At 28.3% G+C, this 232,117-nt stretch overlaps 60 protein-coding genes across 61 annotated transcripts; 23 read left to right on the top strand and 37 right to left on the bottom strand.

Annotated features, from left to right (window-relative positions):
- Nucleotides 1-6,067: 6,067 nt before the first annotated feature.
- On the top strand, nt 6,068-6,558 carry OCT59_006766 (uncharacterized protein; the record flags this gene model as incomplete). The annotated part of the gene is made up of 2 exons (XM_066138464.1): nt 6,068-6,081; nt 6,228-6,558. 2 exons carry the CDS (start codon nt 6,068-6,070, stop codon nt 6,556-6,558), a joined length of 345 nt encoding a protein of 114 aa, XP_065998278.1.
- An 8,722-nt stretch (nt 6,559-15,280) lies between these two features.
- OCT59_006767 (uncharacterized protein) lies at nt 15,281-16,819 on the top strand (the record flags this gene model as incomplete). 2 transcript variants are annotated; one of them, XM_066145110.1, is made up of 9 exons in its annotated part: nt 15,281-15,317; nt 15,416-15,617; nt 15,679-15,695; nt 15,767-15,820; nt 15,887-15,943; nt 16,026-16,064; nt 16,143-16,178; nt 16,253-16,375; nt 16,653-16,819. In XM_066145110.1, 9 exons carry the CDS (start codon nt 15,281-15,283, stop codon nt 16,817-16,819), a joined length of 732 nt encoding a protein of 243 aa, XP_065998279.1. The 2 variants fall into 2 exon arrangements, with proteins under 2 accessions (XP_065998279.1, XP_065998280.1); XM_066145111.1 differs by having other exon boundaries at nt 15,301-15,317; nt 15,474-15,617.
- Nucleotides 16,820-17,190: 371 nt separating this feature from the next.
- Nucleotides 17,191-17,885, bottom strand: OCT59_006768 (uncharacterized protein; the record flags this gene model as incomplete). The annotated part of the gene is made up of 4 exons (XM_066146749.1): nt 17,191-17,219; nt 17,287-17,538; nt 17,610-17,724; nt 17,790-17,885. The coding sequence occupies 4 exons, from the start codon at nt 17,883-17,885 to the stop codon at nt 17,191-17,193; spliced, it is 492 nt and encodes a 163-aa protein (XP_065998281.1).
- A 271-nt stretch (nt 17,886-18,156) lies between these two features.
- On the top strand, nt 18,157-19,217 carry OCT59_006769 (uncharacterized protein; the record flags this gene model as incomplete). The annotated part of the gene is made up of 7 exons (XM_066147372.1): nt 18,157-18,195; nt 18,403-18,429; nt 18,491-18,524; nt 18,638-18,671; nt 18,864-18,926; nt 18,988-19,145; nt 19,210-19,217. 7 exons carry the CDS (start codon nt 18,157-18,159, stop codon nt 19,215-19,217), a joined length of 363 nt encoding a protein of 120 aa, XP_065998282.1.
- Nucleotides 19,218-19,538: 321 nt separating this feature from the next.
- OCT59_006770 (uncharacterized protein) lies at nt 19,539-21,591 on the bottom strand (the record flags this gene model as incomplete). The annotated part of the gene is made up of 6 exons (XM_066148060.1): nt 19,539-20,684; nt 20,754-20,783; nt 20,863-20,901; nt 20,999-21,084; nt 21,199-21,382; nt 21,483-21,591. The coding sequence occupies 6 exons, from the start codon at nt 21,589-21,591 to the stop codon at nt 19,579-19,581; spliced, it is 1,554 nt and encodes a 517-aa protein (XP_065998283.1). The 3' UTR covers nt 19,539-19,578.
- A 1,013-nt stretch (nt 21,592-22,604) lies between these two features.
- OCT59_006771 (uncharacterized protein) lies at nt 22,605-23,240 on the bottom strand (the record flags this gene model as incomplete). Its single annotated transcript, XM_066148705.1, has 3 exons — nt 22,605-22,716; nt 22,786-22,915; nt 23,153-23,240. 3 exons carry the CDS (start codon nt 23,238-23,240, stop codon nt 22,605-22,607), a joined length of 330 nt encoding a protein of 109 aa, XP_065998284.1.
- A 630-nt stretch (nt 23,241-23,870) lies between these two features.
- OCT59_006772 (uncharacterized protein) lies at nt 23,871-24,370 on the bottom strand (the record flags this gene model as incomplete). Its single annotated transcript, XM_066149325.1, has 3 exons — nt 23,871-23,992; nt 24,050-24,089; nt 24,284-24,370. 3 exons carry the CDS (start codon nt 24,368-24,370, stop codon nt 23,871-23,873), a joined length of 249 nt encoding a protein of 82 aa, XP_065998285.1.
- Nucleotides 24,371-24,758: 388 nt separating this feature from the next.
- OCT59_006773 (uncharacterized protein) lies at nt 24,759-25,670 on the bottom strand (the record flags this gene model as incomplete). The annotated part of the gene is made up of 5 exons (XM_066150019.1): nt 24,759-25,090; nt 25,166-25,250; nt 25,322-25,417; nt 25,483-25,572; nt 25,647-25,670. The coding sequence occupies 5 exons, from the start codon at nt 25,668-25,670 to the stop codon at nt 24,759-24,761; spliced, it is 627 nt and encodes a 208-aa protein (XP_065998286.1).
- A 3,907-nt stretch (nt 25,671-29,577) lies between these two features.
- Nucleotides 29,578-30,362, top strand: OCT59_006774 (uncharacterized protein; the record flags this gene model as incomplete). Its single annotated transcript, XM_066132568.1, has 4 exons — nt 29,578-29,580; nt 29,651-29,767; nt 29,866-30,078; nt 30,342-30,362. 4 exons carry the CDS (start codon nt 29,578-29,580, stop codon nt 30,360-30,362), a joined length of 354 nt encoding a protein of 117 aa, XP_065998287.1.
- Nucleotides 30,363-34,818: 4,456 nt separating this feature from the next.
- OCT59_006775 (uncharacterized protein) lies at nt 34,819-35,322 on the top strand (the record flags this gene model as incomplete). Its single annotated transcript, XM_066133176.1, has 1 exon — nt 34,819-35,322. One exon carries the CDS (start codon nt 34,819-34,821, stop codon nt 35,320-35,322), a length of 504 nt encoding a protein of 167 aa, XP_065998288.1.
- Nucleotides 35,323-36,615: 1,293 nt separating this feature from the next.
- On the top strand, nt 36,616-37,262 carry OCT59_006776 (uncharacterized protein; the record flags this gene model as incomplete). The annotated part of the gene is made up of 2 exons (XM_066133887.1): nt 36,616-36,742; nt 36,862-37,262. The coding sequence occupies 2 exons, from the start codon at nt 36,616-36,618 to the stop codon at nt 37,260-37,262; spliced, it is 528 nt and encodes a 175-aa protein (XP_065998289.1).
- A 7,533-nt stretch (nt 37,263-44,795) lies between these two features.
- Nucleotides 44,796-47,762, bottom strand: OCT59_006777 (uncharacterized protein; the record flags this gene model as incomplete). The annotated part of the gene is made up of 6 exons (XM_066134580.1): nt 44,796-46,036; nt 46,107-46,781; nt 46,859-47,062; nt 47,137-47,151; nt 47,259-47,664; nt 47,751-47,762. 6 exons carry the CDS (start codon nt 47,760-47,762, stop codon nt 44,796-44,798), a joined length of 2,553 nt encoding a protein of 850 aa, XP_065998290.1.
- A 4,475-nt stretch (nt 47,763-52,237) lies between these two features.
- Nucleotides 52,238-53,916, top strand: OCT59_006778 (uncharacterized protein). Its single transcript, XM_025322270.2, has one exon. It carries the CDS (start codon nt 52,395-52,397, stop codon nt 53,814-53,816), a length of 1,422 nt encoding a protein of 473 aa, XP_025166646.1. The 5' UTR covers nt 52,238-52,394; the 3' UTR covers nt 53,817-53,916.
- Nucleotides 53,917-55,909: 1,993 nt separating this feature from the next.
- OCT59_006779 (uncharacterized protein) lies at nt 55,910-57,893 on the bottom strand (the record flags this gene model as incomplete). The annotated part of the gene is made up of 2 exons (XM_025322271.2): nt 57,133-57,893; nt 55,910-57,026 (listed from the first exon to the last, which is right to left on the bottom strand). Exons 1-2 carry the CDS (start codon nt 57,567-57,569, stop codon nt 55,910-55,912), a joined length of 1,554 nt encoding a protein of 517 aa, XP_025166647.1. The 5' UTR covers nt 57,570-57,893.
- Nucleotides 57,894-72,283: 14,390 nt separating this feature from the next.
- On the top strand, nt 72,284-74,848 carry OCT59_006780 (uncharacterized protein). The gene has a single exon (XM_066136471.1). The coding sequence runs from the start codon at nt 73,240-73,242 to the stop codon at nt 73,606-73,608; it is 369 nt and encodes a 122-aa protein (XP_065998291.1). The 5' UTR covers nt 72,284-73,239; the 3' UTR covers nt 73,609-74,848.
- A 5,119-nt stretch (nt 74,849-79,967) lies between these two features.
- On the bottom strand, nt 79,968-80,691 carry OCT59_006781 (uncharacterized protein; the record flags this gene model as incomplete). Its single annotated transcript, XM_066137190.1, has 4 exons — nt 79,968-79,978; nt 80,064-80,306; nt 80,396-80,554; nt 80,646-80,691. The coding sequence occupies 4 exons, from the start codon at nt 80,689-80,691 to the stop codon at nt 79,968-79,970; spliced, it is 459 nt and encodes a 152-aa protein (XP_065998292.1).
- A 758-nt stretch (nt 80,692-81,449) lies between these two features.
- OCT59_006782 (uncharacterized protein) lies at nt 81,450-81,896 on the bottom strand (the record flags this gene model as incomplete). Its single annotated transcript, XM_066137844.1, has 3 exons — nt 81,450-81,539; nt 81,654-81,796; nt 81,881-81,896. 3 exons carry the CDS (start codon nt 81,894-81,896, stop codon nt 81,450-81,452), a joined length of 249 nt encoding a protein of 82 aa, XP_065998293.1.
- An 883-nt stretch (nt 81,897-82,779) lies between these two features.
- OCT59_006783 (uncharacterized protein) lies at nt 82,780-84,790 on the bottom strand. Its single transcript, XM_066138465.1, has one exon. The coding sequence runs from the start codon at nt 83,858-83,860 to the stop codon at nt 82,964-82,966; it is 897 nt and encodes a 298-aa protein (XP_065998294.1). The 5' UTR covers nt 83,861-84,790; the 3' UTR covers nt 82,780-82,963.
- Nucleotides 84,791-84,916: 126 nt separating this feature from the next.
- Nucleotides 84,917-86,082, bottom strand: OCT59_006784 (uncharacterized protein). Its single transcript, XM_025322272.2, has 3 exons — nt 85,771-86,082; nt 85,519-85,701; nt 84,917-85,428 (listed from the first exon to the last, which is right to left on the bottom strand). The coding sequence occupies exons 1-3, from the start codon at nt 85,908-85,910 to the stop codon at nt 85,266-85,268; spliced, it is 486 nt and encodes a 161-aa protein (XP_025166651.1). The 5' UTR covers nt 85,911-86,082; the 3' UTR covers nt 84,917-85,265.
- A 1,315-nt stretch (nt 86,083-87,397) lies between these two features.
- On the bottom strand, nt 87,398-89,029 carry OCT59_006785 (uncharacterized protein; the record flags this gene model as incomplete). Its single annotated transcript, XM_025322273.2, has 1 exon — nt 87,398-89,029. The coding sequence occupies one exon, from the start codon at nt 89,027-89,029 to the stop codon at nt 87,818-87,820; it is 1,212 nt and encodes a 403-aa protein (XP_025166652.2). The 3' UTR covers nt 87,398-87,817.
- Nucleotides 89,030-90,703: 1,674 nt separating this feature from the next.
- On the bottom strand, nt 90,704-93,112 carry OCT59_006786 (uncharacterized protein; the record flags this gene model as incomplete). The annotated part of the gene is made up of 4 exons (XM_066140567.1): nt 93,035-93,112; nt 92,573-92,851; nt 91,554-92,402; nt 90,704-91,429 (listed from the first exon to the last, which is right to left on the bottom strand). Exons 2-4 carry the CDS (start codon nt 92,813-92,815, stop codon nt 90,704-90,706), a joined length of 1,818 nt encoding a protein of 605 aa, XP_065998295.1. The 5' UTR covers nt 92,816-92,851; nt 93,035-93,112.
- Nucleotides 93,113-94,401: 1,289 nt separating this feature from the next.
- Nucleotides 94,402-95,730, bottom strand: OCT59_006787 (uncharacterized protein; the record flags this gene model as incomplete). The annotated part of the gene is made up of 6 exons (XM_025328438.2): nt 94,402-94,997; nt 95,078-95,155; nt 95,229-95,300; nt 95,384-95,458; nt 95,530-95,614; nt 95,710-95,730. The coding sequence occupies 6 exons, from the start codon at nt 95,728-95,730 to the stop codon at nt 94,717-94,719; spliced, it is 612 nt and encodes a 203-aa protein (XP_025166657.1). The 3' UTR covers nt 94,402-94,716.
- Nucleotides 95,731-95,827: 97 nt separating this feature from the next.
- OCT59_006788 (uncharacterized protein) lies at nt 95,828-97,222 on the top strand. Its single transcript, XM_025322278.2, has one exon. The coding sequence runs from the start codon at nt 95,894-95,896 to the stop codon at nt 96,437-96,439; it is 546 nt and encodes a 181-aa protein (XP_025166658.1). The 5' UTR covers nt 95,828-95,893; the 3' UTR covers nt 96,440-97,222.
- Nucleotides 97,223-101,371: 4,149 nt separating this feature from the next.
- OCT59_006789 (uncharacterized protein) lies at nt 101,372-102,338 on the bottom strand (the record flags this gene model as incomplete). The annotated part of the gene is made up of 4 exons (XM_066142497.1): nt 101,372-101,557; nt 101,695-101,721; nt 101,793-101,990; nt 102,099-102,338. The coding sequence occupies 4 exons, from the start codon at nt 102,336-102,338 to the stop codon at nt 101,372-101,374; spliced, it is 651 nt and encodes a 216-aa protein (XP_065998296.1).
- A 2,937-nt stretch (nt 102,339-105,275) lies between these two features.
- OCT59_006790 (uncharacterized protein) lies at nt 105,276-105,846 on the bottom strand (the record flags this gene model as incomplete). The annotated part of the gene is made up of 3 exons (XM_066143880.1): nt 105,276-105,409; nt 105,488-105,622; nt 105,681-105,846. 3 exons carry the CDS (start codon nt 105,844-105,846, stop codon nt 105,276-105,278), a joined length of 435 nt encoding a protein of 144 aa, XP_065998297.1.
- Nucleotides 105,847-108,493: 2,647 nt separating this feature from the next.
- Nucleotides 108,494-109,420, top strand: OCT59_006791 (uncharacterized protein). Its single transcript, XM_025322279.2, has 3 exons — nt 108,494-108,584; nt 108,650-108,723; nt 108,798-109,420. The coding sequence occupies exons 1-3, from the start codon at nt 108,550-108,552 to the stop codon at nt 109,244-109,246; spliced, it is 558 nt and encodes a 185-aa protein (XP_025166661.2). The 5' UTR covers nt 108,494-108,549; the 3' UTR covers nt 109,247-109,420.
- A 908-nt stretch (nt 109,421-110,328) lies between these two features.
- OCT59_006792 (uncharacterized protein) lies at nt 110,329-110,553 on the top strand (the record flags this gene model as incomplete). The annotated part of the gene is made up of 1 exon (XM_066145112.1): nt 110,329-110,553. One exon carries the CDS (start codon nt 110,329-110,331, stop codon nt 110,551-110,553), a length of 225 nt encoding a protein of 74 aa, XP_065998298.1.
- Nucleotides 110,554-111,414: 861 nt separating this feature from the next.
- Nucleotides 111,415-111,811, bottom strand: OCT59_006793 (uncharacterized protein; the record flags this gene model as incomplete). The annotated part of the gene is made up of 2 exons (XM_066145760.1): nt 111,415-111,561; nt 111,662-111,811. 2 exons carry the CDS (start codon nt 111,809-111,811, stop codon nt 111,415-111,417), a joined length of 297 nt encoding a protein of 98 aa, XP_065998299.1.
- A 914-nt stretch (nt 111,812-112,725) lies between these two features.
- On the bottom strand, nt 112,726-113,766 carry OCT59_006794 (uncharacterized protein; the record flags this gene model as incomplete). Its single annotated transcript, XM_066146218.1, has 2 exons — nt 112,726-113,266; nt 113,351-113,766. 2 exons carry the CDS (start codon nt 113,764-113,766, stop codon nt 112,726-112,728), a joined length of 957 nt encoding a protein of 318 aa, XP_065998300.1.
- An 8,778-nt stretch (nt 113,767-122,544) lies between these two features.
- OCT59_006795 (uncharacterized protein) lies at nt 122,545-124,212 on the bottom strand (the record flags this gene model as incomplete). The annotated part of the gene is made up of 4 exons (XM_066146288.1): nt 122,545-123,300; nt 123,371-123,473; nt 123,549-123,792; nt 123,867-124,212. The coding sequence occupies 4 exons, from the start codon at nt 124,210-124,212 to the stop codon at nt 122,752-122,754; spliced, it is 1,242 nt and encodes a 413-aa protein (XP_065998301.1). The 3' UTR covers nt 122,545-122,751.
- A 9,425-nt stretch (nt 124,213-133,637) lies between these two features.
- On the bottom strand, nt 133,638-135,812 carry OCT59_006796 (uncharacterized protein; the record flags this gene model as incomplete). Its single annotated transcript, XM_066146364.1, has 3 exons — nt 133,638-134,046; nt 134,127-135,117; nt 135,206-135,812. The coding sequence occupies 3 exons, from the start codon at nt 135,810-135,812 to the stop codon at nt 133,638-133,640; spliced, it is 2,007 nt and encodes a 668-aa protein (XP_065998302.1).
- A 57-nt stretch (nt 135,813-135,869) lies between these two features.
- OCT59_006797 (uncharacterized protein) lies at nt 135,870-136,184 on the bottom strand (the record flags this gene model as incomplete). Its single annotated transcript, XM_066146431.1, has 1 exon — nt 135,870-136,184. The coding sequence occupies one exon, from the start codon at nt 136,182-136,184 to the stop codon at nt 135,870-135,872; it is 315 nt and encodes a 104-aa protein (XP_065998303.1).
- A 4,510-nt stretch (nt 136,185-140,694) lies between these two features.
- On the top strand, nt 140,695-141,036 carry OCT59_006798 (uncharacterized protein; the record flags this gene model as incomplete). The annotated part of the gene is made up of 2 exons (XM_066146501.1): nt 140,695-140,725; nt 140,801-141,036. 2 exons carry the CDS (start codon nt 140,695-140,697, stop codon nt 141,034-141,036), a joined length of 267 nt encoding a protein of 88 aa, XP_065998304.1.
- Nucleotides 141,037-141,083: 47 nt separating this feature from the next.
- Nucleotides 141,084-142,261, top strand: OCT59_006799 (uncharacterized protein; the record flags this gene model as incomplete). The annotated part of the gene is made up of 4 exons (XM_066146578.1): nt 141,084-141,294; nt 141,360-141,538; nt 141,650-141,879; nt 141,955-142,261. The coding sequence occupies 4 exons, from the start codon at nt 141,084-141,086 to the stop codon at nt 142,259-142,261; spliced, it is 927 nt and encodes a 308-aa protein (XP_065998305.1).
- A 794-nt stretch (nt 142,262-143,055) lies between these two features.
- OCT59_006800 (uncharacterized protein) lies at nt 143,056-143,531 on the bottom strand (the record flags this gene model as incomplete). Its single annotated transcript, XM_066146642.1, has 2 exons — nt 143,056-143,058; nt 143,136-143,531. The coding sequence occupies 2 exons, from the start codon at nt 143,529-143,531 to the stop codon at nt 143,056-143,058; spliced, it is 399 nt and encodes a 132-aa protein (XP_065998306.1).
- Nucleotides 143,532-146,711: 3,180 nt separating this feature from the next.
- Nucleotides 146,712-148,440, top strand: OCT59_006801 (uncharacterized protein; the record flags this gene model as incomplete). The annotated part of the gene is made up of 5 exons (XM_066146696.1): nt 146,712-146,727; nt 146,788-147,054; nt 147,139-147,376; nt 147,448-147,558; nt 147,630-148,440. The coding sequence occupies 5 exons, from the start codon at nt 146,712-146,714 to the stop codon at nt 148,438-148,440; spliced, it is 1,443 nt and encodes a 480-aa protein (XP_065998307.1).
- Nucleotides 148,441-149,092: 652 nt separating this feature from the next.
- Nucleotides 149,093-149,579, bottom strand: OCT59_006802 (uncharacterized protein; the record flags this gene model as incomplete). The annotated part of the gene is made up of 2 exons (XM_066146750.1): nt 149,093-149,286; nt 149,570-149,579. The coding sequence occupies 2 exons, from the start codon at nt 149,577-149,579 to the stop codon at nt 149,093-149,095; spliced, it is 204 nt and encodes a 67-aa protein (XP_065998308.1).
- Nucleotides 149,580-150,445: 866 nt separating this feature from the next.
- Nucleotides 150,446-151,315, top strand: OCT59_006803 (uncharacterized protein; the record flags this gene model as incomplete). The annotated part of the gene is made up of 2 exons (XM_066146821.1): nt 150,446-150,448; nt 150,968-151,315. The coding sequence occupies 2 exons, from the start codon at nt 150,446-150,448 to the stop codon at nt 151,313-151,315; spliced, it is 351 nt and encodes a 116-aa protein (XP_065998309.1).
- A 241-nt stretch (nt 151,316-151,556) lies between these two features.
- On the top strand, nt 151,557-152,937 carry OCT59_006804 (uncharacterized protein; the record flags this gene model as incomplete). Its single annotated transcript, XM_025332734.2, has 3 exons — nt 151,557-151,798; nt 151,870-152,711; nt 152,822-152,937. The coding sequence occupies 3 exons, from the start codon at nt 151,557-151,559 to the stop codon at nt 152,935-152,937; spliced, it is 1,200 nt and encodes a 399-aa protein (XP_025167960.2).
- A 2,801-nt stretch (nt 152,938-155,738) lies between these two features.
- On the bottom strand, nt 155,739-156,029 carry OCT59_006805 (uncharacterized protein; the record flags this gene model as incomplete). The annotated part of the gene is made up of 1 exon (XM_066146942.1): nt 155,739-156,029. One exon carries the CDS (start codon nt 156,027-156,029, stop codon nt 155,739-155,741), a length of 291 nt encoding a protein of 96 aa, XP_065998310.1.
- Nucleotides 156,030-157,877: 1,848 nt separating this feature from the next.
- On the bottom strand, nt 157,878-158,972 carry OCT59_006806 (uncharacterized protein; the record flags this gene model as incomplete). The annotated part of the gene is made up of 1 exon (XM_025321768.2): nt 157,878-158,972. The coding sequence occupies one exon, from the start codon at nt 158,970-158,972 to the stop codon at nt 157,878-157,880; it is 1,095 nt and encodes a 364-aa protein (XP_025167961.2).
- Nucleotides 158,973-160,211: 1,239 nt separating this feature from the next.
- Nucleotides 160,212-160,631, bottom strand: OCT59_006807 (uncharacterized protein; the record flags this gene model as incomplete). Its single annotated transcript, XM_025332735.2, has 3 exons — nt 160,212-160,268; nt 160,338-160,435; nt 160,565-160,631. 3 exons carry the CDS (start codon nt 160,629-160,631, stop codon nt 160,212-160,214), a joined length of 222 nt encoding a protein of 73 aa, XP_025167962.1.
- Nucleotides 160,632-161,642: 1,011 nt separating this feature from the next.
- OCT59_006808 (uncharacterized protein) lies at nt 161,643-163,046 on the bottom strand (the record flags this gene model as incomplete). The annotated part of the gene is made up of 4 exons (XM_025328138.2): nt 161,643-162,383; nt 162,469-162,604; nt 162,681-162,837; nt 162,920-163,046. 4 exons carry the CDS (start codon nt 163,044-163,046, stop codon nt 161,904-161,906), a joined length of 900 nt encoding a protein of 299 aa, XP_025167963.2. The 3' UTR covers nt 161,643-161,903.
- Nucleotides 163,047-165,886: 2,840 nt separating this feature from the next.
- On the top strand, nt 165,887-173,026 carry OCT59_006809 (uncharacterized protein; the record flags this gene model as incomplete). Its single annotated transcript, XM_066147176.1, has 10 exons — nt 165,887-166,097; nt 166,477-166,569; nt 166,666-166,731; nt 166,832-167,047; nt 167,460-167,565; nt 167,641-167,852; nt 168,118-168,273; nt 168,380-168,481; nt 168,788-168,925; nt 169,031-173,026. 10 exons carry the CDS (start codon nt 165,887-165,889, stop codon nt 172,705-172,707), a joined length of 4,977 nt encoding a protein of 1,658 aa, XP_065998311.1. The 3' UTR covers nt 172,708-173,026.
- Nucleotides 173,027-173,110: 84 nt separating this feature from the next.
- OCT59_006810 (uncharacterized protein) lies at nt 173,111-176,336 on the bottom strand (the record flags this gene model as incomplete). The annotated part of the gene is made up of 7 exons (XM_066147230.1): nt 174,740-176,336; nt 174,597-174,663; nt 174,430-174,507; nt 173,761-173,824; nt 173,475-173,562; nt 173,321-173,404; nt 173,111-173,200 (listed from the first exon to the last, which is right to left on the bottom strand). Exons 1-7 carry the CDS (start codon nt 174,989-174,991, stop codon nt 173,111-173,113), a joined length of 723 nt encoding a protein of 240 aa, XP_065998312.1. The 5' UTR covers nt 174,992-176,336.
- A 591-nt stretch (nt 176,337-176,927) lies between these two features.
- Nucleotides 176,928-178,087, bottom strand: OCT59_006811 (uncharacterized protein; the record flags this gene model as incomplete). The annotated part of the gene is made up of 5 exons (XM_066147302.1): nt 176,928-177,107; nt 177,175-177,263; nt 177,511-177,547; nt 177,697-177,717; nt 177,938-178,087. The coding sequence occupies 5 exons, from the start codon at nt 178,085-178,087 to the stop codon at nt 176,928-176,930; spliced, it is 477 nt and encodes a 158-aa protein (XP_065998313.1).
- Nucleotides 178,088-179,048: 961 nt separating this feature from the next.
- Nucleotides 179,049-180,489, bottom strand: OCT59_006812 (uncharacterized protein; the record flags this gene model as incomplete). The annotated part of the gene is made up of 4 exons (XM_025333950.2): nt 179,049-179,416; nt 179,497-179,619; nt 179,703-179,798; nt 179,868-180,489. 4 exons carry the CDS (start codon nt 180,487-180,489, stop codon nt 179,049-179,051), a joined length of 1,209 nt encoding a protein of 402 aa, XP_025167965.1.
- A 525-nt stretch (nt 180,490-181,014) lies between these two features.
- OCT59_006813 (uncharacterized protein) lies at nt 181,015-181,930 on the bottom strand (the record flags this gene model as incomplete). Its single annotated transcript, XM_025328139.1, has 5 exons — nt 181,015-181,142; nt 181,223-181,231; nt 181,323-181,391; nt 181,453-181,638; nt 181,714-181,930. 5 exons carry the CDS (start codon nt 181,928-181,930, stop codon nt 181,015-181,017), a joined length of 609 nt encoding a protein of 202 aa, XP_025167966.1.
- A 644-nt stretch (nt 181,931-182,574) lies between these two features.
- Nucleotides 182,575-183,671, top strand: OCT59_006814 (uncharacterized protein). The gene has a single exon (XM_025321770.2). The coding sequence runs from the start codon at nt 182,825-182,827 to the stop codon at nt 183,506-183,508; it is 684 nt and encodes a 227-aa protein (XP_025167967.1). The 5' UTR covers nt 182,575-182,824; the 3' UTR covers nt 183,509-183,671.
- A 360-nt stretch (nt 183,672-184,031) lies between these two features.
- Nucleotides 184,032-186,015, bottom strand: OCT59_006815 (uncharacterized protein; the record flags this gene model as incomplete). The annotated part of the gene is made up of 5 exons (XM_066147603.1): nt 184,032-184,126; nt 184,208-184,447; nt 184,526-185,279; nt 185,341-185,384; nt 185,463-186,015. 5 exons carry the CDS (start codon nt 186,013-186,015, stop codon nt 184,032-184,034), a joined length of 1,686 nt encoding a protein of 561 aa, XP_065998314.1.
- Nucleotides 186,016-188,320: 2,305 nt separating this feature from the next.
- On the top strand, nt 188,321-189,328 carry OCT59_006816 (uncharacterized protein; the record flags this gene model as incomplete). Its single annotated transcript, XM_066147669.1, has 3 exons — nt 188,321-188,441; nt 188,688-189,131; nt 189,207-189,328. The coding sequence occupies 3 exons, from the start codon at nt 188,321-188,323 to the stop codon at nt 189,326-189,328; spliced, it is 687 nt and encodes a 228-aa protein (XP_065998315.1).
- A 1,616-nt stretch (nt 189,329-190,944) lies between these two features.
- Nucleotides 190,945-191,593, bottom strand: OCT59_006817 (uncharacterized protein; the record flags this gene model as incomplete). The annotated part of the gene is made up of 3 exons (XM_066147746.1): nt 190,945-191,199; nt 191,317-191,346; nt 191,555-191,593. The coding sequence occupies 3 exons, from the start codon at nt 191,591-191,593 to the stop codon at nt 190,945-190,947; spliced, it is 324 nt and encodes a 107-aa protein (XP_065998316.1).
- An 8,035-nt stretch (nt 191,594-199,628) lies between these two features.
- Nucleotides 199,629-200,993, bottom strand: OCT59_006818 (uncharacterized protein; the record flags this gene model as incomplete). The annotated part of the gene is made up of 7 exons (XM_066147818.1): nt 199,629-199,657; nt 199,749-199,793; nt 199,867-200,156; nt 200,241-200,309; nt 200,580-200,667; nt 200,765-200,805; nt 200,962-200,993. 7 exons carry the CDS (start codon nt 200,991-200,993, stop codon nt 199,629-199,631), a joined length of 594 nt encoding a protein of 197 aa, XP_065998317.1.
- A 2,526-nt stretch (nt 200,994-203,519) lies between these two features.
- On the bottom strand, nt 203,520-205,640 carry OCT59_006819 (uncharacterized protein; the record flags this gene model as incomplete). Its single annotated transcript, XM_066147880.1, has 3 exons — nt 203,520-203,534; nt 203,610-203,789; nt 204,033-205,640. 3 exons carry the CDS (start codon nt 205,638-205,640, stop codon nt 203,520-203,522), a joined length of 1,803 nt encoding a protein of 600 aa, XP_065998318.1.
- A 283-nt stretch (nt 205,641-205,923) lies between these two features.
- Nucleotides 205,924-212,654, top strand: OCT59_006820 (uncharacterized protein; the record flags this gene model as incomplete). The annotated part of the gene is made up of 4 exons (XM_025332737.2): nt 205,924-206,127; nt 206,207-206,276; nt 206,388-206,909; nt 206,984-212,654. The coding sequence occupies 4 exons, from the start codon at nt 205,924-205,926 to the stop codon at nt 212,257-212,259; spliced, it is 6,072 nt and encodes a 2,023-aa protein (XP_025167971.2). The 3' UTR covers nt 212,260-212,654.
- A 2,621-nt stretch (nt 212,655-215,275) lies between these two features.
- On the bottom strand, nt 215,276-217,187 carry OCT59_006821 (uncharacterized protein; the record flags this gene model as incomplete). The annotated part of the gene is made up of 2 exons (XM_066147991.1): nt 215,276-215,340; nt 215,432-217,187. The coding sequence occupies 2 exons, from the start codon at nt 217,185-217,187 to the stop codon at nt 215,276-215,278; spliced, it is 1,821 nt and encodes a 606-aa protein (XP_065998319.1).
- Nucleotides 217,188-218,468: 1,281 nt separating this feature from the next.
- OCT59_006822 (uncharacterized protein) lies at nt 218,469-219,306 on the top strand (the record flags this gene model as incomplete). The annotated part of the gene is made up of 5 exons (XM_066148061.1): nt 218,469-218,607; nt 218,686-218,747; nt 218,903-218,930; nt 218,997-219,114; nt 219,273-219,306. The coding sequence occupies 5 exons, from the start codon at nt 218,469-218,471 to the stop codon at nt 219,304-219,306; spliced, it is 381 nt and encodes a 126-aa protein (XP_065998320.1).
- An 84-nt stretch (nt 219,307-219,390) lies between these two features.
- OCT59_006823 (uncharacterized protein) lies at nt 219,391-219,600 on the top strand (the record flags this gene model as incomplete). The annotated part of the gene is made up of 1 exon (XM_066148123.1): nt 219,391-219,600. The coding sequence occupies one exon, from the start codon at nt 219,391-219,393 to the stop codon at nt 219,598-219,600; it is 210 nt and encodes a 69-aa protein (XP_065998321.1).
- Nucleotides 219,601-223,404: 3,804 nt separating this feature from the next.
- On the top strand, nt 223,405-223,869 carry OCT59_006824 (uncharacterized protein; the record flags this gene model as incomplete). Its single annotated transcript, XM_025311826.2, has 1 exon — nt 223,405-223,869. The coding sequence occupies one exon, from the start codon at nt 223,405-223,407 to the stop codon at nt 223,867-223,869; it is 465 nt and encodes a 154-aa protein (XP_025167974.2).
- A 5,369-nt stretch (nt 223,870-229,238) lies between these two features.
- Nucleotides 229,239-229,502, bottom strand: OCT59_006825 (uncharacterized protein; the record flags this gene model as incomplete). Its single annotated transcript, XM_066148238.1, has 1 exon — nt 229,239-229,502. One exon carries the CDS (start codon nt 229,500-229,502, stop codon nt 229,239-229,241), a length of 264 nt encoding a protein of 87 aa, XP_065998322.1.
- Between the last annotated feature and the right edge of the window lie 2,615 nt (nt 229,503-232,117).

The following is a 232,117-nucleotide window of genomic DNA, read 5'->3' on the forward strand; positions in this document are numbered from 1 at the left end:
TAACCCTAACCCTAACCCTAACCCTAACCCTAACCCTAACTCCTAACCCTAACCCTAACCCTAACCCTAACCCTAACCCTAACCCTAACCCTAACCCTAACCCCTAACCCTAACCCTAACCCTAACCCTAACCCTAACCCTAACCCTAACCCCAACCCTAACCCTAACCCTAACCCTAACCCTAACCCTAACCCTAACCCTAACCCTAACCCTAACCCTAACCCTAACCCTAACCCCAACTCCTAACCCTAACCCTAACCCTAACCCTAACCCTAACCCTAACCCTAACCCTAACCTAACCCTAACCCCAACCCTAACCCTAACCCTAACCCTAACCCTAACCCTAACCCTAACCCTAACCCTAACCCTAACCCTAACCCTAACCCTAACCCTAACCCTAACCCTAACCCTAACCCTAACCCTAACCCTAACCCTAACCCTAACCCTAACCCTAACCCTAACCCTAACCCTAACCCTAACCCTAACCCTAACCCTAACCCTAACCCTAACCCTAACCCTAACCCTAACCCTAACCCTAACCCTAACCCTACCCTAACCCTAACCCTAACCCTAACCCTAACCCTAACCCTAACCCTAACCCTAACCCTAACCCTAACCCTAATCCCTAACCCTAACCCTAACCCCAACCCTAACCCTAACTCCTAACCCTAACCCTAACCCTAACCCTAACCCTAACCCTAACCCTAACCCTAACCCTAACCCTAACCCTAACCCTAACCCTAACCCTAACCCTAATTCCGAAATCACGTGATATTGTAATTCTGGCCGACATTATGAATTTTGCTCAAAAATTATAAAAATTCTAGAAAAAAACTACAAATCAAATTTTTTACTATTAAATAATATAAAAAAGTAAATTACTACTATTAATACATCTTATTAAACGAATTTAACAGTAGTAATTTTATTTTTTTATAATCATTAAATAAAAAAAAATAAAATTTTAATTTTTTTTTTTAAATTTAAAAGAATACTTTAAAATTAATTTTAATAAAAACATCCTTTTTTTTTGTCGCTTCTCTATATACATATTATAGAACTTTTAAAAAAGATATATATTATATATATTTTTGCTTATTTTACAACTTTACTTAATAGCCAATTAAAATAGCGTTTTTGACTTTTATATATAAAATATTATGTTAATGTGATATTGCAATATACTTCAGATATAAGATTTAAACCCTTAATAAAATATAAATTATATTTATATTTTATAAATTATTAAACAAATTAATTGATTTTTTATTTTTATATAATTATAAAAATTCTCCGATAAATAATTTCTTTTTATTGCGTATATATTTATATAAGTTTTATACATAAATTGATTTTTTTAAAAAATAATTTAAAAAATTAATTCTGATAATTATAGAGTTCATCGAAACCTAATTTCCACCAACTTTTAAGCACATTAATTCTCTAATAGTTTCACCTTTTAAACTACATCTTTTTTGCGTAACTAAATCGGTACCACTTCGAAAAAATACGTTCTACAAGTACGGCGCTGTCGCTAAAAACAATAAAAATATATTATTAAATAATTAAAAATATTATTATAATAATGTTATTTTTAAATATTAACCCAATAGCTAAATAATCTAAAGCCATTTTAGAAAGATTTGGATAATTAACTTCTTGTACCTATTAAAAAAATTAATAAAAATAAGTTTATATTTAATAATATATATATTATAATTAAATTTTACAATAAAATTTACCTTCCACCATGCAAGACATCTGTCGATTTAGATATAATTGGTCTCTAAAATAAGATTTTAATTCATCATCCCGTTCAGTTTTTCATTTTTTGAAAATATGTGAAAGAAGATCGTCTTCTAAATTATCTGAAGACGCTAATATCTATATTATTTTTATAAAAATTATTCCATATATCTGTAACAATTTTTTTAGCTTCTAAAATATATTCAGCCTCCCAATCATCGTCATCATAATATTGTAATTTTAATCATTGATCCATTGCTATTTAATAATTGCGAATAATAAATAATAGACTATTTCTATTTGTACACAACGTGTGCGAAACACGGATCACGTGATTATTATCATATTCGGTGATCTGCATAAAAATTTCCTTTTTGGGAAATTTGTGTAACGAATTTTCATTTTTACGGAGTAACAAAAATTGCCTTTTTTGGGTTGTGTAACGTTGCTCAGATTTCCAAAAATGGAAATTACGGTAAATTTTGGCTGGAATTATAAAATTTGGCCGAAATTATTGGGCGTGACATATAATATGTGATAAATAAGGTTTTTCTTACTGAAGAAAATTCTAAGCCCCTAGAATAAATAGTAAAAATGGAAAACTAAAGGGTGTGTGACATGGGTGACAAATTAAAGTCACGTGATAAGTATTTCGCACACTAGTGTATTTTAAGAAATTTTCTAAATAATAAATATAAATTTATAAAAATTATAAAATACACTTTTTGTAATTCAACTAACCTGCGGCAATTATATATATATGTCCACCAGTAGTAGGATAATATTCTTCAATTTTATTTTTTGCGGCAGTTGTCGCATTCTTAATTTCAATTCTTATATTATTATTATCAATAATATCTTCTATTTTGTCTAATAGATAATTATATCGCAGGGGATGGTAAAGGCAAGAGTAGGATATAATTGACCAGTAATATAATCTGAACATATTTTAAAATACTATATAAAATAAAATTCATAAAATATTAATAAATAATTATTTTTTTAAAAAACAATAATTATAATTTACAAACCTGCATTAGTGAATGAATTTCTTCAATAAGCTTCCATTCATTATCTGAAAATAAGTAATGTTTTAAATCTCTATCAGCCGAAGTGAAATTATGAAGTGCTTGTTAAAGTTTTAAAGCTCGTTCAATCATAATTTCTGTAGAATTCCAACGTGTCTTGATATCTGGGAGTAATTCAAGCTCTGGAAGTTCAATAGCAACACATTGCTGTTAAAAACGTTCTCTTCGTGGGATGCACGTATCCTTACTACTAATTTTCGAAGCCTAATACAGTCGACTCCGGTTATAACGAACCTGTTTGTACCGAAACCTCGTTATACCGAATCATAATTTCCAGAACCGATTTTTTATAAATAATTTCACTGGATATAACGAACTTTATAATAAAACACTATATAACGCATCCGAACTAAACTTAACCAGCCCCTATATATCAGCTATATAATAACTTTATACTTTCTATAACGAACGGTCATGTGACTATATAGTACCCGGCGCCAATTTTATATCGCAGAATTACTAGTAATTTTTTCGAAAATTTATGTTAAAAGAAATTATAATTTTGGCCAGCATTACAAATTTGGCCTAAATTAGCCTATAAAGAAAACTAGTTCGGTATATTATATAACGAATTCACTATATACCGAACTAAACCTTCCGAACGGAGTTCGTTATATCCAGAAATTGACTGTATTAAATATTAATATAATAAAAAGAATAAATTTTAGTATTAAAACTTAAATTATATAGTATATTTATAATTAATAAATTACTTTATAAATAACACTCATTAATTCATTAGTAATTTCTCCAATATCTAAATTATCATCATCATTCAAATCAGATATATAAAGATTTTCAACAGCTTTTTTTGCCGCTAAGTTAATGATGCGTGCGAAACATCTTACACGTTGATTGTTTGGATTAAACGAAATATTTTTACTACGTAAAGAACTAGATATTTTATTTAGCATAACATCCATATTTGACGCATTGTCGCACCCTATAGCTAAAAGCTAAAAATCAAAAAAAAATATTAAAAAAAATTAAAATTTCTAAACCAATATAATTACATACTTTTGTTTCTATATTAAAATCTTCCAAAACCTTCAAAAATTGTTGAGCAAGGTTTTCTCCAGAATGCTGTCCCGATAAAAGGCAAAAATCTAAAGTTAAACTTTGTAATTCACACTTTTTATTAATCCAATGAACAGATATACCAAGAAATGGTAGTTGGTTTTTACTTGTCCAAGCATCTACTGTAAAAAAAAGCAAACCAGGAGTTTCCTATTTTTAAATTATATTATTATTAATATTTAAAAATAATTAGTATAATTATTATTTATGCGATTACTAAATACTAACTTGTAATTCCAGGCGAACTTTATCTTTTACTTGCCTCAAAATTTTGCACTTAAATCTCTTCTTAATGTATTTGCCGATGGTACATTAACACTAGGCCACAAATATTTTACCATATTTTTAAATTCCTGACATTCGATTGCGATAAATGGTTGGTCATCTCGCACTACCCATTGGAGTAATTTTTTTTTTTGAAACCATGCTGTGTAGGCTTAAAAAAATAAACAAGTAAATGTTCTAATTAATACTGCTTATTGCATAATATTTGTATTGAAAATTAAAATATTAAACTAACTTTTTCATTATTATTACTATTTGTTTTTTCAGATTCACCAAGAATTTCGCTATGGATTCTTTTAATATGTCTCCAAAGATTTGAGGTATTATCTCCAAAATCCTTCCTATTATTCAAACAATACAATTAATTTTAGATTGTAAATTTATAATATTAAAGCATGAAAATATATACTTACGCACAATAGTCACAATACCAGCGACTTAGTTCATCATTGAATGTAAAATATTGATATACAGGGGATACTCTTTTTTTAACAGAACTTTCGTCATCTTTACCAATGTTAATGATACTATCATTGTTTGTATTATTAGAAGAATCTGATGATGACATTTTATAATTTTATAAAAAACAAAAAAACCAAATTATTAATACAATAAAGTGAATAAACCCAACAAAATAATTTTTTTTTTTTATAAATGATTTTGAAACGTTTTTAAAAAAAAGAATAATATTAATGCATAAATCTGTATAACGATTCGTAATCGTAACCAAAATACTGAAAATAGCAATCTTCTTATCAAACATTTATTTAAATTTTTAATATGCATGCATAAAGTATAGTACGTATAAATCATATGACTATACATTATTATTAGACCAATAGGACGAAAAATATAAAAGTAAATAGAGTAATTGTTGGATATCAAACTTTGTTAAATCCCAATTCCTGTATCTTAGATTATTCCATAATTGATAAATCCATCCACAATGATTTGGCATTTGTATCTCTTTTTCTATCCAGCTAATTTAACTAGTAATGAAAAAGTTGGGTAATATTTATGCACTCTTTTTATATGCAAAAATTCAGCATTCCACACCTTACTATTATTCAAGTATATATTGAATTAGAAGAGCTCAAAATAACTCCACTCATGGATGGTGTGAATCTTGGTACTTTAACACAATTTGGCAATTCTTAATGTAATATATTTACAAATCAATTAGACAAATTCATTGGCAAATTGATTGATTTCAGAAAATGAGTTTCAACCATTTTTCATCTATTCTCAAAGCTTGCCAATCTCTACAACGTGCAGGAATAAGAAGGAGAGATGCTATTGTGAGTGCCAACTTCCCCATAAAACATATTTATATAGACCTTGAGGGTGATGTATCTAACTTCCAGGATTGTTCCTATTAAAAAAAAACCAAATAAAGGAACGTCAGTAACGTTTACTAACGTTCCCATAATAGAAAAAATGCCGACCACTACCATTCCATTAGTGGTTCGTATCTACAAGCGCCTCCAAAATGTAAAGATATTGTTATAACTACAAATACCTTATTTTCCGAAGTTTTAACCCGTCTCAAGTCTCAACTTCTTATTTCAGAGTTCCAGACCAAAATTCAAGTCCAGGAACCATTCTCTAAAGTAAAAAACGAAAAGGGACGTTAGTAACGTTCCGAAAGTATTATGGGTTATAGAAAAACAACAAATACTTTATTTTCCAACGGGTTTGTTTGCAGCTCCTCAAATTTTATCAACACCAAACTGATAAATGTGTTAACGTTCCCCGTCTTATATAATAAACTGTCTACTTTTTGAAGAAATACCAACATTAATAGTTTAAAAATCCTCTTCCGAAAATGGACCAACATTGCTACTTTGAACGTCCTCTTTCGAACTTCGAAGATGGAGGAACGTCGGTAAGTTCAACACCCTCACCCTCCATAGAAATTATTTTGTTGATATGCTTCTTCACAAAAAAATACTCCAATTATTTAAACATCAATCACAGAATCTTCAGATCCTCCAGAAATACCGTTTCAAATTTTTCTCTCAATTCTTTCAGTTCTAGACATATGACATCAAACACGAACGATCCACAAAATCAACCAACAATAGATCCCTACGCTGCTCCAGGTATGGCAACAAATAATAGTGTCGGAAATAATACATTTGAACCATTAAAAGAGAAAGGGAATACAAAAGGGCAAAGGGGAATACGAAAGAAATGGAAGGTAATACGAAAGGAAAGGGTAAATACGAAATGGGAAAGAAAATACGAAAGGAAAAGAGGAATACGAAAGGGAAAGGGGAATACGAAAGGGAAAGGGGAATACGAAAGGTTCCGGGGTTTGGGGTATTCCTCACAATGCAAATCTAGTCGTTCTCTTTTATGAGACTCGGCGTTATTCTTTTTCTTCAAAATCGGAGAAGGAATTGTCTCTTACGTTTTAACAATACCCCATTCTCCCCTCGACTTGCCATTCCAGAGTTCCAGACGTCCAAGAACCGTTCCTAAAGTAAAAAATGAAAAGGAACGTTAGTAATCGTTCCAAAAATAAAAAAATAACCACGAACTCTCATATTTACAGCACTCCGGTGTTTAGTTTATGTAGAGTTCCAGGCTAAATTAACTTTTTTAGCTATTCCCGGTAAAAAAAGTCGATCCGTTTTTTATATTCCATCCTTTTTCCGTAGAAGGCTCATATTTCCAGAATTAATAACCTTATATCAGGAAAAATTTTGACATTTTTTCTAAGTCTTTTGTATAATAAATCTTCTTTCCATCCTTGGTATTACAAAAAATTCATAATTTTGGATATTCGAAACTTTTTCGTTAGAAAAGTCAGCACAAGTGACAGCTCCTCGTTTATTCAATGGAGCAGTTTGAGTTCACGGAATTTATCGAATTGTTTTCATTTTCCGTGAATGAATCCGTGAAAGGGTTATTTTTTACGGAGTTTTTACATAAAATTTTTTATAGGAATTCAGTTGTTTTAAATAAAAAATAGATTATCAACCGATCGGTAAATTGATTCGGCAAGTCATATGACTGATACCGATCTTTATGAATACTACGTAATTTGGTTATTGAAAATTTTTATTTTATAAATTTTTTTAATAAATAATTTAATATATAAATTACATAAATTATAAAAAAAAAAAAGCTTGCAAGCCGGCTTGAATAAGCCACGGCTTGGCTTAGCTTGAAATAAGCCGGCTTGATGGCTTATAAGTGAGATTCAAGCCGGCTTGATGCAAGCTGGCTTATAAGCCTTCAAGCCAGCTTGGCTTATGGGGAGCTTTAAGGTAATCGCGGGCTGTAGCAGGCTTTGAGCTGAGATTAGCACTAAAATAGCTGGATGGAAGGACTACGATACATATGTTACCTGTTGAAAGTCCTCCATGAAAGTAGGTGCTCTCTAAAGGTCGTAAAATAAATTGAGTACCAGTATCATGCAATGGATTAAGGATGAGTAGGCGGCGTGTACCTAGCTTCAGATCAGCCTAAAATGGCCCAATGGGGGATGTCTTCTAAATGGTGCTGTTACCTGAAGAATTAAGTACTCGGTATAATGGTTGCCCATGGAGATGATAGAACACAGACCCAAGATTAGTCTCATAAGAGGCAATGGGTGGTCTGGCCGTAAACACTAGCAAAGTAAAAAGACGATTTATCACCATAAGGGGGCGATCCTCCGGACAAATGCCTGCTACTTCGTCTGAGCCGGTCACTACAAAGTATACCACTTGGGGTAAATAACTGTACTATCGGTGCTAGGTAATCGCGAGCTGTAGTGGCCTTTGAGTGAGACTTAGTACCTAAAATGGTGGTATGGAAGGGTAGAGATCCGCACGGGTACAGGTCAGGTCGGGTAATTTGTACGACCCGAACCAAAAAATTTTTATCGTGCCGGTCTGGTCGGGTAACCTGCTCCGACCCGACCTGACCCGTGCTGACCTGAAAGTATTCAGGTCATTTTTCTATAAAATAATATGAAAAAACGCCGTTTTGGCGATTTTTTTCATAAAAGAAGTGGAAAAAAATGCCGTTTCGGCATTTTTCCATTAAATAATATGAAAAAATGCCGTTTTGGCGATTTTTTTCATAAAAGAAGTGGAAAAAAATGCCGTTTCGGTATTTTTCCATTAAATAATATGAAAAAACGCCGCTTTGGCGATTTTTTTCATAAAAGAAGTGAAAAAAAATGCCGTTTTGGCATTTTTACATAAAATAATATGAAAAAACGTTGTTTTCGCGATTTTTTTCATAAAAAAGTGAAAAATGCCAAAACGGCATTTTTCCATAAGATAAATGAAAAAATGCCGCTTTGGCGATATTTTCATAAAAGAAGTAAAAAAATGCCATTTCAGCATTTTTCTATTAAATAATATGGAAAAATGCCGCTTTGGCGATTTTTTTCATAAAAAAAGTGGAAAAAATGCCGTTTCAGCATTTTTCCATTAAATAATATGAAAAAACGCCATTTTGGCAATTTTTTTCATAAAAGAAGTGGGAAAAAATGCCGAAACGGCATTTTTCCATAAAATAATCTGAAAAAAAGCCGCTTTGGCGATTTTTTTCATAAAAGAAGTTGAAAAAAATGCCAAAACGGCATTTTTCCATAAAATAATATGAAAAAACGCCATTTTGGCGATTTTTTTTCATAAAAGAAGTGAAAAAAATGCCGAAATGGCATTTTTCTATAAAATAATATGAAAAAACGCCATTTTGGCAATTTTTTTCATAAAAGAAGTGAAAAAAATGCCGAAACGGCATTTTTCCATAAAATAAAATGAAAACCGCCATTTTGGCGTATTTGTTTATAAAAAACAATGCCGAAACGGCATTTTTTTCATAAGGTAACATGAAAAAACGCCGTTTCAGAGTATAAACATTTTTTTTGAGCTAAAGTATTCAGGTTGACAGGTCAATCGGGTCGGGTCAAACCTGTAACCCGACCTGATACCGGGTCACGAATTTGACAACCTGACCTGAATATTTCGGGTCAACCCGACGGGTCACCCGAATTGACCCTTACCCGTGCGGAGCTCTATGGAAGGGTACTAGATGGTTGATGTTACCTGTCGAAAGTCCTCCATGAAAGTAGGTGCTCTCTAAAGGTCGTAAAATAAATTGAGTACCAGTATCATGCAATGGGTATAGGATGAGTAGGTGGCATGTACCTAGCTTCAGATCAGCCTAAAATAGCCTGATGAGGGATGTCTTCTATAGTAGTGCTGTTACCTGAGGAATTAAATACTCGATATAATGGTTGCCCATTGAAGATGATAAGACACAGACCTGAGATTAGTCTCATAAGAGGCAATGGGTGGTTTGACCGTAAACACTAGCAAAGTAAAAAAATGATTTATGATCAATAATAGCTAAATGGTCATCCTAAATGGTAAAGTTGAGGGTGCAATGTCTTAGTGGTAGTTAGACCTTTTGTTAGGTCTTAGGCCAATCAAGGTGTTCGTGCACAGAACAGGTAGCATGGTTATAGGGTTCGATTCCCTACTCTTTGGGTTCTGGTTAGTGATCCCTAATGGTTGATACTCACCATAAGAAGTAATCCTGGACAGATGCCTGCTACTTCCTGTCCGAGTGGTTACTACAAAATATACCACTTGGGGTAAACAACTGTACTATCGGTGCTAGGTAATCGCGGGCTGTAGTGGCCTTTGAATGAGACTTAGTACCTAAAATGGTGGTATGAAAAAGTACTAGATGGTTGATGTTACCTGTCGAAAGTCCTTCATGAAAGTAGGTGCTCTCTAAAGGTCGTAAAATAAATTGAGTACCAGTATCGTACAATGGGTATAAGATGAGTAGGTGTGTGTCTGCAACTTCAGATCGTCTAAAATAGCCCGATAGAGAATATCTTCTATAGTGTTGCTGTTACATGAGAAATTAAGTACTCGGTATATGGTTGCCAATTGAAGATGATAGGATACAGACCCGAGATTAGTCTCATAAGAGGCAATGGGTAGTCTGGCCGTAAACACTAGCAAAGTAAAAAGACGATTTATCCTATGGAGATGATAGGACACAGACCCGAGATTAGTCTCATAAGAGGCAATGGGTGGTCTGGATGTTAACACTAGCAAAGTAAAAAGACGATTTATAGCTCGTTGGAATCACCTCATCAAGACAAATCGAATGGTAGTAAGCTCATCTCTCTATGATTAATATTGACAGAGTTATTACTTAAAAACCATTTAATATTTTTTAATTTTGGAAATTGATCTAGTGATTGGATTTCGATGTATCTTATACCATTAGATTCGTCTTATCAAGACGAATCGAATGGTAGTAAGATCGTCTTTCTAGGATCAATATTGGCAGAGCTATTACACAAAAACCATTAATATTTTTTTAATTTCGGAAATTAATCTAGTGATTGGATTTCGACATATTTTATACCATTAGAACCGTCTCATCAAGACGAATCGAATGGCGGTAAGATCATCTCTCTACGATTAATATTGGCGAAGTTATGATACAATAAAGTTTTAAGTATAATTTTGGCTAAAATTATGTTAATTTTTGGCCAGAATTATGATATACAAATATAAGAAATTTTTTATATAGTCACATCTTTTTATAATCACCAAATATGGACTGTCCCAAATGTGTGACTATAAAGAGAGTTGACTATATTGCTAATTATTAAACTTGCATTATAATTAAAAATAAAGGACCGATTAAGGAGTATATTACTATAAATATATTTGTATAATGAATAATAAACAAAGTTAATAAATGTTAAATACAGTGCAGTACCTCTATAACCGACCAATTTTATAGTCATAATGTGACATTTTCAAAAAGATGTCACATTAGCAAAAAATAATATTTTAAAATTCTAACTGATAATTTTAATAAAGCACATCAAGAGCTTTTAAACTTATCGGGTTAGATTAAAAAATAATAAATTTTGCTAGTGTTACATAAGTTTGAAGTTCAGATAATTTATTATGATAGGAAAAATTTGAGAATAAGTGATTTTTGTGTAACATAAAAAAAAATAATAATTTGATAGTGCTTATTCAAATAAATCATTTTAGCTTATAAACTTACCTATGCTTTGTTAAAAAAATTTTGAAAAAAAAATTTAAAAAAATTTTTGGTAGTTTTTATTTATTACAAATTATATTATATCTATTTCTCAAAAAGAAATCACAGGAAAACTTGTTAAAAAAAATATAAATCCCACAGAAAAGTTTCTGATAATATACTTAATCAAATTACTTTAAATAATTATAATAAATAATAAATTATATATAAAAAATTATGCATAATTCTAATTAACATTAGGTATTGCATTAGCCAATCAAATTTATTTTAAGTCATGTGATTTTGTATTATGTCAGCAAAAAAATTGAGAAAATTTTTTTATTTGCTTAATGTATTTATTTTTTTAAAAGCTATTTAATTTTAAAATTTTATAAAATTCTGACCATTAGATCACAAGATATAAGGGGTACCTATTATAGAGGTACCGCACTGTAAATCTGTAATACTCCATTTAATAAATAAAGTTATATCCAGAATATTATATTATAAATAAGTATTTATACTCTGGGTATTTTACAAATTTTAAGATTTTAAATTGAAAATTTCTATGTAAAGTATCTGGGTACTTTAAAATTCTGATAATTTTTTTTAAAGGAGTACTGTGTATAGAAGAGGGTACTGTAGCCCGCGATATACAGTAGTTCTAGCGTTTTTTTTGATTTTACATGTAAAAACTTAAAGAAACGTTTTCGCAACTTCTTTAATAAATAATAAAAAAAAAAGTTGTAAAACGTTTCGTTTATGCATGCATTATTATATAAAAATGTTTTGCAACATTTTTTGTATAATAGCTTATTTGGCTCATGAGCCAGCTCGAGCTTTTTGAGCTAAGTCTGTTACAACCAGGGCCGATGATTTTTTGCGGCGCTAAAAGGTAAATTTTGTGTGTGATAAAAAATTTTTTTGTGATTTGCGGTGATACTAAATTTTTATAAATTATGTGTAATTTTGTGGCGCATTTTAATAAAATATGTGAATTTATGTGTAAAAAAAATTTATTTCATTTATTTCTTTATCTATTTGTAATTGATCAATTAAAATACAACATATTAAGTTGTTTTAATGACTCTTCAGATAAACTTTGACGATTAGAATCTAAAAGTGTATTATATAAAGAAAAACTACGTTCCACTGCACAGCTTGAAATTGGTAACCAAATATAGTCTAATGCAATGCTAGAAAGAATTAGCAAATGAACTGATAAACTTTTCCAATAATCACCTAAATTAGTTTCATCCAAATTTTCATTAAATTCCAACCCACAATATACTGCCCATTCACATAATAGACCGTTAGAAGGATTATCAAGTTCCATAATTGCTGAATAATGACGAATATCCTTTCTTTGAATATTTCCTAAATGAATATATTGTGGGTTAAAAACCTGACATGCATTAAAAAGTGAGCATGCAGGATGATTAGGAATGTGAGCTGAAAATTTGTCATGTGCTACTTGAAAAGCTTGACGAAATATTGGGTAAAAATCATCAGGGTTAAATAAATGTTGTTGAATTATGTTTTCAATTTCAGAACCAAAATAAGGTGCAGTAATATTTGATTCAATAAATGCTGTAAGTTGCTGTAATCGGCCTTCAACAAAAGGAAAAACTGGTTTGTTTTGTTGTTGAAAAAAAATCCAAATCCTGTACAAACTCTTTGGCAAAAATTGAAATAAAGTAAATATAAATTGTAATGATGCCAGTATCTCGTAAATTTTGTAATGTTGTGTAAATAGTTTTTACTGTTTCATTTTGTGATTCTTCTTCATATTCGCGTCTAAAAAAATCAGCCCAATACTGGATGTGATTTTTTGCATAAAAAACTATTCAAAACCAACTATTCCACTGCGTTTGATTTGGAAGTGGAATTTTGCGAGGAGAATTAATGCCATTCATTTTAAGATGAGTTATATAACGATTCCTTCGTGCAGGTGATTTGACAAATGATTCCTTGATTTTAGCTAAAAAAGTCTTTAATGGTAAAAATTGTAAGAAATCTCTCCAGGTTTCTCTAATTACATTAAAAATATTCATTATAAAGTTCGCTAATATGTAACTCACTTTTAATTAAAAAAATTATGCAATTCCTTACCCAATGAGATTTAAATATGTGCTGGGTATGGCACATGAATTAATTGAGGCATAACTGGCTTTAAAACTTCACGATAACATTTTTTCATATACGCGGCTGAATCAGATAAAAATAAACGTGGAATATTAAGAGATATATTGTAAGAATGTAAAATGGGTAGAAGTGTTTGTCCAATAGTTGTGTTGTTAACCTGTTGTAAAAAATTAACAGAAACCAGTTTTGTATCTTGTCGATAAGCAAAAAGTGTATTAACAACACTACGTGCACAATCATCACTAAGCTCATCCATTATAATACAAACAGGTTTTGAATTAAAAATTGAAAGGAGAGTTTTTGTATGATTTTCAAAAACAGAAGGCAAATACAATTGACGTAATGTTGGAGCTTGAGGAATTGCTCCTCCTTCTTTAAGATATTTTTTAAAAAAAGGGAGGAGATAATTAATTTTTTCTAATGGAATATTTGCATTTGCAAATGCTTGAATTAAACTTTCTACAACTTCTCTTTTGGATTCAGCTGCAAGTAAAGTTGTTTCTAAACTTTGCTGATTTTTTTTGTTTTTATTAGCTTCATAGATTTTTTTTTGCGCTAGGTGCTTTTTTCCTAAACAATGAGAATCTACTGTTGATTTATGTCTCCATTCCACAGAAAGGTCGCAATAATTACAAAATAAAAGATTATTTTCAACACGAAAAACATCTGGATGTTCTTTAATTCTTGTATAAATTGTTACAGCATTAGCTTTATTAGTTTTAGCGCGTTTTCTAAATAACATTTTTAAAGTGAAAAAGAGATTTTGATTATCGAAAAATATTTTTTTGTGATTTTATATATAACCCTGAGAATTTTGTGATATTATGCGGTGATCAGGAGTAATAAATGTGTTTATCACATAATTTTGTGAGTTATGTGAATTTCTGTGAAATGCTGAATATCATCGGCCCTGGTTACAACCTTAAGCTTTTTGAACTGAATCTAATAACTGGCTTGAGCTCTTCCAAGCTGACTCGTAAGCCACTAAGCCAATTTAATCATAGCTTGGCTTAAAAAGCTTGAGCTAACTCATGAGCCAGCTTAGCTCGTGTAGAGCACTACTCTTTATGTCAAAAAACATTTGAACGAAAATGGAATGAACTTATTAAAGAATTTCCAGCCTGTGATGAACAATACCTTACAAGAGTTGTAAAAATAGTTGAGCTTGTTATCAATCGTAATTTTAGTACTGGAATATAAAGTACGTAACGGGTAGAGGCTACTAATAAAATAATTAAGGATAAATTAAATAGATCCTTGTGTCTAACTAATATTGTTAGAGAAATTCAAAAAATATTTGATCAACAATCAAAAAAAGTGATATTAAATGAATATAAAAATGAAATTCTTACTAGAGAAATACTTTTAGTAATGGCCCTATAAAAAGTCTACATCCTTAAACTGTACTAGTTTTATGGTTAAAATATCCTTATATAGTAATAATATTCTTAAAATATACTGAAATTTGTACGAACAGTATATTTAAAATAGTGTTCTATAATAATAAATAAGTTTAAATTATACGAAAAATATACTTAATTTTTAAATGTAATATTAACTGGTATTTTAAAATATTCTGATTAGATATGGAAAATATCCTTAAAAGTAATTTATCAGTAATTTAGGTATGTTAATATAATATTCTTAAAATATACTGAAATTGTACAAATGGATATTTAAAATAGTGTTTCGAATTGTAATATTTTAAAATATTCCGGGAAGGACTATATACTATTCGTATCGGTTTCACAAATGACCTGGTATGTGATGATGTGTCCTTAAAATATTCTGATCGAGTACATGAATATTTCGATCGGCAAAAAATTAAATAAAATAACGTAATTAGATTATTTAATTTTATAAACTAAATTTCTTTCTTTCTTTAAAAGACACGAATTATTTTTTGAAAAAAGATGTCAAAAACTAAAGACAAATGCAAGAATTGTGCAGGTAAAAAATGAGAACAAAAAAAAACAAAAAATAAAATGTGTGGCAATATAAATCGAATTTTATATCAATTTTTTTGAATCAATATTTCATAATTATAGATTTCGATGCCAAGTTAGAGTTCATTATTTTCATTATTTTTATTTTGTTTTTTATTAGTGCATTATTACTAAAAGTTTCAGAAACAATGCCACCGGGAGAACCAGGAAGACCATCACTACCAGTAATACTAGGAGGAATTATTAGGACAAATGGTTCTGGATTATCTTTAAAAATATCGATCTTTCTAATCTTAATAGCACGGTTGGTAAAGTCTTTCTGAAGGTTAGTTTTAAATTACTATGATTTTATATTTAATATATAGGCGAACACGGTATAGCAGTAATATTGAGATTTTGTTATGTATAATTATTATAAAGTTATTAATCCAATTTTCATATTTATATTATAAGCATCGCGAGATATCGAAGGAAATTCAAACAAAAAACATGTTAGGGAAAGTGATGGTAGTTCTTTTTCATCGTTTCTTTTGTTGTTTACAAAAAGTAAAATTCTTCTTTACTTATTTATAGATGATCAAGTAGAAATATTAGAAATATCGGATACCAATAATACTAACGAAGATTTTTGTACGTTTCAAATTATGTCTTATAATCTTAATAATTAGAACAAACAATAATACTAAATTTATGTTTATTGTTTCTATATAAGGCTCAACCCTAAAAAATGATAAAAAAAGAGTGAAAATCGGTAAAATTTCGTATTTTTTTTCTACTTTGTTGATTAACAAAAGTAATATTTACTTTTTGGTATTTTAAATTATATTAGGCAATACTTCGATATGTAAAAAAGTGACTAAACCGGGTATTGTATAATTAACAGAAAGCAAAACTTGTGAACTTGAATCTGAAGTAATATATATATATTTTTTTCTTTAGACAAAGAAAGTTTATTGGCTATTAGTAATATTGGAGATCCTATTATAGATTCATTATTCTATTCTTTGGGCAAATTGAAAAAAACTGGAGTTAAAAGTGTAGCAATGAATTTGGTTAATAATAGTATCCGATTTATCACATTAGACTGAATTTATAATTTTATATTATAAAATGTAAAAAAAAAATAAATAAAAAATTATGAATGATTTTTACGTAGAATAATTAATGTAAGTAAATTATTCGTTCAATTAACTTTTCAGCTAAAATTTAAAGTCATGGGATGTTTATTAAGTTGCCAGCTGGCACAATATATACAAAATATTTTAATTTTACGATAAAATCGCAACTGTACTACGGCACTATCTTATTATTATTATAAAACTCATGATTTCATCATCAGTCACTCCTCCTTTCCATCATAGTCTCCTTCCTCTTCCTCTACGTCCAACCCCTCCTCCTCCTTTCCCTCCTTTTCATCATAGTCTCCTTCCTCTTCCTCTACGTCCAGCCCCTCCTCCTCCTTTCCCTCCTTTCCATCAGCGACCTTTCCCTTTCATGTCATTATGAATTTCCTCTACCTCATTATCGTCCAGTTCCTTTTCCTTTCCCTCCTTTTCCTTTCCCTCCTTTTCTTCTCCCTCATCATCTTCGTTAATTAAATCATCAAATCCATTTATCAAGGTTCCATTTTTTTTGTAGAACCAAATTTAGCTTTGACATACATTTTTTTTTAATCGAATAATTCCCATTGATTTCCACCACTTTTAACATTAGACTTTTTTTAATTATACTTGCCAAAGTATAGAACCCATTCTCATCAATACTACAATATTGAAACCCCAGATATTCAATATTTTTATTGGTACCCTTTAATAATGCCTCTAAAATATATATAACACCTTTTTTACATATCAAACAATCATTAATTATTAGTTGTTTTAAATCCGGCCAGTTAGCCAAAGATCGACTAAGCATTTTCGATGTTTTTTTAGTGAAAAAATTATCTTCGAGATTAATAATTTGTAACTTCTTACACAAACTTAAAGACTCTATTATTCGACAAAGATCTGAGTTATAAAAGCTGTTTCGAGACAAAATTACTTTTGTTAGTGTAATTTTATGTTTATGTAGAACCATAGAAAGCAGTTTGGAACACTGTTTTCCTAAAACATTTTCTTTTATTGAAAATGTTTCTAAATAAGAAGTTTTCCTTCTCGAATTCAATAACGATTCTAATATAACTGTACCTCCTTCGCCTAACCCCCCGCGTCGTCGATTATCAAGTGCTTTAAATTAACATTATTAGTTAAAAAAACTTTTAACGCCTTTGCACCGCTTTTTCCTAGTGCATTTTTACTAATTATCAGTTCTTCCAAATTTGTGCTTTCTTTAATTACTTCGCATATTTTTCTCAAAATTTCAAAGGTTTCTTGTTTGTTATTTTTAGTGAAGACACTCTCGAGGTTCAATTTCTAATTCAAATAAAAACTTTAGATTTATATTTAAAATATATCTTAATTTGTATAATAAGGTTAACCTTGAACTTGGTAGTTTTAAGCGTTTCGATTAGTTTGTCAATTGTATTATTCGTAATTCTGTTCTCACTTAAGTCGATTTCTGGCAAGATATCCATGTTTACGATATAAAATTGGATGTTGAAAAAAAAGGAAAAAAGAGAGTTAAAAGCATTTGCAGTTCATTAAGAAATTTCACACGATTCTCCATATTGCGGTTGAATACATAAAAAAGGAAAAAAAAATCCTCGTTAATATAACCTAAAAAGAAATTTTACATGATTTACTATGTCATCAATCTTTTCATCATTACACCAGTATTATGCCCATAGTTAAATTTTAATTTATTAATTGTTAAGTTATTTTCAGTTTCTTCTCTTAAGGAGAATCATGCGGCTTAAAACTAAGCGCATACATAGGATTGGTATCGTCCAAGACTCAGGTTTCTTCTTCTAGAAAATAAAATTTTCTTGAAGAGGATCCTGCGGCTTAAGACTGGGCGCATATCGATACTTGTTCTATCTTATTTATACACATTGTTTTTGCTGATTTTTATTTCTGAAGACTCATACTTCACGTATATTAATCAATCTATTACTCTATTTTATGTCTTCCTTCTATATAGATACTTGAAAGAAAAAACCATTTGGAACGGCCTTTCAGGTAATTAGGTGTAAATGTATTTATATTAAAAATATTATAACTAACGTTTTTTCGTTTTTAGAATCAGAACATCTGGACTTTGGAATGGACTTTAGGTAAATATGAAAGAAAAACATATTTTTGGAATGATGAACTTTCGGTAAGTTTCATCAATGTTTTTAAAATTTTTGTTTTACTGTTGTCTTACCATTATTTCTCCTATTGTCAGGGACCTCTCGCTACACTAAATTGAGATTGTCAAAGTGAAAACCTTCCCTTATTTGTTAAAATTGCCCTTATTTAAAATCAGCATAGTCAATTTTTTTACTTTATCTACGAATAATTAAAATTATCATTATACCTCCTAAAATATTAGCTAATATATCGTACTGTCATTGCTAAAAGTAAAAATTACTTTTACTAATTTACTAATTGTTGTTATAATATGACTTTAGTGACAGTAATAATCAAAGCTTTGATGTTCCATTTCCTTCAGTGTTAGAAGATACATCTAAAAGGTAATTGATCGATTATTTATAATAAAAAATATAACTTACATTTTCCTAATAATTACTTTAGCGATGATCAAATTCTTGATGATTATGATTATGGACCTTTTAAGATCATTGATAATTATGATAATGATAATTCAGAGACAGAAAGTGGTACTTCTGAAGAGTATGATGGTTTTGAGGAATTTGAAATAACAGCAGAAAAAGAGAATAAAATATGGGACGGTATGTTTAATATTATAAATTTAAAATTTTAAACTAGATCATTAATTAATATTTAATTTTTTAGATACATAAAAACGTATACATAAATAACATATCGGAGTTTTTTTCATGTAAAAATAGGCTAAGCCACAAATTGATTTATTTATTTATTTATTTATGATAGTAAACGATAGCAATTATAGCAAGTTTATTTAGCAAATGTTAGAATGCGCAAACAATAAAAGATTGCATATTATTTAGCCTTTTATTCATGTAAAATTACTAAATTACTTATAATGCTAATTTATAAATCTGGAGGTTGCAACGCTTTTCGAGTCCATTTTTTATCATTATAATATAAATTCATTCTAATTATAATGCAAAACTATTTGACTGCAAAAAAATTTTTTTTTCTCTGTTTACTACCTACTCATTACCAACCATCTCGTCAAAATTAACCCCCTGAAATATCAAAATATTCCTTAATAATTTCAATTTTAATCCTCTTGTTTTCCCTATTTCTTTCTTGAGTTTTTAATTCTTCGTCATAACTAATCAGCTTGCCTGTACGGACCAAATTGATCCATATTTCAAAGTTAATTGCCGTCTTTACTCCACTCTTAAAAAAACATGCGCTTAATTCTTCGAAAGAATCTAAAAGTCGCCAATCAAAATTGGCTACTTCTAGTAACCTGTATATACGTGGTGCTCGCTGAAGCATCAATTCCAAATTCGGTAAAGAAATTAAGGGGTAAAATTGAGCAATTAATATTTTTGCTTGAGATTTTGTCGTCTCTGATTGTTTTCTGTTTAAGTTTATCTCACAAAAAGCCTGTAATTGTATGTATAACTTAAAAAACCCGATATGAAACCTTAGTTCCTTGCGTCTGGCCATTTCTTTATTTCCTTGCTCATTTGCTTCTCCCATTACGGATAAAAATATATCCTCTGATAAATCTTTTGCAATCTTCTTGAATTCATCAGATAATTCAGTAAGTGATGAAGTCTTTTCTTGCACACGAATTGGTAAAATTTTAAAAGAACTGCAACTTTTTTGATTGTCATCAGAAATCAAATTAATACGTTGAGTACCACGAAAAGATTGAAAATCTTGTGTTGAATTAATCTTTTCCAAATGACTAATGAGGGCTTCTCTATACTCTTCTTTTTTACTGAAGATTGACCTATCGCGTATAGGTGGATTATTTGGCAATTTACCAATATAACCTAGCAGCTTATGCAAATCTTCCGCCAATCTTATACTTGCCATATCCAATTCTTTGAATTTCTTTAATTCGATAATATTTGCCTCGAAGCTGAGATCCGAGGCTTGATTATAATCATAATGAGGAAAACTGGCATTAATTGTTATATCATCGGAGTTAACGTGATTTGGCTTTATCACTAATGTTCCTGTGGAATCCATAAATCGTATATTATTATTAACCAAGTTCATTGTTACACTTTTAACTCCGGTATTTTTCAATTTGCTCAATGAATATAATAACGAATCTATTGTGGGACCTCCGATCTTATTAATGGCCAATAATATTTTTTCGTCTAAAGAAAAATATATATATTATTTCAAATTCAAGTTTCAGAGTTTACTTTCTGTGAATTATACAATACCCGGTTTAGCCCTTTTACGCATCGAGGTATCTAATATAATTTAAAATAACAAAAAGTAAGTATCTCTTTTGTTAATCAACAAGGTAAGAAAAAAAATGCGAAAATTTACCAATTTTCGTTCTTTTTTTATCATTTTTTTGGGTTGAACCTTATACATTACAATAAATAGAAAATAATAAACATAAATTTAAATATTACTGTTTGCTCTAAATTACTAAGATTATAAGATATAAATTGAAACTTACAAAAATCTTCGTTAGCATCATCAGTATTGGTATCCAATACTTTTACTTGATCATCTATAAAATATAAATAAGAAAAAAGGAATTTACTTTTTGTAAATAAAATTGTGTTAATTAATAACTATTTAATAAACTTTAATATTACTGTTATACCGTGTTCGCACATATATTAAATATAAAATCATATTAATTTTAAAACTAACCTTCGACCATGATCCTGTTCTTCATTCCTATCATCATTGTCAAATTCATTATTTATATTTGGTTTTTTAGTGCCATTATTACTAAAAGTTTCAGAAACCCCAACCCCGACACTAGGAGAACCAAAAGAACCATCGTCACTTGTAACACTTGGAGAAATTATTAGGACCAATGGTTCTTGTTTATCTTTAAATATATCCAATTATGAAATATTGATTCAAAATTGAAGTAGATATTAATTGATTTATTAGAATTAGATACAAAATAAATAATTAACTTTGCAAACCTGTTGCAGGCTGTTCTGTTTCGGGTTGTTCTCCAGAATCAAAATTATAAGGTAAAATACTTTTTTGCAGCTGGATAATTGGTATTTTTAATGATCTTAAAGAGTCCATATTTTAAAATTGCGATAAAGGTGGTAGAAAGAATTCAGTATTTTTTTAAAAAAAGAAGAGAATTAGAGAAAGAAAAACCAAAAAATGAATTTTTAATTTTTTTTTTGATAAATTTATTAATCGTAATATGTAATTCTATTTCATGGCTTTTTTGCTGCGACATATTAATCGTAATATGTAATTCGATTTTTTTTTTGTTTGAACATATTAATCGTAATATGTAATTCGATATTGAATTACATCTTTACATCTTTTAATGGAAGCGGTGTATTTATACTTTAATGGCAAAGTGGATTTGATGAACCAAAAATGGAAGTGCACGCGTAAGATTTAATTGTGTTATAATAATGATGTTCCACCACCTTAGCGTGACACATTAAACTCTGTGCAACATCCACATTTCTCCCATTCGGTATTTTTTTTTCCGCAAATAAAAAATTTTCTCACTAAAAAAAAAATGACAATTTTGATGGTAGCAGAATGTAACAGTTAGGATTGACAAAAAATTTTTTTTTCTCGTGTGAAAATAATTATTAGATATATAATAAATAAATAAAAAAAAATAATAGGTGGGTTATTAAACTTGCGTAATGTGCAATGCGATCATAAATTGAATCATTACGTTAGACGTTTTCGTCTTACGAACCGGGAGACCTAAAAAAATCTTCAGGTAAAGAAAATTTATCATTCAGTTACACGTTGATTTTTTTATTAAGATTTATTTGAAATATATATATATATATTTGCCGATTGACTTTAATATCACAACAGGGTTCGTACAGTATAACATATAATGTATAACGTCAGGTTAGGTCTGCATCATTTTCGTTTACATTCATTTATATCTTTCTTTTTTTCATTCTGTCTTTTGGCTCTTTAGTCATTTTATTCGCTGTCTTTTGGCTCTTTAGTCATTTTATTCGCAATACCTGTAATTTTATTGCACTTTGTATTGTCACTACTCTTTGCGCTAGATTTTATCCTTCATTCTTAAAACTAGTTTACCAAGCACGTCAATATTTACAACTTACAACAACGTTTCCCCTTTTCCCTCGTCCCTGTCCCCTTCTTTGTCTTCTTTCTTGGCCTTCTTCATCCCTTTCCTCCCCTTCTAAACGAGTAATCCTAATAAAATAAAAGTGAAAAATTATATTAATTTAAGGAAACTTATTAGCAAAAAAGTTGATTACTTACTTCCTCTCTGCCTTCTTTAATTCATTATGTACCCGCAGCAATTCTCTCTGATCATCTCTGTAAGCCCGATTCATACCATTCACTTGCTCTTGAAGTTCCTGCACCTTTTTTTCCAATTCCTTTATGTAATCTAATGGGGGAAAAAAAATTGGTTAACTTGATCTATGCGCAGCTCGACCAAGCGGGTTTCTCCATCTTAGGTTGACACCGATACCGCTTAGACGTCCACAGATTCGTTTTAGAACAGACGTCCACAAGTCACCTTTAGAACAATCCAAAGACGTCCACAGGATCATTTCAGGACAAACGTCCACAAGCCCTCTTTAGAACAATCTAAGCCCCCAGGATATCATAGAGAGGAACCCACCTGCAACTACCTGACGAGCACTTCCTCTCTTGCTCTTAATGCGAGCAATTCGTTTTTCCTTCGAACGTTGAGAGCGGTGTCTGACCATCGTGAATCTATTATATAAATTAAAAGTTATTCCTATCATTAAAACTATCTCGGCAGGCTAAAACCTTCCAAGCAGACCACAGTTTTAGACGTTACGAAAACTTAAAATAATTTTTACGTAATTGGATTGTATATATAGGAAAAAATGCGTGAGAAAATACATGTTTCAAAAAGAAGGATTTTAGCAAATACACGAGAACGATAAGATCTGATGAATTTTTTGTGAAATGGGAAAAATGGGGACAAAGAAAAGTACAAAATTAATTACAAACAACGTGCTAGAAACTTTAATCGGAATAGTACAGTATGCCGATCTGGTTGTTAACTGAAAGTAAAATTTACTTTTTGTCAGTATTCGTATTTTATTTTATAAATTATACAAATATTAAATAAATGAGCTATTAGTAATTACGTAAAAGTAGCAGATCTTGTTTGACAAACTCCTTTTCTCGTGAAAAAATGATTTTTTTTCTCACAAAACTTGTTTCGTATGGAAGATATATCATTTTTATTTCATATGGGAACATATCATTTTTTTCTCCCATCAAAAAAAAAATTTTTCACGTAGTTCTTTGGGGAACAGAATAGTTGGGAGAACTGAATTATAATAACATATAATTTATTAACAAAATTATTCATTTTCTATACATTTGCAATTATTTTCTAATTTATTTTCTATTTCTATTATTTGGTTTAACTTTTGTTGATATAATTCAACGGCAAATGTTTTTTGCCGTTTTAATTGTGTAATTTCTAAATAAATGTTAGTAATTGATATATATTATTTATACAATAATAATTTATAATTACCTTTATCTTTATTTTCAATTGTTTCGTTTAAAGAGTTGACCTAAACCAATTTTTTAATTAGAAACCAGATAACAACCGAATACAATTATATACTCCATCTTTTATTAAACCCTCCAAAAAAAAATAAAAAAATAAAAAATAGAAGAAAAAAAATAAAAAAAGCTATCTAAAAGATCTGAAAAACTACGGGCGAACCTAGTAACCACTCTAGGCGGTTCTCAAGTGTTCACTCACCTTATCTCTTTTTCTTTTATTATTCGAAAAGGATTTATTTTTTCGTTCTTGTAATTTATTTTGACTTCTTTTGTGAACCATCTTCATTTGTAAGTTATCATAATTGAAGGGAAAGGTATTTATAAGATTTAAGCGATTTTTTAGAACAAAAAAGATTAAATGTGTAAAATTTCTTATCAAAGTAATTTATAGTGTGTAGATTATTTATTAATGATTAGAACAATTAAACATTGCGTAATGAGGCGTGGACAAATTACGCGTTACACAATTCAAATTATTTATGCGGAGGTAATCTAAACGTCTTCAAATTTTTAATTTAATTCGAATGAAATGCCGAATACTGATATAGTGTATGAGAAGATGAATTAACCAATAGTTTATCATAACAAGATTTATTGAACTAATTAAGTCAAAACTATGTATGATTCGTTTTATACAAGAACGAAGAAATTGTCATCTCCGAGATCAAGTTTATTTATTTACTTGATTTTGCTTTTCTTCCTCTTTTTTTGGGGACATTATTTTGATTTTCTTTGTCATTTACACGTTGTTTCCGGACCCTTTTTGGAGGATCACTTTGAACTTTTTCATTAGTACGTAGTTCTGGAGGCCGGACCTGAACTTGTTCATCAGTACGTGGTTCTGGAGGCCGGATCTGAACTTGTTCATCAGAAGGCTCAACTGGAGAAGGAGGATCTTGTTGTGCTTGAGGAGATGGTGGAGGACGGTCCTGTAATGCTGGAGAATTTTGTGGTGGAACTCTTAAATTATTTTCTAATTCATTTTTTTTTTTTTTCAGATAATAGCCTATTATAAATAAAATGAAATAATTAATTTCTACTATAAACCAACTAGGTATAAATAAAGTTATTATTAACTTACGTTTATTTTGTATAGTACTAACAAGCATCTCCTTTACAGCCCAATCGGCTGCGGTTATAGGGAAGTCAGGAGCCTTTTTTTTAAACTATAATATAATAATTTTTAGTATACTTCGAAAAAAAAAAGAAATGACGAAAATTAAAATTTAATATTTACAGAACGAACTATTTGTGCAGTTATTGTATGCTTTTGACTCCTATAATCGGCGGTAAAATCTACATTCTTTTCGTAGAGACATTCTCGCATTATCTCCTATTACAAAAATTTACTATTAAAAAACAATTTTTATCTTTTATTAAAAATTAATAAATAGTTACCAAATAAGCAAGCCAGCGTTGCTTTTCATTTTTTAATCCTAACGCATCTTGTAAATTATATTTAGACGTAGGCTTATATATGGGCCTGAGCTATAATATAGTAATAAAGTAAGAATTTTTGATTATAGATTATTAAAAATATTTTTATATTTTTACTTTTATACCTCAGTTTCGGGTGTTTGTTCCATTTTTTTTAAATTTTTTTAAAAAAATGCGTAAAGAAATGAAGAATCACTAAAGATAGCATGTATTTATACTTTATACTTAAACGTGACGCGACTGACGCGTTGTTTATTTTTATTTTTTATTGATCGCGAAATACCATTTATAGTTGTTCGATACCATTTTCTGATTTTCTGTCCTGATGGTCTAACAAAGTGCCTCTCCAAAAACTGACTCATTACCCCTGTGAATAATATATTACGACTCGTTTATGCATCAAAGCCCAGCTTGAGGACACTAAGGAGACCAGTATCAAACATGTCTAATAACCGATATAACTTTATTTTAGGTTCTGACTGATTGAGAGCCTTGCGAACAATTGGTGAGAGGGAGTTTATACCTTTAAATATAACTTTTGCATTTCACTGTAGTGTTGGTGTCGTAAAGAAAAAAAATATCATGAAAATTATATTATGAAATTATTAATGAAAGATTATTACAAGTATTAGGACTACATTCTTGTCAGTATTAACACGGTTAAATTAACTTCATTGATAATAATACATAAAATATAATGATTCAATTTATCAGTCATCAGTACGAGCGTTGCTCATAACACAATCTCTTAATACAATTAGTATGGCTTTATATGAACCGTTGCTCATAATAGGCTTTGAACAATTATTATGGCTTTTATATGAACCGTTGCTCATAATAGGCTTTGAACAATTAGTATGGCTTTGTGTGAACCATTGCTCATAATACAATCAGTATAATTATTACAAATATTGTCATTATTATATCATCTCTAATAACGATACACAATCTTGTAACACAACCTCTAACTTTAATGCGTAAATTTAATACAATCATGTAATACAAACTATGTGATTGTTTATAAAAATAGATCGTTACATAAATTCTATCACGTTTCAAAATGCCATTTCTTTGTTCTTGTCGTATTTGTAAAATAAATTCTAAAGATGGTAACGGAAAGTGGTTGTCTACTAGAAAAACTTTTAAAAAACATCAAAAAAGAGAAAAAGCAAATATTGAAAAAATTAATGAATCTGAAGCAGAAAGCGGATCAGAAACAAAAAGCGATAGTGAATCAATTTCAAGTTGTAACGCAACTGAAAAAAGAAAGTTCGAAGACGATGAATCGGATAAATCAGATACAAGTTCAGAAAGCAATATTTCAAATAACGATCATGTTCCTGTAATTTTAAAAGACATACCAAAAAGGTAATTAATTAATTGTTTTATAAAAAAAAGTAAATTTTACTTTTATTAAACATTATTGTTATAATAATACTTTAATAATCATCAAAATCATGTTAATTGCAGATCAGAAGATTATGATGATGACGATAGTGATGAGCCATTTCTTGACAACGAAGATTATAATAATGGTAATCCAATTCCTAATAACGAAGATTACGATAAGAATAGTGATAGGCAAAGTCTTGATAATAAAGATTGTGATGAAGAAGATGATAAAGGAGACATAGAAACTGAAAGTGATTGTTCACAAACAAGTGCATATATTTCTGAAGAGAATGATGAATTAACAGATGATGATAAAGAATTTGAGGAATCTGAAATGACAAACATAAACGATGGTACAGTTAATACTATGTTTATTGATTTTAATTTTGATAGAATAATAATATTTATTTATTTTAGATGAATTGATTCAAGGTTTACGTCTTTTACATACAAAAGTACTCCATTCAATATCTGACATCGCATTCAACAAAATACTTGATAATGTTAATTCTAATTTAACAATCTATAAGTTGAAAAAAAAAATCAATAGCATAGTTCCTTTTGAACCTCATAGATACGATACTTGCAAAAACAGTTGTATTGCATTTACATCATCATATGAAAATTTAGCCAGTTGCCCTATTTGTGGTGAAAACAGATTTGATGATAATGGCAAACCTGTAAATACAACATTTTTTTTTTCGGTAAAAGAACGCCTAATAATTCAATACAAGAATAAAGAAAGAGCCGAAGAATTACAATATAGAAGTAATTATTCCCAAAACAAAGGAGAGGAGGAAATATATGCTGATATCTTTGATGGATTGTGAGTATAATTTAATTACTAAAGTAAATTTTTTTTTTAAAAAAAAGGCCATTAAAATATGTTTCTTTCAATAGGTTATATAAGGATTTATTACAAAGGGGTTTTTTTAAAGATGAACAGGATATTGCACTATCTGGGACATGTGATGGATATCAGATCTTTGAACAACGAACCGATGATTGTTGGGTCATCTTATTAATAAATAATAATCTTCATCCTTCTATTCGTGTAAAAAAAGAAAATCTACTGGTAACAATGATAATACCAGGTCCCCGTTCGCCAAAGAATTTTAATTCTTTTTTATGCCCTCTTATAAAAGAATTACAAGAACTTGAAGGTATAGCTAATTTTAATATCTAATAAAAATGTATTTTTTCTATAATTGAAATTTTATTTTGTTAAATATTATAGAAGGAGTTCAATGTATAGATGGACGAACAAATGAACCTTTTATTTTACGCGCACATTTATTAACATGGACGGGGGATGTTCCAGCGTTAAGCAAAAGCTTAAACCTCTCTGGACACAATTCGTATAAAGGTTGTCGTTTTTGTATGATAAAAGGGACTTGTCACCCATCAAATAAACACATATACTATCCATCATCTGCTTTTTGCAATATAAGAAATCAGCGATGACACGATCAATATGGGAAAATTAATTGAAGAAGAAACGAATAAAGATCGAAAAGATGAAATGATCAGAGAAACAGGTATGATTTTCTTGAGAAAAAAGTAAAAGTATACTTACATCTCTGTATTAATTATTATTACTTTACTATACAGGAATTAAAGGGTCCAGTGAATTGTTAAAATTACAAACATTATTATTTCCATGGTCTTTCCCAACAGATATAATGCATTTATTCTTCGAGAATGTGGCACCGTCAATGTATGCACATTGGAGTGGAAAATTTTTTTATAACAATCTATTATTGTCTAGTGATTATGAGTTATCAAAATCACAGTGGGAAAGTATTGGCATACAAATGGAAAAAGTAAAAAAAGATATGCCTATTGAAATTGGTCGCCCTCCACGTGACATATTTAAATATCATAATGGTTACAAAGCGGTAGAATGGAGAAATTGGATAATTTTATTTTCATTACCATTACTAAAGGTGTATCTGGATAAAAGGTATTTTAATAAAAAGTAAAAAGTTAAATTAATACATTTTTAAATTTTTTTAACTAATCAAAAAGTAAATTTTACTTTTCGTTACATAATAGGCATCTTCAAGGATGGGCAAACTTTGTGAAGTCTGTAAAGCTTTGTTTAGAACCTGAAATATCTGAAGAACAAATTGATGATGTACAAATTTTGCTTAAAAAATTTTCAGATTATTATGAAAGGTAATGATTTCTGTCTTATAATTTATAATTGTATAATAATTAAAATAATGATTAATTATTTTAGAGAGTATTATCAGAACAATGGCCAACGTTTAGCAGCATGTAAGATAAGTTTCCATTACCTCTTACATGTAGCAGATTCTATTAAATATTGTGGCCCTAGTTGGACCCATTGGCAGTTTCCTATGGAAAGGGTGTGTGGTATATTACAACCACTCATTAAATCAAAGATCAAGCCATATAGCAACCTTGCAAATATGCTTACTTTGTTACAGCAATTTTATATGTTACCATTTTTTTCTATCTCAAAAGCTATTTTCAAAGAAAACCCGCTAAAACAATGGAGTAAGGAACGGGTCTTTAGTACTGAAGGGTATGAAGAAGAATTTTATTCCCCTTCTACTCAATATTCTCTGCTGCTAAGAACACAAACATCTGATTAAATTTTACGAAGGATCAAGCAATATAAATCGTAATGATTTAGAAATGGTAATATAAAGCTTTATTTTATTTAATTTTAAATTCATCATTACAATAACAAAATAATTTCGTTTTTTAGGAGGTTAATAATTATGGTGTAAGATATGGAAGATTAAGAACTTCAGATGGACAATATATTAGTAGCTGTTGTATAAAAAGAAACAATAAAATTGCAAGAAATAATTATTGTGCTCAGGTAAAATTTATAATCTTTGATTACTATCATTGCTATTTTTTTATTTTTTTGATATAATTTTAATATTGATTTTATATTTTATTTATAAATATTTTTAGATAAGACGCACAATAGATAAACTTGCCCACAGACCCAATGCGCCTCCTCAACTCGTTATTGTAGATATATATGGAATCGTAAATTATTATCTTGTCCATGAATTCAACCATCAGGTTTACATGTTAGCCTATGTACAATTAACATCAAAAATTGTAGAAGATGAATATGGATGTAAACATTTTACTCAATTCAGATCAAAAGAATTTATCGATGTAAGATGTTTAGATCATTGTATAGGTTTTGCTAAAATAGATAATAGATATTATATAATTGATAAAGAAAATGCATTTGATGACTCTAATTGGGAAAATATTGGGCATTGATTTCTTGCAGCAGTTCGCACTTATAATAAAACTTTTTATGTTCTAGTAAAAAACCCGATAATTAAGAATATTTGTTGTATATTGATTAATTTCTAAAAATAGCTAAACACGAATAAGATTATCCCATTAACTTTATTTGTATCTAAAAATAGTTAAACACGGATAAGCGATGATGAAATAGATGAAATACCTATTATAAGCAAAACATTTCACTGTTTTTTTATTTTACTTTTCTCTTTTCTGATAAAATATTGGTAATAAGTCTATGTTATTCTAGTAATAAGTCTATATTATTTATAAACTTACTGACGAAAAATATTTTACCAGGAATAAAGGATACAAGATACAAAACCTTGAATTTCTGGAATTAGAAAGTTTTAATTAACCCTACTTAGAAGAGAAGCTGACTATATTACAGGGAGAGACGGTATGAATACATAAATTTTCCACCACAATATCAATTATCCAATAGTTAGTTACTGTCGAAATTAATATTAACTGATTCTTTTATTTTTTCTATTTTAATGTAGCCGTGTCAGGTGTTAACTGTAGAATGTAGACGTGTATAAGTATTTTTTTATGTTTATTAACAGGTATGCATCAAACTTTATTGTATTGGATTTAAAATTAAATAATTAAATTACTAATATACCTTTTTCCCCCTCTTTAACAAGTACATTAAATTAAATAGGTCCGTGTCGAGGTGTTAATTGTAGACGTGTATAAGTATTTTTTACTTAAAAATTATGTTTATTAAACAGGTATGCATCAAACTTTATTGTATTGGATTTAAAATTAAATAACTAAATTACTAATATAACTTTTTCCCCTCTTTAACAAGTACATTAAATTAAATAGGTCCGTGTCGAGGTGTTAATTGTAGACGTGTATAAGTATTTTTTACTTAAAAATTATGTTTATTAAACAGGTATGCATCAAACTTTATTGTATTGGATTTAAAATTAAATAACTAAATTACTAATATAACTTTTTCCCCTCTTTAATAAGTACATTAAATTAAATGGGTCTCGAGTTATTGTGTAATGGGTATGAAAAATAAGTTTTCCTAACTGTATCTTCTTTTCTTTATTTATTTTATTCTTTATTTATTTTCGTTTTATATAGTTTCAGAAATATGAAATTAAACATTTTACTTTACTATAGAAATTATTTGTATCATTGGTTATTAGCATAGCCTTTAAAATGTACACGAATTATTATTGAAATATAATCAAACCATATCGATATTGTATTTATATACTAAAAATATCATTATTATCAAATGTAAAAATGTAATTAAAATAATCTTTAATGCAAGTAAAAATGTATGCTATTTTTAATTAAAAGATACATAAAATATTATTTTATTTGAACTAAATTGACCTTTAAAACTACTAAAAATATATGTTATTTCTAATTGAAATATTATTAAAATATATGCAAAATACAATTGAATCATATTTATAATACACTGAAAATGGGCTTTAAATATACTTAAATATATATAATAACACGAAATAAAATTATCCTGAAATTAAGTAGAAATTAATGACATAAAATTTGCACTTAAAATATACTTAAAGAGGCAAAATTTAAGGGTGTTTTATGAGCTTTTTACATATTAAATACAGTATATTTAAACATAATTTTAGCATTATTTATGGATATAAATATCTTACATAAAATATACTAAAATTATATTTAATTTATACTTATAATATACATGATTATATAGTTAAATATTCTTAAAATTCAGTATATTTTCAGTATATTTTCAGTATGCGATTTTTCTTACTGGGTGGACGAATATTTTCCAGAACTTGATAAAATTCTGCGAGAATATTTAACATTGCAAATTCTTCAAAAACAACATAATCAAATAGCACAATCATTATGCTATAATATGGTATTAATTGAAGATTGGTTACTACTTTTAGATATAAATATTTTATTACTAATAATCAACAAAAAAGGAATTTGTAAGGACATATAACTAAAAAAAATACTTTCCCTATTTTTTGTTTTTTTTTAATAGATAGTAGACGATTTTTATCAGCAAGAAATGACCAGAGAAGATGATTATGACCAACCTCAATCATTATTCTCTTCTTTAATTGAAAATATAGCTCATAATAGTATTCAATAAGTATGGAAAGTAACTAGATATTGTAGACAAAAATCAGAATCACAATATGTCATTTTACTTGATGATAGTTCACATTTATGTATCTGTATCTATATATGAAGTCGAAATTAAAGCCCAAAAGTAGAAATATTTCGACTTGGGAAGGTCAAAAGTCGAAATTAAAGTCGAAATGGTCGAAATTACATCATAGTCATGTGATTTTTATAATTATAATTTAATATAAAATTTTAAACGTGAATAACTCCGTCAATATTGATGCTACAGATATGAAATACATGTCATTGGAATCCTCTCGATAATCTGAATCCAACCGTGTAAAGATCATATAAATCGAATCACTGGATGCGGAGTTCATTAAATTTGAATTTTAAAATTATTGTTTACTATAAAAATTATAAGACTATTTAATACCAAATTTTAAACGTGAATAACTCCGTCAATATTGATGCTACAAATATGAAATACATATCATTAGGATCCTCTCGATGAGCTGAATCCAACCGTGTAAAGATCATAAAAATCGAATCACTGGATGCGGAGTTCGTTAACTTTGAATTTTAATATTATTGTTTACTATAAAATCATATGACTATGACGTAATTTTGACCATTTCGACTTTTGGAGGGGCTCAAGTCGAAATCATTTTGACCATTTTGACCATTTCGGAGGTCAAAATTAACCAATTTCGGTTTCATGTATATCTGTATCAACAGAGAAATAGTGTGTAGCCACTTCTTTCGAATAATGTCTTATTCAAATAATCATGCACAGTTTCATATATCTCTTATATCTTGAAGATGGTATAATTATAATAAGTATAATACTGAACAACATAAGGAACCAATATACCAAATAGAAGAAAATGAATTGAATGAGATGAGTCCTGAATTATCATTTTAACATTTGGCGAATTTCAGAAAACCCCCTAATATCGTACAATCCAGAGGTCTTAAATAAAAGTATAGATTTAGTATGTTATATGCCAAAAAGGCTCTTAATATAGCTGTTTAGATTAATAAAGTCAATGAATTTGTCAATCAAATGGAATATTTTATTGAAAACGTAAAAGTGGACCTATCTGAATAATAGGAAAATGCAATTTCTATGCATATTGGTAATCCATTACAGGTAAGATATAAAGGTTAACAATCTAACAGGTATAAATCATGTGGCGAATCTCAAAAAAGAAAGTGAAACGTATTCAAGATATAACAAATCATATTACGAATAAAGATAATGAAGAGGTTATAACAGGCTAAAAAGATAAAAAAAGAGAGAGACGTTATAAAAAATGTAATCAAATTGGACATTATGCTTCACGATATCCAAATAATGTTTAAAAAGTTTAAATTTTTTTAATAAATACTATTATAATACGTAAATAAAATTTTTTTTTAAAATGTAATGCATTTTTTTAATATGTAATACAATAAAATCACATGATAAAAATTAATAATTTATAATTTGTACTATTATATAGATGAAATCACCTGAATAATTTCACCCAAATGATTTCACCACTGAAAAAAATTAGCAACACTCTTATTTTTATTTGTTAATTTATAAAAAATAATCATAGTGCATATTTTAAACATCGCAAATACATATATATATATTTCTGCTAAATCTAACGCTGCCTCAAAGTAAAGTTTTTAAGAAATAAATAAAACTCCTAATTTTTTTTGATCATTATTATCTTTAGCATTTAAGGTTTTATCACGTGAATTTTGGTGCTACAGCGTGATCATCTGCAGTTTTTATAATCTGTAATATTTTGCCAATTTTGCCATTTTTATAATAACTATTCCCCCAAATTTATATAGTAATTTTCTGTAGTTTATATGTGAATCAGCTCTTAAAGTATTAAAAAAATGTTGCGAAATGTTATTTTTTAATTAAACAAATATTTCGCAACATTTTACTTCAAATTATTAAAAATAACATTGCGAAAATGCTATTTTTAATTAAATTAATGTAAAAATAACGTTTGCACAATGTTTTTACATTAAAGTATTAAAAAAAATGTTGTGAAATGTTATTTTTTAATTAAACAAACATTTCACAACATTTTTACTTCAAATTATTAAAATAACGTTATGAAAATGCCATTTTTAATTAAATTAATGTAAAAATAACATTTACGCAATATTTTTACATTAAAGTATTAAAAAAATGTTACAAAACGTTATTTTTAATTAAACAAACATTTCACAATATTTTTACTTCAAATTATTAAAAATAACGTTGCAAAAATGCTATTTTTAATTAAATTAAAAAATAATGTTTTCGCAACATTTTTACATTAAATTATTAAAAAATATTGCAAAACGTTATTTTTTAATTAAATAAACGTTTTTGCAACATTTTTACTTTAAATTATTAAAAATAACATTGTAAAATATTATTTTTAATTAAATTAATGTAAAAATAATGTGTTTTTCTTTAGCCGGTCTAAACAAAAACAAAAGCAAAGGTTACACAAGATGATAAATGAAGTTACACATGTAGTAATAACGAAAGGGAGAGAAAATTGCCAAGCTCTGGGCAATCTACACAAAAGTAATCAGGACAACAACACGTTCTCAACACAGCATGCGAGTGACAAACGGTCACAACAACAACAAAAAGGATACAAGGCGGGTGGTGAAGTAGAAAAGGAAAATATACACCCAGAAACAAATGAACCAATGGTTGAAAAGGAGGATTTTCGAAAGAATCAAGACAACATAGAAGAAGTAGTTGATTCATTCACAAGTGAAGAAAGTATTAATGTATTTTTGGCAAGACAAAAGCTAAGATTTGTTAAAGGGAATTTGAATAAACAAGAAATGAAAGATTCAATGTTTTTAGAGTTGAACATTGCAGCACACAATATAAATGGGATTGCTAGTGTCCCGTCTATACAGAAACTTCATAACTTATTGGAATTCATTAATGAAAATAGCATCGATATTATGGCTATATCAGAAACTAATATAGACTATTGATAGGAATATTATATAAACCAGGACATTAAGTCAAAAGTCTATTTGATAATCTTCAGTGAACGTGATCAAAAAACTAAATGATCAGGAACGGCACTTGTGATCCATAACAGATAGATGAAGCATTATTACTCAGTAGTGCACATATCCCCATATATCATAATAGCTAAATTCCTGTTCGTACAGAAAGAAATATAGGTATAGTCAATATATGCTGCTCCTAACGATCAAGACATGAGGAAAAGTTTAATCGATGAATTGAAAATGGCTATGGAGGGACATAACCGATCAGTTCATAACACCATAGTACTGCACATTGTATTAGACGATTTCAATGACACAATTAATAATAAAATAGATCAATTGCCCAGCACCGGACTATACATGCCACCCAAATTATTTTGGACTGCCGTAATTATAAGTAAAATCCAAATTCAATTATAACATCCCAAATTATTTTGGCACTTTACATAGTAAATTATATATAAACCGAATGAATTATGGCATCCCAAATTATAATTATGGTATCCTAAAATAATTTGGGCAGCATGTATACACCAGACAACCAGGATCTCAATTTCTAATACAATTATTGCAGTTAGGTCTCTATGATGTGTGCCGAGTTCTCTATCCAGATGCAGAGTTATTCACACATGAGAAATGGAATAAAAACAAAAATAGATCAGCTCCTATCTCAAAATTAAGGATTGATCAAATCTGAATCACACATGAACCCGATGTGATTCCAGTAGAATTTTTGGTGCACTCATCACAGATGGTCACAAACAGTCACCATAGTATTATATCAACAACGCTAAATATATCAGGATTCATTAGAAACAATTTCTGGCATTGTGTCCCAGATCAATTACAGGATCCAGATTTACATCAAGATAAACGTATAGTAAATATCAGTAAAATAACCAATGTGCAATGGGAAAATTTTACCGAAACACTAGATAGGAAAATAGAAGCATGGGACTTCCAACAACTAATAGAGAGAGTATACATGCTGCCCAAATTATTTTGGGATGCCATAATTATAATTTGGGATGTCGTAATTCATTCAATTTATATATAATTTACTATGTAAAGTGCCAAAATAATTTGGGATGTCATAATTGAATTTGGGATTTTACTTATAATTACGGCAGTCCAAAATAATTTGGGTGGCATGTATAAGAGAGAGTTAATTATGAAATACAATTAGGGGACGAAAAGAGTACTGATGGAAAAGAAATAAAATGTAGATTTAATGAGCTTTGGGATAATATTATAAGTGCTATATCTATAGCGATGAATATAAAACTTCCCATGAAATTAGTTAAATATCCAGGAAGTCGCAATACAAGATATAAGTTAACATTTGCAGATAAAACTATGCGACATACTACTAAATTGGGAAGTTTAATTAGAAAAATCTGTAAAGATAAGGACTTTATTGCCGCCAAAGATGCACACTGGATAGATTATTGGCTGAATAGAATAAATTTAATAAATATAATGATGATTATAAAAGGAAAGAATACGATAAATTCATAGATAAGTATGAGGAAATTATTATTCCTACACACAGCCTTTTTAGTGACACATGGATTAATATTGTTAAAGATGTAGTTAAAAAAAGAGTTAAAATAAACAAAAATTATTTACAAGCACAATGTTTAAGCAAGATCCAAGATAGCATAGAAAAACGTTGCAACATTATACACTCGGATATTCCTAAGTGGTTACTTTCTATACAAGATGTTATTAAGGAACACATTATTATTGATCGAGTAGTAATATCCAGCGAGAATGAAAGTGTTAGACTAGCGCTTGATCCTAATACAATTAGAACCTATGCAAAAGATACTTTTGCAGGAATTTTACGAAAACGCAACACTAAATCGATAGAGCAAGACGTTTTCTGGAGCAATATATACAGTCAAACCTTGATATAGCGAACTCTTGATATAGTGAATTTTTCAGACAACTATAATAAATTTCCCCTTGCTATAATGAATTAACCAATCAAATCTCTTAAAATCTTCACTATAGCCCTATAGCGAAGTTGAGGTCTGGAACCTAGGGTTCGTTATAACAAGAGTTGTCTGTATAGGCCAAATGGTGAATTTACTGAGTGTATGGCTAATTTAATGTATGAGATAACATTAGAAGAATGGTAGCAAACACTTGAACAGATGAATACAAACTCAGCGCCAGGTCCTTCAGGGCATTGGATATACTATAATCAAACACATTTCAGACAAATCCAGCTTCATCATATTAAAGATCATAAATTTGTCCCTGAAAATAGGAGTTGTGCCAGACCAGTGGAAACAGTCACTTATTCATCCGATTCCAAAACCACAAAAATTTGATTATATTTTGGCCAACATGCGTCCTATAGCATTGCTAGATAATATCAGGAAATCTGTCACCAAATTATTGACAAACCGATTAAGTACAATTTTGACACATAATAAAGTTTTACGCAGATTGAATTTTTGCGGTCTTAAGGGAGAAGACACAGCAATACCGTTACATTTAATGAATGATATAATTGAAGATGCAAGGGAAAATGGAAAAGAACTCTGGGTGGTAACCTAAGATATGATGAAAGCATATGATTCAGTTAGGCTTAGAGAGTTTACAGCTTGCACTAAGAAGGTTATTAAAAAATTTATTTTATGGATTACAGGATTATTCAAAGATAGACAAATGAGCGTAATTACAGCATTTGGCCCTAGTCCAACCTTCATAGGGGAAGATGGTATTGACCAGGGTGATGCAATTTCACCTTTACTCTGAAAAATTTTTTACAATCATTTATTTGCTTGTAGCTATTCAACAAGCATGCAATCAACAACAAGGATATGAAATGGTAAACACTTGGCCAGTGGATATTCAGGATCGTTCAACATGGCAACAATATAGACTAAGGGTACCGATTATAGCCTATATGGATGATACGAGTTATTTGATTAGTTCAGGGGATAAAATTCAGGCATCAATTAATATAATCACACAATTCTATCATTTCCATGATGTAGATATAAATGGGAAAAAGTCTGAGCTGATGGTAATAAATCCTAAAGTGCCTAGAGATGAATTATATATCACTATTGGACGTGACAACTCAAAGGTCCAAGCCACAGATAAAGAGATACGGTATTTAGGAAGTTATTTTTCTTCTTCTAATTTAAGGAAAAGATCAATCAAAAGAATCAAGGATATAATTGAAAAATTTTTGAATCCTATTAGAAGAAAACGTATTACAGTAGGACATATTGCATATCTTATTAATCATATTCTTATCCCAAGAGTGGTATATGTAGCCTAATTAATGACATTATCAGAAAATGAATGGAATCTTTTGTTTACTCCAGTGATTAAATTAGTTAAGCAGATATGTAGGTTGCCTAAAAGTTATCCAACATCAGCAATATATCATCGATATATTTTAGGAATTAATAATCCATGTGTGCAAATCAGATCAATACCTTTTTATATCTAATAAATAGTAATTCACCGGCATCTAGTTCTATAATGATAAGATGTAGAACTGCACAGTTGCATTTGGTTATACATGACAATATTTTTGAACATGAATCAGGATCATTATTTCTAGAACATCAAGAAGCAAAATCTAATCTAAGTCTACATAATATTATTATAGCCCAAAAATTAAACATTATCATACAACAAGATTACATAAATAGGTCTACATGGACTATTAGTAATGGAAATATGCCTATTAGAGAAATATTTATAACACATAGATGCCTCAATTTATTACGAAAAATTGGAACTTCAAATTCATACCCACTTATTTATGCTAGCCAATTGATGTTACCTTCTCGGACATACTATGAGTTGGACATGTTATTGTTTCATTGCAGGGCTATCAGCAAAAGGACGCATAGCCAAATGGTTTCAATTATTAACCCGATAGATTAATGGAATATCAGCACCAGAAATGCCTAAACATTCCTTATTCAACTTTTTAAATAATATATTACAACTAGTATCAGAAGACAAGCGAAAACACCCATATGTTATAATAAAAGATAAAAACAATGAAATCTCAGTAGGATTTGTTAAGAAAAGAACATAGATAAAGAAAAATGAGGAAAAAATTGAATGTTTAATTATAGAAGTTTGTAATATTGAAATATGTTCAGATAATTCTCAAAAAGCAATTATTCAGAAACAGGAATGTCCCAAGATGATTATAATAACCCAACATAATGCATTAGTATTACCAATTTTTATTCATTTATCAACAGGTGCAATTACACATATCGACTGGTATTATATAGTGGAATTGTTAAATAGAATTAAAAATATTTCAGCAAATAGTGATATACAACAATTGGAAAAACACCTATAATTAATTTGAATGGAGATAATTTAGGTCTATGGATCAATCGACGAATCGAACAAGATACACTTAAACAAGAACTTACAAATATAAGACATCAATTAAAGTCATTGAAAAACATTGAATATTATACAGATGGATCACTAGCTAATCAAACTATAGATAATAATGACCTTTTACGTAGAGCAGATAATACTACTGTAGATTTAGGGGCAGCATTCTATACAAGTAATGAATTAGGAGAATTTTCAGTATATTCATGTTTATCTTTATGGCCATCATCAACCAGGGTAGAAATAGTAGCTATTTTCTTGGCATTGTTGACAGCACCAGAAAATTCTAATGTAACTATTTATACAGACAGCTTAGGTGCTATTAATTCAATTAATTCAGCTTTTAATTCAACAACTAGAACATGGCTTAAAAAGACCAATAATCTAATCATTATTAAAATAATTATGCTGATCAGAGAAGCATCTATAAATTTAAAGTTGGTTAAAATAAAGGGTCATAGTGGCATAATAGGCAATGATATAGCTAATAAATTAGCAAAGAAAGAACGATGTGGAAATAATTTATTCAGGAATAATGTAGATTTTATTAATAATATATTATCTTATTTTTCTGTTTTTATAGATAAACCTATTGAAGTTAATATTAGAAGATTTATTTTGAAAATATTAGCTACAGGTGAAGCTACTGAATGGTCATTGTTAAAAAATAATCAGAAATTATGTTATGGAGATGTTAATCAGATAAACTGGAAAATTACTTGGCTTATTTTCCATTATTGCAAGGGGTTTTCACTGCAATAGTATGAGAATCAACTATTTATGGACTTTTATAGCAAAATTATTTCATAAAATCCTTCCATTAGGATCAATTTTAGCAATAAGAAAACCAAAACTCTATAAGGAAATGAAATGTATTATAAAATGTAATAAGAAAGAAAATTGGAACCATTTATTTGAATGTCAGGCATATGAGATAGCTTGGCAAAAAATATTGGAAATTACAACAAAAGAATCTATAATTATATGTTTGAAACAAAAACAAATTAGATGTCAAGGTGAAGATTTTATTAGAAAAGTATTACAAAACATATTAGGAATTACAGCAAAGTCAGAAAAATTTCAAAAGTTCCAACATTTGGCATTAGAAGTAAAAGTTGAAACTTGTCTATCAATAAGATTACAAAAAGACTTCAAGATATCTCTTGCTGAGGCACAGACACTTATGGCCAACATTTTAATTCGATTCATTCTAGCATTTAAAGAATTAATATGGAAACCAAGATGTGAACAAGTTATTTTATGGGAAAAAAGAGAAGGTATTTCTCGAACAGATAAAATTACTTCAGAATCCAAAGCAAAGGACAATTCAAATCAACTTTCAGAATTCAAAGTAAAGGACAATTCAAATCAACTTACAAATAAAGTTAAAGATTTACAAATGGGAAAAGTAGATTGATTACAAAAATCAGTCTCTTTGGTAAAGAAATCTATGGATACCTTTGTAAGGAAATACATATGTGAGAATTGGATTCCAATAAAAAAGAAAGTTGATAAGATTACATTATATATGAGCAAAAAATTATTGGATTAATAGATACAAAAATAATATTTTTATTCTTTTCTTATTTATATTTATTTTTATTTATAATTTTAGACATATAATTTATTAATTATTGTTAATTTTATTTTTAATTTTAATTTTGTTTTTGTTTTTCTTTTAATGTTTTATTTTTGTTTATACTTTTAGATTATGGTATATTATTTTGCTATGCTTTTTGATTACTTTTATTCTTAATTTTAATTTTATTGGTAATATAATATCTAATGGTTGATCGGACTGGCCTGGAGCTGAAAGTATCATTCATAGAATATTTGTGATTATTATGTAGTCCAAATATATTCTAATAAAATGGTACATAATTCAATATTTAAAAAAAAAAAAAAAAAATGTAAAAATAATGTTTTTGCAATGTTTTTACATTAAATTATTAAAAAATATTGCGAAATATTATTTTTAATTAAATAAATATTTTCACAATATTTTTACTTCAAATTATTAAAAATAACGTTGCAAAAATGCTATTTTTAATTAAATTAATGTAAAAATAACATTTTTGCAATGTTTTTACATTAAATTATTAAAAAAATGATGTGAAACATTATTTTTTAATTAAATAAACATTTTTGCAATGTTCTTACTTCAAATATTAAAAATAACGTTACGAAATATTATTTTTAATTAAATTAATGTAAAAATAATGTTTTCGTAACGTTTTTACATTAAAATTATTAAAAAATGTTGCAAAATGTTATTTTTAATTAAATTAATGTAAAAATAACATTTGTGCAATGTTTTTACATTAAAATTATTAAAAAGAACGTTGCAAAACATTATTTTTTAATTAAATAAACATTTTCGTAATGTTCTTTATTAAATATTGAAAAAAATATTGTGAAAACATTTTGCAATGTTTTTTATATAATAGCTTGTTTGGCTTGTAAATCAGCTCGAGATTTTTGAGCTAAGTTTGTTACAGGCTCAAGTTTTTTGAGCTGAGCCTAATAACTGGCTCAAGCTCTTTCAAGCTGGCTTGTAAACTACCAAACCAATTTAATCATGGCTTGGCTTTAGTTGGCTCAGCTTGAAAAGCTTGAGCTAGCTCATGAGCTGGCTCGGCTTATGTAGAGTACTAGTTTCAAATAACTAAAAAAGATATAAAAATACATTAGATATATCAAATAAAATGAAAAATAACAAATATGAATATAGCTTACATTAGCTGTTTGGACACATTTATTACTGTTTTGTGACATTTCTTTAATATACTTTAAAAAAAGAAAAATGAAATAATTTGTAAAACTAAAATGTGAAAAGTTCATTTAATAGTCTAAATGAAAATTTAATTTTGTAAAGTCAGAATGTAAACTAAAAACATGTAAAAGTTTTAACTAAAACAATAAAAGTTTATTTAAACTTATTCGAACGCAACTAAAATAATAAAAGCTTATTTAAACTTATTTGAATACGTAAAAGTTTTAACTAAAATAATAAAAGCTTATTTTATAAAAATCAGACATGATCTTTGAAGTCTTAACTATAATATATAATTAAAGGCTATTAAATTTATAAAATAAATTATTTGTAAATATCAAATTTACATTGAAATTATATTATACAAATATCAGAAATTATACTATATATATATCGGAAATACATTGTGCATTTATCAGAATGCTGATACTTCCTAATATGTTTAATAAAAATATCTGATATAAATATTACCAATCTGCTTGAATTTCATTCAAATCGGAATCAATAGGACTATCAGATATATAAAATTTGTTCTGATAACTCTTTATCTGACCAGTGTGTGTTTTAATAATCTTTATGGTTTTAATCATTCCATTTCATTCAATTAGCTGGGAATATCAACAATAATAATGGTATTTATAGTGATATTAATGAACAAGCATTGGATTTAACAGAGACTGGCAAGTATAACCTTTATGGTAATCGGGATGGACCAGTTAATTCAAACTATTGATATATTAATTTAAGGAAATGATGTTTTAGTTTATATTATTATTGTATTAATAAATATTACAAAAAATTCACATATGGTACACATACTGTATGTATAAAATGTATGAGAAATGGTGCTTTGATATATATTAATATATACAATCTCATAAATCCATTGTATTTTTATATTTTATCAATTACCTATGGTACAATTTCACAAAACCCTGTTTAAATAGATAGATTAAAAGTTGACGTATCTTATGAGCCAATTTTAAAATTGTTTGATGATGAGATTCAACAAAGAAAAAATGAAAATCTAACAAGTGTATCCAGAAACTTAAATATCTAAAAGGTAATATAACATCCATTTATATCAAATGTTAAAATGAAATTATATGTTTATTAACTTGTACATTTCACGTAAACTTTAAATACAAAAAATAAACTTAACTAGGTAAAGGAGTTATTCGTAATTGTCTTTCTTATTTTGGAGAATATATTGTGTCCAAGAAATTTCTAAATATGTTAACACTACGTCATTACCATTTTATTTGTAGTCATTCTGATGTTATACCGAAATTATTGTACAATAAGTTTGAGCATTTAATTTATGATCATTAATTTGTAATTACAAATTCTCAACTACGAGACCATGATCTGAAGTCACAATTGCTATAGTGAAACTGCGTGTATATACATAGTGCAAAAATTGTATGAACACATAAATTATATTATTAATAATACTACTATTACTAGTGTCTTATTCCCTGCACTTAAACGAATCACTTTGGAATTCCATCTAAAACTGGAGATTAAGAACTTCATTCCTAAAGAATTTTGTAACATATGTTATTTTTTGGAAATATATAATTCATGTCTACAAAAAAAATATGTATGATTTTCTGGATACCACACCCCCTCGAAGAGGTGAACGAAGAAAAATAGGGGTCTCTATCAAAGAAGCGGTTTACTTTTCACTTCAATAATAGTAAGTATTTATTGATTCAATAGTTAGTTGGGTATGTGTCCAAGAAATTTTCAAATACGCTAACATTATGTCTATTATTCTATGCCAAAAGCAAGAAGCGAAAAAATAATTAACATACTTTTATTGCAAAACAGAAATAACCAAAGGAGGACCACCAGCTAATGACCACTAGTACTACAATTTTGGCATTCAACATAGAAAGAAGATAATATATTGGGAGAAGTGGGTATAAATTGATGTTGGAAGGAAACAAAGTATTATTGAGAAATCTGTTTGTTATATTTGATGATAGGAAGAAAATAATTGTAAATGCTCATGCAAGTAAACAAAAAAACCCCCAATAATTATAAGCACAACCATAATTTAATGCAAATGTACATAACATTTTATACTTTACACATAATTCAATTTAAAATTAATACTTGTGCATTAAATTTATTATAGCAATAAAACTAATCATTCTTACATTAAAAGATTTTTTTTTTTGTTATACTTTAAAACGTTGATATAAAGCCTAAAGCAAACATAACACCTACAAGAAGACTAAAAAGCTTGATTCTTTCAGAGCATATCCCTAATTTTCGATTAAATGATGGGTGCATATATTTCAGTGCCTTGTACATCAAATGGGAAAAGGTCTAATTTTTGTTTTTTAACCGCCCTTGGGTTCACACTATAAAAATGATCCTCGCTAATATATGGCCGTTTTGCAGCAACATTATAAATAGAAGCATTACCAATTCCCATAAGAGTATTTTTTAACCTATTTATATCCCAAAAATTGGGATTGATATCCCTAGTAAGAGAAAATGTGGCTCGTGCTGAAAAAACGGGGCCAAAGTAGCTCTTAAAATTGTCTTTTGAGACGATCAGAATTTCTGGTAGATTTTTATTCCCCTTGTATGGTTGTGTAGTAAATATGATCGTTTTGGTTTCATACCCTTCAAGGTTAGAACGTTTGATGCTCTTAACATTCTTCTTACTAACATTTTCCTCTTTTATCTCCTCTGAGCCATAATCCCATTTGTTTTGAACCATTATGATATAAAAAAATCCAGATACACCTTCCATAACATAAATCATGTCTGAAGATTCAGCAGAAGTACCATTAACAACAACACAATGCCCATTATCCCAGGGGATCTTTGAACCATCAGAATTATCCGTCACTATTAAATTTAATGGAAATTGCTCTCTCGACCTATATATACCGAGCCTTTTCAATTTCATAACAATATCCAAGTCTTCTTTCGTTCCATAAGCACCAGGATGTAGATTTCGAAGAGATAGCTCATTTTTCCCCATTTTAATGGCCAGATTGACGCGAAAGGAAATGTGATGTGCTACAAATAATTCCCATTCTTGCCAATACATATAATTATTATTTACACTAAAGGCCTTCTTCATAAGTTCTACATCAACAATCTTTAACTTATCATTATAAATGCAAACAAAAAGAAATGGCATTTCAATAAGGAACAAATCTCGACCGTCATATGAAGAGAGAGCAAAATGCCCGTCGGTTTGCAGATCTTTGACTGTTGTCCCTTTATTATCTTCTTTATTATCTTTTTTATTATCTAAGCGCTTATTTTCTTCAACAGGGATCCCCTCAACGCAATGGTACAAAAGATTCATGTAAAGTTCCATTTCATCGTCAACCTTTCTATAAATGTCGTACATTTTTTCAAGATCATTCTTAACGATTGAGAAAATATTATCATAATCATACTCTAGGTCCTCAAAGAATTTTTTTCCATTACCACCTATTGTCTTAAAACATACGTCAAGGAGTTTTTCAAGTGCACGAGGCAAACCTCCAGTATCTATCAGAAGTTGTAAAAGTGGAGCACAAAGCTTCCACTTATATACGTATTTTGTTGTTGGTGGTGCTACGCCTTTTTTTTTTGTTTGCTGCGTCTTTTTTAGTTGGTGCTTCTGGTGCTTCAAAGTCTAATAATGTTGTTGGTGCTTTAAATTTTGTCGCAAAATGGTCCATAATTCGAATCATCGATTTAATGTCCAATAATGGACAATCAACAAACTGAAATGAGATATCCGTAGCTTGTTTTTGTTGAGCAATAGCTCGTGGTGTTGTTCCTGAGAGGAATGGTTGTATAAAAGTAGGATAATCACCAGTCATGAATTTTGCAATGCCACGGATCATATTCTTAAAGAATTGTTTTGTTTTATTGTATGCATCCCATTCATCAATCATTTGAAATTCATCAATATGAAGATACAAGAATAATTTTTGATTGTTGGAGAACTTCAGAGATTCATAGTAATAATAAATGACGGAATCAAATTTGAAAATACTTTTGCCGTATACAAGAGCTTTAACACAGAATATATCGAAAGTGATGGCATATTTTTTTTCAATGAAGAATGCATAAGCAGCCCGCAATCCAAGGATTACCTCTGGTATAAGTTCGCTGTCATCTTCTTTAAGGTAAAGACCATTCCTAAAATTCATATAGAGATATTCAAAATGTACATCACCCCATTGTTTTGGAGGATTCCAATTTTTTTTGATGTAATCAAAAAGCTCTATTCCAAATCGAGTTTTTCCTATTCAAGGAATTTCAGATACAGATGGCAATCTATATAAATCATTTAAAAAAGACATAAGAAACTAAGAAACTTACCTATCCCGGGGGCTCCTGCGCTGACGATACACCAATAATTCGAATTGCCTATCTTTCTCTCAATATTAGCTACTGCGGTTGCTTCAATTTTATTCGTTGCCTCGCTAAAGTCACGTTGTTGCAGTGGCATGTCATTTGATTCGTAAGATGATTTAGGCTTACGCTCTTTCAAATCCTTCGTAATTTCTTTAATAATTTCTCCAACTAAGGAGAGGCGGTAAATTTACATTAAAATCGGTATTAGAATAGTTCAAGCAATAAAGATTGTGCGCGCTTACTGGTTTTCCCGGGTTCTAATTGTTTGAAAAAAAAAATCATGATTGGGGAATGTGAGACCAAACTCGATATTTTGTTACTGCAATTTCCTTGTTCGAGAGGTAAAAAATTGGGAGACACTTACCAGTGGTGGTGGTCAGACGTTGCACGATGATGTTAATGGCAGACTTGCTTTTCTTATCTTTAAAACTATCCTCGTTGAAATATTCATTAAGAGAAAGTAGAGGTTGCATCAATTTTCCTCCAAGTTTTTCTTTAATGTCATTTTCGGTAGAAAATGTTTCAAGCAACTCGATGTTCTTGATGACACTATCCCGGTCAACCTTCCAAAGATTCAGATTGTCAGGAGAATAACTAAATCCTTTTTTAGACAAGATAAGAGACTTGACATCTGAAACTGTAATGTCTTCATATTTGGTCGTGCAATTGTCAACGATAATTGTATCACTAATTTTAACTTGAATAGCTCGGGCAGGAGCATCTCCGAGAAATAGACAATTTAAGGGGAATATCATTTTGAAAATATTTTTCTGTAAAATTATAAATGATATTTTTTTTTTAAAAGAAGTTTAGAGAAATTTGAGAAAAAAAAGAAAAAAAAAAAGGTATATATAACTTCTGAATACATCGTGATTAATTATTATAAAATGATCTTTATAAACTCTTAATTGGTGATACGAAATATGATATAATGACATATAATCGATATAAGCAAAAAAAAAGTTTATAAAATTAACTTGTCGGCAAGCGAAAAAGAGTGATTCATTACGATTTTATCGTTACTCAGATTGCATTCACGAGGTATTTATTAATTCTTCGGTTGTACAACAACAATTAGTAGCCAATAAAATGAATTTTAAATTATGTCATAAATTAAATCTGGTGTAATTAAGGCGTTTTCTCTGTACAACTTTTTTTTTCTTATTCCGACCCCAAGCCGTCGTGCTATTTTCTCCGAGCATGAACCTATCGCAGTTTAAGAAGTGTTGACGAAAAAATTATTAAAGTCCGGACGAGACACTTCACAATTAAGGTATGAATGAAATATATTTTTTCGGCTGTGACTGTGCATTTGCAAGGGAGTGATTCATAGCTTGTAAAGCTAATCTCTTTTTTATTCAGAAATTTTGAGGACCTTATTAGGCGGGGAACATACTTTCGGTGAATTTTAAAAAAAATTACATTTTGCAAATCTATATAAAATTACTATAATATATAAACCTTTGTGGGCCTTGTAAATTTATGTAAATCTGATATTATATATAGATAAATATCTATAAAAAAAAGAATTTCAAAAAAATATATTAATTTACAATTAATTTATATAAAGTTTATATTTTAAAAAGTTTTTTAATTTGTTTATAATGATAAAAATAGGGAATTTTTAGTATTAAAACTTAATATAATTATAAAAAAATCCTAAAAAAAAAAAATCTACTATATAATTACTTTTTCTATATAAATTTAATATAACCATGCATTTCATGTATTTTTTAGAATTTTATTATGAAAATGTTATTTATAATTTGAAAGGAATTGATGGTTTAGAAATATTTACTATTTCTCCTTATTTTTGAAAGATTTGTTAACTTTGAAACTTGTAAAGTTATTAAAAATTTTTTGATAATTTATACCATTAAATAAATTATATATTACATATAGGATTTTAAATGCAAATTAAAACTTCTAAATTTAGAAAATTTTTTACATAAAGATAAAATTTTATATCCTAGAATACTCTATTGATGTATATAACTTACAGTATATATATATATTTATTAATAGAGATAATATACAAAACATTCATTTAAATTTACAATGAACAAATTAAGAATAATAACAAAGAATTCATTTTATTGTTAAAAGCGTTGTACATGTGTAATAAAATTAAGACTTCCCGCTCAGTGGATAAACAAAATTTGGACAATATGATGTCAAATTTCTTTATGTTTCATATCTAGATTTAATATATTATTATTATTATTATAAAAAAAAAACTAAAATTAGTAATGCATAATTTTTGAAATAACGGTCTTTTCTCATGCATTTTTTTAGATTTACATACCCTAAACATTCTATAATGGCCTGTAATTTTGGACTAATAGGATTCATAATACCAGTTTGCCTTACTAAATCGGACAAAGTTTTACCAAAAACTTGAATCGTAGTCATTAAAAAATCAGGAGAATTTATGTAAGATTGACCAAAATGAGAAATACTCTGACCATTTTAAAAAGAAATGAGAGTAATTTCCAAAATAGCTCTTTCTGTATAACAAGATTTTGGATAAGAAGCAATTTTTCAAGACACAACGTGTATGATAGAAGAAAAAGTCACTTAAGCATTATTAAAAAAAAATACAGGTTTTAATTGTATAACATCAATAATAAATGACAGATTTATTAAGCACTTGAAACTGACAAATAATCTACTACCAACTTTAGAGATTATGAAAGAAAGGAGATATGATTTATATGGAGATGTAAAGTGCAGAATGTGTCTTGAAAAAAATGAAGATGATGATCATATAATCTATTGTCAGCAACTTAGAGACAAATGGTTAATGGTGGCTAATAACACTAGGCATAAATGTGACCAAATGCTTAAAGACTTGCTTTTACAAGAAAAATATCTCCAATTAAATTAAAAGGATACACTACAATTACTTTTGTGGAATAAAAAGTTTTTTGCTCATATAACAGATTCTAATTAAGAGTTATCTATTCCCTTCATACATCTAATATTAAAGAATTTTTTTTTAAAAGAAAAATATAGAGAAATCAAGCTTATTGTTAAGTCAGAAAAAGCTACACTAACAATTACTACTCTTCTTTTAAAAATATTTGTTAATGAATTTTTATAGAATTATTTGGCAATCACGCTGTAACTTAATAATAGAATGGAAACGTACAAAAGGAATCAAGAAGCAAGACTTAAAGAAAAAGATATTAGCACATCAACGTATTACATATGAACGAATTCCAACTCAACAAATAGAAGGAACTAGCAAAAAATTTTGATTTCTCTAATTTATGATACATATAACATAAAGGGAAGGAAAATTCTTAAACATAGTGAACAATGGTCAATTGCTCTTGAAAAAACTAGATAATATATAAACCAATTTATCAGAGAAGGAAATAGGGTGATTTGGAAGGTATATAATAATATCAAGATGTATAAATACAAATATAATTTTTCATTTATTTTAGAAGGTAGTGAAAGTACATACTGAAGCCATATGATAATAATGATCCTATATAATCTGATAGCTACTATAGGAGGATATAGGTAAATTTTATATTGGTGATGGTAAGGCATAGGAGCAATCTATAGAATGGAAAACTGGTTCAGAGTTTTAATAGATTAGTTATACATTTAGCAGACACTTCTGTACTTTCATATAACTAATAAACTCATGAATTGCACTACCTTGCAAAAAAAAAAAATCAATAAATATACAGTTAATTTCTTTTATAGGTATATCCAGATATAATTATATTCTTTTTTATAAACTTTTATATTAGCCTTAAGGCACTAATAAATTCCTCTTTTAAATCATATTATATATCATATATGTTATCTAAATTATTTTAAGCTACTGTAATTATAAAATCCCAAATTCAATTATAGCATAGTATTTTACATAGTAAATTACATATAAATTAAATGAATTATGGCATTCCAAATTATAATTACAGCATTTCAAAATAATTTGGACAGCATATATAAGTCATATTATATAGTATTTTTATAATCACACCATATTTTTTTAGTCTCAAGAGGTGTCATATAGAGGGAATTGACTGTATATATATAAATAAAAAATAATAGAATTTAAGATATAATATAGAAAATTGCCAACAGTATTTGAAAAAAAAAATTAGTTATTAACTAATTATTTCAATATTTACTTATATGGTTTATTTATTTAATATTTTTTTTATTTCAATTATTTTAAACCAAATAATTTTAGTATATCCCTGTATATATCATATTTATATATTTTTTTTTTATATAATTCTAAATCTTATAATTAAATATATATATATTATATATGAAATTCTAAATTATTTTTAGTTTCAAATTGTTGTAAAATAATTTACAAAATAAATATTTAATTATCTAATGATAAACAATCTAAATTTGAATCATAACCAATAATATTTTACATATTAATTTCTAATATTGTTGGACAATAATATTATATACCACATGACTAAGACGTATAACCTTAGATTTAATACGAAATTATTCTCTCGATAAGATTTGCCTTAAATTTAAATTTATAAAATATATGCAATCCTATATGAGAATTACATAACTTTACATTAGACCTGTACCTAATTATACCCCAGTTTTAAATTGTTATAAAATTAGTATTAAAAAAAAAAATCGATTTATTTACAATAATAAATATCAGATTTAATTTGTTCAATTGCAATTATGAAACGTAATTTAGTCATGATTGGATGGCAGATTATTAATATACTAATATTAGTTCCAAAATCAATATTATAACTTTTGCCCAGATTTTTTAAAATAAATTGACATCCTTATATGTAATAAAGTTTTAATTTTTGAAAATAGTATATCTCGTTTAACTTAATTTAGTTCCAAGTTTTGCTTACAATACCTTCAGTGTTTTAGTCACCAAACTAAATTTATGATTTTTACCTAAAAAAAAGGTCGACTAATCTGCCGTAACACATTAAAAATTCTATCAAAATGATGAAACTATGGTGAAACGGTATTATGAAATATTATGAAACCTATTGGCTTGGCTTATACCATGTAAATTAAAATTTTTTTTTTCAATTATTTTACTTCTTTTTTTTCGTCTGATATCTAGATTTTTCTGCGCCACAGAGATTTTACAATGTTTTTTTGTTTATAAGTTGGCTGAGTTATGGCGTAAGCACTGTTTAGTTTACTGTAGTCGGCATCACGGCATCATGCGTTTTATACGTTTAGATTATATCATGATGATAGTCATTATTAATTGCAATCTCCTCAATAAATAACACCAACAACCAGGTAATAGGAGATTTTTTTTATTTATAAAAATGCAAAAAAAATTTTTTTTATTTATTTTAAACTTTGCTTTTTTTTTTACTCTCTCCTTTCTTTTGAATAACTTTAAATTCTCATAAAAGAAAGGGGTAAAATAACATTTTTTCTCCTTTTTTTACATTTTTTTTTTTGAGAAAAAAAAATTCAACGTAATAAAGAGAAAAAAGAATTTTTTTTTTTACACAATATGACAGAATTATCAACAAATGTATTTTATCGTATAATAATTGGAGGAAAAACATTCATTTTATCACGATCAAGTATTTTATATGATTCACCAAATTTATTTACAGAATATTTTATTAAAAAACCATTAACAGATGTTTGGCAAGATGAAATTAAGATATTACGAGAACAACAAAATAGTCAATGTTTATTAAATGGACATACATCGGCTTTTACTATAGGATTTACGACAACTTTACCGCCACCACCGACATCGACAAAAGAAATTTCATTTGATCGGGATCCTTACATTTTTGAAGTTATAGCAAGATATCTTCGTGGATATACAATGTCATTCCCACTTCCTTCATCAGTTAATTTACCAACTGGAATGAATATTGAAAGTTTTCATCAACATCTTTTAGAAGACGCAATTTTTTTTAAATTATCTCGTCTTCAAAGACTTTTCACGAATCAACAGACAATTCCATCACCTATTTCAAATTCAAATTTAACCATTACCAATTCTTTATCTAATTCACCTTATTACGATCCATTTATGAATGATACCAAATTAGATCTTATTTTATCAAATACTCCAATAGATCATTTGGTAATGTTGGATCGTAAATTAAGGTATAAGATAAAATCAGCTGAATACAATGTTCATCCTTTGGTACAATTTTGTACAGAGAATGTTATATGGGATATTTCATCAAATAGTTGGAATTTTAAATTTTTACAATCAAAAGATTTGGCAAAAATGACATCATTCTGTAAAGTTTTCATTAATTCAAAATTTTATAAAAATGTTTTACCAAATCAATTTGGTGAAGTATTTTTTAATGGATTAATGGTTACCTGTGTATTTAAAATAGATGGAGTAGAATGTAATGGTTTAGAAGTTTATAATAAATTCTTGAATAAATCGAGACAAATTTATAAATCTTCAACAAATATCTCAAATGGAACGAATATGAATATGAATATCCCTACTTCAACTAGTTCAACAACTCCATTAACAAATGGTAATATAATTAACAATGCAATGAATATTTCTAATAACGCTACTGAATTTCAACAACAATATTGGAGTATTGGAGTAGGAGGAAGTAGGGGAAATAACAATAATCCCAATAATAATAATAATAATAATAATAATAATAATAATAATAATCATCATTCTATAAATGATATGGATATTGGTAACAATAATAATAATTCTGAACAACCTGATGAAATTGTTAATAACGGAAAATGTTTTAGAATTTTATTGAAAAAATTCAATTTTTATGTACAACTTGGTTTTAATGAATTTAATAGGATCGTACCAATGTTAGTTATTGTTCCTTGTTGGGGTGAAGGTATTACTGAATATGAATGGTTATCTTCTGGTAACGAAAGAGCATTAATTAATCCTAATAACATTATTAGAGAAGAATAAATTTGAATTTCTTGTAAGTAAAAAATATTTGAATATATTTTATTAAAAACATAATTATCTTTGTTATGCAGCTATCATTTTTTTTTCTTTAAAAGAAGGCAAAAAAAAAAAAAAAAAAAAAAATGTAAAATAATTTAGCAAAAAAAAAAAAAAAGATTGCGTTGGAAATTTTTTATGTATATTGATATAATTAGTATAATAAAATTTTTTTAATAATATTTTATAAATAAAAAAAAATCTCAATTACTTTATTTAATTTACTTGTATCTATCTTGTTATTCTCCTTTGAATAATTGTAACAATTTAAGGGCGGGAGAGCGACACAAATAATAAGGATCGCGGGGGCGCAGCGATTCTTTAGAAGAATCGAGGGATGATGATCAGTTCCAATTTGCACAGTATGGAGAGCTAGGGTCAAAGTTTAGATGTTCATACCAACTATACTAATTTCTAATTAAAGCAAGGTTACTTTATTATTTTAAAAATGTATAATTTAAACATACTTCCCTACCTAAACAAAATTTTCCCGAAAAGCCAAAAAAGTTAAATATGGAGAATCCCAACGTGTTTAGTTAATCCTTATACTATGATATATAATTAAATTACTTTATAAATATCCTTTTTTAAGTTTTTTTTTTTAAATCATATGATACTATTTTGTTTTTGCAAAAAGAAATAAAATTTTCAATTCCCATTTTTGACTTTATATGGATTTAAATTATTGTAGATAACTATAAGTCATTCCGCCATTCTATCATTCCAGGAATGTTGATCACGTGTCTTTTTATAATAATAATATATATAGTATTATTTATACATACAATTTCTTGGGTACGGTTTTTTTTATTGTAGAATTTTTTAGAATTTTTAATATTATTAATAATAAATATATAATAATATACAGTAAATGATATACGTAAAAATAGTTTAAACCCACTGATGTAAATATTTGTGGGCCAATCAGGGGATGATTCGTGAGTTGATCATTTGGGAAAATTGAATGAATATACATAACAAAAAGTACATGACGTACAGTTGTAATTTATTTTTAGAAAAAAAAAATACCATATCTTTATTAAACCTTAAAATAAGAGAGAAAAGAAAAAAAAGAAGAAAGGAAGAAATTGCTTTATAAAAAAAAGGAATTGAGTTATAAAAAAAGGAATTTGGAATTTTAAAAAAAAGGAGTTTGGACTATAAAAAAAAAGGAATTTGAGCTATAAAAAAAAAGAAATTGGTTTATAAAAAAAAAAAGAAAGAAATTCGGGCTATAAAAAAAAGAAATTGGGTTATAAAAAAAAAAGAAATTGTATAAAAAAAAAGAAATTGATTTATAAAAAAAAATTTATAAAAAAAAAATGAAAGGAATTGGTTTATAAAGAAATTGGTTTATAAAAGGAATCTATATTGTTAATTTATAATAAAAAACAATAATTTTATACAATAAAATAAAAAGAGTATACGGATTACGAATTTTTTAGCCATCATCGAAATTATTTTTATGGCATGTTATCGGCATATAATAAATGTAAATATACTGTAAAGTAAATATTCTTATATAAAATCGAAATCGAATTTTCTAAAGGATGTTATTTTCTATGACTATTTTTTTTTTTTTTTTTTGCCACCTACAAAAAAGGAACAATAGTTTTTTTTTATATTTATATATAAAAAAATCTCTTCTCAAAAACTATAGTATAATGTTCTTCTGAATTTATACATGTTCTTTAATTCTTTTTTCCAAAATTACAATATTTGCAAAAAGTAAATAAACAATGCTCTGAGAAAAAAATAATAATATAAAAAAAAAATTATATACGCTAATAGATTATAAACAAAAAATATATGTTTGAAACCGGCAGTATATAACGGAAAATTAATGTTTAGGGGATGTGAGTTCAAATTTCCTATATTAAGGAGCGATTAAGTATTAAGGGCCTCACATCCTTATATACTATATAAATTAAGTAATAAATGAATGATAGTTATTGTTTGTTAACAATTTCTTATTTTTTTTTTGTGCTCAACACGAAAAAAAAATTGTTATTGTGTGTGTTAATATTATAATAATAATTAAAAATAAAATTTTTTAATTAAATTTCCGGGTGGAAAAATTCGGCTAAATCTATGGGTCTATCTTTGAGATAATGAGTTAGAACGTCACTATAAGGGTGACAAAGAAAATCTTCAACCCATGCATCAACATATAATGAATCTAAAGTGGCTTTCGTATTTTGAAGGAATTGATCCATTGATTTAGCACAAATGAAAATCCATATATTAAGATGTTTTAAAGTGGAGGGCATATGATGTCCTAATTCAGGCCAAATCTTTTCCATTCCACATTCGGGACTACCCAAAGAAAATAAACTTAGATTTTCAATTTTACATTCTGGTGTGGTAAGAATTTCTTCAAGGAATGAAACTTCATCAGCACTAAGTGCTATACCAAATGTTTTTAATTTTGGTTTCCATTGAGCAATACTTTGTATGATTGAAGTTGATAAAGTATCATGTTCTTCATCTTCCCAAGGTTGATATAAAACTTCTTCCAAATCTAAAGGATTTTTTGAAATAACAACATCCAAAAGGGTTCCCCAAAGAATAGAAGATTCTACAACACGAATCTTACGGAGATTTGGAAATTCGGCAGCTTGAATTGGTGCAATACTACATCCAGGACCATTTGTACAACGACGTATTTCCAATTCTTCAAGGTTAGAACAAATTGTCAAGGCTGAAATAGAACAATCACTAGGGAAAGGAATACCATGAAGTTTAAGAGAAACGAGCGTATCAGATTGACTTGCAAGTGGTGTTAAAACATTTGATGTAAATCCATTAACAGAATCATAACATGTTAACGAAAATTGACGTAATTTAAGTTGAGAAAATATCAACGACGATAAAAATTGTTGATCGTTAAAATTTTTTAAACCAGAATCTGATGATTTAACCACTGATAAATTTTCAATATTTACAGCTTGTTTATGTAAAGCGTCAAAAAGGAAGGTATCGGTAGTATAACGAATAGATAAATCTCTAATATTGCGAACATGTAAATCAGATCCATAAGATTTATCCATTAAAGAAGTTTTTTGTCTACTTGGACGATCCAAACTTAAAGAGTAAATATTTGAACGATCATCAAAGAATATTCGACAAAGGGCATGATATACACTAAGTGCCATCTCATTAATCTCATTACATCTAAAAAAAAAAAATTTTTTGAGAAAAAAAAAAGTTAGAAAAAATAAGAAAATAAACTTAAATAAACTTATTTAAAGTCATTTTTTTTTTTTAAGATGATATTTACCTATAATTTGCCAAACTACGTCGTTTTACAGAGGTTTGTAATGTCCATTGATGAACAGCAGAATAAAGACTTTCTAAACTAACATGTGGAAGAAAAGAAGCGTAGTTAAAAGTTGGAGGTCTTTTAAATACAGTAGGAATTCTTATTCCAGCTTGAATAAGTTCGGCTCTCTCATCATCACTTAGACATGCGATAAAATTGTTTATAAGGGAAGCAGGGGGAGGAGTTGACTGTCGAAAAGGCTTAGACCATAAATAAGGCATAGCAGTTTCGCACCAAAGTCTATTAACAAGAATACATGAATGAAGTGATTTTGTATCATCTTTAAGAAGAGTAAAAATTTCATATAGACAATCAGCAGGAAGACGAGGAGAGTGACTTTTGTTCTTTCTTCCAAAGAAACGGAACAAAGATTTCCTGCGTTGTAAATCACTCATTTTTGTTATTAACGCAAGTTATGTTTCAAAATATATTTAAGAAATATACCGAATATAATTTATATTTATTTAAACTTTTTTTGTGTTCAAAAAAAATTATTAACGAAGAAGATAAGAGAGTTATGAAAAAAAAATAAAAAATAAGAAATAAAAAAAATACGACCGAGGAAAAAAAACAGAAAATGAGGCAAGAGTTAATAATACACAACGATATAGTTCAGGAAATTTCTCGACTTGAACTTATTTGTTTATTGTCGTATTCATATAATAAAAATATTGATTATTGGATAAATTAAATAAATGTTATACACATAAAAAAAGTACACGCACGCATCACATAGCAGATAAGTCTATTTATAAATGATATTCGGTTCAATGCTTGGTCCGATCACCGGTCTAATTAAGGTGACTAATAAACATATGTTACACTACAATATTTTTGCCTATAAAGAGAATAAAGAAAAAAAGTCAAGAAAATAAGAAAATACTATCGTTTTTATTATTATTATCTATCTGAAACAAAGGCAACAAAAGAAAAAAATTTCAGAAAATTTCGGACCGTCATAATATTAACTTTATTATTACAATAGTAAAAACTATTAACCGATTAATAAGAATTATTTGAATAATTATAAACGGGGAAATAGCCATTATGCTTCTGCATAGTTTATCGGAGATTTACTTAAAATTCCCACTAAATTTAGGATAGCTTTAATGATATCACCTGATGAGGTAAAAATAACCCTAAAGCATGCGGGTCTTACTCAGTTTATTCGGTTTATTTGGACATGTAAGGGTAAAAATGTAAGAAATAATTTGTCAAAGAAATATAAACATATCTGTTGTGAACTGATTCCAAGGGTTACCAAATGTTACATCACATTTGATTTTGGGTACACATCTAGTATTCACGTGATTTGTTTTCAGTATAAAGTGATAAAAATATGTTTTCAGTTTTTCAGTTTTCTTTTAAATAATAAATAAAGCATGGGAGTTTGATTTCCTTTTAGGCTTCACCTCCTTTACTAAAAAAGGGTATAATTACAGCTGATATAGAAAAACGGAAATACGGCAAGTTTAAAATTTGTTTTGCAAGGTACGAAACTGAAACTGGATTCTTAAATATCATAATATTTATTTTAATAATGGGATTGTATTTAACTTAAGACGGAAATTATCGGAATGATTGAAATTTTTAATATAAACTTCTCCTGTTAATAAAATTCTTCATCCCTTCGTACAATCAAAACAAATTAATACTAAAAAAGATTAAGATTTCCATAGTTCATTTTCGTTTCGGAAACGGAATAATTATAATGGGATAATTTGGCGTACACAATCCAGAACTTTATAATTCAGGAATATGTAACAAACACAATTGCTTGATCATCAAATTACTTCCGTGAAAAGTTTTTTGATAATCCGTCTGAGTAAATATATAGCTTTCTCCGACAATTTCATAACCTGAGAAATATATTAAACCATTTTATATTTAAAGCAAAGATGTAATTAGAATAGTTATTTCTTTTACCTTTTGTTTATATCATTTTTAGGCGTGAAAGATTACAAAATTTCAAGCAGCATCTTTTCAACAAAATGTTTAGTCATCTGAGTTCTGAGAAAAAAGTTTAGAATAAACATTTGAATCATATGATATATAAATAGCAGAATCTTGATGTCATGGAAAAACTGCCACTTATACTATATATGTCTCTTATACCATGTATGAGATCATTATATTATTGATTTTACCTGTAAAAAGTACGTTTTAATGTTGGAATTCTGCCCAAATTAGCTTAATTTTATTTGCAACGCCAGCCCGAAATTAGAATAGTGGCGATCATCAGCATAAGTCAAATATATAATTGCGTGACACAGTATACTCACAATATAGTATTATAAATCTTCTATTCCATATATTACAATAATAATATTAATAATATTATCCTTTAAAAAGGGAAAGTATATAAATAAATTCATGTGATATCTGATAATTTTATCGGGTAAATCAAGAAATCACCGTAAATCTCGCACTATTTGTTTATTGAGGCGTTAATCTTTAAAGCATTCAGTCAGATTGAGTAATACCTTTCAGATTCAGTAATAAGTAATAAGTATTCTGACATTAAAGGATCTTATTACCCAATTAAGTATAATATCTCGAGTCAACAACGTAAATCGTTGTAAATTTCTAATTGAAGTGGCTATCGTGTTCTCTATCCATAAACGGAAGCTAGTTTCCACATAAGTATTCTAAATAATAAATGTCGACTGAGTTATGCTGTTATGCTTCTTCACACTTTACACTTTGCCAATCGGCAATGTAGACGTTAAAAGGTTGAATATTTCCGTTGTTAAGATAATGAATTCCTCCCAGTTTCTGTTGGGTGACAGCAGAAATTGAAGACGTTTACTTCATGACGCACTTTCCCAAAATGCAGTAAACTTGGGGTTATGATCCATGACTTTCTAATTGTGTCTCTCACATACCCGTAGAAACGTCTATTGGACGAATTTTATGCAAACTGTAAACTATATGATAGTATTAAAAGTACTTTTAGAAAAGGGTTTGTTTGCTCTTCGCGCGAATTGTGCGCCATTTATCTTCCCGGTATTTGCTGCGGTTACCGAATAAATTATGGCGACTAATATTTGATGTCTAGAAAATTATCCCAGTTAAACCAAGAGTGAGGAAAGTTTGAATTATGCTTAATGTTTAGAACCTTGAAAAGTTGGACAATTTTTGTTATCCCTTTCGAGTAAGATAAACAGTACGTCCTTCAAATTCCCTGGATTCCAATAGGTGATCAGTAATCGTCACACTCGTTGTATAATCTGAATCATCAAACAAAGCGTGTGAGTATCTTTTTCTTAGCATTTACACATTCTCAATTGTATTAAATAATATACCACCTTTCTAATTGCAGTCAAAACGGAGCGGAGAAATGATATAAGTAAATCGTAAGGTCGATAATTGTTGTACCAATTGAATTAGGATGGTATTTAGCGAGAATCATGATATTCATGATACTCATCAATGGAAAAGAGGTACTCAATCTGCATAAAAAAAAAATTTTTTTTTTTAATGTTTGTAATATACATATATTATCTAAAATACCCTTTAAAAAAATTCTAACCGGTTGATTTCTCTATTTAGTTCACTTACCTAAATCTTTCGTAGTAGGATGCTTTAATTATCCACAAAGTTCGATAAAGACTGTTCGGCGACACTAGAAAAGGCATGAACTGCTGGATTGACATACCCGTAAAATCTTTTTAAATTATAGTTTTATATTTATTTTGTAATTGCATAGTCTTTTAACATTGATTTGTAACATCAAGAATTGAACATCACAGAAATCACAAAATAAATATGATGTATCATCAGCGAAGTGTGGTCCTTTAAGTGGAAATACTAAAGCATTGTACCAATAAAGAAGTTCTCTTTTAGATGAGGTTATTCAACAGTATCAACAGTATCAACAGTTTAGAATGCTAAAAGTACGCAGTATCACAGTATAGAAAGCTAAAAGTGCGCCTGAATTATTTCTATGTTGAACTTGGTAGCCAAGATGATACTTTGCATCGAATTATGGATACCATCAAAATCTTCTGATGTTCTTGAAAGTGAAAGTCACCAGCGTGTTGTTCAACATTTTTAGGAAAGCGTTAAATAAGGGTCAGCCGATTTTGTACGGCTTCGATTACGCATATTGGGCAAGCGGCTTGATCAGCTATAAGATCCACGATGAGTGATCCAAAATTTCATCAATTTCTGAAGCTCGGACAAATAATCAAGCTGACTTCTGAAATACTCATCCATGGAAATATTGGGAAGAATCTTTTAATTGCAACGCATATGGAGCATATGGAATATGGCGTAACGCCGTAACGCCGTAACGATCGAAAAAGGATGGTTTTCTGCGGATAATGATATAATAAGATATACGGTGTGGAACAACTTGCTGTTAGTAATGCAAGTCTTCATGTGTAATATTTGCTCAATTTCGAAATAATTAAATAATTTCAAAGAGGAAAGAACAATATGAGGCATATGTGGGATTTTTAGAAACTATAGAATTTGTAATAAAAATGATATAAATGGCATTCAGTTATAAGCTTAGTGTGTTAGAACCCGAAAACTTTTTTTTTTGTAATGTGATGCAATTTATAAATTAATTAATTACATAAAAGCAAATTATAAATCTATTACATGAGAGTAAATTATATATATAAATCTATATGGGAGTAAATTATATAATATATAATCTACTCAGTACATGAGTAAATTATATATAAATCTACTCTAAATGGAATTATAATCTACTTAGTACATCAGAAGATTGCTTCCGCCCTACCATCACCACCTAGTATTCTATATTCCCATAAGTAGCTTCTAGTCATACAAGATCATTACAGTACATAAGATGGTTTCAAGTAAACGAGAACCTGAAAATCTTACATATGATATTCAAATTGAGTGTACGTACAAAAAATATTTTATAATAAAGTTAATCTTAAGATAATTTATCTGTTTCGTCTGTTTATGATCTTTTTTGTTTAATCGCCCTAACCCGACAGTAATTTCATATAGTCGTAATTACATCCGACTTGTATTCGCTCTAATCCGACAGTAATTTCATATAGTCGTAATTACAAGAATAGAACCGGCTTTATTTAATTTTGGGTTCTTTAATTAAATTTGTGAACTAGATAAATCTTTTTAATTGGATAATGTTAATAATATTGGCGATTGTGGTTCGGTTCGGGCCGAATCGAATCAATTAATAAGATTGATTTCTAGATCTATTTCTTAATAAAGAAGCTAACCATATTATTACATTACATCAAAACAAAAATATTAATTATCGCTACTATTTGGTATTTAGGATTTTTTCCGCCAGTTATATAAACTTCGGGTGATACCCCATTTATATACTACTAGATCAGTAAATAACTAATACATATACTACCATCACTGAATATAACGAGACTATCGTTCCACGGTTCCGGTTCTATAAAAGAGCTGCCAATAAAATTAAGGATACGTGATTTTACTTTTGCATAATACGAAAAAAAAAATTTTTTTTTTTTTTTTAAATTGAAGCGTATATAAAAATAATATTTAATTTTATGAATTATAAGTGAATCTCTGAATGAAATATAAAAAATTTTTAATTTTGAAAGAAAGTAAATGTTAAAAATGCGGTCGAGAATTAAATAGGTATTAATTTTACAAATTGGTAAAAGAATTAAATGATAGAACTCATCAACATGTGAATAAGTTGTATCGTGATTTTTGCAAAATACATTCATAAATCATAATTCAATGCTATTTATTATAACACTCGTACAACTTAATTGAATTTGCACATGATGAAATTTAACAAATTCGAAATCCCGAATAGCAATGTTAACAGTAAGAATTCCGTTTCACTCCGTCATCCATTAGGATATTGATATTTTAGGCTTCTCAACTAGTTTATAGTAATTTCAGACTAATTCAGTAGTTTATCGGTTATGACGTTATTACGTTCATTTAAAGAAAGATGGAATCGTCCCAATATATAAAGTTGAATTGAACAAAAACTATGTATGTAATGTATCAATTCTATTAGTTCATCGTAAAGGGACTAAATATGAAAAAATATAGAAATAGTATACAATTAAGAATTTGATCATGAAAAATTTGAAACGCGTGTCATCTACGAAGTAACAAATCCGAATAATGACGATATCAGATATTTTACAGGATAGGTGCTACCAGTAATTCAAACATTGTTATCAATCGAAACACTTTGATTTATCCGAGTCGTATAGAGCCTGCTCCTCAAAAAATGCTGTATCTAAGCGATTGAGAATTGAATATAGTGTGTTTATAGGTTCGAATGCAAATTCCAAGTTTCGGGTTAATTAAGGATCATAAGCTGGAGTAAGAGCGACAAAGACAAATCCACGTTTTCCTAAAATATACAAAAATTGGGAATTATATGATATTTTTTTTACGCAAAATTTTCTAAAATGAAAAATTCGCTTTTTCACAAATTAATTTCGATCCACAACAGAAATATTTCACATTTCGTAATCATTTAAAAGATTTCATGCAAAGTAAATGAAAGAACCATATAAAACTTTGATTTTCTCAACCTCACAATTTTACAATCCTTATATTGGAGGAAATAAAGGTTGAGCGTAAAGTGTTAGAAATCTTGTTATTTAACCGAGGATAGAAGGTAAAAGCAGATTAAATTGCTCATCAGTAAACGACACAATCGTTGGTTGAAGATTCAATTCTAAAGTCGCATAGTCAATTAGGAATATACGATACGATTTAATAAATCATTATTATGCAGCCAAATAGACATACTGAAAGATCTCTTTTGTATTTTTGACACATTACATCATTTAGATTAAATATCACATATATTAACTTTTACAGGTAAAATCTATAAGCATGATTAATAACATAATAACAATTATCACCTGGCTACTAATTGGTATTTAGGATTTTTTCCGCCAGTTATAAACTGGCGGACCAATTAGTATATCCAGGATGATAAAAAAGTTATTTACTGATCTAGTTTAGTATATAAATGGGTCAGGATGATAACCCATTTATATACTACTAGATTAGTAAATAACTAATACTTATTGGATAGTGATGCGAACTGCTTCACAGTTCGGTGATATCCAATAAACTATTTAATATTTTTTGAGACGTAACAAATTGATAACATTGCAAATTTGCAATATTGCAATGCCTTATTGGTTACCGCAGTATTCCTAACGACCACACAGTCCACACTTGATCGATATTTTTACACCCATCCAATAATTTATTCGAAAAAAACCCTTTTACGGAAATTTTATTGCACATTTTAAATTATTAAATCTAACGGAGCAAGTGAAGAAGGCAAGTTTAAAATTTCTCAGTGAAGATAGATACATTCCTTTAAGTATATACTGTATCATCATCAGAGTATAAAATTGATCACGTAGAATCACAAGATAATCATTATAATCATTGTACTTTACAAAAGTGTATATATTTTTTATGGATAAATATTTATATGTAAATTGTATTATGCCAAATTAAGGATTGATGGAAATACTGCGCGCGTTTATGGGAATAATCGCTGAACTGGAACTAATTCATAATGGAGAGATTTATCGAACTAGACCTATCGGAGTATTGAGTAGGACTAGATTGGATTAGTCGGTAATTTAAAGTATTTCCAATTCAGTCCAGTATTTCCGCCAAAAGATTAAATCTTAGCCAGAATTAATATCTGGCTCGAATTAACAATTAAACTCCGATTTATTTTATGACGTACGCAGTATATATAACAGTTAACACGTTTAAAGTTTCATTTTATAAAAATGACTTATATGAATATAGTACAATTTATAAAAAAATTATGTCATCTTGATCCAATATACTTTTTAGGGTGTTAAAACAATTTCTTAGGGAAAACAAATATCTTACAAATATCTTATGTCAAATGATGTAAATAGTAAGATTTTTAGAAAAAAAATGGACTTAGTATAAGTGTAATAACAAGATAAATATATATATATTATTATTATATTATTTTCGTGTCTAAAGATTTTAATAATATTAATATGATAAAATTATTAAGTAATTAATTACCGATATATATGAACGCACTTTACATCATTTATTCTATCTATAAAGAAAAAGTTAATTTAATTAATTGAACTAAAATATTTCAAATATAAAAATCATGATGAAATAAAAAAAGATACCAATATATAATAAAAATAATTATTAGGCGCAGCATCACGTATTTTCATAATAAGAAAGGAAAATAGTTGTTCCAGTTACAGGAGTTAAAACCCGCGTCCCATTTTCATAATTTATATGTAATTATTCTAGAAAAAATCCAAATAAATATATGTAACTAAGTAACTATATTGGGAGTAGGCATAAAAAAGGACAATAACTCAGAGAAACTAAAACTTTTATATCCTAGTTTAAATGATTTTTCGCGTTAGATTCATGCTTTATATATACATATATATTTTTATTTGTTCACGTGAAAAAAACAATTGAAAAATAATCTTAATTCAACCTAAAAAGCAATTTAGTTAAAGTTATATGTATCATTACTTCAAAAAAAAATTAAAGATTTTCTTTTTATAAAAAAAGGTTATAATTAATGATGAACAAATGACGCGTTAAATGAAATATTCTAACGTAAATTGTTTAAGAATATAATAATTAATAAAAAATTCAATTAACTTTATTTTAAATAATGTTTATATTATGACGTAAAATCAGCGAATCATGTGTAATCTTCAAATGAAAATGGTTAATTGTGTTAATTGTGCCATTGTCTTAAGCTGTAACCAGTTCAAAAATATCTTATTTTAAATAGGGTAAATTATCAATTAATAAAAGTAACCAAAACAATAAACAATATATTCGGGGGTGAAAATATTGGGAAATGATTAGAAATATTAAATTAATTTAAATCCATTTAATTTAATTAATGATCAAAAAGCAAGGGTTAAAAAATGGTAATTGAGAATAACAAGGATCTTTTTTTTTATATATAATAAGAAATATGCAAGGTCTCGAGTGATATTTCTTTCTATTGATCTTATTTGGGTTAATGTCTGGTTTCAATGTAAAACAAAATAAGTAAAGCCTTATTTATTTTATTTTGATAAATATGAAAACCGCATGTTGCATGCATTAATTTAAATTATTAAAGGAGAATCTTTTGTTTGAAAGAAATAAAGATTGCATTGCATTTTCATATTAATTTTTTTTTTATATTTATTTATTTATTTATTTTCTTTCTTTCTTTCTTTATATATTTTCTAAAAATAGAAAAAAAAAACGAAAAACCATAACCTTCTTTTTATTATTATTCGTTTGATTTTCAACAAATAATTCGAAGATTATTTATCTTATTACCAGGGTTGGACTCATAATATGTAAAGAAGCACAGGAAAACTTTATTATAAGTACTTTAGACATGCATATTCATTAAAATACTTTAAAACAAATAATAATAATAATAATAATAATAATAATAATAATAATAATAATAATAATAATAATAATAATAATAATTTTTTATTTATAAACATTTATTTATTACATTTAATAATCTTTATATATATATATATATATATATATATATTACTTCTTTTTTTTCGAACGTTATATTTAAACAAGATTTGTTAAATAATTAACCTTCCCTTCTTTCTTATTTAAATTGTACAAAAAAAAAAGAAAGGAAAAAGGATTTCAAACATCAGATCAACAAGACATTACATTGACGAGTGATAACCTATACATTCATTCTATCATACACACAACATATCTTATACTTAATATACATCAAAAATCAAAATATAGGTCAATTGATAAAACTTAGAGTTTAAACCTAATTAAATGCAATTTATCCATAATAATTGTTTATCTCAAAATGGATCGCGGGATAGAAAAAAAAAAACTCAGGATATTCTGATTTTTAATCAACAAGTCAAATTAGTTAAATGTATGTGTAACCAAATATGAAGATTATCGGTTACCGCACCGTTAATTTGTACCGAGTCCCCATTCCAATTCGGAAGATTGGTTATGGGAACTGAATAAAAATGCATCAAAGGCAAAATTAATCTCCTGACAAAACTATTCAATGACTTTTGTCATGATCTTTAATAACCTTAATAACCTTATTATATAACAAACAGAAATACAGAAATAAAAATAAACACGCCATTAAAAATTTCGATACCACATTTTTTTCTCACACGCAATCGTATCGCATTAAATTTCAAATGTAAAAAAGAAAAAAAAAAGCCAATAAGACATCTCTGGTAATAATTACATGCTTTTGGCTGTACTTTCATAATTTTCAAAAACTTTTAGGCAATTATTTGCACATTGTTATCCCAATTTCATTTGAAAGAAAGTAATTTTTATTTACCTGTTTTCTTATTTCGATATCATTGAAAAAAAAAAAATGTAATGTGAACATATGTTATTTAGAATCATTTTACCATATTACCGATAAAAAAGTAAATACATAATTGGCACAATGGATGTAAATTATTATTGGATGTTAAATTTGCACTAGGCCCCATGTTATTTAGATGCATAAAAGAACATTTACAATCGTTACATTTTTTTTTTTTTCAATAACAACAATAAATTTAAAAATGGGATGATCAAAGAAAAAGATGCAATATGTAATGCACCTACTGCTCTAAAGTTTTTTTTATATATACTTTTACTTGTACTTGCTTTATTATTATTAATATTTGCTTTTGATTCGTGTGAAAGGAATTTTTTCTTCTTAAGTTATTTTTATTTTATTTATTTATTTATTCTCATTTTATTTTACTTTTTTTATTATTTTATTAATTTTATTTTATTTTTATTTTATTTTTATTTTTATTTTATTTTTTTTTTCGACCCGAGCAAATCAAGGTATTGCAGCTATAACCCGTCCCCAAACAATATCCATATTCAGTTTTATTAATTTAATTCCCTATAATTATGCAAAATATGTGAAATAAAGAACAATCATAAAAAAAAAAATTCGGGTGTTACATTAGTAATATCCGAAATTTCCACCAACAATTGGAATTTCAACAATAAAGCCGCAGTAAGAAAAACCTTGTATTTGAAATGCGCCACTTACCGCGCCACACAATCCACAAACTCAAATTTTTTTTTTTAATAAGGTTGTTTATATATGATCGGGAGATTTCTTTTAAAAATTCTTATTTTAAAAAAAAAAAAATATGTGTCACACCACCACCATATTTTTTTTAGCTTCTCATACGGATGAGTTGTTCCCACATGCAATTGTGGGGTAAAATACAATAAATTCTTTGTATTTCCATTGTTTTTAATCCACATTTTTTTTTTCTTTTGCATATCTGTATAAAATTTTATTTACTGATAAATAAAATAATAATAATAATAAATAAAAAAAAATACTATAAGTTAAAATAATAAGGATTAATTAAAAAAATTATTATTATTATTATTATTATTATTATCATTATATCATTATTATTATTAAGGATAATCTTTATGAGGATATTGTTTTTATCAATAACAATTTAACCCCAGCAGGTTCATAATAATATGTAAGTATCCTAAAAAAAATGTCTAGACCTAATTAATTTAAAAAAAAAACGTTCCCTAAAAAACGGTCCAAAAAAAAAAAAAAAAAAAAATTAAGTTCGTTCCTGTAAAACTGTTTTGGGTTCTATCAAGAAAAAACTTATGATAACGAATTGATAACCTCAGAGTTTAAATTATTTTCTTCGACTTCTGAAACAAATTGTTTTTATGTAATGCAGACGATAATCTAAAAAATTTCTTAATAGAAAGAAATCATAAGCAAGTTGAGTCATAATATAATTTCTTTGCTAATGCATTGCGTCGCGATACGTAAAAAAGATAAAAAGAAAAAATAACTTGAGCGAATTCATCTCTTTGATTAGTGAAATTATAGTGTAATACAAGATTTCACCAAGTAACAAGTTTAAAACGTAATCAAAAGATTCGTTATACGACAGAATTTTAATCAACAATTTACATTTTATGTAAAATGAGAGTTTCAAAAAGCACTTTTACAGAAATTTCAATAAGAGAACGTGGATAAGATATGCAATCGAAGTTGTGTAACAATTGATTTTTTTATATGATAAATCCAGACTAATCTATAAATAAAAAGAAAATATTTTGGCACGTTTGGCTTTCTTGCATGTTACTATATTGACAGGTGTTACACATAATCGGTCATTTTTAATAACTTTAAAACAAATTTTCACTTGAAAGTTCAAAAAAAATTCTTGTCCAAAAACAGGTTTTTTTTATATAAAGGAAATTTCATAATATTGGAAAACGTAAAGTTGATCATAACGCCACGATAAACTGCAACAAGACGTTCACGTGGTTTTAGTCATATATGTGGCTCAGAATGTTTAGACTGACTGAATAAATTATTTTTTTATGAAAATGTAAATAAATGAACGAAAGTGTAAAAGTGTATGAAAAAAAAAATGGTAGTGACGTTAATTATCCATATTAATAATGACGCGTAGAAATTATAAATGCGCGTAAATTAAAAAGGACATGACACAATTTCTCACTCATAAATCATAAAGTTATGTAACATACGTCGTACGTATGTATCAAGAAACAAGAGGAAACAAGAGGAAACATGAGGAGACGAGGAGACACGAGTAAAACATGAGGAAACAATAAAAGTTAATTAAATATGCAAATTTTAATAATTTAGAAATTTTTTACGCGTTACTTTTTTAATGTGATTTAGAAATGATTCGTGATAAAATTTCATGATTTTGATTAATTATTAAAATGTTGACATGTTGGACATGTTGACAGCCCATACAACCCATACAACCCATACAAACCATACAACATACAACCCATGCAACCAACCCATGGTGAAATTAATGAAATTTCATAAAATTTATTTATACATACCTTTAGTCCTTTAAAAAAATCAAAAGTAGATTTTTAATTGGATAATCTCTATAAAAATTCTTATAATTATTATGAATCGTAATCATTAAATTTTTTTGTAATAATAAATGGATCTTAAATAATTTTTTCGCGTACTTTTTTTCTCTATAAAAACCGATTACTGCGCATTACTGCGTCTAAGATAACTAGTATTGTTTTGCAATACCTAAAGTTACTTGTGTACTATATAAAATCACCAATTATTTTTTTATCCGAATCTTTCAATCTTTAAATTAACACAAATAAAGATTTTAATGTGCAAATAGCAGATTTACCAGGATATTCCTGCCAAAATATTTGGACAATAGTTATTGGACTTAAGTAATATAATTTTTATACCTTTTTAGGAATGAATATTTGACGATAAGGGGTAAATTTGTTTTGGTTACAATGCAGGAAAACCTTAGAAAGACTTATTTATCGCGTCAATAATTCTTTTTTGAAAGAAATATCGACAAATAACCTTTTCAAATTAATAATTATTATTGTAGGCTAAATTTGTATTCATTTTATGTAAAAAAAAAATTATTATTCATTTTTCCTTTGAAATTTGGTTCGCTTTTTTTTATTTTTTTTTTAATCATCGAATATTAGTTGCAGAATTTACAAATCCTTTTTCTATATGAACCGATCAGGAATTTCAATAAATCTTGGTTTGATTTGATTATTTAATGAAATAAAAAAAAAAATCATTTTCAAACATTTTCAGATTATCTTTTTTATAAATAGATATTTAAAAAATATTTTATTTTATTTATTAATCTTTATTTACTTTTGAATATTTTAAAAGAAACAAATTTGGTTCACAATTAATAACAAATTTTAAACCAAGAAAAAAAAGAAAAAAAAAAATCTCTTTTCTTTTGGGACGTCAATCTTACAAAATAGTTAATATTTATTTATAGATGGTAAAAAATATGCAGCGTGTTTCAATATTATTCGTTTGTATCACGGATAGATGAAAAGTTCCCAGTTCATTTTTAAATATATGCAAGATCAAAAAAGAATCAAACATAACTAATACAGATATAGTACAAAAATTATATTTAGATGATTATTATTTTTATTTGCATATGAATAAGGAATTATTTTGAATAAGGGTACCGAATATTGTTAAATTACAATTGAAAAATTTTCAAAGGGATTTTTTTTTTTCCCTGTCCTATTTTTTAAAAAAAATATTAATCTTAAAAAGGACAAGTTAATTTCCATATTTAAACATTGATTTACATTTTGTTTGTTGATTTCAAAAAAATCCCCTAAAAAACTCATTTTATTTGCCACATTTGCCACTTTTAAATTGTATTTATCCTTAAAAAAGCATGTCCCGATCCTTGTTGTTTTTCCTTTTTCTTTTTTAATTTAAGCAAAAAAAAAAATTTTTTTTTTAACAATAGATGATGATTTGAATGGACAACAGGAACAAAACCTATTCAAACAATAAAAAGGTAAATCTCGGCTCCATGAATTTTTTTTTTTTTTTTTTTTTGATGTTCGGTCATTTGATCATCATTGGCCCGAATAAAATTAATCTAAAATAATAATTTCAACCAAATGTAAAAGATTTACCTATAAAAAAGAAGCATTAGGTAAATCCTATTATAAAAATATATATATATCAAATTATGCATTGTGGCAAAGTTGTAACTATTATAAACTATTATCCGGCTAAAATGGTATTAACTAACAAATATTAATAACTTCTTTAACTCAGTGTAATGAAAAAAAAAAATTTTTTTTTTATTTATTTATTTATTTTATTTTATTTTATTTTATTTTTTTTCAAATATAATATTTTATATAACTATTATGTTATTGCTTACTTTAAAAATTACTAACCAATTTATCATTTAAAAATTATTTCTTTCAAACAAACACTATTATATATATAATACTTATAATAATACCGAATGTGTTGAATGTTTATGTATGTAAGTAAATGTAAACTTTCTACTTGCCCGATTTAATGCCAGAAGAGATAACAGGGGGTGATTTTCACGGGCTTTAAGGGTTGATGTTTATAGTTTTACTATGAACGATTATTACAGAACCCGTGAAATTCACACCCGTTATTTTTTACCGATATTTATTTGTTACTATTATACTTTTACTTTATTCAAACTGTCAATTATTTAGAGTAAGGATCTCCTTCAATTCTGTTTTTTTTTTTGTAGTAAAAAAAAAAAAATAATGTGAGAATCTCTGCTATAATCTATCTGAGGGGTTCATATATAAAAGTATAGAGCATTTAATGTAACTTGATTCATATATTTTTTATTCATTTATAGATAAATAAAATAAAAAAAAAAATTTTTTTTTAATTGAAATCTTGATTATAAAAGGACCACCATCCAAAAGCTCGAAGCTTGCTTCTTGCCTTTTGAGCGTTGGTGAGTTCAGCCAAGTCCTCCACGTTCGATCTTATGTGAACCCGTTACAAAATAATACCGACCTTTGTTATCTTCTCCATTTCTTTTTTATTCCTTATTTATCCCTTTACTATATTTGACGAAATTTTTTAACCTATAATGACAAATTAATGTTTCAAACTTTTTCACTTTTTTAAAAACTTTGCATTAACATACATCTTACGCTTAACCGAATAACAAAATAAATAAAAATTTTTTTCTTTTATTTCAAAAAAAAAAAAATTTCCAATAATTTTACTTCAATTTGTTTTAAGAATAAAGAACCACGATAAATATTTTTTTACTGGTTGATAGTATATCTCTACAATCCCTAATAAAGTATTTATCTTACGATCCAAAAAAAAATATATTCTCCGAATTTTAACATTTACTTATTTTGTTATTCTAATTTATTAATAAATTAATAATACCTTTTTTTTTTTTTTAAAAAAAAAAAAAACAATTGTGACTGTTTTCGTCTTATATACATAACAAATATTTGTATAACGGGTTCAGAAAAAAAAAAAAAAAAGATATAAAAAGCCCCCTTTCTTTTCGCCACAGAAATTTTTTTAATTTTAACGTTTTATCTTTGCAATAATTTATAATATAATTTTTTTTTCTTTTAATTTTTTTATTTTTTTACGAAACTTAATAATTATATTTCTCTTTACCCTTTTAATAACGTCGATCCAAGCAATAATCATTCGATTCAATCATGTCCTCAACAGATCATCAAAAAGCCAAGAAATCCGACGCCATCAACACCATAAATAATGACAAATCAAAACCTACCAATGATCAACGAAAGAGAAAAAATAATTTTCGCATTTTAATGAACGCAACAATGCAATTACTTTCTTCTCCACCAACTTCTCCTACTTCTATCAGTTCTTCAGATTTTTGTTGCTCACCTTCCTCTATCAATTCAAATGAATCGTCCTATTTTTCATTTCCGGAATTTGAAATTTATGATGAAATAAATAATAATAATGCTCAAAAAGAAGTAGATGATATGGTAGTTCAAATGGAACGATTTGATGAAATGTATGTTAATGGTGTTCGAGTACCATTTCGACAAGTCTAAAAGTATGATCTAAAAAAAGAAATGTAATTTATTAATAATGACAATTTTTAAAATTATTATTATAAATTTTTGCAAAAAAAAAAAAAATCAAAAAAAATTCAAAAAAATTCAAAAAAAAATCAAAAAAAAAAAATTTAATTTCTTGTGGAAAATTTTAATGTTTTTTATTTTTAATTCTTTTTTTTAATTCTTTTTTATTTATTTTTTTTTCTCGCCAAATTTTTTTACGATTTTTTTAATATATATACTATTTTTCAAAAAAAAAAAAAATGGCAACATTTTTTTTTTATTATTAATCACCACGGCTGGCAAATAACCACATATGCTTTTTTTTTATAAAAAAAAAATATATATATTTTTTATGACAAAACAAGAAGAAACGTTGTCGGAGGCAAAAAATCGAACAATTTTTGTTTTTGTTTTTTTTAAGATCGATCTTCGGATCGGTTTTAAAAAAATCGGATAATAATTATTATATTATTTACATTTATTTTTTTTTTTCGAAAAAAAAAGAGGACGAATGTTAATTTTTTTATTTTTTTTTTCGATTTACGATACGAATTTTTAAACGAACACTATTGAACGGACTATTTTTTTTTCTAAATAATTTTCGGACGGTTAATAATAACATTTACAATTTGAATTCAACATGGAAGAAAAATCAAAAAAACCAAAAAAAAAAAAAAAACGTTATCCAAATGTCTAATCGGCAAAAAAAAAGAAATATTTTAATATTTCTTTATTAATGATTAATGATGATTAAATATCGTTATATAACAATCCCCTCGCTTTTCAGAACTTTGAACTTTAAAAACAGTATAATTTACCAAAAAATGAACATTTTATTTTTTTTTATATTTATAATGGACTATTTTTTTTTTATATCTCCTTTATTTTTATAACCTTTAAATTTGTTCCTACTTTTTTTCAAATCTGGCCTTTCAATTTTTTCTTACCTAAAAATTTTGAATCGAAAATTTTTGAAATTTTTTCTACTTCGATAATATTAATTATTTTTTTTCTCGTATCTATATTATTTTTTTCTCATTTTTTAATTTTTTTTTCGCTTTTACCAAAATATTTTCGTTATTTTTTTTTCTGCTTTTTTTTCGTTGTGTTGTATAGTTATGTTAAAAAAAACAATTTAAGCACAAAAAACCTCTTTAAAATAACCAAACAAAATTATGTCAAAAAAAACAATTATGAAAAATTATAATTATTTAAATTTTTTTTTTGTGATAATAAATTAATAAAAATATTACGAGTTACGAAAGTTACGAAATAATAAATTTTTTTTTTTTTAAACGTGAAATATTTTTAATTGTTACGAAAATGGAATTTAATTTTACAAAAAAAAAAAACCGGATGAGTATTGTTTATTGAAAAGGTTAGTGTGAGAATTAAAGAATTGGAATTGGAAAGATTTTGATCGCACGGGCCCTAAAAGCCGATTGCCCACCCTGAGAGTAAAAAAAAAAAAAAAAGATTTGTGGCGTAAAAACTCGAAACAATGAATTAAACGATTATTATTTTCAAAAAGAAAAATAAGTTATCTATTAATAATATAAACAAAGTTTGAAAGTTAGACAATTATAAAAATATAAATAAATACTCATGGCGAAAAATTACAGACCGAATCAAGAAAAGTCTCCATATGAAAAGCTCAAAAGAACGCCTTAAAAATCGATAAGCATGCACAGACCATTTGAGGTTACTCGCGAAAAGTCTTAAAACAATTGAACCATGTGTTTTTTATAGAAATGTTTTTTATAGAAATAAAATAATTCTAGAACATTTTCGTTTTGTTTAATCTAAAAAAATTTTTTTTTTTTTGTGTTTGATGGGGATAACTTTTTTCCCGCCTAAAATTTTTTATGTTACTGCGCCGCGCGAAATATTTCTTTCTTTTATAGAATAAATTTTATGGAATTTTTTATAAAAAAAAAATTCTAATGGTAAAATCATGGAAAGGAAATGTCATTTTATTTATTTTTAAATGACAACCTATAAATCTCAATAAAATCGCAAGTAATCTTTGATGAAAAATATTAATTATATCTCCACAACATTTGGGGACAAATTAATTTATTAATTTATAGCTGTATTATTGACAAAAACATTTTAATTGTAAATATTTGTGTTTAACTGAACATATTATAAGAATCATGTGATTTATTATGAAATTATGCACATAACTTTTTTAGTTATACCAATTAAAAAGATTTAGAAATTAATTACCGGTTATTTTTCTTTTTTTGCGACGGGTTCACCCTTAACCTGGGAGTGACCAATCTGCAATTTAAATTATAAATGAACCTTTAAATTTTGGATCGGATTAGTTAAGTTGATGTGATGTAAATCCAGATTGTAAATTCTGTATAAATCAAACTTTGTTGGTATCAAATCCAAGTCCGTTCCCGTATTCGTTGGGGCATGACAGATGAAATTCACATGATCAACTTATACAAGAATTTTAACTAGTTTTAAAAAATGTATGACAATTCGGATGTATCTTGACATGTTAATTACCGTAAAACTTAGCCATAATCTATAATTTTCTTTCCAGAAAAATATTAACCGCATCCTTTAAAATTATCTTAATGATAACTATTAGCTTAACTTTTAATTCGCTTCTTTACAGCTAATAAAGCTATGGTATGGTTGGGGAGCTACGTCACGAATAGATAACTGGCTAACTGCTGAAACACTTGTTAATAAATCAACTCTAAATTTTCAACAATTGAAGAAAATTTGACCGTCAACTCGGATCAAAGAATTGGATGATTTTTACTTTATACTATTCATACTATGATTATTTGAAAATCATTCGATATGAATAATTTTTTACTACATCAATTTTAATAACCATTCAAGTTCACACAACTAGGAGACGGAATCCGTTATAGATCTGAAGCGTCGTGATGGTCTTCTGTAAATTTGACGTTGCACAACATGAACTGGTAAAATTTTTTTGTTCACGATAGGGACGTTTGAACAATTTTTGAAATTATTAAATACAGATAAGTCGAATTACTTTACTACAATAAGTAACTTTACCTAAAAAATTTGATGATAAATTTAATTAATTGTCTATAAAGAAAAAATGATCTACAAAATGTGCAATTTGCTTCGAACTACTTTAGAACCGAACCGGTTTCGAACCCGGTTTCGAACCCGGTTCCTAACAATTAAAAATATAGATTTCTCGTTATAGACAAGTTGAATTGCTTAGCCTCATTAATTAAACTTGGCTAAAAGATTATTTATAAACGAGATTTACTAATATTTTAATAAGAGAAAATGATACCTAAACCAAGCCATTTCAATAAACTACTTCCGAGCTACTTAAGCACTAGTTCACGATATCGATACTGAATCCCTTCAACATCATTCGGATTCATATTTTTTGCTAAAAAGAACATTTTTTAAAATAATTTTATCTCTAATAATAACTACATATTCTTAATCGATGGAAAACGTTCATTCTTATGTTCGAGTTTATTTCATTTCAACACAAAATTTCGTAGAAACTTTAGATTCATTGAACTTGATCATTTTGTTGTTCATTAATAGACTCTGCCAAGTCTCTTTTTTTGTTATTTTCCTTCACAATCTTTAGTTGAAGCTTCACATTGTTCATCAGTTTCTAATTGTGAATTGTCCTTTTCTCTTCTTAATAGGCAAGACCATTTCATGGAGTTTCATCAAAACGCATTTTACTTGGCTGATCTACTTAACATTAAATTTAAAATTTCACTTTTGTTTATTTAAGCATTTTTATTAATTATATAAATTATTTTACTAATTTTGCACTATAAATTCATTAACTTTTTATTTTAACTAAGGTATTAAGTCCAAGGTTTCTAGTAAATTACAAAGTTATTAATTACAAAAATAATAAAAATAATTAAAACTGCATTTGTTAGAAACTTTAATTTTAGTTGCACCCTTCAAGCGAGATTTGTACCCATTCATTCTGCCAACTTGTTCATAATTCATACAAGTAACCTCTTTATTCCGACAATATAGATTGACTCATGCACTCAATGCTTTGAATTAAAAACTCGTTGAAGTCTACTATTTTAAGGCTTTTTGTAAAATTTTTTAATCTTCATCACTACTATCAGATATTTCCTCATCATATATATTATGATCATCCATCTCTAGGAAACATAACATAATGAAGTGGTGCATACTGCATATGATGGATGTATTTTTGAAATTCTCTGTATTTCACCTTAATGTAGTTGTAGTATAATATCTTGATTTTGATTTTCTGTTTCAATTAGAATTGGCACTTTTTAATCTAACCAACCCAACCCTAACCCTAACTCTAATGCCTTTAATGTGGTATCAATATGCCGCCGGCGGCGTTCCCTATATCGATATGTACGTCTATCGACTCTTTGTCGGACCGAAACCTATCCAAATAAAAAGAAAAAAGTGTAAATATAAATTTAACGAATCAGCAATATATACAAAGTATCATAATTAAGATCGATCAATTACTTGTTTGCAGCCAAAATTGGTCGCTTAATTCATGATAAGAAGTTTAGAGGGATTACATCAACTTTTCCTTCGCAATAGCTCTATGATTACTTTCATCGTCATCCTCTTCTGAGGTAACTAACGCAATCAACTTACATTTTTTTTGTTAATAGGAAAAGGTATTGTATTGTATTTACTTATAAAATCAATTTTATAACTTTGTTTAGAAAAGGTATTTTCCAACAAAAAGGTATCGCGATTTTTCTTTATGGATCTTTAGTATGGAGTGCAGTTAATTTTTATTACAGTAAACTCTTGCTTAATTCCGCAAAAAGTTAAAATATAAATATGAAAAAAAAAATTGCAAATTGACAATATGTATACACAATGCATGGTTGGTAATTTCCTTATACTGTTTGAAAACAGCGTAACCGATTTTTGAGAGCAAATCGTGGTTGGAAAAAAGTTCGTTATAAGCCACTCTAGTTTTCTCATTAATTGTTTAAAATATAAATATGAAATATGAAAGATTTCACAAATACATTTGTGTATATTTTAAGAATATGAATTTGAAATAAAATTTGTTGAAAATAATTGGGAAAAATGTAAGAAAACTGACCTCCAATGATAACAAAAACCATTATTATTCATAAATAAAATTAGTAATTTTTTTTTTGAATTTGAATTTGAATATTTAAGAGATGAACAAACGAAAAAGGAATCGAACTATTTATATTGATCAATTAAATGAGCCGATAAAATTATAACTTTGATATGGTTAATTGAGCCTATACAGGGGCTACACAACGAGATTGTTTATTCTGATAATAAAAGCCTTATTCATTATTCGATAAGTACGATAAGTACATGTAAAGAACGACCGATTTTGATCGTTGAAATGAGGTTAATTTCTCATCCATTATTATTGTATTTACTTAAAAAAAATTGTTTGAATCCTTAATTAATTTATTCTATTCTCAAAATTTACCTCATATTATTATTATTATTTTAAACTCAGATTGTAAGTCAATTTATTAAGCATAACAAGTAAACGATACATAAGAACGATACAAAGGTTACAAACTAAAATGAACTACTGGCTCCCCTATGTACCATAGTAAACTACCCAGACAGACGATCCCAACTTTGCTATTTATCTCATATTATTATATTAATATTGAAAATGTTAATGGAGAATTATCTTACAAAAAAGGATTTAAATTTTTGTTGATCGTAGACTAATATTCATTAAAATGTCTCATCATTCATACTCATATTAAACCATTTTACACTCGTTCGAAAGAAGGAATTCTATCCTAACTGGCTCAAAAAATTTTGTTTAAAATTATTAAATTTTCAATTTTTCCTTTTGCTTATTCGGAGAGTGAATTTCTCCTTTTGTCTATTAAAGGGGTCTGATCTAGAAAAGTCAAGGTAGAAGAATTTTTAGTTAAAATTTAAAAGTTATTGTATTTTAATCTAGTCATATCAAAAAATATAATGCAATAAAAATCTCAATTTTGAAAAAAAATTCTCTAACCTTGATCTTCTTAGATCCAAAATGTTCTCTTTCACACGTTTTCAATTTTTCATAAATTTTTCAATAAAAATGATTTTTCTGTAACACAATATTGTACAATGGTAAATTTGAATGTCTTATAATAAAAAAGTTTCCTGTAATTTTCGAAATATATAAATCTAATTAATTATAAGACTAAACAGAACGATTATTAATATATTTAAATTTTCTTGCCTTCTTTTACAGGATACATTTTATGATCTGAAGTTGTAAAATCTTTTTCAATAGTGTCAAACTGCGATTCTATATTTTCAAAATAGAAATCTAGAAATCTGTAAATTTCTTACATCTCTTAAAAAAATACTAAAAAAATACATATTTTTATTAGATATTAAAATAAATAAATAAATTAAATGTAAATATTATTACCCTTTATTAGTACTCTCACCTAGTTTATATTCAGGACAATCATTTGGTATTCGTAGTAAAATTATTGTCGTTAGATTTTGAGAATATAAATTAATAGTAGTTTGATATAAAATTGTGTGGGGGTTTTGTGCCAATACATATTCCAAATCAATTAATGCTTCATAAAGCATATTTTGTCTACAGTATAACTCTCCCTTTTCGGCTGTTGTAAATAATTTATCATCATCATTTGCTATTGTACTATTCAGCACATCTTCCAAATCTTTTAATGATTCAGCAAACTTATTAAGTTTGCAATACGGAATTATCTAATTGTAAATTTGCTCTATGGCATTTTTGAAACGAAATAACATATTGATTTGAATTGGCCAGATTGTCTTTCCATATATCGTATTGGAACATGGTATGGAGCAATACATTCCAATCCGTTCCAATTTCCTTCAAGGCTTTTTCTACTAAGCCATCCACCGATCTTTCTACGGATGATGCCGAAACCAACGGTTGTTTTTGCTGAAAAAAAAATCAACCAAGTATTTTTCTTTCCTTGTTTGATAGGAATTGCCAATACGGGTTCCGTTGAGATTTGATCGTTTGCTGATACTTCCGGTTTGTTCTTTCAAAGGTGAAGTCAAATTAGTCAAATTCATTTTCTTCCATTCTTTTTAATATATGAGGCTATCTCGATGTTTGAATAAAATTTATCATATGAAAGATAAAAAAAAATAATTCTTTATCTGTATCATAAGTATATATAAATCTGAATATTCACATAAAGTAGGCCGATTTCTTATTATTAACTACGACTGATGGGAAAACACTAGAGATGTCAAATTTGGTAATATAACTTCTGATTAAGAACTTATACTTCCATGACAACCACGAATCGTAATATTTGTTGCTCAAAACTGATCTTCCAAACGCTTCAAACCCAAGTAAAGTTCAACCGCCTCCGAAGTCTAGCTCCTCAAAATCACTCTTCCAAACCAGTTCTTATTTATCACACATTTTACAGCATCTGTTGAGCGATTATTTTGAAATAGCTGTAGAATATGTGATAAGCCTCCAAATTTTCCAATGCGTGACTACCGATACAAATTATACGGAATCGGAATTTAATAAAGATGTTAAAAAATCTTTAGATTTAAGATTTTCTTTTGTATAATAAAAATGTAATTTTAAGATTGTAAGGTGGGCATCTCAATAAAGGGAACGCCAAGAAATATAATATAAAATATATGTGTATAATAATACACAATTAATAAGGCTATCTTAAAATAATATATGATAAAAATCTGAAATAAAGAAATAAAAGAAATAAAAGAAATAAAGGAATAAAAAAATAAAAAGAAATAAAAGAAATAAATAAAAAATATAAAAAATAAAAGAAAGGCCTCTGAATGAAGTATCACAAGTGAGTATCCGATTGTAAAGGTGATGGAGAGACACAACTTTCACTAACAATTACCAATTTGCCAATTGGTTTTTCGTTGGTATGCTAAAGTCTGGTTACAAATTCACAACATTTTATCCTCTGTGATCTTTAGTCCACTTGCTAAAGCAGCTCGATTATAATCAACATTCGATCTCAAGAAATAAATGATGGCTTTACCTCCCGATGTTTTTCTATCAAACTATTTTGAATAGATCCCGATTCAATTCCTTTCATTTGCTTGCTTATATCTTGTTCTAATTGTAAAATACTGATGGTACAGGTGAATGAACAAGTGTATGTTATGCTGTAGGGAAAATGTTCTAAAAAAGATTAATAAATACTAAATATATATTTTTTATTTTTTTTAAAAAAAGAGATTAAAAAAAACGAAAAAGATTAAAAACCTTGAAGGAGAATCATTATGTATTTCTTATATTTAGCTACGAGATCCTCGCGAATATTTGTTGCATCTGATCCATCTTGAAATCTTGAATAAATAAGTTGAAATCAACCACAACAGTAAAAGTCGTATTGGTACTTTTTGAATCTTTCTATATTTCTACGCCAAGTCGCCAACTTTCGTTTATTGGTGATTAATCAATAGTCGAGTTCCCCAAAATAGCAATGGGATATTGTCTGTGTTCATAAAAATGTCTAATCAATAATTGGTCTTTTTTTAATTTGAATAGTAAACCTTGTTTGCGTATTATTTGTATTATTTGAAGGAAGAGTAAAATAAAAAGATCTTTAGTACTTTAGCTAATAGAATAATATTATGATTATACAAGTAGCATTAAATGACTATTAAATGAGACTCGAGAATAAGACTTCGACGCGCATCTAAAAATTTAAACCAAGTATTGATGTGATAGACCCTCAAATTTGATTGGTTCATCATTAAAATCTTAATCTCTGTTTTATTTATTAAAAGTTTTAATAAACCTAGCAGCTAGAGATTTCACAATGCAATTTTAGTGTTTTGGTCAATCACTTTGGTTAAAGAAAACAAGAAAGAAGATAAGTAAAGTTGTTCAGTAAATATTGTGGAGTTATAAATTAAACCGCGTTCTGTTTTTATTTTCAGCAATTTGGAAAAAAGCGAAAGAAGCTTCAGTTATTCCAGCAGATAGCAGGTATAGAATAGCCTATTAATTTATGGTTCTATTGTTTTTTAGTAATAGTATTTATTAATCGCAATTCGCAAATTTTTTATGTTCATGGATTTCAAGGAAACTTTTGCTCGTAATTTATATGTACCAAAAGGGCGTAAATATGTATTTATGTAAATTGTAACAAACGTTAATTTTGTCCACTAAAGTAAAAAAATAATTTTATGATTTATTTAACAAAAATATTTAAAATGCATATTTTCTTACTAAAATATATATATATAAAAAAAGTAAATTGCATAAAATATATATAAAAATGCTTTGAATTTTTTTTTTTTTTTTTTTTTGGTAACACGCATGTCTTTAATAATTTCCTATTTATTTAGTATTATTGATCTTTACTAATCTGTCATGTGCTTCTGTCAAACGTTGTTCCATCATCTTAACCCTAGCATCCTTTTCAGCGTTCTTATCTTCTAAACCCTTCTTTTCACTTTCCAAAACAGCGATACGAGTTTGTAGATCAATATTTTCGTTCTTGAGTATCGTTACTTCCTTTTCAAGACTTTCCATTCTCTTTACCTTTCGAAGTCGACTCCTGCGAGCAGCATCTGTATTTTTGGCACGTTTCATAGCCAATTCATCAGCCACAATTATTGGATCTTTATCTATTTCATTAGCAGACCTCTTACGATTACGAGTCCTTAATGAAGTTGTTAACGGAGAAGTGGAAGCTGATGACGTAGTATTAGAAGAGAGTACCGGAGAGTTAACATCCGAAAAGTTTGATAAAACAGAAGGTGATGTAGATGAAGAGTGAACATTATTATCGGTCGAAGAGGAGGTCGTAACGTCAGTGGTCCATGGAATATTTACAGAAGGTAAAGAAGGTACAGAAGGTGTAGAAGAAAGTTGCATCAAAGATCTTGTATTTGTGTTAGAAGCATTATGATCATTAGGGAGATCAGGGAAAAAGCCAACTGCAGGGTCAAGAGACGGACTTGACATAAAAGGAGCATTAAAGAGAGGCGAGTCATTCAAATCTTGAGGAGTGGAAACATCATATATAAGAGAAGGTGTTGTCATTGAAGAAGTCAATTCTGGAGAGAAGTCGTAGGTTTGATTGAATAGATCGTTTGCGAGGAGGTCATTTCCAGCAACAAGATTATACAACTCGATGAAATCAGAGGAGTCGTACGCTCCAGATTTTGCCTGAGGGGACCCAGTTGACGCGGGGTCAACGCATTGAACAAAACCTTGATCTTGAGACATCATAATTATTATTATTATTATTATTATTTTTTTTTTTGAAAAAATCTGTATTAAATATTATGCTTGGTATTATTTAATGAGAAGAAAAAGAAAAAAAATCGAATGTTTAAAAATGAGAATTATTAACGAAAGGGACGTATAAAATACGGTTGATTAAGGGACGCATTTTGAAAAGGTATGTGGTTGTTAAAAAGAGCAGCCATTTTGTAGGCAAGCTAAAAAAAAATAATAACTATTATGTTGTATTAAAATCAAAGCGAGGGAGCTTTGAGGAATGATTTAGACGGTGAAAGCCATTTTGAAAAAAGTAAAAAAAAAAATTTTATACTAAAATATTTCAACCAATAAAATAAAATAATTAAATAATTTAATTTTACTATCGCAAAAAAAAAATTTAATATCACAATTCAAGTAGTTTATTTTTAAGAGTTAAAATACTTTTTAATATTTAATATAATATTTTTTTTATATTGTTGTAAAGAAGAAGGGGGGGGGGAAATATTTTTCTTTTCTATTTGATTTAATATTTCTAAAATATATTTTGGAAAAAAAAAAGGATTTTTTTTTTAAAAAAAAAATTTGGGTTTTTTGGGTTTTTGGGGGGATTGCCTAGTTTATATAAGGGATGAAAAAAATTTTCAATAACATAATTCATGATATTGATTGGTTGATCACCAAATATTATGCATGCCCCGTAAAAAGATTAGCCAATTAATTACTATGTAATACATTTCGGCGGCTATATCCCGTTTGATCAAATTATTTACTATTTCACATTCTATTTAGACGTGCAGAAGTGCAGAAATGCAATTGTTACGAAACACAAGGCGGTGCTGTGTTATCAATCAAAAAAGATTTTCTTAAAAAATAGAGTTTGTGATAGCAAATGTTCTCCGAAGTTTTTCGGCAATACCTTGTCAAATACGGAGAATTTAAAAAGAATATGTTCCAGTTCTATTTTAACAAAAGTTTGTATACTCTGGAGAAACACTAATAAAAAAAAGAAAAAAAGAAAATAATAAAAGAAAGAAAAAAAAATGCAAAAGGCGCCAATACACATATTTTTGATATAATCATATATTTGAATCGGGTAACAGAAAGATTTACCATAAAATTGATAATAAATTTGCATTGTACAATAAAAAATTTGATAAGAAATACGTAAGGAACAATATTAACAGAAGTAATGAACCGCAGTTTTTTTTTTGATCTATTAGTTCATCACATGTATCACATGAATAATGAATACACCACTGATAATCTATTTTTAGTAATAATTTACTTTTGTGTTTATTAAATTATTTATTATTTTAAAACATGTCACGGGATCATAAAATCTTTGACATCATATAAGCGTCACTAGGTAAAAAAAAGTAAATTTCATTATTTATATTATTTTATTCTAGTTTTATTCTCTAACTAATCTTTTACGAGCAAAACGTTTACTTTTTCTGCTATTTAACGGTTTACCGAAAACTTGAGTCCAATATTTTCCACCGCCAAATCCGACTCCTAAATTAGTGAACGCTTTGTTAAGAATATTTGCTTTATGACCGCTAGATCCCATCCAACTGTTTTTGGTTAAAATGAAAATAAATTCCAATTAAAATTTAGATTATTATAATTAATATATATTATTTAATTTTAAAAATAGTACTTACGCTTTCATGACACGTGCTTCATCATTCGTACCAAATCCTTCAGCGATATTTTCTCCGGCATTACTGAAGTTATAACCTTCTGCTTTAATACGTTCACCTAACGAACCAGCATCGTCATCGTGGGTAAGCGTATCAGTTTTAACCATGAAATCAGTATGCTTTTGAGCTGCTGACGTCAATTTGCTACAAGAAAAAAAAAATTAATCGGCGAAATTTCTTTAATTATAAATTTTAGTGTGGTAAAATATCTACCTGTCTAAAGTGAGTGGTGAAGCTCCAACTTTTTTACGTTCATCGTTAACCAATTTAAGCATAAGTTGTGGATTGAAGGCAGTAACCAATGCCGTAGTAGTTATAACAAGGAAAACAAAAATTAATTTGATCGCAACCATTTTTGTAGAATTTTTTGATATTAAAGAAAGTTATTATAGCTTTCAAAGCTATTTTAAAAATGAATGATGAAAGGGAGGGTTAATGAGAAAAAAAAGGAGTGTAGTATATTGTCTTTCAAAGACGAGAGAGACTAAAGAGACTGAAGGATTCGAAGACTTGGATTTTGACACAGAATCTTGTAAAAATATTCAAAGCTTTTATATATTGATGGTATGCACACACTTTGTGACCAAATTTGGTAAGTACAATTAACAATATACATTATTTGCATTATTTGCATAAAATTAATTTTTTTAGGGACACAATGTTAGATACGAAAACTAATTAAATTCTTTAAAAATTTAAGTGGAAATTAAATATATGCAAAGAGTTGAATGAATTGTTTCAAGAAAGTTCAAAAATTTAAGCATGAGTTATTAATTTGTTCGTTAAATGATTTATTAATTATATTGTTTAATAAAATAAGTAATCATGTTTAATGGGGGATATGTGTTCGGCCGTTCGGGTTACTTGCATTTATCTGTTGTTTATACAAATTAATATACACGAGGTGTTTGTTAATCTAATATTTTCATTACCATACCAGAGGTAAATAATAAGATTTGTATTCCAAATAATAAATTAATTTTTTATTAAATAAAATGAATATTTTAAAATAACCATATTTTCAATAGTAATTTCATATTTTCGATAATAATTTCATAATATTTCCATATTTTTTATAATAATTCCATATTTATTCCATGTTTTTTTATAATAATTCCATGTATTTTTATAATAATTCCATGTTTTTTTATAATAATTCCATGTTTTTTTATAATAATTCCATGTTTTTTTATAATAATTCCATGTTTTTTATAATAATTCCATGTTTTTTTATAATAATTCCATGTTTTTTTTATAATAATTCCATGTTTTTTTATAATTCCATGTTTTTTTATAATAATTCCATGTTTTTATATTTTTATATAGTTTCATACTTTTTATAATAGTTTCATATTTTTTATATTTATTACATATTTTCTAATTTCATATTATAATATCATATGTTTAATATTTGTTCCACATAATTAGTTCTGACTGCCCAAAGTTTCTCCGGTTCATACGTCAAGCCGTATGACCGAAATAATTACCATAAAAGGTAGTCAATAATGAGCTTGAGAACAATTCAATTTCAGTTTCAAAAAAAAATGAGTACCATAATATAACTACGCCATGATAATATAGCCATTTATGTTAAGAAACTTCATATGTCTAAATTAGGTTTATTACGCAACGATATAATAATGAACAAAATTTTTTTCAAAAATTTTATGATGGATTCAAAATTTTATACTGATAAGATTCTTATCTTCGAAGTTATCCACTATGAGTCACTTTTATTACATTTGTATCAAAGTTATTAGAGTTATTAGAATGTAAAATAACATCAAGATAATCACGATAAAAATTTCAAATTTAAAAAACGTAATCAATCATGCATCAAAATAATTTCATCTATTTAAAAATTTTTTATTATATTATTGAGTGAGTACAATAATAATTATGTGGGAATTTTTTTTTTGTTGTTACAATAGTAATTAATCTATTCGGTAATCATGAATTTTATAAACAGGGCGTGAATCATAAAAGGAGTGTGATTATACGTACATAGGTACTTTTAAAAATGTACTAATATAATGGATCAAGCACCTGTGCGTATTGTAAGGAGTTATATACAAAACGAACGAAAATAATAATAATTAAGTGTAATTTCTAATTGACCAATTTTGCATTCCGCTATAACAAATTAACTAATTATCTATTAAGTTTAAGAAGGAAAAAGTTCCGTCACAAATAATAATGAAAGTAAATTAAGAAGGAAAAGTATAATCTATCTATCCGTCACAAATAATGAAAGTAATAATTAATTCCTAACTTTTATTCTTATACAATCGTCTTGAGCACCTCTCTGAGCGATCGGCATTATAACTGGTTGATGGGTAAAAGAAGAAACGATAGTACAAATTCTATAATCACCGGCAGGTAATCCATCATTAATATCAACACCGAGTATACCATTTTTAGCAGGTTGATCTAATCCTTTAAAGAAAGCGAATACTTTGGGATTTAAAGGTTTTCTTCTGTTATCATCCAATTTTTGAACAATTATATGAGAATGACCAAGAATTTTTCCATTTTTTAATTGTTGAGGTTTCACGTAATATTCTTTAACCGGATCAGAAAAAAATCCTGAAATTAAATTATCAGTAATAGTATCAATGCGAAATTTCTTTTTCGCTTCTATAGTAGATCCATCGGCCGGTTTAATTATTAAAGTTGAAATCATATTATCAACACTTGGAATTTCTCCCATAACAGTTTCAACACAATATCCATCAGGATTTTGAGTACCATCTCCTTTATCCAACTTTGAATTTTTACAAATATTGTTATTATTCTTATTATTATCCTTCCCATCGTTATTATTGTTATTATCATCGTTATTATTGTTATTATCCTTCCCATCGTTATTATTGTTATCATCGTTATTATTATCATCGTTATTATTATTATCGTTATTATTGTTATTATCATTATTATCGTTATTCTTATCATCGTTATTCCTATTATCGTTATTCTTATCATCGTTATTCCTATCATCGTTATTCCTATTATCGTTATTCTTATCATCGTTATTCATATCATCGTTATTCTTATCATCGTTATTCCTATCATCGTTATTCTTATCATCGTTATTCCTATCATCGTTATTCCTATTATCGTTATTCCTATTATCGTTATTCTTATCATCGTTATTCATATCATCGTTATTCTTATCATCGTTATTCCTATCATCGTTATTCTTATCATCGTTATTCCTATTATCGTTATTCCTATTATCGTTATTCATATTATCGTTATTACTGTTATTATCACCGTTATTATCACCGGTATCATCGTTATTTCTGTTATTTTTGTTGTTATTTCTCATATTATTGTTGTTTCTGTTGTCTTTGTTGTTTTTCATATCATTTTGTTTTTCAATGTCTAATGGAGCAGCATAAGATGAAGTTGCTACAAAAGCAATTAAAGCAACGATAAGAAGAATAAGGAATAGATTGAGTTTCATGCTCATATTTATTACTTTTATTATTACTTTTTATTAATTTTTTTTTCTCTCTCTCTCGAAAGTTCGTAAGAAAAAATTCGATAGTAAAAAAAAAATCTTTGTAATCTTTGTATATGAAATGTGTGAAATGGTATAATTATAGAATTATAGTGCACCAGGCGACTAATTGTAATTATATGAGCGATGAAATCAATCAATGATTTCGGAATAAGCGGAAAAAAGCAAATGGTCAATTAGAAATAATGATTTAATAATTTTTCAAGGAAAAAAAAAAGTTCATTAGTTGAGGGTTCTTATATTAAATTATTCTAGAAATCTTTTTAGATTTGTAATAAATCTGAAACAATATTTTGACAAAGATCGAAAGAATTCAAAACGCTTTCGAATCTTAAAATGGGTATAAACTACGTCATGCGTTTGTTATATTCAATGTTGTGTCACCTTTTTTATTACTAGATGTTACAGTGAACAAAGCACGTTTTATGAACCAAAATTGGTTGTTTGATTAATTATACTATTCACGTTTTTACCTTTATCACTCTTTTTGGTAATAAAACTTTAATTATTTTCAACTTATAAATAATAAATATGATCGCTTAATTTAAAAAGAACTATAGATTCCATTGTATTTTCTTTTCTTTTTACTCCAAAATAAAGAATTTTTTTTAACAATAGAATTTTTTACCTACTTTGTAATAAAAATTAAAATTAGATCACACAAAACTTGTATTATTAGTACAACATGTCAGATCTTATAATCTTTGTTTCATAATACAGTAAGTAAGTAATAAGGATAAATAATCCTTTGTTGTAAATAACAATTACATTAATTAAATTCTTACACATTATAATTATCCAGTTAAAAATCCATCCCAAGATTTTAGTTGTTTTTCGAATAAATAAAAGTCAAATTTTGAAACAAATAATCTTTCCCCCCGTATTATCAATCAATCAAACACTACATCACTATACTGGGTTTAGATAGAAAGTACTATTTCGTTATATACATTAATAAAAACGCCATTTTATCTCACATGTATCACCTTCTCCCTTCAAACTTTAAAAGAAATTTTATGTCTTGGCATACTATATAAGTCAACTCTTTTAGCATTTTCATTGAATTATTCAAAATAATTTATGGTGCTACTTTTTTTATATCATTCGAATTTTATGATTATTTTCCTATCATATTTAAATAATTTTTTTTTTTCTAAATTTGAAATTTTATTCTTTCTAATCTTTTAACTTAAAAAATTTTTCATACAAGTTAATATGAAATAAATCTTAATGGGTTTAATTCATAATATTGGTTATAAAAAGAAAAAAAAATGCAATATTGGTTAACGTTAACGTTAATTCATGAGTATTTAGATTCGTTGGAAAGGTGTTTTTTTTTTATAAATGTATATAATTACTTTACTGAAAGTAAATATTTGATTAAAACAAATTTCTATATTTATATGACAAGAGTGAAAATAATCAATTATTTACCAAATTAAGTATCATCCAAAAAGTGAGAGAGAAGAAGAAGAAGAAAAAAAAGAAAAAAAAAAAAGGTTTCTAAAAAATTATTCATATTATTTTTAATTAATAAAAGAATATATGTATATATAATATTAAATAATAATTCATTTTACTTTACCTTAATATCTTTTCTAATTTTTTTTTTTATCATGTATTTTAATTTTCGACTTCTGTTTCTATATTATTCCCTTCATTATCATTTGATGTTGTTTCCTCTAATTTTACTGATACATTTTTAGATTTTTCTGATGAATCCTTATCTGTAGAATTTTTTGGACTTTCATTCGTAGAATCTATCGCTTGCTCTTCTTGATTCGTTGCGGTTGTATCTGGTTCATTAACATTTTTCTTATTTTTAGTTTTTTTGGTAGGTCGACTAGTACTCGTATTCTTAGATTTACGTCCTCTTTTTCCTGTTGAAGTTCCATCTTGTTTATTTCCTTCAGTTTCCTGAACGAATTTTGGTTCATATACAATAAATCTATTTCCTAATGTGGCTCTAGATGTTGGTCGTACTGGTTTTGTTTTATCATCTGATGAACTTTTTTTACCCGATTTTTTACTTTGATCAAGATCCATTGATTCTCCTGATTCGGATTCTGCTCTAGATGACCTAACTGAATCATTTTTATTACTTATATCAATTTGAGATGGTGTTAATTCTCTTTCATTTTGAGGTGAAACAAATTGTGTAGGACTTTTTACTAATTCTTGTTGATTTGTCGTAACTTGTTGAGTTGTTTGTTTATCTCGTTCATTTTGTTGTGTTAAAGATTTTTCTCTTTCATTTTGATTAATAACTTGTGATGTCATTGAAATTTTATCCCGATGATATATAGCTGTCTCTTGACCTTGTAATGGCCAAACTGAATATGATGGAAGCTGTGGAGAAATTGGTTGATCATTTTGCCAATTCCGTACCGAAACAGGATAAAAATCTGAGTATTTAAACAAATATAAAAGTATTAAAAGATATGAAACATAAATTTAGATGAAATAATCTTACTTTAGATTGGTTTCCTGCGACAAGTGGGCTTAAGTCTTGACGCGTACCTTGATCAGCTATCAATTCAGCTATTTGTTCAGCTGATGGTTGTTGCTCTGATAAAGGTGTATGTTGAAATAATGGCATATGTGAATTTGTTTGTCCAGGTATTTGATTAATACGTTGAAGATGATGTTGTAAACCTTTTAATAAATCTTTTATAGATTCCGTATTTGTTGGATCTGATTGTGTACCAATTTGATTTTGTGATTGTTGTAATGAACTTGAAGCATTTTTAGGTGCTAAAGGTCGTAATGATAAAGATTTTTTTTCTGATGATAATTTTGTTGTAGTTTGCTCAAGATAATTTTTACCAAATATCCCTGATGTTGGTGTTGAAAAAGAATTTCTTTCTTGTTCAAGTAATTTAGCCAAATTTTTTGCTAAAGGACTAACACCTGGTACAGTTGAATTTGTTGAAGATAAATTTGAATTTTTTCCATATTTTTTAGTTAATGGATCTAATTCAATTTCTGTAGCTTCAATATGTACTTCTCCATTATCAACATAAAGAAAAAATCCGGATATAAAAAATTGTGGATAAGAATCCCAATTACTAGCAATATTATTATCCCATCTATCATTATCAATTTGATAACCTATCCTAAATCTTGATTCAGTATATTTTTTAGTATATCCACTATTAATTAAAGATTTTGTTCGAATAAATTGACAATTTTCTATTTGTCTTAGTGATCCAGGAACAGGTTGAGTGTTAAAACTTAAATATGGAGATGAAAGTGGTATCTCTTCAGGTTCCCAACAACCTGATGATGGTTTTGGGAAAGGAGTTGCAACAGAAACATTCAACTAATTTTTTTTAAAAAAAATGAAAAAAAAAAAATTCCCAAATTATTATTAATATTATTAAATCATAATAATAATAATAATAATAAAAATAATAATAAGGATAAGGATAAGAATAAGTATAAGGATAATAAGGATAATAATATGATGATTTAATAAAATAATAAAATTACCGTAAATCCCGTAAATCCTTCTACTTTATCCACAGTTTCATATGAAAATTGGCCCACCAAAGTAACAACATCACCCTCAAAAAAAGGATGACAAAATTTAGTCACTTTCGCACTTGGAAGTACCTTAAATAGGAATGTTCCAAATTGACCTTCTTCACATCTAAATCTACCCATACCATATTCAATGCCATTCTGACGCGATTTTTGATCTATTAAGGCGATAACATGCATAGTAGAACCCATCTTCTAATATGATTGATTGTTCTAATTTGATAATGACTAAATACAATATATGTATATATATATAAAAAATAAAATAAAAAAAAAAACCAAGAAAAAATTTTAATTATCGTGATAACAAAAATCAACAATGAGAAAAAAAAAGAAAAAAGAAAAAATTAAAGTCAATCAGATCATAATTATCATAAATAAATATTTGAAAAATAGACACGAGATATTTACTTATCAAAGGTCAGCCTTTAAGTTCTTTTAAAAATTTCCAGATACGGAAAATTTGGAGACGGATCAATGAAATATGAACAAGGAAAAAAGAAAAAGAGTTGGTTTATAAACTTATTGTAAGTTATTGATTTCCTTTTTTAATTTACATATTTGTAAACAAGGAAAAGCTGTAAGAGATCATGTATAAATAAAGTTGAATTATTTATATTTGAACTCTTACTGTTATAAAAGGAAATTTAAAATTGGGCTGAAGGATAAATTTAGAATTCATTACAATAAAATACTTAATTTGGTAAGTACCAAAAAATATAAATAAATCGCACCCTATGAAAATTTTGGATTTCATTTAGAGGCTCATATTGAGATAAAAAGGAAATACCAAAAAAGTATAATTTTATCGATAGAATCATAGAACATTCATAATGTAATACGATATTAACCAATAAAGTCAGCTCGTGATCAATTTTAAGGAAGCACAAAATAATTGTAATTTACATTACTTTTTCTATAAATGAATAAATCAATGAAATCCATTTTCAGAATTTTATTATAAACTCATTATTATTATTATTAATATGGGAATTGACGGAATTTTTCACCGAATATAAATGAGCCTAATAAGCATCTATAAATGAATTGCATTGCCCATTTTAGTTTTGTCAAAGGTATAAAAAGGGATAAAACCTTTGATTACATAAGAGTTAATCGAAAAAAAGAATGAATTTTGTAAAAGAAAAAAGATTTTGCATATAAATAACGATAAAATAAGGCGCAGTAGATTTCGCTCTATTGTAGTTTAGTAAAAGCTCTTATTTAGGTAAGTATATCATGACTTGTGATTGGGCAAATAGACTGTTTATTTTGGTTCTACATAATGAAGAAGTTCAAGAGATCATTTTCGAGCCAATTAGAATGGTAAATGCGTCGAACTCAAATTACCTTTTATATTTATCTATAAATAATATTTGTAAGTCAATAAAAAAAATTAGTAATATATATGGTATGTAAGAAGGATTGAGAGATTTATTTACCAAAAATGTAATTTTCACAAAATTTAACAAAGACTTGAATCTATAGTGTGTAAGAGGGATTAACATTTCGAAGAATCTAATCTGTTTCAAATTTCTGGTCAATTTTTAAAGTCGATCTGTAAAATTGTCCAATCAAATCGAACCTAATACATTAGCTCTACCATTGTCGTATCGATTATTTTTTTCAAAATAGAATCTATTTAATTGCTTCTATCCGTAAATTGTCTAATCAAATTGACCTAATAATATTAGCTGGTTTAGCTCTCCAAATAACCACTTTAATGCCTACGATTGTTATGATCATTATAGATTATATGTATCGATCCATTGTTTTTTTTTCAAAATAGAATTTATTTAATTCCAATTGTTTATACTTTTGAATTTAGCTGATGCTAGCATCTTAACGAGCGATCATACTTAACTAGGCAGTGAGTATTCTTCTGAGATTAGTATAAATACTTAATAAAAACATTCTCATCTCTCTATCAGATTATTGCATTCAAAAAGTTCATTAAAAATTTAAATAATGATTCTAAAATCGATACTTTTTAATTGGATCAGTCTTTTTATCGAAAGATAACAAAAAAGATATACATAATATACATACTATACTTATTATATTATATCTTTCAATATCCTCATCCTAATTCTTCACATCTCATCATAAACTCTCTCAGCAATTTTACCTTTAACTGCCTCCTTTATCTTTTCTTTAGTTTCTTCATTAACATTTAGTTCAAATGAATGTTCTTGAAAAACTTCGGAAAACCCTATTTCTACAAACTCGAACTTCTTTGTAAATAATTGTATTGATGATTGATTTTTTGTAGAAATTTTTGCTGTAAACTTTGCTACATTTAATATATTTATTGCATAATTAAACATTAACAATAATGCATTCGTAGCTAGACCTGATCTGTGGTGTGACCGTTCTTTTATAAATTACAAGGAAAGAAAAATTATTTTAAAATATTTTATATTTAAAAATCAAATTAGAATGCTATTAATTTACCCGCTATCATGATTTCTATTTCTGCAACGTTTGGGTCTTCAATATCATTAAAAAATAAATTAACATCACCAACCATTTCTGAAATCACAAAAAAAAGTAAGAAAAATAGAAATGTACTCTTAAAATTCATCATAAACCAAGTTATTCTTACTTGCCGATTTTATTTCTTGATTTGTTAATTCATGTGATATTTCTGGTTTTACCAACACTATAAATGTACATTCTGTGGGGAGGGGAGGGAAAAATACAAAATTATTAAATATATCTTTTAAAAAAATCAATAAATGAATAAATTATAAAACTTACTGTTTTTGTCAACGTGCCATGTTCTTTGCATTTCATATTCTTGCTCAAGTGTTAATGGTTCCGATGCTGTCATTTCTAATTAACTTCAAAATTTAACAATTAACTTTGTTTATAAAATAAATAAATACCATTAAAAAATCAAATACCTTGAAGAAAAGAAGATTGCATCCATTCGTGATATATAGGTACATGTTCAGGTTTGTATGGAACCAAAATAACTTTTTCTCCAACCTAAAATATAATTTAACCGAAATGTGTTAAATCTCAGATATCACAATATGATTAACGAATCTACTCATCAAATAAAGCTAAAAACTTTCAATTACTAAGTTTTCGTTTTGTCGCATATTGTAAAATTCAAAGATTGGCAAGGCTGTCCCTTTTATATATGCACTGCAGATCGAGGATCTTCAAAATATGGCGACAGTTATAATTACGTTATTTGGTTGATTTTGTTATGCTATCAATTACTATCACGAAAGTATTCCTCCAAAAATTAGTGTTAACAAAATGGCAAGCTCTTCTTCGAAATCTTCGCTCTCCTTAAAAATTCCGACACTTTACGCACTTACAATACAAGAACCTTTTGCAACATGTATAATTCATGGTCCAAAACGTTTAGAAAATAGAACATATTATTTAGACATTCAACAGTTGATCTCTGCATCTAATTCTAAAACTAATGATGGAATCTGGATAGCAATTCACGTTTCACAATCAAAACGTAATCTTGGACCAAAAGATTCGACCTGTGCTATAATAAAGTATCAATGTTGGTCGGATTTACCTAGCGTGGAAGTGATGAAACAAAATTGTGGTAAAATTATTGGATTAGCAAAATTTTTTAATTGTGTAGAAGCTAAAGACGTGCCGGATGATAACGTTTGGAAGAGCATGGAGGATGATGATGGTACATGTAAAACAAAGCATTATTGTTGGATGATTGATGATGTTAAAGTTTTAGATAATCCTATTAAAAGTAAAGGTTCTTCTGGAATTTGGAAGGTGGATGATTTAATTTCTAAACAGATATGGGAAAGTGTTGACAAAATTTAAAATTTAATCTATTATTAATTTTATCAGAATTTGGGGAGAATTAATTTGTTGTTATTTTTATAAAATGTATTGAAAACAAAATTTCTTTTAATTAATTTTGAAGATGGATATATGTGAAAAATGAGTATAAAAATCACACAGAACCATAATTACGGAATCATGGCGCTAAAATTTGACGGAATATTTATATTGGTATTAAGACAATTTATTATATGATGTATTACATTGAAAGGATTTACTTCGTTCGCTATTGCAATTATATTAATGTCAAATGCTCGTCCTTTTTCTTCAGCACCCGATTATGCTAGTTTCAATTTAATAAAGTGAAAATATAAACATAAAATTAATTATACAGGCTAATGCGTGTAACCATAGGTCAGTATTCCGAGTACAGTGAAGAGACTGAGATCGAATTCACTGCAATTTTCGACCAGAGAAGAAAAAAGGAGAAGCGTTCTCCTTCACAAATGTACACCGTATTATCTGCGGAAATCGGACTTAGTCCTGGTACATTGGCCAGTTTCTATTGACATCAAAGAATTCCAAGAAAGACATCAATAGATAAAATCATATCATGGATCAAGAAGGAGGGGATGGAACCGAGAGTGTAGTTAGTAATAGCAGTAGTATTATCAAAATTACCAATAGGTAGTATGGAGTAGCGGGAAGGAACTGCCATTATTACATTGCAAAACGTCTAGAGGCGGGGAGGCATATTTTATGCTTTATTCCTCCCTTGAAACATCTGCTACTCCAAACTTATTTTTTTCTCTAATGTATTACTTTACGAAAAAATGTAATAAAAACTTTGATTTTTCATGTTTTATAAGATCAAAATAAGCATTGCACGTAACTTATTCTCGAGTTTTTTATTATTACTTTGCTTTTTGTGTTTTTTGTGTTACATATTACTTTCTCTGATTGAATAATAAACTAATTTTGAAACCTAATAGTTACAGTTTCTTTATCCAAACTCTCTATTTTAAACGCATCAAAATCTTTGGAGCATGACACGTTCTTCACAATAAATTAGCCATTTCCTATTCTAAGAATCCTCAAAGTTCGACAAATTCCTTCTAAAATTATAGCAAATTTAATTGAAAATACAAAAGGAAATCTTGTTAAAATTAAAATATATCGTGATAGTGTTAATATAGAAAGACTTATTCAAGCAATTTATCAGAATTGTCCAAATCTTGAATATCTTAAATTATTATTATTATCTAATGCTGATTTAATTTTTCCGGAATTTAAAAAATTATTAATTAAATGTAAATTTTAAATGAATTAGTTTTTAATACATATGATGATGATAAATTTGATTGGGTTAATTTATTCTCAATATTAACTAAATCATCACCAATTAGTTTGATTAATTTTCAAATCTGTGGGAGTAATATCAATACTACTGCCAACTCCGTAATTTTGCTGAAAAAATGACCGCTTAAAAAGGGGTGCTGCAAAAGTTAAATACCTATTATCCTCCACAACCATAAGAATTCCAGTTTTAACTAAATACACGGCATCCTCATCATCTGAGAAAGAAGTTTTTCCTTTTAAATAAGTTTCTCTAATTGTTTCCTATTAAGTGATTTAACATTTGGTACAATGCGGCAGTTGTTATAAATAGATAAATCAAATTCCTTCAAATTTAAGTATTTGAATATTATTTTCATCAATTTTATTCTTTAATGATGCATTTTCTATAGATTCCAAAATGTGGCGAACCAAACCTGTATGTCCCTCTGTTACCTTTTGAATATATTCGGAAGCATTTTACAGTAATTCTTAATATAGGCTTTTAACTCGCCTTGGGAAAAATTGATGTCAATAAGACTTTTGCAATTTTTTTCCAGTAATTTGGCAGGAATCATGAGTCCTGCACAGTTATAACTTCTATATCTATAGATCACAATCATTATAATATACTTCTTGAAGGAGACTTTTAACAGTCACCCAGAATTGATTTTATTTAGATTGATGAGCCTTATCTACTATCAAATTTGATGGAATTTTTCTGCATTGTTTTGTCCACTCATCCCAACTTATTCTGACAATACTCTTCCATTTCTCACCAAATGTATCCCGATTAATAAAATTCATATTACTCTGTAATTAGAATATTCTGGCGCATTAACCAAGGCAATACTGGAGTAATGAATGAATTAAATCTCAAATTATAGAATGTTGAGATTCCTACCAGAAATAATAAAAAATATTCAGAATTTAAGAAGAATCCGCATGTATATATTGACATTGAACAAGAATTTAGAGGTGTAGAGGCAGACCAAACTTGGCTTATTGATTCAACATACAGTATCCCCTCTACCCGCCACCAGATGGAGAAAGTACTTAAAATAGCAAAGAGTAGCTTGACATTTTGATCATATGTCAATATGTCATGTATATATATTTTCATAAATGGTTGTTGAATAATTACTACAAGCTGTAAGTCAGCCAAGTGTTTTCAAAGATGAAAAAAATTTTTTCAATAGAAAATCAGCTAATATCACAATATCACGTGTAAATGCTGATCAAAATAATCAGGTATCAGTGGAATACCTTTTAAAAGATAGATTACTGTATTAATTAGTAGTACAACTATTATAATTTAATATTGATTAATTTGCGTAATCATATTCTAGTATATATTTTTTATTACGCAACTTTCTCATAAAACTAGAATTATAATACAATAGATTACATGATCGTGCATAATTCGTTATGTTGTTCATGAAAGTTCCAGTGCAAATGTATCGTTCTTATATGATCAGGTACTATGTTCTTATACGACGTATATGTCACATAATAACTCAGTTCTGGTAGTATCTTTCTATTATATACGCAAAATCTTTCTTTGATTTGCTGTAGCTTATTTGTTTACGTAACTTTCACTGGTTAAAATAGTTCAAATCGGCCAAAATTCAGCCAGCCAATTTTAGGCTGATTTATGGTCTAATGCTGGTTGAACTTTAGCAGATTTTTTGGCTGCAATTCGCTACCACTCGCCTAAAGTTCGGCTTGAAATTTCGGCCAAAATTCAGTTAACATTCGGAACAATTTCAGATAGCAAATTTTGGTAAATAGTTTTCCGAATGTTACTTAATTTATATTGCAAATTTGTACTAAATTTATTTACTAATATTCAGCCACAATTCATTTTATTTGATATTCGCAATAAAATCACAACTTTATTTATAAATGCATATTACAAATAAGCATTGCTAATCTACAATTCCACAATCACATAATTCATGTATTCGTATATACTTACGAATCTTGATCTTTTGGAAACCCATCGAAACTATAAAAAAAAGAAAAGAACGGTTAGTAACCGTTTTATAATATTAAAAAAAAGCAAAAAACCCCAAGATTCTACTTACAAATCTTTGGTTTTTTCTGTTTATCAGAACCCACCTGAGACACCAAACCTATAAAAAAGAAAAAAAAAGAGCGGTTATTAATAACCGTTCATAATAATATTAAAAAAAATAAAAAATAAACCAAGATTCATACTTACAAATCTTGGTTCCACTTTTTTTAAAGATCCTGAAACCTACAAAAAGAAAAGAACGGTTATTAGTAAACCATTCGTAGTAATAAAAAATAAAAATAAAAAATAAAAAAAAAACCAAGATTCGTACAGTCAAAGCTTGTTATAGTGAACTTTCTGTTCCACTATGTAATTTTTTCCCTTTTTTTCACTATAATGAGATTTATTAAGAAAATTCACTATATCGAAAGAAATTAATTATAAGGAAAAAAATCAATAGATTACTATAACACGATTTTACTTAATGTTCACTATAACGAGATTCACTATAACGAGCTTTGACTGTACTTACTTACGAATCTTGGTTTTTCATTATTCTTCGGAAGCCCACTGAATCTAAAAAAATAAAATAAGAATAGTTATCACACTGGTCGAAATAGTCCAAATCGGCTAGAAATCGGATGTTCTGATTTTAGGCTGAATTTGGTGATAAAGATGGCCGATTTATTAATTTAGGTAAAGTTCCGATTGGCAGGCCGATCGACGCCGATTAGAATATCAAATTGCTTAGTATTTTTAATCCGAATTGTTTAAAAAAATATATTCATAAATTTACCGAATTGCAGTGAATTTATTCTGAATTATGATAAATTTTGATAAATTGCGATAAATTTTAATCTGAATTGCAGTAAATTTTAATCTGAATTACAGTAAATTTTAATCTGAATTGCGGTAAATTTTCTATTCTGAATTGCGGTAAATTTATTCTGAATTGCGGTAAATTTTAATCTGAATTGCAGTTAATTTTCTATTCTGAATTGCGGTAAATTTTCTATTCTGAATTGCAGTAAATTTTAATCTGAATTACAGTAAATTTTAATCTGAATTGCGGTAAATTTTCTATTCTGAATTGTGGTAAATTTTAATCTGAATTGCAGTTAATTTTCTATTCTGAATTGCGGTAAATTTTCTATTCTGAATTGCGGTAAATTTTCTATTCTGAATTGCAGTTAATTTTCTATTCTGAATTGCGGTAAATTTTCTATTCTGAATTGCAGTTAATTTTCTATTCTGAATTGCGGTAAATTTTCTATTCTGAATTGCAGTAAATTTTCTATTCTGAATTGTGGTAAATTTATTCTGAATTGCAGTAAATTTTAATTTGAATTGCAGTAAATTTTTTATTCTGAATTGCGGTAAATTTATTCTGAATTGCGGTAAATTTTAATCTGAATTGCAGTTAATTTTCTATTCTGAATTGCAGTAAATTTGCAGTAAATTTATTTCAAATTGTAATTAATTTTTTTCTGAATTAAGACAAATTTATTTTGAATTATGGAAAATTCTAATACTAATAATTTGGAATATTAATTATATATATATATAGATTTTTGATGAAAAAAAGAAAGTTTTCTGCTACCAAATTAATTCAGATTTGTTCATTGCGCGTCATCCATATGTAAATCAGAATCTGAATTATTATGATTGTCACCAACCATTGATTTTGATGGGTTTTCTTCTCCTTTCTTGTTATGGTCTTCATCATTTTCGGTGGTGTTGCCAGTTGCTGGTATTGTCCCTCTACTAACTTCTTCTACTTCTTCATCATATTCAGTGTTGAAACCCTGATCGATATCAGTATCAAATATTAAATCTTGTTGTTGTATGATATAAGACCATTTGGGAGCATTCGACGGATGTAGTCAGTTGTATTTTTATACCTTGTCATCATATCTACGTTCACGTATTAATTTTGCCTTACTTCAAGTACATTTCGTAGCAAATTAAGCTGAAGAAACAATAAAATATAAAAATTAAATCTAGCAATTCGTCTAAAAATCAAGATTCAGAAGTTCTAACCTCATCAGATCTCCATGAATAGTCGTAAATAGCGATTATGGACTTTGTTGGGTCTTCTTCGTCTATCTTGCTTATTTTTGAAGAATGAAATAAGCGATTGGATAACATCTTTAGTAATCTATGCTTATCATATTTTGTTATCCGTTCATCGTCAAAACTATATAATCTCTTTGCTGCCTTCATTCGGCAGATTTTCTTCTAAAATACGTTATAATTTGAATAAAATTCAATACATAATCGGAATAAAATTCAGCATAATAATTATAAATCATTACTAATGTCATGTACTCAATTGTTTGAGTATACCCGGTGTTTATTTTCATCAGCTTTTTCCCTATCCATTAATTTTTGATGAGAACGACGAGACTTGTGGAAACAACCCAACCATTTTGTAAGTTGCTTATTTGAAGCAGGAAAATACGGAGCAAGGGCTGAACGTAATTCAGGGATTAGCTTATAACGAATCTTGAGATTTTTCGCGCTATTGAATGTTTCATTGTAATCTAGTTCTCGAGTTTCATTAATGGTTTTCAAAATAAACTTCATTTCTAGGGTGGGGAAGGTCCGTTACAGTCCGGTTAAAGTCCTATGACTTATTGGTCCTAGTACACGAACAGACCAGACTTAGTCAAAGACTAATACCTTGGACTGAGTCTGGACTGAGTCCAGACTAAGTCCGAACTATTGCTTTATTATATTTTATTTAATAAAAAACTTATAAAAATAGGCCAATTTTTTTTATTTTTTATTTTTTTAAACATTTATTAGCTATTATTTAATTAATCAGCTGATCTAATGTTGATCATAATCATATATTATTATTATTGTAATACCGTTAAGCCACATTAATTTTTTTCACACACAACACAACGAAACTATTAATTTTTTCAAAAATTATTTTTCCCTTTGCGGCTACTTCCAATTCCTTTCTCAAGCCAGCTTTTTGAACACAATAAAGCGCGAGCTGTTTCTGGAAGCATCCTATTCCTTGTATGGGTTATAGTATTACTTGCTACAGAGAAAGCTTGTTCGCATGGTACACTGGTAGTTTGGATAGACAAATAATCTCGTGCCATTGCTCTCAATACTGGAAATTCTCGAAAATGAGCTTTCCATCATAGCAAAGGTTCAAGCATTATCATCACATGGTAAGGCAAGATACTGATCAAGTTCTTCATAAATTCCAGACGACCTTGATCTCCTTACTGATCTTTCTGTTTGTGAATCTGAAATAGCCAACTGTCTTCTCTTTAACTGATGGAAATATTCACGGTTGCTTACTGTTTCTTGATTAGTATTAGGTAATGATGTTAGAAGTGGTGATACATTATACTCGGCAAAGTGGCTTTTTATTGCATTTACTGCATTTGTTGATTCTTCTCCTGTTGCAAACAAAGTAAGTTTAGTACGTGGATCTAAAATTGTAGCTACTATGGTGGATGAATCCACCACTTCCCAATACTGTTAGGATTGATTTACGCTAATTCTTCTCACTCGACTAAATCCTTCTTCTCCAATATAATCATCTAGATGCTGTTGAATCCCAAGAAATAAGAACCTAACATCTGAAATAGTGGGATAAGAGGAGGCTGAAAGTAGTACAGTTGTCTTTTCTAAAGGCTCAAGTAGAATTAAGGTATCCTATTTATTTGTAAGTGTTAGAATTATTACTTATCTGTTTTTTAAAAAATTTAACTTACTTTAATTTTCGTCCATCTGGCATTAAATTTCCAATGCTTTAATCTGTTGCTGCTAACATTTCAATAGGACGCAATATTTTTTGAAACTTTACTATCATATAATATGTGCTATTCCACCGAGTTTCAACATCTAGTTGTGGTTTGTAATATTGCAAATTATCTATTGAACACAATTCTCGCAATCTATTGCATTTTTGAGGTGAATTTTTAATTTTTTTTATTATTTCACGTATTTTAACAATCTCATTATCAATAATTTTAATTCCTTGCTGTGCAGCTAAGTTTAAAATATGTGCAGAACATCTATAGTGGCGGAAAGATTAATTGTTAAGTTCATCTGCAAGTTCTGCTGCTATTGTTCTTCCACAAACTATCATTGCTGATTCATTATCAGTGGTTAGAGCTAATGTTTTTTCAAGAATATGAAATTTTCTTAAAATTGAAATAATTGCATCAGCAATGTTTATTCCAGTATGACGTGTAGTAAAAGACATAAAATCTAATAAAAAATTTCGCAAATTCCAATCATTGTCAATAAAATGAATTGTTAATCCAAGATATGCATCATTATTGAAAGTTAATGTCCATATATCTGCCGTGAGGGATATCTTTCCCAGAATATTATTTAAATCATATTGTATATTATCACGTTTTGCTTCAAAATAATCATTGCTAAGTTTTTAATTCCATTTTTATCAGGAACTTGATATCGAGAATCAAAAGTATTGACCATTTGCCTAAAATACAAATTTTTAACTGATCGAAAGGGCTGTGCATCTCCAATTATCCATTCTACCACTGCATTATCACGCTCACTTTTTCTTTTTCTGGCTAAGGATCAACCCGTTTAAAATTCAAAACACTTTGATTTGTTAATGTACTTTTAACGTTCTCTATCATTATTTTATGTGCAGAAGAAAGATGTCGTTTTAAAGTTGAGATTCCAGTATCCTTTCCAAAAACTTTTTGACATTTGCAACAGACTGGTCTTCCTGGATATTGTGACATTTTATCATTAAAATATTTCCACGCTGGTGAAATACGACGAGTTTGGGGCAAATTTTCTTTTTCAGAGTTATTTTCTTCTTCCTCACTTATTACAGGATCTTGTGGTGCGTCTTGATTATACTCAATATCTGAAGATGATTCATATTCGTCATAATCAGCATCATCAAAATCATTATCTGACATTTTTATTGAAAAGGAAAAGTTAATGGTAAAAATGAAATAAAGACAGAAAATGGAACAAAGACAGAAAATAAACGCGGTTTATTTAATGGAACACAGGAATTTATTAAAACGTGATTGATCTACATTGATAATTAAATTAATCATATGATTACTGACTAGCTGTTAAATGATCATAACTTTAATTTATATTATTATTATTATAAAGACTAGTTTGGGACCGTCCTAATTAGATCCCAAAAATTAGGACTCAGTCTTAAAGTCCAGAACTTGAACTTTCCCCCACCCTATTCATTTCAGCCTAAATATAACAATCAAATAATGATAACCAGTACTTAATTACTCAATATTGCAATTTTAAATAACTGAATCAGACAAATAAAATTAATATACCCTAGCTTCTTTTTTGTCATACTCATCATTATTGTTAGAACTAGACCCTTCTTTCTAGTTCCTCCGATTCTTCCTCGTATTGCTCAGACTTTTTTGTCTTAATTTTTTTTTAACATTTTACCGGCTGTTTGAGATCTGTCTGCCTATGAATGGCTTTAGGCAGGCGGATTCTTGATACCTGTTTAAGCTTTTGTGTAGATCATCATTCTCGTCTGCAAAGGCCTCGTTTACTCGAGTCAAAAAATAATTTTTTGTTGAATAATCGGTTATTTTCGCATTGAAGCCTTGCATTCTCTACTTGTACTTCATCAATTTGTTTCTTTAATTTTAGATTTTCTAAATAAAGAATTTTATTAATAGTAATATTTTTTTATGAATAATTCTGAATTTATACGAATGAAGTCAAAATCGTACCTGCTTCTAAATCAGTATCATCGTCATCAATTACCTTTTCATTACCTTGATTGTCTTTAACCACTAATACGAATTTTTGTGGAATTCGAATATTCCCATATCGTTTTTTCATTTCCGATAACATCTCTTGTTGATCTATAAAAATTATTAATTATCATACATGTCAATCAGCAATTTTCCAAAATTCAATTACCTTTAGGAATATTTGGCGGTTCAATTTCTATAACCTCATCGTCAGACTCTTCTTGAGTTGGCTTAGTTGACTTTGCAGATTTGAGGATCGACTTGATGGGTGCCGATTTGCTAGTCAACTTATTGGTCTTGTCACTCATCCCATTCAGATTACTTTCTTCTTTCATTCTTCCCCATTGATGCTTAGTTCCTTCGCTCAGTATTTCTTCTTGACTTTGCTGCTTTTGTTTGTTTGACTTAAAGTTGCTTGCTAAAATCAAGTAGTTTAGGCCAAGGCCGAAACTTTTTTAAAACCGAAAGTTTAGGCAATTAAAAGTAAATTTGCCGAAATTATACAATGCTGAAACTTTTACCGAAAGGCCGAAATTTGGCCGAAATTATTGGCCAACATTAATACTATAATTCTGGCCGGAATAATGATCGACACGTAAATTTCCTTTTATGGAATTTTGTGTAACATTTGTGCGACGCATTTCTCCGATTTTACTGGGAAACAAAATTTCCTTTTTTGGAAATTTGTGTAACGACACGTGACACAATGTCATAATTTCGGCCGAATTTTAATTTTGGCCAAAATTAAGACCGAGTTTCGGCCTAATTTCGGCATTTTCGGCATTTGATTGGCCGAAACCTTTCGGAATTTCTTTTTTAGTTTTGGCAGGCAACTTTAGTTTGACTTGGTGAGTGATGATGATTAGATCCTTCGTCAGGTGTTTCTTCTTGAAACCTTTGCTGCTTTTGTTTGTTTGACTTGGTGGGTGACGATTTGCTAGCCGACTTATTGGTTTTGTCACTCGTCTGATTCGGATTACTTTCTTCTTCCGTTCTTCCCTATTAACGATTAGATCCTTCGTCAGGTGTTTCTTCTTGAAACCTCTGTTGCTTTTATTTGTTATTTTATTTTATTGTTTTTTGCTATTATTTGACATTTTGATATTCACTCAATATTCGTTTAAAAAATCGAAGTGGGTTCAATATCGTCATATCATCCTATTTATAAATTTAAAAAATCAAATCAATTAATAATAAGAAAATCGTTAGCGTTCTACTGCGTTGATTTCTTGATTGAAAAATCAACTATAAATCATAATTAAAAAATCAAATCAATTAATTAAAATTAAGAAAATCATTAGCGTCCTACTGCGTTGACTTCTCAATTGGAAAATCAACTATAAATCATAATTAAAAAATCAAATCAATTAATTAAAATTAAGAAAATCGTTAGCATTCTACTGCGTTGATTTCTCAATTGACAAATCAACTATAAATCATAATTAAAAAAGACAAATCAATTAATAATAAGAAAATCGTTAGCGTCCTACTGCGTTGACTTCTTGATTGGAAAATCAACTATAAATCATAATTAAAAAAGACAAATCAATTAATTAAAATTAAGAAAATCATTAGCGTCCTACTGCGTTGACTTCTTGATTGGAAAATCAACTATAAATCATAATTAAAAAATCAAATCAATTAATTAAAATTAAGAAAATCGTTAGCGTCCTACTGCATTGATTTCTCAATTGACAAATCAACTATAAATCATAATTAAAAAAGACAAATCAATTAATAATAAGAAAATCGTTAGCGTTCTACTGCGTTGACTTCTTGATTGGAAAATCAACTATAAATCATAATTAAAAAATCAAATCAATTAATTAAAATTAAGAAAATCGTTAGTGTCCTACTGCGTTGACTTCTTGATTGGAAAAATGACTCTTGCATTTCCAGATACCATCTCACAAAACCAATTAAATATTTTTATTTTCTTTAAAAAACCTTTTTTTTTTGTACGCTTATTTTTCAATGTTCTTTAATGAATATACTGTACAGTACATCTGAAATTTATTTACAAATTGCTAAACTATCTTTAGGATTTTGCGTTTACAGTTTGTTGTACTCATTTTTTTATCAATGATGATGGTATAAAATGGTCAAATGAGAAAAGTAAACATTTAATAATATATATATAGAGTTGAGAAAAATCCATGAATTCATAATTAAAATATTTATGATGTTATCAAATATTGTGGCATAACAATTCCTTGTCATAATTTACTATGATATTTATTTATTTATTATTAGTTCGCGTACGCGAAAAAAATTTTTGTTATCAGGTAAATTAAATAATTGGCATTGCTTTTTTGATTGTACAGAGATAATTTACAAAATATACTGCAAATTACATAATGTTGATAAATATTTAATTGCTAGACGTGATAAAGGGAAGGAGAGTTGAGGGATCAAAGTCAAGTACTCAAGTACATAAACTTCTAATATTTCTAAATCGATCATTATGCACAGGATCTTTGTATTCTGTAATCTCATCTTCATCCAGAAAGAAAAATATTTTACAGATAAGTGAAATTTTCTTTTAAAAAACCAACTCCAAATTTGATCCCCTTAGGTGAATCATAGCGGAAATAGGCATTTATAGCCTTATAGGGAATAACCACAATTCTGTGACAATTATACCATGCCGATTCATTGTTTTATCCGATATTCCTCCATTTTATTAATAAATTTTATCCAGTAGATTATCCATTTTTTATAATTATAAATTCTGTGAATATGCTACATTTATGGAGAAAACATGGAATCATGTGATTATTAATAAAAACGGAATAATTACGGATTCAAATTAATTTTTACAGGGTAAATGATGATATTGACATGGATTTTAAATTATTTTCTGATTTGATATTGGCTGCATCCGATAAGAATTTTCTTTCAGAATGACGTATTGTAGTAAATCATATGATTGAAATATTACTATTTAAAATGTCGCGTTACTGATTTTTTCCCCAATTCTGTATCACTGATTATTTTCCAAATCCCAACTTTTTCATTCAATTTTCTAAATTTACAAAATGTCTAGAAAATCCAATGTAACTAAAAAACAGAGGTAAGCTGGTTCTAATTCGTTAAAATAATACTCTTCTTATGTATTAACTATACTTTTGTTGTTAGATCGCCCAGTTTAGCCCAGGAGATTAGTGAAGAGTTTATTTGCCTTAGTGAAATGAATCCTGAGCCATTGCCAGGTATAATATTGTTTCTCTGTCTTATTAAATATAGTCAAGAGTTTTTGTTGAACTCAGTATTCTATCTGTATCAGGGAAATTACTCTTGGAACCTGCAACCGTCCTCGCAAAAAAACCCGCCTCAAAGTGGAAGGAACAAGATGTTAAACCACTTGCTGATATTCTTGCTGGAAGAGTAGCTATAGACGGCACCGGAGAAAACCAACAAGGAGCGCAAGCTCTTGGAATGATCAGTGCAGACTTGACGGAATTTGCTCTTTCTCATCCAAAAATTAGATCGATCATTGACCCCATCTATGTCATAGTAGATCTTACCACCTGCAAAAATGCTCCACCTAACATCAATAATTATCCACCGCCTGGCTCTCCCCATGTCGCTTTAGTTATTTTTCCAGGAACAAACCACGTTTTTTCATTCAATAATGAATCTTCCGCACAACACTTTGTAGGTTGGTTACAGGGTTCTACTCCCGGGATTAGAGTTTTAGTATTCCACACTGGACACGCAGCAGTAATTTACTGACGTGAAATTACATAAAACCAATTTTCTAGTTGTAATGGCATAAAATAACTTTTTCTATAAAAAAAATTATAATTATAATTCTGTACTGCTATTTTAGCTCTTACTATTTGTCTGTAGTAACTATAATAATATTACATCATAACTAAAGAAAAATAAAAAATGCTTTTTTGCTAATTGCTATATATATGTATACGAGTTAAAAGATCACAAATTGATGTGGAGCGAACTTAAATACTTTATTAATCTTTGTTAACAATGTTTTCGTAATAATTATCTTACTAATTTTTTTCAATATAATGCGTGACATTGGGATGGTAAGTCAAGTAAATATATGTTCCCTAGTGAGACTACTGAAGGTGCGTTCTAAGATCTCCTTATTTTTTTGTATATACTTTGTGTATTAATCATTCTCCGGAAAAGCCTAGTCCTCCAGTTTCCTAGAGAGTAATGCCTAATAGATTCGGGATCGTATGGACCATAACAGACAGTATCCGATTCTAGCTGCTTCTGATAATTTTTGTTACCGCTTCTAACTTTCAAAAATATGTCCCGATTATGATGATAGTGCTCATGGTAAAATCCGAGCACATGCATCAGTTTATGCATAGCATTACCTATAGGATGTGGCCACTTTTCTTCGATTGCAATATCACAACTTCAATATTTCCACCTTCTCGATCATCGATCTTTACCCTACGTTTCATTACCATCACGAGATGATGCAATTAAAAAAAGTAAAAGACCATCAAAATAAATTGATATTATCAGATATTAAAGATCAATGTATTCAGTGAAGAAAAAGACTTCAACAATAATTCTATACAAAATAATACGGGTATTTAATAATTAATAACGTTTATAATTCTTATTAATTTGTTAAGAAAAAATATTTTTACATTAAAATTTACATTCAAGAAATTCAACCTTCATGTTTACATACACAAATCCACGAATTGGCTACTTCGCCATCTACATCATCACCATCACGCGTCTATTCGTCTCAACCTGAAGAACTATGCCAACAGGTTCTTTAAATATTAAACAAGACGCCGCTACCTGGTATTCTTGCTAATTTAAATGAAATGGAATTTATAACAAATAATATAAAACGATTATCTGAAAATATACCTGATGGAGTAGACGACGAGGCCAGAAATTTGAATAAAAAAATAAAAGTAAAAGTAACTCTAGAAAGAATTAATGATAATGAAGATGTTAGAAATTTGAAGGATATTACGAATAAAAATATTTACCCGTTATCTCCTACAAAAAAGCAAAAACGCCATAATTCTAACGCTATATTCTAACATTTACAGTTGCTATATCATATACAACGTTTTTTAAGTTGGTTTATAATAAAAGTATAACAAAAATGTTTAATTTTTTGTTATATGCATTGTTTTTTAATACTTTTTACGAAAGTAAATTGATTAAATTACGCGTTTTTAAGAAAAAGAAAATGACATTATTGTTTAACTGTCCGAACTGAATAAGGGGTAGCTCGGGAAAGTGGGTCGTGGATCGGTGATCGGCTGTGTAACATGAGGTGGTAAGATTATTCGTATTTTTATCTTTCGTAAACAATTTTTTTTTGGATACAGAGCAAGCGCGACGGACTTTAACGGTTTCCGTTTTCCTAGTTTTAATTATATAGAAGATTAGAGGAAAGAAGAGAAATGGAAATACAAACACGTACTAATTTAGTATTGGAAGATTTTATTGATCTTTCACAATCATTTGATAATATGGAAACTGTAGACTTAGAAAATAACGATAATGTAGATGTAAGAAATGTTTTGGAAACTAATCAGTAATCAGTAATCACTCATAATATCTAGTATTGTATTAATCATAATAAATAATAAACAGTTATAACGATAAATATGCAATTTGCATAAATCAAGCGAACCACAAGATTTCATCAGCATCGGTCTGCTGATTTTGTTGCTGTTGTCGCTGTTGCTTTTGTTTATTTAATTAGAATTGAAATATATTTTAGTAAGGGAATATTTAATGTATAATGCAAAATATAAAGAGTTAATATTAATGATGTTATTAGTCAATTTTAGTGAATCTCGATAAAAATAATAATACTTTATTTATGAAATAAAAAAACATTGCCGAGGCAATAACTATTGCTATTACATGATACGAATAGAAAATACTTATTATTCATCTTGGAGGTATACGATGACATGAATAGGGCCTATTTCCCCATCATATTGAAGATAAGTAGGGTTTCCTTTAAGTCTATTTATATCTTCCACGGAAAATGATAAGAAATCTTTTGGAAGGACTCCATCAATTCCCCTTATCTTTTTTCGGTAGTGTTCGCAGTAGAGACCAAAGCATGATTGGCTTGAGCGAAATTTTTATTATATAGATCGAAGATTTTGTGAAGTAGCTTTTCCGGACCTTTCTGATTTCATCTCCCAAATTTTCAACGGTCAAATTATTATCAATTTCTACGGGAAAAATATCTTTCTCAGCCTCACCACGAGTCAAAGCAGACGAGACGAATATTACTAGTAGAAGACATCTTGCTTTCCTAAATACAAGGCCCATTGTGAGAAATTTTTCGCTTGAATGTATATAAAACTTCTGGCATAAAAATACCTTAAATTTTTTTGCGGGAAGGTTGGCTGACAGTAAAATTGATAATTGATAATTACTTTTTAACTGGTTATTAATTAATTTGTGAAACATACAGCTTTTTAATAGTAATTCAATGCAAAAAGAAAAAAAAATAAAATATGCATCTGTATATATTAACATGTATTCTACATATTTTGTTTCAAAATAAAGTTTTTGAGTAATTTAAAATGCCATTACTCACAGCCCATGCCAAATGAGACGGTTATAGTGGAATTATTAAAAGATATGTCATCATTTTGGCTCATGTAACTGCATATTATATTAATGAAATAGTTTCAAAATTTTAATAAAATTATAATATTTATTTTAAATAGCAAATATAGTCAGAAAAATTTGGAGTATTTTTGCGATATGTCAGGAGTAAAATTGACAAAATCCTAAAGATAGTTTAGCAATTTGTCCATTTTTATAAGTAAATTTCAGATGTACTGTACAGTATATTCAGTAAAGAACATTAAAAAATAAGCGTACAAAAAAAGGCTTTTCAAAGGAAATAAAAATATTTAATTGGTTTGTGAGATGGTATCTGGAAATGCAAGAGATCACGTTAAAGCCGGTGGGCAAAAAAAAAAATTCTGTATATATAGTATATCATTATTGTATTAGTTGAACGAAAAAAAAATACTTAAAATAGAGCTACAATTTAAATTCGAAACCCGATAAATATAAATTTTACATTATTAAACAAAAAAATTAAATAATTGGCATTGCTTTTTTGATTGTACAGAAATAATTTACAAAATATACTGCAAATTACATAATGTTGATAAATATTTAATTGCTAGACGTGATAAAGGGAGGGATCAAAGCCAAGTACTCAAGTCTTATTTCGTGTATAAACTTCTAATATTTCTAAATCGATCATTATGCACAGGATCTTTGTGTTCTGTAATCTCATCTTCATCCAGAAAGAAAAAATATTTTACAGATAAGTGAAAATTTTCTTTAAGGCTATTTGAATTCTCTATGAAAATAAAATTTAAAAAACCAACTCCAAATTTGATCCCCTTAGGTGAATCATAGCGGAAAATTAATGTCACACAATTTACGTATAATAATAAGTAAAACTTCGTGAAATAGGCATTTATAGGGAATAACCACAATTCTGTGACAATTATTCCATGTAGAATAGACCAAATAATAAAACGAGTAATTGTTTCGATAAGTTTTTTGTTTTTACGTTCATTCTCCTCATTCTTCTTATTCTTCTTATCCTCCTTCTCATCCTCCTTACGATAAAAAATCAACGATTGTATAATTAAATAGAATATTATCACCATACATGGAAAGAATTCCCATAAATAATATTTGTAGTCAGCCTTAGTCAAGGACTCTTCCGGCAAGAATTTGTACATGAATATCAGACTAAAAATAATTAGAATAGTCTGAGATATTATTAAAGAAAATAGTATGCGGTGTATCCAAACTTTCCATGTTATTTTTTCGTACACATATTTCATACTATATTTCACATCTCCCTCATGGTTTAATTTCTCATGGTTTAACTCCCCATGATTTAACTCCTCATGATTTAACTCCTCATGGTTTAACTTCTCATGGTTTAACTCCCCATGGTTTAACCAAACTCGCGTAGCGACAAAGAAAAAAAGGACAAAAGATACATGAATTGTATAAAAAATATTCAACCAAATAATATTAACGTTTTTAATCCACATCAAAATTAACGTTCCAATGAAAGGAGTACCAAGGAAAATAGCATCATCAAATATTCTTCCGCCAGTAGAACTGTTATAGTTCCAATTATCATCAAGGAAGTTCATAGTAAAAAGGAATATTGGTAACAAATTATAAACAAAGGAGTCCAATATATCAGATTCAGACGTATATTCAGTACTATCGGCCATGGTTGAAGGGAGAATATTGAAAAATAAGAGTACAACAAAAGGTTTTCAAGAAAAAAAAAGTATTTAAATGGGTTTTGTGAGATACCATTCATGCAACATCTAAGTAACTGGTGCAACCATTACTATTGTAATATACGAAAAAGATATTTAAAATAGAGGTCATGCATTTACCCAGGCCCGGACCCAGACCAGAATTCTTCGTAGTACATGTGATTTACATGAAAAACAAAAATTTGACTTTTTTAATATTAATAGTGACACTTTGTAACTTTGTTAGGATGCAACATTGATCGGCAATCATGTGACAAACGACATAGAAACATCATGCGTGTCTCTTTGCTATAGTATTAATTACAAAAAAAAATTATTTTTCTGGGTGATGTGGCAGTTAGAGTATCAAAAAGGTTTCTTGAAAATTTCAGTGGCTTTGAACAAATATATTTATTATTTATTTATTTTTTTTTTTTCCGCAGCGCATTTGCAGTTTTATTAAAGTAAAAAAATAAAAAGATATATACAAAGTAAAATTTCCTAATAACTACTCTAATATAATTAAACTACAAACCACTCATCATACCAGTAGTACTCCACGTGTGCACTGTCGAGTGATCGTTTGACTCCGTAGGTAGACTTCATTTAGTAACGGGTCATCTTAGCCATAAAGGCCCTATCTTCAATGTCTGGTGATCACGGGACCCAATATTTATTATTTAGTTCATACTATACAAATTTTACTAATTGTAATTATATTATAATTAGGGATGGGATTGGTTCGATTACGTAATTTTGAGCAGTTTTTGGAACCGATCAAAATCCTGTGGGTTTCGAACTTATACAAGCCAAAAATCTTATTGGGAATAGAGAAACACTAATATTTTTACAATAAATAAAAAAAAAGAAAATTTATAAGTTAAAACAATTTTTAATAGCTTTTAAAAATTGAACCGAACTGGTTCCGAACCAGTTCTAAAAACCGGTTCAAAATATGATTAACATCAAAATTATAATGATCATGAACCAACTATTAATTGTTAACCAATCAAAATTTTTTTAATGTATAATCCACATATTTTCAACTTGTGTCTTTAATTTGACACATGTAGCTCATATTTTTCTTAATGGAAACTGACATGGAACTAACGGTGAACCGAAATGGAACCGAACGAACCGTCCCCATCCCTAATTATAATTAGAAATAATTGAATTAGCTATAGTAGTAATTATAATAATATTTTTAAATGTTGAAAACAAAAAGGTGTTCGGCAATATCAAAATTGCCTTTTTTACTGACTTGGACTTCAAACACCCGACCCACATCTACAGTGTTATCTTTCATGCCTGGACCACTTATTGCTAACAAGCACAGAGAGTGCATTTGATAAAGATTGCTGATCTGCAAACAAAAACGCACAATCAAATGGAAGTCCTTGTGGAGGAAGCATGAAGCAATTGAAGCATGTATCCCAATTGGGATCAGATTACTCAATTATGTAATATTTATGTTATACACGTACAATAACAAGAGTTGTTTTGATATGTTGTAGATTTTTTAATCTTATTACCAATAAACCATTCAATTAGGAGTAATGGGTCTTCAAAAAGTTCATTATCATAGTAGTCTTCATTTTTATGATTTTTTATCACTTGTTTAGCCCATCTATGAACGATGTCTATAGACGTTTCATTTAAATTCTCTAAATTTTTATCTATCAAGAAAATTATTTTAGTTCTAAACTAACAAATAATTAACATTATATTTAAAAGAATATGCTTGAAAATAAACACTAACCTTTTGAAGATTTATTGAATAATTCCTTAATGTATTTTAAAATGTTTTTTTTTAGTATAATATTTTGTTAATGTCAGTGTTTATTACAGCAAATTTCAAAATATACGGGACACTTGAGAAATTTGATTGTCGGGTTGTCGGGTAGCCAGGTTACTCGGCAGTAGGTTGTTTATTAGAAAAGTATAAATAACACGTGACGAGTATAATGAATAGTAGTATATCGATTATATAATAACCTACTGCCGAAAGAACCTACTGACAACTCCCGACAATCAAATTTTTCAAGTATCCCGTATATTTTGAAATTTACTATAATACTACCCGAAAAATTCCACGATTTATCAGTAGGTACAGGGTTTTCAATTAGTTAAAATCCTATGTCACAAAACAAGTCATCACTAATTTGGTCACGTGCTATTAGTTGTTATTACACTTAACGGCCTTTACGCTCATAATGCTGGCTCTGTGCAGAATTTTTCTGTATTATTGTGAATACATGTAATTTATATTGTAAGTTAGTTACATCAATCCCTTATAACTTACATCATATATTATAAGATATGTAAAATTACGGTCTTAAAAAATTTGATTGTTACGCATTAAGTGATTTTGGACTAACTAATTATTCAGATTTTTATTACAACTGCTCGCAGTCTGCGGGCAAGTTGTAATAAAAATCCATACTGCTAGATGATAAATGTTATTGTGACTCACTAGCACATCATTGTATTATGTAATGACTAGAACTTTACTTAGCGTTTCTAACACTATTTGTGAAATTGGCTAAAGCCACACCGATTACAATTCCTAAGCAGACTACTAATTATGTAATGAATCAGATTAACAGATAAAACTTTACAGAATGATATATAAGAAAAAAGAGGTTTTGAAGTTGGAGATGAAGTAAATATTCCATTTTCATATAAAACTTCTTTTGACTTGTTTGGGAGACAAGCAATTAAGGTATTATAATTACAAACGTTCCTCCAAAAGATTCTCACTGCAATCTTACATCAAAAAGTCCAACCATTTTGGTTAAAATTTGCAATTTGGATTGATTCAAGTGTTGTACAGCATATGAACTTAATCGTACAGACCCTGGCGAAAAGAATGGCAGTCAATTTTTTAATAATAATTACAAATTGTAATAATAAATTATTAATATTTTTTTTTTTTATATTCTGAAAAATAGACAAAAAATATAATATTTGATATGGCCTCCATTTGCATTAATACATGTTTTAATATAACGTGACATGCTTTTAACACAATTAATAATTACGGTATTAAGTCAAAAAAATTTTCTTTTAAAATATTTTTTTTGTGTGACTATACTCTTAACCTTTTCCTCAACATTTTTCTTCAAAACAGCCCACACATTCTCATTGTGTTGAAATCTGGGCTGTAGGAAGGCCAAGGAAAGATCCAACTTAGAAGGTGAGCTCTTAGATCATTTTGAACATCACGGGAAGTGTGTTTCAGGTCATTATCTTGTTGATAAAACTTTTAATGGACCAATTTTGCATATCTATATAAATTATTTACCATTTACAATAACTTCAATCTTAAAATGACTTCATTTTTTTCATTTCAACTTATCGACCCTAATATTAAATGTTGCTGTATTAATATTCAAGTCAGTGAGAATAACAATACAAAAGAATTTCGTGCACATTCAATAATTTTACGTTCTCATTTTCCTTATTATAAAGGTACTTTTCATCTTGTTTTTATACAAAATTTATCCAGACAAGTCATAATGTACGCAATATCCAATATAACGTTGAAGAAATTTCAAGTATTAGGTATTAGAAATAGGGTTAAATATTTAGAGGTTGAAACTGGTTAAGCTCGTATTTATTAATTTGACGCATTATTTAATCCAATAGCCAATCTGAATATATTGATGATTATAAATAAATTGTAACATAATGTAAAAGAGTAAGAGAAACCATCTAAAAATGTTTTATTATATTCACTAAATATATATTGTATTATAACTACAAAAACAAACTTTAAAGATTACAGTTTACAACAACCAGTAAAATGACGATTTCCAGACAATTATATGTCTTGTTTATTATTTCATTACGCAAATTTTATAGTAATAACTGTCAACTGATGAGATTTGTAGATTTGTACTGGCTGTGAAAATTTGGGTGATTAGTATAGATAACTGATTAATTTAGCTATATTAAACAAGCTCTAACTGATCATCAATCTGAATAAAAATTCAGATCCAGATGGTTTAAACCATCTTTTTACAACTGGTTTCAATTTCAAGAGATTTGAATAATGATTTTTTTTATTGAAGAAAAGTTGTTGATATGATTAATTATATAAAAAAGAGATATATTGGATTAAAAATTGCCAATAATATTATTAATTTCAAGATTATATGTAATTATGTATTGTTAGTATATATTATATAAATTTAGAAACATCAGCTACAATTTCAAATCATGTAAATCAGTCACGTCCAGTAACATTATATTAGAGCGTCCTTATCCTAGATCCCTGGTTCAGGTTTTTTATTCTAGACTCCTAGGGTTCAGGCTTCTTATCCTAGACCTTCCTTAAATATGATTGGTTTAATCAGCCACCAAAATCCATTAGACAAGACTTATTTTTGCATAACATTTATCTTAGAAAATTTTTCACGATATACTGTATACACACGTAACAACCATAACATTCATCTTAGAAAAATTTTCATAAATTTTTTTATAATATATACATTAATACACGCGTAATATTTTTATCAGCATAAATTTTTTTTTATAATATATACATTAATACGCGCGTAATATTTTTATCTTAGAAATTTTCATAAATTTTTTTATAATACTTATACGCTAATATGCGCGTAATATTTATAGAAATTTTTCGAGATTTTTAAATTAATTTTTTTATTAAAACAATATTTCACAACGAGATACAAAGTATGAGCATTTTTCTTGGAATATTTTATGACAAAAAATTAAACTAAACCAAATATTAGAAATGTTTATCAAATATTTGACAACTGGGTAAAGAATTATCTATTATATTATTATTTATTCTCTCCTTACAAAATAACCTTGTATTAAAAAAAATACCATTATTAATTATTAAAGTGAAAATATTTCACAAATTTCCATTGAAATTTTGTAAATACGAGTATTCAAACAATTTTATTTTTAACATACCAACCAAAGCCAATTAATTTAATTAGAATGCTAAAATTATACTATGAAAATCTACAAAAAGTACGTACATATTAGTAAAATCACAAACTTTAGTTGAAAGAAGTTTCAAACAATACATACCGTAATAATTTAATCCAAACTCAAAGAAACCAGAATAAACTTACCTATTGCAAGTGTTAAAGCGTAATTATTAGAGAAAGAACACTTTGTATTTATTAGATTTAAAATTTTTGATAAAAAAGATTTTTTATTGTTCTAATAAACACTAATTATGAAAATAATGGTAATAAAAAAATATTTATTATAAAAAAAAAGAAAAATAATTTGTGTAGAAAAAAATAATATAAAGAAAAAAACCAAATGAAAGAGTAGGGTAAGAAAAAGAGTGAGCGTAGTGTTTATTTTGTGTGAAAAAAAAAATGGTGGTAAATAAACAAATGAGGCTGATAATGATCAGCTGTGCTACAAGGTCTAAGATAAGAGGTCTGGACCCCCTAGGTTTAGGATAAGAAGCCTAAAACCCCCAGTCTAGGTTAAGTTTTCACATTATATTATTCAAAAAAAGTAAATAATCATAAGACTATTATGTCATCTCTTTTAAAGAATTACTAATAATCAGTAACTATAGAAACAATATTTATGTTGATTATGATATAATTTTTATACTTTGACTATAACTAGAAAATTTATATAAAAGGCCTTTCCATCTACAAATTTTTTTAAAAAAATTCTCACTTCCTTTCTTCACAGCTGAGTAGCCAAAAAGACTATCAGTTTTTCTTTCTCTTCAGCGAAGTAAACAAAAAAAAGCTATTCTTCCCACTTTATATTTCCTATTTATTTTTAGTAATGACTTAAACATAAACCAAAAAAACAAAGCTTTTTTTGCAGAAGTAAACATAACCTAGGCAAAGAGAGTGGGTTGGGAGCGTAGGTTCATGTGTGTAGGCGGTGGTATTTTAACTTCATTTTTTTTCGTCTTCTTTTTTTAGGTCTATCTTTTCTCCATCAAGTCTTCTCTTTATTAGGCCTTCTCTTAGGTCCCTTTCTTTACGTCTTTCTTTAGGTATGTGAGTTGGGAGTATGGGTTGGAAATGTAGGTTTGTGTGTTGTATTTTAATTTCATTTTTTTCATCTTTTTTTTAGGTCTATCTTCTCTTTGTCAAGGTTTTCTTTTTATTAGACCTTCTCTTAGGTCCTTTTCTTTACACCTTCCTTTAGGTATATGAGTTGGAAGTGTGGATTGGGAATGTGAATTTGTGTGTTGTATTTTAACTTTTATTTTTTTTTATTTTTTTTTTATTAGGCGTATCTTCTCTCTGCCAAGATTTTCTCTTTATTAGGTCTTCTCTTAAATCCCTATTTTTACGTCTTCCTTTAAGTATATGGGTTGGGAGAGTGGAAGTGCATATATTTTCTTAGATAAGTTCTTGAAAAAGAGTGCGTATCAAGTATTAAAAACGCGAAATTTTTTTTTTTTTGATGTTTATACTATCTGACCTCTTATCATTGAATTGTATTTATTCTTTTTTTATTTATCAGTTACAGCACTATTTTGTATTGAAATACTGAACAACAGATGAAATTTCTCTGAATGGAGTATTACTGATTTTTTAGAGAGTGTAAATGGCTCAAGAGACTTTAAAAGAGATGTGTATTTTTTTATTTGCAAGGTGGGTAACTTCCTAAGTCAAAATTAGAACAGATAACTCATTTGAGTCAGAGAGTTCACAAATTTTACTTAAGAGGATACTGGATTTGTTTGTTTGGGTTGGGTAAAGATGAGCAAAATGGGTAATTCCTATGAAATTACCTGCTTTTTCTTTTTTTTTTATTTTATTTTTATTTTTATTTTTTTATTCCCTTTTTTTCTTTTTTTTTTTATTTTTTTTTATTTCTCTTGTTCACTTAATAACCAACTCAAGCAGATAAAATCCTACTTTGTTATTAGTAAAGTCTGCTAATTCTGGAAAAGAAATTGGCTATGTCTTCTTTATCATTAAATAAAAATTTAGCACACTATTAATAATTTTTTCTTTCTTATAATAGGTAAATGCTCACTGGTAGAATGAAAAAATTTCTTAAAGAAGTTTTTGAAAAAGAGTGCATATTAAATATTAAAAATGTGAGTTTTTTTTTTGATATTTTTACTTTATATTTGTTATCTGGTGGTGTTTAACTTCTTTTTTTTCATCATCTTTTTTTTAGGTTTATCTTGTCTCTGTCAAGGTCTTCTCTTTATTAGGTCTTCTCTTAGGTCCCTTTCTTTGCATCTTCTTTTAGGTATGTGAGTTGAGAGTACGGTGGGGTATAATTGTTATTTGTTGATATAACAGATAATACAATGCGTTATATATTTGATACGTAATGATGACAGTTCATAATCTTTGACTTAATATTGGTGTCTAGCTTTTGAATCAAATCGTTTTCGTCTTCATTTAATAATAAAAAGTTAAATGAATTCATAACAGATAATTATAATATTTAAATATCGTGGAACAGCAAGGCATTGCAGATTTAAAATGGTTTAGCTTAATAACTTGTTTTCTAGTAAATCCAAACACTTCTGATGGATATCTGGATAAATGGATACCTTAAGTATAGTGAATCTGTTGCTATATACACAGTGAAATTTGATATAATGGAACTATTCGTTCTATTGGTAAAATTTGTCAAAAATCTGTTATATTGAGAAATCCTTTATATCGAGGGTAAATTAATTATAGATTATGATATTCCTTTCCAGACTTCAATTCCGATATATCAAGACTTTACTCACTGTGTACAGTAGATTTTAATTTCATTTTTCCTTTTAGACTTTTCAACATGTTTATTTTTTGGCAAGATTTATTTGTATTACTGCGGTTTACAATATTTACAATACAGGTACGATATTTGTATGGCAGTTTATACTGTACCTGTAACTTTGGATGTATTAATATTATACAACCAAAGGTGTAAGACTGTACAGTATGATGCACAAATGGATCTTCATACTGGTAAAAAAATGATCATACCGTAACAAAGTCAATTGATGATACCGTAACTATTTAAATAATACCGTTTCTCAATAACCTCCCTGCAATGCTGTGATATTAAATTTACAAAATCAATTATAAGATTATTTGATATTTTTTTTTTTAACTTTTTATTAAAAAACTTTTAAATTCACTAAGGTTTTTTAGCTCATACAACTCCACATTCCTCTTAATAATTACCCAATGGTTTTCAATAAGTTTTAGGTCTGAATTATTAAAGACCAATCCATAACCTTTAAAATATTATTTTCGAAAAAATTACTTAATAAAATAGCTATATTACTAATAAAATAACCAAAATGCTATCTTGCAATCTTGCTAAAGCATTTTTAAGCATTTTTTACATTTAATTTCCAATTTTTTTGTTTTAGTGATAGTTTTATGTAAAAACTTCATTAATAAGTATATTTAAGTAGCACTGTATATTTCCTGTCTTCAGAAATGTAATCATATTCAATATTAAGTTTTTTGCCTGGATGAGATCACTTTAAAGTTCAATAAACTAAAATAGGAAAAGTTTCACTTGAAAATAATATCTTGATTATAAGTGCATATTTATTTATATATATATACGACTAAAATTAATCATGATGATCTGCCGCAGTAAAAATTGTCCTTTTTTTTGCACACGTTATTCCTGAGCATCTCTATGAATTGGGTTTTATTGAATAAGGTTAAAGCTTTAAAATGCATTTCATAACATATAAGCAATAAGAAAAAAATCTTGAGTGAATTATTTTTTTTTTCGTAATATTAATTAATATACATTGTTAAGTGTGATTTTGTTTTATTCTTCATATATACAGCATAACATATTTGTAATTTCGAAATCAGATTCATAATTATAGATTAGTAAGTATAATAAGTCAATGAATTGAGAAATAACAAATATTAAGTTGTTGAAAATTCTAAATTTGATGCAATAAAAATTATAGCAATAAATCATATTTGACTATTAAGTATGACTAAATTAAACCTCACGCAATTTGCCTTTCTTTTTGCTACTCTGCTCTGATGGTTCTGACAGTTCTTGCTGGTCTTGGGGCATTATGGCAATGTGTGAGGTAGAGGACTGTTCTTGCTGGCCTTGGGATGCCACGGTAGTGTGTGAGATAGAGGACTGTCCTTGCTGGCCTTGGGATGCCACGGCAGTGTGTGAGGTAGAGGACTGTCCTTGCTGGCCTTGGGATAAAAGTGATTCACGAAGTCTTATTAATGCTGTCAATGCATTTTGTCTTCCGTCTGGTTCAGCAAGATCATAACCAGTCATCAGGCCATTTTCGGCAGGCCATCTTTCAATCTTAACCTCTGTTTTTGGTAGGCCATCTTGAAGCTCTTTCCAATACAATGCAGGAATTGTAGCTTTGTAGATAGTAACGTATGTAGAGATTACTCGGATAGCCCATAGTGTTTGATCTTTTGGCGCACTGGTACGTATATTTGTACTACCGCAAGCAAGAATCTCTACAGCAATTTGCGTTTCCCCATAACCTGTGGCGTGCCCAACGTTTTTCAGATGCTTGTCCCGTAAAAAAATTGTTCAAGTCAATGAAGATAAGAACTTGTTAAATGATCAACAACATACAGACCTCTACTACAAGGACAAAAATTTCTCGCTTCTTTATTACGAATTCGGCATCTGATGACACGACAGGCACATCAGCAATGTATATCGAGCATGGTTCATGATTTCTAGTTTGAGAGAGAGAAACAAACTTTAGGAACATATTATAACTACCATAACTAAAGAATTTCCCTAATACTAACTTAATCTTTAAGGGCCAGGTATTAAATCCGACAACGCGGAGTAGATCATCTACTAACGAATCAGTATGGGTTTCACTTGTACCTATCAACTGAGTTGAGTTCTCTGTGATATCGTGCAGTTTGTCAATAAACGTTAGAACATCGCCATTTTTAATTTTCCCAAGATCGTCAACCGTGAAATTTGGTTTTCTCAACAAAGTTCTGTTAATATCTGCGAGAAGATACTCATCCGGAAAGTTTTTGACTAGAGAATACTTAAATTATAAGTACTAGGTTTGCTGAGAGAATTAGTGATAAATAATTTAATATAACTCGTACTTTCAGCATCGGGTATAACTACATTCTCAGCTGAGGCTCCTTGGAAAATCACTTTCATTGTATCTATATCTTTATTTTTAAATCCAGATGCCGAAGAAGGTAGGCCATAACTAGTGAGATTAAGTTCTTGGATGATTCTTGCAAGATCTGAGTCTTGTCTGTCTCGTTTGGGTTGTGCGGCAATGCGTTCTGACCGCCGAACTGATGTAGAAGAGCTTTCACTTTCAACTTCGGACTTTGAGCGTTTTTGGGAGGTCGTTTTTGGAGAACTCTCACTCTCGATTTCATTTTTTCGTTTCCTTGTTGTGGTCTTTCTTCCAGTACCTTTTGGAGGCATCCGTAACATGATATAACTAAAATAACCAAATAAAAGATTATCGTGAAAAACTAAAACTACAATATTACTGGAGAAATTTTTTTGATGTGGTAGTGGTATTTGATCAGCAATCACAAAAAAGTACGGTTTTTAATCGAATCTGATTATATTTATTAGGCTTAGGCTTGTGTGGGAATTGTAGTCTATATATAGTAAAAAATAGTTTAATTGTTTATGATTATGTAATATGATTATTTATGATGTGATTATTCTTTGTACTAACTTGCCGCAGCTAATAAAATGGCCGATTAGCTTATTAATATTTTTTCGGTTATTTTTCAAGATTTATAATAACCCAAAGATTATTTGTTACTAGTGACTTAATGAACTTGAAGTTAAAGAACCATGGACGAGAGCCATAATAACGGATTACTATTACAGGTATTACGTTATTTTGCCCAACGACAATAAACTTAACATTTAGACAAGAAAGGAAGAACATGGGAAAAAAAACGCGGAGAAAAAGAAGAAAAATCAAAAGAAAGAAATATCACGGAAAAGGAGAATAGCAAATCGACACATGTTCGGAGCTTCGATTCGTTATTCTGACCGCGGAGGAACAAGAAAATTGCCCTCAATGTTGGGTAATTGCTCCGAGTTAGTATCCCTTAAGAAGCTCCACGAAGCTGTGTCATTATGTATTCCCGGACAATCAATCTAATCGATGCGGAAAAAGTGACAATGCTTCCTTGTATTAAGTGTCCGCTCATTCTAGTCAAAAATATTTCAAGTGAATATGACCGTCTTCGCGTGGCAAATTCTGTTGGTATGAGGATTATCAAAAAAAAAATCCTATTGAAGAAATATATTTGTAGTATACAGCAAATTAAAAAGTATGGATTTAATCACATTATTGTCATTGGGGAATTTATCTACGGAATTCTTTGTTTCGCTGGGACTCTATGATTTCTTGGAGATTATTCACAAAGAGTGAAGAAGAAATCCGAGGCTGGTCGGGCTGCATGGGAAGTAGCTTATGATGAGATCGAAGGACAATGTATGTATGTACGGGTTATCTCATTTTTTATCTTAATTTGTTAATGAACTATATCTTTCTTCCAGAATCAGTTCTATCTTGCCGTCAAGGTGCGAGAAAAATAAGAAAATGTGGGGTCCCTTGTCACATGTTGCATGTTCTGGATTTTACTTTCGATTTAAGATCATACTAGTTAATTGTATCAGTTATATAATATAAAATGTGGATCTAATCTATGTAATGCTTAGTTGTATTGTTAGTTTATTGCGTATAAATATTAATAAAAATTTGCTTGTTTACTTAAGTCACGCTTTTGTTTTTACAATGGCAACTAAATTACAAGTGCATTATAAACATATACAAATACTTCGAGAAGAAAATAACTTCCAAAGCAAGGCGAGTAACTTTTCCGTCTCATATAGCAAGAAGTCTAAGAAACATGTTTGACCGGAGGATTCCAACATCTTGAAAAACCAAATTCACAATAAGAATGGATGCTCTGGGATTCGAGTATTCGAGAAGGTTAGGTGGCTGAAAATTGTTCTGGGGGAGTATTTCTGACGGATTGTCAAATCAAACATTAGATAATTTCCTCTTTGCAACCCAAACAATGTTCGGCTTTCTGGAAAGGTTCAGAAAAAAGTTCTGATGGAAGTAATGAGAATATGAGATGGAATGTGGGGACGTCATAAAGTCATAAAGCATTAATGTTAGTTTATTTAAAGTGGAAAATAATATATCTGAAGGCAGAAATGTTTACCGCAATACCATTAACGTATTAATTCAAAAAACTGGACATTTGTGAATCTCTGATGTTCACGCATTTTTCGGCAAGAATTTTTTCCGAGTATCGTATTGTGCATTGATCTCACATGGCAAATTCCCGCCTCGCTCAATGTTTTCACAGTCACTACTAATTTTATTACAATAATTCTCCCAACATTCAAGATGGTAAGTTTGTAATCACCGCAATCCTATTGACCACGAATACCTTACCTTATATTTTCGCTTTTATGATCTTTATTACACATCGGACAGGATACTGAACTATTAAACACGAGATATTCACTAGATTCTATACTATATTCTTTTAATCCCGAGATAGCACTTGATCCTGTCTATGTCTACACCTCCTTCACCAAAGACCTTAAGCATTTTTAGAGCTCTTTCAGTTTTCTTATGCAAATTCACACCTGTAATCATGGATAGAAAAGGGTTCATTTCCTTATATATTTTCGATCTTGCTTTTTATTCTTAATATTGCCATCCACTGTGAGACTTCTGACTCTATTTTCAAATTCAAGAGAATAATAAAACCAGCGTAGAATTTGTTTCTGACCTTGTTTTTATTGCTTTATCATATAATTCTGATAATCTTTGCGCAGAGCCTGGAACCATGTCTTGCATACAAGACTTACTAATTTTGACAACACCTGTCTTATCGCCATTTGAAGAATTTAGAAGAAACAACACAGGTCAGCTCTCAAACTAAATCCTCTACTATTTGATTCTCTGATTCAAGTATTCAGAAGTAATATCAGAATTGCCAAGATCAATCTGATCGTAACTTCTTGTAGCGGTTTTTACGTCTTCCAAATACAGTATCACTAGAATTATCAGCAGAATTGTTATGATCAGAATTTTCCTGAGAACTGTTTGGGATATTTTCTGCTGAGGATTATTTTTGTATCGCATAACAAGCCAGAAGTATCATCCTGATCAGCCAATTCACATAAAAGTTTCTTTACCTTATTGCGTTGCTTAATCTCATTACTAACCTTTTTTTTATTTACCAATTCCAAAAAAGCACCATCTCTCTATCCACGAGGGAAATGTCTTCAATAGAACATACATCCTACATATCAGTAATAATTTTCGTTGTTTGGTTTCCTCAATGTCGTGACTTAGTCTTGCTACCGTCAGCATATATATAAACGAGGTAATATCCTTACCAGAATTACACTGCTAAATGTAGCTAGTGCCTAAGAACCACACTTTACCAAATTATTCATACCAACATAACACACATGATTCTAATTTATTTTTGATGACCATTTTTTCTATTCAGAATAGGCAGTTGATAATGCTTCACACTGTGATTATTAAAAATCCTTTAATGATTTGACACTTGAATAAATCATTGGTAACAATAATTCGTAAGTCATATTATTAAGTACTGTACAAGGCCTGGATCCCTTTCTAAAACTTCTTTTCCATTATTTCAAAGATATACTATTTTTGATACCTATCAAATAATTATGAGCCTGATAATATTTTCAAAAATAACTCCAAAACTATGTTTTTGCAAAAAGCTGCCCAAAAATTAATTCATTCGTATTGCTATTATTGCCTATTATGTGGTTTATCTGGTTCACCTATTTTGGCTGGCTGGTCTGTTATTATAATAATGTTTTAAATATTGAAAACGAAAAGGTGTTCGGCGATATCAAAATCGCCTTTTTTACTGACTTGGACTTCAAACATCCGACCTACATCTATAGTGTTATCTTTCATGTCTGGACCACTTATTGCTAACAAGCACAGAGAGTGCATTTGATAAAGATTGCCGATCTGTGAACAAAAACGCACAATCGGATGGAAGTTCTTGTGGAGGAAGCATGTATCCCGATTAGGATCGGATTACTCAATGATGTAATATTTAGATTATACACGTACAATAATAAGAGTTGTTTTAGTATGTTGTAGATTTTTTAATCTTCTTACCAATAAACCATGTAATGGGTCTTCAAAAAGCTCATTATCGTAATAGTTTTTGTTTTTATGATTTTTTATCATTTGTTTAGCCCATCTATGAACGATGTCTATAGACATTTCATTTAAATTCTCTTTATTTTAATTCTAAACTAACAAATGATTTAATATCGTATTTAAAAGAATATGCTTGAAAATAAACACTAACCTTTTGAAGATTTATTGAATAATTCCTTAATGTATTTTAAAATGTTTTTTTTTGGTATAATATTTTGTTGATGTCAGTGTCTATTAATACTACCCGAAAAATTCTACAATTTATCAGTAGGTACAATTAGTTAAAATCCTATGTCACCCAATCAAGTCATCACTGATTTGGTCACGTGCTATCAGTACTTAACGGCCTTCACGCTCATAGTGCCAGCATCTGTGCAGAATTTTTCTGTATTATTGGGTAGGGTTGTGAATACATGTAATTTATATTGTAAGTTGGTTACATCGATCTCTTATAACTTACATCATATATTATAAGATATGTGCATAAAATTCTTTCATATTGTTATTCTCACTGACTTGAATATTAACACAGCAACATTTAATATTAGGGTCGATAAGGTTGAAATGAAAAAAATGAAGTCATTTAAGATTGAAGTTACTGTAAATGGTAAATGATTTATATAGATATACAAAATTGGTCCATTAAAAGTTTTAACTAGGACTGATTTATATGATAATGCAAATGAAGTACATGGTAATCGATAAGTCTTTCAACAAGATAATAACCCGAAACACACTTCCCATGATGTTCAAAATGATCTGAGAGCTCACCTTCCAGGTCGGATCCTTCCTTAGCCTTCCTACAGTCCAGATTTCAACCTAATGAGAATGTGTGGGCTGTTTTGAAGAAAAATATTGAGAAAAAGGTCAAGAGTATAGCCACACAAAAAAAATATTTTAAAATTTTTTTGACTTAATACCGTAATTATTAATTGTGTTAAAAGCATGCCACGTCGTATTAAAACATGTATTGATGCAAATGGAGGCCATATCAAATATTATATTTTTTGTCCATCTTTCAGAATATAAAAAAAAAATATTAAATAATTTATTATTACAATTTGCAATTATTATTAAAAAATTGACTGCCATTCTTTTCGCCAGGGTCTGTACGATTAAGTTCATATGCTGTACAATACTTGAATCAACCTAAGTTGCAAATTTTAACCAAAATGGTTGGACTTTTTGGTGTAAGATTGCAGTGAGAATCTTTTGGAGGAACGTTTGTAATTATAATACCTTAATTGCTTGTCTCCCAAACAAGTCAAAAGAAGTTTTATATGAAAATGGAATATTTACTTCATCTCCAACTTCAAAACCTCTTTTTTCTTATACATCATTCTGTAAAATTTTATCTGTTAATCTGATTCATTATATAATTAGTGGTCTGCTTAGAAATCGTAATCAGTGTAGCTTTAGCCAGTTTCACAAATAGTGTTTAAAACGCTAAGTGAAGTTCTAGTCATTACATAATAATACAATGATGTGCTAGTGAGTCACGATAACATTTATCGCCCAGCAGACTGCGGGCAGTTGTAATAAAAATCTGCATAATTAGTTAGTCCAAAATCACTTAATGCGTAACAATCATATTATTTCTGAATTTTTTAAGACTGTCAATAATTTTACGTTCTTGTTCTCCTTATTACAAAGGTACCTTTCATCTTGTTTTTTATACAAAATTTATCCAGAGATTTGAATAATGATTTTTTTTATTGAAGAAAAATTGTTGATATGATTAATTATATATATATTGGATTAAAAATTGCCCGCTAAACTAATAATATTATTAATTTCAAGCGTATATATAATTATGTATTGTTAGAGGACCCCGGATAATTATAATTGAGGTCATATTTTACTATGTTTTAAACTTTATTTTTCTTTTAACATGTAATTTTATTAAGTTAATATTATTTTTTACTATAGAAAAAAATGTTTCTTTTGAAGAAAAGAATGATACCAAAATCTTGTAAATCTACTGATTAGAATTTGAGATAAGTAGTCTTTGCTGAAATCTTCAAATTTGCCACAATATTTTAATGATACATTTTCAACATCTTCACGACGACATCACGATTTTTTTTGATGATATCGCGACGATATAGTTATGATAGTCTTAACGATACCTTTCCAACATCTTCGCGATATTAAAATCGGTAATATTTTGATATCAGAACGATATCATATTGATTTCGTAATTTGATATCGTGAAGATGTTGGAAAGGTATCGTTAAGACTATCATAACTATATCGTCGCGATATCTTCAAAAAAATCGTGATGTCGTCGTGAAGATGTTACGATGATGTTGAAAATGTATCGTTATGATTATCAAAGCTGTACTGTTACGATATCATTTAAAAATCGTGATGTTATCGTGAAGATGTTGCGATGATGTTGAAAATGTATCGATATCATTTAAAAATCGTGATGTTTTCGTGAAGATGTTATGATGATGTTGAAAATGTATCGTTATGATTATCAAAGCTGTACTGTTACGATATCATTTAAAAATCGTGATGTTTTCGTGAAGATGTTATGATGATGTTGAAAATGTATCGATATAATTATCAAACCGTACTGTTACGATATCATTTAAAAATATTATTTCATTTAAAAATATTATTAAGATATCAGGACGACATTTAAACAGTATCAAGATGATATTTGACAAGAATTTAGAGGGTCATGAAATAATTGTGAACCGTAGGTAGTACATTCAATAATTTTTATTAATTGATAATGCCGTATATATTATTAATATGCAATTATGATGGTCAAAATGAAAAACAAAAACAACGTATCGATATCATTGTTATTACAGCTTGAAGTAGTCGCGTTCCGTCATTATTGATTCACAATTGTTGAATTGATAGTAAGTATTGCGAAGTTTAATCGTACTTGGTAAATTATGTAGGTGCATCCCTCTCTAGTAATATAAAACAATGTGACAATATCGGTATGACAATAATATTATAAATGTTGAATTGATGTAAGTTTCCTGATTACGACGCACCTGGTAAATTACTTCTCTCTCCGACGGTTAACATAAGACACTAATATTATATCAAATACTGAATTGACAAGAGTCTGTATTACATACAACGCAAGTTTTTGTGAAATTAAAGATAAGTACCTGGTAAATTCTCTCTCCAGATGGGTAACTATTATGACACTAATATTGTATTGAAACTTTGTGACAATTGTTAAATTAATAAGTACACGGATTATTATGGTGCAAGTTTCTGCGAAATTAAAGATACGATCGTACCTGGTAAATTAGACACATCTCTCTCTCCCGGATGGTTAACATAAACCAACGTGACGATATCGTTATAACATAATGGAGTAGTTACGCACAACATTATCGGATTTCGTCACAAATATTAAATACTACTAGGATTCACCTGTTAACTACATTAGCAGTTAATGATTAAAACCTAAACTTGAAATAAAGTAAAAATTTAATTATTTAAATTTTTTCTTGATGTTATTCTTGAACATGCAACATATAGTTGTCCATGAGAAAATACAGGAGTTGAAGATACAAACCAACCTAATTTAATGATAGTTCTTGAGATTTATTAAAGTCATTGCAAATGCTGGTTGTTAATCCTAAAAAAGATGCATAAATTAAAGTATTGCGTTTATAGAAATCAAACGAAATTTTTTTTTTAAATAAAAATTGGTTTCAGAACACTTGGGTCACCAAGATTTTCAACCTTAAGAATCAAAAAATGCAATAAGTGGGTTGAGCTCATCCGGCGGGGCCTACCTCATTAGAGTGTCCCTTAGGTCGTCAGCCATTAGCACCCAACTGCCTATGACCAATGATACATCACCACTACCTTCTGATACCACAAGATCCCAAGTATTACATAGGAGCACAGCGCTTTCGCTATGTGCATACCCTGCCTCCATGATACGGCCTACCATATAGAGGTCTTAAAAATGGTGCATTTCATCGGCGGCCAAAAAAAAACCCTCGAATGATCCCCCAAGTACAGTAGTACCTTTTGTGAAAAAATTTCAGGATAATCTCTCTTTCTTTTCGTTCCTTTGTTTTCTCTTTTTCATTTTTTCACAATGGTTTTTTTCTTTTTTTTCTTCTTTCCCTTTATTCTTTTTCTTTGGGTATTGATATGAAAAAAAAATTATTATAAAAAGGTAAAAACTATTAAAACTGAACGCGTAATTATTTTTGACGCGTTATATAAATATCAAAGATAGTTTAACATAACCCAGCGAGAGCAGAATATGTACCTGTCGTACGCCGAAATAAAAATAGACGTGCATATACAGTGGTCTGACTGTAATTGTTAATATGAATATATTTTTTTGAATAAAGTATACTGTTGATAACAAAAACTGTCAAAATGTTTTTCGGTATTAAAAAAAAAATTGAATAGAGAGATGTAGACATAAACATAATCGTGCGAATGTTTAACATGTCTAACAAACAATGATTTGATTGGATAAAAATTGCAAAGTCACGTGCCTAATAAATTCATGAATACGATATCAAACGATATCGTAACGATATCGTTATCTTTATTTATTTAATAAATCACGTTATCATAAATAAATATACCGAAAAGAATCATGGGATATTGTACTGTATAATAAAGCTATATAGCCGTAAAATAATAATTATTTTTTATCCACAAATCAATTTTCGTATCATAGACAAAGTGAACTTTCTGTACGTGGTCAATTATTGATATCGGGAAGATTCTTCTCCAGCGAATGTCTTGGCTTGTCTGAATGCGAAAAAGAGGACATTTCAATACGTTGTGAATTCTGTTAATATTGTCAAACCAATCAATAGTAATAAAGGCATAATATTTATCATCATTGCCTTTGTATTTGAAGATCCCTTTTATAATCGCATAACATTCACCACTGTCTTTCTCGTGTATTGTTACGACGTCACCAATATGAAGATGTACTTTGGAAAATACGCCATCGCTTTCTTCCATAGTGTATGTCGCCAATTCATACCAGCTCATTTGAGAATATATAAGAGCTGACTTTTGTCCAATGTCCATAAATGAAAGAAGCAGCTCAGATTTGAAATTTGGCAAATTTTTCATGATATTTTCGCGATCCTGACGGGATAAGCTCCTCTTTAAGATAATATTTGTAATAAAATCCACTGAAGATGAAATGGCTATATAAAATTAAAAATACGTTAATAATTGCGGAAATATTATTATTATAAAATTGTAATACAAACCTTCTTCATTTCCTTCCGGTTCTTGTTCATTTGATACCTTGTCTTCAGTAATATACCAATTAGTCAATAAATTTCTAAAATTTGAGGACATAGTAGCGAAACCTCTACAAGGTTGTGATAATCTTTGATCTGCGCCTCCATCTACTAAATGACGAATTGCAAAGAGAGTAGTATACTGCTTTAACAAGTCTAGCTCGACATTCTTGCAATTTGTTCGTGGTACCATTGCTTTAAAGATCCGATGCACCATCTCTTTGATACCAACTTGAGTGTTTATAAGAGTACCATAAGTCCTTGCATGCACCAGCAAGTGGATATTGATATGCAGGTTTGGTAAGTTAGCAAATTCAGGGAAAACCTAAAGCCACATTATTAAATAATATTTTATATATTGATAAATAAAAAATAAAAAATTATATAAGAATTATGAATAATTGTACCTTTGGAAGAATTTTCATTTCTTCTTCAAGGCATTTTTGTAATTCGTCATACGAATCTAATGTAAACTTGCTTTCAAAAACTATCCTCATTGTTTTTGCTACATATACCCAACAAGCAATTATTACATTTTTCGCCATGTTAATGCGTGATTCTTGAATTCGTCGCAGAATGCTTCTGGATTCATTTTCCTTTAAGCTTGATGATTCTAAAAAACTATTAAGTATAAAAGGCATTATCATAGCGAGCCTAAGATAGTCAGACATCATGAAACTGGCATTGTGGCTAATTGGATTTAGCAAACGAGACCATTTTTTTGGTTTCTCAAAGTTCTTCCAGGCTTTGATAAACTCGTCCTCTCCTTTTTGTGAAAATAATTCGCACCTGTGAAAATCAAAAAGCTTTATTAAAAGATTTTGTTCGTTACATATCTAGCTAAAGTTAATTAAATTCTAAGATCATACGTTAATTTAAGAAGTCGTCCAATCTTCCCAGCAGTTGCATGATATATATCTTGAGGTGTCTGTAGATGCCTTTTTCTTAGCAGCCTATCCAAAATGCTAGGCCTTGTTCTTAGTCCAAACTCAGTACAAAGTCGTCTTTGCCTTGTGGTAGCAGGTTCATCAAATATCTCTTTAAATTGATCGTCAGTGATGTGATGATATCTTGATGTTGCTGGTACATCCTGAGAGAAGTTGGTAAGTGATTCTCGAGAGGCTGTACAAGTGCGGCAACCTTTATTGGCATTATGTCGTAATACACCACACATGTCATTCCCTTGTGGTAAATCAGCAGTTACGACACCTAAACCGGCTATCACCCAAGCATCTTGGCCATTCACTTCCATTAATTTTCCTTGTTCGAATTCTTTCATTTCAGAAATGAATGGCAACATGAATTCATTGAAATTACCACTGAAAGGAACAAACCCGAGAACAAAGTGATTTTTGAGCAACTTTCTTTGACGGGCAGGCATATTTCCAAATTGCACATAAACACCTCCTAACGAATGATAAACATTCCTAAATGTTCCAAAATCATCGTAGTATATGTCCAAAAACAGCTTATAAACCGGAATTGTTGGAGATGGTGGCTGCCTTATGGAAATATATTCTGAAGGATGTTGATAAGAGAACGTTGCATCACGAATGCGCCAGTGTGTATGATGTTTATAAAGTATTTCGGTAATTCGTAGTGTATCTGCAGCAACCTTTTCGGAAATTTGTGATGTTGTTATTGTCAAGAATGGTTCATCTTGTAACCAAACTTCTCCGGAAAGAGAGCGATTTTGCCTTAATTCTCCCTTAAAATTTCCAGGCAAGTCACTATAATCTAGAACTTTTTGGATTCTCAGCCGATACTGTTGGTTCTCTTCATTTAATAATATCGCTCTCAATCTGCCAAGTTTTCGCTCATTATCGTAATAGTAAACAAAATCGCCGCATTGGTATATCTCTATTATATACATATGAAAAAAGTATTAGTCTCTTGTACTTTATTGCTTCGCCTCTCTACCATCAGCTTGCATTTAATAAATAATTACCCCCTGATATCATTAATTGTTCTTGACCGAAAAGAGGTGACTCTGCCCATAAGGTACCATGCCAGTACTCGGATTTTGTTTTTGAATCGACACCAGCACCAAAATACATTTCCTTTAATAGTGATGGGTTGTTAAGAACATTCCAAATGATATCACTTATTGAAAGTTGATATGCCATCTTTGAATCCTTTAAAGTTGATGGTGTTTTTGATGAAATTGAGATAGATTTTGCTGATATTGAGGGAAGAGGAAGACGCTCCCTCCATGATCGAAATCTCCGAATATTCTTTACAATATGATCTCTATTAAATTCTGGTCTCATGATAATGTCAACAAGATCTTCATATGCATTTGTTGAAATATTATGTTTATAAATCCAACAAAATAAAGCAGCAGTAGTTAAATTTTGAAAATATGGAGCAAAATCACCATCAAAAGATGGTAACTTATCTTTAGCCAATGCTTCATCAACGAATAGCTTTTCTTCTGAGATATCAGAATCATGTCTTTCTTCATTATCTGACGACATTGTTTCATAATCTTCATCACTTTCTAAGGACATTATATAATCGCTTTCTGTTTCATTCTCTGATGATGTTGAAATCATGTTGGTATCACCTTCTTCATTATTGCTTCATTGTTCTAAATCATCATCATTATCGTTTCATTGTTCTAAATGATCATTATCGCTTCGTTGTTCTAAATGATCATCATTGCTTCGTTGTTCTAAATCATCACCATTATCGCTTCGCTGTTCTATATGATCATCATCACTTCGTTGTTCTAAATCATCATCTCCGTCGCCATATTCATTATACTCTTCGCCACTAATATTATCATCTTCAAAATCTTTTTGTACCATTTTTTCATTGTCATCATTATCCGATAATAAAAATCTGTTGGGCAACCTTCTAAAATTATTACGGATACGAAAAGGTATTGCAGCAATATTCGCTTTTCGAGGTTTATTTCGTAACATGGCTATGACAATAATTATAATAAGGAATAATAAAATGAAATAAAATCATAAATTTAAAAAATGTCCATGCGCGTTTGTGTATTTAATTCATTAACTGCTTTTATAATATTTTCAATTGGATATCATAGTATCGTGACCGCAGCACATAAACGGAAATTTTGGGTTAACAAATTTCTTAACGGTTACATTAGTTCCTTGTCTGTGGTGCATTAACGGAAATTTTGGGCAATGATCTGGTTACATGTAAAGAAATTTTGTATGAAATCGTGACTGCAGGACATAAACGGAAATTTATATTACGAATTTCACGAAATTTCGAGAAAAAAAAATGTTAATGGTTACATTAGTTCTTGGATTACAGTACATTAATGGAAATCTTGGGGAAAATGATCTAAAATTGACGTGTTAACAACCAGTTACATGCAAGGAAATTTTGTATGAATATCGTGCGTGACTGCAGAACATAAACGGAAATTTAGATTACTAATTTCTTAAATTTTGGGAAAATCGATCAGAAAAAAATGTCAATGGTTACAATCGTTAGTTCTTTGTCCACAGTACATTTTGGTAAAATGATCTAAAATTGACGTGCAAAGAAATTTTGTATGAATATTGTGACCGCGGGACATAAACGGAAATTTGAATTGATCAGGAAATTTTCTTAATGGCTACATTAGTTCTTTACTTACAATGCATTGACGAAATTTTGAGGCAATGATCTGAAGAGTTGACTTCTTTAACGGTTATATATAAAGGAATTTATATGAATATTGTGACCGCAAGATATAAGCGGAAATTTAGATCATCGAATTTTGGGATAATTGATCAGAAAAAAAATTCGTTAATAGTTAGTTACATTAACTGTTAATGAATTATATAATGAACAACATCGTAACTATAGAAATTTGGGTTAACAAAGCTCTTGATTGATGTTTTGACGATTACATGTAAAGAAATTTATATAGGCTGCTGGACATAATGGAAATTGGGTTAACAAAGCTTTTCTGAAAAATTGACATTACATTTTAAGAATATCATGATCGCAGCACATTTAGACAAGACAAATGATCAGAAAAAAATTGTTAGCAATTCGTGTTCCAGTTTATATGAAATTTTGATTTTTATGATTTTAAATTATTACGATCAATTATTATGATAAAATCACTAGTGGTGAGCTTTACGGATATATACAATTATAAAATTACATAAGATTTATTTTTTTATTGAAATAAATTGAAAAGGAGGTGAATATATCCCAGTAAAAAGTCCTGTACTGAATTCATATTAGGTTTGTATTGAATTTATACATGAGCCCGTTTGGTACGAAAAATTGGACCATAAATGGGATAAAATTAAAATACATATGGCCAAATTTTATACCGAATGGACTCATTTCATAATTGGCCTATATTTGGTACAAGAACTTTTTACTGGGATAGTAATATTTTGCGGTATTGTAATGAGATATAACTTCATATAATGGCAATATCAATTCTAACAAATAATTTTAAAGTGTTAAATATTTCAAATTATCACAAAATATTAAAGAATCAAATGATCATACTTTTTTCACCATCCGAGCCCAGTCTCCCATGGTCTTCGCTCGGTTGTTACGAGACGGACGTTGCCGTTTCTTTTTAATGTTGGTTTGGCGAAGATCGTTCAATCGGGTTTGTTCTTTTATTAGATCGTCTAGCGAGATCAATATCGTATTATCTATATATGAAAGAAATTATATGAATATTATCATACGTTATTTAATGAATTAATATATATATGAGGTATTTTTTTTTTTATACCTGTTTCTTCTCTACTAGGTTTGGGAGAGGACATTTTCTTTCTAACTTTTTTTTATTAGAAATCTAAAAACTCTGATCTGAGATGTGGTATTTTTATATGTAACTGATAAGATATGGACAGTCAAACTTTAAAAAAATATCAATTGAATTCTTTGGGAAAAAAGTACAAAGTAATTTTTTTTATAATATTACGACTGTGATATCATGACTGCACTACATAAAAGGAAATTTGGGTCAACAACTTGTAAAAGTTTTTTTTTTAAAATTTCATTACATAATTCCGAGATAGAGAATTAATGTAACAAATTCTGTCAATGCGCTGCAGATAAAAATCAATGTAATCATTAACAATTTTTCCGATCAATTATTGATCTAAATTTCTATTTATTTATTGCGACCACGATATTCATTCCAAATTTTTCAGATCATTACCCTAGATTCCACCAATGTGCTGCAGATAAAGATCTTTTGCAGATAAAGAATCAACAGAACTGTTGACAAAAATTTTTTTCTGATCAGTTTTTTGATTTAAATTTTTGTTCATGTCCTGCGATCACCTTACATGTAACCGCAATTTTTCCATTGCCCAAAATTCATCAATTTACTGTATACATTGCACTAATATTGCACTGTTAAATATTTAATATAATATTTTTTCTATTAAGATTAAAAGAATAGTTAATAATTTATTATCAATCCTAATTATTAAAATAAATATATAATATATTAAACATATAAAAAATGTACTCTATTTAAGTATTAGGACAGCATAATATAGTACGTACAGTATAATTCTTCAACTCTGATTATGTAACCATTAACAAATTTTTTCTCCTGATCAATTATCCCGAAAATCCGTTTATATCCTGCGATCACGATATTCATGTCAAATTTTTCAGATTACCCCTGAATTCTATCAATGCGCTGCAGATAAAAAATCAATGTAATCATTAACAATTTTTTCCGATCAATTATTGATCTAAATTTCTATTTATTTATTGCGACTACGATATTCATTCCAAATTTTTCAGATCATTACCCTAGATTCCACCAATGTGCTGCAGATAAAGATCTTTTGCAGATAAAGAATCAACAGAACTGTTGACAAAAATTTTTTTCTGATCAGTTTTTTGATCTAAATTTTTGTTCATGTCCTGCGATCACCTTACATGTAACCGCAATTTCCCATTGCCCAAAATTCATCAATTTACTGTATACATTGCACTAATATTGCACTGTTAAATATTTAATATAATATTTTTTCTATTAAGATTAAAAGAATAGTTTATAATTTATTATCAATCCTAATTATTAAAATAAATATATAATATATTAAACATATAAAAAATGTACTCTATTTAAGTATTAGGACAGCATAATATAGTACGTACAGTATAATTCTTCAACCCTGATTATGTAACCATTAACAAATTTTACAATTATCCCAAAAATCCGTTTATGTCCTGCGATCACGATATTCATGTCAAATTTTTCAGATTACCCCTGAATTCTATCAATGCGCTGCAGATAAAAAATCAATGTAACCATTGATAATTTTTTCCGATCAATTATTGACCTAAATTTCTATTTATTTATTGCGACTACGATATTCATTCCAAATTTTTCAGATCATTACCCTAGATTCCACCAATGTGCTGCAGATAAAGATCTTTTGTAGATAAAGAATCAACAGAACTGTTGACAAATATTTTTCCGATCAATTTTTTGATCTAAATTTCTGTTTATGTCCTGCGATCACGATATTTCTGTCAAATTTTTCAGATTACCCCTGAATTCTATCAATGCGCTGCAGATAAAAAATCAATGTGTAACCATTAATAATTTTATTATCCCCAAATCTGAATCTAAATTTCCTTTTATGTCCTGCGATCACCTTACATGTAACCGCAATTTTTCCATTGCCCAAAATTTCATCAATGTACTGTAAACATTGCATTAATATTGCACTGTTAAATATTTAATATAATATTTTTTCTATTAAGATTAAAAGAATAGTTAATAATTTATTATCAATCCTAATTATTAAAATAAATATATAATATATTAAACATATGAAAAAAAGTACTCTATTTAAGTATTAGGGTAGCATAATATAGTAGTACGTACAGTATAATTCTTCAACCCTGATTATGTAACCATTAACAAATTTTTTCTTTTTCCTGAACAAATTATCCCGAAAATCCGTTTATGTCCTGCGATCACGATATTCATATATAGCTTCTTTACTTGTAACCGTTAATATTGCTCGAAATTACCATTAATGTTCTGCGGACAAAGAGCTAATATACCCATTAAGGATTTTCCCGATCAATTATTCCAATAATTTGAAAATTTTGTTGGCCAAATTTCCGTTTATGTCCTACGGTTACGATACTCATATATAATTTCTTTACATGTAACCGTTAAGACATCAAATTTTCCCAAAATTTTCGTCATAAAGAATCGATGTAACCATTAACAAATTCTTCCGATCAACTATCCAAGATTTAATGTAACCATGAACGTTTTTTTCGAGAATGCTAACCCAATTTCCTTTTATGTGCTGCGGTTACGATGTAATTTTTTCTTAATATTAGGAGAAATCTCTATAAATAAATAAAGATGATGCTGTATTCGTTTCGTCAGGAATCACCTATTTCTTTACGTTGCTACTAGCACAATACCAATAAGTACCACCTTGTTTGTTTATCATGACTAAACGCAGAGGAGTAACAGGAAAAGGTAATAAAATTATATTTTTGATTTGAAATTTTATATAGTAATTGCGCCTAATACTATTATAATGATACCTAAAAGACAAGGCAACAAAAGCTGCAAAAACTACCAAAACTATTCGTACATATGTTGCCAACTCTTCACGTGATTATAATAAGGAAAGAGATGAAAGGAGAGAGGAAGGAAGTGAACATGAACAAGATAATTTACATGGACAAGATGTAGATATTGGAGAAGGTAATAATAGACAAGATGATGATATTGAAAGAATTATTATGGGTAAATACCTTATAATAATTGTTTTATTATTCAATTGAAATGATATTTCTGCGAATTTATTTAAAAATAAATTTACTTCGTTATAATGAAGATATGCTTCCAGAGCAAGAAGAAAGAAATATTGAAAAAGAAAGAAGAGAAAATGAGAAGAAAGAGATGGAGAGGAGAGATAAAGAGAGAAGAAAGAAAGAAAGAAGAGAAAAAGAAAGAAGAGAAAAAGAGAGAGAAAAAGAGAAGAGAGAGGGATAGGAGAGAGCAAGATAAAGAACAAGAAGAAAATGAAAATGATGAAAGCGGTAAAACATAAAATCTGAACATAATTAATGAATATAATTTTATTCTCATTTAATATTACTTCTAGAGAGTGAAGAAGAAATTCCGGTTCAGTTTGGCGCAATGACCAATCAATTGCAAATTTGCAATTGGTTGGTCTTACATCCAAGTGTACTACATCTGGCAAACAAAATGCTTGATGCCTCGACGAAGCAGCCATCAACAAATTTGCCACTAACCACCTCGACTTCGTCATCATCTGACAACGTAAAGTCCATTTCTTATTTTGGTTGTTACATTCTTACCAATTAAGAACAATCGTTATTACACAGCAGAATTACTGATGTATTATGTATTATTGATATTATTACTATTTAGGATAATTATCGTCTTATTGACGAAGAAATGAAATGCCTTTTTTTGCGAACTAGAAATCCGCCTGATCATGCGTTTGATAAAATAACACAAAAAATTTTTGGGCATGATGCTTATCAAAGCGTGGCGAAGTCAATTAACGAACGATATCGTAAATCATTTTCCGACTATCGATATCAATTGAAAAATGTACTTTCAACATTAGTAAAAGAATTTCGACAAATTGTAGAAAGGTGATCGATACGTTCATATCGTTATGTTGTTTTTACTACAATGATTTAATGATTTAAACTTTTTTTCTATTAAAGTGAATATACGGAAAGTTCAGATCCTACCGACGAGGAAGTAAACAACTTCATATCACGTGAGGTGGTTTTAAAGAGAATCTTAAGCCGATACGTTTCAGCCATCGATTTTACAAAATTATCGGAAACTTCACTAGATAAATTAATAGAATTCTCCAGAAAATGCTTCAAAATAGTCTGGGTTGAAACTGAAAGCGCAAATATCAAAGAAAAGGTTAAGGAGTTAGATGTTATTACAGAAGATCTAGAAATTCCTTCCTGTAGCGGAAGAAACATTGCTAGCTCTTTAAAACTCCATCTTTTTTCATAAATACAGTACATATCACATAAAAGACCGTAATAACATTGATATGTTTTTTATTCCTTTATTATATTAAAGATTACAATATATCATATTGTTTTAAAAGTTTATAGAATGTGACTTCACAAGTTAATAAGTTAATGTCGTAATAACTTCACTAACACAATTTGACGCTAAAATATAACTATTAATCTGTTATTTATGTCATTCTCTAAAAATTATTTTTTTATCGTAACCTTGACCTTATAATCATCAATTATCATAACTGTAATCGTTTTCTCATTTAATTTTTGATAAAAAAAAAATTAACAATCTCTTAACGCAGTAACAATTAACATGTATATATACATACATAACAGGTCTTACAGTGATCGTACAAACCTTATTAGGGAATAGCACAATCAATAATCCAGTAATTTAGTAATAAAGAGTAATCAATAAATATCCCTTAAACAGATAATCGCATGTGGTAGAGTAGTTTGAGATAGGAAATCCGCATCGCAGCGGGTCTCTGGTTCGATTACTATGTATACCTTATGGCGATTATTATCGTAGAGTTCTAGCGGGCGAAAATTTCCCCATATCCTCCTGATAGGCGAAAATTTCCCAGTTAAACCTTTACAAATATTTTTTTTTATTATTTACTGGCAAATAAAACATATTTTACACGATATATTATTAATACGAATTTGATTATTTTATGTATTTATTTCAATATTACAAAAATTTCTTTTATTAAAAAAAAATGAGAATAGTTCAAAATGGTTTCAAAAAAAAAAAAATAATGAACTACTAGATTTCTTTTACTAAAAAATGAGAACAATTCATTAATTATAAAAATAAAAATCATTAAAAATTGCACAATACCTAAAAAATTACTAACTTGATTATGTTTAATAAAGTACTCATCCATGCTTTTAAAAGATGTCGGTGACAATTGTGATGATGATGATGATGATGGTGGCTGTGGTGGAGATGACAGAGACGATGTTGATTGTGCTAAATAACTCTTTAATTCAAGCTTATATATCTCTTCTTCCTGACTTGAGATTTGATTTGAAAAAATATCGATCCACTTCAATAGATTTGCGTTTTCACGCTCAGTTTTGTCTAGCTTGGAAATCACTTGTTCACCGGCTGTCTCAACAGCTTTTTGGAAATCCTGGAGCTGTATCTGGAGATCAGATATTTCAATTTCTTTTTGTTTAAATTTTTTATATTGTCGTTTTTTTTGTCTACGCCAGGCCGTTTTCCTAGAATGTAATGATGGTTTTCCCATTATTAATGAAAAGAAAATTACCTTTTTTTTTTATCGAAAAAAGATGTTATTTATTATTGGGATTCAACAATTTTGGAAATTATCCAATTGTACTGTCGTCAAAATTAGTTTAGTACAACGTAAAGATCTCGTGTATAATTCCTGTTTCAGTAACTACAGTAGTTCAGAGTTTTTTCCCGAAGGGAAAAAACCATCCCATAAATTATACCCAGGAGCGTGTGACTTATGGCCACTGTATTATCACGTGTATGATTATTATTATTTAAAGACTACATAAAAATTTGATAAATCCATAGAAGCCGCAATATTATATCTCGAAGAGCTTGGAAAATCACAAGTAACTGTGAAAAGGCTTCCGTAAAATGAGAAAAATTTGTCGTGCGCATCTTATAAATTCTCAATACAATAAAACCCAAAGATGATGAGATTTTAAGTGCGCTCTCATTCTCCTCCGTTAGTATTTTCCTTAATTTGTCGATTCTTTAGATTTACATTTGGCTTAATCTTCTCTTTACTATTTTTATATTTAATGTACCTTTCTACTAATTTCTTCCAAAGGACATTACGCAAATTATTATAAATTTGTAACACGTCAGCGTATCCTTAAAAAGAATTCATCGATCCACACAATTCAGGCAGCATTACCCAAGTTCAAATGGCACGTTTGCTTTTTGAGTCATACAAATCACTACCGAAGTGGATTAGAAAGATAATTTTCGGCGAATTGAAGCCATTATTTAGGAACGATGTACTTGGAACGATTCGTCAAATCAAATTTTGAAAAATGATCAAATTTCCAGATATTTTAATGGTAACGATAATCCAGCTTCAACAAGCTTTTTTCAATATCATCCCTAATAAATAAAATGTTAGCGTTTTTATGATATTAGGTAGTACTATAATAAAAAAATTATCTTTTATCACATTTTATTTACATTGGAGTGAAGAAGCGCAATTATGCAAGACGGGTCACAATTTTTTTTTATGATGTAAACGGTCGAATATCAAGCACGGAAAGATGATAAAATTCAACCACCAAATGTAATTATTAAATATTAAGAACGAACAAATTAATCGTGGATTGGCGTAGATGGATAAATAATTAGCCGAAAAGGATAAACATTTAGGAAGAGTAATGATCTACATGATGTAATATTTATTGAATGATTGACAAGGAACCAATAGGATAAATAGAGTCGATCAATTGCGGCTTAGCAATCTTTAACAATAAGAACGATAAGAAAGAATAATTATAAGCCACAAAAGATAGATTATAAGCAAAACACATAAAGCGAATTAAAAGAACATATAAAATAATGTCAGAAAGATTAAAGAACACAAAATAATGTAAAAGATAATATAAAAAAATAGTATAAAGATGGAACGTAAAAGATAATATATTAAAAAGAATATATATAAAAAGATAGCATATTAAAAGATAGCGTATTTAAAATATAGATAGTATATTAGAAAGATAGTTCAAAGATAATATGTAAAAAGAACATAAAAGATAGTATATAGATAGAATAGAAAGTAGCATAAAAATTGTATATATAGAGAGCGGAATTCAAGGTAATTCCTTAGTTCTCATCCACAGAACTCAATAAAAATATAAGTTTTATTTTTTAATTATTTGTTAGTAAAGTTTAATGTTAATTAAAGGTAATAGGTTCGCCCTAAACTTTAATTAATGTTCGCTTAATTAATTTTAATTAAACAAATGGAAATTTTAAGATGAATTAAATATAAGTTTTGAAAAGTAATAATTCGTAGCGAGAGCTATCGAAGTTTGAAATTAAAGGTAAAAGTGGATATAATTTGGGGAAAATTTAGAGAAGTAAATTTTATTTTATGTCGTCCAACGTTTTATATTACTAACGCTATTTATGTCGTGAACCAAGAATGTTGTTGTATGTTGTTCGTTGTTTATGTTGTTTGATAATTATGCTGTTCGTTTATTTGTTCGTTCGTTCGTTTACTCGTTTGTTCGACCATGGGAATGCCCGTTCGATGTGGCAACTCTGTAAATTGATGACAGAGGGAATTGGGGGATCTCAATGATAATAATAATATAATAAACTTATAATATACTATAATATAAAATAAAAAAAAAATATGCTATAAATTGTTCAGTTAAACATCATGATAGTTTCTATTTTTTCGTATAAGTATTATACTTAAATTATTGATTTCCGATCATGTGTTCCAACATTCAGTTGCTAATATCAAAATAATATTTTGATGATCTTAAAAAATTTTGTTAAAAAGACGATATACTTATTTTGGTCATGTAGAAAATAATCAAAATTATATAACGATTGTTACCATCATAAAAAGTTATTGTGGCGAAGCAAAATTATAATTATACTGTTTATTTCCACCTCCTGAATTTTCTACTAACATAGTAATTTCATCTGAAGGATTCATGTGTTAAAATCCATTTCAGTTTGTTGATCCATTTTATCTTTCCCCTTTTCCCAAAATTTAATTTTTCGTTCTCACTACTAAGCATATTTAGTATTCATGTCATATTAAGGTAAGTTGCGCTCTCTGTGTTTATGAGAGAGTTTAACTTTAGATGCTTGAGAGGGTTCAAGGAACCCGTAGTGTTATTAGGAAACCGATATCAATACAATTTTTTTTTGCAAAAAAGTTTTTTTGCTAATAGGTGTATAACCACGATATGGAATTTTATTCGATCACAAAGAAAAAAAAGAAAAATTGAAAAAAGATTCTACTCGATCATGATTTAATTACAATATCCGTAATCATATGATGAGATTAATTTCGAAAAAAAGAAAAGTCTAATTATTGACTCAATCTAATCTATTTAATTTCGAAAAAGAAAAAAAAAAATTCTTATTTCCATTGTTCTTATTGTACCGTATGATTTTTTTAAGGAAAAAAAGTAATATAATCACGATATGAAAAAATTACTTGTTCATGATTTAATCACAATATCCATCATTATATTAAATAATTAATCAGATTTTTTTTCCCTTAAAAAAATCTGTATTACACGATGTAATAGATCAATGGCAAAAAATAATTTTTATTTTCGAAATTAACCATATTTTTACTCGATCATGATGTGGTAAGATTAAAATTATTTAAATAAAAAAAAAAATTGAAAAAATTTTTGATCCACATTTTTTAACTCATAGAAACCATTATCAAAAAATGTCTTCTCAAGATCGTAATAAGCCTGTACAAGAAAAAGAAAGTCATAGACGGAGCTCTCTTATTAAGCATTAAGAACCTTCGCAACCGCCTTCGCAATCGCCTTCGCAATCGCAATCTCAACCTCAATGGTCACAACAATATTTACCTCCATATCCCTATCAACGTTTTTCGTCACGGCAACATTCTCCATACCCCTTGTATCCGCATCATTCCTCAGTACAACAACAGTCTCCATACCCCTCGTCACAACAACAGTCTCCATACCCCTTTCCATATCCTTCGTATTCCTCACAATACTTGCAGCATCCTTCAACACAATTACTTTCTGATGAAGAAATTGGTCTGTATTATTTAATAATATTCGGTATTTGAAGAAATCTTCAATAACAGAACAATAACTTGTAACGTTATTTCTATCATATAGATAATTTACTCGCTACACTATTTCTACAAATCGAGGACATCATGTCCAGAGCCGTTAATCCTGTTTATGTCCGACAATCTATTGCAGAACGCTTTGCCATGACGCTCTCTGAACATTTACATGATCAAATCGAGCAGATGATCCACAGAGGCAAGCGTTACGCTAGCGAAGAACGAAGCCGCACTTCCTCATCTTCTACACCTGTTATGACCCCAACTCTCACACGGACGGATTCAATGTAACAAATATGACTTTTTCATATTTATAATCTTATAATCTTCATATTAACATAATGTTTTTTAAAATTAGGGATACCTTGGAAGAAATTCCTCTTATAACTCAAAGTAGTACTAGTACTTCTTCTCTTGGTATTGCTATACCTTCTGTTACATCTTCAACTCTCCCTCGGATGAATCCAATGTAACAAATATATTTTTTTCATATTTATCATCTTGTAATCTTCATATAACAATGTTTTCTTTAAAAATTAGGGATGACATGGAAGAAGAACTCTTAAGCTCAGGCTTACAGCTGCCAAAAATCTATCTCGAGAATCGAAGATATCCAACATCGATTCGCCCTCATGCAAATTCTCCTGAAAAGTTCACAGATCGTGATGCAAATATATCATATAACCAAAAGAGAATTTCTAATATTATATCGATGCAAAACTCTATCCCAAAGTGGTTAAGAATAATAGTGATTAACGAATTAAAATCATTATTCCTAAGAACAAGAAACTTAGATAAAAGCAACAATAATCAAATTATAGAAGATTTCTTAGCGTCATTGTTACCAACTTTTATGAACGATCATCCTGACATATTACATATTGTAGCAAAAAGTTTTCGTAAAACCTGGTCGTACTGGAGAAATACATTATGGGATAACATCAAGCTTAGATACGAAACTTATCAAAAACGTAAAGAAAAAGACGAAAGTCTTGATTTCAAACCGTACTTAAAAGGTCGTCATATTGAAGAAATATTCAACCTTTGGTTGAAATTTTCGGACAAGCCGATATCTCAAGAAAACGAAAATTCGCTTAAAAATTTAATTCTTTTTGGATTCCACTGTTTAGAAATTTATAACAGTGATGCACGTGAGCGTTTTTTTACTCACACCGGAAACCTTTATACGGTTAATAATATTTTTAACAATTTATCTGGATATAATATTGGTTCTTTGATTGATTTATCAAAGTATGAAATTGAAAATAATGATGATGATGATTCAAATTCCAGCTCTGAGGATGAACCAAAGCCGAAATCAAAGAAATCTACTAAAAAGCGAAAAAAATAATATATATTATGTAGATTTTTTTCAATTTAAATTTTTAGCGTAGAAAAGTAAAGTGTCTGGTCGTGTGTTGAAGTTTGAGAGGTTCGTATGTAAATTTATAAAACACGTGTCTAGATGTGCTGTTAATCCCACAATATGTCTAAAAAATCCCTTTTATGAAGAAAGTGCTGTGCAAATTTTTCTTTTTTTTTTAAAAAAAAAAAATTCTATGTAAAAAACCATCATTTTAAAAACCAGGTCAAATGATTATAATTATCATTGTTACTACAACAATAATTTTTTTCTTTGTATCTATATATATATATATATATATATATTTTCACTTTCACAATCTAAAAGAAGACGGGTAGATAGTATATTCTTTATCATTTTTATTTCTATTGTATAACATTATTGCCAAAATAAAACTTCAAATTTGCAACCAAAATTAACGAACATTCATTCACATTCTTTAACTGAATCGAACACGGCGATATCATTTAGATTTTTTTTGGTACAATTATGAAACATCACGGCGATATCATTTAGATAATTTTTTTACAATTACAAACCGATATCACGAAGATATCATGCAGTGTTTTTTTAAAATAAATCAAATCATTTTTATTAGTATATTGGATTTTATAATACAATAATAAAATATTAAATTGAGTTAATCGTGAAGGTTATTTTTAAAAACAGCAACAGCAACATCAACATCAACTTCACCAACAACATCTACAACAACATCATCAGCAATATCAACGGCAACAACAATCCATTTATAAACCTCAATCACAATATTATCCTGAATTTGGACGTAATTACAGACCATTTCGATTGCAATATCCTTATGAGGATGAACAACTACCTCGTTTACAATATTGCCCAGGTGTCCACATTTTGAAGAGAAGACAGACAACAATCTCAATCAACCAGACAAGCAGAAATCATTAATTTGGAAGAGGAGCAATGACGCAGCACATGAAAAATTTTTCTCGTTTAATGGAAGCCTCTACACAGTTAACTGTGATTTTCCAAGTACTTCTGGTTATAATGTCGCGACATCGATAAATTTATCAAAATACGACGTGATCTTTCAATATGCACTTCCGATGTTGATTCTGACATCACTGATCCATCAAATTACTGACTTCCATATTGAACAATTTTTTTTTATATTTTCTGCAATATGAATTTAACATTATCACCATATCAATTTGGCATTCAAGATGATATTCAGAGGGCATGTGATTGTGATTCCGTATCGTTTCCGGTGTTACCTGGATTTTTTCACTGATCGTGATACCAGAGATATAAGCTGTAGATGTATCCGACTCCATAGACCAGCTCAAGAATACCAAGTCATCGAAGGAAAGGGAAATGGATGCTTTCTTGGATAAGGCGCATAAGAAAAAGCATCAGTGATGAAATGAGAGAAGAGAAGCTTCAGCATGAATCATCTACTCAGATATTTCTAACTCGCAGAACCGTTGCCTCTTTCTTTTTAGGATGTTCCTTTTCCATACATGATTCCCATTCTTTGATTTCTACTTTGCTTCTTCCTCGGAGATCGGTTGAGACAGAACTGAAATAATCAATGTAGAGCGAGTTTGATAAAAATCAAATTGTAGAACAAGGGCTAATACGTGAATTGTCTTCATCCATACCGCCTGAAGATACCGAAACTATCTTGTTTCTAACTTTGGCTTAGTTCAAATCACTCGCTCTCTATTCGTGTTTATATTAAAGTAAGTTGTTCTCTGTTTATAGGAGAGGTTAATTATTAATTATACGACTTAAAATGTTTGAGAAGGTTCAAGGAAAAGATAACTCGTAGTGTTATGATATCAATGCAAACAACTTTTTTTGCAGAAAAAGTTTTTTTCGGTAATAGGTATAACCACGATATAGAATTTTTAAAAAAAAGAAAAAAATTGAAAAAAAGATTAATTTTTACTCGATAATCACAATGTCCGTCATTATATTAATCAAATTTTTTTCCTTAGAAAATCTATTGAGATCAATGGTAAAAAAGAAACTTATTTTCGAAATTAATCGTAACAATGTGAGAAAAATATTAATTTTACTTGGCCATGATTTAATCACAATATCCATCATTATATTAATCATATTTTTTTTTCCTTAAAAAAATCTGTATCATATGATGTAATAAGATCAATGGCAAAAAGAATTTTTTTTCTTTTCGTAATTAGCCATATTAATCATAGATATAATTACGATGCAAGAAAAAGATTAATTTTTTTCGATCATGATGTGGTAAGATCAACGCAAAAAAAAGGGGATAAAAAAAATTTTTTTTTTTATTCAATTAATTATTTCTTTTTTTTTTTTATATTTAGATATTTGTTTTTTTTTTGACTTGCATTTTTTAACTATCATTAAAATGTCTTCTCAAGATTTTGATAAAGAACAAGGAATTTGTAAAAAAGGCTCGCTTATTAAACATTGGCAGCCATCGCAACCGCAATATCAACAACCTCAGTCTCAACAACCGCAACAATCTCAACCCTAAACTCTATTTCAGTGGCCGCGACAACCTCAACAATTTCAACAATCTCAACCTCAACAATTTCAATGGCCGCAACCACCTCAATCTCAATCTCAATGGCCTCAACAACCTCAACAATCTCAACCTCAACAATCTCAACCTCAACAATTTCAATGGCCGCAACCACCTCAATCTCAATGGCCTCAACAACCTCAACAACCTCAACAATCTCAACCTCAACAATTTCAATGGCCGCAACCACCTCAATCTCAATGGCCTCAACAACTTCAACAATCTCAACCTCAACAATTTCAATGGCCGCAACCACCTCAATCTCAATGGCCTCAACAACCTCAACAACCCCAACAACCTCTATCTCAATAGGCTCGACAACCTCAACAACCTCTACCTCAATGGTCTCAACAACCTCAACGACCTCAACAAAATCAGCAACGTCAATGGCCACATCATGAATATCAATGGTCGCAATCACCTTCTCAACCTCAATTACCACCTCAACCAATCGATGAAGAAAAAATAGGTGACCTATGATTGAAATTCATTATTCTTTCTTTTTGTGATATGAATAGTTCACTTACCTTGATATTTAATAATTGTAGACAAAATGCTGAAAGAGGAGTTCTTGAGGATTGAGGAGATAATAAATATATCTTCAGATCCCTATAAAACTAAGAAGAAAATAGCGGATGAATTCGGCCTAATTTTACCCGAGTATGTCAATTTTATGACCGAGAAATACAGGAAAAGTCAAAGTCCCATATCAACAATAACATCACTGGAATCTTCCCCGGTGACTTCACCACATTCTCCGCTACGTTCTCCGCCTTTGAAGAATCGCGCTCCAATGTAAATATATATATAGTAAATCTGTAAGATTTATAATTCACATGTTCTGAGCCCATTTATTTTTATTATAGGGATAATTTCGAACGACAACTCATAAATAACAATTTGGAGTTACCGTCTCAATATTTTACTAAAGAACGTCATTACCCCAGAAGTCCTTTCCCAAGACCCGACGCAAATGTTCTAGATAAATATACGGAACCTAAAACTAGTCGCGAATATAGTCAAAAACAGATGAGTGAAATATTAGAAAATAATTATAGTTCTCTCCCAAAATGGGTCTTAGATATCATTTACGTTGAATTAAGAGCATTATTCCTTCGTACTCGGCACCTTGACCATTCTACTAGAAATTTAATGATAGAAGATATAATTAGTAAATTATTTCCACATTTTGCTAAGAAGAAAGAAAACAAACAAAAAATTGGTTTTATGTGCAAACGTTTTCAAAAAGTTTTTGATGGATGGAGGAGCAAATTATGGTCGAATATAGTTTTCGCATATCAGAATAGTTGCACTAACGATAATATTTCCCAGTTAAAATCCAAAGTTTCAGTTTCAACTATATTTCGTCAGTGGTTGACATGTGTTTCAAATGAACTATCAGAAGAAATGGAAAAAGCGCTCCAAAATGTTATTATTTACGGGATTAGTTGTTTAAGTGAGGAGGTGGATGATGACAAGACAGCTCGTCGCAACTTTTTTATGGCAAATACAGATTTATACACAATAAATTTGGACTTTGCTTGTACTGATAAAATAGATGTTACAAGATCAATGGAGCTGTCTCATTATTACATAAGTGCTGCAAGGTCATTTCCCGAAGATGATGACGAAAAGGATGATGATGATGAAAGAGAGCAAAGAAAGCATAAAAAAAAGGAACTAAGAAGATTGCAAATTAAGGAGGCTAGTGAGAAGCGTTATTATAAATTTTATATAATATATTTTTATTATATATCATTTTACATTTTTATCACGTCCTTTATTTTTATATTTCTCCAAATGGAGAGGACATTGTAGCTGGAGCTGGTGGTGACGATAATACTTTAAGGTTCTGGAAGATTTTTAATACTCTAAGAACAAAAGGGATAGAAAATAAATATTCGTGGAAACTTGTTGGTCTTATAATGTTATAGCATTTGGTTGTTGGCTTTGATTTTTTTTATTCGATCAATAGTTTATAGTAAATATTTAGCATAGAGGAGCTATAATTTAGTAATTATACTTAACATTTACATTATTAATACTTTTATTATTAACACTTTTAATCATAAATAAAGTTCATATCAATAATTTTGCTTAATATATAATTTATTCTTTGCTGGAATGTATTGAATTGTGTCCGAATAGTAAACATATCATGCAAATAATCGTCTACCGATCGTGGATCAATTTACCGATAAATCGTCACGAATTATTATTAAAGTCGTTCTGATTTTTAACCATGTCGATAAAACTTAGTAAATGTATTGAATAGAATAATGTCTCTAATACATTTCAAATACTGTATATTAAAATATACATTCGTAAATAAAATGAGACTACTTTTACTGGACAAGGCAATTTTTTCAAGATATCGTATGATACTTTTATGATATCATAAATGTACTTAAAATTCGAATTTTAATATGGTTGTAAAGACATTTTACATAATAAAAAATCATTTTGAAAACCACGTTAGAACCCCATTTCCGATGCTTACCAGAACATCATAAAATATGTCATCCTGACAATGTATTTAAAACCATTTTATGATAATTTTCACAATTTTGTAAAGATTGCATTGACAGAACATGATTAATATATTTTAAAATGCCAATAAATTATTTTATTATACGGCTAAATAATAATACATAAACTACTAGTATAATTTACAAAATAGAAAAATTCCGTCAAAGCAATCATGAAAACCTGCTTAAAAAAAAAGAAACGAACTGTTAGTAATAGTACATTAAAAAAAAAAAGATTTTAAAAAAAAAATGTTATAAAATACCCACCGAAATCTACACCCCTGAGCTCCAGCAGTTGAAATCCTATGCTTTGAACCTGTCTAAAAAAAAGAACAAGTGTTAGTACATTTCGTTAAAGTAGTAATTAAAAAAACTCTTCTCTTACCAAATTCTCAATATCTAAAATCATATGGAAAATACATCAAAGTATATCAAAAAAAATATATTTTTTCTTTCAAAATTGACCACCATACTAATCATACTCAATCATGATGTGGTAAGATCAATGCAAAAATAAGGAATGAAAGAATTGATTTATAAAAAATGAGAAGAAAAAAAAATTTTTTGACTCACATTTTAACCTGTAGAATCATCATCAAACAAGTTTTAAAAATGTCTTCTTAATATCGTAATAAACCTATACAAGAACAAGAAATTTGTAAAAAGAATTCTCTTATTAAAATTTGGAAGCCTTTGCAACCGCAACTCTGTGGCGGCGACATACGGAAGTAGTCAAAGTCCCATATTAGTATATTTTTATGTAATCTTCATTGCTTAATCGTTTAAAATATCAGAATTTTATTTTAATAATATGGCAGCACGTTATACATATAAAAGTTGTAAAGTTTAATATTTGCGGTATTGCAGATGAGTTGCGATACCACAAATGAGTTGCGGCAATGAAGTGACGATATCAAATCAATATCGTAAATGCATCTTTTTTTATCCCCTGAATTACCAATATCGTAACGATATCATGACTATACCAATCAGATATTTTTTTTAAATAAATGTTGTCACGATATCTCGGCGATAAATTGTGGGATGAAGTGACGATATCAAATCAATATCGTAAATGCATCTTTTTTTATCCTGAATTACCAATATCGTAACGATATCAAGACTATACCAATCAGATATTTTTTTAAATAAATATTGTCACGATATCTCGGCGATAAATTGTGGGATGAAGTGACGATATCAAATCAATATCGCATCCTTTTTTTTGAAATTACCAACATCGTAATGATATCAAGGCTGTGCCGATTTGATATTCTTTTGAATAGATATCGTCACGATATTTTCGCGATAAATTATGGTGATGAAGTAACGATATCAAATCAACATTATAACAATATCATCACAGAAATTGATACCATTATGACATGAAATTTATATCGTACCTGTATCAATTCAACATCGCTCATATTTTCAAGGTTTCTGTAAAGTATTGTTATACAGGCAAAAATTGGCAAAAAAATATACGCTTTTTCACTATTGGTATACATAGAAATATACAAAAAAAATAAAAATTATTATTATTAAATATTACTTTTTAAGTAACAAAATTATAGATAATAGGAGGGCAATTATTATTACAAAGTTTTGTATCTATAGCTTTAAAAGTAAGTTCAGGATGATAAGAATAAATTTTTAGCATAGAAGATATGACCTTAATTATAATTGTCTGGGGTCCTATTGTTAGTATATATTATATAAATTTAGAAACATCAGCCACAATTTCAAATCACGTAAATCAGTCATGTCCAGTAATATTATATTATTCAAAAAAAGTAAATAATCATGAGACTATCATGCCATCTCTTTTATAATCAGTAACTATAGAAACAATATTTATGTTGATTATGATATAATTTTTATATTCTGACTATAGTAACATACTATAACTAGAAAATTTATATAAAAGGCCTTTCCATCCACAAATTTTTTTAAAAAAAATTCTCTCTTCCTCTCTCCACAGCTGAGTAGCCAAAAAGACTATCAGTTTTTCTTTCTCTTCAGCGAAGTAAACAAAAAAAAGCTATTCTTTATTTTATTTCCACTTTATATTTCCTATTTATTTTTAGCAATGACTTAAATATAAACCAAAGAAACAAAGCTTTTTTTGCAGAAGTAAACATAACCTAAGCAAAGAGAGTGGATTGGAAGCGTAGGTTCGTGTATATGTAGGTGGTGGTGTTTTAACTTCATTTTTTTTCATCTTCTTTTTTTAGGTCTATCTTCTCTCCGTCAAGTCTTCTCTTTATTAGGCCTTCTTTTAGGTCCCTTTCTTTACGTCTTCCTTTAGGTATGTGAGTTGAAAGTGTGGATTGGAAATGTGGATTTGTGTGTTGTGTTTTAACTTTGTTTTTTTTCATTTTTTTTTTATTAGACATATCTTCTCTTTGCCAAGATTTTCTCTTTATTAGGTTTTCTCTTAGATCCCTATTTTTACGTCTTCCTTTAAGTATGTAGGTTGAAAGAGTGGAGGTGCACATATTTTCTTAGAGAAGTTCTTAAAAAAAGTGCGTATCAAGTATTAAAAACGCGAAATTTTTTTTTTTTTGATGTTTATACTTTGTATTTGTTATCTGATCTCTTATCATTGGATTGTATTTATTCTTTTTTTATTTATCAGTTACAGCACTATTTTGTATTGAAATACTGGACAACAGATGAAAGTTCTCTAAATGGAGCATTACTGATTTTCTAGAGAGTGTAAATGGTTCAAGAGACTTTAAAAGAGATGTGTATTTTTTTATTTGCAAAGTGGGTAACTTCCTAAGTCAAAATTAGAACAGATAACTCATTTGAGTTGGGGAGTTCACAAAATTTACTTAGGAGGGTACTGGATTTGTTTGTTTGGGTTGAGTAAGGGTGAGCAAAGTGGGTAATTCCTATAAAATTACCTGCTTTTTCTTTTTTATATTATTTTTATTTTTATTTTTTTATTCCCTTTTTTTCTTTTTTTTTTATTTTTTTTTATTTCTCTTGTTCACTTGATAACCAACTCAAGTAGATAAAATCCTACTTTGTTATTAGTAAAGTCTACTAATTTTAAAAGGAGGAATTAGCTATGTCTTTTTTACTATTGATAAAGTCTGCTAATTCTGGAAAAGAAATTGGCTATGTCTTCTTTATCATTAAATAAAAATTTAGCACACTATTAATAATTTTTTTCTTTCTCATAATAGGTAAATGCTCACTGGTAAAATGCTCACTGGTAGAATGAAAAAATTTCTTAAAGAAGTTTTTGAAAAAGAGTGCATATTAAATATTAAAAATGTGAATTTTTTTTTTGATATTTATACTTTATATTTGTTATCTGGTGGTGTTTAACTTCTTTTTTTTCATCATCTATTTTTTAGGTTTATCTTCTCTCTGTCAAGATCTTCTCTTTATTAGGTCTTCTCTTAGGTCCCTTTCTTTGCATCTTCCTTTAGGTATGTGAGTTGAGAGTACGGTGGGGTATGATTGTTATTTGTTGATATAACAGATAATACAATGCGTCATATATTTGACACGTAATGATGACAGTTCATAATCTTTGACTCGTCTAGTTTTTGAATCAAATCATTTTCGTCTTCATTTAATAATAAAAAGTTAAATGAATTCATAATGGATAATTATAATATTTAAATATCGTGGAACAGCAAGGCTTTGCAGATTTAAAATGGTTTAGCTTAATAACTTGTTTTCTAGTTCAAACGATTCCGATGGATATCTGGATAAATGGATACCTTAAGTATAGTGAATCTGTTGCTATATACACAGTGAAATTCGATATAATGGAACCATTCGTTCCATTGGTAAAATTTGTCAAAAATCCGTTATATTGAAAAATCCTTTATATTGAGGGTAAATTAATTATAGATTATGATATTCCGTTCCAGACTCCAATTCTGATATATCAAGACTTTACTCACTGTGTATACTGTAAAATTGAAATAAAATTTTTTGTTTTAAATATTTATTCGTAACCGTATATTACAATTTATTAAACATTTAAACGGATAACGAATTCAAATTCTAATTAAAAAAAAAAAATCTACCATTTCACATACACGAAAAGAGTTTATGTTTTCAGACAAATTAAATGATTGCCATTGTTTTATTATTGTACAGAGATAATTTGCAAAATATACTAAAATTACAAAATGTTGATAAATATAACGTGATAAACGGATAATGGACCCAAACTAAACAAAAAAATCTACCAACGTACGCGAAAAAAGAATTTTTATTTGATTATACAAAAATAATTTTGCAAAATAATAAATATAACTAAAATTACACAATTTTTAAATATACTGTACGTGATATATAATATAGGAAGGGTTCTTCAGTCACTTCAAATATAAACTTCTAATATTTTTAAATCGATTATTGTGTACAAAATCTTTGTTTTCTTTGTTCTTATCTTTATCCATATGATCCAAATAAAAAAAATATTTTACAGGTAAATGAGAATTTTCTTTAAAATTATTTGAATTCTCTATGAAAATAAAATTTAAAAAACCAACTCCAAATTTGATACCTTTAGGTGAATCGTAACGGAAAATTAATGTCACACAGTTTATGTATAATAACAAGTAAAATTTCGTGAAATAAGCACTTATTGGAAATATCCATAATTCTGTAACAATTATACCATGTAGAATAGACCAAATAATAAAACGAGTAATTGTTTCGATAAGTTTTTTGTTTTTACTTTCATCCTCCTCATCTTCCTTATTTTCCATATTATCCATATTCACCTCATTCTTTATGTTCTCCTTATCCTTCTCATTCTCCACATTCTCCACATCCTCCACATCCTCCATATTCACCTCATCCTTCTTATTCTCCTTATCCTTCTCATCCTCCTCCTTACGATAAACAATCAATGATTGTACAATTGAATAGAATATTGCCACAAAACATGGAAAGACTACCCAGATATAATATTTGTAGTCAATCTTAGTTGAATGCCTTTTCGGAAAAAATTTGTACATGAATACCAGGTTAAAAATAATTAAAATAATTTGAGACATTGTTAATAAAAATAGTATACGATGTATCCAAACTTTCCATATTATTTTTTCGTACACGTATTTTATATGTTTCACATCTTCCTCATGAGTTAAATTCTTTTGGTTTAACTTACCATGATTTAACCAAGCTCGAGTAGCGACAAAGTATATAATAAAAAAAGACAAATGGATCGTATAAAGAATACTAGGCCAAATGATATCATCACTTTTAATCCATAATAAAATTAAAGTTCCAATAAAAGGAGTACCAAGAAAGATAGCATCATCAAATATTCTTCTACCAATAGAATTGGTGTAATTCCAATTATCATCAAGAAAATTCGTAGTAAAAAGGAATATTGGTAACAAATTATATACAAAAGAGTCCAATATATCAGATTCAGAAGTATATTCAGTATTATCGGTCATAGTTAAAGAGTTAAAGAGTTAAAGAGTTGAAGAGTTGAAGAGTTGAAGAGTTGAAGAGTTGAAGAGTTGAAGAGCTGAATAATTGAAGAGTTGAAGAGTTGAAAAGTTGAAAAGTTGAAGGGAAAAATTGAAAAATAAGATTACAAAAAAAGGTTTTCAAGGAAAGAAAAAATATTTAAATTGGTTTTATGAGATGAGTTAGCATTTGGTATGAAAAAATTTACGTTAAAGTGATCAAAAAATGTATATAGATTATATGCGTTGGTGCTTCCATCATTATTGCATTATACAGAAAAAATATATAGGCCTTACATTTTAAATTTGAAACCTGAACTGGAATTCTTTATAGTTATAAATGTAGAGATTTACATGATTAACATAAAATTTAGTTAACTAATAAATTCATATAATTTATACTATTGTAGCACAACAATTTCGATATTCTTTATTTACCTTATTTATTATTATTAAAAAAAAAAATAAAAATGAATGGAAATTTTTATGCATAAAGATACATATAATGAATACCAAAACAAAAATTTTTGAAATGCATTATAAAAATGTTTAAGTAAAAAATCATGGTAATCAGTCTGTGGCACAGTTAAATATTTAATCAATCGGTGGCACAGTTAAATATGATTTTGTAACGAAAGACCATTAAATTATTTAAAAATATATAAGGAAATAAGCTTGCCCATAGTTAATGTTAATGGTTGATCAGTTTTAATTTTCAGCTAGTAGAATTAATGAAAATCCGGGTTTACACCGAGCTCGGACCACAATCTGGAAAATTTTTAAAATTTTTGAATATTTGCCAGCCCAGATCCAGATTCTTGGCTGGGATCCGCTTAAAATATATGTATATGATACGAGAAGGACTCCTAGCAAGTATCCCTGCAAAAAAATCCCTTACTATTACATCCTACCTATAAATTCAGTAATAGAGATGGTCTATTGTTCGCGAAGAATCATCTGTGGGAGAGGACATAATAATAAGTTCATTAAGTTGTCACTTATCGAAAGATCTGTTTGGCCATGTTGAAATTTTAGATTGGTGTTTCACACATATGAAAAAAGAGTAAATATTTTAACTTTATAATCCTGAATTAAATTTAATTTGGATCTTTGATGTTTACATGTTTACAATATCTTTCTTTTTGAATATCAACTACCATTTATTTAAAAAACCAATACCATTTATTTAAAACCCACTACCATTTATTTAAAAATACCATAAAGCTAATAGTTAGGACGTTTTTCAATTGCGGTTAACCGACCATCAATTAACTTGAGTTTCTATATTAAATGATACTTAATTAAATAATTTTATGCTTTATTATAGAAATAAATAAATCTTTCACTTACTTCATTGATTGAATCCGTTTGATCTTTAGTCATCTTGTAATTAATATATACCGAACCAGCTCCTACACCCGCAACGAAAGTACATCCGACAATTGTACCTAATTTAAAAAAATTATGTTATTTTAATAAAATTTTCATAAAACATTATTCTTTATTCCTCTTTTAAACAGGTCAAACCATAATTTACATGTACTGTATGTGATATCAAAAAAAAAAGTATGACTTACCGGCCGTTTTGGAAAAAATACTTTTTCCAATAGACTTTAGGGAGATATTTTTTAACGTAGAAAGCATGATGCGAAGTTTATTTATTTATTATTTTTTAAAAAAAGAAGAATTTGTTGTTTAAGCGAGAAAAAAAAGTGTAAAAAAAAAAAATTTTTTTTTTACTTATACTTGTTAAATGTCATAATGATTAATTAATTGCAATAATTAGGCTTTTTTTTTGCATGGGTAGATAAAATGGCTGGGTAGATGAAATTGTTAAAATTGAGATACTCCGGCAACCTGTATCTTTGGACGATTTACCGGTATGTTGTAATAATCGGAAAGACCGTTCTGCGCAAAAATAATAAAATAATACTGGCTTTGCGCAAAATAATAATAATAATAATAAATATACAACAAGATATAGTACAGTTTTAATAACTGATAATGAATTACATGTTAGTAATTATTGTACACTTTTCCATTTATCGATGATAATGAATTATAATATATTTTTAATAATTTAATAAGCGGTTATTTTTAAAAAAAAACGAAAATTCATGAAACGATATTCTGCATGTAATTTTTGAGGTCATCACTAATCATCTTGACATGTTGCAAATTAAAGGTTAATCATTATATCCGAGTGAAACCATTAATAATATCACACGATCAGCAATTACTACAACTTCTACAAGTACTTATTTGACATTTCACAATCACATGATAATCGACCTTAAAAATCGTTGATCACAGATCACATGGTAAAACAAAAGATTTAAGTTGCTTAGGTGCCTAGGGAAAACAATTAAACAATTGATGCTAAATACACTAATACACTAAAAGGTATCAAAAACGAATTTGTCATATCCCTATAGATGGAAGGGATATTCAAATAACAATCGAATTATCCGGTTGGATAATGCGCGTTTTCTAGAATTCCCAGGTACCCGAGTAATTTTAATTTTTGTACGACCTAACCGACGATTTTTATCAGATCTATCTCAAATAAAGTAAAGGATTGAAACATTTAATTTATAAAAGATGTATTATGATTTATTAAAAAGGAATCACTTAAAAAAATAGTTAGGCATACAAGAAGTAAATTTAGAGTTTTTTATAATGCAGTAAATTTTTTTTTTTCGAAATTTTACTCCCTTCGAGAGAGAATTTCCTTTTTACAAAGCTTTTAGATATATATGATGAATGGATTCTATTTTAAATTATACAATAATCTATTATTTTTGATAATAATAATTAATAATTAAAAAAAAAAAAGATTGTTCAAAATTTTGAAAAAAGTTTTGAAAGTTTTGAAAGGTTAAAAAAAAAAATTCAAAATATTTCAAATATTTTTTCTCATGTTAATAATTTATAAGCTTCTAAAGCAATTGCTTCGTGTACAATAGTAGTAACATGAAGATTATCCCAAAACAAGAAATCATCAGGATAATCACAAACATGAGTACCATAATGATTAATAGTTAAACATGGTACATTTGAATTTTGATTAGAAAATTTTTCAAAAACTTTTTCAATATCAATTACAAAAGTTTTAATTTTACCAAAATCAAATTTTAAAACGTCAAGTGCTTGTTTAAGTAACATATTATGATCATTAACAAGTTTTGATAAAAAAGCTCTTTCCGATTCATTTGATCTTGAAAATCCCGGAAAATCAGCAATATTTGGTAAAGTTGTAACCAATATATTAACAGCTCCAACTTCAATATATAATGTTTGTAAATTAGTTATAAATTGACCGATTACTTGTTCAGGACTAACTATTCCTGGACCATGTCTAATTGTATGAATATAATCATTACCAAAAGATGTAACCTTTTTAAATGAATACAAATTAATTAATTTGATCATCTTAAAAGAGAATAGTAATAATAATAATATTTATAATAATAATAATTACCACATATAAATTTTCATTTCCTTTATAACTTATTCCTTCTTCATGTGCTTCATTCACATAATCATTAACTTGTTGTCTAATCCCAGGAACTTCAATTTCATCATTAAATCCAGATGAACTAGGTACAGACAAAGAACTATAAAAATATAAATGAAATGTTTTTTAAGTTACCAAAATTTTTTTAAAAAAAATAAATAAAAAAATAAATTTACTTTATTGTTGCGCCGCCTGCAGCATAATTGACTGAATTCAAACCAAGTTTCTTTGATAAATATTCGACCCAAACTGGACCATTAGTAAATCTTCCTTCAAAATATGGAGGAGGGGGGAAGGAACCGTCTGATATTTTAAATACTCCATTCCCATTATCTTTTTTTTTTTATTAAAAATGAAATTTAATATAATGAAAGGGAAAATGTAAAAAAATATAAAAATATTTTCATTTTTTTACCGGAATAAGAGTCACCAAGTACAATCATGGAATCTAACTTTATTGCAAATATTGAATCTTCGAAAAATAATAGTATTATGAATAATATTGATAGGAAGAGACTGTATGATTTAATAATCGATTCCATTTTTTTTTAAAAAAAAAAATTTTTAAATCGTGAAAAATTAAAAAGAAAGTAAAAAGCTGAAAAAAATAAAAAAATAAAAATTGACCGACAGCGGTTAAAAGTTTTTAAGCATAAAGAATTATTGTATTATATTGGATGAATTTTATATCATACCACTCCTATTATAGTTATTCAATTAAATTTATACAACAAACATCTTGATACTTTAATGATGAACCATTATGCATCATGTAACTCCATATCTTGTTAAATAATAAGAGTAACGCTCAGCCACCATAGGACAAAAGTCTTGGCAAACAATTTTTTTTTAGATTCTATGAAAATTTTTTCTAAAACAAGTAAATTCATTTATTTATTACGTTAGAGGTTTTGGACCAGTTGCATATTATAAATCAATTTTCTATTTAGCGTAGATTGTAATTTGACATTCTTTCCTTTCCTTTTCATAACAGTTACCATGTTTTATGGATAAAGTTCAGAACGGAAATTAAGTTGATATATATATAGATTATTTATAGATATATACTGTATATATATATGATGATCATCTTAAATTATATTTATTATATTTTTAAATTTAAAAAAAATTATTTAATTAAAAAGGATTCAAAAAAAAATTTTAATACTTTTTTTTATTCTTTATAATTCATAAAATAATTATGAATGTGATTATTTATTAATATAAAATTATGACAGATGCATTATATGATAAAAAAAGTGATCAGCAACTGTGGCTTTCTTGATTTTATATGGTAACCCATCAAAATTCTTTCTAATTAGAAAAAAATTACTTCGGTAACAATTAAACAAAAAAAAAAAAAATATTTTTATTTTTCTCCTTGAATAGCAAGTTTTTCCGTGGTTTGATAACTAATCATGTGATTATTTTTACATAAGAAAATTAACGAATCCACAAAGTTCGTTAAAAAAGTTGTCAAAATAAAACGACAAAAAAAAAAATCATACGATAACTTGGGGATATAATATAATATATTATTATATATTATTATATTGTATTTTTGTATTTTATAATTGATATGCATGAATCATATAACGTAAATATCGTAAGATTTCAAAATTGGGATTATTGTGATTAGGTTATTGTTACAAATTTTTACAATTACAAAGTTCACGAGTAAATTTTGTACCTACATAAAAAAATTTTTTTTTCCGAAGTAACTAATTCAAATAAATTATTATTATTAGAATGAATTTTAAAAACGATTAAAATATTATGGTATATCTAATATATCAGATATAGTATCTAGGTATCTGGGTATCTAATATCTACCAACAATCTAAGTAAAAGAAAGAAAAACCTTTTTTTTAAAAAAAATATATATATATTTATATAATATATATAAAAAGAAATATACTTACTTGTACAGTATCCATTTACCTTTTTCTTTATTTCTCTTTTTCTTAACATTGTTGTTAATATTGTGCACGGTTCGGTTACATTCCAATCGGGAAGTTCGTGTAATAAATCTCATCTTTAAAACTTTATTGGGTGAATTGAATCACAAGATGAACACAAAATCCAAATTTGAATAAAAAATAGCCAAATATTTAATAAATATTTAATAAGTCATCTGATCATATGAATGATATTATTCAATTTCTTGTGTTTCATTAAAAATCAAATGAAATTATTGGTATTTATTTTTTTTTACCAAGAAATTCTGAAATGTTTTGATTGGCATCTTTCCAGTTACCCGTTAATCCTGTAATCTTTGTTAATATTGTAAATATTGTAATCCCTGTTAATCTTTGTAATCTTTGATTGAAGATCATCTAAATTATATTGATGCCGTAATATAAATACAAGTATACCTCAAAACCTCAAATATTTTTTTTACAATCCGTAATGTGAAATAATTCAAAACCATCTCTGAAACATATTATATGAATTTAGTGAATTTTAGTGAATCCTTTAAACATTTTTAATCCGTTTCAAAATTATATATAAATATTTTTTTACAAATTTAGTCACAATCTTATGATTTTGAAGGCGCAATTTGAAATTTTTAACAAATTAGTAATGGATCGAATGACATCAGTAGAATTAGCCCTTATTAATATTATAAATGGCCCGTCACTAATCCATAATATTTTAACATTGTTATTTTTTTAACATTAGAAAACTCGACCTAATAGTCCCAATCCTGATTTTCGCGTAACTCCGTGATAAACCTGATAAACCTGTTATACAAAAGTCTATCCCTTATTTTAATATTTTTTTACTTTTTTTATCTTTAAACAGGATTTTTTTTTCCCCGCGAAAAAAGAATTTTCTTGCGTCATGACGTGGGTAAATTTTTGATTTCTGTAACACTCCAACTCCAAAAATTTTCTCTTAAAAATAAAATAATTGTTCTCTAATTTTTTTTTTAGAAAATTTGAAGGGTAACAAGTGTTTCAATAAGTAGTACTAAACGACTGTAAAATATAAAATTGGTAATGTTGTTAGCTTAAAATATTCATTCATTGGTAGCTTTTTTTGTAGATCTTCCAAATCATCATGCTCTATAATTATACGTATTAAGTCATACTTTGTGTATCAATGCATATTATTATTATACCAATAACCTATATAAATAATGATGCAGAAAATTCTAATAAACTTTTTACCATTAAAAATTTTTTCTCGAAAAAACCACCACGCTGGCTCGCTGGTAATTTAGTATTATTCATTTTTTTTAAAGGACAAATTAATTGGGAAATAATAATAATAATAATAATAATAAAAAAAAGGAAATTTATTCATCATATTTTAAAAAAAAAACTTTTTATACTTTCTTTTTTTATTTTAATTGGATCAAAATTTTTTTTTGAAGATAATGAGTTCATCACCATCACCATCATCATCATCAACAAAATCTAAACAAAATAATAAGACTTATCCATGGTCTCAAAAAAAATTAAGTTCCTTTAACCCTTTTCCCCGTTATAATTTATCTTCGAGTCAATATACTATTAATGATAAATTATATTTATTTGGTGGTATTTCTCATGATAAAACAACTAATGATGTTTTCACTATTGAAATTAGTAAGTGATTGAGAGTTTTTTAGTTATTATTGGGTTTTTTAAATGGGAATGGGTTTTTAAATGGTTTGTTAAATGGGTTGTTAAAAATGTTATTGAGAGTTATTGAAAAATTATTAAAATTTACGAAATTCATCAAAACTATCAAAAGTTGTCAAAATTTATCAAAATATATTAAAATATATCAAAATTTATTAAAAAGTTATTAAAAGTTATCAAAAGATTAAATAATTCATGGTATTTTGACTAGATCAATTTAATTTTAGTTTGATTTATTAAATTTACTTGGTTTAGTTGATTCTTTTTTTATTTATTTTGGTCATATATACTTTTGATTATATATATTTAATATTTATTAATACTTTTGTAATCAATTTATTAGATACACTTAACGTTCTACCTGTTTTCTCATCGGGTGCAATACCGAAACCTAGATGTCTTCATACTCAAGTAAACGTTGGAGCAAATCTTTTTGGTAAAAAATTTATGGATATATTATGTCAATTTTTTTTTTTTGTGGATTTCAACATAATAAATTAATTTATCTTTTTTTCCCCTCAATGAAATTTAGTTTTCGGTGGTAAACTTGATAATTCTAATGAAAAATTAGATAATGACATTTATATCCTTGATACTGGTAAAAAAAATGATGCATCCTTTATTCTTTATTAGTTAATTAAATTTAAATTAAATTGATTAAAATTAATTTTATATATTGTTCATTTAAATTTATATAGATGCTAAAGATATGAAATTTGTTTGGAGTAAACCATCAATGTCTGGTAGTCTTCCTGATGGAAGATATGGTCATACATCTACACTTATCGGAACAACTGTATATATTTTTGGTGGTCAAGATTATATGAATCATTTAAATGATTTGATTTCTTTTGATATAAAGAATTTTAAACTTCAAAAGAAGAAGAATAAATTTAAATTATCTTTAGGCAAAGGTAAATAAAAAAATTTATATTATAATATGTTAGATATAAGATGAGGTATAAGACGATGTTAAGGTTAAGGTATAATAAGGTATAGGATTGGAGAATATGGGTCTTTCCGTCTACAATAGCATCCGCCTACAAATAGCCATCGCCTACAAATATGCAAAATCAAATAGCATCCGCCTATAAATAGCCATCCGCGCTTACAAATATGCAAAATCAAGTACCTTAATTATGCATCCGTCTACAAATATCCAAAATCAAATACCTTAATTATGCATCCGTCTACAAATATCCAAAATCAAATACCTTAATTATGCATCCGTCTACAAATATCCAAAATCAAATATCTAACTCGTGCATCCCTTCTACAAGTATGTAAAACAAATGATTAAAATTTGTACATCTCTTTTTTTTTTAGGACATAATAATGTTTTACCTTCATGGAGTTTTATTATTCCAAATAATTCACCTCCACCTCCAAGAAGCGGTCATGTTTCCTGTGTATATGAAAATAAAATATATATGTAAGTATAAAATACCCATTTTATATTATACAGTATATATTTTAATAATAAAAATAATAAATTTTTTTTTTTTAGATTTGGTGGTAGTGATGGAGATACGTATTATAATGATACATGGTGTTATGATATACAAGAAAATGTTTGGACAGAATTATCTTGTATAGGGTATATACCAACTCCAAGAGAATATCATGGTGCTACAATTGTAAATGATGTTATGTATATTTTTGGTGGAAGAGTAAAAGAAGGATATGAATTGGGAGATTTATGTGCTTTCCGAATATCAAGTAAAAAAAAATATATTTTTTAAATTTATCGTTTATCCTGTTTTATTATTATTATAATTATTATTCTTTTTCTGATTTAATTTTTTTTTTCCTTCTCTCCCTCCGCTTCTACTTTCGCTTCTACGCTTCTACTTCCACTACTACTACTACTTCCACTCGCACTTCTACTTCCACTTCTACTTCTACTCTCCCACTCCCACTCCCACTCCCACTCCTACTCCAACTCCAACTTCTACTTCCACTCTCACTTCAACTCTCGCTCTAGATTTAAGATGGTATAAATTCCCGAATCTTGGTCCATCTCCAAGTCCTCGATTTGGACTTACAATGACTTTATCTCAAGATAAAGTTTATATTTTTGGTGGTGATTCTTTTCATACAAGACCAGATGAAGATGGAACAATACATATTTTAGATACTTGTAAGTTTATAATTCTAAAATTAGTTTGTAAAATAGATTATTATTTTTTTATATATTTGTATATATATATATATGTATATATATTATATTCTTTTTGATTCAATAGCAAAAATAAAGTTTCCGACTGGTACTAAATTAGCACAACCAAATCCTTCGGAAAAGAATCCTACAAAACCAGAAAATTCTATAGTTTTACCTTTCGATGCTTGTAAGTTGTAATTAACTTAAAAGCGCGATTCCAAGAAACATGTTCTTTACTAATTTAATTCATTCATTTCCTTTATTTTTTTTAAAAAAATATTTTCTTTATTGAATTCCTTTTTCTTTTCTTTTCTTTTCTTTTTTTTATATTTTATTTTTATTTTATTTTATTTTTATTTTTATTTTTCTTTCTTTCTTTTTTCTTTATTTTTTTTTCTTTATTTTTTTTTCTATTATCTTTTCTCGTAATTCACGTACATAATTCACCCAATTCACCCTATTTACCCAATTTCATCCAATTCATGATTCACAGCGAAAATAAAAATTCCAACTGGAACTCAATCAACAAAACCAACAGTTCAACAAACTTCAGAAGAGAATTCAATAAATCCAATACAACAAGGTTTATCCCCTCCGCCACGACCGATGTCATCTCAATCTTCTGATGCTTGTAAGTTATAATCATAATAGCTTAAGCAACTAATACATTATAAACATTTTTTATCTTATTCAACTAATACAAACAAAATCTTCAATTTTTTTTTTTTCTTCTAAGCAAAAACAAAAGAAACTCGTCCAACAAGAACAGTACTTGACCAAATTCCGGAAGAAAATTCTTCAGAATTAGAAAAAGTCATGTCATCTTCATCAATTATACCGCCACAACCCAAACCTCCATCACTTCCATTACCACCACCACCACCACAACCACAACAACAATTACAATCTCCTCCTCCTCCATCACAACCTCCACCAACTGGTTCTCAAAAATCATCTAAAGGTAAAGAAGTAGATCGAGGTCCAGTATCAATGATATCACCTCCAACAATTTCACAACCAAAAGTTATAACTAGTGGAATAATAATGTCACAAGGACCTCCTCCTCCTACAGTTTTGAAAGGAAAGCTCCATGAAGGTGCTAATATTTTTCAATCACAAAATTATTCACCTACTAACTCTGAATATAGTTCATATGAATTACAAACATTACAAACAATAGGTCCTAATGAAAAACCTCTATCACGTAATCATTCTCTCAATAATCATAATAATAGTAATAATAAAAATAATAACAATAATAATAATCGTATTTCAAGTATTTATTCACAAGATATGAATGTTTGGATGAAGTCTGGACAAGACACATCATTTAAAAGAGAACATTTTGAAATTCAAGGAGTAATTCCGGAAGATTCAACCACGACTACAACTTCAAATGAAATTTACAAAAATACTAATAATCAACTATCAAATCAACGAATGCATCGTCGTACTGCTTCACAAGAATTACCAGTTACTTCAGCTCCAAGAATGTTGTCACGGAGAAGAATTTCTATTGATAATTATAAAAAGCCAACAGCACAAGAATTACCAACAAATTATTCCCCACGTGTGTTTCCTATAAGAAGAGCTTCAGCAGATAATTATTCACGAATGACAGATTTTCCATCAAGAAGAACTCCTAACGAAAATCAAAGATTAAGTGAATTTTCCTCGAAAGGAACTTTGGTAAATAATCAAATGTCAACTTCACCAACGAGGGAACTTTCTTTACGGAGAACTTCTATTGATGATCAGAAACCACCTTTAATAACAGAAAAATCATCAAAAAGGGCTTTGGTAAATAATCAAAGAACAAACTCGCCAATAAAAGAAGTAACAGAATTATCCTCTAAAAAGACATCTAATAATATTCATAGAGCAATCTCACCAATAACAGAGTTAACAGAAACAACAGAAACGACAGAAACAACAGAATTGTCATCGAAAAAGACTTTGGTTGATGATCAAGAAATAACTTCTTCGGTAACAGAAACAACAGAATTATCCGATCAAATAAATTCGTTAATAACAGAAATAACAGAATTAGCTTCAAAAAGGACTTATGTTGATGATCAAGAATTAATCTCTCCAATAACGGAAGTAACAGATACAACGGATTTGTCATCGAGAAAGACTTTAGTTGATGATCAAGAATCAATCTCACCAATAACGGAAGTGACAGATACAACAGATTTGTCATCGAGAAAGACTTTGGTTGATGATCAAGAATCAATCTCTCCAATAACAGAATCAACAGATACAACGGATTTGTCATCGAAAAAGACTTTGGTTGATGATCAAGAAACAGTTTCTCCAATAACAGAATCAAAAAAGAATTTGGTTAATGATCAAAAATCCTCTTCGCCAATATTGAAATCTTCTCCACCAATATTGAAATCTCTTACCAATAACCAGACAATTTCACCTACGACAGATTCTATTGATGATCAAAAAGCAATATCGCCTATTACGGAATCTACAGATGATCAAAGTACAACTTCACCATTTACAGAATCTCCAACTTCTATTGATAATCAAAATATGACTTTAATTAATAATACAAGTATGATATCTGAAATAATTCCAACAATTCCAATAATAACAAGTCCTAAAACTTTATTAACTTCACGAAAGAAAGAATTGAATAAAACAGATGATAATCATGAAGAAAAAATTAAAAATATTCGAAATATATTAAATAATACTAGAAATAGTTGTTCTCCTACTTTACCAGCTGTTTCAACTACTTCAATTGATAGAAATACGAAAAGAGATTCATTAGATTCTATAGCTTCATCAGATTCAAATCAAAGTAGTAATAGTTCATTATCAAATCGTAGAAATGGTAAAGAAATTCGTCCACGTGGTGCAAGACCTATGAATGGTAATAAACCAAATAATGGTTCTCCTTTATGTATGAGTATAGATTCTGAGGATATAGATCGAAATAATTTATTACAATTAAGAAAAAAATTAAATCGAACGAAATTATCTGATTCTTCCGATGATTTATCTGCTCCTTCTTCACCTAGTGAAATAGTTATTTATAAAAGAAGTAATGAAGATACACCAGTATTACAACATTCACGATCACAATCATCTAATTCTTCTGTATCAGATTTTAAATTAAACAATGATAATAATGATGATAATAATGAGGAAGAAATTCAACCTGAAATAGATGAAAATGAGAGTGCAAGTTCAATATATGAGAATGATGATGATGATGTGGATATAATTTCGACATCACCACCTCAATCATATGCTAATATAGACGATGAGAATTTAATACAAGAACTTGAACAACATAAATCAAATATAGAAGAATTAAAACAAAGAGAATCATGGTATAAAGCTGAACTGGATTCGGCACGTAAATCAGGATATACACCCGAATTATTTGATAATGTTAATAATAATGATGATATTGATAATTCAATAGGAGAAATTGAACAAATGTTAATTAATGAAGTAGATGATGATAATATAGATGATGTTAATACAGATCAAAATAGAGTTATTGAAGCTATAATACAAATGAGACAAAAATTATTAAAAGCCAAAACATCTATAGCAAATCAAGCTCAAATTGTATCAGAAAAAATTAATACTTCAGAAAGAGCTAGAGCTGCAGCTATACAAGAAGCGACATATTTTAAAACAAAATTGGAAACTTTGGTGAAATTATCTGAATCGAAATTTTCAAATGTTGAAACAAATAAAACAAAAGATTTAGAAAATGAATTAATTAAAGTTGTATCAGAGAATAAATTATTAGAAAATCAATTATCCGAATTATCTCAATCTTCAGTTGAATTATCAAGGGCTGAAGCTAATGAAAAAGCCAGTGAAAGAGTTATTGCAAAATTGGCTGCTTTAAGGTTAAGAGCTACTACGGCGGAATCACAATTAAAAGAATCAAATAAACAGATAGAAAAAATTAATAATGAATTAGAACATTATAGAAAAGAAAAAATAAACGATAAATTACAATTAAGAAATTTACAATCAAGTTTAAGTCATCATCAACAAATATTTGAACAAGTTAATAGATCTGTACTAGAATCTAGTAGAAGAGCTGAAGATTCCGAAAAATTATGGAAAGAATCTAGAGATAATATTTTAAAATTAGAAAAAGAAGTAATGGGATTAAGAATTGAATTAGAAAGTAAAACAAGGGGACTTAATCAAGCTGTCAGTAGAGTTAATGAATTGGAAAAATCTTTAGGTAAAGTTCAAAAAGAAGGTCATGTTGTCAGAAATATGATGCAAGAAGGTATGACCGAATTATTAAATATAAGTTGGTGGGATAAAGTTAGTAATAATGTTTGGGAAAATGCTAAAATTAGGAAATTAGAAGAAGAATTGGCTCGACTTAAAGGTTTACGAGATGATAGTGTCATTTTATAAGATTTGATTTTACAAGAGATTGTATAAAATGATTTTTTAAACCTTGGAGGGATCATAATTTTTTTTTTTAGAAAATTATTTTATATATTTATTTGCTATATATGCTGTAGTATATTTAAACTGTAAAGTGGGAAAGAAATTTATTTTGTATTTATATTTATATTATTTATATTTCTAATATGAAAATAAACTTTTTTATATATATCGCTTATATTTTTAACACGCAAAAAAACGTCTTATTTTAGTAGTAATATTAAAATTTTATTATCATATTCTAGAACTGCTTATTATTTTATAAATAACCAAGAAACTTTCATCTGACTTGTATAGCATTAATATCAAATATCTGAGACTGTAAACTATAAGTGGTTTATCTTTCATGATCTATTATTGTTGAATTGTATTAGAAGAAAGCCTGAGTTACATTTGGTGGTGGAGGACTTTGACAATCTCTTCCCGTATTCAAATCTCTGTTAAGTGGTATCAAAATATCCTTGTTTATATAAATTTTCAAGGAAATCAATATTTTTCTTGACAAATGGTTGGAATTGCGAGAAAATTGATCTAATATATTCTTTTTGATGTGTAATGTCCACCTGATTTTTCCAAAAACCTGCACTAAATTCATAATACATGATGCAATTTCTAGTCTTTCTGCTTTTGGGTAACCCATAACGTATAGATATAAATGCATTAGCTAATAAAAATGATGATTTAATTCGCGCCAAGAAGGATTAATAATCAAGTTTCAATGAATGGACATTTACCTCGTAGTCACACTGTTCTTTGAAAATTTTCTTTGCAATGTTTTCCTGAATAAGGTATCCCAAGTAAAGATTGTTTTTTATAGATGCCCTTTTCCAAAAAAATTGTTTTCTGTTCCCAAAAAGACTGTGGTAGCGTTCGTTATTTTCATTATCTCACTAATTAAAATTCGAAGTTGATTGTTAGTCCACATTATTATTTTCTTGAGAAAAGGCCTAAAGCGTATCATCAAATATATTTTCTTGGAAATTCTCCGATATGTCGCACGTCACACCGTACGCGGCATACACGTCAAAATTATGAACCCAATGAGTAACCAAGGAAATTATTGATTCTTGCTCATGTAGATTCGCTTCACAAAAACAAATGTCTCGATACTAATGCCTAGCCGCCCGCCACCAATGACTTCCGGAGGGAATTGGATTCAGGCTTCGCAGCCAAAATTGTACGAGAATAATTTTCAAGTCCCAGAGGATTCAATGAATAGTGAATTAATTTATCTGATTGTTCACCTGTCGCAGCTGAACTCGCCCATTTATTTCATCACGAGTATAACAAAGAAAATTCGATCAAAGTTAAGCACGATAAACTGGAAGGTTGGAAGACGTATAGTCCAAGAATCAATTGATAGATCTAGACTGTAACTAATATAACGACTCCCTTAGAAAAGAAGTATGCGGCTCACTCCTTGTTACAGGAGATAAAGCCTCCATCACATAGATCTAGACTGTAACTAGCATAACGCCCTCGGAGAAGAAGCATGACGCCTCAACCCTTGTTACAAGATAGCATAAAACCTCCATCACTGGCATCACATTGATCTAGACTATAACTAGCGTGCCCCCAGAAAAAAAGCATGACTCCTCATTTCCTGTTACAGGAATAGCATAAAGCCTCCATCACAGAACTAGATTGTGACTAGCATGACGCCCTCAGAGAAGAAGCATAACTTCTTACCCTGATAAGTGTCTCCAATGTCAACCATATCTTGTTCATTGTTCAACCTTCCAGTTACTACATTTCCTGTTATTCGTTCTTCGCGACAAAAAATCATTAATTGACAAATTTGGCATTCTAAATTAATATTGTGAATTATGCATGAAGGGAAAAGGATTGCGTAAAACCTTGTCCAGAATTTCGTCTCATGTTTTTCGCTTGCGCGTCTTCACTTATTTTGTCACTTAATCCCGGCTAATTTATTTTGGTTTGAAAATTTCGTTGGAAAAGTACAGATTGTTAAATAAACATAATTTGGCACGTGAGTTACACGAAAAAAATTATTTAATACGATTATAAAATAAAGATAAAAATAATAAATACCAAATTTGAGATATTGGTAGACTGAGACATTGCCTCCACGAAGGCCTTCCATACCGAAAAAATGCAGATTTTTAACCACTTCTAGCGTCAGTTCTCGATTTCGTATGGAGGCATTTCGTGGCTGTAGTCTCTCATTTCTTAATAGTTTTGTGCTCAAAACCTGTCCAAACAATAATAATTCATTTGATATATGAATCATTTTTAAAAGAGAGGGCTTTCTGTGCCAATACTTCAGGAAAAATACTTTATTTCCTGTCAATACATCAGGAAAAATACTTTCCTCGATGCCAATTTATATGTCTATGGTATCTAACACTCTAATTTTGAACACTCCTTTGAAATTTATTTAATACTATAATAATTAATATCAGTGAATTCAACACAAATGAAGAATTCATCATACAGTATTCATTTTTTTAAGTGTTTGAACCAAGAACAATAAGTGAAATCAAGTCACCGCCATAAAATAATTTTTAATCTAGGATTCTAATGAAAAGCGATCGGCCATTACAATATTTCCGAGTACGGCGCCCCAATTGAGTCTCGTTTTGAGCAAACTTGCTAATGAGACTACTACTACATCTCAGGATTTGCCACTGTTAACAACTTCGGTGGATAATATGGAACCATTTGCACAAATTCCGCTTAATGAATCAGACCTGCAGAAATTATGATATCGCCATCAGCTGGACATTTTTTCTTGACTATGCTTCATCAAATTACATAATGGAATGAATTTATTTAGTATTTCTTTAGTGGTAGAAACAAAAGATAATCTGCTACGCTTTAACGAGTACTCGATTTGAATTAGATTTAAGATTTTATTTTAAATGTTAATTTATTAAATACAAAAAACCAAAAATTGAAGAAAGGGACAAAAAGAAATCGTTATTGGAATTAAATTCTAATAATCTTTGATTATTAGTTTCTCCATGATTGATCAAAGATGCAGAAAAAATGCTTGAATTATTTCCTTCAATCTGTGAAAAAACTATATACTATGATAATGAGATACAAAACTTGATTGGCTTTTTCTCAATGATCTGTTAATTATGGGCAGTGATAAAGGTGTTGAAACACATCTTCATATGGATCAACAGCGAAATTTTACTTTCAAAAGTATATTTCAATGAAAAAGAAATCGAACGTAACCTTGATTTTCCAACCGTTTCAGGTCTTTCCGTTTCTAAGCTTTTTGAAATATTAATATTATTGTCTCAAAAGACAGATCTCATGATTTAGAACCTCTTGTTCAACGAGTGTTTGGTATGCGGAAGGGGTTTCAAAAGGAAAAGGGTTTAGTAAGATTTAAGAATTTTGAGAAGAATTAGAGAAAAAATATAGGAAATGAGCGGTAAAAAAGATAGAAAATTATCATATATTTCTTGGTTACGGATTATTTGTATTATTTATTTTTATGTAACTCTCCTTGGAGATAAATCGTATATTTCGCTTGCAAATTTCAATCCTCTATCATTTTTTCATCTTGTCATTTTTCATTTCTCTGAAAATTAATAAAGTTCTCTCATATTGAGCCTCATTTATAACTTTTGGTATATTTGTGATTTTATCATTTTGTCATTTGTTTGCAAAATCACTTGAATTTTTATTACTTCAAATATGCAGTACAATTTTTTAAATTACATAAAGTAGTTTTAGATTTAAATGTAATTTTTATCAACGCAATAGTTTCCGGCACTTTATACTAACTGTTAACATGATAAATACCATCTTATTACATTTGACGGAATATAGCCTGCTGTATATCATACAAATCTATTACTACGTTGGCTTGTAATGGATACGGAGGCCCATATAGTCACACCGCATAATCACGACTTCCTTATAAGCACATTTACATTAATCCCAAGTTACTAATAAACTTATTAAAAAAACCTTCCCTTTAATCACATCATGTATAATTTTTATAATCACACCATTTTTTTTGTCCTGAAGGATGTGACTATATGGGAGGACGACTGAATATGCAAGCAGGCTCTATATTCAATGTACGCATCCCTCTTTGCCGAAGCAGCCGTTATATGGTCTCTGGCGTGCAAGAAGCGTCCCAAACTCACATCCTTCTTCATCCTCCCCTTGACTACTAACTTCTTGATTATCGACTCCTTGATTATTTACATAATCAAAACTACTAACATCTTAAACAATATTCTCCTCCATTCGTCCCATGCAATTAATACTTGACCACTATCCCAACTGTGTGAATTTCTATTATACATAGTGATGAGTACTTTTATGACACAAGCAGAAAAGTAAATATACTGATGACTTCTACGTCGACAATATTTGTAACACTATTAAAATATAAGGAAACTAGTCAGTTAGGTAAATGGAAAAATGATGTAGTTTCATAATACTTACGGTTAAGCGGCGCAAGGGTTGTCCATTTATATTTCGTTTGCGATTGATCCAATGCCACAGTTTGATAACTATCACGTCTTCAACTTTATCTGGAAGTAGCCAGAAATTATTAACTTGCCGGTTTATACTCGCGAGCCGGCTACTTCGCAAACAATCGTGGGTCAAGGATTACCCTACAAACAATTGCAAATTTAGATTAAAAATAATTTATATCCTGATGAAATACGATACTACTACTGGATCACGTGGGTTTAGGAGTCTGGTATCCCCACTTGTACAACTGAGCCTAGCTACTCACTCTTAATAATAAAAAATAAAAAATATCTTCTACGATACGTAAGTAAGTTTCTCCTCCTACGATCGTGATGCGTTTCTAAAATTGATCAAATTGATCAAATTTAAAATGTGAACATAAATATTAATTATAGAAATTTTATTATAATATAATTACCCGGCCTCCCAAAATAAAAATAAAATAATAAAAAAAAACGCTAAATAGAATAGAGAGAAATTAAGACATACATGATCTTGCAATATTATCAACTTGGTTTAAAGGACAAAGGCGGTTCTAAGTTGATAAGAAAATTCGGTGTGTGCAACTTCGTGATCAGTTCAACAACAATAACAACGCCATTGTCAATTCCCAAAATTTCCATCACACATTATTTCACATTTCAAATCATATGTAACGTTTCTCGTCAACCACAAGGGTAATCTAAACAATGATAAATACCTATTTTCATCAATATCTACATCGTCTCACCCTCGTTAATACAGTAATGACATCATCATCGGCAGAATTAATAAGCTCCATCAACGTATCTTCATTAACCGAACTTGCAGAAAGTGAGGAAGTTTCCTCGTTATACAACATACTGTAATATGTAGGTTCATCAGAAGAATATGTTAACATGTTTAATTAACAATTTGGATGAAATGAAAAGACATTAAATCGTTTATTGTTGCATTTTTTTTTGAGAAATAAGAATATAATGACACCTATTTTAATGATACGTTTTATCTAGAGAATATGTATATATATTGCTTTTCATCGTACACGTGTTTAGTACGACATCACTCGCAAATTATATGATCTTTTGTGCACCGGTGCACGTGTTCAGTTATAAAGCTGAAATAGTTGTTCTCGATCGCCTCAGAAAAAAGTCTTGCTAAATGCTTAATTTAGCCATTAGAAAAATTATTTGTTCATGATCTAATTTAAAATACCTGTATTAGAGCCATTAAATGATGAGAAGCTGGCGTTCTAGAATATGTACATTTTTTTGTTTCATTCTTTCAAAGTAATCACTGTCAAACTCGGTTGAATAAAAACTCTGAATTGGGCAAAAATTATACTTCATTAATTATCAAATTATTTGATACTATCAAAGAGCATTAGAGCACCGTATTGTTTCATCATATTTGTTGCTTAATGTGTTATAATAAAGGTATTTCGATTTTTCATCACCAGGTGTATGTACGATACTACGATGCTGCAAACTTTTTGTTTACAAAGAATTATCAGCAAAGATATATATTACAAGAAGAGTGTTTTTTGAACACAATAAAATCAATTAATCACAGTCATTTGATGATTTTGCATGATAATGGCAAGTTTGATTGGTTTCGTTTTATTTTTTTATTTTACTTGCACAAGACAGATAAAAGATGCATTTCATCTTTGCAGTAGGTATAAGGATGTCCTTCACTTGTTGATATTATAAGTTCCTCGCTTTTTTATAATGACATCTTGTATTCGTTACTATGTGATCGGCAAACAATTTTCTTTAAAAAATTTTTGATATTTTTACGTGTAAATCAATTATATAGCAAGTTTTATTATTATTTTATATGAGAGAATACATTAGAATACATTAGAATATTTCTGAGTATTTGCGTTTTAGTAAATTCTTCATTGCATACATCGATGGCTGATTCATCGGTGTCAAAATTGGTTTGTTTGGTGGGTTAATAATATCATTGACAAAATTATTGGTCGGTCTCTTATATAAAAATTTATATTTAAGAAGTGAATCAACTTTACTTTTACCAATTAATTTGACTAAATCATGTTCAAGAATAATTTTTTTATGACTCTCCACAATGGCTTTAATGGTTTCAATGAAATCGGATTTATTCCAAAGTGGGGCATGAGTATTTCTTGCTAAATTAGCTAAATTAAGATCTTCAGGGTAAAGACCACATATTAACCGATCATATTCTTGCTGGTATACGGAAAATTCTGTTAAATAATTTTTATTAGCAATCAAGTCATTAGAGTCAATAGGAATACCAATTCTAAAAAGAAAGTTTAATACATACTTTCGAAATCTCCTTTGTGAATTTCGTATTCATCAACAAACTGATTAATAATAAACATGCGTGTACCGGTGAATTCGGAAATGTGATTAAATTTACCTTCAAGTTCTTTACGAACCTTAGAATCTGTTCCAGGTAACAAATATTATCATATAAGTACTATAATATTTTTTTTTTTTATAATTTAAAAAGTTTAATAAGAAATGTACCATGTCGGGGAAGAACGTGCTTTTCAAAGAATTCTTCAGCTTCATCTCTGCTTAAATCACCAACAACATATGGGGTTACGTGTGAAATATCCAACACTGCCAGTAAAACAAATGTGAATATGTAGAAAAATTTCACTACCAAATACGATTATCAAATAAATTTACTTTGTGTAATCCAGTCTAAAAATAATGAATCAGAAGTGATAAGCACTATAGGAAATTTTTTATCTTGTTTTGTAATTTTTACTAGCCAATCAAGAAATGACACAAGAATAATTTCTCCTTCCTTTGAACTACCAAGTTGGCTGAATTTGTTTACTTCGTCAATAATTAAAATTGGCAGTTGTTCATTTTGTCCTTTCCAAGAGGACCAACTTAGAAAAAAATCACCAATAGTATTAAGTAATTCAATAATATCTTTAGCAGTCTTTTCAGAATAACCATTCCTTTCTGATAACTCATAGTTAAAAAATGAGTCAAATTGACAGATAAGTGAATTGTACAAGCACGTTGGTGTGTTAAAATGTCCACCACGGCAGTCAATAAACAGAGGCTTGAAATTATCTCTGCTCACTACTTCGCGGACTAAAGTCGTTTTCCCGGTGTTTGGAGGTCCTAAGATGACGTTAATTCGTGGAACTTCATAGTTAAATACTTTCTTGAACTCAATAAGCTCTCTCTTTCGGCTAAAAAATGTTTTTCCAGGATCACTAAACGTCGTAAAGCGAACGACACGATTGTTTTTAAGTGCAGTTGGTAAACGTCTTAAAGGTTTAGTTACGAACATAATTCTTTGAATCTTAAAGGAAAATTCTCACATACATATATACAAAATAACAATTTGATTATCATCGTGATTAATTGTACGGCGAGTTTGCGTAATATAATATTTTTTTTTTAATAAGGTTAGATAACAAACACAACAAACGGAATTTTAATCACTTAAGAGAATATAGCCGTTGTTTTATCGAAAGGATGTACAAATAAAGCATCAGGACCATAAAAGCTTTGTCATTTTGGTTGTTTTTTACTAAATATTCCGATATTTACATAATAGGGTATAATGCATTATCAAGTTACTCGTTTGACCGAGTGTCCGTGACATAAAAAAAACTGTAAATACTGCGTCAACAGCCCACAATAGATCGACCGGGAATGGTACAAATTTTATTAATAGATATTGCCCTTTCCATCGGAGCATTCACCTAAAAAATTCAGCATTTACACAATATTTTGATGTGTTTATTCAAGAGATATATTTATTTTTATTGAAAAAAAAAAGATAAAAATAAAAATAAAAATAGATAATATCCTAAATTTTTTCACCGAATGGATCCCAATTAGGATCGGTATGCCAGTCGTATTCGGTTTTTAATGCTACGTCATTAGCAACCTTCCTTCCATATACATCAGAAATAAAACCAAGTGCCATATCCATTCCTTTATAAAAAAAAAAATGACAATCATTGTTATTATTTATTTATTTTTTAAATAATAAAATTTGAAGAAATAACGCATACCGGCAGATACTTTATTTTAAAGAAAAAAAAAATTTAAATTAAAAAATATTAAATAGAGAAATTTTAGTTTATATCAAAGAATCTAACATAATAACTGTACCTCCAGCGGAAGTATAAATTTTTCCATCTACAACCCATCTAGCCTTCTTTTTCCATAAAACATTTGGTCCTATAAAATATATTAAAATGAATTTAAACACTTCACAATAAAAAATTAATTTTATTCATACCTTGAGAAGTCACCCATTGCCAAGCAAGTTTATTTGTGGTAGCTTTTTTTCCATCTAATAAACCAGTTTTAGCAACTAATCCAGCACCAGTGCATACGATTAAAACGTATTTTACTTTGGGTATTTGGTTTTTAATAAATTCCAAGAGAACAGGATTATTCACTTCCTTTCTAGTTCCCATACCGCCTAGTAAAATTTAATTGGATAAATTAATTAACAAATGATAAATAAGATAATATATAAAAAAACACAATCTTGTACCTGGGACAAATAATATATCAAATTCAGGACAATTTCCAAAATTATATTCGGTATAATTTCCAATTTTAGAACCGGATTTTATCTTATCTCCATGTTGAGAAATCATGAGAATGTTTACATTTTCTAATGCTCCAAACATGCGTAATGGACCATTTACATCTAACAAATCATATTCTGGGAACAAAATGGCACCGATTGTTAATTTATCTTTGGACATTTTTTTTTTAGGAGGAAAATTGTTTCTAAAAAATTTCCGTACTATTATAGTTCATTAAACAAAGTTGAACAAAATATTGTTTAATTTGATAAATAAAAATTCGGATAAACAATACTAGCTAATCCGATATATTGGGATTGGCCACAAAAGTCACAATAAAAAAGAACCGAAAAAATTTGGTCGATAAACTTCCCCCAACGAAATTGATATTATATATTATATGTATTATATGTGTGTGAGACAATAATTATTCTATAAATGGAATACAATATTAATGAAGCGCAGAACTATTCTTAATATTGTTCTTTGTTAGTTAATATTAATTTCTTTCAACTTTAAAAAAAAAAAAATGAAACAATTAAAAAATTAATATAAACAATTTCACAAATTTGATCACTGTCGAGTAACTTGAATGACAAAAAAAACTTCTATTAACAATATATATCATATATTGAAAGATGTTGTGTAATCTATTATTTTTATCTTTCTTTCATTTACTAAAAATATTATTAAAAGTGATTGCATCATTAATTGTGTAATAAGGGGTTACGAACAAGGAAAGAATGTATTGTTGAAATTTTTATTTGAAATTTTTGTTGAAATTTTTTATATATATAGACAACGTTTTTCGTTGTTTGTTAATTGCATAATTTGTAAATTTTATGATAAAGAATAAAAAAATAAAAAAAGATAATTTTTCTTTGTAAATATTTTGTTTTTTTTTCTTTTTTTTTAAAAAAAAAGAAACAAAAAAAAAAAATAAAATAATAATAATAATAAAAAAAAAATCAAAATAAAAAGTAAAATAAAATAATTTAATTTTCGTTAATACCGGTATTAACGATCATACATACTTTTATACCTTTTATACACACCTTTTTTCTCGTATCAAAAATGGGAGGAAAAGTTTCTTCATATAAAAATAAATCTTTTAACTGGACAAGACAACGAAAGAAACGTTCAGCTCTTTTCACAAGATTTCTTAGTGTGCTTCTTTATACAAAAAATCATGATCTAATTCCAAATTCAATACTTTTGGATGATATTCCATTTCCTACCAGTACAGAAAATTGGACAGCCCGAGAATATAATATTTGGTCTTCATTATTAAACGTATTAGAAATTCGTTCTAATTACGGTAAAATAAACAAAGTTGAATTAAATGGAAAAAATTATATTGAATTGAAATTTGTTAATGAAATTTATGATGGTGGATTAAATACTTTGATCGATTATTTAAGAAATGATGATTATTATTGGAAAAAATCTCAAAATGTTTTAGGAGAAAATTTTCAATCAAATTTTATTATACCTAGAAGACCTTTATCTCCTGTTTCTTTTTATAGTGATTATTCTTTAGATATTTATGATAATTTGGATATTCTTGATGATATCAATAATGATATCATTTCTTTTGAAAAAGTTGATGAATTATTAATTAGATTTCAATTACAAAAAGATAAATTTGGAATGTTTAGTAAAGGGAAAAATAAATCTGTTAGTAATATTTGGATTTGGAAAAAATCAAATAGAGATAGTGGAATTGGTGAAATATCGGTTATAAATTTTGAAAATTAAAAAAAAAAACAAAATTTTCGTTATTAACCTTTTCACAAATCTTTTTGATTCTTTTATATCTTTAATTGTAATTATAATTTTTGTATTTAGTAAAAAAAAAAACAATTTTTATTTTTTTTTGTAAATTTTTAATAAATAATAAATAGAAATTCTTTCATATCAAGAATTAAAGGCTGCGCCATTTTTTTTTTTGTTAGTTTGTGTATTACAGAAAGATCTACCAAATCCCATGAGTATCGATTGACATTATAAATTGTCATATTTGAGTGAATAGTGTGCGGTTGATATTTAATGGGATTTAATGGCATACAAGAATTACGTGTAATTTGATCCAGTAATCACTAACTGAGTGGCAGAATTTATCTTTTCGATCATGAAAAATCATAACATTTGAAGGAAGAAATCGAAGAAGCTACCGCAAAACGTTACTAGATGAAGTCTTAACAATCTTAAAATAATTAATTGGTACGAAATACTATATACAATAGATCAGATTATTATCTGATAATTTTCATGTGATTGATTAAGTTAATTGCCAAAGAATTAGCCCTAATATAAATATGAAAGTGGCCTTAAAATTGATTTCATTCCAAATATTCGCTTCAGGAGGAGGGGAATCTTATTTTTGATAAATTGAATCATTTTAGTAGACAGCCTATTATACAGAGAACAACATACTGAATGGAAAACAGAAATTACTTTTTTGTGGGAGAAACGCCGGAGGTACGTGTGCCATAAGTGTTTCATATGAGGGTTCATCCCATGCGCGTGATGCATATATTAGCCAATTAGAATTTTGTGGGTATTCAAATTTAATGTCTTGAGAGTTTGGTCCTTTAACAAAATAATACCCTCGAGCCTTCCCGTAAAGTGGAATATATTCAACTGAAGAGTCCTTCATTCCAAAAAGTGGGTGGAAGTACCGTCTCGAGTGTTCGTCTGATTTAAGAGAATTCATTAGATTTTTCAAATTATCAAGATTATGAGCGCATTCAAAAATGAGATATACAGTATTACCAATATATGGCGCTCGTTCAACAGGCCGCCAACGATTCACTGCTGATGCGATCTGTCTATCCGTATTATTTATGAATTCAAGGGTTCCACCCTCTTCGTTAGTAAAAATGGCTCCAATAATTACAATAAATGAAGCGAGATCTTTATAAGTGTCCACGTATTGTTGTTTGATTTGACGAGCTTTTACCAGAAGGTTAGCCTTTTTGGAAGATCGTTTAAAATTTTTCTTTATGAACTTGATGACAATTAATGCGAAGACTCCGTATCCGTTCGTCATCACTAAGTTCTTGCTTTGATTAGCCGCTTCTTCCTTTTCGTGCTTCCAATTGATTTGATTCAATAATTCGAAACCAGGAAACCATTTTTTTATGTCGGACAAAAATTTTGATTGCAACTCAACATCCTGATTCTCATCCGTCAAATCAACAAGCAGCGGCAAACATCTACGCAATTCGTGATCATGTTTAGCGTAATCAGCCTTATAACGGTATCGGACCAATAGCAATTTAATGACATTTTCGAGAATTTCGGGAACGTCTGCAGTGTTCCATGCAAACCCATCCGAAATCTTTATGAAATTAGATGAAAGGTGGCCGAAATCGGAAGAATTGTCGTGGATCATAGGGAAAGAGGTTTGGTCTTCACAAATGGCATTAAAGAACAATTTGCTTTTGCGGATATCGATGTGTTCTATGCTGCACATGCTAAAGTCGTGCGAGCGTTCGTTACAGCGAATAGCTTTCATCATAGGTGTCTATTTTTTGCATATTATAAGTTAAAAGTAATAACCGCACACTTGGGAAATTTATACTTACTTCAACGGAATCATAACAATCGTAACCTCCGTAATCTCGGTAGTCTATTTTGTAAATGGTACGAAACAAGTTAAGTATAAATATCGGAAATCATAATCATTTGAACCAAATTAAAATTTTACCTTCTAAATGCAATCGATCTTGATGATCATACACCGGCCGAGATACCACAGAATAAATTTCATCGATTGCTTGTTTGTTGCCAAGATATGATTCATTTGCGGCACGAGCAATTATTTCATCTTTTTCACTAACAAAAGTAATAATGCTCTCATTTGAAATAATTGCCCCAAGAACGCACACAACATTATTGTTACTACTGTTTTCAACAAGGAATTTTTCTTTAAGTCGTTGTGCACATTCTAATCCTACTTGGAATTGAATAATTGATGGGCTTTCAGAAGAGATGATCACGACAATTAAATAAATTCCACGTGCATTAGTAACAATTTCATATCCACCCCTCGGGAAACCTTGGATTTCAGCGGAAGCAACAAAACGAAAAGCGGGGTGCGGTGAACGACCCGGTCTAGTAATTATATCTCTTAACTGATATTCGGGGATAAGAAAGCAATCGTCGAAGATAAAGTCTAATCCTGGACGTTTTTTTGCATCATAATACATAATTTTATGTTCCTCCAACGTGTCATAAAAATATGTTTCAAGTCTTTTCATAATATCTTGAAGAATTTCAGATGTATTGAAAGAATTCCATGTAGTAACGCCAAAACACGACTGAGATTCTTTCAAATAGGGAGAGTCAATTTTTATGTTATTCCAGTCGGCATTTTCTGCTTCCTTCTCAAGTGCTTTGTCCAAATCCAAAACGATTCCTTGTCCTCTTGGAACGCATTTAAAAGTAGTCTAAATTTTCGCAACAAGATTTTTTTTTTCACGTCCATTTCTAGTTCTGAAAATCGCGGGGATAATTTCCAGATTCGATTACTTAGGTTCCACGACTTCCACAACGCATTTTCAAGATTTTACAAATGTAACCCCAAAATTTACCTTTTTAATAAGGAAAATTATTGCACAACTATAAAGCAAATTACTATATATAGAATAATTTAAAAAAGAACAAATATTTGTACACTATTATATTTTTATTATTTTTTATGATAAAATCACAATGATAACCTTTTATTAATAATTAAACATTTTATTTTATTTCTTTGAAAGAACAGAATTAATTGTTAAGCAATAAGCTGCAGAATTCTCATCAAATTTTACTGATATTTATATATTTTAACATTTTATTAAAATTTAATAATTCTACAATTTTTCATTTTTTTTATTTTGATTTCTTAATTTCTATTCTACAATATTCTATAATATAAGTATATTATATCAGATTTTTATATTATCTGAAAGTAAACACCCTTGACCAATAATAATTTTGGCTAATACTACAATATATCAAATATATAAATTTACTTAAATATAAGTACCCCTATAATAAAAAAAGGTTGCTTATATTCAGAACTTTTATGGTATCTTCGATTATAATGTAAAAAATAATTAATCATCTAAAATACATAGTGCAATATCGGAAAAATTCTTGTTAATATAATAGGAATTGTATAACATATAAAATGCACATTACTTTTTTAATTCCTTATTTTATTTTTTAAATATGCAAATAAAGCTAATATACTTATAATATATTACAGTATAATCTGATAAAAAATATTGAGAAAAAATTAATACTTATTAAAAAGAATCCATTTAAATCAATAATAAAGAAATTAAAAAAAATAAAGAGATTAAGAATTCAATTTTGCAAGTACTTACTTTAACTTATTAAGAGAAGATTTGATATAGTATTATTATACAAAAACTAAAAGTTTAAAAAAAATATAGGAATATTAAAGATAATGAATAATAGGTGTCTTTACAAAATTGAGAGGTTAATCTGATTTCACAAAAAACATAATTAAAATTAATTTCAATCTCAAGCTGATCATGATTAAAATTTCATATTAAATTTCAATCTTACTTGTTTTCAATCTTATTTAACAAGCTGCTCCACTCTTCAAAATCATTTATAGTATAACAGGAATCACAATACCCTGGGTATGATACAGATTTCAGAGGTTTTGACCTTATACCCTTCTACCATTGCATGAGTTTTTATTATTAGTAGATATGTATAAAACTTATATAATAATTGGATATTTATTATAAGTAATACTTAGGTATTTATTAAATTATTTTAAATAACTTTACAGAAACTTCAAAGATTAAAATTAGTTAAAGTTAAAGGTTAATTAGAATTAGAAGTTAACATAGGATTAGGATTAAGATAAAGAAAGTTAACTAAGTATATAATTCATTTATGCAATTATTTTCTTTTTTTAAAGACTTAAAAATAAGTAGACCATAAATAAAAAAATATTATTTTTGTGAATTTTCCTGGTTTGGCCAGAATTATGAAAATTAATGAAATTATGTCAAGTTTTCAAATAATAATATTTTGATATTATTTAATATTAATTTAATATCTATTGAAATAAAATATTATCAATAAAATCATACGTGTAACATTAATAAAATACGGTTTCTAAATTTAGAACTTTCCCTATGTTGTTGTAATCTGGTGTGACAGGCAAATGTATCGTTCTTATATATGTACGACATACTATCTTATCCTGACATATACGATATCTGTGTTGCGTAACTGATCAACTGATGAGTCAAATCATATATATATCTCAAATTTCTCATTTTGCAAAAAAAAAATTTTTCTTTCCTATTAACGTACAAAAAATTTTTTTTCCTATTAACGTACAAAATGTCTGTCAGACTTTGGTGTCTTGTTCGTGGAAGTAGAAGTGAAAATGTTTTCTACGTTACTATTGATAAGGGCAACTTTATTATCGACCTCAAAGATGCTATCAAGGGGAAGATACGAAATGAATTTTCTAACGTTGATGCCAATAGACTCATTTTATGGTGAGTCAACATCGATCAGACACAAATTATGTCCGCTCATATTGATGATATGTTAAACGACAAAAATAAATTAGTAATTCCAGGATTAACAATTGAAGAAGCCTTTGGAAACATCAAAGGAGTTAACGTTAGAGTTATCGTAGAAGCAAGTGAGTCACAACAAATTTAGTATAACTTTTCGTCTTCTGTCATATTCGCCAATAATACTGAATACTTACTTGTTCTTGTGCTTTTCTTTCCTGCTTCTTATCCGCCCAAAAATGTATTCACGTTATCATAGGTCAAGGTAAGTGAATCATAATAATTTGGTCAACGCGAGTGGACGTGTAGCCTTTTTGATAGTCATTGTTTCGCAGGACTTATAATGGCTAATATGTGAATATCTTTCCTTGTAGTTTTTTCAAGAGAGCCCACCGGACTAGTACATATTTTTGTTGATAATTCTAACATCGAAATCGAGGGAAAGAAATTAATTAGCGCCCTTGAAAGTGTTTATGAGAATCAACTATATATAGATTATGGTCGGCTTCTGAAAATGCTTCTGAACGGACGACAAATAGGTGATGACCCAGTTATTGTTGGCTCGCGTCCACTGCCGAACGATTCGATATGGAGAAAAATCGAAGATTTTGGATATCGAGTTTCAGTCTTTGATAAGAACTATGCATTTCAAGAGAAAGAAGTAGATAATGAGCTAGGGTTATCTATTAGTGACGCAATTCAAGAATATAAAAGACCCGGCATAATTGTGCTTGTTGCTGGAGATGGAGATTATCGACCTGCATTAACAAGAGCTCTGTTGAGAGACTGGATCGTAGAGATTTGGTTCTGGGATCATGGTAAGCGCTAAACTCCCTAAAATATACAACTATAGATTATTAAAATTTATGTGCTTAAAATAATCTACCCTTTAGCAATGTCTCAACGTCTTAAATGGACAAATGTGCTTTATCGCTCTGATTTACAAACAAGAGTCATGTATTTGGATTCTTATTATACACATTTTATATATGCTTGCGAACACGAAAATACTTGAAGGAAAAAGTATCTTGAAATCAATGAAGACGCGGTTGGAACCTGGGTAATGAACAGATGATGGAATTTTATGCAAACTCAAACATGTTTTGTTAGTGAAATAAGCCCGATGGTCGTTCTTTTTACATGTACTTTGATAATCTCGAGCAATGGAAAGAAGCAAAGTGTTGGGTGAAGAAAATGTATCCTGGAGTTCTTGAACTCTAAAAAGGTAAGTATTATCAATCGTTATTATTTTCGTAATGTGGCAAGTTTGAGTTATAATTTTAAGCTCTTAACGCGAATATCAAATGATTATGTATGCAACTATTAATATAAGCAATTTGTACTTTAAAACATTATTTATTCTGTACAATCGGTCTATTTATAGAAGTTCTTTCGAACCTCCCAAACTAATTTAGAGTCAAATGACTCTCAAAAGTATACCGGAAAAACTATATTGTCATCTGAAATAAGCTTTCCATTATTACTTTCATTCTTATAGTCTATTCATATAATCAGTTAAAATGTAGTTTTTAAGTTATTTTAAGAATATTGCTCCATATTAACAATTCTTTTTTCGAATGATTCTTCTGGAACTGAACACACACGTTATATAATCAATTCACACTAAATCTAATTTTACCTATAAAGATTATAACATATAGAAAAAGAATTTAATGGATTATATTAATTCTTTACAAAGAAAAACTTCTAAGGATAATCTGGTTTGATTTTCGTAATATTTACTGTGCCTCATTACTGTGCAATTAGTGGACACGTGTGTCCAGAATTTTCATTTTTGAGTAAATAATAAGAAAGTTTAGGCCTTTCTCCTTTTTAATTCATATATGACCGCTTATCGAATAAAATAAACTGAGACTGACTAAATCAAAAGAGATCGACAAACTGCGTATGATTCTGTTTTCACCCGAACGATCGAATAAAAATGAATATATATCGATTTTTTTTTGCATGCAAAATTTTTGCGCGCAAAATAACTGAGTATAATGTTCCATCCGGATTATAATTACATTACAGATAAACTACCAGTAAGTATAAAAGATAGGACATATCAAAGGCTCCTAAATCATTTGCGTAAACCTATTCCTCTAAACCAGATTTCAGAGAAAAATAAATGGATAGAGGATTATTTGCACCATATATTAGAGATTTACCAGAAATCATTAGACCAGAATCGTGTTCAATCCAATATGTTTGAGTGCACAAGTAGGTAGGTTTTATAAGTTGTAAAAATTTACGGAAGAAAATAGCACTTACCAATGGAATAGTATTTTATTTGTAAGGGTTGCTTGTAGAAATGTAAATAGCGGAGTTATTTTGTTGACTATCCAGTCTCGTTCAATTTCATCAATAGACATAATATGTTTGGGAACATCAATTATTTTGTTGATGCTAATGATTAATTGATATTATTATTACAATACATGGATTAGAATGATTAGAATAAAATATCGCAAATACTAAAAAAATAAATCCATTAACACCTTTTCAATGTATCGTATCATGGTGTCATCAAATTTATTTTTTACAGTATATAGACTCAAAATTTTTACCCTGATTTCCTTTATCGAGGACTGTAAAACAATAGAAAAAATAAGTATAATCATTTGACAATTATTTCTCATAGGTAGCCATTTTACTAACTTCTAGAACATTCTCTAACCACTTTCTCCAATTTATATTCTTGTAAATATCTTTCTCCCTTAAATTTTTTGATTCAATCGAGTTTTCATCTTCAGGTTCTTCAATAGTAAATTTGACTTTTTTTATAAATGAAATATAAGGATACAATTGTTTCATTTCTGGTTGAATTACCAGTTTATTGGATGTTGATGGATCACCATGCTTTACTTGCGTGGAATTTTCAACCTGTAAATCAAGGAGTCAATGAACGTATTGTATTAATTCATGTTAAATTTAATGATGAGATTTCTTGATCCTTAAATAATAACTGTTAATATACAGCAAGCAATATTTTTTACACACCTTGACTGAATTTGATGAATGTAATTCACCCTAAAAAAAAAGAAGTATAGCTTCAGTATCATATAAATTAGTAATTTAACCTTTTGAGGAAAGTACATAGCCTATTCCTCCTCCAGAATAAGCAGACCTCAAACTTTCCATAATAATATTCATTGACAGTACAGTTACCATATACATACGCTTACGTAGAATCAGTAGTTACCATACATATACGTTCACATAGAATCAGTACAGTTACCATACACGCTTGCATAGAATCAATACAGTTACCATACATGTACACTCACGTAGAATTAGTACAGTTACCATATATGTATACTCACGTAGAATCAGTATAGTGGTTAATGAAGCACATATCTCAAGGTTACCCTTAACGTAATTAATGATTATTGCATTTAATCCACCTTTGTCATTGTAGTAATATTTTAAACATTCAAGATCTTGAACATTGTGACACACCGCCCATAGGATATTAAAATAAAATATCGTATGTTGCCACCGACGTGTTGAGTTCGAATAATATCTATGCTTGGTTTAAAATAAAATTTAGTTATAAAACATTAATAAACCATTAATTAAAAATAATTAATGTGGCACTTTTTACTCATAAGAAAAAGGCAAAAAGAATGTGTTAGTTTTTATTAAGGGCGAACTAAAAATTTTATTTTTCCAAAAATTGAACTGCAGAATTTCCTATCGAAATCCACTTGTATTTATACATTTTTAAGAAAAATATTTCTAATATTTCTAATATTTCTAATAAAATTTGAAGATCTATTATCATATGACTATCTCGTTACACTAAACTAAACTATAAATATAATTTTATTGGCTAATTATTTACCCATCGGCTAATTATTTATCCTTATTCTATTTTATTATATTTTCGGTTATTACATTTATCCTCCTCTTGAAAAATTTATGTCCCATAAATTAAGAATCGAATTCGGGTCTCAAACATATTATATTATTATATATGGTTCAAATACTTCTCTATCAAAATATTCTTTTAGTAATTCTCCATTTACTGGTCTTCTTAAAATTCTTCCATTTAATTCTTTAATTTTGTACGATCCATTTATTATTACTTCATGTATATAATATGGTCCCTTCCATTTTTCTTCTAGTTTTCCTGTATGTGTTTTATATTTCGCCGCGTCAAAGTATAATACTTTATCTCCTATTTGAAAGTTTTGTTTTCGTTTTCCAATTTTGTCATGATATTTCTTTTGTTGTTCTTGTGCTTTTTCAATATTCTTCTTCGCTTCATATCTTTTTATTGGTAATTCTTCTATTATATGTTCTATTCTTTTAATCATTGTAATTCCTTTAACTTCTTCATCATTTGGTAATATTACTCTTCTTCCATAAGTCAAATAAAATGGTGTCATTTTACTTGATTTCTGTATTTTACTTCTATATGCAAACAATATTGGTGCTATTCTTTGATCCCAATTTTTATCTTCATATTCTTTAACTAAATCTTTTAATTCTTTTTCTTGTAATTTCTCTAAATCTTTATATTTTATTTCGTCTGTCCAACCTTTGTGCATCTTTAATGTCTCTCCATCATTATGGCCAAGACCTAATAGTTTTCCTCTATAATATGTCCTTTTTCTTCATTATTTATTAAATATATTTCTCGTTCACTTGTTTCTTCATATTCATTTTCACTATCTTCATCTTCACTATCATCACTATCATTATCATCATAAATATTTTCGTCATTATTTTCATATTTTATTGGTATTTCAATGTCTTTTCCATCTTCTCTTAATATTAATATCTTTTCATTATAATCTATTACTCCTTTCTTTTCTCTTAACACATCATTTCCCAATATTAATTCTTTTTCCACTGATTCAATTACGTCCATAATTATTTTCATTTCTATATTTTCATTTATTTCTATTGTTATTTCTATTTTTCCTTTTGATGCAACTCTTGTTCCATTAGCCATTATAAATCTAATATCACTCTTTTCTATTATTGGAATATTTAATTCTTTTCTTAATTTATCTGATATTAAACTGACTGATGCTCCTGAATCTATTATTATTGATACTAATTTTCCTTTTTCATTTAGTAACCTATACCGGGCTTGCCTTTACCTTCTTCATAGAAGTATAGTAGTTTACGGGTTTGTCACTAATAACTTTTCTTTTCTTATAATACTTTTCAAATTTTTCAATCATTTATTAACTTTTTATTATTCACAAAATTCATTCTCATTATAAATTTTTATTTTCATTCAATTTTTAAATCTTTTCATTATTATCTTGAATATTTCATTCATCCTTTCGATATATACTTTTTCAATATATCATATATTTTCATTTCTCATATATTCCGTAATATTCCTTTTTCATAATATTACTTTTACTATATCTTTTTCATATATAGTAACATTTTTCTCATATTTCAGATAAGTCTTCCTTATCTTATCATTTCTTTGATGATTTCACATATCATCCTTCCTTTCTTATATTTCTTTGATGATTTCTCATATCATCCTTCATTTCTTATATTTCTTTGATGATTTCTCATATCATCCTTCCTTTCTTATATTTCTTTGATGATTTCTCATATCATCCTTCCTTTCTTATTAATTTCACAAATTTTCTTTCATTTCATTTTTTTTTTTTAATTTTCTTTTATTTCTCATTTAGATTTTGTATGAAGACAACAATCTTTTACTTTCTCGCGAGCATGCACCAAAAATGTGACACGCCGCCCATAGGATATTAAAATAAAATATCGTATGTTGCCATCGACGTGTTGAGTTCGAATAATATCTATGCTTGGTTTAAAATAAAATTTAGTTATAAAACATTAATAAACCATTAATTAAAAATAATTAATGTGGCACTTTTCACTCATAAGAAAAAGGCAAAAAGAATGTGTTAGTTTTTATTAAGGGCGAACTAAAAATTTTATTTTTCCAAAAATTGAACTGCGGAATTTCCTATCAAAATCCACTTGTATTTATACATTTTTAAGAAAAATATTTCTAATATTTCTAATATTTCTAATAAAATTTGAAGATCTATTATCATATGACTATCTCGTTACACTAAACTAAACTATAAATATAATTTTATTGGCTAATTATTTACCCATCGGCTAATTATTTATCCTTATTCTATTTTATTATATTTTCGGTTATTACAACATATCATGAAAGTTCGCACTCTTTTTTGAGATGGTAACCCTTGGTTTTTCAATAATTTAAATATCCATCTAGACTTGGTTTGTTATGCTTAGTGATACCTAAAGATGTTAGCCGTAATTCAAAAAAGTGTTGTAATACAAAATTTTTTTATATGCCGTAATTAATTAAGGCTATAAATCTTATAGCTGTAATTTAAAATTTTTTAAAAAATAATTAAGGCTAACATCTTTAGTAATACCTTTCCAATATTCTTCAAAATATGGAAGTTAATAACGACATATTGCATTAATGTAGATTTACAATGTATACTTATTACCATAATCATTTAAGTTTTCTTGTTAATCCTCATTTTATTTAGTGAGAGAGAATTCCCAAACCAAAAATAAATTATAAACTTTTTATCAGACATATCGGATACATTTTACTAGGCGAAGTAAGTCTGAGTCTAAATATTAAGATAACGTGTTTATACGAATTTTCACATTTAGACAATTATAAGTCATGTGAAATCATGAAATTTGATAATCTTTTTTTTTGCTTAACCAAATCAGAATTATGGTAATTTTGGCTACAATTTTTCATCTGGGCCATCACATAGAAAAATGTGATAATTGATGATCACATACGCATATCAATTTGTCATACTGATTTTGAGCTGATCACTTTTGCAACAAACTTTTATTAAATTATTAGAAAATACCAGAAATGCTAGAGAAGTATGTAAGTGAAATATATGATGCTATCAAAAAGGGAGGGAGTATGCAGATTCTAGACCATTTAATGTGGGTTTCAGCATCAAGTTTTCTTTGCTCTCTCAGACTTTTTACAAATTTCTATACTAATTGTTTTTTTCCTATCACTATTTCTAACCACAAGATTCCATTTTCTACAAATACGAAATAAATTATATTTACAAAATCCAGCCACTTCTATACAAACAGATTATATAGAAGTTTTTGATTTTAGCTAAGTTCCACAAGAGAAGGTTTCCAAAATTAAATAATTTCGAATCTACAGCATAAATTGGAGATTAGCAACTGATGTAAAAAAAGTAATGTAATGTTACCGATTCACACTCACCATTACACAGAATCCCATTTACTTCTAATAATAGAGGTCACCGTAAAATTTTTAAGATTTATATGTAAATTTACCTTATTCCAAATTTTCCTTCTACTAAGTAATTTTACCATCTTTCCAGTTACATTTTTAAATCACATATATTTTTACCTTACAAGTTCAGTAACATTTATAATTATAGATTATATAAAACATAATTTATTTTATACATTTAGTACTTTTTATTTCTTTTAAAATTGGCCTAATTTTTAGATATAATTATTTTAAAAAAATGTAAAAAAGTTTAAGTTCAAAATTGATCAATAGTTACAGATATATATATTATTTTTTGACAAAAAAAAAAATAAAAAAAAATAACTAATTTATTCCACCTACCACCCCCAACCACCCATTCTTTCCGTTCTTTACTTTATTTTATAATTTTTTATATTACACAGATATCCATAAAAAATTCTTTTTTACATATTTATTTTTTTAATTTTACGTGTTTATATAATAAACTTGTACGTGTCTGCATTTATGTAATAAAATTTTACGTGTCTGTGTAATGAACTTATGCTAAAAATAATATAATAAATTTTACATGTCTGTGTAATAATGAATTTTACGTGTCTGTGATGTAATAAAATTTTACGTGTCTGTGTAATAAATTTTACATGTCTGTGTAATAAACTTGTACTAAAAATAGTATAATAAATTTTATATATCCATGTAATAAACTTTGTGCTAAAAATAGTATATACAGTCGCACCTCCATAAGTGCACGCACCTGGGGCCCGGCTATGCACATGCAGTTAGGGAGGGTGTGCACTTAAAGAACAGCCAATAGAAAAATCAATATTAGTAGTTTGAGGGAATATTTGTTTAATTCACTTTTATTTTATATTTTCATTTTAATGAGAGAATTGCACATACAAAATGATCTGTGGTGTAAAATAATTTAATAAAATTAAAAGATTGATAAATATTTTTTATTAAATTGTCAAATTTATCTATTTTAAAGAACCAAACAGCTATCGATGATTGGTCAATATTATATAGTTATCACGTGAATGCATTTATGGAGAGTGTTCTGTTATACCCGGAATTCAGAATTACATGCACGTGTAGAACATAGAGAGTGTGCACTTAGCTCTAAGTCCTAACTTGGGACCAAGCCATGGCGTGCATATAGGGAGGGAATGCACTTATAGAGGGTGCACTTATGGAGGTGCGACTGTACTAATAAATTTTATGAAATCATAAATTTTACTTTATAATTACATGAAATATATTCACTTTTTTTTTAAAAATCACAATTATTTATAATTATATTTTTGTTATCAAAAACCTGTTCAAAAATTGATTGTTGCAAATAAAATAGTGCATACATCATCAATTCAATTATTGTGGCTAATTGTAGTTGAAGATTAAAATTTTTATTTCCAAATACAATTAATAATATAATTAATTACTTCACTAAGCATTATATTATCTTTACTAAGAAAATCAAAGACAGATGGAATATAAAATATCTGCGGCAGTAGAAGAATTCATTTTAAATGATATACAGTATTCTAAGAGAATATCTGAAACTTGTTTATTTAATTTTTTCATCTCAAATAATTTTCACGAAAGTTAGGATTTATTATTAATATATTTTTCCCAAATATTTTACAGTAGTATAATTAAGCTTTATTTGATTTGTAAATAATGGATAAAATTGATAAATTTGTTATTTTAACATGCTTTAAAATATAATTTGTCATTTTATTCTCGTCATATCTTTCTAAAATTTCTAAAATATCATTATCTTTTCTTATAATCTATCTTTTGAGTGATTAAATTATCAAATTATTTGCATTAATAATAGTTTAACAAAAAAATTCAATTGAAAAAAAAATTATTATTTTTTAATTGTTTTCTTATTACATATAATATCAGATTCTTATAAAATAACTGATAGTGATCTGTATCTTTCTCGTTATTATATAATATACAGTATTTTTTATGAAATAATTGATAAAAATTTATAGGTCTAACATATTATAGTTAAAAAGGGGTAAATTTTTGAAGTGTAAGAATTCAGAATATTCTATGATTATGATTTAAGCACAAGCTACAGATCAGCCCAAAAGGGTAATTCTCAGTGGCAAATTTTTTTATCTTCAGAAGTGTAGAATTCCAAGAAACTCAGATTTTTTTTTTAGGAAAATACTTAATTATAGAACAAGGCTATAAAGATCCAAAATTTCATTTTGAATTAAATTTCATTGAAATGTATTGGAAAAGTCCAAGAAATATTATCATAAAAATTATGACTATTCTTGGACTAATTTACAACAGGTTGTACCAATTGCTTTAAATCGAGTTCCATTATCTCAAATTAGAGCATTTGCAAGAAAGTCATATAGATATATGGATGCATATAGAGTTTATATCCGTCCATCTGAATATCCAATTTTTGCGTTATCCGTTTATCCAGATATCCAGCTGATTTATCCAGATCTAATCCAGATAATCTGGATATTACCTGGATATCCTAAATTATCTGGATATCCAATTATTTTTGCAGACTAATTCAGACCAAATTTATAATTCTGACCAGGATTACGCCTTGGTAAGATGATCATTTCCATTTTTGGTGATAGCCATTCCACAAAAAATTATTTTTCTAAAATTCAAAATTTTCCTTTTAAAGAGGTTGTGTAACATAAATGTCTAAAAAAGGAAAGATTTTATCATAATTCTGACCGGCATTATAAAATTTGTCCAAGTTACTCTTAACGGTTAATATCCGGATATCCGTCGGATTATCTGCATATCCCAAATTCTGTATCCGTCCAATCCGGATATTCAAATATCTGCGGATATCCATTTTTTAACAGATAACGGATATAAACTCTAGATGCATATCAAAAAGAATTGGATGCAAAACAAGCAGAATATGCAGTTAAACATTATAAAAGACATAAAGTAATGCCAAATACATTGTTTCACAATATTTAGTGTTTTAAATCATTTTCTGTATAATTCGGGACCAGCTTAACCTGAAAAAATGTCACGAAATGGCCGGCATTACGCAACTTAACTGAAATTAAGTGTGGCGCACATGTGACGGATAGTGCATGACGAGGTGTACCGCCGGATTTACCCCAGTATCACCGACACTTTTATAATTAAAATTCCACCCCACGTGACCGGTGACATTTAAAGGGATGTGAAAAAAATAATTTTGCGAGGCAAAAAAAAAACTAAGTCCCTCAGATAAATATAAACAGTGAAAACGCGGTGGGGTGTGATGCCGGTGATGAATATTACAAAATCACGTGGGGTGGAAAAAGTGTCGGTGATACTGGGTAAGATCACCGCCGGTAAAAAAAAACGTGATTTTTCGTGACATTTTTTCAGGGTACACTGGGAAAATCATCTTGTGAATTTATAACTATCTAATTTTTTGTCTAACACCACCCAGGATGCTGAGATGTATTATTATTAAAATAAGATGCATTTCCTTCTTCAAAATTATCATTAACTTCAACCTTCCTCATTTATAGGATTATATTCATATCTTGGTCTTGTTCATTGAAAAGCTTTTCATTTTCTTTATCTGTAATTTGACATTATCATTTATTGGTTTTTTAGAAAAAGGAAGGAAATTCTAATAGAAAAAAAGAAAATAAAACATGTTAAAGACCATAGAAATAAACGCGGTTTATTTAATGGAAAGATCATCTTTGTGGTCAAAAATTAACCCCTAATTTTTATATGTTGTAATAAAAACCCGTTCTATCTCAAAATTTGGGACTAAGTTCTACTAAGACGGATTTAAAGGACTCAGTCTTAGGGTCCTGAACTTGAACTTTTCCCCACCCTATTTCAAAGCCACATTGATATAGGAAGCGCGAGCATCATATGTGATGACCGGCATGTTCTTTTTGGGTTGGTGTACTCGCCTCGGCGGGTAGCTCTGATACCACGTATGGTAATTTTTTCGGGACAGACTCATGACTTTTCTCAAATGGGACTTTAGGTCTCACATTTTCTACATTTTTGTATCCAGATTATGAGTTAGGCTTTTTTAACTCCGTATCAGCATAGCCAGATCCACTGAAATAATCCAGAATAATTGGATTTGAGGCTTAGTAAACTTTGAAATAGAATACGCGCTGTAAGATTTGAAATTCTTAACTCTATCTACCCTGTCTTTCTGAAACATTATCTTTAGCAATAATTTCTTGAACGCCTTTTCGATATGAATAGCGACATCAAATCTCTTTTTGTTTCGCCTGTGTAGTGTTCTTCCCTTCAATACTTACTTCTAGAAATTGTCATGTCAGTTGTAAGCTCTTGATTTCCATCAATAATTTGGATATCATCTTCATCTATCAACTCCGAAGACACATCTTGTACAAAGTCTTGGACTATTATATAATCGGGAGAAACTTTTGTTTCTTTGGGTAGCACCTGAGACGATACTTCTAGTATCGTTTCTCCTGATGATTGTATTGATTTCGGTTTCCGCAGAATAATTGAAGTATTTTGAGGAATTGAATGCTCATCCTGAACTCGGCATGGAATTGCTGACTCACGCAAAAGCTTCTTCTCCCTGTTTCTCGTCTTATCATATCACTAACCTTTTTCTTACTCATTTAATTCTGCAGTAAATTTAGCCTTTTCTTTATCACTCTACTCTAATTTTGCAAGTCTGGCCTCATTCTTTTCCATAGCCTGTCTTAACTTAGCATTTTCAGCTTTAACCCTGGCATTTTCAGCGTCATTCTCAGTCAGGAGCTCGACAACGCGTCAATTAATCAAGTTCAGATTACATATTCGATAACGCCTTTCATATAGAACGCGAATTATTTAAAATGCATTTTACCTAAGTGGGACTTTAAGTCTCACTTTTTTTATTCATAATACGTCTCATATCCCACGAAAATATACTTGATACAATGTTTTCGGCTTGAATTCTTTATTGATGCAGTAAATAAATTACGATTCTGCTTGTAACCGGGATACATAAATTTACAAGCGAAATGGTGTTTCTACATTTAATACTTGCGGTTCACCTAAATAACATATTATCCCAACGATAACTTCATGATCTTTCATTTGTCCTATTCATCGATGTTATAGATAGAATAAAACGGTCAATAGTTTATTACATACTCGAGATATGCAGTGTCGGAAAATAAATCAGTTAATAACACTAACCGCCAAATTTTATGTTGTTTGATAGTAAAATCCTCAGAAATCTATACAAAGAAAAATAGTTATTAATTTGTAAGCAGCATAGCCAAGCTGAAATATTCATACATTAATTGCGTATTATTTCATCCAGGCTTCGTCAACGCTTCTTTACGTCGGTTTCTTTTTAACGAGTTCATAACGTGACTACGTGAAATCTTAACATAAATATTCCTGTTGCTGCTGTATTCGTCATAACAAACAACCAATCAAGAGTACGATTTTTTACGGAGATCCGACAAAAAATTTTAATATAAAAATACAAAAATTTTTTCTCCCAATTTCAAAAATTCACTTATATTACGATACAATTATACTCATTCATTAAAATTTACTCATCTCCTATTTATACCTTCTCCTTCTCGTTACCTTTTCCCCTTTTACAACATCACATAATCTCGCTACCCTTTTATCCTGCAATTTCTCTAAAAATTAAAATATTTTAATATTTGAAAAGAAATTCTCTGAAATATTTTCAAAAAATTTTTGTTATTTCTCCCTCGTAAATTTTGCTGAATTAAAATTTAGAGTTAGTAATTTTCAAACTAACGCTACTGCAACTATATAATGGATGCTTTTACTACTTATGGTAGTGTTTATAGAGTAGAAATTGAAGAAACTTAAGACTCTCCTGCACTCTAATAATATCGTGGAAAAATATTATTTATTACTCTCGAGGAAAAAAATTTATAAACGCTTGAAAAGAAGTATTTACACTCATTTACGATTTAATGGTTCTCTTTTTTTTGTTCAAATCCCTTCACCGTATCGCGCACTTCTTTCTTTTATCATAGTTGATGGTGATGGTTTAGTAATTTATGGATCAAAATGTAGACATTTGAAAATTATTCTAATTCATAATGGTGAATAGCACTTTATTCTGGGCTTTGAAGGGTATGGATAGTAAATTATCGATGACAACTCAACAAAATAATTCAACTTTACAACAGCAGGACGAAGGACTGTGGTCGCTTTCAAAAAAATTTATGGTAAGAAAGTGTTCTGCACCGTTTCTTTGCTAATCAACATATTAATAAATTTGTATATCTTTAGAGTCCGTGTTAATATCATTAAATTTTTTGCGGCACTAATCTCGGTAACATCGATGTTAGCTTATATTATGAGAATAAAAGATGTACGTATAGTGTATAGGTGCTATCCTGTTTCACATGATAACTTTTAGGAAATCACAATGATGAATGAGAAAAAATGAACTCAGGGTTTGAGGCTAAACTAGATCTGATGTAAAGAGTGGAATTTTCTTAATGAAAAATACAAAGGAGTAGAAGGAGCAGAAGAAAAATTCAAGATGATAAATGAAAAACATGAAGCTTTCACCACTCCTCAAATTACATTAAAAGAATTTTTTGAGGTAAGACGTTGTGATCCATATTTTCCGATATTAATAACTTTGTTATTTGATTAATCTAACATTATGCAAATTACAGGTTTGAGCTATCCTGTCCTTATGCTCGTACTCATATGATGAAAAACTTACAGACAAAATAAGTAACGAAACTCAAAGGTTCAGATCAACGAAAATAAATTTAATGTATATATTCTTTTTATCACTTAACTAGGAGAAAACTACTAATAGGAGTGCAAATAGTTAATATAAATTGTATAGACAATTATTTCTTAGTATAATAAAATTCAATTTGGTCTTTTCTGCATTTTGCAACACCCGTATATATCATACAATTTGCCAAGAAAAATTTTTGTTAATACATGCTAAAATATAAAATGTGGACTTATACCGCCTGGGAAATAACGAGGTAAGTTAGCAATAGCCCATAATCAGCCTGTAGCGAGCGGGGTAGCAGAATTTGTTATACTTACATCACAAGCACTTCGACATTGTAGTAAGTTTTGATAGATACTCACAGTCGCCTGATTTTGTTTACCTCGGTTATGCAAATTATTTCTTCCAACATTTCGCTGATAATTTTTTTGATTGCATAGTCGACACGACCAATGTTTTCTTCGCCAATTATATTCGCCTGAAGTGTGATCACCAAACCATCGAGAAGACTTACAGCCGTATGTAAGATTGTTGAAATGTACTCGCATCTCATAGCTTCGTTACTATCTACATCTAAATTATTATACTATAATATAGTATTTTTAGCATGTATTTAAGTATAAAGTGTTTAAGTAAACTTTTTTTTAATACTTTTAATAACAAAATTATCAGTTATTTTTCAAAACAAAAATTATATAAATTACATGAATAGGTAAACTTTACCCTATGAATTTTACCCCTGGTAACACTCTTTTTTCAATATATTTTATTACATATATATAATAAAATACTTAATTGTTATGGAAAGCTTATTTTTAAAATAATTTATTATTTATTTAAATTATTTAAACGAACCAATATTATAAAAAAAAAGATTTTTTTTTTTATTAATTTTATTAAACAACTAAAAAGGTTAAAATTTTTTTATAAAATTATTATGATAAAATTGAAACTTGAAAGGTATTGATGTTTATGATAAAAATATTAAAAAATATTAATATTTAATAATAAGTTTCTGAAATTTTTACACACTTTGATATATAATAAATATACATATAATTTTAAATATTTTTTTTTTGAATATAAATAAATATTTCTAAAGCATGAATACTATCTACTTAATTTTTTAGAACTATTAATTTTTTTTTCCAAAGATCGCGTAATCGCTTTGTTGAAAAGTTATTTCGTAATATGAAATAATCAACGAGATGTGAACTTTATTATTAATTAATTAAAATTAAGTATTAGTAAATTATAATTAAAAAAAGAAAAAGAATAATAAATAAATACCTGATCTGGATCAAAAAAGGCACATTTAATGTTATTTTCTGTCGTTATTAATATATTATTTTTACAAATAAAACAATTGCTATTGTTACAATCAATAGATTTAATTTTAATTTGTCCGCTTTTTTGTTTCAGAAAAATTGGCCCATAGTTAGTTTTTTTGGTGGAATATAAGCTAATAAACTTGGGGCTTAGACAAGTGTTATTATTAGTTAAATTAATAATTGGTTTATTAAAATTTTTAATTGAATAATCAAAAGGCATTATGTAAGATGCATTATGAATATGATAATATGCAGAAATAATTAGTGTATAAAAAATGAAGTTTGGTAAATTTACATAACGATTACTTTTTAAACAATAAGAAAATGTGCATGCTCCAATTTTGTTTTCTTCTTGAGCATTAAAAAAGTGGTGCCCAATTACAAGAGAAGAATTTGATGAATCTAATTTAGTTAATACAGGAATACCAAAACAGGGAATATCTCCAATAAATGAATCATATTTATAATCCAATAAATTTGTATTGATCATAAGATTTTGATTATTTAATAGATCAAAATCATTTTTTATAATATTTAATTGGGTATTGAAATCTGAAAGTATAAACTTGAAATTTGTATGAAAGCCAATAATCATCCAATTAATTTTTAATTTACATTCGCGTTTTCGGGATTTTTTTTGAATACAGTGAATTATTAGACTTGGTTTTCCGTCTGGTGGACAAAGGACTTGACAAGTAAAAAAATCGTTCTTCGATTCTGCCGTGTCAATAACAGTTGCAAAAATATTACAATCTGCAGCTTTGTTTTGAATAATTTTCGAAATATTTGATGGTATATCTAATTCAAACTTTTTGGGTCTTTCAATTCTTTCTAAATAGTAATTGAAATCTTTAGTAGTTGCGTAATGAATTCTTTTTCCGATAGATTTAATAATTTGTTCAAGTAAATCTTTAGGTAAAATTTGAAAAATACTAATTGGACCTCGAAATTCTATGCAATCCCAAGTTTTATAATCTTTTAGAGATTTAACCCAAGTTTTCTCATCAAAATTTTCGAGGCTGCTTTGTTCTCCACCAATTAATTTTGTACACTGCAATTTAAAATAATTCGACTTTCCTTTTGAATAATTGGAACTACTTGCCACCCTGACTTCCACCCCTCCTGTATTTGCATTCATAGCATTTACATTAGAATTTTTTGTAGAGTATCCGGTTGATATTCCGAAAACATCAAAATAGGCTCTTCCACCTAAAATAACCTCGGTTGGAATAAATTGACCAAATTCCTCAGTAATTTGCTTAAAATCCTCTATATTTTTAGATTTTATGGCTTCTTTTACTACTTTAATAAATTCTGGAGTTGGATCTAAATAGTTGCTAAATTCTAAAGATATTTTACCATATTCTGTAAAACGATAAGAAGAATCGGTTTCAATATTGAATTTTTCATTTTTTAATTTTTCAATTGATATTCCTAATTCTACCAAATTTTGTACATTAATATCACCACTAAAAAATAAATTTGTTCTCATCATTAGCTCTTCATTTGACTTAATTTTAACGTCTCCTTTTTGACATCCTTCAGCACCTAATTCAGTCAATTTACAATTTTTCATTTGAAATGCCCTTTTATTGGCTCTCTTAATTCCTTTAGAAGTAATTGTACGTCCATAATCTAATTTACGCAATTCATTAAAATAATTCCAATCAAGCTTTGAACATTTTTTTAAATATAAAATCTTTTCACTTCCAACTTCGTCTATAATATCATCTAAAAGGAAATCGTCTTCTTTTTCAAATGTTATTTCAGCAAATCCATAGTTATCATTAATTTCGGGATACTTTTTCGAAAATAATAATGTATCATTAATGGAACTATTCCTTTCGAGTTCTTTTCGAATTGTTAATAAATTATCTGAAAGACATAAACACACCAATTTGGGTGGTTGTGATGGAGGGTCATCTATAGACTTTACTATTACAATAACATTTTTAATATTCGAAAAAATATTTTTAAAGTTGAAGTTCATTTTTATAGTATCGTAGGACAATTTACCCAAATGCTTACTTTATTCTATTTTTTTATGTAACCTGAACGCCATCGTGCTACTATTTTTAATTCATTTTATGAGGCAAATGTATCATTCTCGTACGATCAGGTGCTATGTTCTTATAGGTCGTATAAGATAGTATGTCGTACACGTATAAGAACGATACATTTGCTTTTATGAGTGTCACAATATCCTCAATTCCTCATATAGCACGTGCATTTTTCTGCGTTAGAAACAAAAAATTTCTTCTACTCAATTCAACATGTCCACTGAAGAATGGATAGAAAAATGCATAAGGGAGGAACATATAAAATATTATGAATTTAGTGAATTTAGTGAAATAAGAGAAATAGGTAATGAATTATTTGGTAAAATGTATAAAGCAAATTGGAAACAAAGTGAAAAATGTATAGTTTTAAGATCATTTAATTTAGATCATGCTACTGTTAAAGAAATCATCCGTGAGGTATATAACTTTAAAAGATTAACAAATGAAAATGTTTATTTGAATTTTATTAATACTAAGGATATTTTTGTTATTATAGATAAAATTACGTAGGGAAGTTGATTTTAATGATATGATGATGAAATTTTATGGGATAACTAAAACTTCAGGTAAAATTTTCTTTTTTTTTAAACAAAGGAAGAAAATAAAATGCAACAATCTCCTCTATAATAGTCTTGTCGACGTTCCGAAAAGAATCTAATTTTTTTTTTCTTGCGTAGATAAAAAATATTTATTAGTATTAGAGTATGCAGAAGGAGGTACACTTCGCAATTACTTGAAGGAGGAGTTTACTTCGTTAGATTGGCAAGATAAATACAGATTAGCCTTTCAGTTATCGAGTGCAATAGAATATTTGCATGAAAAAGAAACAATACATGAAGACCTGAATTCGAATAATATATCCATACAACAAAATTCAATTAAATTAGCGGATTTCGGGTTGAGTAAACGTATTAAAAGTACCGATCAAATTTCATTTGACACAGTTCCTTATGATGCCCCAGAAGGATTTAATATTACGGGAGGAAATTTACAGGACGTAAATAGAGAGAATAAGCAGACAGAAAAATTAAAAAAAAGTGATGTTTATAGCACTGGAGTATTGTTGTGGGAATTGTCTAGTGGAAAAAGACCTTTCGCCGACAAAGAATATAACATCTCTTTAGCCAGAAAAATTTCCCAAGGATTAAGAGAAGGTATAGTAGAGGGTACCCCCAAAGAATATTCTAACCTTTATGCAAGTAAGTAATTTATGGTGGTGGGTTTATAATACTTAATCGAATGATACTATATATATATATATATCTTTTTTTAGAGTGTTGGGATAGCGATCCAGGCAAAAGGCCAACAATTCAAGAAGTTACCATTATTTTAAAGTCGATGATATCGTCACAGCAAACACAACAGGTGATTAAACAACTTAAGTTGAATCATGGACTATTCTTGGACGGGTATAGGATAGAACCTAGCAAACAAGCAGTGCTTTCTGAAAATGGAATATTAAATATAAGTTTATACAGAGAACAACCTTTAATATATACTTATGTAAACAATCACGGTTCTCTTACAAATTTATTGAGTTTTGATGATAATAATGAACTTAACGAAGCTTTACAACCATCAGATATATGTATTAATTTTCCGGTCGCTGAAATTACCTATAATGCTAATTTATTAGAGTCCTTTTCAAATTTTATGAATGGCGATGAAACATTATATGAAACGTATGGCCATCTTTTCGCTAGAAAACTTTTAGTTGGCGGTACATTATTTATTGATGATTTTAAATCAATTACTTCGAAACAACAAATTGACTCTTTTAAATTTCTCTTAACATGGGTATATAATTCTGTTAAATATAATAAAGAAATTCCATTTAATAATTTATCTTCTTTGAATTTTTTTCCAAAATTAAGAACGTCAGGCGGAAAAAAGTTACTTGCTCCGGTAGATTTAATCAATTGGATGAATAAATTATATCAAGATAATATGTTAGATATAATTTCATATACTAATCTTATTCTCATTTCTGAATTAAGACTTGGGAAATCATCATCAATAGATGCTTTTCAAGAAAAACAACCTGGAATTGCCAATTTCAAAGAAAAATTAAGTTTAAAAGATTGGGTTGGTGATTCAATATGTGTTATATATGTTAATCTGGCAAGATGGGTTAAGGAGTTTCATCTACTTCAAGGTATAATAATTAGTAAATATCTTAGATTAGAAATTAGCAAGAAAACTGCTGTTAGTTTCGTTAATGTTCCTTCAGTAAATTTAAGTAAAATATGTGATATATCTCATTTGAATATGATAAAGCCGACAACTAATTTAGAAAAAATTTTAATATCTAATAATATATTTCCGACTGAGAACGCCAGGGATATAAGTACTTTTCCATTTATAAAAGGATTAATTAAAGAAGATAATTTAAATTATAGAAATTATACACATTTTCTAGTGAGGCGCGAACGATATAAAATTTCATTAAGTTCGTCAAGTTCGCTTGACATTGAACCTTCGGAAGAATTTGAACTAGCTATTGAAGAAGCGATTGAAAGCATGAGACCATTTGTATTTTTACAAAGTGTATTTGATGAATATGGCCATTTGTTCCCATTAACTATTTTCATAGGAAAATCTCTTAAAAATATTTTATCAAATTCACCTAAAAAAATTGATTTAGGATCACCGACATTTGAATCGTTAAAATTGCATTTGGATAATTTAAATATTTCATATCTTTTAACAAAAAAAGGAAATATCGTTGAAAAAAATGATTTATCTAATTGGATTAAAGATGATGATAATTTAGAAATTATTGAATTTGAAAATGTAATTTCTTTATATGACATTCTTGAAGTAGAACAACGGAGGAGAATAGATGTTGTATTAAATAAACAAGATGAGGTTAAAATTATAATGACAGGGATTGTTGATTTGGAAGATTTAGATAATAATAACATTGAGCATTATAAACGAATAAACGTAAACCCATCATTGGAAAGTGAAAATTACGAAGTTTTTGGATCAATTATTTCGGATCATGGTTTAAGGATAGAAGATTTTTCTGTTACATTTGGTTTATATGACTTTAATGGATTTTCTGCAACGATAAAAACTTTAAATAATGCAAGCGTTAATATTACAAAATGTTATATTTTATGGATGATTGTTGGAAATCCTTCAGAATTATTAGTATTTAGTCCAAAGAATCGAGATATAAAGGTTAATTATGTTAAAGAAAGTATTGCACTAAAACCCGACATTTCTTGCTATTCAATTAAATCTTGTCAATTATCTGAAGATTATACAATTTTTTTAAATTATTATTGTTTAACAGCAAATTACGAACCTATAGACATTAAATTAGTCAAATGGTCAAATGACTCTATTGATTTTCAAATAGTTGAATCAAATAATTCAAATTCAAATACAAATGAAAGTAATGAAATAAATGAAATAGTGGCTATTATCGTTGATGTACATATTTTTATTTTATCTTCAGATTATAAAAGTTTAAAAATTGATAATGATGAGAAAGAATGCAATTTAAACTTAATTGGATATGCGCTAACTGAAGATATTTATAGTGATAATAGTATTAATATTTTCATTAATGAATTATTGTCATTTTACAAAGATTGTTCTATTCTAAAAGAAAAAGGTGAATTAATTAGAAAACATATAGTATTAAAAAAAGAAAATGAAAATAAAATATTTAATTATCTATTGAGTTTTAAAAATAAAAAGCAAAATATTATTCTTTTAGCAGATTTTTATAAACATGGAATTGGGACAGAGAAAGATGAAATTAAAGCATTTGAATTATATAAAAAAGCAGCTGAAAAAGGTCAAATTGATTCAATATATATGCTTGGAAAATGTTATCAAAATGGAGAAGGAACAGAAAAGAATTTAGGAAAAGCCTTTTATTGGTATCAAAAAGCAGCAGAAAATAGTGTTAAAGAAGCAATGTTTAATTTAGCTATTTTTTATAAAAATGGAGAAGGAATAGAAAAGAATTTAGAAAAAGCCTTTTATTGGTATCAAAAAGCAGCAGAAAATGGTGTTAAAGAAGCAATGTTTAATTTAGCTATTTTTTATGAAAATGGAGAAGGAACAGAAAAGAATTTAGAAAAAGCCATTCATTGGTATCAAAAAGCAGCAGAAAATGGTGTTAAAGAAGCAATGTTTAATTTAGCTATTTTTTATGAAAATGGAGAAGGAACAGAAAAGAATTTAGAAAAAGCCATTCATTGGTATCAAAAAGCGGCAGAAAATGGTGTTAAAGAAGCAATGTTTAATTTGACTATATTTTATGAAAATGGAGAAGGAATAGAAAAGAATTTAGAAAAAGCCTTTTATTGGTATCAAAAAGTAGCAGAAAATGGTGTTAAAGAAGCAATGTTTAATTTAGCCATATGTTATAAAGATGGAGAAGGAACAGAAAAGAATTTAGAAAAAGCTGTTTATTGGTATCAAAAAGCAGCAGAAAATGGTGTTAAAGAAGCAATGTTTAATTTGGCTATATTTTATAAAAATGAAAAAGAAACAGTAAAGAATTTAAAAGAGGCCTTTTATTGGTTCCAAAATGCAGCAGAAAAAGATCATATTAAAGCAATGTTTAATTTGGCTATATTTTATGAAAATGGAGAAGGAACAGAAAAGAATTTAGAAAAAGCCTTTTATTGGTATCAAAAAGCAGCAGAAAATGGTAATGAAAAGGCAATGTTTAATTTAGCTAATAGTTATTTTAATGGAAAAGGAATAGAAAGGAATTTAGAAAAAGCCTTTTATTGGTATCAAAAAGCAGCAGAAAATGGTGTTAAAGAAGTAATGTTTATTTTAGCCATTTGCTATAAAGATGGAGAAGGAATAGAAAAGAATTTAGAAAAAGCCTTTTATTGGTATCAAAAAGCAGCAGAAAATGGTGTTAAAGAAGCAATGTTTAATTTAGCCATTTTTTATGAAAATGGAGTAGAAATAGAACAGAATTTAGAAGTGGCCTTTTATTGGTTTCAAAAAGCAGCAGAAAAAGGTCATATTAAAGCAATATTTAATTTGGCTATATTTTATGAAAATGGAGAAAAAACAGAAAAGAATTTAGAAAAAGCCTTTTATTGGTATCAAAAAGCAGCAGAAAATGGTATTAAAGAAGCAATGTTTAATTTAGCCATTTTTTATGAAAATGGAGAAGGAACAGAAAAGAATTTAGAAGAGGCCTTTTATTGGTATCAAAAAGCAGCAAAAAAAGATCATATTAAAGCAATGTTTAATTTAGCTATATTTTATGAAAATGGAGAAGAAACAGAAAAAAGTTTAGAAAAAGCCTTTTATTGGTATCAAAAAGCAGCAGAAAAAGGTTATACTGATGCAATGTTTAATTTAGCCATATGTTATAAAAATGGAGAAGTAATAGAAAAGAATTTAGAAAAAGCCTTTTATTGGTATCAAAAAGCAGCAGAAAATGGTTATACTGATGCAATGTTTAATTTAGCTAATAGTTATTATAATGGAGAGGAAACAGAAAAGAATTTAGAAAAAGCCTTTTATTGGTATCAAAAAGCAGCAGAAAATGGTATTAAAGAAGCAATATTTAATTTAGCCATTTTTTATGAAAATGGGGAAGGAACAGAAAAGAATTTAAAAGAGGCCTTTTATTGGTATCAAAAAGCAGCAGAGAAAGATCATATTAATGCAATGTTTAATTTAGCCAATAGCTATTATAATGGAAAAGGAACAGAGAAGAATTTAGAAAAAGCCTTTTATTGGTATCAAAAAGCAGCAGAAAATGGGGATGAAAGTGCAATGTTTAATTTGGCCAATAGTTATTATAATGGAAAAGGAACAGAAAAGAATTTAGAAAGGGCTTTTTGTTGGTTTCAAAGAGCAGCAGAAATTGGTGTTAAAGAAGCAATGAATAATTCAGCTATGTGTTATGAAAATGGAGAAGGAACAGAAAAGAATTTAGAAAAAGCTTTTTATTGGTATCAAAAAGCAGCAGAAAGCGGTTACACTAATGCAGGACTTAATTTACCCAAATATTATGAAAATGAAAAAGGAATAAAAGAAGAATTAGAGAATAGTTATACTGATATAAAGTTTAATTTAGCCAATAATTATTATGGTGAAAAAAAAGCAGAAAAGAATTTAGAAGAAACTATTTATTTAACTAATAGCTATTATAATGGAGAAGAAACAGAAAAGAATTTAAAAGAAACCTTTTATTGGTATCGAAAAGGAGCAGAAAATGGTGATGAAAGAGCAATGTTTAATTTAGCTAATAGTTATTATAATGGAAAAGGAATAGAAAAGGATTTAAACAAAGCCTTTTATTGGTATCGAAAAGCAGCAGAAAATGGTAATAAAGAAGCAATAAATAATTTAGCTATGTGCTATGAAAATGGGGAAGGAACAGAAAAGAATTTAGAAAAGGCCTATTATTGGCATCAAAAAGCAGCAGAAAATAGGGATGAAAAGACTTTAACTAGCAACAGTTATTATAATGAAAAAGGAAAAGCAGCAGAAAATAGTGATGAAAAGACTTTAACTAGCAACAGTTATTATAATATTGAAAAAATGTTTTGACATTGTCTAAACTCAATAATTGTCTAAATTTTTCAACATTGAATAAATCTGGTAACCAATTAAAAAAAAGTTACCAATGAAAAAGAAAAAGAAAAGAATCTAGAAAATACCTTTATTAATAAAGATGAAATTTTAGAGTGGACCTTATAATAAAAAGGAGGATTTAGTGAAATTCATAAAGCTATCTGGTTAAATGGACCTATTTTTAGTTAGAATTTCAAATTTAATTCAAGGTAATATTAATTACAATGAGTTATCTATTATTATAAGTGATTTACAGGATTCATCGGAATTCATAATTAAGATACTTAATTTTTTAATATAGTTAATTAATATATACTTATTGTATAGTGTTTAGGCGAGGTCATTCGACAGGCTCAGTAAGTGGCACAATCTGGGCGTCAAATTGCAAGATTATATAGGCTCTCAAGATCACGTTATTAAATCAGTTACGAGTTTATTTATAGTTTATTTAAGATTTTATTGTATAGAAATTAATATATTTGTAATGATTTATATGTAATAAAGCAGTATTCATTTATTGTATATCATCAATAAAGCTATTCAATTAAATGTAAAAAAGTAGAGTGATCCTATAAGGATATATAATAAAGAATAAGTATTATTTATTTCATGCGGAGTTGGGAATAATAGAGTTTTTTTCCATATATATATATATATATATCGAAAGAAAGAATTTTTTTTATTTCTGTACGTGGAAGCAATCTATACAACAAACTTTAGCTAATATTTTACATCCATACAATAAGAACCGACGAACTTTGACTCACAAGGGCCCTGTTATTATATAGAAAATATTTATATATGTACTTTTTCATACAGTTTTACAATAAAATAATTAAATATAAGTTATATTTATATTTTTATTTTCATTTGCAATTTGTTTAGCAAATTCATCATACTTCAATATTAGTGCCTTAGAATGATATTATAATCATTATTTCTTATATTTCTTATAAATAAATTATAATAGTATTAACTGGCCACTTAAAAGTTAAAATATCATCTTAAATTTATTTATATCTGACTTTTGAATTAACCTAATTATTATAAATAAAATATTGAATATAGTAAATATAGTAAAATTTTTTTTTAAAAAATAAAATACTGCAGCCAACTCTCAATATAACGAATCTTCAAATTCGTTATTGGAATTTAATTGGCTGATTCGTTATAATGAGGGTTTGATGATGTATTTTATTGGTTAAATGTCACGTGATTAGGTATAAGTTATGTCAAGAACTGACTGTATAATGAATATGTATCTGGTATGTCCAAGTAGAATTCAATTAATATTTTAAATTTTTAATGGTATGGTGGTTAATTTTTTTAAAATATGTGGTGGTACTATTTTTTGGAGATGCTGATTCTCACTTGACGAATTGAAGTATTTTACTCGAATTATATGGTTTAAAATAATGTAAGGTAATAATAAAATTTTGTATTTTTACTTGCTATTACAACCATTCTTATATTTTTCTTTTAGCTAATCAACTTACTAATTAGTAAAGCTTTTTTTTTATTTAATTATTTTTAGGAATTAGTTTCTTTTAATATTGTAAAAAAAGAGTTATTTCTTAAAACTAAATGGAAGGATGGAGGTGTCACAAGGAACTAGGGAACTTAATAACTAACGCGACTTTCTTATGATGAACATGAAAATAGACACATGATCGAATCAGATTATTCAATCAAAACTTTATTTTTTTATGAAGGTTAATAATTAAGTAACGTTAACCTAACAAAGATTTCATTTAAAAAATAGTATTTTTTTTTTAGGAAAAGACCTTGAGGGAGTAATATTACTGGAATTTAAATATTATAAGGAGGGGAACTTCAGGTTAACGTTCTTTTTGCTTTTATTTTAAGAAACAGTTTTGAAAAAAACTTGTATATATAATTAAATGTAAGTATTGTAAAGAGGGAACTTTGGCATTCTCATAAGAAAATTTATTTTTTTGATTTTAGACTAAATTGATGGTATCAGTAGATATTCTTTTATTTATTGTTCGGAGTGTAGCGAAGGACTTTCTATTGTAGAGCACTTATACACTTATAACGAACTAACGATTTTGGATTAACCCATGAAATTTTCCTTCTGTCCATCCGTTGACGTCACCTCACTAATTACCCCCGCTTTTTCCTTTCTTGATTATGTATCACTTTTTACTTGTTTCACTGATGATTTTGTAACACTGCTATTTGGTATTACGTATTTTAAATTATAATAATAAAAAAAGATACAGCGCGACGGACTTTAACGGTTTCTGTTTGCCTAGTTAATTTATAGATGAGAATCAACGAACCTAGAACCTTTTAGAGATGATGATCAAAGTTGACAGTGGTTTTGGTTTTCTTTTATATACAATAAAATTTTTAATTTTTAGTGACTGGTCGTAACTCTGTGGAGCGGTTTAATCTGATTTAAGACGGTCGCTATGTACCTGCACCAACTGATTTCGTTGGATTGGCGGATTTCAAAGTTTCGCTTTGAAATCTTAATTTATTTATTATCCGGAGCGTAAGCGAAGGACATTCTATTGTACTGCATTAGACGATTTTATGGTAACCATGCAATTTTTCTTCCTTCCATCCGCTGACGTCACCCGATTATTCAACTTTTTTTATTAGGAATGATTAATTAACTTTATTATATTTTTGTAAGTTCCAAAATAAAAATTATTAGAAACAAAAACATGCGAAAGTTATGTTTAATTAAATAATCACTTGGTGGCCTATCACCCTACGTAGGCCGTACAAGTCTGGTATAAAATTTACATGCGTATTAAATTCATTTAATTAATATAAACAATAATGGTTCGTTATTTTATTAATTATACGAATTTAAGTCAACTAGATTACATAAAGTATAAAAGTAGTAATAACTAATGAATTTTATTTCTTAAAAAAAAAATACTATGAAAAAAAATAATAACATATAAACTATCTTTACTATCTTTAAAAAAAGAATTTAGAAGCGTTATTGATAATTTCATTAATAATCCGTGGTTTTTCTTTCGTTACAACAACCACTCCAAGGAGAATTTTTAATTGGTATATCTATAAAAAAAAAAATAATAATAATTTTTAATAAAAGAAATGTTTGACGTCACGACGTCCGTCCCCAACATAAAAAATGATTAGAACTTACCATAAAAGGGAACATCTATACTTGTATTCTTTGTTATTCTAAAATAATTTTGTGCTTCTTTCAATGACCTTTCAGATAAGTTAAGTAGTAAATAATGATCAATACCTAATTCTTTAAAACAATTATTTCTTTTTTGGTAATTAATAAAACTTCTTAATAAAGTATTCTCTAACGTATAACAACCATACAATTTAAGACATTGAAGATTAAATTTAGATTCAAAAAGTAAAATTTGTAAATAATTTTCAGAAATAAGAAAATCGATTTCAAGAATTTTTAAAGAAGGAGGAAAGGATTGAGAGAATAATTTAAATATATTCTCAGACTGATGATCATTATTTAAAGGGGACGAATTAATAGATAATCTTAAAGAAGACGAAGTAATAGATAATCTTTTCAATTGTTGTGATGAAAAAGTGGAGGATAATTTTAAATGAACCAAAAGATGGAAATTTTTTAACATAATCATTAAATCCACTAATTTAAGTTCTTTTGTAATAATCAAATGAAAATGAGTTAAATTTAAATTACATAATTGTTGTACTTCCTTAATAAAAGAACAATAAATATCCCTAATTTTAAGAGATTTTAAATTATCACTTGAAGATAAAAGGATTTGTTTAAAAAGGGAACAAGTAGAATCAGTTTGAAGATTTAAATTTAATATATCACGATAAAAATAATCTAAATGTTTGAATTTTTTAAAAAGTAAAGTTGAAAGATTCAAAATATCACGTGAAATATCAATATTATTATTGGAACTTCTTTCAAACATAAGATCAATTTCCAAAGTAATTAAATTTGGTAATAATTTTAATATTAATAATAATCGACTAACGGGGATTGAAAAATATTTTAATTTTAAAAATGTTAAAGAATTTGAATGAACTTTTAAAGAATCAAGAAAAGGAATAAAATATGAATTAAAATCACCTTTTTTACAAAATGGTGAAATTAATAAAGATTTTAAATTATTTTGTAATTTAATAAATTTAATTAAACTTAAAGTAAATTCTGAATGTTGTTTTGTTGTATCAATAGAAATTTGTAAATGTTGAATATTTGGTGATAAAATATTTTGAATTAATAAAAAATTCCTTATCATAATTGATAATAAATTTGTCGTGGTGATATTTTTATGAAAAAAACTTAAAGTTAATTTATTAACTTTAATTAAACTTTTTTCATAATTATTTAATTCATATATATTAAATAAAGTATTTGGTCCACTTAATAAATCTGTATAATGAATATTAATTGTTTCATATTGATTCTCATTTTTTTCATTATTAAAAAATAATTTTCCAATATATTTATTAATTATCGTTACACTATTTTTTATCCTTCTTGTACTAGCTTTTCCATCAATTGTTGTTTTTGTTATATATTTTGTTATCCAAAGTCTCATTCCTTTTTGTATTGGATTTAATTCAAATTCTTTAATAAATTTATTATATTCAAAATATGCTTTAGTTGTTGTTGGTAGATCTTGTATTTTAATTAATTTCTCTTTTATTAATAATTGTTTATCATTAATTTCAAGACAATGAATTATTGTATTAAAAAATTCAAGTAATTTTTCTTGACTTTTAATAAATTTAAAAGGATTTTTCCAAAGTATTGGAATAAATATACGACAAAATCTTCGATTTACTAAAATGCATGAATATAAAGTATTTAAATCATCTTGTAAATAATTTGTAATAATATCATGACATTCTGCATATCTTGGATCCAAAATTGAATAAATATCCATTTTTTTTGGTGAGTTCGTCCGAGAAAGAAGAAAAGTATTTTCGTCCGAGAAATAGATTTTCGTCCGAGAAGGAAGAAAAGTAATTGTCGCCCAAGGAGGAGGAAGAGTAATTGTATTATAGGTTTTCGTAAAGTTTTTACTTTTTACTTGTGCGTAAAATTATATATTTACGAAAATCCGAGAAGAAAAGTAAAGTTTTTTTTACTTGTACGTGTATTTATATATATAGGTTTTTTTATATATAGGTTTTTTGTTGTCTTTATGAAAATCCGGAAAAACCGGAGAAATAGTAAAATTCCAAATTTAGTAAAGATTTATATAACCCCCCATTTACGCCAAAAAGTAACAATAACAAAAATTTGTTTTTTTGATTATATACCAAATTTAATTAACAATAACGAAATTTTTTTTTTTTTTTAAAAAAAAAAAATAAAAATAAATAAATAAATCAGGTTAATATTTTTTTTTTCGGAAAAAGAAAAAAAAGATAAATGAATAAAACAGGTTAATTTAATATTTAAAAACGAAATGTTGGTCTCTTTATAGAATATTAATTTTTCTTTTTTTTTGTGATACTATGCACTACTTTTTTTGCCCCTTAAATAAATAGTAACAATGATCAACAAACAATCATTGTTATTTATGGTATATATATACTACAAAATCAGGTATATAAAAAAAAAAAATATATAATGAAAATTAGTATATTTATGTAGGTCATTAACTTTAAATGGGATTAATATTCATGTTTTTGTTGTCATTTATAGACAAATATAAAATACAAAGAAACGTGTTGATTACTATTTACTACGTCTATTCACAAAAAGACTAATTATTTCACGGGATCGTCAACATTATCTTTAACAATTTATAAATAGTCAGCTGACACCATATTTGATATCCTAAATCAAATATGATGTAAAATCGTCGGAAAGTCGGAAATATATAAAGGAAACTCTTAACGTATCGCAACAGCTGCACTAATTGATACTGAAGATCCACTGGACAAACACTAGCATCCTTTGACTGTAATAACAGCTGGAACTGCATCAACTGATACTGGACACACTAGTTGATACTGAAGCTCCACTGGACAAACACTAGCTAGTCGCAGCAACTGCATCAACCGATACTTAAGATCACTGGACAAACACTAGCAGCGCAGCACTTATTCCTCACAACAGCGTCCATTTGACTGTACAACTGCGCCAGTTGATATTGAACCAACACCTACATGGAACGGAAAAAACTGTTCTAACTAGAATTGCATCAAGAGGGTGGATGCGGAGTCATATTCCTCCTAATGCTCCTTACGTAAAAAATTTTGGCGAAAAATTTGGTAAAGCATTTGGAAAAGCTCTCAATTTTAAATTTGAGGAAAATATTTTCTTTTCAGCACAACTAGTGAAGAAAATATTCAGTGATACCAGCCATGAATTGATCATTACTGTCATGATTGTTCTTAAAACAAAACTTTGACCCAATTTTTCTTTCATAGATAAGGGTTCCGAGGATCCCAAGTGGATAAGAGCCTTGGAAGCCTTCAAGCGTGCTTCTGCTGTGTATAAAAAAAGAATCTGTGTCATCAACCTCCTGTCACTGTTTATGACAATATTAGCCATCATATAGATCCGGGAATTCTTGATTTTCTCCAGGATGATGCAAAGAAAAGTGCCGATGGACGAAATTACCTTACTGTATTTGTCTGAGTGAAGGTTCGGTGCCTAGAAGAATGGACTGCAAGTATGACATTATTTTTTTTGTACTTCTGAAAATAGTATTACTTATAGAACGTGATTCTTATTTTAGCTCGTAGTGCTTGGTCACATGCAAAAGCTGTAATTGATCTTAGCGGGGAAGAATCAATGAAGTATCTAACTGAGAAGCGCAAGATCAATAAAGTAGATACAAAAAGATATATGAATTGGTTGGTTCTCTTTTCCTTTTAAAGATTTTCGTAGTTCGAAAGAACAACAAGATCTGCTGCGCCACAAAGAAAACATATCAAACATGGTTTTTTTTAACGCTACACGACAGGTTAACTTTTGATCTAACTCATCATTACGTTGGATGAATCCTAAACAGGACGCATTATAGATCTGGGGGACGTGGCGGATGATTTTCTGGCCAAAAAACCCTTTGAAGGTAGGAATTAGCTTCTTCATTTTATCAATCAAATTTATGCAATTCTGTTTAGGACTAAATGCTTGACTCTTATTTTCCTATAGATATTAAGGGTCAAATATTAGCTAAAGTCCAGAAGAAATTTGAATCATCAGCAGAACTCCTTCAAGATCAAACACATCATGAAGCAGGAAAAAGTGTAATTGATGCTTTGTTGAAATCTAAAGAGATCAATACTGACGTATTTAGAAAATTTTCAAGGATGCTAAGAAATATAGTGAAGTTTTAAAAGCTAATATGTTTGCATATCATTCATCAAAAGGTACCGGTACCATAACTTTTCAGTCAAAATCAATAGAAGCTTATATTCAAGAAAACTCCAGTATATTCACTAAGTTATTTTTTAGAAAAATATAGAATTTAACTTTATGAAATAACATATGTACACTTAATGTAATTAATGTTTTTTATTAAATAAAAATCACACGCAATTGCACATTAAAAAATTAAGAGTCATTGATTCAGAAGTGAATAGAAGCAAGTGAAATATATGATGCTATCAAGGAGGGGGAGAGTACGCGAGTCCCAGCATAAAGTTATTTCACATTTCTTGTAAATTTCTACGGCTAATGTGTTTTTATTACTATTATTGCTAATTACAAGATTCTCATCCCTACAATCTTTTTCTACACTAGATTTTTGAAATAAAAATTCTACAAATATCTACATATATCGATATCACTTCCATCCACACGGGCCATATAAAGTATTAAGCTCTTCGAGAGAACTTCAAGTAATTTCGAAACTATCGCTATAGCATAAATCGGGGATTAGCAACTGAGGTAAAAAAAAAATAAGCAATACAATATTGCCGATTCACTCTTACCACTACGATTCATTTTTACAGTATTGCATTCTGCCTTATATTCATGAAATAATTTGTTGCTTAATGTGTTAAGATATTTTGATCATTTATCGCAAGTACGATACTGCGCCAAACATGACGGATCTTGTGATTAAAATCAGGTGAAATTTGAAATAACACTGCGCCGATGAGGCACATGTTAATGATGATCACGATTTTCTCAGCAATCAAATGTGTTAAAAAGAATCAAGAATGGTAATATATCCGCTATGACTTTGTACTGTACATCTATAAAGCCGGAAAAATGATTAGCATCATGATGATGTTCTGCTGAGAAATAAATCATCGTACCTTGTTATTACATTTCGGAATAGACTCGTTTGATTGATTGCTGGTATTGATGATGAGAATACAGTAAGTTTGAATATTTCGCTTTATTGTTTGCTTATAATTTGCGCAAGGCAGATAAAAGGATTTAATAATCACCTCACCTTCTTTTTTGATTTCCAGAAGTCCAAGAATCGAATTTGGATTAAATCTTTGATGACATCACGGAAATCAGATCGACGGATTCGCATAAAGACGTAATAATAAGCCTTGATCGCTAACCACATGGATCATGCCTCCCTTGGATCAACAAAGGGGTCTTTTTTTATTATTATTATTACATGAGTATCTGCGGGAAAGTTCGAGAATATTACGCGTCTACAAGATGTTACGGTTAATTTTTTCTTACGTCGCACAGCAATCATCTCAGAAATAATTTTCCTGAATATTATACTGCGCATTTATTGGGATGCAAATACAATCCCTCAATCCTCACAACCATACTATGCGGAATATTATCATGTAAATATATTGTGCTTAATGCATCTTTACTTTATTGATTGTAAATAAAAAAATACATATCGGATCAAACCGTGATACAGCTTCGCTTAATACAATGATACATGATACATGATGAAGTCTTATTACGTCTATTCTATCCACCTCACGATACTCGCTATGTTCATTGTACCATCATCCTAACCTAATATTCCGTTTCATTTGTTTGCATTCGTGATTAGTAACGAGATCCTTGGAATGGAAACTAGGTATTAGTCCTGATGACAAAAAAAAGTGCTAAAATCTTATGTCGAACAGTCCTATCCCCTTGATCTATTGTTTTGCAAAAAAATCTTTAGTCTGATAATTTTAAACGGAGTGAATAGATATCGGTAATGCGCATTTCAGGTGATCAATTTCACATGATCTATTTCGTCCTATGCTATGATCGCGAACTTAACTATCGCAATATTCCATTCCATTTCTATGCCATTCGCCATGCAATCCATAATTCCCATGTTTTCTATCGCAAATAGGGCACCACGGCTGAGCAAATGCAAAATTATAATTATTAATCCCTCTAATCCCGCTGAAACTATTTCGGAATTTCAAGTATGTAAAACATTCTAAGACGGATTTGAAAAGTGATGGGCTTGAAATCAGATGCTTGAGATTTTGCTGACACTATCACGACTTTTGTTAATTGCTATGGCTCATACTATCCAGTTTCTTTTTTATATTTTTTGTATAAATGGAATAAATCTTATCTGTAATTTAATCCAGGTATTATTCCAGGTATTCGGGAGTTATATTTTATCGGTCTTAGACAAAAAATATTCCCGTGACAATGGCTTTAATATACGAGAGCCGTCCAAATCCTGACGTTCACAATCCCGACAACTCATTATCTCAACACTTATTAACATACTATTTTTTTAAAAAAATTTTATATTATTACTTTTTTTATAGCTTTAACTTCGTAATGAATTCTCAAATTCATTTACAACTCATTTGAAACTCGCAATTCCAACAGCGCAATTAATTTAGAGCTCCGTACGGGTCGGGTTGGGTCGGGTAATTGACTAGACCCGCCCAAGATGGGTCATGGACTGACCCGAAAGTTATTAAGAAAAATGTTTCGGCATTTTTCTTGAAATTTTACATATATTCAAATTATTAAGAAAAAAACGTTAAAAAAAAACGATAGGAAACGTTTTTTAATAAATATTCAAGCGAAACGTTTTTTTATTAAATCATCTACCAAATAAACGTTTCGCAACGTTGTTTATTAAATTTTCAAAAAAAAAGCGTTGCGAAACGTGTTTTTTTAATTGAATTATTATAAAAACGGTTTCGCACCGTTTTTTATTAAACTTTTAGGGTGAATTTTTCTTAAGCGTTGACCCAAATGTATGTCGGGTCAACGACTGACCCGACCTGAGGTCGGGCCATGAATTTGATGACCCGACGGGTCAGATTCGTAGCCTGTCAATTCGAACGATAATTGGATATTTTGGTAAGATAGTAAAATTTCTTGTACAATGAGTTTGACATTTCTATTTTTATTTATACTTAATATTAAATATTAAAGAAGTAATTAATTATATTGCTGAAGCATGTTATTGTAAATACATTTAAAATTTACAATTTTGTTCTCAAATTTTATATGTTCACAGTGTTCGTTCTACAAAACAATCGACATACACATTTTTGAAATCAGCAATATTAGTTGTACATACTGCATGACCACTTTTGTCTGAATTGAAATTAAATTCTAGTGGAATAAAACTGAATAAGAATTTATAATAGAATTTGATAAAAACGTTTATATTCAAAGAGTTAGACGTCTTTTGTCTCGTATAATGAAAGTAATACGTACTACGTAAATAATTAATTTCTAGTAGATCGTTTCATAAACAACCCGTAATGTTATTAAGGGGTAAAATTTCAAATGGTTTAATTTTAGTATAACACCGATATTTTCATATCCCGTAAATCTCATAAATTCTTTTCCAAATAGGACTCTTTAAAGGATAAATAGGTCGATAATACACGTTATTAAATAGTACTAATAATAATATTCCAAATTTAATTAGTACAAAATCAATTCGTTTAATATTTAATATGATAATCTTAATTTCTTTATGCCTAAATCCGAATTTTTTGATAAAATATATATTAACCAGAGAAACTGCAGTTCTCACAGTTATTCATTTTTAATTCGGGATTTCAACTCATCAATCATGAAATATATCGTGGTTATTATTGTATTATTTCTTATATTTCACAAAACCTTTGCTTGGGAATATAAAGGAGATTGTACAGGTAAGTTATCTAAAACCAAATTTATTTATTTGTCCAAGATAGCGTGATGTTATTAAACCATCTTTTCTTTATTTTGTAATGAAAGATATTGACATCACGTACATAGAATTTACACAAAAAAATCAGGTCACAGTAACCGTACATGGTCCGTCAAAATATGAAAATCCTGAACATGCACCTTGTTGTTTGCAACAAGGGCCAATGATCATTGGCGATTATAAATTTTATAACCCTGCCTCAACTAACCCAACTGACCTGATTTCTACTGTTTGGGATGGCCGTCAATGGGTAAATGGGTACTCTGAGGATAAATCCGCAAATATATATGATTGTTTAAGTGGGAGTTTTGATTGTAATACACTTTATGAAGGAGAAGTTGATTACACACGTTCTGACAATTTTGATTCCTCAAAATTTCCCCCTCCGACTGGTTTAGTCTTATTGCAAATGAAAGTATATGCTTATTGTCACTATGAAAGGCGTACGACTTGCGAGAGGGGTTGCATACTAACCAGTTACGTAATATATAATCCACCAAACTAGTAAATGAATTCTTTTATTTTTGTAATTTGTCTTGACTCATAATATGTGCAAATGTTAAAAATTTCATTAGTAAATCTTCTAACTTCTTTGCAGAAACCTCTGGTTTTCACAAAATATGTTAGACATAATCACTACATGTTATCAACAGATGGTATATATATATTCTACATATTTTAATATACGCAATATGTTTATAATATTAATAAAATAATGTTATAATATTTTTAATATATGTTGAAATTTAAACTTAAACTAATATAATGTAGTAAATATTTTTGTAATATGAATAAAATAATTTTACAATATTTTCGAAACATGTACTTAAACTAATGATATAGTGAACATTTTGAATACGTTGTTAATATATTTCAAATTTGCTGTTGATATATGTTTGAATACTGTTGTTGAAATATGAATAATATATTTTGAATACTGTTGTTGAAATATGAATAATATATTTTGAATATGTTGTTGAAATATGAATAATATATTTTGAATATGTTGTTGATATATGAATAATATATTTTGAATATGTTGTTGATATATGAATAAGCTAATGCTTCTAGCATGTGACTATTATGTGACTATAGGGTCGATCGCTAGGTGCATTATTTTTCGTCTCGAATAATTTTTAAAATTTTTTTTTTAATTTTAAATAATACGATTTTTTTTTTTAAAAAAAATGTAATAGTTTATTCTTTTATTCAACTTGATGATATAGCAATGATTTTTTATTGATCCACAAATTTACCTAATGTTAAAAAGTAAAATTTTGATTAGCTTTGCCATTTATCATAACACTAATTTATTAAAATATTAAAATGCATTAGAATAATATAATAAGACACTCGTTATTGTTAATTTATTGTTATATACTATGCATTTAAATTTAAATAGTATAATTGTGCAATTAAACATAACAATATTGACATATACTATATATAGTTTAAGAATCATAAACTTCGTAGCCACGCTCAATTAAGGCAATGTATTACTAGACCTACACTAAAGATTACTTTAGCAAGGCTTTCTTTGTGAATTAAAAGAAATTTCATACACTTTGCCAGCTGGTGGGATAGCTTATGACCTCTAACCTCAAGTCTGTTTAATAAATCTGGAATGTTTGCATCACTAATAAAAAGTATAGTATCATCTTAGAAGTTAAAACTCTATCACTAACCAAAAATTTTAGACCGAAAAAAAGACTTTGGAGAATTCTATCATAGAGTTTTTCAATATTTTGACGCCACCAACTGGTTTCGCGCTCCTTCAGCTATCTATAGATATGTTTTTTAATGAAAAGAACTGTTTTGATTCATGGGAGTCTCAATAATATACGAACTAAAAGATAGTTGAAAGGGACTTAGGTTTGGCATAAGAGTAAATAAACATGGGTTGGAAATGGTGAAACTTTAGTCAACTCTAAAACTTTACTTTTTACTTTTAGAGTTGCTTTTCTCTGGTTTGTAATCAAGTCTTTGAATATTATCAGTTGTTTGATCTATTTGGAAGTATAAATGAGATGGGATGTCAACTGACACAGGCTGAGAAAACAAAGAAAGTTCACTTTTCAGTAGCCTTTGGATGGAGCCTTTGTTTTTTGCTCTTTGGAATTTCACTTTCGTGGGAATTTTTTCGTCACCATTAGTTCTTGTTTGCCACAGCAAAGTGTTTAGCATGCGGATGAAACACAGATAGATTTCTTTGGCATTGGCGCAAAGGTCAGCCCTCACCAACAAACTGTGGCAAGTCGGCAATTCACATGTACAGATGGATGATAATCTTGGGAGAAACAAATTTTGAGATTGCTGGTTTCTTTGAAACAGTGGATTGGAAATAAGAGTGAGAATTAGAATTTTTTTTTGTGGATTTTACAAGCTGATGGACCGGAGGATCACCTAGCTGACGGATCAAAGGTAGTAGGCCAACGTGTAGCAAGATGATTCATTAAAGGTACGGACGAAAGCCAGCTGGAAGGAGAAGATTACGAAGAAAATTAAGAGTGAGGAAGAGAAAAGTTTTACACGACACATTTCCAACAATCAAAGTAACGTGATTGCACGTAAAAATTTTTGATAATAAAGGTGAAATGTGTTGGCTTGGATTTTCGTTTAGATTTTTGGATTTTTGGACTGAACTAATGTCGACTGCTTTTAGCTTAGCGTTCACTTGGGAGTTTTTTAGTTTGGTTTAAATCTTCAAGAATCTGGTTACAGGAAATGAATTACTGTAGGAAAAGATGGGCTAACGTGCTAGGCAAGATGAGACCTAAAGGGCGTTGTTTAGTTTTTAGTTCATTTTTCCATTATGTACAGTAGTTTAGTTAGGCCTTGAGTTATTTTTCTTTTTTGGTTGTGTTTTTTTAGGCTCCATCATGGTTTTTTATTTGGTTGTATTGTTCTTAACCAGGTATATGGTATAGGTTGGTATGAGTAAGTACGTTAGTCAGAATTGTTTTTTTATTATATAGGTCATGTTGCTATAGAGGCACTAAACCATTGGGATAGTGTTTCTAGGTATTTCAAATATTTAATGTACCCAGTACTAATAAATAAAGAAATGCGCTGCATCATTTTAAAAAAAAGATTGGGATGTCAACGGGTGCGATTGGTATGCTTTTGGATAGACTATAAAGAGGATAAATTTGTTTTAGGGGTTTATCATATGGGCTAATCCGACTCACCAACCAAATGTCACATGAGAATAAGTGTGACAATATCGAACCAATCGAATTTAGTGTAACAAGCGAAAAAAAATCAAAAAAAATATTTTGAACGCTTCTTTTATGTAATAAAGCCATTATAAAATACCGTCAAAAATAAAGAATAACCCTTAAAAATATGCTGTTTATTATATAAATACATATAATATACAATAATTACAATAATTATTAAACAATAATGCCTAAAAAATAAAAATAAACCTATTAATATATTTTAAAAAAGTTTTACAGCGTAAACTGCTGTTTAAAATGCCTTAATAAACATAATAATGTGCAAAGAATGTTATAAAAATAGAGCACATTATACTAACTTTAACATGTTACATATTTACAACATCCAATAGGAAAACGATTCCCGACGATTCCCCACCATATTGTTTTTTTGTAGAAAGCTTATCTAAGTTTATTTTATTTGCAGATCATCACAAATTTCATATATATTCCTCAATTATATCACCTGATTATTAATTAATGAAATGAGTCGGATCGGCCCATATGTATAGTTAGTTTAGTATGGATATACGCGCACTTCTACTAAAAAAAATAAAATAAAAAATAAATCTTTTATCGGAAAAAGGCTCATATTTATAATTACACGCATCACGTGATTTAATATTACTTTAGAAAAAGTCTAGTTTAAAAAAGTATAAACCTTAAAAAAAGTCTAAAGTTTAAAAATAAGTTTAAATTTTTTTTGGCATAAACTTTTTTCGGTAAACTTTCCTCTCTCCTTTCCTCTCTTCTATAATTCCTCTTTCCCTCTTTTTATTTTTCCCCTATCTCACTCGTACTTTCCTTTCCCTCACTTTTTTCTTTTTTTTCTAGGCGGATGTAAATTTTGGTATTCTTTGGATATTTTTGGACAAAGATTTTGGTAAGGAGGAATGTTTTGGCCAGTCTCTTTAATGTAACAATTATTAACGTTTGTTTCTTTTCTCTTTTAGGTAACTTTTTGGTTCTTTAGACATGGGATTTTGGTGAGTTTATTACTTTTTCTAAAAATTTCTTTATTTTATCTTTTAAAAATGATTACTAATTTCATTTTTTTTTGGACGACCTGGACACATAGGAGAAATCGGCCTTGGTTTTTTTATATTTTAGACAAGTCTGGATGCGTAAGATAGATAAGTTTCGAAAAAGGAACTCAAAACTTTAAAAAAAAAACTTTTTTGCCATTTTTTTTCCTTTTTTGTAGAGAAATTCCAACTTGGAAAAACCGAATCTCAAATATTGTAAATAAGTAAGTCTTGAAAATAGGAATTCAAAATTTTTAAAGAAAAAAAAATTTCTAACATTTTTTTCCTTTTTTTGTCTTTTTTTTTTGTAGGAAAATCAGCGACGTGGACGCCGGATTTTCAAGTGAGTATCGAAAAAAAAATTTTGGAAAATTAATTAAAAAAGTTTTTATTAACCTTTTTTATTTCTTTTGTAGGACAGAACCCTTATGAAAAGATGTTTGATTACAGTAACATCTTTTATTTTGTTGTTTTCCTTTGACTTAATTATCAGAATTCTTAGTATGATAACTAGTAGGTTGAAGGTAAGCTTTTGGGAAAAAAATTTCGAAATGATAAAAAATTGATTAACATTTTTTTCTTTTTTAGTATAGGATGGATTTCACAAATGGATCGGATGGTGAGTTTCGAAATTTTGAAGTTAAATTATTTCGAAATTAAATTTTTTAAAGGAATATTAATATTTACTTTTCCTCTCTTTTTATAGGAAATGGATTTCTGGTTCTTGGGTGGATTGGATGGTAAGTTTTGATTTTAGAAACTTAATTTATTTAGCATTTTTTATTAATGAAATGATACTAACATTTTATTTTATTTTATTTTACAGAAGCCTAAAGAATTACTACGGCGGTTTCAAAATTTTCCAATTACATTTGTTGATCACATTTCACGTTTATTCTTTATACACAATTGTAGGAATACATAGTACTGAGCATAATGAAGGAAATCGATGTTATATTTTATTATAATGTGGTATTGATATCATGGATAATAATATTAAATTTTTTAATAGATGAGAGAAACATTTGCGCCATATATTGTATATATGTAAATAAATTTTTTATTATTTTAATAAATTGATTTATTATATTTCCAACATATTTTTAATATATAATGAAAACATCCCTATTACATATTTCCAACATATTTTTGATATATAATAAAAACATTCCTATTACATATTTTCATCATATTTTTGATTGATGTTTAACATATTCTAAACATATTTTATTTTATATTTTTGACATATGCTTAACATATTTCTGTTATCGAGTTACAACAGAGTTAACAGAAATACGTATGCAATATGGTGATCATATTTTAAAAATGTTTCTACCATATTTTTCAAAATCGATAGGTTTCAGCAAAGTTGTATATCATATGATCTATGGTCATAATCTGATTCGTCGGATTTTAATTTTGAAAAAAAAAATTTTTTTTTTATCTAATTTATTTTGTATTTTTAATTTAATATACAGTACGAATTTAAATTTTAAGTTAAATAATAGTGATAGTTTTATAGAAAATCTGCGTTAAAGATGCATATTCCATTTTTTTAATGTACTGCTATTGCAAATAAATCTGCATTTTACGTATTTTTTACAAAAATGAGACAAAATTTTCAATTTAATTCATTCAAATATATATTCACTCCCCATCTGACATAATGATTCTCTTAATTTATTAGACGGGACAATATGTTCTGGTTGTTGTGAAGGTAAAAGAGAAAAATTACCAAGAATCATAGAATTTTGTTTAACCTGATCTTTTTTTGGGCGTCCTCGAGTAGCAGGATGTGCTGTGCGTTTATAATTTGTTAAAAAGGCAAGAGTAAGAAAATATTTTTGACAGATAGAACAATAAAGACGTGAGTTCAATAGATGGACAATCAGCATCATAGCCTGGTATTTTCAAAAGATCACAGTATTGAAGAATGTGAATAGGATTCAGGGATTGGAATCGATTCCCATAATTAGAATCGATTAATCACGATTAATCATTTCGACTCTAAAATTCGATTTTTGATTCCGATTAATCATTTCTAATCGATTGTGCACCATTAAATTTGTGGCAGAGCAACTCTGATGATCACAAATTTAACATAAAGCCATTTTATTTATTTAGCTTTTATTCAAATGAGATGTTTTTGTATAGATCGGTAGTAACTCCGGCTAGGTTTATAATCCCGGCCAGAATTAACTTTGTAGTAAAATCGATTCCATCCCTACTTTTAAGTGGGTTACATTTGTGGCATCCATTTTTTTAATAATTTATTCAGCTTTTAAATAATCGTTTTTGTTTCTACGCACCTGCGCAAAATGCAGGGATGTATATAAAATTTAAACTCTTATTACTTTACGCATGGTATAAATATTTAATATATTTATTAAAAATTATGACAACGCGTATATTATATTGTGTGCACCCACTTATAAATTATATTAATTATATTGTAAAAAACTAACAAAAATAAATGTAATTTTTTTGTAAATAAAATTATCTTCGCAAATCACAATTACTACAAAATTGATAAAATAATTGAGTTCTGATCATTACTCTGAATTTCCCTAAACCTAAACCTAAACCCTAATCTCTAATCCCTAATCCTATCCCCCAATCCCCAATCCCTACTAGCTCCTAACCTCTAACCGTAACCCCAGCAAATAGTTTTTGTATAAATTTGTACCAAATGGGCTCATCCATATATAATTGGCTCTAGATTGGCTTAAATTTGGATTATTTTTTGCATAAATTTGAGCTAATTCCGAGCAAATGAGCCCGTTTGGTATAAATTTATACAAAAACTATTTACTGGGAACATAATCTTATTCCTAATCCTAACCTAACGCCAACACTACCCTAATTGAATGTCATAATTCTAATTCAAACCATCATGATTTCTTTTTCCGATTTTGATTCATTGGAGTGATTAGACAATTAGCACTATTATATTATTTAATAAAGTAATGGATAACGAAATATAAAGTTGATACAATCAACTGAAAGCTAAGTTTGGGAATGTGCAGTATATTATTTATATAATATAAAATCAGTAAAGGTCATTCGTCTAAAAATGTAATTGCGAAATTCAATTCATCTTAAAGAAACCTTTATTGCATGTAAACTTTACTACAAATTACGAAACATGAGAAATTGTTTAATAAATTTAAATCCATAATATAACTAACAATCGATCAGTGCTTGTGCTCGTGAAATTACGCGTTTTACTTTCCATGATCATGATTAGGTAATTAATTGGATATTAAAAAATTCTTGGGTTACTATCCCACCACATCCCTACGTTTAGTGGTTAGTGGCTAGTGGGTATACCGGGTTTTGAAAATAAATAAATGCGGAGCGAAGCGAAGGACAATATATGTCTACGCACTATGAAAAAAAAATCGATCACGTGAATTTCTGCCCGCCACGTGATCGTCACCCAATGAAATCGCAAATTTAGTTTTTCGTTCCGGACTTCCCGTTTTCTAGTAATAGTATCTATTGCATTAACTTTTTAGTTACTCCGAAATGACAACTCTCGGCACCATAATTTTTACGGATACAAAATATACGAAAATTCGATTTGAATGAATCTGTTTTCGACAAAAAATATAAAAAAATTATTTTTATTGGCGCAAACTTTAAAATCATGTGCGCATTTTCCGCTTAAACAAATTTGAAAGATAAATACAAAAAAAAAAATTTTTTATATACGCTTTATATATGAAATTAAAATTATAATAATTATAATATGCGCGCACAAAAAAAAAAATTATTTATTACTAAATGTTAAATGTCATTATATATTTACATGTAAAGATGCTTATTTACAATTTATTAACGAAAATTATAAATTCATTCTTGAGAATTTACTATATTTCCCATCCGTCTTGCTTTTATATTTTTATATTGATTATATTGATCCATTCAAAATCTTCTACATCGTGGCCATTGATAAAATCATTAGTAGAAAGAGAAAATTTTTTAAAGGGTTCGACCGTACAAGTTGAAAGGTTTTTGATATCCGTCAAACTATCCGGCCAAAAATAAATGTTTCTTTTTTTTTTAATAAAAAATTTTCATACTGTAGCACCAGCATCAATCTAATCAGATATAATCCTAAATCAAATAAAAAAGGAAATATCTCATTGATCGATCTATAACTTACCGTACGCCACAATAGTATCATTGCAGCTTTGATCCGAAATGAAAAAAACTTAGTAAAAAAAATAATAATCATGCTTTATTCAGTGTAGCACTGCAGCATCAATAAACAACTTACAACAATACGTATCGTAAAAGAATTTACTTGGCGAAAAATTTTTTTTTTGGTTTTTTTAAATAATATAAATCTAAAAATTACAAAAAAATTAACTATGGTAAGTGGGGAATTCCCCCGCATATAGCAAAAAAGCTAGTTATCTATATCGAAAAGATGTTTCCAAATTTCCACAAAATAATTATAGTCCCTTTCCAAATGGGATTCTAAATAGAGTTCCATTTTACTAAT

The sequence above is a fragment of the Rhizophagus irregularis genome, chromosome 15 (genome assembly GCF_026210795.1).
Source record: "Rhizophagus irregularis chromosome 15, complete sequence".
NCBI lineage: Eukaryota > Fungi > Glomeromycota > Glomeromycetes > Glomerales > Glomeraceae > Rhizophagus > Rhizophagus irregularis.

What these genes read in the sequence shown, in the direction of transcription:
- OCT59_006778 (XM_025322270.2), top strand. Translation starts at nt 52,395, where the DNA reads ATGACAGAATTATCAACAAATGTATTTTATCGTATAATAATTGGAGGA.
- OCT59_006780 (XM_066136471.1), top strand. Translation starts at nt 73,240, where the DNA reads ATGTCCTCAACAGATCATCAAAAAGCCAAGAAATCCGACGCCATCAAC.
- OCT59_006783 (XM_066138465.1), bottom strand. Translation starts at nt 83,860, where the DNA reads ATGATGTCTCAAGATCAAGGTTTTGTTCAATGCGTTGACCCCGCGTCA.
- OCT59_006784 (XM_025322272.2), bottom strand. Translation starts at nt 85,910, where the DNA reads ATGGTTGCGATCAAATTAATTTTTGTTTTCCTTGTTATAACTACTACG. An exon ending in TCACCACTCACTTTAGACAG is followed by an intron (nt 85,702 to 85,770) that starts GTAGATATTTTA and finishes TTTTTCTTGTAG; the next exon opens with CAAATTGACGTCAGCAGCTC. An exon ending in GAAGCACGTGTCATGAAAGC is followed by an intron (nt 85,429 to 85,518) that starts GTAAGTACTATT and finishes AACCAAAAACAG; the next exon opens with TTGGATGGGATCTAGCGGTC.
- OCT59_006788 (XM_025322278.2), top strand. Translation starts at nt 95,894, where the DNA reads ATGGCAAGCTCTTCTTCGAAATCTTCGCTCTCCTTAAAAATTCCGACA.
- OCT59_006791 (XM_025322279.2), top strand. Translation starts at nt 108,550, where the DNA reads ATGTCTAGAAAATCCAATGTAACTAAAAAACAGAG. An exon ending in AATGTAACTAAAAAACAGAG is followed by an intron (nt 108,585 to 108,649) that starts GTAAGCTGGTTC and finishes TTTTGTTGTTAG; the next exon opens with ATCGCCCAGTTTAGCCCAGG. An exon ending in GAATCCTGAGCCATTGCCAG is followed by an intron (nt 108,724 to 108,797) that starts GTATAATATTGT and finishes TATCTGTATCAG; the next exon opens with GGAAATTACTCTTGGAACCT.
- OCT59_006814 (XM_025321770.2), top strand. Translation starts at nt 182,825, where the DNA reads ATGGGAGGAAAAGTTTCTTCATATAAAAATAAATCTTTTAACTGGACA.